This window comes from Trichosurus vulpecula, chromosome 4, assembly GCF_011100635.1.
Source record: "Trichosurus vulpecula isolate mTriVul1 chromosome 4, mTriVul1.pri, whole genome shotgun sequence".
NCBI classification, from domain to species: domain Eukaryota; kingdom Metazoa; phylum Chordata; class Mammalia; order Diprotodontia; family Phalangeridae; genus Trichosurus; species Trichosurus vulpecula.
In genome coordinates, this window is record NC_050576.1 from 317,526,206 (window position 1) to 317,814,563 (window position 288,358).

Sequence of the window (288,358 nt, forward strand, 5' to 3'; positions counted from 1 at the left end):
TGAGTAACATCTGCAGTAAATAGAGTATATAGCCTGAAGTCACCCTAGTCCTGGAGGTAAAGGAGACACATGTTAGTGTCTTCTGATGCACTTGCTCAAGACTTGGGACCATATTCTAGGAAAAAGAAGAGAGCTGAACAGTGAGTCAGTCAGTCAATAACATTTATTAAGCATCTACTATGTGACAGGCACTGTGTGAAGTTGCTATAGATACAAAGAAAGATAAAAGGCAATCCTCTGCTTTCAAGTAGTTTACAGGCAAATGAGCGAGGCAACACACAAACAACTGTGGACAATTAACTATATACAAGATAGATTTGAAGTAATCGGCAGAGGGAGGGTACTCAGTGAGTGACAGAAAAAAAAGCCATGGTTATGAAAAATGGGAAGTAGATCCATGGCAATGAATAAATGGAAGAAGAACCACAGTGTTGAGCAACCATGAGGTGAAATCATATCACTGAATAATGGAAGGCTGAGCCTCAGTGGTGAGTACCTAACTTGAACCCTGTTACAGTCACATACAGGGCAATCTTGAGTCACAGAGACAGTATACTTCTATTGGAGTGGGCCAGAAAGGTGGAGTCCCACTGGAAAAATGAAAAATGAAAAGAACTCTGGACTCTTTATGGTCTTAGATACAAGTCCTTCCCTTCTATGTTTTTTACAGAGTAAAAAAAAACCTGTTTTATTTATTTGATTCCTTGACAGCCCCAGGACTTGTAAGAGAAGTAGATGACCACTCTTTTAAAAAAAAAAACCAAAATTATTTTTCATTTTCAACATTCACTTCCATAAGATTTTCTCCCCATCTCTCCTCTTCCCCCACCACACGATGGCATGTAATTTTATATAGGCTTTACATATATATTACATACATACCTACGTACATATACATTTATACATACATTCATATTGAACCTATTTTCAAATTAATTATGTTGTAAAGAAGGATTTGAACCAAGGGGAGAAACCGTGAGAAAGAAGAAATAACAAAAAAGAGAAAAAAGAGCAAATAATATGTTTCAATCTGCATTCAGACTCCATAGTTCTTTTTCTGGATGTGGACAGCATTTTCCATCATGAGTCCTTTGGAGTTGTCTTGGATCCTTGAATTGCTAAGAAGAGATAAGTCAAAGTTAGTCAGTGGATGACTACTCTTGAAAGAGCAGTATAGTATCGTATAAATGAGTCAGAGAAATGAGATGCTCCCAAAGTGACAAAGGCTTGTTGTGTCAGAATGAAGTCTGTCATATCTTTTAAACATGAAAATTGTATCCATTGTACTTTGAAGAATGAAAATTATAACAAAGTAGAATGAACTTTTTGTGGAAGTGGTTCTTAGATTAAATTTGGTCTGATTTAAATCAAATCTACTTTATTGCTTATACCTCCCACTTCCCCAGCCCCACAAAGCTAGAGGCCCATAGACTGACCAGGAGTGGAATTCTTATTAGAGAAAAAAAAGATTTAATTTTTGCATTACATATACACTATTAATTGTTATTGCAATGTTAATCAGATTCAGAATGTTTATACAAACGTAAAATAGAATATTTTGCTGTAATCATTTATTATTTTCTGCATGGAGAAAAATGTATATAAACTTCACAGGGGATCTATGAAATGGCATTTTAGCTAACTGAAGGACATACAATTGTCAGATGTTTACTAAGTTACACTAAATACAAAGTATTATTGGTTTAAAACAGAATTCTTCAACTGTTAAACCCTGTACAAATGCTCAATCCCTTTCCCTAGCACTGATTTCAGTTCAATTCAGATTTATCTGAAATTTGATTTTATGGGTGCTATAATTTCATTTGAAAATGGTAAATGTTTCTCTTCTCTACTAACCCAAGAATGTTAGTTAAGGATCGGTACATCTAGACTGAGATCTCTTTGGATGAAATCAGTCACAATAATTTTTTGTAGGGACCAGACCTGTGATTATATTGGTATTGGTAATTCTTTGTGAAGGAGAGCCCTCTACCAATGCAGATTTGTACCTGTTACACAACCTAAGGTTTTAGTATGTTGCCTAGGGCAAATCAGAGATTAAGTTACTTGACCATGGTCATATAGCTAGTATTTGTTAGAGGCTGGACTTGAACCCAGGACTTCCTGGTTCTGAGACTGGCTCTCTGGTCACTATTCTATACTATGTATAATAATAATTTATTATTGCTTATAATTTATAGGTAGTAGTGTGCTGGTAAATGTTTTAACAACTGGCTGGGGGGGGTGATGTATGCAGGACAAAGTTTTAAGTTTAATCTGCATTATTAACATTATCTCTTCTACTTTCTTAAATATATACAGTCAAGAAAACAATAAATCAAGGCCCAATTTGTAGCATTTGCCAATTTCTGAGATATAAATACTCATACTGAAAGTTTGACAAATGGCTTTCAGGAGGCTGGTAAAGGCTGGCTCCCATATCCTGATTACAGGTAATAAAATAGAATAAGTCTATCTGACTCCAAAGATGTCTACATTTGCTACATGTTTTTTAGGTTACCACAGTCTAAGAATTGTGAGTAATGAGACTCAGAGTTATAGACTCTTAAGGGATATAAGAGGCTTAGCAGTTAACTAGTCAAGGTCTCTGAAGCCTATTAATATCTGCTTGTTTTTTCATTTCTCCAAAAAAGTTTTGTGTCATTTGCAAACTTGAAGATATTGCTCAGCCACCTAGAGAGGTAGGCTAGAGTAGTGCAATGAAAAGAGGAATGGGTTTGCTATCAGTCAGCATGACCCTAGCCTAAATCTCATATCTGCCACCTAGGTAACTTTGGGCAATTCACTGTGGGCTCACTTCATCTGTAAAATGAGGGGCTTGAGTTAGATGTCCTCCAAGATCCCTTTCATCTCTGAATCTGTGATCCACTAGAGAGCATTCATACTTTATGAATGGGTGATTTCACCGGGGGAGTGGCAGTGCTCCTTCCACTGACACATTTCAAAACCTTTCTATTAGGCTTTCATGATTTGCAGTACCTGAAAAATTCACCACTCTGAAGCCTGTCTTATAAGGTGCCTCTCTGAATTGAGCTAGACTGGTGCTAGAACAAAAGACATACCAATCGTCGTGGGGGCCTATGTTTAAGGCCTTTTCCAGAAGAGTATGACTGGGTAGATAATTACGCTCTGCTGGTGACACCTTCAGGATCATAATATCACCTCCAAGCACTGATGAGGCATTAGAGTAGGATTTCAGTGGAAGAGGGCCATCTACAAGAATACCAAATAAAATAGAACCTGGCACTAATTCTTGGGAAGCACCTTCCTCCATCCATGGAAGTATCCATTCATTCTTTTCTCTTTTGATTCCTGGCTTTAAGTTTCCATATGTCCAGTGCTTTTCCCCACTTTCAGCTAATGAGCACAATACAAATGCCAGCAAACAAATCAGCATTCTGGCACAAATCATCACTTCACTTGAGTTCATTAAAGCATCATGTTATATGTGTGAATTTAGTTTAGTTTATGTATTATGTAGTATTGTATAATTAACCATTGGCCCACCCATGGCTCCATGATGAGGGAGGAAGAATGGCCTAGAGAATAGAGTGCAGGCTGTAGAGGCAGGAAGACTTGTGTTCAAGTCTTGCTTCTAATATGTACCAGCTGTGTGACGTTGGGCAAATCAACTAAATTCTCAGTGTCTAGGCAACTCTTGTCAGTCCCCTACACTGATGAAGTCACATTTTACTATTATGGGTTATGAAATGCTTTATCCTCATCTGTCTTGGGACAGGTAGGTGATATAGTGGATAGAGTGCTGGCCCTGGAGTCAGGAAGACCTGAGTTCAAATCTGCCCTCAGATATTAATAGCTATGTGACTCTGTGTAATGATAATCAGGGTGGGACTTTTTTTTTTTTTTTACTGTTTTCTCTTTCGGAATGGTGAGATAATCAAGTACCTTTGATGAGTCTTGCCTTTCAAATGTATTGGCAAGCAAAGTGGGATTTTTTTTTGCTGTTTTTTGAGTGCTTCTCAGCACTGAGGTAATCAAGTGCCTTTGATGAGTCTTGCCTTTGTTTCAATCCATTGTCTTTGATTGAATCAAGAGTCTTTAATAACCTGCTTAAGTCACAAGAAAGCCTAGTTCACATGGGTCTGAATCACATGGTTATGAAGCCCTCTGACCCTGAAGAAGTGTATATATACTTGGAGGTTAGCATTTTGCTTTGGGGGGCACACTCATTGGAAGAGTGATGGTGTGGAGACTCTGGGTAGCTGTTAAGGAGCCCCCCCAGCTTTGAAAACCTAGACCGGTGTTTCTTTTTCTGGTAACTACATACATGATGTCTTGATCAGACAAAAGCCTGTCTGTTGATCTGTTTATATTTTCTGTTTGTATTTGCTCTGAAGTTCAGGGTGCTGATTTTTTCCCCTGAACTAAGTGAATGATACATATACATATATATATATATATATATGTATATATATATATATATATGTTTAATTAAAGAAGTAAGATTATTGACCCCTTAAAGTGGCTTTCCTTAGAAAAGCAGATCAAAGAACCCGTGCTAGCAGCCCTCCTGTGTGCTCTTATTGTTGTTCTTTCACCTCCACAGCAGCTGCTAGCAACATTGTTGTTACACCTTGGCAAATTACACAATTTCTGCCTGCCTCAGTTTTTTCATCTATAAAATGAGGATGATAATAGCACCTACCTCGTTGGGTTAGTCTCAGGATCAAATGAGATAATTCTAAAGCACTTAGCACATAGCCGGGGATGAAGTAGGTGCTTAATAAATGCTTGTTCCCTCTCCTAAGCCCTCCTTGATTTCAATGATGCAGAGGCTGTATGCTAAGGAACATGGAGCATTGGGGTTGAGCTTACAGAAGCTGTCCCATGGACCATACACTGAACTGCAAAAGTAAGTGGTCGAAGTTGACGTGCCTTTTTGAATGTCTCAATAGCCATTCAATGAGTTCCTTCTTGAGCACTTGGTTAGCAGACCATATCCAGTTACAGAATGTCTACACCTACTCCAGTGTCCAAGGCACTTCCCTTACACTATCTTGACTCTCAGAAGCAAGCGCCTAAACATTCTCCATGTGTAGAGGCTGCATCCACTGAGCCAGCTGTGCCTCAGTGTAGTTACACTACATTAGAATCTTGGAAAGCTTGCACAGATCAGCACAAAGTTTTGGTTTGGGAACTGAGTGGGCTCCCAGGAGAGGGGAGCATGAGGTAGTCTTTGTGCAATTTTACTATGTTGAATAATCATGAGGCTGTGTTGAAAGCTGTTTGCCTGAGTCTTATGAATGTGGTGGTTGGTAGACAAAAAAAAAATGTGAATGATTAAGCATTTTTTATGTGCTGTGAGCTAGACATTGTGCAAAGTGCTGGGAATACAAAAACAAAAGATACAGTCTGTCTTCAAGGAGCTTACATTTGAATGGAGGAGAAACCAGGAAGGGCTGAGGATAAGGAGCCATAGAGCTGTCAATTAAGAGGTCTTTCCAGATGCATCAATAGGGTTACTTTGATTTCTTTTCCAAAAAGGTAAGGTGAAAATAGGGTCAGGGATATTCAGCAGGAAGGTAAGGGGTCTGATTAGGTATAGTGAGCTCTAGCCTATTGGGACAGCACAGCTTCAGAATGGGTGTTCCAGGACAGCAAAGACAGCAACTGCAGCAGGGTAGGATAGCAGGACGATGGCCCATTAGATTGTGAGCACCTTGATGTCAGGGATCAGCTTCTGTTTCCATTCTGTTGCCCTCTCTGTGCTCTGCCCAAAGGAAGGTACATTTTGATGACTGAAGGCTTCCTCCTTAACTCTGGGTTTACTGGCTAAATCTCTTTCTCAAAAAACCAAGCCTTAAACCCAGTTCACTCTGGAACTCATGGATTGGACAACAGGTCCCTGCCCTCTTAGAGCAGAGTGAATATAAATAGTAAATAGTAACTATTTCTCCTTTGGCCAGGAACCCTGAGGGTCTTCCACTCTCATTTTGAGTTTTGATTAAAGGGGCTATCCCTAGATTAACTTCTTAAAGAGGCCTATTCACTGAATGAGCATTACCTCACTCAAAGTGAGAACCTGAAAAGACCTTACCCTGAAAGGGCCAGGGTCTCCCAATGCATCCTGGGCCATCTCCAGTTGTCCTGGTGAATATCAGGCCACCGGACCCAGAAGGAGAAAGTGAGGCTGGTGACCTTGCCGAGCCTCACCTCACTCAAATCAAAGAGAACTGCAAGTCATGTCATGGTCCTCTTTGAGAACAAAGGACAAACACAACAACAACGACAAGCCTGATGCATATTAGGTGCTTAATAAATTGACTGGGGGGTAAGGGAGAAGCATGAAAAAAGTATGGATCACAGAGCTGGGGGCCATGACAAGCCATAGATCTTTCCACATTTTAGTAACCTGAACATACTATATTACTCTTATATTGATAATGAGTTTGGATCAGTGAGGATTTCCTTCTTGCTCAGCCATCTGAAGCCAGATGGTTCTTGGGTCCCCTCACCTTGGAGAAGGTTTACCTCACTAGCAAATTAATAAAGCCTCTTTTTCTATAGGTTTACAGAAAGCATCAGGCAAGACAACTATGAGCTACATTGCCAACTCAAGTTCTTGAAGGCAGTACCTGACATTGGCCCGGTGTACATCCAGCTTACACCAAGTTTGTCCCACTTAAAAGGTTCAGCCTTAATATTTTATTTTTTTGCCAGTTTACCTGGGAAAGAAGTTCTATCTATTTTCAGACTGTCCTTTGGAAATCTTATGAATAGGAAAATAACCTGGTTGATCAAGGAGTTTAGCATTAGATATGATGATATGTGAAGGAAGTGGCTTTTATCTGTTGTCAAAAATTCACTTTTCAGAACTAGGCCTAGTTTGGGTAGAGTTGTCTTAAATACACTTTAATTCATTCTTCCACTGAACAAATAAAAAAACTGGTAAAATAAAACCCTCATTACAAACAGGCATAGTTCAGTCAAACAAATCCTCACACTGTCCACATCTGAAAATGTGTCTCTTTTGGCATTTTACTTTTATCATCTCTAAGGCTTGAGGTGACTGCCATTCAACAAAAATTTATTAAATGATTAAGTGCCAGGCACTGGGGATAGAAAGACAATCTCTTCTGCTTCCCCCTTTCCAATCTAAAAGTCTCTATAGTCAAGGAGTTTACATTCTACTGGTGGCCCAGAAGATAGAGCACTAGATCTGGAGTCACAAAGATCTGAACTCAAATCCAGCCCTAGACAATTACTAGCTGTGTGTCCCTGGGTAAGTCACCTAACCTGTTGGCCTCAGATTCCTCAGCTGTAAAATGGGGACCTGATAGCCTCAGAAGTTTAGTAGATTCACGACCCCAGGCAACTCACTTAACCTGTTTTCCTCAGTTTCCCAATCTGTAAAAGGGGTTACTAACAGTACTTGCCTGCCGGGGTTGTTGTGAAGGTGAGATATTTGCAAACGTTAAGGTGCTATGTAAACGCTAGCTGTTCTCTAAAAACACAAACACCTGTTCTGCAGCCTCGTGTCCCAATCTCGGAATCCTGTAACGTTTTCTGCCAGCAATATTAATGTGTTCATGTTCTCGAGGAATCATTCATTCTTCAGAATGCAACGTCCCAGAGCCTGGGAAACAGGAGAAATGAGTGAGTAGTTTTTGTTCCACTCAGGTGACGTCAGTTGCTTTTCCTCTTGTACCTCCGCATTTGATGGGGAGCTGTCTTGTCAAACCCTGGGCCTCCGTGCTGCATTAAGCGCCAGAAACCCCAGATGAGAAAGGGTGCAGCAAGCTTGCCTGTGGCAGCCTTTACCACCTGGGCAAGCGGGCGGGTGGATGGCGATGACTGAATTTCCAAAACTTTCTTGCTGTTACTCTACCTGGATGCCAGGCACAGCTGCACTTACCGACACTTCTCCCCACGACCCCGACAAGAGAGGGGAGGGAGTGAAATGGGTAGAAGAACCTTTAGGAAAAGCCAGCCTCCGTACTGCTGGCCAAGCTCTGCCTGGCACTCCGTCCTGATTGGTTAGGAGCAGCCCCAGAATTCCTTTAGCGCAGAAAGCTTCTGAATGACCTACGAGCGCTGGCTGCTGCAGAGCATGCCAGGCCATGCCTTTCAACCTTCTGTGGGCTGGGTGGTAGCTGAGAGCACAGGAAAAGGGCACTAGCCAGCGGGGAGGAACCGAACAAGGGACGGAGGAGGGGAGCCTAATCTGAAAGGGCAGGAGGGCATCGTAGGGAAGACGGTAGGTGGGATAGAATTCAAGGCAGCTACCAGATTCCCTTGTTTTAACAACAATAATAAACTAGCAATTATACAGCAATTTAAGGTTTGCCCCGCGCTTTACGTGTATTAAGCGGCAGCTAGGTAGCGCAGTGGATAGACCTGACCTAGACTCAATCCTTCCTCAGACGATTACTGGCAGCGTAACCCTGGGCAAGTCACTTAAGCTCTCTCAGCCTCATTTTCCTCATCTATAAATTAAAGTTAACGATAGCACCTACCTTCTAGGATTGTTGTGATGACCAAATGAGATACTTGAAAAATGTCTTAAGAGCTATATAAATGCTAGCTATTATTATCTTATCCTCACAACTCTACGAGGTAGATGTTGCTGTTATCCCCGTTTTACAGATGAGGAAACTGAGGCTGAGGTAGCTAAGCGACTTGCCCAGAGCCTCACAGGAGTGTCCTGGGGTGACTGAACGCAAATCTTCTTGACTCCAAGTCAAGCATCCACTAAATCGGCTAGTTGTCTTTCATGAGTTGTCACTTATGTATTTACTGTAGGAACAGAAAAGGATAGGATGCAGGAACTGGCCTCAGGAAGACCTGAATTTAATTCTGCTTCGGACTCATGTGGTCCCCGGCGAATCACTCTCTTAGGTTGTTTCCTAATCTGTAAAATGGGGTTGTGGTGAAGATCAGATGAATTAACGTGTAAAGCACTTCGCCAACCTTAAAGCGCTCTACAAATTCCAGCTATTATTAGTGGGGTTTATACAGTTTTTTTTTTAAAAGTCATTAAAGCTTAACGTTGCACCAAGACTTCTGGGACTGCCCGTATTTGTAACTTGTGCTTCCCGGGACAAAAAGGTCTGTTTGCTGAGTTTCCTTTTGTGAAGCAGTCTCGGGCATATAGTAGGGGCTGAATAAACGTTTCCTTTGCGGGATGGGGCTGGAGACGCTGTCCCAACGTGGCTCAGTGTCGGCCCAGGGAAAACCCGGCAGTAGATTTTCAGCGGGAAGACCGGACCTTGGAGTCCAAGCGCCCAGCGAATCTGCGCTCCTTCGCATGTGGCCCTCCTCCCCGCCCCCCCCATACAAGGACTCCCTGGTCAGGGACTGCCCCGGGACTACAAGCCGCAATGGGAACCCGGCTGCTTGAAGGCTCAAAGCCCCTCCCCCCGCTTCTGATCCCTCCTCTTCCTCCCGGGGCGGGCGCGAAAACCAGGAGGCCGGGAGGCAGCGGCGCCGCACTGGGTCGCGCCGGCGGGCGCACTGAGCATGCTCAGTAGCCGAGCGGGGGGGGTGCGGGGCTTTTTTTTTTTTTTTTTTTTGGTCTCCAGTCTGAGGCCTCCTCTCCCCCCTCCCCCACCTCCCTGCCCCCCCAGTTCACACCCCCCTCCCCCCCAGCCGGAGAGCTGCCATGGCTGAGGTCCCGAGCGCGGCGCTGTCCCAGGCGGGTTGGTAAGTGGCTTGTCTCGGCCGCCCCCGCCTCCCCCTGTTTCGAGCCGGGCCCGGGCCCCGGAGGCCGGCGAAGGCTGGAGGGAGGGCCGGAGGGCGGAGGGAGTGCGCGTACCTGGGGGTGGGGGTAGGAGCCGGGCAGGGGCAGGCCGCCCGAGGCCTCTAATGCCGCTTCCCGCCGGGCTCGGCCCCGCCCCGGTCCGGGCCTGGGTCCGGCCCGACCCGGCCCCGGCGGCACCACGCGGGGGCCTCACTCTCCCCTGCTCCCCAAACTCTCCAAACTGGCGGCCGCGGGTTCGAGGCCCAGAGCCGGCGCCCTGGTAGGCCTCTCCACCCTTCCCGAGCCTGCCTGCCGGCCCCACGCAGCTTTCCAAGCCCCCTGCCCTTCCAAGCTCCATAAACCTTACACCCCGCCTCCCCATCCTCGGATACCCAGCGACCCCCGACCCCTGGGCACTCCTCGCTCCAGGCGCGCCATCTCCCGACTCCGTGCTTTTGCACTGGCCGCTTGCTATGTCCGGAACGCACGACCTTCCCCCTCTGTCTTCTTTAAAATGTCAGCTAAAAGCCCACCTTCCCAGCCCCCCCCCGTAATGAGAGGCTCTCCTTTTTTAATTGTCCTGGCCTTACCTTGTTTTGTACATTGTGGTTTGCACGCTGTACCCCCCCTTAGATAGAGAGGTCGCTGAGGGCAGGGGCTGTTTTTGTGTGTCTTTGTATCCCAAGCACTTAGTTCCGTACCTGGCCGGTAGATCTAGGCGCTTTATAAATGCTTCATTCATAGCTCCCTTGTGCTGCTGGGGAGGGTGCATGACCAGACATGGAAGGGCTTTGGGCTGCCCCACCACCGCCCTGCCAGCCTATTTTATATTTGGGAAGAAGGTGCTGTTCTCGGAAAAATGGCCCAAGGTAGTGATCATAAGCACAAGCGGAAAGTTGGGGGGGGTAAAATTGAGTGTGAGTCTAAAAGACCCATCAGCTCTTCTTTACAGTTACTCTCTTTTCATTTGGTTTTAAACTAAGTGGCAGACTGCTTGTCCTCTGTAACATAGACTTTAATTTATCAAGTGATGTTTAAGACTTATGCCAGGGAGGTCTTTTCCATAAAAGAATAGCTTGTTTTCTCCTAAAAAAAAATCAAGTTTCAGAGTAGAGTTCTTAGTATCTTAAGAGGAATCAAAATGATACAGGTGGAAATTCAACTATTTACACATAGTAAGCACTTAATAAAAACATGGTGACTGACATGAGTGTTGGCCAGGTTGCTGAGGCTTTACTTTTGTAAATTGTCTGTCACATTTTAAAGTTTTCATTCAAAAGATTCTGGATCAATTAACTTGAGAAACTTTACTAAGTTTTATTTAGTTTTACTAATTACTACTTTTAATGGCACGGAACAATAAGAAGATATCGGGCCTCAGTCTTTCTTCCATACACTTGGTAGCTAGCTTCATAACCCTGGTGAATGACTGATCTCTGTGAGGCTCACTGGCTTCATCTTTAGAATAGATGTGCTGTAAAATAGGGATTTTCTCCCTCTTCACACTTTCCAGGGCACTTTGCCTGTATTTGTTTTTTGCTTCCCCCCTTCTCTTCACACTCATTTTGTGTTACTTTTTTTGGGGTGTGTATATACTTTGTCCCTCTTAGGAGAAAGCAAGAATGGTAGTTACTTTTCGTCTTTGTATCCTCAGTGCCAAGCATATACGTTTGGTTTGAATTGAATAGAGAGGTAGAGGGAGGGCATTTTAGGCTGGGGAACACCTTGCACAAAGGTGTGGAACCAGCGAAATTCAAGGTGTGTTCTGGGGACTGTGAGTCAACCAGTTGAGCTGGATTGGAGGGTTGGTGGTATTTTTAAATAAAAGCTGTAGACACAGGCAAAATTTTTCTTTCTTTTTATTCAAGGAGGCAATATATTTGTTTATGGAACTGGAGTTGGGTTTCTGTAGTCCTGACAGCCAATAATGAATTCTTACCTTTGGTTTCTCAGTTTGTAAAATAAGGAGGTTAAACTAGATGATACCTGAGGCTTCTTCCTATATGAAAATTCTGTAACTCTGGTTAAATATGGTTTGAAGCAGTTTGTTATCCAAGCCTGAATTCGGCCTTCGGTTCAGAACCTCTAACACCACCGGTTATTACTTGAATTTCAATGAACCTTAATCAAATCATGTTGCTTGTAATATGACTATGTGATTTATCAAAAGCTTGATATAATGCAGTTAGTCTCTTAAGTTGGATAATAATTTTTGTTTAATAACAACCAGCATTTCATAGGAGTTGAAATTAGCATCTACCTGTTGCCTAGTTCATCATGAATAGCTGAATTATCATTTCATGGATTCTCTTATGTGTCAAGAGTTTCTCTTGTTTCTCAAAGATTTTATACTAGGGTCACTTAAATGAGTAATCAAGGTAGGAGTTATCTGGAGAATGAATATGGAAAAAAAGAAAGGATTTCCAGGAAATTTTGTTGATCCATAGATAGTTTCTATTAGGATTGAAATAAAATTTTAGGTAAGTAGTATACCCAGAAGGATGCTTAAGATGAATTTTGTCCTTTTTCTGGAGTTAATTTTGTGCGATTCTGCCTTTCTCTACACCTGCTGTTGGAATATCCAGTTGGAAACCGTTCATATCTCACAATCAAGAGACCAACTTAAACTGACTACCTTTTGGTTTAGAATTTACACTTCTGAGAACCAAGCTGAAAGATTTCTCATCATGCCACAGTGTAATACATATTAGTCAACAAACATTCATTAAGCATTAATTGTGTACCAGGCGCTATGTTAAGCCTTGGGGATATTAAAAAGAAAGCAAGAAAACCCCTCCTACAAATCCTGCAGCCCCTGTACTTGAAGAGTTAGAATTACAGTTCTAATTGGGGGAGAGCCAATGAAAAGTTGAAGACATGGTTGTATTTGAATAGGTCAGTGAAATTCAGTTGTAGAGTATGTGGAAGGCTGGAGAGGTATGAAGGGGCCAGGTTATAAAGAGCTTTAAATGTCAAATAGAGTACCTCATGTCTGGGAGGTAATAAGGAGCCATTGGAGCTCTCTGAGAAGTGGATGACAGGATCAGAACTGTGCTTTAGGGAAAATTACTTTGGGAGATCTGTGGAGATTGGAGCAGAGTGGGGAGAGACTTGAGCTATGGACACTAATTGGAAAGCAATTTTAATAGCCAGGCCTGAGGTGGTGAGCGCCTGAACAAGGGTTGTAGCTCTATGAATAGAGAGAAAGGGACTTATATGAGAGACTTTGTGAAGATAGAAGCAATAAGATCTGGCCAAGGATTGGATTTATGAGATGAGTGAAAGTGAGGAGTTGAGAATGACCAAGGTTGTGAGCTTGAGTGACTGGGAGGCCCTTGCTATCACTAGATGGTGATATGGAAATTCCAACAAAGATAGGTAGGTTTGAGGGAGTGCCTGTTGAATTCAAAAATCTAATTGGATTTACTGATGTCCCAGAGGCAGATGGAGATCTATTACTAGCTCATCAGAGATTAGAATTTGTGTACGTAGATCTGAGAATCATAGGTATAAGGGATGGTAATTGGACCTATGGTGGCTGCTGAGATCACCAAATAAGATAGCATAATGTGAAAGAGAAGGACAAGGACGAAGCCCAGGGGGATACTCTTCAGTTAGAAGGCTGGACACGGTTGAACCATCTGTAAAGGCAACTGAGGAGTGAGTGATTGAAGAGATAAGAGAAGAACCTGGAGAAAATGGAGAGCACCAGCTACTAGAGGATCAGGATAGGCTTCCTGTAGGAGTTGTCATCCTTCTAGTAAATTAGAAGGTTCTTGAGTGCAATGTCTACTTTGTTTTTGTCTAGCAAATGCCTTACACATTGCATATAATTAATAGAACAGAATCTAAGAGTTTGAAGATACCTATAGGCCATCTTGTTCAACCTGTATCATCTAGCCTTTGACTGAAGATCTCAGTTGAAAGGGAAACCCTTCCACTTCTGTCTGTAATTTTTAGAAAAAATTTTTCTTATGTTGAACCTGTCTCTTTGCAACTTTTCTCCATTACTTCTAGTTTTATCCTTTGGGGCTGAGCGAAATATTTTAATCCCACTTCTTGTACAGTTTTTCGAGTGCCTTAAGACAGCTGTCATGTCTTTTTTATCCCCCTCTAGTTTAAACATCCCTAGTTTCTTTAATCTATCCTATTAAAAAAAAACCGCCACCAAAAAACCTTAACCTAAAAAGGTGTTGTAGACCTCTTTGGCAGTCTGGTAAAGCCTATAGTCCTCAGAATGTTTATAAAAACATAAAGTAAAATATATTGATTACAGAGGAAACTGATTATGTTGAAATAGTTATGAGAATTGTTAGAAAAAAAATACACACACGTTCACACACCCTTGACTAAGAACATCTACCATAAAGCATAGTTTTGAGACCCACCAGCATGCTCATTGCCCTTTCCTGGACATTCTAGCTTATCAGTGTCTTCCTTAAAATGTAAATGTTGAATTGAATTAAACAATCCCATGGGTACAGTGAGAGAAGTTAATTAACTTGTCCAGGGTCACACATCTAAGAAAACATAGAGCCAAGGATTTGAACTTGGGTATCTTCATTTTAGAAAACATGTTTATTCCACTATACCACAGCTTCCCTTTCTAATTAATTAAAAAGTGTCTTGTTAGTGGATAAAAAAACCCCAAATCGGCCATCTTTTCACAGCTCTTTACTAAAAAATGCTAATTCTTCATAGTAGTTGTTAAAATGGAAGCACTTTCCAGGAGATTGTGTGACATAGTAATATTGAGTTCACAGGCATGGTAGGTTTGGAACAATACCACAGTTTCTCAAGATTTTTCTTAGCTCAGACCAGAACAACAGCATTGGTGGTATTCTTGGGTTTCTAGGAAATTTTGAAGAAAATCTTTCTGTACTTTAAATTTATTTTTCTTTCCTCAGAGGTATTAGGTTATATTAAAATCCATAGCCTGTCAGTTTAACTTACTTTGCTTTTTGGGAGATTAGAATTGGTTTAATTGGGCTTCTAGTGCCCAATTATAGGGTAGCATGCCAAATAAAATATTGTGCCCAAGTCTAAGACAGAATAGGATAAAAAGAGAGATGCTATGTTATTTCATTGGTATGGGTGGCTCCTAGGTGAGGACTATTCCTGCATCAGTGCTGATTTGTACCTTCTCTTCAATTTATAGTCTTATAGTTGCTCAAAGCTCTGGGAGATTAAATGACTTGCCCAATGTCACATAGCCAGTGTGTTAGAGGCTAGCTTTAAACCCAAATCTTCTTGGCCCTGAGGCTGGCTCTTTACTACACCATTCTGTCTCATTTGGACAGAATAATAATAATAAAAAAATGAGGTAAAACTTTTTTGAACACCTGAAGTTGCTTTTGGCATTATCATTTATTTAATTGTCCTGAGTTCTGTTCTCAAATAAATTGTTTATGGTGCTTGGTTACCTTCTGTCCACCCACACAGCTGCTACCTTAGTTCAGGCCCTTATCACCTCTCCCCTGAACTATTTTGATAACATTTGTCCCCCACAAATTTCTTCCCCATTCCAATCTATCCATCATACCAGCATGATTTTCATAAAGTGCCAATTGGACCATGGCACTTGGTAAATTCTAGTGGTTCTCTATTACTTAAGGATCAAGTGTAAACTTCTTTGCCACTTAAAGACCTTCACAATTTGACCATATTACACACTCCACCTCTTCATGTGTACTATGTATGGTCTAGCCTAGTCAAACTGGCCTTCTTACTGTTCCTTCGGTATGGCACATTTCTTATCTTCCTGTCTTTGTACTCCTTCCTCACTTCTACCTCATAAAACCAGTTCCTTTCGAGGTTCAGCTTGCTATCTACCTTCTACATGAAGCCTTTTTCCCTGCTTCTAGTGCCTTCTCTTGTGTCTATTTTGTATATATCCATACAAGTATAGGATATCTCTTCTGGCTATTATAAGTTCCATTTGGGCAGTGGTATTTCTCTTTGTAATCTCCATTATCTTCCTTGCTATACTACAGAAGATTTTTCTGTGATTTTAGTAAGACTACCTGGGTTCTTTTCATATCAAGATAATGTACCCTCTGACATGAGTCAATTTTCAAGTCTTTCTATTGACTTTTCCAGTGATTGTGTGTACATACTCCTTGAAGTAAGTTTCTAAGAAATTTGTGTTAAAGGGACTCCTGTATGTGTGGGTGTATATTCATACACATTTATGTATGTGTGTATGTATACTGTATATAGTATGTGTTCATCCTTTTTGGAAGAGGACCAATGATATCATGGTCCTCTTGGGTGTATTGGATTTAAGTGGGGCAGAGTTGCACAAAGTCATCAGCCTTTCTCTTCCTGAGTCACACACATATGCACATGTACACATGCATGTGTTCGGGTTTATGATTTTATTGATACAAGAGACTCCTAGTATAGAAATAGAAAATCCCTCTGATGATGCAGATAAATAGCTTATTTATAACTTAGCATCTTAGAGAATTGCTTGCAATATTGAAAGCTTCAGTGACTTGTCTGTGGTCACAGCTAGTACAGGCCAAAGGCAGAATTGAAATCAAGGTCTTTATGACACTGTAGGCCTGCAGCCTAGCCATTATGTTAGGCTGCCTCTCAATCACTTTTTAGTTAAAGTAAAAAAAAAAATCTATCAGTCTTTTTTCTTTAAAAAAAAGCCAACATCTTTTTTTAACCATAACATTTTGAAGATTTTTCTCTCCTATGAAAAGTCCAAGTTTTAAAAAAAGATGTTCTTTTTTTTTTAAATTGAAAAAGATCAATTTGATAGCTCATAGAATTCCATAACTTCAGAATTGGAAGAGCTTTATACTGACATGGATAGCACAGAATATAGTTTAATAATTACATGTTCATATATACGGTTCTTAATTTTATTCTATGCAAATTGAATTTTTTGTTTTATAAATGTAATTTTTGTGTTAAGTACTTTAATTTCAAACATTTGAATGAATCTAATTTTATGTGATAAGTCTCTTGAAACTATGTCTGAGAGAACAATTAGACAGAATTTGGAAGCTTTAAACAAAGTTGAACCTTGAGAGTACATTTCTCAGGCGTGAGTTTGTTTAGGACTAAGTGAAAACATAGCAAAAAAGAAAACAATTATAGAAAAAATGTTCCTTGGGACGTGTCTTGGTCCTTTTTGACTGAATATGATCTTCAAACTTTTTTGACTGTATCTCTATCAGTAAAAATTTTTTGAGCACACAACCCTGATATTTGTATGTTTATTTGTAAATTATATACATTTGTATCAAAATAATATTGTATGCATCATAAAGAAGTAATTTAAAAGGATTAGGTAAAGACGAAAGAAACAATATTAAATTGAAAAATTATTAGTGCTCTAAAAATCTTTTTGCTTGAGTAATAAATGAGAAATAAAATGTTTAGTCATTTTTTTTTTTTTTAGAAAATCTAAGTCCTGGCGAATAGAATTGATTTGTTAAAGATGTTCGCCAATAATTGTTTATTTTATCACTGTAGCTATGAGGTGAATTTTTTTAAAGATACATTTAAATAAAAAGGTACCCAATACAGCAATCAAATAATGGGGTGTAATAGTCAGTTAATGTAATAGCTTTCCATCGGGCATCATGTTTCTGGTGGGTAAGTAGATACTCTTCATATATGTTGCAGAAACAATAAACAAAAGTAAATTATCTCGGATTTAAACTCAAAACAAAATTTTCTGTATACTTCTTTATGTGGTTCTGCTTAAAACAAAAGCTGCCATACCTCAATTTCTAGTTTCATTGAGAGGAATAGCAAGAAATCTTAGACGGAACAAAGCACCATTGGAGTTTATTGGGTAGTGGGTGGGGATGAGAGTGGGGTGGGGTGAGTGTGACAGCCAGATTTGGACTTTAGGAAAATCATTTTGGCAATTATTTGGAGAATGAATTGGTTTGGAGAGGCACTTAATGCAAGGAATAGATTGTTCGGTAAGTCCAGGCTAGGGAGATGAAGGTCCACATTAGTGTGTGGGCTGTTTAAATGGAGAGAAGGTGATGATTGTGAAAGGTGTGTGGGTTTAGAAATGACAAGATATGATTACTGATTTCATATATATATGAGAGTGAGGAACTGAGGATAGCATGTAGGTCATGAACTAGTGTTCCTAGAAGGATGGTGCCTCCAAAAGAAATGCAGAAATTCCTAAATGGAAGAGTGGGTTGGGATGGGGGAGATAATGCTATGAGATCTGTGATACAATCTGTCCATGCTTGCTCATCGTGCCCTACCCAGAAGGAAAAGAAAGGAGAAGCAAAGAATGGGGCTCCTAATCATTCTTCTTTCTATGAGGTACCTACTGTAGCCACAAGGTCTTCTGAGGGGCAAGGGTCGGTGGGAGCAGGGAGATTTGTCCTATGACATTTGAGCAGCAGGTGCAGTGGGTACCTGGGTTGGGGATAGGTAGTAACTACTTTGATGGATTGGCTGACTTATGGTGTAGAATAGGGGGAACTGGAAGCTTGCACAGTTTTAAGAATAATGGGTGAAGGGTAAATGGTTTTTTTGGAGACAAGTCCCACATAATTGGCTGTTGCTGAGAGGCTGAGATTCCACCCAACTTCCCACCTTTTGATTGGTTTATCACGCATTTCTTTGGCTCGTGTTGCACTTCCTTTCATAACTACTAGTGTAAAATCTCCTAATTTAAAAAAAAATCTATTTGGCCTGGGAGAGGCCTTGAATCATCATCTTCTTGCCCCTGCGTTCCTCCTCTATGTTTGTATTTTTGGAAACCATCTAAACATTTCAGAATGGCAAAGCTAACAGTTGATTCTTGGTCAAGTCCAGTTAACAGAGAAGCACAACTTCTGCAGGTCCTGGAAATTGCTCTGTGAAACCAACAAAATAATATTGCAGTGTATTTGAACTTACCTATACTGCCTCTGTTGCTCAAGTCCTTACTTAGTTGAATAAGGATTGATATATTGGTCACACATGAATCTTTGAGTGGTGTTTGCCTGATTGTCCTATTCCTAGACTTTTGTTTTTTAAAAATTAAAATATTTTATTGATGTCTTTTGTGTTTACAGTAAGTTGTGAGTCATAAGGTAGAGTGTTTTCCTTATTGTTTAGAGTTCTAGAGTATTTTTCAGCACAATTTTCATTTAAATGTTATTGATACCCTGAATTTTTCCTTTTCAATCTGCAAAATAGAACATGTGATAATGGATACTTAAGGTTTCTGTGGGCATGGGTAGGGTAGGTGGGGGTTGGGGAATGGATCCTATACACGGTATTATCCTATTTAAAAATATTTTTCTACCTCTCTTAACATACAGTCAGCAACTGTCACATATGGTGTATGTGGTTTGTGACACTGCAGTGTCTAAAGCATTACTGACTTCTTGGCTCACAGTATAAGTTGTATACTTTGTTTCCTGTACTACCATGGTAAATTGCTAAGAACTATTAGATATACTGTTCGACCCTATATGTTTCAGGTCTTCATGTGCTGTTTGCAGTGGTTTTTGGTGAATAAACTATAAATCTAGTTTCAACTGCCTATAGAGTTGACTGCTTCAAGCAAAAATGGGTGTAAAAAGAAACTTGCTATCTCAGCAGGGATGAAAAATATTTGCTCCTCTAACTCAGCAGTATTTGCTAAGTCAAGTAAAAATTGCATAGTGAGATTCAAGAACCATAACAGTATAACCAGGAGTAGTATGGACAAGCATCACATTGTAAGGACTTAGGAGTGAGCGGGTAAAGAAGTAGAGGCAGGTTTAGAAGGGTATAGGTGGCCATAGTACTTTCAGTGAGGGATTTGGAGTGGAAGGTAGAGTAGAGTAGAACTGGTTGAATAGGTTGAATGTGGGATAGGAGTGTAGCCAGAGCAGGTTGATGGCCTGGAAAGTACTAAGAGATAGAGAGGAATTGGTGATCACCATGAAGAGAAAGAAATTATGGAGGAAGATGAGCAGTAAGGTTTTTTATCTGGAAACTGCTGGGCTGTATTATTTTTAACGCCCTTCTAGCTCCTGATGCTTTTATGATCTTGAATCAGAGCTGTTGAGATGGTGAATATTTGCGAAATATACTGTAGCAGAATCAGGAATACCAGGGTTCAACTCCTACCTCAGATTCTTCCTACCTGTTTGAACCTGAGCAAGTCACTTAACCTTTGTACCTCAGTTTTTTTGTAAAATGAGAGGACTGGATGTGGTGGTCTCTAAAATCTCTTCTAGCTCTAAATCTGTGATTCTATAAAGAAGGAAAGTTTGGCTAGCATGCTTCTGTAGTTGTCATTGAGTATACATTCTGGAGTACATTTTAATTTTGCCTTTTAGTATCTCCTCATGCCTCATTGGGATGTGGAAGTAATCCTGGTTTTTGAAGGTTATTGGCAGAGTGAGAACTCTAGAAGCTGGTATAAACTGGAGCCTCGTGATAAATTATATGTCTGTTGTCTAAGAATTATCATAGCTGGGTTTGGAAAGACTCATCATCTAGTTAAGATGAAGATTTCACCTATGGCACTGAATGAAATTCATCTGCTAAGGTATAGAGGAGTTTATGCTGTATGTCACTTGAGGGAATATCAAAACCCAAGTTGAAGTTGGAGTCATGTTAAGTAATATTAGCTAGCAATTATATAGAACTTTAAGGTTAGTAAAGCACGTTATTATCTTATTTTACCCTCACAACAATCCTGGGAGGTAGGTGCTATTTTTAATCTCCATTTTACAGATGAGGAAACTGAGGCCTAGGAAGTTTAAGTTATTTGCCTAAGTTTATACATACAGCAAGCATCAGAGGTGGGATTTGTACCCAAGTCTTCTTTCTCCAGAGCCAGTACTCTAAGCACTGTCTCATCCTGCCCATGTATGTTTGTCTTTGTATGTTTGTGCATGTGTTTGAGAAATGGGTGATACGTTTGTGTCCTAAAATCACTAGGACTTACATGTGTAATGTATGTCTACCAAAGAAATGTTTTTCACTTTGATCTCAAGTTACCATTTTGTAGTGACAACAGTTAAAAGAAATGAATGTCTCAGTTGCCGATTAAGCTTTCATTACTTGCTTTTAGTACTTTTATAATTAAATTAAATAGTTTTAGTATGATTACTTACATGCAGAATTCTTGCTTGTAGAACTGATTATTCCATTTACTTCACCTCTTAAAAAAGAAGTGTTGGCAAGTGACTAGAAACGGGTCACATTTGAAAATGCTGGTGTGACAAGTATGTTTTTTTCAAGGGGGAAGAAGGGGCATTGGGCTTTTTACCATGCAGCAGGTGAGCTTTCTGTAAAGAGTTATTGCAGTGTTGTACAATTTTTCATATGCTCTCAAAAAGGAAGGCACAAACTACCTTTTCCTTCTGCAGAAGCTCTTTTTTTTTCTTTGAGGAACTGAAGGATTGCTTGAATTAGTTTTCTTAGGCACCTCAAAACCTGTCTTTAGCCAGCAGGTGTTTACTCTGGCCTAGAATCTAAGTGACAGACTTAGTTCACTAAAGTTCTTATGTAGTTTGTCTAATCTTCAATACCATAGAATTAAAGTCATTGCCCTTGGATTTGTAATTTCATACTAGTGCCTTTTCGGTCTGTAGATACCTGTTTTTTCTGAAAATGAAATTTGAAATTGCAGGAAAAATAGTACTAGTATTGTTTTATTTTTCTTGAATAGTCACATAGATTGAGCTAAGGAATAAGTAGGGAATATCTTAATGGTATGAATTCTGTTAACTCTTACTTTATTCTGACCTAGTTTATTGATTGCCGAAGCAATATTTGTAAAGGTGAATGGCTAGTAAAACTTGTGACTTGTGATGATAGCTAGATTACTAGTTAGTTTTACTTCTACTCATTAGTCATCATCAGTTAATTTATTTGGTTTAGAACAAACTGCTAATGAACCCAGCATTGTAGGTATAATCTCTATTGGATTGTCCCTTTTGAAAAGAGTATTGGCTAAATATCTCATACATGTGTTCCATAGGTTAAAATAAAAGATTTATGTAAAGACAAAAGCATGTGAACTTTATCCAGTACTGTTAGAGTATTTTTTATGAGTTCTGCACATGTCCCATGCTTATAGTTCTGTGGTTTCGAAAAGGGGAGAGATTGTACTCTTTACAGGACTCTCAAGAAAATAAATAAAAAATTATTTTATTTGTGCTTAGAGGTAGTGCTTTGCTGCTATGACAGAAGATTATGGATAAATGTTTAGAGATAATTTTTCGAGAAACCAGTTAAAACAATAATAGTAAGATCTCCATTGATGGGGAACTTGTGGCCTTCTAGGTCCTCAAGTGCTGCACTTTGATTCCAGACCTCATGGAACAAATCCCCTTAATAAAAGGATTTGTTCTGTAAACCTTGGACTTGGTCAAAAGGTTACACCCAAGGACCTACAAGGCTACTTGTGGCCTTGAGGTAGTAGGTTCCCCAACCCTGAATTCTAGGGTGTCATTGGATAAGGTAACTGCTATACTCTTTTGGAGTGAAAACAGATTGATTTAGCAAGAATTTTTCATTCTTGTGTTATTTCGACGTATAGGCGTACTTTGCTTGTGCATAGTTTTATCAGTGTGAGTTGACATCTTTCTACAATTTATGTGATAATCATTAGTCAAGAGCAGTAGACTAGTTTGTCCTTGATTGTGTATAATTACATGGTTGTTGTGAGGAAGGTACTTTATACATTGTGAAGTGCTATATACTTGGATGCATGTACACAGACACAGACACCACCCCCCCACACCCACTTCCCACTCCTTCCTTTGTAAAGACACTTCTTCGAAGGTTGTTCATAATCTCTTAGTGGCAAAATCCAATGCTTTTTCTCAGTCCTCAAACTTTCTGCAGTTTTCACAACTCCCTTTTACTCTTTCCTTGGCTTCTGTGATGCTGTTCTCTCTTGATTCTACTTTTACTGTTTGCTTCTCTTTAGTATCCTTTGCTGGATTACCACTCATCCACTAAATTTAGTCATCCTCCAAGGCACTGTGTTGAACTCTCCTTTTGACTCTATATTCTCTCTCCTAGTAATCTCATTAAGTCTCTTGGGCTCAATTATCTCTCTGCATATTTATATACTTTATATACATTTATAGTAAATATATAATGTACAAATATATATTAGATACTTACACAGTATATATAGTACTTCCATATTTACATACTCAGTTCTGATTTTTCCTGAATTCTGATTTTATTTCCTGCTAATCAGCACTACTTGATGTCTTGAAGGTATTTCAAATTCAGCACATCAAAACAAAACTCACTTATTTTCTCCTCTTCCTTCTGCAAAGCCCCACAAAACCCAAAAATCTTCCTGCAAATTTTACCATTTCTGTTGATGGCACCACCATCTTGCCAGTCATCCTTTCTGGTCATTGTGGAGTTATCTTTGACTTTAACTGTATCTTTAACCTCTATGTCCAGCCACCAAGTCTTAATTGACTTTGTATCTCTCAAATCTGTTTCCTTGTCTTACCTCACATAGCTTCTTCCTTGGTTTAGGTCCCATTAACTCTCTCAGACTGTTGCAATAGCCTCCTAATTGGTCTGCCCACTTTTATCCTCCACATGAGATCCAAAACTGATGGTCTTAGAACATTGATCATGTCAGCCCACTCCAAATTAAAAAAAAGAAATCTTTGTTGCTTCTTGGGTAAAATATAAACTCCTTAGCTTGGTATTTAAAGCCCATCTTCCATTTGCTTTGCAGACCTACCTACTTCATGTCACCCCTACATTCACAGAACCTCTGTTAAAGTCAAACTGACTTGCTAGCTATTTTCTTTAAGCAATAGTCCCTCTCCCACCTCCATGCCTTTGCAAAGGGATCATCAGTATCTGGCATGTTAACTTGTACTTGACAGAATCCTCAGCTTCCTTCAAAGCATACCTTAGGTGCTACTGAATGTTCCCCCAGTTACTAGCACTTTCTTCCTTTTGCAGTTATTTTATATATGCCTTGTATTTACTTGTGTACATATTATATTCCCCAGTAGAATGTAAGCTCTTTGAGGGGACTGTTTGTTGTTTTAGTTCCTTGAACGTTGTAGGTACTTAACATAAGTTTGTTGAATTGAATTATCTGAGCTCTCATTGCATTGTTAATGAAAACTGACTTGTCTACAGAAGAACTTCTCACAACACATAATCACCATTGAAAAGTATTTGTGAGTCAAGTGTGTGGATCCTTTTATTCAGCATAACTTGATTCCCCTGAAAGGTTTATGATTTTTAAAAAAATTAAATAAAATTATTTGGATAGATGTCTTTTGAATCTTGGTCTTGAGTATGGAGGGAGGCATAAAATACTTGTGAGATCAAATAGTTTTCCAGGACTGCCTAAAACCATTGGTGATGTATGGATAAATACCTTTGTATAGTGTATTTATATTTGTCAATAATTGAGATTACATCAAATGCCCATGCTGTGCTTATGTTCATCAGAGAACTTCCTAAAACAACCCTAAAATTTGTGTTACTCTTTCTCATAACAGTTGAAATGAATGGAACTACAGATTAGTAAATCCTGAGTATTTGACAAGAGTGCCTCACTGATTTCAGTGGAAGCTTTCAGTCAGTTTCAGAGTTGTTGGATGTTTTGAAAATACTTCATTGATTTTAATGGAACTTTTCTATTAAATCTGGAGGCTGATGAGATAGAAATCCTCTATTGGTTCCTCTTTAGCATATCTGTCACACCTGGCCAACTCTTTGATTCTGTAGAAAACTTATAGCAACGAATTTGTTATATTAACACTATTTAAGTGCAATGAACAATAGCAGAAATTCATTTGAAGAAAACATAAATTTGGAGACCCACATTTAGTTTATCAATGTCTTCTTGGTCTGAGAACCATATTTAGCTTAATCTATTGTACTGGATCAATTATTAATTTAGTTATAATTTAATTTTTTTATTTAAAATATTATAACCTTAGTTTGCTATACTAATACCTTCATTCTTAAATAATTTAATTATGTTTTAGAAAGGATAGTTGTTGAGTCATCCTGTTTTCTTTTGAGCATGTTTCTTTATAAATGAAGCCTTATCACAGATAAGTGGTAGTGGCTTTCAGGATAACAAGATACTATTTATTATACTGAATCAGGGAAGCATTCCAGTTACATCTTTTATTCATGTACATTTCAACTTCTAATAACTATAACTGACATTTGCCTAGTACTTTTAAGTTTGCAAAGCATTTTACATAATATTTGTTATTTGACCTCTCACAGCAACCTGGAGAATTTAATATATTATTATGCCCATTTTACAGATGAGGAAACAGACTCAGAGAAGTTAATGTACCCAATGATATACTCATGGTCACAGTAGTAGGGGCTGGAGGGATTTGAACCTATGTTTTCTTGATTCTAAATCTGGCATCACTTCTCGTAAGGACAGTTAAATCAATACCGTATTGAGTGTGCCTCAGTGGTGCTGTGGCATAATACCTCCTGTTCCCAAAGTGATTTTGGAGAGAGGGACAATGTTGGTTGAGGGACATAGATTTTTTTTTATAAAATCTAAATCTGGAATCCTAATTACTTTAAATGTTATACAGGTTATCCAGTTAAGTCTTCCTTATTGTGGCATGGAAGTGGCCTTGAGTTCATTCAGGCGATGCCAGTGAAGTACAATAGTTGACAGATCTACCAATCTGGAAATACTTGAATACTGACCTTAGGAATGTACTAACATTCCAAGACCAGCCTAACCGAGTCTGGAGAGGTTCTTCATTAGAAAATTGATCGCTAAATGATGAACTTTTTTTGTTAGGGTGTGGAGGGATTGTGGTCTCTCTGTATAAATGGAAGAGAGACTCTCCATGACAATGAAGTCACACATTTTTTGAAATAAGTTCATAGAATTATGAAATCTTAGAGTTGGAAGGAAGAACAGGAATACCAAGGGATTTTGTGACAGGAATAAAAGGTAGGCTGATCACATAGTAAGAGCAAGGGGATGACACAGGTAGACAGCCATGGTGCTCCATGGTGTCCTGATCATTTTGGGAGAAATTGGAGAAGACTTGCAGCATGTTGGTTGGATTGCCCTAACTGTGCTGTACTTTCGGGAGAACATGGACAGGAGTTGATAGGGTTGGGTGCACATGGGATGTAAGCAGCTTTGTTGGAAGGAACTCCCAAACTGATGAGATCACAGATTCATTTTAATATTTGAGAGAGTTGGAAGAGACTCCAGAAATCATCAGACACTCAACAAGCATTTTTTTTTTTAAGGTTCATATTCTCTCTAATTTCTCCTCCTCCCCCCAAGTAAGCAGGAAAAACAAAATCTCTTACATGTATAGTCAAACAAAACAAATTCCCACATTGGCCGTGTTCTCATCCTCTCATTCTCTCCCTCCCCCCCCCCCCCCCATATGACTCAATCTGCACTTTGAGTCTATCACCTCTCTATTGGAGGGCAGAGCAGATTTCATCCCTAGACCTCTGGAATTTTGGTTGGTCATTGTATTGCTTAGAGTTCCCAAGTCTTTCAGAGTTGTTCATCTTTATGATAATGTTATTATTGAATAAGTTGTTTTCCTGGTGTGCTTACTGCACGTTGCATCAGTTCATACACGTCTTCCCAGGTTTCTCTGAAATCATCCCCTTCAACATTTCTTACAGCACAATAGTATTCTATCGTGTTCATATACCACAACTTATTCAGTTCTTCCCCAATTGATGGACATCCTCTCACATTTTCAGTTCTTTGCCCCTACAAAAAAGAGCTGCTATAAATATATGTGTGTGTGTATGTACGTATGTATGCACGCACGCACACACACACACATGTATTTTAGGCATCGGTTCCCTTCTTCTTTCCTTGAACTCTCTGAGGTACAGGCCCAGTTAACATTATTGCTGAGTTAAAGGGTGTATGTATTTTAATAGGTGGACTGGCCTATTAAAATCTTTTTAGATCCTCATTTTCCTAGCATAAGTTATTCATTCCCCCCTCCCCCCTGCCCCCATCTTTCTGGCCTGGAACTTTCATAAGCCTGTCCTCTGGGTGGTTCATTTGGGGTTAGGAAGATAATTTTTCATACCTGTTTTTCTCTGATATGTCACTTCATTTCCTCCAAGACTTCCCTAGTGAAGCATCAATTAATTTGAAAGTGGTGTTCAGGTTGATTTTGTTAACTCAGTTTTTGGTTTTGTACTTGGTCTGCCTTTCCTCCCTATAGCCTCTCCCTAGAATATATAAACCTGCCACAGGTGTGAGATGAATAGGAACCCAGGCTGGTCTTGGTGATGACTGAGAGGAAGGATGGAATGAACCCAAATGACCAATAAATGCACAGTAGTACTTTTCAGAGTTCAGAGCAGGTAAGGATTATATCATAGATTATAGTTAGGAAAAGTATAGCATGATCTATGGCAATTGTGTTCATGTGTAGCTCAAATAGAAAGAGATCTCTGTAGGTTGCATATAATTTAGAAAACCACAAATTAACACTATGTTGTATTGTATTTTTATTTATTTTGTGAAACATTTTCCAATTACATTTTAATCCGTTTCAGTCTGCAGTCAGGGGAATTTTGGCGACCACTTGTTTCAGCCACAAGTTTGACACCTCTGATCTGTGGCATTGTAGGCATCTTTTCTTCATGTCTTATAGGGATTTTGTGAAGAAGGTTAAGGTACTTCCTGAATATAATTAATTATTATTATTTAAAATCTTGTTCTCATCTTGTTTTGATGGAATTAAAATAGAAATGGTCCAGAGATAAGTCTCTATCCAGTGATTATTCTTCATAAATAATGTTGGATAGAGTGACTACTTTTTGTTCTTGAATAAAGTTTTGGAATCTAAGCTCATCTTCTGTAGACTCACTGAAAGCATACACAGGATAAATCCAATAGCCTTCCTATAGGAAAATGGCAGTGACATGTATCTCATCTTGTCCATGTATGTTTTTGTTTTCCTTCAGTAGGTAGGTCTTTTTGGAGACCAGCTCTTTACTTCACAAAAGTTGGAGATTATGAGTTTTGTGTGGTGATAGCTATTAAAAGTTGCTCTTCTTAAATTTTTGTGGAACAGTATTATATCCAGGCATTTTTTATGGACAGTAGTTTGAGCTATGATTATGATCTGGTTCCCATTCAGTTTGTTTGTTGAATTCTTAAAGGTATTTTGAGGTATGGGGATTTATTGTCTGTTAGTTTATGAATTTCTTGTATATAATTCTGGCCCTATAACTTTGTTTTTCAAGGTATTTGTTAATTACTACTTTTTTGCAACCTGTTATAATAAGTGCCAGAGCTTCTTTAGTTTCCTTGAATATTCTTCTTGAGCCACAAGTCTTTATTAAGGATAACCTTTCAGTAATTCTTGTTGAAAAAGATTATGTTTTGACTCACTCTCATAAAGCCTTCAGTTTCTATAAACATCTTTTTTGTTGATATATTGTTGCGTGAGTTCATGTGGATCTTGCCCATGGAGAGCATTTTGAGTCCAATCTTGTATCTTAGCCATTTCACAGACTCTGTCCTGGGACAAATGATTTTGGGTTACATTTGACAGATATGCCTGGGTCAACATTTATTATTGTTCTTTTACTAATTTTTATTACTGTTTTTTTCTCTTGGTGAAGTGATATCTGTTTCAAAAGTATTTCTGTATGTTTGTAACTCGTTCATACTGTATTCTGAGAACAACATTCCCTTTTTTTTAATAGCTGCTCAGACTTGCTACTGCTCTGGGCAGACATAACAACTTTATTAAAATATGAAATATGAATTTTCCAATGAAAATTGAAATTCTGCTTATGTTTGATTTTAGTTATTAAGTAAATGGTATAGTAAAATTTAGTACAACTTTATCAAAATAACCACATCATTAGTCACTATTTAGGACAGCTAGGTAGTGTAGTAGAGTGCAGGGCCTGGAGTCAGGAAGACCTGAGTTCAAATGTAGCCTCAGATAGTAAGTAGCTGTGTGACTCTGTGCAAATCACTCAACCCTGTTTGCCTCAGTTTTCTCATCTGTAAGGTGACCTAGAGAAGGAAATGGCAAACCACTCAAGTATCTTTGCCAAGAAAGCCCCAAAGGAATCACAAAGGGTTGGACACTACTGAAAACAACTGAACAACAACAAAATAGTCACTATTTACATGGTTGTTTTTCCTTTCTTTGCTTAATGGTGAGGTTACCATAGTAAGGAACTCTGAGCCTATTTCATATAACTTCAGGTCTCTGCCACTGATGACTGTAGTAAAGCAGTTGCTCCAGGCAATCATTGCTTTCCTGTCCATCTGAAAACAGGAAGGCTGTCTATTTCATTCATGAGGAGGCTGGTTAGCCAGCCAAGATCACATGACCTAACCAGACTAATCCACTGGCAGTTGATAAATCAGTTGGAATACGTGGAGCTTCAATAAAGGAAAGCAAAAACAACCTTGTAAATAGTGACAGAACCAGCTGTGTTTTTAAAAGAAAATTTCAGCTGTGGAACAACAATTCAGCGTGTGAGGGAGCATCTCAGTCACTGTATGGCCATGCCCCCTTTCAGTTTAGAGGGAACGTTGTCTGAAATTATCTGTCATTCTCCCTTTTCATTATGATGATGATAATTCAATCAATAAATATTCATGAACGACCCTTTATGATACAAAGTTAAAAGCAAAATTTTCTTTGCCCTTAAAGCACTTATATCCTAATGGAGGAGACAACATGTGCATAAATAGATATATGTAAAACACATGCAAAACAGTCAAAGAACTGGAAACTGAGGGGATGCCCATCAATTGGGAAATAGCTTGAACAATTGTGGTGCACAACTCCAAAAAATTTATTTATTTATTTTTAGTTTTCAGCACTCATTTTATAACATTTTGAGTTCTAAATTCCCCCCCCCCCCCAAGATGGCATGTAGTCTAATATAGGCTATACATGTACAATCATATTAAACATATTTCCACATTAGTCATGTTTTGAAAGAAGAATCAGAACAAAAGGGAAAAACCATGAGAAAGAAAAAACAAAACAAGAAAAAGAGAAAATATTATGTTTTGATCTGCATTCAGACTCCATAGTTCTTTCTCTGGATGTAGATAATATATTAAATCATGAGTCTTTTGAAATTGTCTTAGATCATTGCATTGCTGAGATGAGCTAAGTCTATCAAAATTGTTCATCGCACAATGTTGCTGTTACTGTGTACGATGTTCTTCTGGTTCTGCTTACTTCACATAGGATTAATTCATGTAAGCCTTTCCAGGTTTTTCTGAAATCTTCCTGTTCATCATTTCTTATAGCACAGCAGTATTTCATTACATTCATATACTACAACTTTTTCAGCCATTCCCCAATTGATGGATGTTCCCTCAATTTCCAATTCTTTGCCACCACAAAAAGAGCTGCTGTATATATTTTTGTACATGTGAGTCTTTTTCCATTTTTATGATCTCTTTGGGATACAGACCTAATAGTGGTATTGCTGGATCAGAGGTTATGCAGAGTTTTATAAAGCCCTTTGGGCATGGTTCCAAATTGCTTTCCAGAATGGTTGGATCAGTTACAACTCCACCAACAATGCATTAGTGTTCCAATTTTCTCACATTTTCTCCAACATTTATCGTTTTTCTATTTTGTCATGTTAGCCAATCTGATGGATGTGATGTGGTGCCTCAGAGTTGTTTTGATTTTCATTTCTCTAATCAATAGTGATTTAGAGCATTTTTTCATGTGACTATAGATAGCTTTAATTTCTTCATCTGTAAACTGCCTGTTCATATCCTTTGACCAATTATCAACTGGGGAATGACTTGTGTTCTTATAAATTTGACTCAGTTCTCTATATATTTTAGAAATAAGTCCTTTATCAGAGACACTGGTTGTAAAAGTTGTTTCCCAGCTTTCTGCTTCCCTTCTAATCTTGGTTGCATTGGCTTTGTTTGTGCAAAAACTTTTTAATTTAATGTAATCAAAATCATCCATTTTGCATTTCATAATGTTCTCTATCTCTTGTTTGGTCATAAATTCTTCCCTATTCTATAGATCTGACAGGTAAACTATTGCTTGCTCTACTAATTTGCTTATCTAAATTGTGTACATATGGTATATGATTTTGATGGAATGTTATTGTGCTGTAATAAATGGTGAAGAGAATGGTTTCAGAAAAGCCTGGACAGACTTATATGAACTGATGCAAAATGAATTAAGCAAAACCAGCAAAACATTGTGCATAGTGATGGCAACATTGTAGCAGTAATCAGCTGTGAAAGCCTTAACAGCTATGGTCAATAACAGTGCCAAGGGACTTGTGACAAAAAATGCTATCCATCTCCAGATAGAGAACTGAGGAAGTCTGGGTGCAGATTTAAGTATTCTCTCTCTCTCTCTCTCTCTCTCTTTTTAACATTGCTGATGTGGAAATGTTTTGTATGACTTCATTAAACATTATATATTCATATACTATATATACATATATTCATATGTACAATTGGCATTGTATTTCTTGCCTTTTCAAAGGCAAGGGGAGGGAATGGAGGGAGGAAGAGAATTTGGAACTGAAAATAAAAATTAAAACAAAACAATATACAAAAGTAATCTTGAAAAGGAAGGCAGTAGTAGCTGGGGTAGGAAGAGGGGGCAGGGCTTGTTGGTTTTGGGAGATGGAGGTGGATTAGGGTAGCCTTGAGCTCACTCTTGAGGCAATCTAAGGATCTCCAGGAGGTAAAGGTGAGGAGATTGTGTTCTAGGCATGGGAATAGTCAGTACAAAAGCAGGAGGCCAGTGATGAGCATTGTGCCTACAAATAAGAAATAGGCCAGTGCAGTTAGATTGTAGAGAACATATAGAGAGTAATTTGTAATTAGATTCTAAAGGTAGGAAGTGGCCAGGTTGTGAAGAGGTTTACAGGCCTAATTTAGAGGAGTTTAATTTGATCCTTCATGTAAAAGGGAGCCTCCAGAGTTCATGGGGGTGGGGTGGGGAGAAGAGTGGTTACATAGACCTCAACTTTTGGCAGTTCTGTGGAGGATTGGAGAGGGGAGACACTTGAGAAAAGAGAGACCAGTTCGATAGACCAAGGTAGGTTGTTGTTGTTTGTCCTTTGTCCTTGAAGAGGACCATGACATCAGGAAGTTGATGCCATGACATGCAAGTGAATTAAATTTAAGTGAGGGAGGGTTGTCCAAAGTAAGGTGACGAGGTCTTGAATGTGTCTGGCTGTATGAGAAGAGAGGAGGGCCATATATAAGATATCGTGGAGATGGAAATGGCAAGATTGGACAGCTATTTGGAAATGTAGGGTGAATTAGAGGAGTTGAGGATGACAGTAAGGTTGTAAAACAAAGTGTTTGGAAGAATAGTGATCCTCTTGACAGTAATAGAGAAGTGATGCGCAGTGCTTGGTACATGATTGACAATATTTAATATTGTTGATTGAGTTACAAAGACATGACAATCATCTTTTATTCTTATTCCATCTGGACTTCATTCTTTCTACCTCTATTACAGTATCTTTGCCCTTGTTTATTCTGACATTTTACTATTATTTTTGATTGGTTCTAGAGTTTTTTGCCTTTAGGCTGTTCCTAATTTTTTGCAACATCTGGTAAATAGTTGTATATGTTATTTAGGGACACATTATGTAAGACAGTGTTGTTAGCATGTTATGCCATTTGGCTATACTTTTTTCCATAATTGAAGTGGGCTGATCAACCACTGAAACCAGTTTTCTTTTAATTCTGGACCAGTTAAATCTGGATAAAAAGGAATAGGTTGAAAAACTGGAAATTTGTAAAGAAAGTAGTTATTTCCCTCTACCTGCAAACTTAACTTTCTCAGCAAAAAATGTTTTTGAAAAGCTCTCTTTTAAAGAAAAAACAAACAAACTTTTAATATTATAGAGCTCCCTGGCCTTTGGTTGGGGATGTATCACTTCAACTGGCCTTAAGACAAGTATAGACATAATTATTAATTTAGTTGATCATTATTATCTCCCAAATTGTTACTCTTATTTTAAGTATAGTTTTTCCTATCAAGTTCTTAAAATTTAAAATTTTTCCCTCAAGTTCTTAAAATTTAAAAATTAAGAATTTAAACTATTGATGAAATAGTTTAAAAATATAACTGAACTAAAGGATTTTTAAATTTGATATGAATATATTACTACACAATTGAGAGGCTGCATGTGTTTCTCCAGGTTTTTATGTGCTTTTGAGTTTTTATTTCTCCTTCTCTTGTTTATTGGAACTCTGCTTCAGTAATTAGTCTGTTTTGGTTATCTTGTTTTTTCAGACTTTAATTTACATTTAAAAATGCTTAGAAACCAGATTAGTTTTTTTGAGTGCTAATTATTCCTATTTGTTTTTCCTATAGCACAATTTGGATTGTCCTTATTAAATGAATGTAGTAAAAATACTGCATTGGAATGAACTAAAATTATTGATAATACTATGAATCCAGTGTTTAATTAAAGTGTAACTTAGTGATCACAAATGGTCATGAATTAAATTACCCTTTAAATTGCTTTTACAGAATGGTGCATTTCTTCTCATAAAAAATTAAGTCTTTAGGGGATTCATTTTTGAGTTATATAAAATACTATGAAGAAAAAAATATGAATTCTCTAAATGTCCTAAAAATAGGAAACTAGCTAGTCATGATGGTCATGCTGCAAAATAGCAGAAAAACTGAGTTAATTCTTCTCTTTTATCTTTTCTTAGGAAAATAATAGGAAGAGTCTCATTTCCAAAGTATCCCTTGAAGTATACAGACCAGAAGTAAATTTTATTTTTTATTTTTTATTTTTTGAGTTCTTTTATTTTTATTTTTTTTAATTTATTTATTTAACATACTTGGTTTTCAGGCATTGATTTTCACAACAGTTTGAATTACAAATTTTCTCCCCATTTCTACCCTCCCCCCCACTCCAAGATGGCATATATTCTGGTTGCCCTGTTCCCCAGTCAGCCCTCCCCTCTATCACTCCCCTGCCCTCTCAGTCCCCTTTTCCCTTCCTTTCTTGTAGGGCAAGATAAATTTCTACGCCCCATTGCCTGTGTATCTTATTTTTTAGTTGCATGCAAAAACTTTTTTTTTTTGTTTTTGAACATCTGTTTTTAAAACTTTGAGTTCCAAATTCTCTCCCCTCTTCCCTTCCCACCCACCCTCCCTAAGAAGTCGAGCACTTCAACCTAGGTCACGCATGTATCATTATGTATAACCCTTCCACAATACTCATGTTGTGAAAGGCTAACTACATTTTGCTCCTTCCCTAACCCTCCCGCTTTATTGAATTTTCTCCCTTGACCCTGTCCCCTTTCCAAAGTGTTTGTTTTGATTACCTCCACCCCCATCTGCCCTCCCCTCCATCATCCCCCCCACTTTTATTTTTTTTTTTATCTTCCTCCCTCTTCTTTCCTGTGGGGTAAGATACCCAACTGAGTATGTATGGTATTCCCTCCTCAGGCCGAATCTGATGAGAGCAAGGTTCACTAATTCCCCCCTCACCTGCCCTCTCCCCTCCTCCCACAGAACTGCTTCCTCTTGCCACCTTTATGCGAGATAATCCACCCCATTCTATGTCTCCCTATCTCCCTCTCTCAGTATGTTGCTCTCTCATCCCTTAATTTCATTTTATTTCTTTTACATATCTTCCCTTCATCTTGAACTCACCCTGTGTCTGTTCTCTCTCTTTTACATATATATATGTATATATATATGTATATACACATATAAAAGCACACACATATATATATACCTACATACACATGCATACATATACACATAGATACATACATACATACACATTCACTTATATATATACATATATATATGCATATTCCCTTCAACTACCCTAATACTGAGGTCTCATGAATCATACACATCATGTTTCCATGTAGGAATGTAAACAAAACAGTTCAACTTTAGTAAGTCCCTTGCAATTTCCGTTTCTTGATTACCTTTTCATGCTTCTCTTGATTCTTGTGTTTGAAAGTCAAATTTTCTATTCAGTTCTGGTCTTTTCACTGAGAAAGCTTGAAAGTCCTCTATTTTATTGAAAATCCATATTTTACCTTGGAACATGATACTCAGTTTTGCTGGGTAGGTGATTCTAGGTTTTAATCCTAGCTCCATTGACCTCCGGAATATTGCATTCCAAGCCCTTCGATCTCTTAATGTAGAAGCTGCCAGATCTTGGGTTATTCTGATTGGGTTTCCACAATACTCAAATTGTTTCTTTCTGGCTGCTTGCAGTATTTTTTCCTTGATCTGGGAGCTCTGGAATTTGGCAACAATATTCCTCGGAGATTTCTTTTTGGGATCTATTTGAGGAGGTGATCGATGGATTCTTTCAATTTCTATTTTGCCCTGTGGCTCTAGAATATCAGGGCAGTTCTCCTTGATAATTTCTTGAAAGATGGTATCTAGGCTCTTTTTTTGATCATGGCTTTCAGGTAGTCCAATAATTTTTAAATTATCTCTCCTGGATCTATTTTCCAGGTCAGTGGTTTTTCCAAGGAGATATTTCACATTGTCTTCCATTTTTTCATTCCCTTGGTTCTGTTTTATAATATCCTGATTTCTCATAAAGTCACTAGCTTCCACTTGCTCCAATCTAATTTTTAAAGTAGTATTTTCTTCAGTGGTCTTTTGGACCTCCTTTTCCATTTGGCGAATTCTGCCTTTCAAGGCATTCTTCTCCTCATTGGCTTTTTGGAGCTCTTTTGCCATTTGAGTTAGTCTGTTTTTTAAGGTGTTGTTTTCTTCAGTGTATTTTTCAGTATTTTTTTGGGTCTCCTTTAGCAAGTCATTGACTTGTTTTTCATGGTTTTCTCGCATCCTTCTCATTTCTCTTCCCAATTTTTCCTCTACTTCTCTAACTTGCTTTTCCAACTCCTTTTTGAGCTCTTCCATGGCCTGGGACCAGTTCTTGTTTTTCTTGGAGGTTTCTGTTGTAGGCTCTTTGACTTTATTAATTTCTTCTGTCTGTATGTTTTGGTCTTCTTTGTCAGCAAAGAAAGAATGCAAAGTCTGAGACTAAATCTTGGTGCGTTTTCGCTGCCTGGCCATATTCCCAGCCAACTAACTTGACCCTTGAGTTTTTCAGTGGGGTACGACTGCTTGTAGATTACAGAGTTCTATGTTCCACGTTTGGGGGGAGGTGCCAGCTCTGCCACACCAGCACTGCTCCTTCTCCAACCCCCAACCCGAACTGGGCTTAGATCTTCGGCAGGCTGTGCACCCCTGCTCTGATCCACCACTTAATTCCTCCCACCAGGTGGGCCTGGAGCTGGAAGTAACAACAGCTGTAGCTGCCCCACCTCCGCTGCCCCTGGGGCTGGAAGCCGAACCGCGAACTCCTTCCACTCCCCCAGCTTTTCCCACTAACCTTCTCTGCAGTCTTTGGTGTTTGTGGGTTGAGAAGTCTCGTAACTGCCGCAGCTCACTGAATCAGGGCGCTAGGGCCCCCTCCACCCGGCTTCTGGTCTGGATGGTCCACGCCGCTCAGGCTGGGCTCTGCTCCACTCCGTTCCCAGCTCCCAGCTCCGAGCTCCGTGTGGGATAGACCTCACCCATAGACCATCCAGGCTGTCCTGGGCTGGAGCCCTACTTCCCTCTGCTGTTTTGTGGGTTCAGCTGTTCTATAATTGGTTCAGAGCCATTTTTTATAAGTTTTTGGAGGGTCTCCGTAGGGAGCTCACATTATTCCCTGCTTACCCAGAAGTAAATTTTAAGGGTGTCCTTGATCTAACTGATAAATTAGTTGTAGATTAATCTTTAGGACCTTATTAAATGAATGCCAATTGCCAATATGACTTCGATTCATAAGAAAGATCGTAGGAGGACTCTGGGAATTAAAGATATCAGTCTCATATAATGTTTATGACGCACTGAACATTTAAGCAGACATTTAGGGAAAACCATCATTTAGTCATTTTTCCAACAAACAACAACAATAATGATCAGTAACAATAATATCCATGTAAATTCAACCAATAATATGTCCACAAATGCACTGATTGAAGAAATGGCTGTGATGTGGATTTGCTTGTCGATATGGCAGGGTTTATGAAGGCAACTCAGGATTAGCTCATTGCCACCCAAATTACAGAAAGGTTGTCTTTATGTAGCTCAGGTTTATTGACCTGTGCAAAGTATGAAAGGAAATGGTTGAAAAATAAGCAACACATCATTTCAGGCTGCAAAAATTTAACACTTTTTGCATTCTTTGCAAGGCATGACTTGGAGGCTAGATTTGTATATAAGAAATTTATTATTAAGATCTTGAGACTATTTCAGACTTCCATTGACTAAAAGGTGAATTAATTTTACAGAAAGGTACTATCCAGATGGTCATGCTTCCTTCTAATTTTATGTAACATATCCTCCAAAAGCATGTTAATGTGCAGATTTTTCTAAGAAAGTTGGCACTCAACCTATCCTCCTTTGAAGGTCACTATACAGAAACATCATTCAGTTCTGGGAAGTCAGACTCCTTGAAAACTCCTTGTCTGTACGCACTACCTCCACTTGCTCTCTTCCTACTCACTCCCTTACTCCCCTCAATCTTTTGCAATCTAGCTTTTAAAAACTTTTTCACTCAACAGAAACTGCTCTACAAAGTTAACAGTGAACTTTTAATTGCCAAATCTGATGGTCTTTTCTCGCTCCTAGTCTTTTTCAAGCCGTCAGTTACATTTGACACAGTTTAGTACCTGGCTCACCGTGTTCCTATTTACCCTATTTACTTCCCACCTTTGTACTTTATACTTAGAAGGAGCTGGGTGACAGACACAGTGGATAGAACACTGGGCCTGAGGTCAAGAAGTCCTGAGTTCAAATTCAGTCTCAGACACTTACTAGTTGTGTAGCGCTGAGCAAATCGCTTCTTTTGTATGCCTCAATTTCCTCAACTGTAAAATGGAGATGATAATAAATAGCACTTACCTTACAGAATTATTAGCAGTAGATGTGATGAAATGAGATTATGTTTCCGCAGTGCTTAACCGTGCCTGGCACTTAACAAATGACTTTTCCTTCTTTCCCCAGGCTTCCTTCTTCCAAAGAGTCTTCAACAATGTTCTTTTACTGCACCTCAGCTAAACCTAAGGATGCTCATACTCTTAATCTTACCCACAAATACTCTGCTTCCAGGACTAAGAATTCTAAAATTTGTTTATTTGACTATAATTTCCTGACATCTGTTTATTACTCAGTTTTCTTAAACCTATCCCTTATTCTCAGTCTGTGACTTCATTTCCCTTCTAAGGCTATTGTTGCTACTATTTAAGAAAAATTACCACTTAAGAAAACTGCTTTGTAAGTCAGAGCTTGGGGTAGTGGTTAGAAGAGCTACCCAGGAGTCAGAAAGACTTGGTGGAACTCCTGATACATATTAGCTAGCTCTGTTACTTAACCTCTCATTGTTCCAAGGACTAAGACATATTGAATTTAAAATGCCTACAGAGTAACCAGTGTGAGATGTGTGAGATGTAGATAGTTGGAGATATGAGAACAGACGTCAGCAGAGAGGTTAGAGCTGAATAAGTAGATCTGAGAACCATCCATGTAGAGATGATAATTGAATCCAATGAACTGATAAGATTGCCAAGTGAAGTAGTATAAAGGGAGAAGAGAAGAGGGCACAGGGCAGAGCCTTGGGAGACACTCGTAGTTGGTGGGCATGACCTGGATGAAGATCCAAGAAGGAGTGTACAGGTGGGAGGAGAACCATGAAAAAGCAGTATAACTAAGAGATAGAGATAAGAGACTATTAATATCAAGATGGTAGTTTGTTGTTGTTCAGTTGTGTCTGACTTCATGACTCCATTTGGGGTTTTCTTGCCAAAGATACTGGAGTGGTTTGCCATTTCTGTCTCCAGCTCATTTTACAGATGAGGAGACTGAGGCAAACAGGATTAAGTGCCCAGGGCTACACAGCTAGTTTACATTTCTGAGGCCAGATTTGAACTTGGGAAGAGGAGTTTTCCTGACTGTAGGCCCGGCACTCTATCCACTGTGCCACATAGTTGCAGAGAGGTATAGAAACATGAGGGTTACTGCTACTTCAGTACTCCTTAGCAGAGAGTAATCAGCCACAATTAGGTGTTTTTTATTCCTCTGACACTTACTGGATGATCTGTTATGTGACATGTATAGAGCTATATCTTTGATGGAGAATAAGCACTTGTTTCCCCTTCAACTTCTTTTTGGCAAAAAAGTCTTCATATTCTGTTCAGTTTTTAGGTTCCTTTAGTTTTCTTTCACATCTGTGTACATTCTACCCTCACACTTTCTGATACAGGCCACTCCATATTAACAAAATAAATAGTATCTCTGACAATTGCCTATCATGTAGATTTTTAGTTCTGTTTTTGGGGGGGATAGATTTTCATTAAGTATATGTAGTATTGGCTATAAGTCTTTTGAAGACCTTCATCATATCCTAATCATTTTTTCATGTTTTCCTCCTCTCATTTTTTTTCCTCTTCTCCAGTTTGCCAGCACAGGATAAGTGCTAATGAATGACTAAACCAAGATGTTTTTATTGTATTTTTTAAAAAAAAAATTTATAGACAGAAATTCAGTCAAAATTAGTGTCAGACTTTTCTAAATTAATTTAGTTTAACTCAGAGAAACTTACTTTTTATGCATCTGCAAAATGCAGTTTGGGGAAACAATACATTTTTATGTAGGCATGTTTAGCATCTTTTTCCTTTCTCTCACCAATCTTGCTTTTATGTTATTGGACTTTTATATTTGGGGCAATGCTACTGCTTCAAGCAGAACCCTCAATTAGGAATACACACGCGTTATTTCTTAACAGATTTATTATACAAAAAAGTATATAATTAAAGATAATTTATGTACATTTGTTGCTTTCGAAATTTATTTCTTTGGCATGATTAGAAACATGATAAAGGTTTTTTCCCCATAAAATGTTGAAGTTTTATTAATCTGTAACAGTCCATAATTTTTTATATGTAGGATATCTTAATGAGAAATGCTTCACTACCCCCTTTTAATTAAGAGCATATAGAGGATTCTCTTATGAATTAGATTGATGAAGATGTGAATATTGCATGAGGCGTGTGGTGTATATGTAAGTGCCATACGTGAGTGAATGAAATGTTAGCAATCATTTCATTACTTAATAAAAACATGTCACTCTTCCCCCATCTGAATTTAACCTTTGAAAACTTCATGTTATGGAATAATTAAGATTCTTTTGAATAGCTGTTTTTGGATGAAGGAAGAGAGAAAATGCAGATTGTTTGGAAAGGCAGTGAACATTATACATATTAGTGATCAACTCACTTTAAACAAATGGTCATAGTAATCAACCCAGCTTACCACACTATATAAATTCTGGAGGAAAATTGATGAAAAAGATTTCAATTTTAGACATGTCTTTCTGAAAACATTTTAATTGTAAGAAAAGCCTTGAGTAAGATTTAATAGAGGACTTAAGTTTGTGCTTAAAAAAGAATTTGTAATATTGATTATTAGTCTTTTTTTAAAGGTATTAGTTGTCATTTTAACCCACCCTTTTTTTCTATTTTCTACTTGATTGAGAAAACTCAATTACAAGTTCACTTTGACAAATAAAAATTTGTTTTAAAGCTAGAATCTAACATTAAAAATTATATATCCAGCTATATTAAATTAAAAACAATAGATATTATTTTATCCTGAGTATACTATATTTCAGTTATTTTAAAATAATACTCTATTGATAGCCTATGACTTGAATTCGTTAAGTGATACAATATGGTACAAATATCTTCAGAATGCTCAAAAAAGATTAAAATTTACTTATGTCTGTTGTTTCATGTTAATTATTTCATGTTATATTGAAGTATTTCATGTCTCAAGTCATATATAAGTAAACTAGAATTAAAGTTATAAATGAATGTTTAGCCATATGAGCAAAATGGTTATAGTATTTTAATAAAAATGTGTTCATTAAAGGCATTGAGTAATTGCATATTTAAGAGGCTGGCTATGTTTTGTTTACTTTTTTATTTTTAAAGGGTTTTTAAATTTAACCACTATATTAGGGGTGAGTTAGTGATATTAATTGCCAGGCACTGTGTCTTTTACAAATATTATCTCATTTGATCCTCATAACAACCCTCCAGTGGAGGTGTTGGTGTTGTTATTGTTGTTTTACAATTGAAGAAACTTAGTTAAACAAAAGTTAAGTGACTTGCCAATGTCAAACAGCTAGTGAGTATGTGAGCACATATGAATCCAACTCTTCCTGACGCCAGGCCCAGTACTCTATCCACTCTGACACCAGCTGCATCTAGTAAGATATAATGCACATTTGTGATATTTATTCTCCGTATTAGCTGTTCATCAGAAGAGAGTGCCTTCTTTTTGTCTATGCCTTAGATTTAGTTATTACTAGTTAGACTTGAGGCCATAGCAGTTGGTCACTAGTTAATTAATATTTTTAGTAAAAATTTTGACAAAGGTAGAGAGGTAGAGAGACAGAGGTGAGGAGACAATAGGAAGAAGCATTTTGTGACCATGGTAATCTAATTTTGCAAAGAAGCTGGTACACCTTATTTTTTTAAGAACAGGAATTGTCGTTAAATTATGAAGAAGTAGAGGCTTTAGAAAAAATTGAATTGTGAATTATACCCATCTTTCTAACATTTTCTTCTTGAAATTTTTGAGACAAGTGAAATTAGGACATTTGTATCTTATGCTGAGTCATTTCTTAGTAAAGAACAACATCTATCTTGTTGGCATAATGTTTCATTCTGTTCTTTCTTTGAAGGCCCAGAAAATATTTCTGATATTTAATATCAATATAAATATTTAATTTGGGGGGGGATTCTCTTCCACAGTATTTGTAAGTTGTGCAAAATTAGGAAACTTTTTTTAAAGGTCGCATTAGAATATTTTGTTATGCCATTCATGAGAATACTTTTTTCAAACTTTAGGTGTGATATCCTATTCATATTCAATTTTATAATATTCAGTATTCATAGCATTTCACTCATTAATTGAACTATACAATCTAAACAAGCTTATTCCTTGGAAGAATGCTTTTGTTATAACACTTTGTTATAACAGTAAATGCAATTTAATGCTATTAATTCAGAGAGAAGTGATTTCATAGTACTACAGTGAGGATCATGTGAGTTTGTTGCCTTGATGAATGGTCTAACATCTGAAACCACTGATGAATTGTGTAACATTGTTACAACACAATGTTAAAACACCTTTGCTATGAAGAAACATGAAACCTTAAAGACAGGCAAACTATTTAAAGGAAATAAACGGAATCTCAGCAGCACATCTGTATTGACAGTATAAAGAGGTTGAAATTGAGAAAAAGTTAGCACAACAAAATAGAAAAATAAACATTCATATTAAATATTTAAATTTCAGAGTGAAGTTAATAATAATCACCTATTCATACTATAACATAAAACAGGTATTATTGAACTCATAGATTTTTTTTCTAGCACCTAACAGATGCCTAATAAATATTATTTGCTCACAGTAGTTACAGTTTATGAAATTGTTCTGTATGTTCATTAAGTATGCTTACATTTGAAGTTAATAACTTTTTCATTAGCTTAGGGGAAGCCTTTTTAATATATTGCCTTCTGAGATCATAAATGTTTTAAATTTGAGATTTGTAATTTTGAAACCCATCTTCCAATAAGGTTATTTGCTTATAATCCACATATTTTTATTTGTTTTGATAGAGTAATATCCGATGATAAAATATTGGAAATACTCAATGAAAGCATTGTAGTTTAAAATAGAATTAATTTTGTAATATACTTTTAATAATATTTAAATTCTCTCATTGCAAAAGTAGGGCTATAGTAATAGAAACTAATCGGTATTTTTATGTTCTAATTTTTCTGTTTAAGTTTAGAAACCTCTATCAAATACATTTTAGAGGCCTTTATACTAGTCACCAAAATAGTTTGTAATATTATAGCCCACTCTTTTCTCTTCCTCCCCTTCTCGTGTCTGTCTGTCAGTCTGTCTCTCTTACTCTATGTCACACACACACATAACATACACTCGTGAAAATATTTTGAAGCCACGAAAGTCAGATTTTTGAAGACTCGAAGGTTTTAGTTTCAAAATGGTGTAAGGGACAGTGCTTATTTTTATTTGTGTGACAAGGCTGTCACCCAGTGGCATCTTTAAGTGTTGCATCCCTGCAGAATTCTTAACCATTCTGATTTCCAGAGTTTTTTGTTTTCTAAGTTTGAAATTTGTTTAAATGCTTATAAAGTTAGGGGCTTACTTTTATTCATAGACACTTCATTAAAATTTATTATTTACTCTACATACTTTACATTATATTTCTTTTATCATAATGGTTTAGGACAATCACTTATTGTTTTCAAAAACTTTTATCTTTTTTTCCAATGAAAAAGTATCAGGTTTCTGTCTGACTACCTCACTCTATTGGGCAGCTAGGCAAAATTGTAGCCTTTAGCTCAGTCTTTGTGAAGATGATAACCTTTATGAAACCTATTTAAAAATAATGTTCAATTTACCATAGCAATTTCCTTAGGATTTCTTTATGTCTAGTTTTCCCATCATTGTGACAAATAAAATGGAAAGATTAGACCTATAATACAATTAAAATAGATTTTCTGTGGTAGTAATTTAATGTAAGATAAATAAATGACTGAAGTCGTTTTAAATGTGCATATAAACCATAAAAGCTGAAAATTTAGAATCAATCAATTTTTAAAGAGATCTTACTATTGAGTAGAATAAATCTTATTTTGAAAGTAGTTTACAGGTGGCTTTCAGAAGAAGAAATCAGATTATCAATAGTCATATGAAAAAGTGCTAGAGAAATACAAATGAAAACAACTCTGAGGTATCACCTAATACCTATCAGATTGGCTAACATGAAAGAAAAGGAAAATGATAAATGCTGGAGATTATGTGGATGTGGAGAAGGGTGGGATCTGGAAACTGGTTAGACCTTATATTAGAATGAAAAAATGAATAAAGCACTTTTTATGTGCTTACCATATTCAAGGCACTGTTCTAAGCCCCAGGAATACAAATAGAAAAATAAAATAGTCCTTAATTTCAAGGAGTTCTCATTCTGATGGGGAGAAAAACATATATGGAAGGTTTCAGCTACAAGGAGGATGGAAAAGTTGCATGATCATTAGGGTACAGCAGCAAAGCAGTGGTAATGCCTCTTCTTTAATGTTATTTCTACTGATAGAATATCAGTTTCTAATAGTGAATCATTTGACAGTGCTAAGGATTTTGGCAACAGGAACTTTTTCTGGGTCTTTAGTAGCTGTAGCAACAACAGGAGTGGGGGACCTGCAGCCTTGAGGCCACACGTGGCCCTCTAGGTCCTCAAGGGTGGCCCTTTGACTGAATCCAAACTTCACGGAAACAAATCCCCTTAATAAAAGGATTTGTTCTGTAACACTTGAACTCATTCAAAAGGCTGCAACCAAGGACCTAGAAGGCTACATGTGGCCTTGAGGCTGCAGGTTCCCCACCCCTGCCATAACACCTGCAGTAGTTGCCATGCTGCATCAGCGCAGGGGTAGCTAGATGGTACAGTGGATAGAATGCTGGGCCTGGAATCAGGAAATCCTGGACTCAGACAGTATCTTTATGACCCTGGGCAAGTCACTTAACCCTATCGCCTCAGTTTCCTCATCTGTAAAATTAGGTGGAGGTGGAAATGGCCAACCACTCCAGTATCTTTGCCAAGAAAACCCCAAATGGTTTTCTTTTTTTTTTTTTGGCAGGGCAATTGGGGTTAGGTGACTTGCCCAAGGTCACACAGCTAGCACATGTGTCAAGTGTCTGAGGCTGGATTTGAACTCAGGTCCTCCTGACTCCAGGGCCGGTGCTCTACTCACTGCGCCACCTAGCTGCCCCACCCCAAATGGTTTTAATGAAGAGTTAGACACAGCAAAAATGACTGAAGAACAATAACAACATCCCCACAGAGGCTGCTTCCTAACATGAAGGCTGTGCACACTGAATCAGAAATACCGCTATTCCAAAGACTCTGGGGATCAGAAGTTTCTTAAGTTCAGAATTCTGGCCCTAAATATCAGTCTGACAGGAAATGTTGTAGGCAAGGTGATGTAAGCTGACTCATCTACCTCATATCTCATGTCTTTTCCTCAGGCTACCTTGCTACTTCGGCTAGTCAGTCTTGTTTTGTCTGCTCTGTCAGTGGACTTTGCTTAGCAGTTGGTGGAGATGACTGGTTCCTTCTCTATAGGAGTTTGTTTCCCCACGTGATGGCTATTGATGACATAATGTTAAGGGTTTTTCATTTGGGGGAACCAGTGATTTTAGACTAAAGTACTGTCCTAATATTATTTTGTAACATGTAGCCTAAGAGTAGCAGGTGGGGGGGGGCGGGGGCCAAGGTGACAGAGTAAATAAATAAGGGAATTGCTTAAGCTCTGCCCCAAACTCTTCCAAATACCTGTAAAAAATGACTCTAAACAAATTCTAGAGCAGCAGAACCCACAAAAAGACAGAGTGAAACAAATTTCCAACCCAAGACAACCTGGAAGGTCAGCAGGAAAGGTTTGTTGCACTGGGTTAGGAGAGGAGTACAGACCAACAGTGGCTGTGCCAGCACAGAGTGGGCCCGGCAAAATGGGAGCAGGCCTCAGGGAACTGAATCACTGGCAGCTGTGGTGGTTTCCAGACTTCTCAACCCACAAATACCAAAGACACCTTAGAAGGTCAGTAGGAAAGGTCTGTCAGACTTGGGTGAGAGAGATGCATGGGCAGACTGCAGCCCCGGGTTGATGGTGGTGGCCGAAGCTGCCTCCAGAGCTCTAGGCCCACAGATGGTGGAAGGATCTAGTGTCTGATCAGACGGGGATTGTAGGGATCTGTTTGCTGGTGCTGAGGTAGGTTTCTCTTGCTTTGTCTGTGCTTGGATCTGGGTTGCAGTCCTGGGTGGCAGTCCTAGGGTGAGGAAGAGTGCTGCTGTGTCAGAGCTTGTGGTGGCTGTGGAGAGGGAATCTTCCTCACAGTTCCAAGGCAGAAAACAATGCTTGTGGTCATTCGCAGACCAGAGCACAGGCCAGGAGAGGAGTAAACACCTCTCCTTTGATCATACCACCTTGGAAGAACTGAAAATTTACATGTCCCTAGACATATCTTTGAAAACAGCTACACAAAACCCTTGAAGTTTGGGAAAATACACCCTCCACACTGGAAGCAGAGTCCCACCTTTACAAAGAGTTAAAAAGCCAAATGGCTGGGAAAATAAACAAACAGTGGGGAAAAAAAACTCAGACTATAGAATCTTACTTTGGTGACAAAGAAGATCAGAACATACAACTAGAAGAAGACAAAAAATTCAAAACTCTTACATCCAAAGCCTCCAAGAAAAATATGAATTGGTCCCAGGATGGGGAAGATCTCAAAAAGGAGTTTGAAAATCAGGTAAGAGAAGTAGAGGAAAAACTGGGAACAGAAATGAGAGTGATACAAGAAAATCATGAAAAATGAGTTAATAGCTTGCTAAAGGGGACCCAAAAAATGCTGAAGAAAGTAACACCTTAAAAAATAGACTAACCCAAATGGCAAAAGAGGTCCAAAAAAGCCAATGAGGACAAGAATGCTTTAAAAAGCAGAACTGGCCAAATGGAAAAGGAGGCCCAAAAGCTCATTGAAGAGAATAATTCCTTAAAAATTAAAATGGAGCAAATGGAAGCTAATGACTCTATGAGAAATCAAGAAATTATAAAACAAAACCAAAAGAATGAAAAAATGGAAGACAACATGAAATATCTCATTAGAAAAACAACTGACCTGGAAAACAGATCCAGGAGGGATAATTTATTTAAATATTATTATTATTATTATATATTTATTTTTTATTTTTAGTTTACAACACTCAGTTGCACAAATTTTTGAGTTTCAAATTTTCTCTCCCTCCCTCTCCTCCCCCCTCCCCCACCAAGACAGCATGTAATCTGATATAAGGTTCTACATGTACCTTCACATTGGACTTATTTGCATAATAGTCCAGTTGTAAAGAAGAATTATTATAACCAATCAGATGAATCGTGAGAAAGAAGAAACAAAACCAAAAGGGAAGGAAAAAAAAGAGAGCAAGTAGTTTGCCTCAATCTGCATTCAAACTCCATAATTCCTTCTCTGGATGTGCACAGCTTTTTCCATCTTGAGTCTTTTGGAGCTGTCTTTGAATCTTTCATTGATGAGAAGAGCCAAGTCTATCAAAGTTAGTCCTTACAAATACCATGTGTCTGCAATCGTGTATGATGTTCTCTTGCTTCTGCTCTCCTCACTGAGCATCAGTTTTTCTAGGTCATAACGAAGTCCGTCTGCTCCTCATTTCTTATAGCACAGTAGTATTCTATTACGTTCATATACCACAATTTGTTTAGCTATTCCTCAATTGATGGGCATCCCCTTGATTTCCAATTCTTTGCCACCGCAAAAATTGCTGCTATAAATATTTTTGTACATACTGGTCCATTTCCCACTTGTATGATCTCTGCGTTACAGCCTTAGAAGTGGTATTGCTGGGCCAAAGGGCCTGCACATTTGTATAGCCCTTTGGGCATAGTTCCAAATTGTACCAGGATATATAGATTTAAAAAATTATTGGACTACCTGAAAGCCATGATCAAAAAAAGAGCCTAGAAGTCATCTTTCAAGAAATTATCAAGGAAAACTGCCCTGATATTCTAGAACCAGAGGGTAAAATAGAAATTGAAAGAATCCACCAATCACCTCCTGAAAGAGATCTGCAAAGGAAAACTCCTAGGAATATTGTAACCAAATTCCAGAGTTCCCAGGTCTAGGAGAAAATATTGCAAGCAGCCAGAAAGAAACAATTCAAGTATTGTGGAAACACAATCAGGATAACACAAGATCTAGCAGCTTCTATATTAAAGGATTGAAAGGCTTGGAATATGATATTCCAGAGGTCAAAGGAGCCAGGATTAAAACCAAGAATCACCTACCCAGCCAAACTGAGTATAATACTCCAAGGCAAAATAGGGATTTTCAATAAAATAGAGGACTTTCAAGCTTTCTCAGTGAAAGGACCAGAGCTGAATAGAAAATTTGACTTTCAAATACAAGAATCAAGAGAAGCATGAAAAGGTAAACAAGAAAGAGAAATCATAAGGGACTTATTAAAATTGAATTGTTGATATTTCTACATGGAAAGATGATATTTGTGACTCATGAGACCTTTCTCAGTATTAGGGTAGTTGGAGGGAATATATATGTGTGTGTGTGTGTGTGTATATATATATATATATATATATATGTATATATATATATATATATATATACTATACTATATATATATACATACATACAAATATATATACCCACATAGACACACATAGAGGGCACAGGGTGAGTTGAATATAAAGTGATGATATCAAAAAAATAATAAGGGGTGAGAGAGAGGAATATTTACTGGGAGAAGGAGAAAGGCAGAGGTAGAAAGGGGTAAATTATCTCACATAAAAGGGGCAAGAAAAAGCTTTTACAGAGGAGAAGAGGAGGGGGAAGGTGAGAAGGAATGAGTGAACCTTATTTTCATTGAATTTGACTTAAGGAGAGAATAACATACACACTCAGTTGGGTATGGATGTCTTACCCTACAGGAAAGTAGGGGGGAAGGGGATAACGGAGGTGGGGATGATAGAAGGGAGGGAAGATTAGGGGGAGGGGGTTACCAGAAGCAAGCACTTTTGAGGAGGGAGAGGGTCAAAGGAGAGAATAGAATAAATGAGGGGTGGGATAGGATGGAGAGAAATTTAGTCTTTCACAGCATGACTATAGAAGTGTTTTGCATTTCTACACATGGATAATTTATATCGAATTGCTTGCCTCCTCAATGAGGGTGGGTGGGGAGGGAGGAGGGGAGAGAATTTGGAACTCACAGTTTTAAAAATGAATGTTAAAAATTATTTTTACATGCAACTGGGAAGTAAGATATACAGGCAGTGGGGTATAGAAATCTATCTTGCGCCACACGAAAATGGAAGGGAAGGGGATAAGAGAATGGGTTGGGGAAGTGATAGAAGGGAGGGCAGACTGGGGTAAGGGTAATCAGAAGGCACATAGTCTTGGGGTGGGGGGAGGGGAGAGATGGGGAGAAAATTTGGAACTCAAAATGTTGTGGAAGTGAATGTTGAAAACTAAAAATAAATTAATAAAGCTCAAAAAGAAAAAAAAAAGTAGCTGGCAGGTCCCATTGTATTTAGATGCTATCAAGGGTATACAATCTTTTTATCTAGTATTGATTTAGTTTCATATTACAATCATTTATGTATACAAATAGGACTTTTAGTACCAAAGCCCATTTGAAAGAGTTCTGGCATTAGTGTCAAGGGACTTGAGTATCCATTCTGAGACTTTTATTTTCTTGTGAATCTGAACAGTCACTTAATCTCTTCAGTCTCCATTTTGTAAAATGGGGATTAAAAACCACTCTACCCAACTCACTTTATAAACCTTAAAGCAATAAGTAAATCTGAATGGCTGTTGATGATCCTTACATTTCTAAATTAGTGATCCTTCAGTTCGGTTGATAGGCTGCCATTTGTTTTACTTTAGGAAAGAAACCCAGGAGTGATGAAAGATGTATTTATATAATTTCAGGGAAATGAAAGCACCTATATGCCTTTTAACAGGACAGTAGTTAAGTCTGCATTTGTGCTATAAATCCTTAATACCCATTCTTGATGGGAGAGAGACTGGTATAAACTAAAGGACACTTGAAACTTGCATGATAAAATCCTGTGAGCTGTGTCACAAATTATTCTGTATTCCTAGTTACCATTTCACTTTTTAAGAAATTATTGGTTTCAAAGAATTAATGTATATACCAAAGTATGATCTGCATGTAAACATTATTTAATACATTATTTTTGCTTGTATAAAAAGAACAACAACAAAAATATCTTATTTAAACAGTCAGCTGTTGTTGTGGTATGTACCTTGGGGAATAGTCAATGAAAATGCTTGAGGCCTAGATATAGATTGGAAAGGTGGAAGGATTTTGAAGGACTTTAAAAGCCCAAGAGAAGATTTTATATTTGATCCTGGAAATATTAGGGAACTCCTGGAGTTTATTGAATGGGACTGGTTAGACAAGGGTAAAAAATGTATTAGAATGATGTTAAACACAGAAAATGTACATTTTAGTTAGTGAATGGGTGTAGGACAGTAATGGAATGTATTAATATAGGTATCTAGAACCCAAATGACATTTACTGTCTCTTGAATCTGATTTGTAGTTTATTAGGAAACCACTAACATTTCCTAAGAGAGTAGCTAAAATAGTGTCAGAAGGGGCAGCTAGGTGGCATGGTGAGTAGAGCACCGGCCCTGGAGTCAGGAGGACCTGAGTTCAAATTTGGCCTCAGACAGTTGATACACTTACTAGCTGCGTGACCTTGGGAAAGTCACTTAACCACAATTGCCATGCATTCCCTCTCCAAAAGGATAAATAAAATAAAATAGTGTCAGAAGAAAATTCGGGCAGTAGAATTTAGTTCATTTGATTAATTTAATTCAACAAGCCTTTATTAAATTCCTATTTTGTTCTGTGTACTTGCAAATGCTATTTGAGGAAAAACTTAGATGGAGAATTATGATTGTTTTTAATCCATACATTGGAGTATAAGGCAAAGAGAAAGCTGTTCAAGATTATAAAAGGAAATATGTCAGAAGGAAAGTTAATTTTTTTAAACTTTTTTAAGGGAAAAATGCTATCTATGAAACTGTTTGAACTTGTTTGAACATTAAGATAAGGTGATTGAAAATCTTGTAATTTGACACTGAAGCTAGATTTTAAAATATTAGTTCATTGAGTCACATGAAAAAAATGCAGTTGGCAACTACCTTTAGAACCCTGACATTTATTTATAAAGTAAAATATGTTCAGATGTATTTTTAGGTCAGAAGAATAATGATTATATTTGGAATGCAGCTGTTCCAAATCCTCCACCAGGGAGGGAAAAAAAAACCTTAAGCTGTTTTAGTAAACAAGACCTCTCTAGGCTGTTTCCTTCTTAGACTCCCTGCTCTTGGGCACTCTTGACTCAGACTGCACATGGAAACTGATTAGAAAGCTGTAGTCACTTGGAACCTCTTTCTTAAGGTCTTTGATTACAAGTGTGCACAGGGATCAAATCAGGCCTGCTGTCTCCAGTTTTCAGTTTCTTTCTCTTCTGATGACAACAATAGTGCTGATGAATATTGTTCTTTGATTTTTGTTATTCTTGTTTGAGTAAAAGTTTTCTACTGGCATTACTTTTCATCTTTAAGGAGATTTGGATGTTTTTCTTTTCATTTTACAGATTATTGATTTGCTTACTGATAATGTTAGGATTTTAAAAATTTACTGAAACAGCTCAAACCCCACCTTTAACTGGTAAATAAATTTCTTTTTTTAGTTAATTTCTATTTAGTCTTTAATTATGTGAAAATGATAGACTTGCAGAATCTCTCAAAGGAATGTTTTCTTGATGGATATTTGTGATTTATAGTTGTGATCTCTGAATCTCACAAAGGGATGAGAGGGAGAGACTGTGTATGTAGTACGTGAAATAATATTTTTTTGGTCTCTTTTTAAATGTTTTTTGACAAGTGCATGGAGGCATTGGCAGAATATTTCCTTAATTTAGTAAGTCAAATTTCTTTGGTTCTAGGAGCAGAATTGTAAAGCCCTACCCAGCCCCTATCTGCGCTCTTAATATAGAATATTCTAGAGGATCTCTCAAGTTTTTAGGGTACAATTTGAAATTAAATAGATTTGTGTGTATATGTTTGCATATCATTCAGCTAATAATATCTAAACCTAGTAAAGCCATATTTTATCCCATTATGATTTCTTCTTTTGGAATATTCATTTGTTTGAAGATTCCTTCTCGTATCTCTTATAAGGAGGTAGATATATTTGTTAACAAATGTCAAGTAACAAACATCTCCTGAAATAGGAGGCTTTTCTCAGTCCCCTTCAGCCGTTACCTATGCCTCTAAGGCAGTATTGAATCTACTTTGTGTGTATTTTGTATATGCCTATCTATATACATATTGTCTCCTTTACAAGCTTGAAAACTCCTTGAGAGCAGAGACTTTTTTCTTTTTCTTTGTATCCCCAAAAGTTACAGTGTCTAATGTGTAATGATTTCTTTTTTAAATGCTTGTTGGTTGACTGGATAGTTGAAATCAAACTTGAAACAGGCAAGAAAGGACCTATTGCTTAATGTTATCATGGAATGTAGTATTTTAAGAGCTATAACTGAACATGCAAACTAGTTAGCATGTAGGAATCACAGCCTAGGGTTGGGGCACACAAGGAAGAATTTATTGATTTCAGAAATAGATCCAGGAAGTATAGCTGTTACCTATCTGGAATCAGGGGTTCAAAAAGTTAAGTTTGGAGCTGAGGGTCAAATTTTGATGCATCAATTTATTAAAATTAGAGTACTGGAATTCGATCAAAATTTGTTTAAAAAGAACCCAAAATTTAAGCTTACAGGAGTCAGAATATTAGAACAATTAGATTACTGCTTTTGATCCAGTAAGGTTCCTCATTGCTTCCTTTTGGTAGTGAGGACTAAGCATTAACTAGGTATGTGGGCTGGTCCAGCCTTGGAGGTGAGAATGAAGTGGAATTAAGTATTACACTTGGTATTACTCCAATCCTGGTAGCATAGAGAAAGTTAAGAATGTAACATTTTGGCAACCTTGAGGGGGATTGAGTTAACTACACAGTCCCTCTCAATCAATTTCCATTTGTTTCTTAGGTAATATAGTCTATATTAAAATCTGTTTCCTTATCACTTTTTTATATGTCAATTTACAAAAGAGCGTAGAGTTAGTTTGCTCAACCACACAGTATCTTTTCTTTGGGTAGCATTATTACTACTTTCACCCTTCACCTTCTCCCCAGTCTCTACTCTCCCTCTCATCACAAAAAAGAACAACACAGTGCTTGCAAGAAATAGGCATATTTGTTAAAACAAACCCACATATTTGCCATGTCCAAAAAAGTTGTGTCTTTCTGAATTGTGAATCTATCACCTGTCAAGAGATGGGAAGCATGCTTCATCATCACTTTTCTGGAATAGCTGTTATTCATTGTAATGATCAGGTTTCTTAAGTCTCTCAAAGTTGTTTGACTTTATGTTATAGTCCTGCTCCTTAGCAGCTACAACTACTAAAGACCTAGAAAAGTTCTTGACATTCCAAATTCAAAGTTCTTGGAAATGTCAAATTGAAATCAGAAACTGATGTGGTTTTATCAATGGAAATGACACTAAAGAAGATAATGTAATGAGATGCTATACACCCTCAAAAATTGAAGTCACTCTTCACCCATGGCCCTTGGAAGGTGAATAGACTACAGCATAGTACTAAATTCAGAAATTTAGATGAAGACACCCCCCCCCCAGCATCTTGCCCCAAAATTCCCCCCACCCCCACCTCAAACACCCACCACCCCACTTTGGGCAGATCCTCTTCGCACTCTTCCCTGAATCTGTGACCCAAAACTGGATAGTGGACAACAAAGCTACTAATTGGTATCTGTCCCTATCAGTGGTAAGGGGCTGGTTTTGGGGGTACTGCAGTATGGGTTTGGGACCCCCTTTTGTCCTGGTGCCAAGTCTCTGCTTGGGTGCAGGAGCCCCACCCAGCCCCTGTTGCCAGCAGACCTCTCTGGTTACCTTCTTATTCTGACCTGAGCCAGACAAAGGATTCTCTGTGACTTTTTCTGGGTTTCTCCATCAGGATTTGGTCTGATGCATCTGTTTGGAGTAGTTGTTCAGAGAAATGTTTTCCAGCTATTCCTCCCAGATGGCTCTATTACCCCCGCCTCTCCCCCCCCATTATGCCTATAATACTCTGCCCCCCCTCCCCTTTTCCCCTTTATCCATTGAATTTCTGTCAGTCTTGTAAAGTCCAAGTCACATGTCACTTATTCCAGGAAGCTTTCTTTTTTAGACTTCACATGTCATTTTCCTTTTACACTTAGCTATTTGTGTTGATTTCTTATCCCTTTACCAGTGTATAAACCCCTTAAGATCAGGTATCTCGCTTGGTTTAAAATTAGATAGCCTGATACTTAGTACAGTGTACACAACAGCCTTAATAAATGATTGTTGTATTGCGTAGTATTTTTCTTTTCCTTGGTTCTCACATTATACTTTGTAAATGTCTTATATCCTTTTCTACAGTATAGCGTGTTTATACTTGTTCAATATTTTTTTGTATATGCTGAATCTTTTTTCCTAAATTTTAAGCTCCACAGTTCCAACAATCCTGTTTTAATTATCTTCGTATGACTTAAGTAGTAGGTGAATGAATGAATTCTATGTCCAAATCACTGTGCTAGGGGTCAAGGAATATTCAAAGATGACCAAAACATGGCCTTTGTTTTCATAGACTTTACAAACTAATAAGATGGATTTTCAGTCCTTGACTATGGAACAGAGTAAAGGTAACTAGAATATATGATGATTAAACCTACAACTTCAATCTCAGTAGCACCCTGCTCTAATCAATTTTCCTCAGAGACCACAGATTCTTATATTCCCTGGTCATTTGCTGATCACCTTTCCTTCTCAAACAGTCTAACTCCTTATCCACTATTTTTTTTAAAAATCAAATTACTCACCCATTGACATGTCCTCTCAGTAATTTTCCTCTCTCTGAATATTGTTTCCTATTTATCACCCATTAGATACTCTTACACTCTCACTTTTACATTCTTATTTTTTCCTAACATCAACTTCGATTATATTGTTTTTACCTTTTACCTTCCATAGTTGCAAATTGCAGTGTCCACAGTAAACCATTGTCACGAATAGCTCTAATTAAAAACAATTCATCACCTTTCTGAAGATGAATCTCAATGAATTTCCTAAAGTGAGGAAGGCAATAGACATACATTGAAGGATTTTTAGTTTGGGAAGACTGGCCAGAACTTGTATTGTGCTGAAATAGTCACCTCTACACTGTTACGAGTTATTATTATCAGTGAAACCTTACCAAAAAAAAAAAAAAGAGAACTCATGATATTTTGGGTTTACAAAGCAAAATATTAATACAGTTGAATTCTCGTCTCTTCCTCCCCATCCACTTCCTAAGAAGCATTTAAGAAGGGATTCCCAATACCTTTTTTCAACTAGCAAATATGCTTTAAAGATGCTAAGGAAATTGCTCTCCCTGGTACACACAGAGGTAATTTTACTCAGGGTGCTTATGAAAATGACTCTTAAGAGAACTACTGTAGGGAAGTAGCAAAAATAATAATCTTGGTTCAAAGATTAGTTAAGCTTAAAACGTGCATATTAACAAGTTGTTTTGTCTCCTTAGAGCAGGGATGCCTAATCTGGGGTCCATAAACTTATAAAAAAACCACACACAACATTTTGACAACTGCATTCCCATATAGTTTGTTTCCTTTGTAATCTTATTTATTTTATTTTATGAATTCAAAAATTATTTTAGGAAGGGATCCGTAGGTTTCACCAGACAACCGGAGGAGTTAAATGACACAAAAAAGGTAAAGAGCCTCTGCCTTAGAAGCCACGTACTGGAATACAAAATAATAAATGCTTGATACAGTGCTTGATATTATATGTATTTTTTCTTAGAGATGCTTATAACTTTGCCAAAGAAGTATGACAGTGTATTAATAAATTTCTTCAGATAGTGCTTGGATAACCTATTGTTATTATTAGTTGTTATGATTACCATAGAATAATATGCACTATGCATTTTACTTTGGGGCAGGAGTCCTTCATCAATTTTGTGTCAAGGACTCCTTTGTCAGTCTGTTGATTCCTTGGACTCCTCAGAATAAGGTCTTTAAATAAATAAAAATATAATACATAGGCCTATAAAAGAAACAGTTATATTGAAGTAAAGACTTTTTTCCCCTGTCTGAGTTCATAGGTGTCCAGAAATCTGTCCTATGGAGCCCAGGTGAAGAACCTCTACTCTAGTGAATGAACAGAGTAAAACAAAAGATGTTTTTCTCTTTTATAGAATCAGTTCATGATGGAATTTTTCCTATTGGTAAAATGGACCCCAATACGGTTTTTTTTTGATTGTTTTAATTTAATTACTGCCATGTTAAGCATTTTTGTTTTTTTTAACAGGTATCTTTCTGATGAAGGAATCGAAGCCTGCAAAAGTTCTCCTGACAAAGTCAATATAAATGACATCATCCTGATTGCCCTCAATGTAGGTTATATTTATAAATTTTTCTGCAAGATTTTTCTAATTAACCTGCTTAATTCAAATACTGTATTTAGGAATAATGAATCAAAACATATAGGATTTTATGATAATAATAGCTAACAATATAGTACTCTAAGGTTTGCAAGGTGCTTTATAAATATCTCATTTGATAACTTTAATGGAGAATGATTCTAATTTTTTAACATGTCATTTATTTAATTTGGTATTTAACTCTTAAATCTCAGAATATCCAGCTTCAGCAGGAATTGATTGATGTTTCTTGAACATATTTTATGTAGAATCCACTGGCAAGAGGAAAATGTAGTAACTTGATTCTGAATCAGGTGATTAGTTATAGATGTTGCAACATTTATTGTAGATATGTAATATGGGTTAAGACTAACTACACTAGTGCCATTTATTTGGAACTTATATCTAGAAGATATTCCAGGAAATGCCTCAGATTTTGATTTCTTCTGAAAAGTTCTAGGATCTGAAAAGGAGATTTAAAGAATCTGTTCATTTTTGAGGAGCCTACATTTGCCCTTGTTGGGGTTATTTTTGCTGCATTTTCACCAGTAGTTAATCAGTAATGTTCCTATATCTGTGGGTCATTATCTTTGTGCTTTCAAAAATCAAAAAGTGATAAATAAAATTTGGTAGCAAAATACATAAAAAATTAATATTTATGGGACCTTTTTCCTTTTGAAGAAAAAAAAAGATGGAATTTAGAGTAGGGAAATAGAAGAGGAAACTGACTATAACATTAAAGTATATAAAATTTAAATAAATGGCAAAGGAAGGAAAGATAGGATGTTTATTCTTTTATTAAAGATTTTAAAGGAATAAGATTCTGTAGTTACGCTTGAGTCTTTATTTAATAGCATAGTAGCATTCATATTCATCCTTATCCTAGCTAAATATCCCATTCTCCCCCCCTTTAAATTAATTTTCTTTTATTCTCTACTTAATTCATAGAGTAGTTTCTATTCATCATCTTCTAACTAATAAGAAGCAGTAAAAAGCAAATTATTGATTCATACCAAGTTCTCATTTTTAAGACATCTTATTTAGTTAACTAAATAATTTTAATTCCTATAGTTTCTTCCCCTGTCCCCATTTCCTGTATGTTCAATCCAATTCCCACTATTTTCTAAGGGCTTTACTTTGCAAAAGAGGTCAAAACCAAAGAGTCTGCATGATGAAGACTGTAGTTGGAGAATTTGTTTTTATTTTATATTTACTGCCCTGTATATGTGCTTTGCTGTTAGATATGTCCTAACATTGCATTTTGTTTTTGGGAATAGTCCTGCACCATCAATTTCTGTTCACTATTTTTTTTATGGAGTGGTTTTTTTTCTTTTCACATAGGTGAAATTGTGTTTCTATAAATTTTTTACAATTATGAGACACAAATGTATAATATCCTATTATAATAAATGACTTGTTATTCCATAGGTTTTGTTCTGAACTCTGTATACATAGTGGTAGGTGCTATATCTTTTAATCCAACATGGTTTAGAATATGAATTTCATCCATTATTATTATGTGTGAATTTTACAATGGGTTCATTTATAATTAGATATAAAAAGTAACTATTTGAATTGCCAAACTGCTTGTGTTTTGAATTTGAAATATTTGAATTATTTGAAAAATTTGAATTTGAAATATTTTGAATTAGATCATTGACCTTTAGAAAGATTAACGAGTAGAGCTATTTTCTGAAACTCTGATAGCTTTCTTGGAGAATATAAACAGAATTCATGTTAAAATCCTGTCTAAAGATTTATAGGATCTAGCTTCATTTCTCATAGTCAACCTTTTTGGTATATTTCATAGCCTTTCCATGGAGAGAAGTTATTTCAGAAGAGATAGTCAGTACATATTTATTTTCCCTTTGATCTAGCATCTTATGAAGAAATCTAATCCTTTATTCATGACATGATTTAAATTTACTTTTCTTTTCTGATTCTATTTTAATGATGTCCTTTTTATTTTAGACAGATTTGAGAACCATTGGCAAGAAATTCCTCCCCAGTGACATTAATGGTGGAAAGGTGGAAAAGGTAACCCAGAATGCTAAAAATATGTTTTTATTCTAATGGAGAGGATCCTGGGAATCACTTGAAGGATTTAAGGATGTTTAGCTTTTTCTCCACTCAGATCCTTAAAACATTGCTTTCATATGGAAGAATTGCTGCATTTTCACCAGTAGTTAATATTCTTTTGGTCCCAGAGCTCAAATGTAGCCATTTTGGCAGGAAGTTGAAAAGTTTAATTTAAAAGGTGTCCTTTAAGCATACTTTTGAAGGAAACAGGAATTTGTGAGAGGTGGGGTGAATTCCATGTGTGTTCCAGGTACAGAGAACTGTCAGTTGCAGTGTGCTGTGTGAGGAACAACAGGGCCATTTTGGCAAGACTGTAGCATCTGGGAGAAGGTATAGTATATAATAAGGCTGAAAAGATAGTTTTGGCATAGGTTGTAGAGGGCTTTAAAAACCAAACAGAGGAACTTTTATTTGATCCTAGAAGCAGTAGAGGGATCCTTTGGAGTTTATTGTGTAGAGGGCTGACATGGTCAGATTTTAGTCAAATCATTTTGGCAGCTCTGTGTTGGATGAATTAGAGAAGGGAAAGAATTAAATCAGGGAGACCAAGGAGGCTCTTGAAGTAGTTCAGATGAAAAAGTGATGAAGGCCTAAATTAGGGTGGTAATAGTATGACTAATAAGAAGGGAACAGCTACAAGTGATATTGTGGAGGTTAGTTAAATTAACATGTAACGTTATGTATTATATTAGTTATTAGTGTCTTATTTTCCACTAGTCTATAAGGGCAGGGACTATTTTATCTAAATCTTTGAATCTTCTTGAGTAATATGCATATATTATAGCACAGAAGTACTAAATGTTTGTTAAATGAATAAATTAAAACATGCTGATAAATATACAAAATATGTTACAGACTATTAAAGTTTTGTAATTGTGCCTTTTATTTTTGATTGACCCATCATCAGATATCTTATTTGTGAATATAATAGCATAAGAAAGTAAGAATATAGAAGAGAACATTGGAGTAAAGCTATTAGCGTAGTGGAAATGATGTCTTTTCCACTCTTTGTCTACTCTGGAGAATTGAAAATCTTTTTTTTATTGTAATCTTACCTTTTTTTCCCTTTTTGACTGTGTCTCATGTTATGATACCAATACTTGAATATACTTACTTATGTACATATTATCTTTTTCCAGTAGAGCATAAAGTCTTTGAGGTTAGGGGCTGCTTTTTATTTTCCTTCATATCCCCAGACCAGTGACTGACACATCGTGAGTGCTTAGTGAATGCTTATTGATTCATTGATTTTTCTATTTCATTTTTATGTCATTTGAACATTTATGCAAAACAATTCCAACTGAAAATTTCCATACATGCCATTGTTCATGTTTTGAACTTTTGAGTTTAGCAATCATCAATCAAGAAATCATTTAGGATAGGTTAAGGATAGGGACTAGACTTGTTATTTTACTAGTATAGGTAAGATGAGAGAATTCCTTTTACCTATATTGAGATATTTCTAGATGACAAAATTGAAGCTCAGAGAGATGAAATGACTTGCCCAGAGTCACTGAGCTAATAAAGACTAAGCCAGACTGTGACCCATGTCTTTTGATTCTTTCCAAAGCTCCACCCTGCTTTTATGCACCACAGTCTACAAAGAATATTTCATGTTTCTGTGGTGTGATAGAGCTGTAGGCTGGCACTTCTGCAGGTCATAAATTTAGAGTTGCCTTCAGCACTGAGAAGCCAAGCTAATCTACCCAGGGTCATAGTCATACAGCCAGTATGTGCTGGAGGGGAGACTTGAACCTGGTTTTCAACACTAAAGATAGCTACCCATTGTGCCACGCTGCCTCTCAGTATTACATTTCAGTAAAATATGATGGGGTTTCTAACTTAAATGAAGCATTTCTAAGCTTTTCATTTTGTGAGGTTGTATCTTATACATAGCTTCTTTACCATTTCTATACTCAAATCAAAGAAGTTATTGTACCTTAGGCTTAGGGAGAAGGCGGGAAGGGTTGGGTGGGGTGTCTTGTAGGTTTGTTTGGCTTTAATTTGTACCAAAAACACTGCTGTGGCAGAGCATGTATTTAGTTCCCATATACTAAAATGTTTGTTTATTTCCTGCAGAAAGGTTGATTGAGCTGGAAGATACTTTGAAAAGTCATCTAACCTACTATTTGAAGTCCAGGCACATAAGAATATAACCTATTGTTAAAGATACCTAGAGAAATTTAACAATACTAAATATTATGAAACATTATATTTTCCCTAAATTCCTTATTATTGCAATTTAAAGTATATTATCTCCTGTTTTATCTTTGGGGGCAATGAAGAGCAGCAGGTTGCTTTTCTTTACAAAATAACTCTTCATATACTTTGAGACTGATAATTCTCTCCATCTTCCAAGCATTTTCTAAATTAAACCTAGCTCCTTGAATTTGAACTTATATTTATTTTGGAGCCTTTTATTCATATTCCCTGCTCTTTAAAGTTCACTTCATAGTCTTAGCATTTCTGACAGATTGTATCCTTTTCTCAGCATACTAATCTAGAGAAGGTATAACTGCGATTAATCTATTATATTCAGTAATCAAAGTGATTACATCCTATAGTGCTGCTTTCAGATTAATCAAGTAAATGTTAATACATCCTAGTGTTTGCTTTCTTAACATCAGTACTACACTGTCTGGTTCATCAGTACCAAACTTTATCCTTCTAAATGCCCTTTTTACTACTACTTGGGTAAAATGCCCTTACTTAAGAAACAGGCAATGGAAAGAAATGGAGAATTTTACTAATACAAATTTAAACTGATTTTTGCTTCTTTAAGTTTGTTCCTTCCAGCACTATTTTCTTTATCAAGTATGATCCTATAATTAATGATACTAATAATGAGAATGTTCTGGAAAAAAAGTTTTTTTTTTTTTTTTTTTTAGAAATACTGTAAAGTACTCTGCTCTCCCCACTCATTTTTCAGACATTCTTTTTTTATGAGTTTAACTTAATTTGTCTAAATATTAACTTTCAGAAAAGCTAGTTTGTCTTGTATTACCTGATAACTTTAAGTTAATAAGTGTGTGTGTGTGTGTGTGTGTGTGTGTGTGTGTGTGTGTGTATGTGTGTGTGTAATTTTTAGGTTTCCTAGGTGTTTTTTTTTTTTTCAAAAGCACAAAAGTGTTTGGGGACGAGGTGGGGTATGCTGATGCTGATGATTGAAATCTACTTTTCCAGCCCTAACTTCTCTGCTGACTTCCGGTCTTGTGTCTCCAGTTGCTATTAAACATCTCAAACTGGATGTTCTATAGATGTGTTAAACTCGACTTGCTCAACACTGAGCTAATTTTTCTTAAACCTTCACCCGTTCTAAACTTAGCTGTTACTTTTGAGGGTACCATCTTCCCAGTTACCCAGTTACCCAGGCCTGCAACTTCGGTGTTATTCTCAGTTCCTCACTCAAACCTATCTCCCATGTACAACTTGTTGCTACAGCCTGTTGATTTTAACTTCCTAACATCTCTCACATATGTCCCTTCTCTTCTCTGACACTGCTACTACCTTGGTGCAAGCCTTCATCACCTCATGCTTAGACTATTACAGTAGACTCTCGTTTGGTCGGCCTGCTTCAAGTCTCTTCCCATGGTAGTCTATGTCCTCTCAGTTGTCAAAGTGATCTTCATGAATTTCAAGATTGACCATGTTGCCCCACCTAATCAGTAAACTCCAGTGGCTCACTGTAACTTCTAGGATCAAATATAAAATCCTCTCTTTGCTGTTGGAAGTTCTCCATAACTTCTAGACTGCCTTCTAGTGTTCTCACACTTTACTCTCTACCCTAGTTCGTCCCCACATACTCTTTGATCCAGTGACACTGGCCTCCTTGCTGTTCCTTGAACAAAACACTCCATATCCTGACTCTGAACATTTTCACTGGTAGTCTCTCATATAGGGAATTTTCTCCCTCCTTATCTTTGCCTCCTGGCTTCCCTGGCTTTCTTTAAGTCCCAGCTAAAATTCTACCTACTTCAAAAGCCTTTCCCTTTCTATCTTAATTTTAGTGCCTTCTCTGTTTTAATTATTTCCAGTTTATCCTGTATGTAGCTTATTTGTTCATAGTTATTTGCATATTGCTTTCCCCATTAGATTGTGAGCTCCTGGAGGGTAGGGACTATCTCTTGTTTTCCTTTTTTTTTTTTAAATTTAATTTTTTTTATTTTTAGTTTACAACACTCGGTTCTACATAATTTTGAGTTCCAGATTTTCTTCCCTCCCTCTCCACTTCCCTCCCCAAGATGGCATGGAATCCCATATAACTTCCACATATAACTTTCGCATTGAATTAATTTACACACTAGTCAAGTTATGGAGAAGAATTATGACCAATGAAATGAATCATGAGAAAGAAGAAACAGGACCAAAAAAAAAAAAACCAACCCAAAAACAAAAACAAAAGAGAGAAAAAAAAGGGGGGGGGGAAGAAGGCTAGCATGAAGTGTGCCTCAATCTGCATTCATACTTCATGGTTCTTTCTCTGGATGTAGATAGCATTCTCCATTGTGAGTCCTTTGGAGTTGTCTTTGTACGTTGTGTTGCTGAGACGAGCAAAGTCTGTCAGGGTTGGTCCTCACAGAATCCATATATCTGTGGTTGTGTATAATGTTCTCCTGGCTCTGCTCCGCTCACTAAGCATCATGTCGTGTAGGTTTTTCCAGGTTGTTATGAAGTCCGTATCATTCCCATTTCTTATAACACAATAGTATTCCATTACCTTCATATATCATAGCTTGTTCATCCATTCCCCAATTGATGGGCATCCCTTTGATTTGCAATTCTTAGCTACCACAAAAAGAGCTGCTATAAATATTTTTGTACATATGGGTCTTTTTCCCACTTGTGTGATCTCTTTGGGATACAACCCTAAAAGTGGTATTGCTGGGTCAAAGGGTATGAACATTTTTATAGCCCTTTGGGCATAGTTCCAAATTGCTCTCCAGAATGGCTGGATCAGTTCACAACTCCACCAGCAATGTAACAATGTTCCAGTTTTCCCACATCCTCTCCAGCATTTATCATTTTCCTGTTTTGTTATTTTAGCCAACCTGACAGGAAAGTCTTGTTTTCCTTTGTATTGCCAGCACGTAGCACAGTGCCTGGCCTGTAGTAGACATTTAATAAATGTTTACTGACTGCCTAAATACTTTTTAGCTAGGTGGAGATCACATCCTTAAAAAGCAGCCCATTCTATTGATATATAGATTTAATTTATAGTAAATTTTTCCTTGTGGAACCCCAAAATTCATAACCCTTTTACTCTAGTACTCTCTAAAATCATACTGAAGAAATTTGTTCTCTCTTCCACGATTCCCTTTTGTATACTTGAAGACAGGTATCATACTTCTTGTCTTCTCACCACCAGTTATAATTATTATAATGAAAGCGTATTTGTATTTTTCTTTTAAAGACTACCAAAGTGAGAAACCATTAAGTTGCTGAATTAAGAAAACTCATAGTAAAATTTCATATTTAAATGTTCTAAAAAGAGATCTAGATAGATGGAAGATTATTCAGAGGAGAGCATTTGAATATGACTATAAGCATGCTAAAAATATGCTGTATTCTTTGCTTTATGAATTCATAGTTTTATTTAATACAGGAATTCTTACACTTTTTGTTATCTTTAGCAATCTGATAAAGCCTATAGACATTTCTCAGAATAATATTTTTAAGTGCAGGAAAGAAAACAGGTGTTATTATAAAAGAAACCAATTACATTGAAATAGTTACCAATTTTTTTTAAAAGTTCATGTTAAGAATCCTTGACTAAGGTATAAAAATTATAAAATGACGCCAAGTAACCCTAAATAAGTAATAAGAAGCCTGAGTCATGATGTTGAAATATATTACTTTAAAAAATTATATTGAACATTCTGATATGAATGTTTTCATAGCAGTAAGTATCCTAACCAAGGTGAACTGTTAGTTGTTTAAAAAAATTTTTTTTATTTGAAAATATTTTATGACCAACGGATAGTGTGAAGAAATTTTGGAATTTAAGTATTTTTTAAAAAATCCTTACAGTAGGGGTACTTAGTCCACTTGTGTAAGACTTGTCCTACAACTGCTAATGTGGACCTAAATTCATTATGAGAAATTAGTGTAATCTGTCGTGCTCAAAGTATGAGCATTACCAGTTTCAACCACAAGATGGCTTTGCTGTCTTAAAATTAAAAATTAGTACACAGTCTAAAGACATTTTTGTGAGTTTGTTTAAAGAAGTTGCAAAAAAATTCTTGTTTACTTTAGGGAAGGTTCTGTGAATTTGTTGTTACCACAAGTTTTTGTTTCTTTATTCCTTGTATCAGATAGCATGATTTCTCTAATTTTCATTTTAATGAAATGTTGAACATGTTTTCAATGAATATATTGTTAAGCATTAACAAACTGTAGCTACCAATTAGTTTAATTACCAGTAATTGTTATTAGTAGCATTTATGTGGTTTTAAAGAGTGTCTTGTACATTACAGATGCTCAATATTTTGTTGATCGAAATTTAAAAACTAACTTTCACAAAGTAGCTGACAGATTTTTAATCAAAGGGAATATTAAAGAACTTATGCCTTTTTAAAAATAGCATTTTACCACTGACAAAGCACTTTCCATACATTTTCTCATTTGCACAGCAGTCCTGTGATATGTGTCCATTTGACAAATATAGAAACTTTGGCCCCTGACCACACAGTTATTAAGTGACAGAAGTAGAATCAGAAGCTAGATATTTTTGACTCCAAATCTCTTACTATACTGTGATGCCTCTCAATTGGGAAGGACTGTACCATTGTTTGGGATTCCCTCGTTATTTCTTCCCTTTTTACTAGCTGTACCATCCTTGAATATGAACCTAATATGTATTTTGCTTGAATTTTGCTTTAGAATGTTGCTGCCTTTAAAAAAAATAAACTTTCATGAAGTTATAAACTTTATTATTTTTTAAAGTTTATTTATTTATTTTTAGTTTACAGCATTCAGTTCCACAAGCCTTTGAGTTCCAAATTTTCTCCCTCTCCTTCCCCTCCATCCTCCCCCCTTCCACAAGATGGCATGCAATCCAATATAGGCTCTACGTATACCTTCACATTAGACATATTTTCACATTAGTCATGTTGCAAAGAAGAATTAGAACCAATGGGATGAACTACGAGAAAGAAGAAACAAAACAAAAAAGAGAGAGAGAGCAAATAGTATACTTCGATCTGCATTCAGACTCCATAATTCTTTCTCTGGATGTGGATGGCATTTTCCATAAGGGGTTTTTTGGCGTTGTCTTAGAACCTTGCATTGCTGAGAAGAGCCAAATCTATTAAAGTTAGTCATCACACAGTGTGGTTGTAACTGTGTACTGTGTTCTCTTGGTTCTGTTCCCCTCACTTAGCATCAGTTCTATAGACTTTATAAAGACCCAAAATCATATTGTCTATTCTTAGTACTTGGTATTATTGCACATTCTTAAAATTCTGAGGGTCAGGGACTTCCATCATTTCTTTTAGTAAGTATTTTTCATCACCTCATTAATTTTGGAATAAGAAAATCTCACTTTGCTCTTGTTTAGTCTAAAATCTCTTGAAACTTCTTCAAGCCTTTTCTCAAAAAACATTTCCCTAATACTTACCAGCTTGCCCTTTGACTCCTGTTTATTATTTACTGCATTATTCTAATGGGGTTATGAAGCAGCAAAGAGAGTAATTAGTGGGGTAATAAGCAAGAGGGGAAGAGCAAAGAAGGGTGGCAGCTGCTGATTGGCAGAAATGGCTAGACAATTTTTGCTACTGGGACATCTCCCTGTTGCTGATGTAATCTTAATACATTTGCTGACAAATCGCTGTGGTTGGCTTGACCATATTAGCTATTTGTTTTCTCTGAAGTCTGGGTATAAAAGTGTTGTGAGTTCAGAGTAAATCATGAGTTCAACAGAACCTCCTACTTCACAAGTCAGTGAGTTCCAAATTGTGTCTGATGTTGCTAAGTTATTAGGATACAAAAACAGCAAAGTAGTTCGTACTCTTGTGTACCTTACAGTTTCACTGTCATCGACACATAATGCAGTACAACCCTTTAATTTCTGTAGACATGGCTCTAGTCAAAATTCCATCCATTTCTACTCATGAACTTACAAGTAATCCTAATTGCCTCTCAGAATTAATTTTTGCTTTCAGATACAAAAAAACACATTCTGCTCAAGAATGGGCTAATTGATATTTATTTTTAAACTTTTTAAATTTATATTTTATTAGGAGCTTAACATAAACAAATATTTCAATGTACAAAGAAGAATAGGAAAGTAGAATTGTTAAACTGACAACTATTATGTACAATTGGTTTAACAAAAGTGTTCATTAAATTTAACATGGTAGTAACAAAACGTCCTTACTTCCTCCCCACCCCCACCCTCCTTTTGAATTTCCTTTTGCTATTTTTAGTTTTTTAAAAAAATAATTTCACTGGTGCACTTTTCTGAGTCTTTTTTTGGGGGGGGGGGATTGGTTGTCCTTCGTTTTAAAGAGGATCAATGATATTACAATGTTGAGGTCAGGGTACAGTGTGTTCTACTGGCTGATCAGTCCAAACTGGTTTGGAAGTCTCTAACCACAGGTTGGACACAAGAAGTCCTTTTGGGATGGATATGTTTTTGGATTTGTGCAGCTCACAATTCCTTTGTTCTATGGTGATTCTGCTCACAGAGTGTATACCCGCTTCTTTGATGAAGGCATACCATGCTGGGTAGTCCTGTGTTAGTGTCTCCCATATCTCAAGTACTGCTTCTTCTGACCACTGTGTGAGTGTTTGCCTCACAACCCCGGACCCCACCTTTGCCATCCAAATAGCCTCCTTTATGACAAATAAGAATAGTCAAACAAATCCACAAGTTGACTGTGTCTTAAAATACATATCTCATTCTACACTTCTGGTTCATCACCTTTATGTGAACAGGTAGGAAGCATGCTTCATAATCAGCTTTCTGAAGTCATGATCACATTAAGGTAGCATCTTAGGTCCCTTACTGAGAGTAAGTATTCTAAACATATCAGCAATCATTTACTTGTTTGGGGAGAAGATTTATGTTTGTGGTTAATCTTGTATCTCTGTCTTTATTCTTGTTGGTTTTCATTTCAGAGGGTCCTTATCTCAGACCTTGGTATTTCTAATTTGAATCCTTTAGTCTTTTAGACACTGATTACAGAGGCTAGTATTATTATGGGTGATAAAAGGAATCACTTTAGTGAAAATAACAAACAAGGTAAATTCCCTATTCTTGCTGTTATACCTTTATAGAATTCAGAATATAGTTGAACTTATAAATCATGAATTTGTTTTGTGAACTGAGAAATTACTTTCTATTGCCTTCTTGAAGGTAGTTGCCATATTTACTATGTTATTTGTACATTTTCTGTGTAAGCATAGCATAATGCATTTTTGTACACCCAATATTTTTATTCAACTATTATCATCCTGACTTATATGCGCAAGTCAAGTACAATACTTCATTAGATCTGTGATCTTGTCAATGTGGATAGTGCAGATGCTGTACCCTTTCATGCTGAATGATTCCTGCCCATATTCTCCCTTGATTCCTGCAATGGTGATCTATACAAAGTACAGAGGTCCTTCCTGTGAATCTTTTCCAATCTGTGAATTGCCAGTGTGGTTCATTTATTATCCCTTTGTACTACTACAGACCACTCCTTTTTCATTTCTATCAAAGATTTGAAATCTAATTATATTTAAACCAGGGGATAAGGACTGGACCTGTAATTTTGTTATTGAAAACTTCCAAGTCAGAAAATGCCCTCTGTCAATTAGATCAATATGTTCTCAGCAACTTATGGTCTTTTATGGAGTTGTGTAGGGCATCAGCTCCTGAAGTGTGGTCTAGTGACCCTTGGGGTTGCCTTTTGGGGCATTTTACAAGTTCAAAATTATTATCATAATAATACAAAGATGTTTAAATGTGCAATATAGTAAATATCAATAGATTTAGCAACATTAAACAAAAGCTCTTTGGGTGCAAGGGGATTCTCATTATAGACATCATCTAATAAAATCACTTCATTTTATAGAAGAGGAAAATGAGGCCTAAGGAGTTTAAGTAACTTGTTCAAGGTCACAGAAATATTAATGCCAAGCTGGGATTTGACCCCTTGTCCTCTAACTCCAAATTTAGTGCTCCTTTCACTCTCTTCTGCTATCAGTCAAAGTTATGGAGGACCCAGAGGATAGTGGAAACATATGTAGTTTCCCAAACAGGCTACAGCACATTGCCAGTGTTGACCTATACTCAAGAAGTTGTGTTAGGATATCATTAAGGGAACGTATTCTTGGAAAAGGCCAGAGGAGACAGTTTTCTGATGACAGTGAGTGATAACAGATGAACAGCCAAAATAATACACTGGAATCTGCAAATATAAAAAAATCCTAGATAAAGACCTCCAAAATAATAGATGGATTGTTTGTGGAGGATTTATTGAATGATATGGCCAAGAATCACTTTGGATGAGAAGGCATGGATGGTTTGTGATCTTTTCTTTCAATTTCTATTTTGCCCTGTGGCTCTAGAATATCAGGGCAGTTCTCCTTGATAATTTCTTGAAAAATGATATCTAGGCTCTTTTTTTGATCATGGCTTTCAGGTAGTCCAATAACTTTTAAATTACCTCTCCTGGATCTATTTTCCAGGTCAGTGGTTTTTTCCAATGAGATATTTCACATTGTCTTCCATTTTTTTCTTTCCTTTGGTTCTGTTTTATAATATCCCGATTTCTCATAAAGTCACTAGCTTCCACTTGCTCCAATCTAATTTTTAAAGTAGTATTTTCTTCAGTGGTCTTTTGGACCTCCTTTTCCATTTGGGTAATTCTTCCTTTCAAGGCATTCTTCTCCTCATTGGCTTTTTGGAGCTCTTTTGCCATTTGAGTTAGTCTATTTTTTAAGGTGTTATTTTCTTCAGTGTATTTTTCAGTATTTTTTTGGGTCTCCTTTAGCAAGTCATTGACTTGTTTTTCATGGTTTTCTCGCATCCTTCTCATTTCTCTCCCCAATTTTTCCTCTACTTCTCTAACTTGCTTTTCCAAATCCTTTTTGAGCACTTCCATGGCCTGAGACCAGTTCATGTTTTTCTTGGAGGCTTTTGGTGTAGGCTCTTGCACTTTGTTGACTTCTTCTGGCTGTATGTTTTGGTGTTCTTTGTCACCAAAGAAAGAATCCAAAGTCTGAGACTGAATCTGGGTGTGTTTTCACTGCCTGGCCATATTCCCAACCAACTAACTTGACTCTTGAGTTTTCAGTGGGGTATGACTGTTTGTAGACTAGAGAGTTCTATGTTCCACATTTGGGGGGGAGGTGCCGGCTCTGCCACACCAGCACTGCTCCTTCCCCAAGAACCCCCAACCCGGACTGGGCTTAGATCTTCAGCAGGCTGTGCACTTCTGCTCTGATCTGCCACTTAATTCCTCCCACCAGGTGGGCCTGGGGCCAGAAGCAGGAGCAGCTGTAGCTGCCCCACCTCCGCTGCCCCGGGGGCTGGAAGCCGAACCTCGAACTCCTTCCAGTCCCGCAGCTTTTCCCACTAACCTTCTCCGCAGTCTTTGGTGTTTTTGGTTTGGGGAGTCTGGTAACTGCCGCAGCTCACTGACAGGGCGCTAGGGCCCCCTCCGCCCGGCTCCTGATCTGGTTGGTCCACGCCGCTCAGGCTGGGTTCTGCCCCACTCCGTTCCCAGCTCCCAGCTCCGTGTGGGATAGACCTCACCCAGAGACCATCCAGGCTGTCCTGGGCTGGAGCCCTGCTTCCCTCTGCTGTTTTGTGGGTTCTGCCATTCTAGAATTGGTTCAGAGCCATTTTTTATATGTTTTTGGAGGGACTCGGTAGGGAGCTCAGGCTAGTCCCTGCTTACCAGCCACCATCTTGCTTGTGATCTTTTCTGATGAAGAATTTACCCATATTGATAAGATCATAGATCTATTGAAAGCTGCTGAAAGTAAGCCAGGTCAAAATGTCTTTGGTCTCTGGAATTACATTAATAAGATAGTATTGCACACTGATGAAGGTCAAACATTGAATAGATATATGTTAAATTAGACACTTTGGAAGCCATAGTGTTTTATAAGGTGTTGATTATGGAAGAATCATAGAAAGTTCATGCTTAGACATACTGAGGCCTAAGTGAACTTCATTTTTTCTGTTTAGTAGAAAGATTTATGGAGGACATTTATTTGTAGGTATCTTTAAAACAAAAGACAGAAAATAAATTTGTTGAGTTCAGTCATGGAGAACACGCTTATAATGTATTTTGGCCTAGATAAGGATCAGAATATTGAGCAAATTAACCTGGAAATTGTAAGAAGAATAAGAATTAGTACTTACATCATATAGCATTTAGAATATAGTGATGTATAGACATAATTTCATATGATTTGCTGTTTCATGAATGTTAGTTTTCTCTTCCCAGTTACGTTGTAAGCACCTTGAGGGCAGCGGTAACATTTTTCTTCACTTTCTGCTTATAATTCTTAGCATAGACTTGCACTTGTTTCAAATGCTTAGTAAAAACTTGTTGATTGATTTTATTCTTTTGTGAAGGATATTGTAGAAAGTGAAAGTTCTGCTTTATAAAACAAGAGCCTTCAGTGGGATCCTAGGAACAAGAATGATATGTTTTCCTACCTCCTGAACCTTCACCGCTCCCACACCCTACCCCCTCAAAAAGGTCAGAAAAAATGATAGGAGAAATTAAAACTTCTTGTAAGTCCAGAGGAGCTTGTAAGAGTGAAGTTGTACCAGTAGAAATAGAAAGCAAGATGAGTATTTTGACTATCATTATCTTTAACTTAGTTTTAGTTAACTTGTGGTTTGTATAATATTACTAATGAAGGCAATGTGTCATTCTGCTTTGGGAAACGTGGTAGGAAATGAAATGGTTTATTTTCAAAATCATTACAGAAGTGTTTTATGATTTATATATTAATAGGTAATTATGTATGTATGCTATGACCATGCACATACAAAGAAGAAATAATTATAAACATAGAAGAGTTTGTGGAATATTCACTTTATCAAATACTCTGCTGTCATTTCAGCTTATTACATTTTTGGCCTTTATATGGCAATGCCTATTTTAATAAAGCTTGGATAAGAAAATTTTAAAAGGTGACTAGAACAAACTTCCCATGTTTAGCTTTCTCCTTTTCTTCAAACTAGCTAACAGTCTAGAGGTAATTTATTCTGCTAAAACTGTATTTTTAAAAATCTGATTTTTTTCCTGGTAAGTTAAAAAGTAGGTGATATATAAATTGCTTGTTTTCTTCTCCCTTTGGATATTTCTCTAACCCTGAATTGATAGCTAAATTGACATTTCCTTGGAGACATAATATTAATGTATTGTGAGGAAGGCAGTTTGTAAAACTTCGGGCCATACTCACCTAGGGGAACTTTAAAATAAATGAGTTAATCACTTCACATTACTTTTGTTATTTGTTGAAGTCGTAAATTAATTTATGATATACATGAGTAAAGGGAGTACAAAAAGGAATAATAAAGAGATTAATAATAATAATGATAGAACATCTTCTGTCAACATGCTTAAAAGGTATGCTATCTTACAATGTTGATGAAAAAGTGCTTTCTTTAGAGAGGATACTTCCAGTCTGGGATAAATTTTTTTTTTTTCCCAGAGAAATAATTAAAAATTTTACTGTCATTTTCCAAAATTTTGTATTCTTGTTTCACAAATGCTTAGTTAGAAAACCAGTTACTATGTTAATTTTATTTTATTTTTGGTTTGATAGAAATGGACAGCCTATGAGAGAGTAAAGTTTCTTTGTGACTCTAGCTCAAGAAATGCAAAACTAAATTTAAAAACATTGATAAATACATACTTCTGTGAATACACTATTGCTCAGATAAATTAAACTCAGGAAAGTTGAAATTATTAGCTAACAGAGAATAGTATTCTTCTATTTTACCAGAAGAGGGTGTGTTTAGATCTTAGTGTGTTCTGAGCAAAAGCATCTCATCTTTACAAATATCTGTATTACTGCAAAGCCCTTTGAAAGCAGAAAGCACCTTGGAAACCAGAATTTCACATAATAAATGAATATCAGAAATAAAAAATTTGTAGCGTGGAATTCTAAAGTCTTCTGTTAATACCTTTTACTCCAACGCCAGAACTCTCTTCTTGAAGATTTTATTCCTGTTATTCCTTTCTGAAAATGGAATTGGACTCATGTATGCTTGAGAAAGATACCTGTAAAAGAGCTTTTCCAAGAAGAATTTCTTTTAAAACACGAAGCTACCAAAGTACAATTGATGAATCTAGTCTACTTTTAGATTTATCTCTAATGAATTGAATTTCAACTGTGTGGTACTCAAAATGTTACTAAAGAAAAAAAATTACTAAAAATAAGAATAGCAAGTTTTTCAAAAGTGATTCTTCCTTTGTCTTTACAGCTTGAAGGCCCATGTGTTCTACAGATTCAAAAAATCCGCAATGTTGCTGCCCCAAAGGATAATGAAGAGTCTCAAGTTGCACCAAGGATGCTGCGCTTGCAGATGACCGACGGCCATATAAGTTGCACAGCAGTAGAATTTAATTATATGTCAAAAATTAGGTGAATGACATTTGTAAATTTGTGTTTTGAGTTTTTAAAGTTGACTTTTGATTTTTGGAATTTGATGGCTTTGGGATTACACAGAAACCTCATGCCCATGTATCATGAATCTTCAAGAAAAGATTGGAATTATTCTCCCCATGCTTGTGGGAAGAATAAATAGTATCACCAAAAATCTGAAATTGACAATATCTTAAGAGACAGGAAAATACTGGTTGCTTATCTGTTGTTTCTGAATCTTCTGTCTGTAGTTAGACTCTTGACTTGGTAGACAAGTGTTATGTGCAAAATAGGCTGCTTTTTAGGAATTTTAGAAGATATTTGTTTGAGCTCAGAGAATGAGTTTTTGAAAAAATGAAGTGCTTTTGCTTCCTTCAGAAGATATATGTAACTGTGCTAGGGATATTGATGGTTTTATATATATGAACTAATGGCGATTAAATTTCTCTACAAACAGAAATTTTAGGTGTCCCTTTATGAAAAAGTTAACTCTTTAATATAATAATAGCTATTATACTTCTAGAAAGTATTGAATTGCCACTGATAGTTGGTACAGTGGATTGGACATAGTGAAAAGAGCACTAGGAGTAACTAGACATATTTTCAAGTCCTGGTTCTGTCAGATATATCACCTTGGTCAAGTCATTTCTCATTAGGGTCTAGCTTATTCAATCAGTTAATAAACATGAAATACCAACTATGTGCCAGGCAGTATGCTGAGTACTTACCATACAAAAAGAGGCAAAAGATAGTCCTTGCCCTCAAAGAACTTGCACTCTGATGAGGGGAGACAACAAATATATGCAAAGCAAGCTATATGGGATAAATAGGAAAAAATTAAAGGAGAAAAGCACTAGAATTAAGGTGGGTTAGGGAAGGCCTCCTGTAAAGAGTGGGATATTAGTTGGGATTTAAAGGAAGCCAGGGAGGTCGGTAGTTGGAGTGGAGGAGGGAGAGTGTTCTAGGCATGAGGGATGGCCAGAGAAAATTCCCTGAGCCAAGAGATAGAGTGTTTTGTTCATGTGATACCCAGGAAGCCAGTGTCACTGGATCAGAGTAAGTATTAAGGGGGTAAGGTATAAGAAGACTGAAAAGGTCAGAGGAGGCTAAGTTATAAAAGGCTTTGCATGCCAAACAGAGCATTTTATATTTGCTCCTGGAGGCAATAGGAAGCGTCAGGAGTTTATTGAGTTAGGTGGTGACAAGATTGGATCTGCATTTTAGGAAAATCACTTTAGTGGGGATGGATTGGAGTGCGGAGAGACTTGAGGCAGGCTGACTTACCAGTAGGCTGTTGCATTAATCCAGGAGCAAGGTGATGAGGGCCTGTACCAGAGTGGTGACCATGTCAGAGTAGAAAAGGGGAGCACATTCAAGAGATGTTGCAAAGTTGAAATCAATAGGCTTTGACAACAGTTTGGATATGGGGCAGTGACAGATGGTGAGTAATTCAAAATGACTCCTAGCTTGTGAGCCTGAGGGACTGGGAGCATGGCATTGTACTCTATAGTAATAGGGAAAGTAGGAGGCAAGGAAGGTTCAGAGAGGAAGATAATAAATTCAGTTTTGAACATTTTGAGTTTAAGATCTCTCCTGGATATACAGTGGAAGATGTCTGAAAAGCAGTTGGAAATGAGAGATTAGTGGTCAGCAGAGACTTTAGGGAAGGATTGGTAGAGTTGAGAATCATGGACAAGAAAATGAAATCCATGAGAGTTGATGAGATTACCAAGTGAAGTAGTAGAGAAGAAGAAGAGAAGAGGGCCCAGGACAGAATTCTGAAGGATAACTGTGGTTAGAGAGCATGATCTGTAGGAGGATCTAGCAAAGGAGAGACAGTGGTCAGATAAGAGGAGAACCAGGAAAGAATGGTGTCCTGAGAACCTAGAGGAAGAGAGTGTCGAGGAGGAGAGAGTGATCAACAGTGTCAGAAGCTGCAGAGAGGTCAAGGAAGACTACGAAAAGGCCATTGGATTTGGCAACTAAGAGATCATTAGTAGGGATTTGGGAGAACCATGGGAGGTTTGAGAAGGGATGAAAAGGTTTGGAAGAGCTACTGTGGAATCTGCGATAATGAGTGGGTAAAGGAGGTATAGTGGGATTGTCCATCAGCAGTGGGGGCCCAGTTAAGGCTATGTAATATGCACTTGAAATGAGCCCAGTTAGAATGGCTGTGTAATTTTCTCCTTCTTCATTTTAGCAGTGTGTGTGTAGGTGTGAATGGTAGGAGTGATCCAAGGCTGATACTTGGCTGGGTATGATTGGTGAGATGCTTACCAAGGAGTTCACCAAGGAATCAAGATGGGGAAAAGAGGAAAGAGTGGCTAGTGTAGGAGAGTTAGCCTGGGAGAGAAGTAAGGGGTCAAGGGACTGGAGGTCATGGTAAGGATTTAGAGTAGGATTATAAAAAGGATAGACAGAGAGAGAGATGAAATAGATTGATCGGATAAGGGAGTTTCAGAATTTTTGAACAGAAAGGTGTTACATTTGTGGATGTTGGCAAGATCAAGGGTTCTCCTTGTGTGTCGCGTAGGTGGGGTGGAGGAGTAGCTCATAAGAGGAGAGTAAGTCAAGGAACTTAGTATTTGAGGGAGAATCCGTATGTATGTTGAAATTTCTTAGATGATGATAGGAGTTGATTAGAGAAATATTGAAAGCCAGGTATTGAACTCATTGAGGAAGAAAGGAGAGTTACCTGGGAGTCTGTAGACAACAGCTACTAGGATTTTGGTTGGGTGATAACATATAAATACCATGAACCTCAATGGAAGAGAGAATATTGGAGGAAGGGGGAGAACATGGAAGTGGCAATTTGGAACAAGGAGTATTTCACCTCCCCTACATTGACCAGTGAGCCAAAGAGTGTTAGTGAAGGTACAGTCAATGCTGGAAAGGGTGGCCAGTAGTCTTGTCAGCAAGGGAAAGCCAGGTTTCAGTAAGAGGTAGTAGATGGAAAAAGTCAAGGAATAGATTTGATATGAAGCAAAGTTTGTTGCCTATGGAACAGGCATTCCAGAGGGTACAATGGAAGGGCTGGGTGGAGTTAGCATGAAAGTTTAGGGTGGGAGGGTTGCAGGGGATGGGAATGAGAAATTGGTAGTAGAGGGTGTAGAAGGAGGTTTGGATGATGATCTACAGGAGTTCAGCGTCACTGGGATGTGATGGGTATGATCAGGTGTGAGAGTGTTCATTTTTGAGTGGAGAGTGGCATTCCTGTACCTTGAAAAGATAAGCACAGCAGAATATAGGAGACCTGAAGTCGAAGGGAGGGTTACTCTTCTTTGCACTGAAAGTTCTCCATATCCCACTTGGGAGATTGTGCTGGCAGCAGGAGGTGGCAGATGCCTTATGCTGGTACAGATGGAAGTGGTTGCTTTGAGGCATATGGAAGAAGCCCAGCCTGGCCCCTCAGCCTGCAGCCTTTCCTCTAGAGACATGCTGGGCCCAGCTGGAGAGGGAATGAGGAGAGCATAAGAGATCTGAGGTGTGAGGTCTTGTCACCCGAGGAGGCTGGCTGTGAGGTGGCAGCAGAAAATTGGACTCTGGGATCTTTTATTCTGTTTATCTCTAACATTCTTTGATTCCACGTACCTAATGAGCTCTTCAGGATTCAAAAAGTTGATCTAGTATATTTTCATGGATAATAATATAATTAGACTCTGGCATGTGAGATTCTAAAATTATTAAAAACTCATAGACCATTTTTCTTGTTCCTTTTTCCAACTTAGCTGGAAGCATCCAACCAAGCCAGCCTGGAACTGAGACAAGTACTGCAGAGTACAGGGAAGATAGCTCCTTCATGAGCATGTGTTTCCTTTGACTAGCCCTGTGACTCATCTTTACAGAGCAGTTTCCCACCTCATTCTGTGGTGTATGATTGTCCTTTAAGTGATACTGAGGAGTGTTTGTTACCTTAGATCCTTGACCAAGTGCCCTCTGCATTCCTTGATAAGACAAGAAGAAAAAGCTCTTTAAATAGGTTTCCTAACACCTTAGAACTTATTTTCCTTTCCTTATATAATCATCCCTACCACACACCTGTACTTAGGGTCTAAAAATTTCTCTCTTATTCCTTTTTTTCTCTTCATTTTCATTAAGGCTCACAGATTCCTAATTAAAGATATCAGATTTGAAAAGGAGCTGTGCATTGTCCAGTGCAGCCTATACCTAAACAGGAATTTTTTCTACTGCATCCCCAACAAGTCTCTGTTTGAAGACCGCTGGTGACGGGGGAGCCTCCACATCCTAAAGGAGCCTGTTCCACTTTTGGACAGATCTGGTTAGACAGTTTGTTCCTACATCAAGCCTAACTGTGTCCTTGCAATTCCATCTATTACCCTTATTTCTGTCCCTTTGCCGTAAGTAGAACACATTTTAATCTTTCCTTCTTCACGAGACTGCTTCAGATGTTTGAAGATCGGCATCCTGTTTCCTCTAAGTCTTCACTTCTCTGAACTGAACAAATCTAGTTCCTTCATTTTTGTCTTTTCCTGTTTTAGAGAAAGCAGATGAGTCAGGGGATAGAGAAGTGGACTTGGAGTCTGGAAGACCTGAGTTTCAATTTGGTATTGGACACTTGCTGGCTGTGTCTCAGTTTCCTCATCTATAAAATGGGGACAGCAATAGCCCCTACCTCCTGGGAGTGTTGTGAGGATCAAATGAAAGAATATCTGTAAGGCACTTCAAGCCTTAAAGCCTTATACAAATGCTAGTAGCTATATTATTTTTATCCTTATTTTTCTTGTTGTTATTATTATTACATCTTAAGGTTTAAACAAAAAATCTAGACTTCGTTCAGCATACTAGTTTTAAGTGTCTTACTCTCCCACTGCATCCAGGGCCGTCTCCAGTCGTCCTGATCTGTATCTTGCCACTGGACCAGATGGCTCCGAGGAGAAAGTGAGGCCCACAACTTTGCATATCCCTCCCTCACTTAAATCCAGTTCACTTGTTTGTTATGGCATCATCTTTCCGATGTCTTGGTCCTCTTTGAGAACAAACGACAGACAACAACAACAACCTCTGTCCTAGATACTGTGATTTGCAGATTTGATAAGCAAGCCACCTGTGCCTTAATTCAAATCTTTGATTGAACTAAGATCCCTAGAATACTGTATAGGAGACAAGATTGCTTTTTGTGTCCAACTATTCATCCAGCTCTGATTCCAACTCATTATACTGTATATTTTTGCATCTTTTCAATAAAAATAGCATGAGAAATTTTTACCAAATACTTCACTAAAATATAGTTAAACTATATTTAGGGTTCTTCTGATCTACCAGTTGATATGTTAATAGTACATTAGTTTAAATTCCTAATGTGGGAATTTAGTCCACCAGTGCAGATTTCAACTTCTCTATGGCTTAGTAAATGAATTTTAGAGAGATGCCTGAGGCCCACAAATGTTAAATATTTGGCTAGGGTCTCACAGCTGCTGAAAGTTAGAGATAGGTTTTGAACCCAGGTCTCTGTAATTCCAAGTCCAATCTTCTCTATCTATTATGCCTTGTGTCTTGACCATTTTAGCAACCTGGTCAAAAAAGGAAATAAAGTTCTTTTAGCGTGACCTATTCTTGATGAAATCATGGTGGCTTTTTTTTTCTGATCAGATCTTCCTTTTCTAGATAGTTGCTAACGAAACCTCTAGTAATATGTTCCAGAGTTTAGCAAGAGGTCAGGCTTAATGTTCTGTAGTTGGCAGGCCCTGTTCTCTTACCTTTTTTTTTTTTTTTTTTTTTTGAAAATTAGCACATTTTTTCCCCCCTCTGTCCTGTAGTATATCCTCTTCTCCATGATCTTTAATAGATAGATCTCTGATACTGGCTCATCAGTCACATCTGCCAGGTCTGTCCCCCGTTCCTTTCCCCCCACCCCCCACTTTAGTTCTTTTGAGATTCTAGTCTTGGGTTCATTATGGGAAGCTGAGTGATCTACTGTCATCCTACTTATCTTGGTTATCTGTTCCTTTTTAGCTGTAATTGTTTGGTCCTGTCCAGTCTAAATTGGATCATTGTTTCTCTTTGGCTGAGAAGACAATCAGAATAAAAATTAGGAAGCTCTTCTTTGCTTTGTTAGGTGTCATTGTCCCAATCTAATCTAGTTGTTGATCTTGTCCCTTTATTGGTCCTCTTGTTTTCTTCAAGTTGGCTAAAAAACTCTTGTGTTTAACTTGACTCATGAACCTCAACTCATTGTCAACTTTAGCACTCTTGTCATTATTCTTATAAGATTATATTATGTTCTTTATTCATTTTATATTACCTGTTCTTCCATCTTCTTTGCATGTCTTTTAAAAATCCAGGTCATTTAATGAGTTCCCTTTGTATTAATATAGATTTCTTTAGACAACTCTTTTTTTTTTCCTGTATTTGGATTTTCTTTATTTCCTCAATTTCATTTTAGAGAACTTGATTGAGCTGAAACTTTGTTAGAATTTTAGTCCATAGATCTCTAGCCATCTTTCCTTTGAAATTCCCAGACTATTTATATTCACACTTAGCATTATATTTTAGTTAGGCATGCCTTATTTCCCATGACCTTGGACAAGTCACTTACCCTCTGTCTACTTCAATTTCCTCAACTGTTAAAAGAGGAGTAATAATTACGCCTACTTCTCAGGTTAGGATCAAATAAGATAATATTTGTAAAATTCTTGGTATGGTGTCTGGTAGGAACTTACTAAATACTTGGCCCCTTCCCTTCCTTTCCTTTATAAGCTCGTGTATGTATGTGAATGTGTTTTTCCCATAAAACCTAGTATGATACCTTGTACACCATTTAGTAAATATTTACTGAATGAATAAAATGATCCTTCCTCCTTATTGCCACTTGTCTCTAACTGAAGTGGAACAGTTTTCATAAAAGTGCTGCTAATTTTGATGAGCAAATCTCTTCATAGTTTTATGCTCTGTGGGCCCAATAAAAAGCCATTAGAACAGGTGTTTGCTGAGTACAAAAAGTACCTTTCTCTTTCAACTGTTTGGACCCTCTGAGTTAAATTCATGAATCTTTTCTTTATAGTCATTGTTTGGATAATTGTGCTGATGTAACCACCCATGTTAGCTTAGGGATTTGGGGAGTGATTTTAAATTCTCTTAGCATCCTATCTTTTAATTAAGTAGATTTTACATATACATATTTGTGTGTGTGTGTATATACACTTACATATATATATATGTATGTATGTATGTTTATGTTTGTCCATTCAAAAAGCAATTTGTAATTATGCTAAAGAAATCCATACCTTTTAAACTAGAAATAACACTGCTAGGCATACCCCTAGAAGTTAGTGTTAAAAAATAAAGGTCTTCTAGACACCAATGTATTTATAGAAACACTCTTGGTTCTTGTGAAGAACTAGAAACAAAGGCAATGTCTGTTGATTGGGAAATGGTTAAACAAATTGTGATAATAAATGTAGTGGAATATTATTCTCCATAAGAAACTGTGGGCCTGAAAAATACTGCAAAGCATGGGAAGACCTGTATGAGCTAATGTAAAGTAAAATAAACAGAGCTAGGAAAACTGTGCACAATAATTATGGCATAAATGGCAAGGAAGACTATGCACAATGATTATAATATAAATGGAAAGAAAAATAACATTAATAAAAATAAAAACTAAATACTCTGAGTTTATGATGACCATGCTTAGCCCCGAAGGTGAGATGAAAATATATCTCCTTCCCTTCTTTGTAGAGGTAGGAGACCATGGGTTTGGAACACTGTAATAATGTTAGATTTGGATGATGTGTTGTTTAATTTTGCTGAACTTTTTCTTCTTTTTTTATTCTTTGTTACTGGGGATAGCTTTCTGGGAGGGAGAGAAGGGAGAAATATATTGGGAATTGAAGGTGATATCAATAACCTTAAAAAAAATCCACAAATACCTTTCTAGATCTTTTTGAGCCTTCAGCTTTTAGTAACCTTTGTTTCAGTTTCATTCTTTAAATCCTCTCAGGATGATATTTAGCCTCTTCCTCTCTTTTTTAGCAGTTGATGTGGTCTGCTGTAGAGTATTGTTTATGAAAGCCTGCTTATTCTTTACAAATTACCTTTAAGAATGACTTCTATATATTTGTGTGTAATTTTAATAAATATTTTTATAGATGAAAGTAGGCCTATACTTGCTGATGTTCTCTTGTGATTAGCTGGGTCTCTTGCCAAGCTTTTTTTCCAACGTGTTTCTTTCCACATCAGGTTTTCCCTTCCAATCAGGTGTTTGCTGACTAAGTCACTTTTTAGCTACATTTGGTCTCCTTTTTTATGGCAATTAATTTATATCAGATAAGCTTCTGAATGACTTTTGGAAAGGCAGTGTGGTGTAATTTCGAAGTGTTGTTCAGCTGTTTAACTATATTTTAGTTATATTTCTAAGGAAGCATGACATAGTAGATTGAGAACTAGCTTCAGAATCAGAAAGACCTGAATCTTTCCAAATAATATCTGTGACACATACTGGTTGTGTGGCAGTTAATGTGTCATTGTCCCAAGCAACTCGTCTCAGATTATAGGTACCTGCAAAGAAAGTGCCCTTGATGCATTGATACAGGCAGTTTCTCACTTGGAACTCCCTACAGGGATGAATTCACAGGCCTAGTTTTTAAAAAAAGTCTGTATAAAATTGTCATAAATATTGTCTTCTACATTTATATTGAATTTTTCTATATATTTTCTGTATCTCATTTTTCTTTATTAATAACTCATTTAAACAGATCAAACTTAAGTTTTAATGTTATGCCATCTAAAAAATTGTATTATGTGTTTTAGTTTTGTATTAAATGTGATCTTTTGATTTCCAACTAGACACAGGTATGACCTTGCAGAAATAGCTGATTTAAGAATAAGTGCCGCATGAATGAATCTGTTATTTTTAATTAGCCTCATATTTTATTATTTCATATTTTTAGTTTTCAACATTGATTTCCACAAGATTTTGAGTTACAAATTTTCTCCCCATTTCTACCCTCCCCCCCAACCCAAGATGGCATGTATTCTGATTTCACCTTTCCCCAGTCTGCCCTGCCCTTCTGTCACCCCACTCCCCCCATCCCCTTTCCCCTTACTTTCTCATAGAGCAAGATAGATTTCTATACCACATTGCCTGTATATCTTATTTCCCGGTTGATGTAAAAACCTTTTTTTTTTTTTGAGAATTTGTTTTTAGAACTTTGAGTTCCAAATTCTCTCCCATTTTCCCTCCCCATCCACCCTCCTTGGGAAGGCAAGAAATTCAGCATAGGCCACACATGTATCATTATGCAAAACACTTCCATAATAGTCATGTTGTGAAAGACTAATTATATTTTGCTCCTTTCTATCCTGTCCCTCTTTATTCAATTTTCTCCCTTGACGCTGTCCCTTTTTTAAAGTGTTTGCTTTTGATTACTTCCTCCCCCATCTGCCTTCCCTTCTGTTGTTCCCTCTTTTTTATCTCCTTCCTCCTCCTTTCCTGTGGGGTAAGATGCCCAATTGACTGTGTATGTTATTCCCTCCTCAGGTCAAATCTGATGAGAGCAAGATTCACTCATTCCCCCTCACATGCCCCCTCTTCCCTTCCAATAGAACTGCTTTTCCTTGCCACTTTTATGTGAGATAATTTACCCCATTCTATCTCTCCCTTTCTCATTCTCCCAATATATTCCTCTCTCACCCCTTAATTTTATTTTATTTCTTAGATGTTATCCCTTTATATTCAACTCACCCTGTGCCCTCTGTCTATATATATGTATATTCCCTTCAACTACCCTAATATTGAGAAAGGTCTCATGAATTACAAATATTGTCTTTCCATGTGGGAATGTAAACAAAACAGTTCAACTTTAGTAAGTCCCTTATGATTCCTTTTTCCTATTTACCTTTTCATGCTTTTTGTATTTGAAAGTCAGATTTTCTGTTCAGCTCTGGTCTTTTCACTGAGAAAGCTTGAAAGTCCTCTGTTTTATTGAAAATCCATATTTTGCCTTGGAGCATGATACGCAGTTTTGCTGGGTAGATGATTCTTGGTTTTAATCCTAGCTCCATTGACCTCTGGGATATCATATTCCAAGCCTTTCGATCCCTTAATGTAGAAGCTGCTAGATCTTGTGTTATCCTGATTGTGTTTCTACAGTACTTAAATTGTTTCTTTCTGGCTGCTTGCAGTATTTTCTCCTTGATCTGGGAGCTCTGGAATTTGGCGACAATATTCCTAGGAGTTTTCTTTTTGAGGAGGCGATTGGTGGATTCTTTCAATTTCTGTTTTACCCTCTGGCTCTAGAATATCAAGGCCGTGTTCCTTGATAATTTCTTGAAAGATGATATCTAGGCTCTTTTTTTGATCATGGCTTTCAGGTAGTCCAATAATTTTTAAATTGTCTCTCCTGGATCTATTTTCCAGGTCAGTGGTTTTTCCAATAAGATATTTTACATTGTCTTCCATTTTTTCATTCCTTTGGTTCTGTTTTATAATATCTTGATTTCTCATAAAGTCACTAGCTTCTACTTTCTCCAATCTTATTTTTAAGGTAGTATTTTCTTCATTGGTCTTTTGGACCTCCTTCTCCATTTGACTAATTCTGCCTTTCAGGGCATTCTTCTCATTGGCTTTTTGGAGCTCTTTTGCCATTTGAGTTAGTCTATTTTTTAAGGTGTTATTTTCTTCAGTATTTTTTTGGGTCTCCTTTAGCAAGTCATTGACTTATTTTTCGTGTTTTTTTCACATCACTCATTTTTCTTCCCAACTTTTCCTCTATTTCTCTAACTTGCTTTCCAAATCCTTTTTGAGGTCTTCCATGGCCTGAGACCAGTTCATGTTTTTCTTGGAGGCTTTTGATGTAGGCTCTTTGACTTTGTTGACTTCTTCAGGCTGTATGTTTTGGTGTTCTTTGTCACCAAAGAAAGATTCCAAAGTCTGAGTGTGAATCTGAGAGCATTTTGAAAGATTCCAAAGTCTGGGTCTGAATTTGAGAGTATTTTCACTGCCTATTCATGTTCCCAGCCAACTCCTTGACCCTTGAGCTTTTCTTGGGGGTATGACTACTTGTAGAGTAGAGAGTACTTTGTCCCAAGCTTGAGGGGCTGTGCTGTTGTTTTCAGAGCTATTTCTACACAGCAAGCTCTGCCACACCAGTTCTCCTCCTCCTCCAAGAACCATCAACCCAGACCGTGACTCAGATCTAAGCAGGTTCTGCACTCCTGCTCTGATCCGCCACTTAATTCCTCCTATCAGGTGGGCCTGGGGCCAGAAGCAAATGTAGCTGTAGCTCTGTAAGCAGCCTCAGAGCTGCATCACCTCCTCTGCCCCCGGGACGGTGGCCCAACCAGGAACTCCTTCCACTCTGTCCCGCAATTTTCCCACTAACCTTCTCTGTTGTCTTTGGTGTTTGTGGTTTGAGAAGTCTTATAACTGCCACAGCTCACTGATTCAGGGCACTAGGACTTGTTCTGCCCGGCTTCCAGTCTGGTTGTTCCAGGCGCGGCCCACACTGGGCTCTGCTCCGCTCCCAGCTCCATGTGATAGACCTTGCCCAGTGACCATCCAGGCTGTCCTGGGTTGGAGCCCTGCTTCCCTCTGGTATTATGTGGATTTTGCAGTTCTAGAGTTTATTCAGAGCCATTTTTATAGTTGTTTGGAGGGTCCTGGGGGAGAGCTTTAGGCAAGTCCCTGCTTTCCAGCCGCCATCTTGGCTATGCGCAACCTCTTTCTCTAATCTTTAATCTTTTCCTAATCTGCCCCTGTTGCCCATAAACACATCCTTGTCTCTGTGCTTCTGAAAAATCTCTCACTAGACTTTACTATGCTGTCATCCTACTTTTTCTCATAGCAAAATTCCTGGAAGGAAAAGGTATCTTTACCTCTTGCCTTCACTTCCTCTCCCCTCACGCATTTTTTAACTCTTTGCAATCTGTCTTTGCCCTTCACCACTCAACTGATTCACCTTTCTTCAAAATTAACAGTTATCTTTCAGTTATCAAATCTGATGGCCTTTGTCAATGCTCATTCCTCTTAGTTTTTCTAGTTGGATTGGATTGGATGCTATTTGGCCAGTGGTATAAAACTTAGAAACGGAGTACCACTAATATCATTGTAGTTACTGTGCATGTTGTTTTCCTGGCTCTACTTACTTCACTCTTCATCAGTTCATATAGATCTTTCCATGGTTTTCTGTATTCATCACATACATCATTTCTTACAGCACAGCAATATTTCATTGCATTCTAGTGCCAAAACTTTCATCATATTTCAGTGAAAACACTGAGACCATTAGCTGAGTTCTCTGTTGCCTCTCTTCCTCTTCTCACTTCACTCATGTGACTGTCTTCTCCAGCCATGTTTCACATGAAGATGTGACCCTTGTCTTTCCCAAGACAAAGCCTTCTCATCATCCTTACTCTCTCACTTATCTTCAGTCTCTGTCTACTGTTTACTTTCCTGGTGTTTACAAAAATGCTCATGTCTTCCTATACTTAAAATATTCTCTTTTGAACCAACCAACATCCCCCCTGCCCCTCTACCTCCACCCCTTGTTATTGTCAGCCATATCTCCCCTGCCTTTTGTGGTTAAACTCTTTGAGAACCTTTGTATAATTGATGCCCCCATTTCTTTTCCTTTCACTTCCATTTTAACTTACTAGTCATTGGATGCCATATCATTCATTCAACTGAATGTTGAATTCAACTAAAACTGATGTCCCCAAGGTTATCAGTGATCCCTTAGCTACCAGATCTAATGGCCTTAATCCTCTTTCTTCTTGACCTCTCTTCAGCTTTTGGCATTGTCAATCACTTCTTCTCCTTGTTATTTTCTTCTCTTTAGGTTTTTCTTACACTACTCTATCCTGTTTCTCCTCATACCTGTGTGGTCACTCCTTAGTCTCTTTTGCTGAATCTTCGGGCTATGTCTGCTTATTTTGGGTATCTAAATGTCAAAGCTCCATTCTGGGTCTTCTTATCTTTTCCTTTTCAACCAAATTTCACTTAGTGATCTTATCATCTCCCATGCCTTCAGTTATCATCTCTGTGCTGATGATTCTCAGAATAATATCTGACATTTATATATTGCCTTTTATATGCATGGCATTATGCTAAGCTCTTCACAAATACCTCATTTTATCCTCACAACAACCTTGGGGGATAGGTGCTGTTATTATGTCTATTTTACAGTCTAGGAAAATGAGGCAAACAGAATTAAGTGACTTGCCCAAGTCCACACAGCTAGTAAATGTCTGAGGCTAAATTTTAACTCAGGTCTTCCTGACTCTATTTATTATGGCCTCCTAAATCTAAACTCTTTCCTAATCTACAGTTGGACATCTTGAACTGACTTTCTTTTGGCCATCTTAAGCTTCACCTATCCAAAACTGAACTCATTATCTTTCCCACCCCTAATCCTTTATTCTTTCTAACTTTCCTGTTACTGTCAAGGGCACCACTATGCTTCCAGTCACACAGGTTCACAACATAGGTGTCATATTTAACTCCTCAGTCTCTCTCCCCATCTCTTGACAGGCATTGTTAATTTTTACCTTCCTAACATCTCTCATATGTGCTGCCTTCACTGCCAACACCCTGATGTAGACCCTCACCCTCTCACACTTAGACTATTTCAGTGGCCTTCTGGTTGATCTCCCTGACTCATACATTTTCCCTTTCTAGTCTATCTTCCATTCAACTTTCCAATTGATTTTCCTAAAGTGCAGGTCTGGAAATGCCAACGTCCTTTACTCTTCCCCCCACTCCAATTAAATAAATTCTAGAGGGTCCCTGTTGCTTCTTGGATCAAACGTAAAATCTTTTATTTGTCATTTAAAATCTTCATAACGTCTTCTACTCTGTTATCCTCCCTCCCTTTTTACACCTTATTCCCCTCCACATTGTGTAATCTAGTGATTGTGGACTTCTTGCTAGAGAGATGGTGGGAAAGAGAAAAACAATGTAAGGAGGGAGATCATGCTGGAGGGGACACAATTGAGAGGCCACGGATTGAAAATTATCTTAAGGACACAGTAACAGTATCTCACAGACAGTGGTGGAAGAAATGTTTGGTGTTTGTGAAAAGGTAGTAACATAACCAATGAGGAACTCCAGAGAGGCATGAGTAAATGCTGTCATTAAAGAAATGTGTGATAGAAAAATGGTCTGGTCACATAGTTAAGGTGAGTGGATAGTAGTGGAAAGAGCCAGAGTGTTCCATTGGAACTTGCATGATGTAAGAAGGAAGCAAAGAGAACTTCCATTATCTTGGGTGGATCCCCTCTAGCAAACTTATGGGAGCAGGTGGGCATCCATGAATGAGTTGTCATCTTTATTATTTTTATTATTGGAGGGAATTGATGAGATAAAAAGTCCATTTTATGTATGTTGTTTTTCAGTCATTTTTGACTCTTCGTGACCCCATTGGGGGTTTTCTTCGCAAAGTTATTGGAGTGGCTTGCCATTTACATCTCCAGCTCATTTTATAGACGAGGAAACTGAGACAAACATGGCTAAGTGACTTGCCCAGAATTACACAACTAGGAAGTGTCTGAGGCCAAATTTGAACTCAGGAAGTTGAGTTTTCTTAACTTCATGCCCAGTACTCTATCCATTACTCTACCTAGCTGCCCCATATATTTTATATATACTCTGATGCTTTCCTCCAAAGAATAGAGCTCCTTGAGGGCAGTGATTATTTCATTTTTGTCTTTGTATTACCAGTGTCTGGAATAGTTCCTGGTATATTATAGATAATTAAATATTTGTTGGTTGGTTGATTTATATTTTTTCAGCATTCTTTTTGGATGATTATGGTTCATGTGTATTAAATTATCTTGGATTTTTTAATAATTGAATATCTCCTAGAGTTTTATCTATATTGCAATTAAATTTTGACAGGTATAATCTGCATTATAATTAGTAGAAAAAATTCATAGTTGAAAATGGAAATAATCAAATAAATGAAAAAATGACTTTATACTGTGATTAACTTTTATGAAATTTGATTTTCAAAGTATGAGACAAAATTTTAGCTTTGGAAGGGAATTTTCAAAATAATATTTTGTCTTCTTTTGTCTCTCACTTTAGCCTGAACACACCACCTGGAACCAAAGTTAAACTCTCGGGCATTATTGATATAAAAAATGGATTTCTGCTTTTGAATGACTCAAACACTGTAGTCCTTGGAGGTGAAGTAGAACACCTTATTGAAAAATGGGAGTTACAGAGAGTAAGTATCTGCTCTAGGATGTTTTATGTTGTTAAAGCAAATTGAGCAGAATGTTTACATAGGACATTTGAAATAGAATCCAAATATGAAAATATAGTTTTATCCACATGTAATACATTTCTAATGTTATTGCCCTCTTTAGTCATTATTTAAGAATGTTCTCCTTTAATAAAGATTTACAGTTTATAGATAAATTGTTTCTTTGTATTATAGTTTAACAAAAAGTAACACTGTAGGCTGATGAAGACCTAAATCTATCTTTTTTTTAAGACTTACAATGCCTGTTGAGTACATGTAAGCTTCTCAGTATTGGGTCATCTCATTGTGATTATTGTGGAATTGTCCTGTATGATTATTGATACGATGAGAATGTATTGATAATGCTCTTTGTCTGTGCACTTTTTCTTATTGTAACTTGTAATATTCAAGGGGGAGGGGGTGCCTGAAGCTCTGCCACTGGGAAGTAGTTATAGCATAAGGCTTATGTCTATAAGATAGGAAGTGAACAGAGCCCTAGTTGAAGCCTATGGAAAGGTGTCTGTTTTATTCTGGCTGCATCCATCTTAGTTAGAAGGCAGAAATCAGGGACAAGATTGTTGGAGAACACAGGTTCATCATGAGATTCATCGTGAGAGATCAAGTTTGTCAGGGGAAGCAGCCATCAAAGGAAGAGGGACAAGTCACACCTAGTGTGGGTGTAAGAGGAGACAATTTCATCAAGGTCTGAATCAAGCAAATTCCTCCCTACAGAATCTCTTTAGGGTAACTCAAAACAAGGGTGAGATCTAGAGTATATGAAGTTTCTAATAGGACTGGCTCATCCAGACTTTCAAGAGAGTATGACAGACTGAAAAGAGCAATAGCCACTCCCTCCTGAAACCCCAGGGACGCATCTTTGGGACCCAGATCAAGAGATGTTGCGTTGTTTTGTGCAGGGGATTGAGTAAAACTTGGAATAGCCTTGGCCAGCGGTTTGAAGACAAAGTACACAAGATGGCTGAGTTGTAGAGCAGTGGGATGAAATTCTTTGCCTGAGGCCAAACTCCTATAGGCCCAAACTAGTTCTGGGGGAGGAGGTAGATTTCAGAGGGCTGAGTAGGATTGCTTCTGTAAATTATTAGAGGAAACTGTTACAAACTGTGGAGTAAAATTACTTTGCAGTCTCATTATAACTCTGTTCTCTTGTTCCCATCCACTACCTTCTAGGTTCCCCACAGCAGTGGTCCTTGCTACTACCACTCTTCAAGCTATGGAGAGTATGGTACTTGATTTGTAACTCTCTAATGAACTAAACAACATTTTGTTTTGTGTTATATGTATTTGTGTACATATATCTCCTATTGGATTGTAAGTTTCTTGTGGCAAGGACTCGCTTATTCATCTATATTCCTCAACCCTTAGTACTGTGTCTTGAACATATTAGGTGCTCAGTAAATATTGACTGAACAGTCACTTTCTGGATATTTAATAATGGGGATCTTAGAGCCAAGACATATTTTTGAACCACCCTCAAAGCAGTAAAGTAGACTAAAGTTTCTAGGAGGATTTCAGGCATTCTGATTTCATGCTACATTACTCTTAAAATAAAATCTGTTTTGAAAATGACTGCTTTAGGAATAGCTCCTTTTGGGTAAAAGAAGGTAGGATTTGAGTATGTTATTAATGCTAAAGATTGACTTGCCTATGATCCTGATAATTATATAATTTAATATTTTGTAATATGTGGTATTTTGTAACTTCCTTTAATTGTTTAAATAAATATTGTTTAAATGATTGGTTTAAATAAAGCATAAAACATTTTAACTCAGAACTAGGTTCACACTAGTTTTAGGTAAAAAGAATATGTCATAGTATAAAAATGAGTTCAGAGGAAATATATTGTTTGCTATTGTTAATCTTTTTTTTTTCAATATGGAGTAAACTGTGTAAAATAGAATACTATTTTACTGTCTCTTGACTGCAACATATCCTTATGATCCCAGCCCATTAACTGCTATCTGTGCACTAAATCAAGGTAAAATTCACTTCCAACTCATTCTCTGCCGTGTTACTTTTAGACATTGCTATTTGGAATATTATTTCATACATCTGCATTTCTCTTGTCAAACCATGTAGGGTTTTCTTCTTAGGGGGCAGATGAAGTGGTCTTGCAATAGATTTTTAAATACATGCCTTAATGTCATTATGGCTCTCCATAGTTTTTGAAGGCTTTTTGGTCTGGTAACCATAGCAATGAGGGAGCCATAGAGAGTCTCAGTTACTCAAGCAGCTGGCAGGTGGGTTATCAGTACGTGGGAATTGTGCATATAGAAATCATAGCTATAATGCTAATTTTGGAAGTCAGGGAGTTGTAAGCATTAAAAAAAATAAACAGGGAAAGGAAAGCATTAGGAGCTATTTAAACAAAATGCTGGCAGGTAACTGTGGGCAGGTGTTGCAGCTATACTGAAATGGCAGCAAAACTGTAAAGAAAAGAGGTCAAGACTAGGTATTTGAATGCTAAATGCAAACAGACTTCAGGCAGTTTGTATCAAATATAATTTGTCAAATTAATGTAATTCTCAAGCATTTTAATTCTAGAAATGACATGTCCTTTTTACTTCATTTACATTTTGTATTTTCTTTTTTTATATTGGTTTAGTTACTCTGAATATATCTTGTATTATATTGTCTAATACTTAAAATGATTTTATCCTGAGGCCTATGTGATTTGAATAGATTAGCTTTAGATTCAGGTTGGCATTTTCCTTTTGATTGGTTTCTCTTCTTTAGTATTATGCTGCCTTATGGATTTGTGATTTAATCTATATGAATATTTTCATCACAATCACATCCTTCCTCCTTCCCTCTCTTCTGTCAATCTCACATACTTATACCATAGTAGATCCCTTCATATATTGCTGTGGTTCCCAATGTGGGAACTCCTTGCATCAATGTACTAATGAACCACTTTTCTGTCTGTGACCATTAGGAAGTTGTCTGAGCATTTAGAGGTCATGAAGATAGTAAAGACCAAAGTAAAGGAATCCAGGTTTTCCTGATTTTATCTCATTTTCTATTCATAGTAATATTGTAATTCATCTTAGTGTTGTCTCTGTAGCCCCTAATTTAGAAGTATATTATTGTAATATCTATTTTAATAACATTTGCATTTTTCTGTACTTAGTTTTTGTACACATAAACCTGAAGATTTTAAAAAAAGTTTGCTTTTTATTTACGGTCTCTTGCCCCTTAATATATTATTTCACATAAGGGCATCTAGGTAGTGAGTGGATAGAGTGCAGGACCTGGAGTCAGGATGCCTCATCTTTCTGAGTTTAAATATGGCTTCAGACACTAGCTGTGTGACCATGGGCAAGTCACTTAACCTTATTTGCCTCAGTTTCCTCCTTTGTAAAATGAGCTGGAGAAGAAAATGGCAAACCACTCCAGTATCTTTACCAAGAAAACCCCAAAAGGGGTCAAGTCAGACACGACTGAAATAACTGAACAAAAATAACAATATTTAATATATGTATATATGTATATTTAATATGTAAAATTTAATATCTATACCTATCTGTTTATATGTATGTTTATGCATATATAGATATTTGTATATCTGTGTATATATATCCATGGGTATAATTATAGATATCATGCCAGGCTCCAGGTGTTTCTTTTTTTCATCTACTGTTATATGTTGATCAAACATTGAACTTACTGTTTTCAAGGTTTTTTTTTTTTAGGTGCGGTTAGAAATAACAGTGTATTTTTCAATATTTTTACATATCTTTAGTCTTTCAATCTCATTTGGGAGTTTGTACAAGCTGTTATGACATAAACAAAAGTGTTTTTTCTGAAGCCTGTGCCTGGGAAGCTTCTGTGTTGAGTCTTGACACTTAAATATTTTCTCATCTGTTTTAGGTAAAACAAAAAGTGAATTTAATTTTAAAATATTTGTAAGGCAGTGAATAATGTTGTCTTTTTATTCTAGAATTCTTCGTTTTCATTTTCTGTAGTTCTGCTAACATAGCTGATTGGTATATAATTTCAAAGAATTCACCATGTGCTCTTTTAGGAGAAAGGGTAGAGCTAAATTATATTGCTGATACTTTTAGCTTGTCTTCTCTAGATCCTTCTAAAATCTGTTGAAAAAGTATTAGAGACTTTTTTTTTTCACAAGCAGTAATCCAAAAAAAATTATTATTACAAGAATCCACATGTTCCGAATCAATCAGGAAGTATTTAAGTGTCTAGGTATTGAAATAAAAGACAGCTTAAAAGTACATATTTGCTTATTTAAACTGATACTAGTTTAAAATTATTTACTTTCCGAACTTTAGCTGTATCCACCAGAAAGATAGACTTGCATTTCAGTAGTCCATAAAGATTGAATCATCAGATTATATTTTATCATGAGCTTTTTTTTTTAGACCACTCAGTAGATAGTTTGAGATTGGATAGAAATTAGTAGCCTGCATCAAAAATGGATGAATTTTTCTCAGTTGTTGGAAACTTGAGTGTCAAACTATAGTCCTGGGAAGAATGCTATTACATTTACCCATGATAGACAGATGACAGTTTCTTAGGAGTTCATTTAAATTCCTGCCCAGGGGAGAGGATCCTGGGTAGATGGCAGAGTAGGTCAAAAAACTTTGGCTGTCCATATTTCCACCACAAAAAAAGAACATTGCCTCAAGAGCAGCAGAAATAAACACAAGTCTGGGTAAAGCAGTTGTCTTCCTAAGACAACTTGAGAAGACCCCAGGAAAGACCCAACCTCAAGAGGTAGACGTTCTGCCCGAGTGAAGTGCAAAGACCTCCAGGCTGATTTTTGTGGCATCAATAAACAATGAGCCCTGGGGACAGCTGGGTTGAGAGGCAGCCTCTGCTTCAGGAGTTTTCATCTCCAGAATAGTGTGGGGGGTCTGAAGGCTGAGTAGGAGAAGATTGAAGGACCTTCTGCTGTCAAGGGATGGCAAACACAACTTTACTAATCAGATGAGTCTTGGGCTATGGCTGTAGGGGAGAAGGAGCTAGCATACTTTGTGAGTGTGGTAGCAGAGGACGGGGACCCTGCTGGTATATAGGTACTTGTTGGAGAGCAGAGTCCTTGGTTTCAGCACCAGGGCAGAGAGGCAGCTGTAGTTTGTAGACACCTAAGAGAGCATTGGGAGCAAGATCATTTCCAGGACAGTGCGGCTGGGGGCCTTAGCTGTGGCTTGTGAGTAAAGAGCAGAGCCCAAGGTTAGGCCCCAGTACAGACCTCAGAAAATAACAGTAAGAAAGACCTGAGATTTAGGGTGTCATTCCCCATACCTTGGGATTAGAATTTGATTTTACTAATAGCTGCTAAAAATAAAATAAAAATAAAAATTAATAAGCAAAGGAAAAAGAACCCAACCATAGCTAGTATGGGGATAGAGAAGATTTGAGTTCATATTCAGAAGAAGATATTGGAACTAAAAAACCCTCTCCTTTTTCAATGAGAAACATCAGGTGGTCCCAAGCACAAAAAGAGTTCTTGGAATAACTTAAAAAGGACTTTAAAAATCAAGTAAGAGAGATTGAGGAAAATATTAGAAAATAAAGAGCTATTTAAGAAAATCAAAATTATGAAAAGAAAATCAACTTGAAATAGAGAATCAAAAACTTAAGGAGGAAAATAATTTCTTGAAAGCTAGAATTGGGCAAGGGGAAGTTAATAGCATTCTAAGACACAACGAAATAATAAAACAAAATCAAAAGAATGAAAAAATAGAAGATAATATGAGACATCATATCAGAAAAACAACTGATCTGGAGAAAACAGATCAAGGAAAATATAAGAATAGTTGGAATACCTGAAAATTATGATAAAAATAATCTTGATACAATATTATAAGAAATTATCAAGAAAAATTGCCCTGAAGTTCTAGAACAAGAAGGCAAAGCAGAAATAGAAAAAAAAATCTACCCATTACCACTTGAAAGAGATCCTAGGAGGAAAACTTACAGGAATATCATAGTCAAGTTTCAGAGCTCCCAGGTTAAGGAGAAAATATTGGAAGTAACAAGAAAAAAAAATTAAATATCATGGAGCTACAATATAGCAGCTGCTATATTGAAGTATAGTATGATATTAGAATACTGTATTTTGTAGAGCAAAAGAGCTAGGGTTACAGCCAAGGGTAATTTACCCAGCAAACTTAAGTATAATCCTGAACAGAAAAAAATGACATTTAATGAACTGAAAGACTTTCAGGTATTTGTGACAAAAACAGCAAAACTTAAGAAAAAATTCAATGTATAAGATCCAGGAGAACTATAAGGTAAACATTAAAGACCAATTTTTATTTTTTATTTTTGGTTTACAACACTTAGTTCCACAAGTTTTTGAGTTCCAAATTTTCTCCCCCTCTCTTTCCTCCCCGCTCCTGCCCAAGGCGGCATGCAATCTGATATAGGTTCTACATATATCTTCACATTAAACTTATTTTCACAATAGTCAAGTTGTAAAGAAGAATCATAGCCCATGGAATGAATTATGAGAAAGAAAAAACAACAAAAAAAGAGCGAATAGTTTGCTTCAATCTACATTCAGACTCTGTAATTCTTTCTCTGGATGTGGATAGTTTTTTCCATCATGAAGGACCAATTATAAAGAGACTCAATAAGGTTAAATTTTTACTTCTTATATATGAAAAAGTTATCAGTACTCTTATGACTATCATTGTTATTTGGGTAGTTTGAAACAGGGGTTTGGGTTGAGCTATGTATGATTGAGTTATTAAAAAAGCTCTGTGGGGAGAGATGAAAAGGAATAATTATTTCACACAAATGAGACATAAAAGGAAGAACTGATAGAGAAGAAGCTAGTTGGGGGAGAGGATGGAACCTTACTGTCATTGGGAATGGGTTAAAGAGGGAGCAACATATGTATCTAGAAGGGTATAAAAGACTTTTAAATTCAGAAAAAAAGAGAGCAAGGGGATAGGGTAAGGGGAGAGGATGAAGGAGGGACTTTTTCAGAGGGTGGGTAAATTATGGAATAGGAAGGCAAGGTAGCAGGTAGAAGTAAAGCAGAGAAGTGAGGAGGGATAGGGTAAATAGGGTGAGAAGGATAGTGAGCAAAAATGGGAAAGAGGAAAATACAAAATAAGTAATTATAGCTAGGGTGAATGGGATGAATTTACCGATAAAACGGAAGTGTATAGCAGATTAAAAATTTGAATTGAACAATGTATTGCTTTCAGGATAAAAATGAGAGAGGTACACGAAGATAAAATAAAGGGCAGTGGAACTTACGATGTAAAAAAAGCAAGGGTAATAATCATGATTTCAGACAAAGTTAAAGCTAAAATAGATTAATCAAAAAAGAAAAATAGAGAAACTATGCTATATGTCAACACTGTTATTTAATATTGTTTTAGATCATTTAAAATTATTAAACTATAAAATACCTGGGGGTATTCCTGTCCAGACAAAAGAACTATATGAACATAAACATAAAACATTTTTTATATAAATAAGGTCAGGTTGAGATAATTGGAGTAATTTTTATTGTTCATTGGTAAGTAAAACCAATATAATTTTTAAAATGACAATTTTACCTAACCTGTTTATTCAATGTCATCCCAATTAAATTGCTAAAAATTATCTTACTGAGTTAGAAAAAATAATAACAGAGTTCTTCTGGAAGGACAAAAGGTCAGGAATTTCAAGGAAACCAGGAAAAAAAGATGTAAAGGAAGGAGATTCAGCAGTATTTGACCTTAAACTTTAAGGTGAGAGCATTGTTGAAATGTAAAATGGGTAATTTCAATTATTTTAAATTAAGATTTTCTTGTATAAATAAAACCGTTGTAGTCAGCATTAGAGGGAATGCAGAAAATTGGGAAAAAACTTTCATGGGCAATTTCTCAGGATGTAATTATATTGGAATGTAGGAAATGAGCAGGTTGATCTAGAAAAACGTGGAAAGACTTGGACTCGTGAAGGAAGATGCCACCTTAAGAGAAAGAAATGACAAGTGGAAATATGCATAGTATGGTCTTATTATATATCTCTATCTATCTGTCTGTATATGTGTACATTTATAGATATCTACGTATTTATATATCTATGTCTAGATCTGAGTTTAGTTTTAGCTTTCTTTGTGGGGGGAGGGAGGAAAAAAGTAAAGTGTGTGCCAGAAAACAGATGAAAAGGAAGCAAAGAAAAGCTGGGTAGCTTTGAAAACAATGAGTAGTATTAATATATATGTTTTCTTGAAATTAATATTTATTGTTTTATATTGAATGCTCTCTTATGTTCTGCTGTGTACATGGCAATGTTCTTTTTCCTTTTTCTTGTTTTTTTTTTTAAGTTTAAAATAATTAAAAAAGAAGAAACAAGGGCCAAAAAAAAGTTCTTGCCCAGTTTGTACAGCTCCTAACAAAGTAAATCTGGGATACAGTATAGTCAACCTTTTCTCACAGATCTTTTCACTTGATGGGTAATATGTATGCAGATTTCAAACTGTAGTGTTAGTAGCCTGGATGCTGTGAAGCAGTAATAAATGACTGTTACTGGTATTTATTAAATAATTAAGTTGTTATTTAGACTGTGGATAAGACATAAGTGACCTAGTAATTATCCTTGATGGAGTTACTGTTTTAAAAAAATGTACCATTTGACTGTGTACTGTAAATAAAGGAAGAAATCGATGTAAATTGTAGGAATACAAAAAAAAAATCTAAACCATTTTGGTAGATAAATGTTTCACAGAGTTGTAATAGAAATCTTTGTTGTCCAAAATTCATAGGCTGAACGTTCTTAAGGAATCAGATTCCTTAAGTCTCTTCTAGATCCTCTGCTCGTTTCATGTACCCATATAACTAATATATTCCTGTTCTTCCCCATAGAGCAATATATTGAGAATGGAATTCTCTTAACCAAACTGTGATAACCACTGTTGAAATTTTATTCCCCTACTAATACTTTTAGGCTGTCCTTTGTCACTCTTACAGATTTTCCACTTCTGCTTTTTTGGGACTTTTAATTATTCATAGTAAAGTGAACCAATGCAGATTACTCTGGGCTTAAAGTAATGAGAATCTGCTTATTTATGCCCTCTTTTGCAAGAGAAATTCCTTATTGAGAATGAATTAGTTTTCTACCTCCAGTTACTGAAATTAAATTAAAAAATTGTAAAATAAATCTTTACATGCTGTATAAGTACACATGTAACTATCACCTTATTAGAGCTATTAGGTCCTTTAAAATTTGGTCCTGACTGGACTTTGCTTTTCTAGGGCTCCCTATTCATTCTTAGTAGACAGAAACCCAGTACTGTGAGTTAGGAGACCTATGTTTTAGGTTCTTTTGTTAACCGGTTATGTGACCTTGGGCAAAACACTTCTCTGATCTTCACTTTCTTCTATTATAGAATTAAGAGATTGTACTAGATAATTTCACTTCTAAGATTTTAGAACCAGAACTGAAACCTCCAGATTTCCAACATTTGAATCATCATCTATTTATGAATCCCTTATCATCTCCTTTTGTACTGTCCCTTATCTTTGAGGAATTATCTTGTGTGCTTTAAGCCAGAAATGCCAATTTTTTTCTTCTACAAGGTTTGAATTTGAATTAATTAAATATTGCTAGCAAAACCTCAATTCTTCTTAGCTCCATAACTCCCTTGGATTCAGTTTCTGTCTTTTAAGGTAAATATTCCCATTTCCTTGTACTACTTCCTGCTATTTTATCTGCATTCACCTAATCCCTGCCCTTTTTTAGTACTTATATGCCTGTGACTTCCCATTCTACCATGTCCTTAGGAATCTCATCTTAGACTTCTTTCTCTTATAGTTTCTGATTTTTTTTTGCTAATGGAATTTTGTTTCCTTTTGACATCTGCTACTTTACTGGGTATTTTCTTCAGTACAGGATACTTGTCTCAAGCTTTCTGACATCTTGGGCTAGGAGGAGGAGTGAGCATTTTTTTGTTCCCTCTGCCACCTGATGACATTTCCTTTTCTGTGTATATATTAATGCCGCTTCCAGCATCCTAACCTCACATTTCATCAGCGTTCTGAATTTCCATGGCATTTATCTGTACTCTTTCTTAGCCACTCCCAGGGATAATAATTCCTTAGGTTTTTGTCATCATCCATAACTGTGCAGTCTCCATGTTTCTGAACTCTAAAATTTGCTTTTCTGATTGTAACTTCTTATTTCTTGTTCCTCCTTTTAAAAAAATTAATATTTTATTTTCCCCCAATTGTACATAAAAGCAATTTTTAACATTCATGTTTTAAAATTTTGAGTTCCAAATTCTCTTTCTCCCTTGTCTCCCCCCTCATTGAGAAGGCAAACAATTTGATATAGGTTATATATATGCAATCATGCAAAACACATTTTCATATTAGTCATGTTGTGAAAGAAAACAGACCAAAAAAACCCCAGGGAAAATAAAGTTTAAAAAAATGCTTTGATTTGCATTTAGACTCATATCATTTCTTTTTCTGGAGATGGATAGCATTTTTTTTTTGTTGTAAGTCCTTCAGAATTGTCTTAGATTATGGCATTGCTGAGAATAGCTATGACATTCACAGCTGATCACTGGACAGTATTGCTGTTACTGTATATACTTTTCTCCCGGTTCTGCTCATTTCACTTTGCATCATTTCATGTAAATCTTTGCAGGTTTTTCTGAGAGCATCCTGCTCATCATTTCTTATGATAGCACAATAGTATTATATCACTATCATTTACCATAACTTGGTCAGCCATTCCACAATTGATGGGTACCCCCTAAATTTCCAATTCTTTGCCACCACTAAAGGACTTGCTATAAATATTTTTGTACGTATAGATCCTTTTCCTTTTTGTTTATTTTTTTTAATCTACTTTGGATAGAGATCTAGTAGTGGTCTGGGTCAAAGGGTATATATGGTTTTATGCCTTTGGGCATAGTTCCAAATTGCTCTACAGAATGGCTGAATCTGTTCACAACTCTGCCAACAGTGCATTAGTTTCTCAGTTTCCCCACATCTCCAACATTTGTCATTTTCCTTTTCTGCAATATTAGCCAATCTGATAGGTGAGGGGTGGTACCTCAAGTTTTTTTTTTTTAATTTGCATTTCTCTAATGAGTAGTGATTTAGAGCAGTATTTTATATGACTATAGATAGCTTTGATTTCCTTGTCTGAAAGCTGCCTGTTCATATCCTTTGACCATTTATCAATTGGGAAATGGCTCTTACTTTTACAAATTTGACTCAGTTCTCTATAGATTTGAGTAATGAGGCCATTGTCAGAGATACTTGCTATAAATCTTTTTCTCAGTTATGATTGCTAATTGTCTATTTCCCTCCATCTTATTTTCACCCATTTATCCTATTCTATCTCTCCTTTCATTCTATCCATCCTCCAGATTTTTGACTCCTGCCTCCCCAAATCTACCCTCCCTTCTGTCAGCCCCTCCCCCCTTCTGTTATCCCCTTGTCCTCATACTTTCCTGTAGAGGAAGACAGATTTCTTTATCCATTTGAGTGTGTAAGTTATTCTGTCTTTGAGCCAATTCTGATGAGAGTAAGGTTCAAGGGCTTCCGTTCATCTCCCCTATCTTTCCCTCCACTGTAAAAGATCTTTCTTTTACCCCCTTCTACCTTTCCCTTCTTCTTCTTCCCCCCAGTGCATTACTCTTTCTGCCCCCTCCCCCTTAATTTTGTTGTTTTAGAGATTATACCATTATATTCAACTCATACCCATGCCTTCTGTGTATGTGTACTCCTTCTACCTGCCCTATTAATGAGAAGGTTATTAGGAATTATAAGTATCAACTTCCTATGTAGAAATGTAAACAGTTTAACCTTATTGAATTCCTTTTGATTTCCTTTTCCTGTTTACCTTTGAGTTTTGTATTTGAAAGTCAAATGTTCTATTCAGCTTTGGTTTTTTCATCAGGGATGCTTGAAAGTCCTTTGTTTCATCGAATATCCATTTTCTCCCCCCAATGGATTATGCTCAGTTTTTCTGAGCAGGTGATTCTTGGTTGTAATTCTATCTTGTTCGCCCTCCAGAATATTATCTTTTTAGCCCTTTAGTCCTTTAATGTGGAAGTTGATAAATCTTGTGATATCCTAACTGTGATTCCACAATACTTGAATTTTTCCTCTTGCAGAATATATGGCATATAATTGTTAGTGATAACCTGAAGTATTTGAACAATCATTTTTAGAAAATGGGGAATGAAAAAAGGAACAGTTGATAATACAGAATAGCACCATTTCCTATGGAAATTTGACTGATATAAAGTAGTTGCTGCAACAAGGGAGCTTAGAATTGGCTCACCCATCAGATGCTTGATTTCATTACCAAGAGTTGAAACATGACAGACCAGAGTTACTCTGGTATAAAATATAGGCATTATATTCATTTTGTATGATGGCCAAAGACGGTAATGATAAGAATTCCTTTATAAAATAATTGAGAAATTGTGTTTGGAGAAACCATTGTGTAAGACACAAATAAGCTTGATTGTTCCAAGAACCCTTAAAAAATAAACTAGAAGATGGACACCAACTTGGAAAACTGGAAAAGATCAACATTTCTGTAGCAGACTTAATTTTTTTTTTGTTCTTAAATTACATGTTCTTTTTATTATTAACTTAATCCTCATCAAATAAGTATACAGTATATGAAATAAACAAGATGATTGTAGAGCTAGGAACTTCTGTTAACATGTTTTTTAAAGTGAATATTAAATTTAACAAGATAAGAAAATTGTTTTGTTCATGTCTCTCGGATTTTTTTTTTGTTTTCTTTAAAAATATGGATACTCTTTCTTTTTTGTACTCTGCCGTGTCTCAGTAAGTCATTTTATGATTAACTAATGGCAACCAATAGGACATCAATAACTATTGATGACTGTCTATTTTTTTTGGTTCTTAAAATTTTTTTGACTGTGATCTGTGTGATTACTTAAAAGATGCAGAGACTAATAAGGATAGATGACAGTTTCAAACTACAAGAGATTTCATTCCAAGATAATATCCATTCATTGATCACTGCTCGGAATGGTGACTAAGTTTTTTTTTTAATAGCTCTGATAATTTGGCTGTCCCTTAAGAATTGTAAAGATAATTCAACCCTGGGAAGCCTTAGGAATAATTTGGAACTGACAGTAGGTGAATCCAGTAGAAAAAAATGGGATATTGGAAAGAGAATGTAGGGGACTAGATATGGAATAGGGAGAGATCTAATAGAAGAACAGTTAAAAGGTTCACTGTAGCGAATGAGTCAAACATGTCTAGTCTGCCATATCAATTAATAGTGCCTCTGATGGAGATGAAAAGAATTATCATAGAAATATTTTAAAAATACGTAGAAGAAAACAGAAGTCCGTTCACAAGAGAACACAGACAAGCAGGATAGTGTTGTTTTTAATGTGTTAAATTTAACATATACTTTAAAAAGAAGCAAACTATATTTGATAGCAATTCCCAGTTTTATATAAATTACTTTTTTTCCCTGTTCTTTATATATGGAGATAATCATGTTTGTTGATTTTTGTCAGATTGAAAGCAAAAGGAAATTTGGAAAAAATATTGCTTCTGTTAAAGTTTCACAGAAATCACAGAATATCAAAGTTGAGAGGAACACTAGTGACCATATAGTCTAAGAGTTCTTAACCTGGGGTCCATTAACTTGTTTTAAAAAATATTATGATAACTATATTTCAATGCATTTAGCTCTCTTAGGATATTAATCTTATGTGTTCTTTTTATCACTTAAAAATATTATTTTGAGAAAGGATCCATAATTTTTACCAGCCTGCCAAAGGAGTCCATGATGCAGAATACCTTGACCTAGTCTAACACATATAAGAATTCTCTCTACAATGTCCCTAGCAAGTGCTTATCCAGCCTTCACTTGAGGTTATATAATGACCTCCTGAATTGATGCATTCTGCATTTAGTTAGCTCTAATTGTTAGGAAGATTCCCCTCACATGAAGCCTAGTCATGCCCCTGTAAAACTATTTCTGTGATCTGGACCCAAGCAAAATAAATCTAATTTCTCCTTTACAGAATAGTCTTTCAAATACTGGAAGACTATCATTGTACCCCCTTTAAAATTTTTCTCTTTGTCAGATAATGGGTGAAAGTTGTAGAGAGGCAGATTTCAGGATAATGTGAGAAAAATCTTTCTAAGAATTGAACCTGTCTCACACTGGATTAAGCTGTTTCAGGAAGTAATGAATTTTCTGTCACTGGAGATCTTTAAGAAGAGCTGGATAGAAAAAATCTCCAGGGCTAGATGGTTTTACATGTGAATTCTATCAAACATTTAAAGAACAATTAATTCCCATACTTTATAGACTATTTGGGAAAATAGGAGAAGAAGGAGTCCTACCAAATTCTTTTTATGACACAAATATTGTACTAATACCTAAACCAGGAAGAGTCAAGCAGAGAAAGAAAATTATAGACCAATTTCTCTAATGAATATTGATACAAAAATTTTAAATAAAATGTTAGCAAAAAGATTGCAGCAACTTATTAGGAGAATAATACCCTACGACTAGGTAGGATTTATTCCAGGAATGCAAGACTGGTTCAATATTAGGAAAACTATCAGCATAATTGATCATATCAACAACGAAACTAGCAGAAACCATGTGATTGTCTCAATAGATACAGAAAAAGCTTTTGACAAAATACCACACCCATTCCTCTTAAAAACACTAGAAAGCATAGGAATAAATGGTGTCTTCCTTAAAATTATAGATAGCATCTACCTAAAACCATCAGTAAGCATTATATGTAATGGTGATAAGCTAGATCCATTCCCACTAAGATCCAGGGTGAAACAAGGATGTCCATTATCACCCCTATTATTGAATTTGGTACTGGAAATGTTAGCTTTAGCAATAAGAGAAGAAAAGGAAATTGAAGGAATTACAATAGGCAAAGGAGAAACTAAATTATCACTTTTTGCAAATGATATGATGATTTACTTAGAGAATCCTAGAGATTCAAGTAAAAAACTACTTGAAATAAAGCAACTTTAGCAAAGTTGCAGGGGATAAAATAAACCCACATAAATCCTCAGCATTCCTATATATTACTAACAAAGCCCAACAGCAAGAGATAGAAAGAGAAATCCCGTTTAAAATTACTGTAGACACTATAAAATATTTGAGAGCCTACCTGCCAAGACAAACCCAGGGCCTATATGAATACAATTATGAAACACTTCTCACACAAATAAAGTCAGGTCTAATTAAATGGACAAACGTCAGTTGCTTGTGGTTAGGCTGAGCTAATATAATTAAAATGACAACTTTACCTAAATTAATTTACTTATTCAGTGCCATACCAATTGAACTACCAAAAATTATTTTACGGAGCTGGATAAAATAATAACAAAATTCATCTGGAAGAACAAAAGGTCCAGAATATCAAGGGAACTAATGAAAAGAAATGCTAGGGATGGCAGCTTAGCCATACCAGATATTAAACTGTACTATAAAGCAGCAGTCCTCAAAACTACCTGGTACTGCTAAGAAACAGAGTGGTAGATCAGTGGAATAGGTTAGGTATACAAGACGCAGTAGTCAACGACTATAGCCATCTAGTCTTTATAAACCCAAAGAATCCAGCTTCTTGGCCAAGAATTCACTATTTCCCAAAAACTGCTGGGAAAATTGGAAATTAGTGTTGAAGAAACTGGGCATAGACCCATATCTTACACCATATACCAAAATAAAGTCAAAATGGGTACATGATTTAGGGATAAAGGCTGATACCATAAACAATTTGGGAGAGCAAGGAATAGTTTAACTGTCAGGTTTATGGGAAAGGGAAGAATTCATGACCCAACAAGAGATAGCATTACAAAATGCAAAATGGATAATTTTGATTATGCTAAACTGAAAAGTTTTTATATAAAAAAAGCCTATGCAACAAAGATTAGGAAGGAAGCAGAAAATGGGGAGAAAATCTTTACAACTAATGTCTCTGATAAAGGCCTCATCTCTAAAATATACCGGGAGCTGAGCCAAATTTATAGGAATAAAAGGCATACCCCAATTGAGAAATGGTCAAAGGATATGAACAAGCAGTTTTCAGAGGAAGAAAATCTATAGGCATATGAAAAAATGCTCTAAATCACTATTGATTAGAGAAATGAAAATCAAAACAACTCTTAGGTACTACATCTCTCCTGTCAGATTGGCTAACATGACAAAACAGGAAAATGATAAATGCTGGAGAACGTGTGGGAAAATTGGAACATTAATACATTGTTGGTGGAGTTGTGAATTGATCCAGCCATTCTAGAGAGTAATTTGGAACTATGCCCAAAGGGCTATGAAAATGTGCATACCCTTTGACCCAGCAATACCACTTGTAGGGCTATATCCTAAAGAGATCACACAAGTGGGAAAGGGACCTGTATGTACAAAAATATTTATAACAACTCTTTCGGTGGTGGCAAAAAATTGGAAATTAAGGGGATGCTCCTCAGTTGGGGAATGACTGAACAAGTTGTGGTATATGAATGTAATGGAATACTATGGTGCTATAAGAAATGGGGAAGATATGGACTTCATAATAACCTGGAAAGACGTACATGATCTCATGCTGAGTGAGAGGAGCAGAACCAGCAGAACATTATACACAACCACAGACATATTGCTTCTGTGATGACTAACTTTGATAGACTCGGCTGTCCTCAGCAATACAAGGCTCAAAGACAGCTCCAAAGGACTCATGATGGAAAAAGTGAGCTACATCCAGAGAAAGAACTATGGAGTCTGAATGCGGTTTGAGGCAAACTATTTGCTCTCTCTCTTTTTTTTTTCTTTCCTCCTCTTTCCTCTTTTTTATTTCTTCTCCCTCGTGATTCATTCCTTTGGTCATAATTCCTAACTTGACTGTTGTGCAAATAAGTTTAATGCGAATGTCTATGTAGAATCTATATTGGACTGCATGCCGTCTTGAGGGGCAGGGAAGAAGGGAGGGAAGAGAAGAAAATTGAAACTCAAAAACATGTAAAACTAAGTATTGTAAAATAAAAATAAAAAATCTAATTAAAAAAAAAGAAGAGCTGGATATTCTTCTGTTGAAGAAATAGTAAAAGAGATAACTGTTCAGGAGGTTGGACTCTGAGGTTGGACTCTGAGGTACCTTTCAGCTTTGAGATTCTGTGATGGTGAGAAAGTCAGCAATAAATATTAAAATATTGCTTAAAAATTTATTTTCTTATTTTAGTAAATAGTTGTTGCTGATAATGAAATATTGTAGTTATCTGATGACAATCCATATAAGCCAAGTAATGAAATTAGGATATGTATTTCAGGAATTTCAAAAAAATATATTTTTGTAAAAAAAATTAAACACATTTGAAAAAAATATATTGTTTAGTTGTTTCATTTTCATGAGTAAACTCATTTTTCTCCATAGAGCTTGTCAAAACACAATAGAAGCAACATTGGAACAGAAGGTGGACCACCTCCTTTTGTACCTTTTGGACAGGTAATTAAACTTTTACCTTAAAAGATGAATTTTAATCTGGGAAAATTATTTTTATTGTTCAAACTGTATACTTATGAAATGGTCACAGAAATTGGTCATCAATGAATTATTAAGCAGGCAGAAGAATTTAATAATTGTTCCTTATTTCTTTGCCAAAATAGAATAATGGATGAGTAACCTTTTTGTGATGCTGGTCACTGACGTACAGAAAAATTGTCTTGGTAAAGACCCACAAATAAAAATCAACTTATAGTCAATTTTAGTTAATTTTTAAAGAAGAGACAATTTAAAAATTAAAGAGTAGGAAACATTTTCACAATAAATGACTCCCCAAAGTTCAGTATGACTGAATAAATTGTGACATTGGTGTAATAGTGTGTTATTCCTTAAAAATGAAACATGAAGAATACAAGGAGATATGGAAAGATAAAATGTCATAATCCAAAGAAAGCAGAATTAGGACAATACATTCATTGGTTGTGACTATATTAAAAAACAAACACATCTCTCATTCCTCCTCTCCCCCCTCCCCACCTCCAAAAAACCCCAACAACCCACTTTATAAGTTGTTATTCGGTTGTTTCAGTTGTGTTCAACTCTTTGTGACCTCATTTGGGATTTTCTTGGCAAACATATTAGAGTGTTTGCCATTTTCTTCTCCAGCTCATTTTACAGATGAGGAAACTGAGATAAACAAAGTTAAGTGATTTATCCAGGGTCATATAGCTAGTAAATATCTGAGGTCACATTTGAACTTGAGAAGATGAGTTTTCCTGATTCCAAACCCAGTGCTCTATCTACTGTGCCACCTAACTGCCCTACTTTATAAGTACCTAGATGGAGAAGACATCTAAAGATGAGAGCACCAAAAAGATTGCAATATTTTTAAAAAGTTTATGCATATTAATGAAAATGCTTTTTAAAATTTTTTCTAGGGTTTTCTGTAATTTTAAAATTTAAAACTTATTTTAAAAATATGTAATCTAAATTATTATCATTTATAATAAAAACCATTTTTTAAAAAAGGAAGTTTATAAAGAAGACTACCCTTCCAGGTATACCCATCAATCCATGTTTTTATACCTTCCATATCTTTCAGTCCTGACCCCCATGTACACTTGATATGAAATTTGAAGTCCCATCTTCCCTCTTATTTTCTTAATTGACTAAAACTCCTAGCTTAGCACTTAACAAGCCTCACAGGTTGAACCACTTTCCCCTATCCTCTTTGGTACCCTGGGTATCATCTCCACTGTCATTCTCCTTCTCTGATCTTCCTTTTCAAAAGAAGTCAAGGCAAGGTTATGAGGGTCTTTATTTTGCTATCAGAAGTCTCTTTCAGATATCTGTACATATGGCTTTTAACTTTTGTGAAGTAGGACAGGCACCCAATTATTGGAAGCATAGACTAGCATGGGAGTGAATTAAATTAACAAATGTTTCTTACCTTGGAATTAAATCTATGCTTTAAGTATTGCTATTTGAATAGAGTTAAGAACTATGATTATTGTTAAATTAGTTCTCAACTGTGACAAACACCAATAAGCTAAAAGGGATATAGTGGAGTTTTATAATGTAATCAATGTTGGGAAATTCTGAATTTTTATCAGTTATAGGAAAGCAAAAAAGATTGACCAAATGGATAGTCACTTGCTGCTGTGCAAAACCTAAACAGCTATTCTATATTACTATGTTATTCTATGTTACTATGTTATGCTACTTTTGTAATCACCTCCAACTGGGTAAAAGATATTTTCTTATTTTTTTAATTATTAAAACAATGTGAACAAATGTAATAATTCATATTTTAAAATGGTAATAATCTGTTTGAAAATCCCCCTCCCCAATATTATCACCGGAGTCTTCATGTAAATTACTTTTTATTTACAATCTACAATTATCTTTATTCAAATTTTAAAAATTGACATTTGTGTTTGACTTTTTTTTTAAGAAGCATAATAAAGTAATAACCTAAATAAAATTGAAATGATATTGAAAGTGCACTCATATTTAGTTTTATTTCAGCTTAATAAGCTTTGCTTAAATAAGTTGAAAAAATATATTCATATCTGATGCTTGTATAACCGGAATGTGTTTACATCATTAGAAATATGCTATATTTTGCGGCATTTGTCTTTGAGAGACTTCAGACTTTTTATTTAGGGCAAAAGATTTTATTATTCCTATTTTGCAGGTAATTTAGAGTTGATGTACTACAAAATACTGTGAAATTTTTATTTCCTTTAGGAGTGCTTGTTACATCTACTAGTATCTATTTTGTGGAACAGAAGCTTACCGATTGGGGGTGGAATTTAACATTTTAACTTACAATTCTTTTATTATACTGGGTGTCCTTTACAGAGGAGTTATGGAAGGATAAATCAGTGAGTTCATCAGCAGGTTATTAAGTTCCTGCTATGTTCCAGGTGCTGAGGACACACGTACAAAACAAAAAAAAACTCCTACTTGCAATGAGCTTGCATTCTAATGTGGGAGATAATAAGTATGTGTGTGAATACACACACACAGAGCATAAATATAAAGTGAATACATACAAACATATACAAATTAGTTAAATACTAGATAGTTTGAGAGGAAAGGCACTAACAATTGAGGATATCAGGAAAGCTTCATACAGAAAATGGTGCTTTAGAGCTGTGTGTTAAAGGAGCAGATAGACAAATATTACAAAGGAAGACAAGTCATGAATGAATTTTGATCTCCATCTCTTGGTGGAAGGAAATATCCACACCAAGAAGATAACATCCATCAGATTGAAAGTAACCAACTGTCAGTATAATGTTGAAGTGAAACTTTTTGCAAATATTTTTCTCTTAATTGTGCAATGCATTCACTAATTATTCTTGAATAGTAATTTCTTTGAGATTTAGAACCTTTTCAGATAAATCACCCTAAATAAAATTAGGCACCTTAGCAGAGTGACTTTATTTTAAGTATTTCCAGTATTAACTGAAAGTTATTTTGTTGTTCAATGACATGATTCATCAAGTGCATTTTGACTTAATAACAGGATCATGGGAACATTTATTTACAGCTAAAAAGGATCTTAGAAGTTATCAAATTCAGCCTTCTCGTTTCATATATATAAGGAAACTGAAGCCAGGAGAAATTATTACTTGCCTAGTTACCCAGCTAATAACATTATTTTATTTTATTATCAATTTAATCTGTTTTTAAAAAAATTCTCATTTTTAAGTTCATGAAGTAGAGCTGCCATTTTGTGGGTTCTGTTATTAGAATTTAAGCTGGTATTTCTTTAAGAAATAAAATATGTAAGAAACTATAATATAAATTGGATATCTTGTATTAGACAGTAAATAGGTTTTATATATGTTCCATATCACTAGAAGTGTGTGTCTCATGTCCAAGTGGATAGCAGAGAACTTGATCGGAGAAAAACATTGCAAGTGACAGCTCCTGCCAAACCTCCAGGTGATAATGATGAATTTGAAAAGCAGAGAACTGCTGCTATTGCAGAAGTTTCAAAGAGCAAAGAGGTAGGAAACTATAATTTAAATTTTTATGTATATATTACATATACATATGACTATGCGTACATATATGTATTTGTACCTATGTCTCTGTTCATACATGTAGAAACATGTATGTACAATGTGTGCATAAACGTGTTCACATATTACACACACATAATGTATATACACACATACATATACACACCCTTAATTATATTTTATTTTACTCATATAGTCTAATTCTTATTCCATAAGGTTAAAATATAGTGATTGAGGAAAGAGGTCAGTCATTATCTATTAGATACCCTACACACAAAAAATGCCCAGCTCGACCAGTTTGATTCAAAGATTAAGGAAACTAGGACGTAAGAAGTGGAAATTATAAGCAGGTAACATCTATAAAATGGGGATAATAATAGATCCTCCATCACAGGGTTATTGTGAGGATCAAATGAGTTAACATATGTAAAGCAGTCTATCAATCTTAAAGCACTATCTGTGCTAACTATTATTATTAATATAATATTAATTGCCTATGGCTATGTAAGACTATTATCATATATTAACCCCTACTGGAAAATAACCAGAACTAGTCACAGTTTTTGCTCCAGGCAGATGATGGGGTTATGTTAGGGCAGGAAATAAAAATATTATTGGCTAAAAAAAGGTTATCTCAGTGTCTTAGAATCTGAAAGTAGAAATAATACTGTCAATGACAAGAAAACATAAGGAAAATAGGTTCTTGCGCTAATGCGTTCCTTCTTCTTCCACACATAGTTGGCCCTTTGCATTTTCAGCTTTAGCATTCTAGTAACAATAACTACAGCTACAATTTATTTAGTATTTCTGTTTATCGTATGCAGTTCTGAAGTTTAATATGTACTCTGATACAACAGCCCCATGAGATCTAGATAGGGAGCGTAATCCCTATTTCACATAAAAACTAACTGAACCTGGTAGTAAAAAATAAAAGCTAATTGTGTGATCATCCTGTCTACCTGAAATAGGTTGGTTTGACTGTGGTAGATTCCGAGATTTGGACATGGTTAGGTAGACGGGAAGTGGTAATGGATATTCAGAAGTATAGCTAAGATCTGGGCCTGGGCTTTATACTCTGTCCATATCGAAGGTCCTTCCTTCCTGAGAGGGGAACAGGTAATCATATATTCATTCTTTTGACATGCATTTATTAAACATATATTCTGTTCCAGGCACTGTTGGGCACTTGGTACTCAAAGACAAAAGCAAAATACTTCCTGCTACAAGAAGCTGACGTTTTATTGGGGGAAACAATTTGCACACATAAAACTATAAACAAAAAACCAGACAAAGCAATTTCTAGAGTGAGGGCACTAATAGGTGGGGGATGGGAGGGAGATGAGGATAAGTTTCCTCTAGGAGGTAATACTTGAGCTGATCTTTGAAAGGAAACTAGAGATTTTAAGAGGCAGAGGCAAGGAGGCCTATTTAGAGTAGTGGAATCTCTCTTCCCAAGTTTTTTTCATTTTGGATTCAAGTGACAGTGCTATCATTCTGAGATCTGGCAGGGAATTCTGTATATTCCCTCCTCTAAGCACCTGGGATTCTTGCTCTCAAATTTGTTTCTTGGCGATGGGTCTAGAAGACTTCTGGTAATAGGATTTTGATCTGGGAACCTGATAACCTACCCTTTATCAATAGTAATAATTGTTAACTTTTATTGTTAAAGCCCTTCACTTCCAAAATCCATCCCAGTGGAGAGGCATTTCCCTTGACATAGGTTGAGGAACAACTCTTCATTGAAATTTTCCTCTGTAGTCTCGCTCTTCAGAAAGTAATTCAGCAGCATCAATTGAGCATTTATTGTGTGCAACAAACAAAGAAAAGACTATAATATTGGTAATGACTCAGGACTTAAGTTGATTTTTCTTTTGGTTGCTAAATTTCTGTTGAATAGTATTGGAAAAAGTATATTTGATTTTGAAATCTGTTAAAGTGGTTTGTCTTTAAAATGAGATATTTTATACATTTTGTTGTATTTAATACTAAGAAGAAATTATTTCCTAGTTTAGCCTCACTAAGAATAGAAATTCCTGTAACTTATAATTGATTTTTAAAATCTTGATCAGAGGAATGTTAATGTCTGATTATATTGATTGAGCTTGACTTTACTTGTAAAATTCAAGATTTCATTATTTAATAGGTGCTAATTACCTGTAAAGAAACTTATCCTTTTAGTTTATTTAATAGTGAACTTTCCTTTCGAAATTGAGTAGTAAACATGGGATAATTTTGAATTTAATTCCTCTCAATTGCTTGACTTTCTGTCTTTATCTATGAAAGTATATGCATTATAGTATCTCAGCTATTAGAAAACTGTTCTTTATTCCTTGCTTCCTTCTAACAAAGTTCATTCCCATGGACTTTGCTTCCTCTTAAGTAACCCTGTTCAAACATATGCTTAATCTACAAAAAATATTGTATTGGGTTTTTTCTGTCATGAATAATCATATTACTTTTCCTAAGTAAAGTGACTTTGATCATTAGTTTTAAGGCATTTAATTTTCTGTCACATGGGTTTTAATTAGAGAACTTTCTTGATAGATTTAATATTTTTGCTTAAATTTTGTGAGCTGGCAATTCTATAAGAAGATTGTGTGCTTTTGGTTTTAGCAGTTACAAGTTTATTCTGATCTGAAATAAAATTTTAAATTGTGGGTTTTTAAAAATTGCATAGAACATTATCCACCTATTTTTACCTTCTCTACTCATGCCTCTTTTATGACCATTATCTATAGTGTTATCTTTAAATTTTCTTTCTGTGATCCGTCTGATTAAAAATAATTGTCTCTATTGTTTTTTGCTCCCAGATTTGTCTATTGGCTATTTTCTTATTGGGGGGAAAAAGGGAATTTAAAATTGTAGAGTAATTTTTAAAAATGTGTATAAATAATTTACTTGGAATTGTAAACTGGTTATAATATGTGGACTGTATAGTTTATAGAAAAACATGTTACAGGTATGCATATTATTCTTGGGTATGTATCATTCTTTCCCAACTAATGCTTTTTATATTCCTAATATCTCAATAAACAACGAAATGACTTAAGATACAGAAGGTTAAATGAGGACATATTTCTTCAGTAAGACCAGTGAAATTAGAAGAATGCATTTGTGTACTGCCTATTTGAATTTGTTCAGCTATTGAAATTCAGTTTCTATATACTATAAAATTTAAAACTTGGCATTATTCGTAAATGTTAAAATGTTGAAGAATTTTTTCTTAAAGTACCTAACCTGCTTAATTTATGGGCTATTTTATTTTTCTTCTTTTATAGTTCTGCATTTACATTTCTTTTAGTGATTTGCCTGAGAGTAGCACATAGCAATTAAAATTATGTAACATTTAAAAAAAAATTCTAGTCTGGACTTAAGAAGAGAAGGAACTTTGTAGCTAAATTTTTTAAAATAGAATTTAACATTTTACTTCTCTGTATAAAATAGAGCTGTAGAAATTTACCTACTCCAGATTTATTGAATTAGTCATAACTTGATTACTTAATCTTTAATGCTGTTTTCATAAAATGTTCACTTAAATCTCATTTTTTTCCTTTCCCTCCTTCTCTAAAGACCAAGACATTTGGAGGAGGTGGTGGTAATGCTAGAAGTAATCTCAGCATGAATACGGGAGGGAATCGAAACAGGGAAGTTTTCCAGAAAGAAAAGATAACAAAACCTGAAGGAAAATATGAAGGTGTCTATCGAGAGCTGGTAAGGCAGAAGAAACACAAAACACTAGAATGTCTTTTGCTTTACAGGTAGATAAGAGCATTAAAAAATAAATTTCATATATTTTTCTAAATGATTTTTTTTGTTTTTATACACACTTATAATTCCTTTATTGATGACTGTTTAGAACATAATGGTCATATGCTGCTATAACTCCAAAAAAATTGTATTAAAAGATTACTAAAAATTTCACAAATGTAAGTTAATCATTTACTTTGAAAAATAATTTTTTAGATCTTTTTCAAAGTAGCATTTCTTTTGTCTCAGTAATTGTGAAACTAATTGATGAAGTATTTTTTAAGTTCTTGTACTTCTAAGTAAAATAGGATGGAAACTTTACCAGTAATCTTATTGTTATTGGGAACAGCTAAATAAGAAAATTCCCTCTACTGAAGCAGGTTGGCACTATAACTGTAACTAAAAAGCGATTATTATAGAATGTGGGACTGTAGTTGATGCTTGAAGAAAGCCAGAGAAGCAAAAGGTAGAGATGAGGTGGGGGAGAATTCCAGACGTAAGGGAAAGCAAATGAAAATACCTTGCTGAGGAACAACAAAGAGTCCACTGTCACTGGATCACAGAATACGCAGAGGAGAGTAAGGTAGGAAGGGGCCAAGTTATGAAGGGCTTTGAAAGCCAAACAGAGGATTTTATATATTTGATCCTGGAGGCAATAGGGAGCCACTTGAGTTTATTGAATAGAGGTTTGGGGGGAGGGGGAGAATAAAGTGGTCAGATCTGCACTTTAGAATGATCACTCTGACAGCTGAGTAGAGGATAGACTGGAATAGGGAAGAGACTTGAGACAGGGAGACCAACCAGAAGGCTGTTGCAGTTGTCTAGGTGTGAGGTAATAGGGCCTACACGAGGGTGGTGGCAATGTCAGTGCTGAGAATGGGGCATATATGAAAGATGTTATGAAGATAAAATTGACAGGCCATGGAAATAAATTGGATATGGGGTGCTAAAGAGGGGAGTTGAAGATGATATCTAGATTGCAAGCCGGGGTTATTGGGAGAGTGGTGGTACCCTTAACAGTAATAAAAGCATTAAGAAGAGGGGAGAGTTTTAGGGGAAAGTTAATGAGTTCAGTTTTGAATAGTTTAAAATACCTACCAGGCAGCCAGCTCAATATGTCCCATAGGCATTTGGAAATTGGGCACTAAAGGTTAGGAGAGAGGTTTGGACTGGATTAAGAAGATATGAGATTTGGATTCATATAGCTACCATGATTGCCAAGAGAAATAGTATAACAAGAAAAGAAAAGAGATGCCAAGACAGCTTTGGGGAACACTCATGTTTAGTGGGTGTAATCTGGGTGAAGATCCAGGAAAGGAGTCTGAACAAAACTGGTCATACTGGTGTGAGAAGAACCAGGTGAGAGGAGTGTCATGGAAATCTAAAGAGAAGAAAGTAACAAGAAGAGGGTGATTGACACTGTCAAAGAATACAGAGATCAAGAAAGATAAGGATCTACAGCTGTTCTTTTTTCTTAATATTTAATTTTTATTTTTTCTCAAATACATGTAAATCAAAACTTTTAACATTTGTTTTTTTAAAAATTTTTAGTTGCATATTCTCTCCATCTCCTTCCCCTCCCTTGACAAGGCAAATATTTTGATATAGATTATACATCTGCAGTCATACAAAACATTTTCATACTGGCCATGTTGCAAAAGAAAACGCAGAGCAAAAAAAGGAGAATTAGAAAGAAAATAAGATAAGTATGTTTCAATCTGTATTCGGACACCATCAGTCCTTTCTCTAGAGTTCAATAACATTTTTCATCGTAAGTCTTTTAGAATTGTTTTGAATCATCGTATTGCTGAGAATTAGCTAAGTTGTTCACAGTTGATTATTATTGATTATTAACAGTATTGTTACTGTGTACAATGTTCTCCTGATCATGGACGACCTTTGAATTCTGGACAGAGAATTTTGACCTTTTCCCAGTGTGCAATAGGGAGAAATTGAGGAATTTTGAATGGAAGTGACTTGATTAGATCTGTACATAAGGAAGATGAAATCTTACAGAAGTGTGAAGGACATTGTAGGTTTGGGAGAGCAGAAGTAGGAATATACATTAGGATGATTTTATAGTAGTTCAGGTGAATACAAATGAATGTCTGTGTTAAGGTAAAGACTATGGAAGGGGAGAGATGCAAAGGATATTGTGGGATATAATTGATAGGACTTAGAACTGAGTATATATGAGCAATGAAGGAGAGAGAAAAATCACTAATACACTGAGATTTAAAACATGGAGATGGGATAAATGGAGGAGTTACCAGCAGAAAACCAAGTCAGAAGAGGTGAATCTTTTTTGATCATAAACTCAGTTTTGGACATATTTTATATTACAGCTAGTGTTGCTTAGTCAATTACTAGACTACTCATCTTGCTTTAAAATGTGAGTAATTTCATATTTAAAGTGTAGGTAATTTCATATTTAAAATTCATTTTCTAAGTATATTTCAAATTATTACATTCTATTTGGTTGGACTTAACAGTATTAGTATCAGAAATGACAACACTTTAAAATAATTTGAGTACCATTGCATGTGTAAAAAAAAACCTTAAAATTTTAAGTTTTCTTTTGTGTATTTCACATAGTATTTATGGTGACAAGTTATTCTTGATGTATTAGTTATTAGACTGAATGAAATATTTGTAGCTTTTACGTTTACCAAATGTAGAATTTACTACCAGGTAAGACACTTTTGTGATATTTATGAATTGTAGAGTGAATTTATATTATAGTTCTTACCTAATCTGTTTCACCGATCCAGGTATTCTTTTGAAGGCCCTGTAAGGTCTCTCTGTACTTCAGGGATTGTTTAGGAGAAGTACCTACTTGAACTGTTATCAGTTAATATTAATAAGTACTCATGCAACTCATGAGTCTGGTGAGTTCTAGTCATGAGTGAATTAGTACAACCTTACAAAGCATCATTAACCTACGTGCCTGGTTCTACAACCATTAGGCCTAAGAGAAGTCAGCTTGTGGAACTCTTAACATTTTTTTGGAGAAGAAAACAGGAGGAATGTTTTGGGGACATTTTGGGGCATGTGTTGTGAGAAGAATTACAAGTGGTGGTATAAAAGATGTGGGAAGCAAGGTGGTGCAGTGGATAGAGTTCCAGGCCTGGAGTCAGGAAGACTCATCTTACTGACTTGAAATCTGGCCTCTGACACTTACTAGCTGTGTCACCCTAGGCAAGTTACTTAACCCCATTTGCCTCAGTTTTCTCATCTGTAAAATGAGGTGGAGAAGGAAATGGCAAACCACTCCAGTATCTTTGCCAAGAAAACCCCAAATAGGGTCAAGAAGAGTCACAAATGACTGGAAAAACTACTGAACATTAACAACATAGAAGATGGAACTAATGTTGACCTGGGGGTGTATGTTAGTAGGAAGATCAGGAGCCAGCAAATAGCTCCTTTCTTTTTCCTTTTGGGAGGAGAGAAGAAATAGAGAAGAGGACTAAAAATGAGGAGACTGCCCTGATGTTGTCTTTGCTGTCATTTAAATACTTGCTAAGTAGAAGGACTCAGGCTATTTGAGCACAATGAGGAGATAAAAGTAAACTCCAGCTGGGAACAAACCTGAGTGCTAATGGTCATTGATCCCTGTTGTACCTGCTTCACGAGTAAGGATATTATAACATCACTCGGTGATGTTTTGCAACTAGAGTTTGTCACTTGTTGGATGTGGTGATATCTGAGTGAAATTTCTAACCTGCATGGGGACAGAAGAAATTCTAAGTGATTTATTCCTTGAAATTCCTTAGCTGGAGTGCTTTGGTCAAGCTAAATAAGTGTTTCTTCTACCCTTGTTTTCCCACTTAATTCCCAACCGAAAGATTCCAGACCCATTACAGCATTTATTTTTTTTCCTCAACCTCACCCCTGCTCCATGTTGTAAATTGATACTGAATCAAACTGAGTATACATAGGGAAATTTCTATGTAGTCACCGTCTGGAGCATCCTTTATAAATTGTTTTTCCTTTGGTCCAGAAATTTTGCAATGACTATAATAGAGGAATATGCAATGCGAACCTATAATACAGGCTTGAGAAAAATATCAAAAATTCAGGTGGAATTGATGGCAAGCAAATATGAAGAGACAAAAGAAAACAGAACAAAGGAATAATACAATTTGTTGAGTTGTTGCTTCCATCCTGCTGTGCTTGACGTACCTTTGTCTTCTGGTGGAATGCCACTATCTATAGGATTATTTCCTTTTCTAATTTGGATGAAGAAGTAGAAATGATGGCACATAGATTGTTTATTAAGCAATGTTCTATTCATTGTCTAAAATATTTTCAAATTAGGCATGCTGACATTTGGCAAATTTACTTTTTTTGTGTGAAACAAGTGTTTAGAAAGCTAAGGCAAAAATGCCATCTTTTCTTTTGGTCTTTTGCTTATTATTCCATGAGAGTATTACAGTAAATATTTTATAAATTACTTTTTGTGAATATTTTTTCAGCCTGAAATAGAATTTTTCATTAGATATCAGTGTTAAAGTCACGTCATACTTTTTTATGGAATTGGAATTCTAATTTACTATTACTTCTTTGTATGTCTTTTTTATTCTAGGTTGATGAAAAGGCTCTGAAGCACATAACAGAAATGGGCTTCAGTAAAGAAGCATCCAGGCAGGCCCTTATGGATAATGGCAATAACTTAGAAGCAGCATTAAATGTTCTTCTCAACAGCAATAAGCAGAAACCTGTTTTGGGTCCACCAGTGAGAGGTATTATTTTTATAAAGCAGTTTATCAGATCATGCTGTTTGTTTTTCAGAAGAATATACTGTATTTAAGAAGTTAGACATTTACTTCTCCTTTCAGTGTCAGAGGGTATATCTTCTTCCTCTTCATCAGTACCCTTGATCTGATCTGTTGGACTGAAATCATCTAGTCCTCCTATTGGACAATTTCTCAGGCTTGTAGAACCTCCACAAGAATCCCCTGGGATCAGTCATATGTGGTCCAGAAATTTGACCAACTCTACCTAATGGTTTAACAACAGCACTACCAGCTACTGTGACGATAAGTGGTAACTCAGCAGGAGAGACCTTCTTGATCCCAGACTCCTGTCATCTAAAGAGGTCACGTGGGTTATTGGCAGGCATGCTAGATTCAAATTTTGGGTTTCAGAATCATTGGCTCTGTGCTTTCACCTCTTTGGGCCCATTGTTCATTTGTAAAATGATGGGATTGTACCTGATGCTGTATAGGATCTCTTCTAGCCCTGACTTTATAACCCACAGCAAATACATCTTGTGTCCACTGGTAGGAAAGGAATAAAAGGAGAGAGAGATATTGGGAAGTAGCAAGGTAAGAACAGAAAAAAAAAACCCCAACAATAATAGATGATATAGCTTGTTCTGGAGCTCTGTCTTCAGCTTGTCCAGGGAAAATGACAGTGGGAGGAAATCATAATTTTAGGGTCATAGATTTAGAGCTGGAATGGACCATAGAGGCCGGGTACTTGAACCTCTCCACATCATGATTTACAAGTGATGAATAGGCCAAGAGGTTAAGTGACTGCCCCTAGTCATGTATGTAAATTGAGAATTCAATCCTGGGTGTTTTACTCTAAAGCCAACATTCTTTCCACTGTACTGTTCTGCCTCTCAAGACAGTCTGCCAATCATATGCTCCCCTTTTTATCCTTTTTACTTGTCAGACACTATCTTCTTTGTAACGTTAAAAGTTTATACTAAAATTCACCTTTTGACTTTATTCATACTTTATCTCTATGAATAAGCTTGAGAAGAAGGGTCACTACTTGATTCACTCTTATTTCACATACCCTCTTGTAATGAGGCATTATCTTAACCCAGTAGATGCCCACCAGCTTTTTTCACCGCCTTTGTCTTATACATTAGATCCAAAAAGGCTAAGTTCCTTTTTTTTTGAAAATAATATTGCACTATCACTTCTCAACTCCTGAAATATCTTGTTCTAACATTACTCCTTCCCTCATTTAATATCTTCTGTATATTCCTCTAAACTCCTCCCTTCTTCCCTCAAACGTACCCACATTTCTCTTGTGAAAAAAAAAAATTGCTCATCCTTGCTGCCCATTATAGCTGTTGTCCTTTTTATCTCTTTCTTTTGACTGCCATACTTCTTAAAAGGATTGATCTGTAGTCTCTGTCTTTATTTCTTCCCTAGCCATTCCCTTCTTAGTCACTTGTATATTCTTTCACTTCTTCATTCTGCTGAAATCTCTCTCTTAAAGCTTCTCAGTGACTTCAGATAAGTACATTTCTAGATCTTTTCTCAGTCTTTATTTTTCTTGCTCTCTCTGCAAAACTAACACTTGAGCATTCCCATCATTCTGAAAACTTGCTCTTTGCCTGCTTGACTTCATTCTATTCTATACGAATTCTCTTTTTATTTTTCTGACTGCTCTTTGTCTGTATCTTCCTCTCTGTTCTTTTCCTCTCCCATCTATGGGATGTCCAGTGGGTTCAGTCCTCTTCCTCTTTCTCTCTAGCTTTTCTGCTTTTGAAAACTCACCTTTAGAAAGGGAGAGGTAGAATGCGGAAAATTATCTCACATAAAAGTGGCAAGAAAAAGCAGTTATAATGGAAGGGAAGAGGGGGCAGGTGAAAGGGAATGAGTGAATCTTGCTCTCATTGGATTTGACTTAAGGAGGGAAAAACATACATACTCAATTGGGTATCTTACCCCACAGGAAAGTGGGGGAGAAGGGAATAAGAAGGGGGGATGATAGAAGGGAGGGCAGATTGGGGAAGGAGGTAATCAAAAGCAAACACTTTTGAAAAGGGACGGGTCAAGGGAGAAAATTGAATAAAGGGGGACAGGATAGGATGGAGGGAAATATAGTTAGTCTTTCACAACATGACTGTTATGGAAGTGTTTTGCATAATAATACATGCGTGACCTATGTTGAATTGCTTGCCTTCTCAAGGAGGGTGCGTGGGGAGAGAAGAAGGGAGAGAATTTGGAACTCAAAGTTCTAAAAACAAATGTTCAAAAAAAAGTTGATTTTACATGGAACTGGTAAATAAGATATACAGGCAATGAGGCATAGAAATCTATCTTGCCCTACAAAAAAAGTAAGGGGAAAAGGGATGGCGGGGAGGGGGAGTGGGGTGACAGAAGGGAGGGCTGACTGGGGAACAGGGCAATCAGAAGATATGCCATCTTGGGGTAGGGCGGAGGGTAGAAATGGGGAGAAAATTTGTAACTCAAAGTCTTGTGGAAATCAATGTTGAAAACTAAAATATTAAATAATAAAAAAATAAATTTAAAGGAATACAAAAAAAAGGAAAAAAAAAGAATTCACCTTTTCTCCCCTCTATGTTGATTACTCCTGTATTCATATATATATAGTCCGGTCCTTTACTTGGCTCTATGTCTCCAACTAGATATTTCCGTGTAGATATCCTACTGCCATGTTGAACTTGGCATATCCAAAATTAGTCTTACTTCCTCCAAAAATCAGCTTTCTCGGTACTTCCCTTGATGTCAGCAGTACCATGATTCTCCCTGTCAGACACACTAAAAACCTTAGAATCTTCTTTGACTCATCCTGCTATTTTAGCTTCTTCCTAACAGTTGTCACAGTTCAGAATGTCTCTTTCCATTCTTATTTCATTTTAGTTATTGAGTTCTCCATACTGTCCCATATGCTGTCCCATAAACAGCTTGTGCTGATTCCTAATGATGATGTCATCAGAGATGCCTTTTTATTTCCCTTTTACTTGTCCTGTCTTTCATTCATGTTTAAGCTCAAATTCCAGCAACGCCTTTTTTAAAATTTTTTAAACAACTTTTTAAATTTATTTTTAGTTTACAACACTCAGTTCCACAAGTTTTTGTCTTCCAAATTTTCTCTCCCTTGCTCTCCTCCCCATTGCCCCCCAAGATGGCATGTAATCCAATATAGGTTTTACATGTGCCTTCACATTAAACTTATTTACATAACAGTCAAGTTGTAAAAAAGAACTATAAGCAACGGAATGAATGGTGAGAAAGAAGAAACAAAACCAAAGAAGAAGGAAAAAAAGAGCAAATAGTTTGCCTCAATCTGCATTCAGACTCCATAATTCTTTCTCTGGATGTGCATAGCTTTTTCCATCTTGAGTCTTTTGGAGCTGTCTTTGAACCTTGCATTGATGAGAGAAGTCAAATCTATCAAAGTTAGTCCTTTCAGATACCGTGTGTCTGTAATCGTGTATAGTGTTCTCCTGGTTCTGCTCCCCTCACTCAGCATCAGTCCATGTAAATCATTCCAGGTTCTGATGAAGTCTGTCTGCTCCTCACTTCTTATAGCACAATAGTATTCCATTACATTCCTATACCACAACTTGTTTAGCCATTCTCCAATTGATGAGCATCCCCTTGATTTTCAATTCTTTGCCACCACAAAAAGAATTGCTATAAATATTTTTGTACATACTGGTCCATTTCCCACTTGTGTGATCTCTTTGGGATACAACCCTAGAAGTGGTATTTCTGGGTCAAAGGGTATGAACGTTTTTATAGTCTTTTGGGCATAGTACCAAATTGCTCTCCAGAGTGGCTGGATAAGTTCACAACTCCACCAGCAATGTAACAATGTTCCAATTTTCCCACATCCTCTATAGCGTTTATGATTTTCCTGTTTTGTCATGTTAGCCAATCTGACAGGAGAGATGTACCTAAGAGTTGTTTTGATTCGCTTTTCTCTAGTCAGTAGTGATTTAGAGCATTTTTTCATATGACTATAGATATCTTTAATTTCTTCCTCTGAAAATTGCCTGTTCATATCCTTTGACCATTTCTCAATTGGGGGATGACTTGTGTTCTTACAAATTTGACTCAGTTCCCTGTGTATTTTAGATATGAGAGCTTTATCAGAGACACTGGTTGTAAAGATTTTCTCCCGATTTTCTGCTTCCCTCCTAATCTTTGTTGCATTGGCTTTGTTTGTATAAAAACTTTTCAATTTAACATAATCAAAATTATCCATTTTGCATTTTGTAATGTTCTCTATTTCTTGTTTGTGTCACGAATTCTTCCCTTCTCCATAAATCTGACAGCAGCAACTCCTTTAAGATGTATGCGACAACTAAAGAGCTCATTTTGTTTTCTTTTTTATGAACTTAATTCATCTAGACTTTTCTTTATACATTAGTCCACTGATTCTATAGCATGGAAGGGGATGCCCGAGTTTGTGCCTTGCTTGCATAACCTTTGAGAACACCTTTTCTTTCTGCCCCACAATGCGGCACCAGACTAGGAATTGGTGAAATATTACTAATATTATTGCAAACAACTTAGTTATATCAGTAAGCTTCTTGATTCTTGAGACCATGTGCTTTTTTAAAATTTTAGATGCAAACACTGGAACTCAAATACATAAACTTAAATATTGAAATTTAAATGCAAAGGAAGAAAATAAAAAAAAATATCATGTGTATAGCAGAACACAAGAGAGGATTCAAAATTTATAGCAATAAATTTTCATTTTGAGAAAGCCTGTATGATAAATACTATGCCTTGTGTTGAGAGCTGTTCATCTTTTCTTTGCTTCCTTGTAAGTTTTCTTTTGTCCTCTGCTGTGCACTTTTTCCTTTGTTCTTTTTTCCCCCTTCCTCCTACCTCCCCACCAAAAGTTACAGTTAAGTGCAGGTATATTTGTAAATAGATATAGATATATACATATACATGTATATACACATACATATATACATACATACACATATACACACATACATACATATAGAGCCATATGCTTTCCCTAACAAATTCTACTCCTGATCTTTGTTTTTCAGTTTGTGCATATCTCTTATTTCCTGTCCCTCCTGACTCCTCTACCTTACTTCTGCCTGCTACCTTGCTCTCCTATTACTTAGCCTACCCCCTCTCTAAGGATCCCTCCCCTATCCTCCCATTCCCATAGATTTAAACACCCTTCTATAACCCCCTTTGACCTATTCCTTCACCCTCCCCTCTTGGGATCCCTCTCTTATCCTCTCCCCACTCCTTATTCTCTTATCATTTTATTCTGAATTTAGAAGACTTTTATACTCTTCTAGATTTCTATGTATTGTTCCCCCTTAAACCCATTCCTGATGAAAGCAGGTTACCAGCTATCAGCTCTCCTCCCCCATGTAATTCCTCTGTGTCCGTTCTTCCTCTTGCACCTCATTTGTATAAAATAATCACTCTTTTTAACTGTTTCTAAATGGTTTTGCTTTTTTAAAAAATTTATTTATTTAATATATTTAGTTTTCAGCATTGATTTTCACAAGAGTTTGAATTACAAATTTTCTCCCCATTTCTACCCTCCCCGCCACTCCAAGATGGCATATATTCTGGTTGCCCTGTTCCCCCGTCAGCCCTCCCTTCTGTCACCCCACTCCCCTCCCGTCCCCTTTTCCCTTCCTTTCTTGTAGGGTAAGATAAATTTCTATGCCCCATTGCTTGTGTATCTAATTTTCTAGTTACATGCAAAAACTTTTTTTTTTGTTTTTGAACATCTGTTATTAAAACTTTGAGTTCCAAATTCTCTCCCCTCTTCCCTTCCCACCCACCCTTCCTAAGAAGTCAAGCAATTCAACATAGGCCACATGTGTATCATTATGTATAACCCTTCCACAGTACTCATGTTGTGAAAGACTAACTATATTTTGCTCCTTCCCAACCCATCCCCCTTTATTGAATTTTCTCCCTTGACCCTGTCCCCTTTCGAAAGTGTTTGTTTTTGATTACCTCCACCCCCATTTGTCCTCCCCTCCATCATCCCTTCCTTTTTTTAATCTTCTTCCCTCTTCTTTCCTGTGGGGTAAGATACCCAGTTGAGTGTGTATGGTATTCTCTCCTCAGGCCAGATCTGATGAGAGCAAGATTCACTCATTCCCCCTTCACTTGCCCTCTCCCCTCCTCCCACAGAACTGCTTCCTCTTGCCACCTTTATTCGAGATAATCCACCCCATTCTATCTCTCCCTATCTCCCTCTCTCAATATATTCTCTCTCATCCCTTAATTTGATTTTATTTCTTTTAGATATCTTCCCTTCATCTTCAACTCACCCTGTGTCTGCTCTCTCTCTCTCTCTCTCTCTCTATATATATATATATATATATATACACATATATACACACACATACGTATATACATACATACATACACATTTACTTATATATACACACACACATAAACACATATCTATCTATATCTATCTATCTATCTATCTATCTATCTATCTATATGCATATTCCCTTCAGCTACCCTAATACTGAGGTCTCATGAATCATACACATCATCTTTCCATGTAGGAATGTAAACCAAACAGTTCAACTTTAGTAAGTCCCTTGCAATTTCTTTTTCTTGTTCTTTTTCTTGATTACCTTTTCATGCTTCTCTTGATTCTTGGGTTTGAAAGTCAAATTTTCTATTCAGCTCTGATCTTTTCACTGAGAAAGCTTGAAAGTCCTCTATTTTATTGAAAGTCTATATTTTGCCTTGGAGCACGATACTCAGTTTTTCTGGGTAGGTGATTCTAGGTTTTAATCCTAGCTCCATTGACGTCTGGAATATCGTATTCCAAGCCCTTGGATCTCTTAATGTAGAAGCTGCCAGATCTTGGATTATTCTGATTGTGTTTCCACAATACTCAAATTGTTTCTTTGTGGCTGCTTGCAGTATTTTCTCCTTGATCTGGGAGTTCTGGAATTTGGCGACAGTATTCCTAGGAGATTTCTTTTTGGGATCTATTTGAGGAGGTGATCAATGGATTCTTTCAATTTCTATTTTGCCCTGTGGCTCTAGAATATCAGGGCAGTTCTCCTTGATAATTTCTTGAAAGATGATATCTAGGCTCTTTTTTTGATCATGGCTTTCAGGTAGTCCAATAATTTTTAAATTATCTCTCCTGGATCTATTTTCTAGGTCAGTGGTTTTTCCAATGAGATATTTCACATTGTCTTCCATTTTTTCATTCCTTTGGTTCTGTTTTATAATATCTTGATTTCTCATAATGTCACTAGCTTCCCCTTGCTCCAATCTCATTTTCAAGGTAGTATTTTCTTTAGTGGTCTTTTGGACCTCCTTTTCCTTTTGGCTAATTCTGCCTTTCAAGGCATTCTTCTCCTCATTGGCTTTTTGGAGCTCTTTTGCTATTTGAGTTAGTCTATTTTTTAAGGTGTTGTTTTCTTCAGTATATTTTTCAGTATTTTTTTTGGGTCTCCTTTAGCAAGTTATTGACTTGTTTTTCATGATTTTCTCGCATCCTTCTCATTTCTCTTCCCAGTTTTTCCTCTACTTCTCTAACCTGCTTCTCCAAATCCTTTTTGAACTCTTCCATGGCCTGAGACCAGTTCATGTTTTTCTTGGAGGCTTTTGTTGTAGGCTCTTTGACTTTGTTGACTTCTTCTGGCTGTATATTTTGGTCTTCTTTGTCACCAAAGAAAGAATCTAAAGTCTGAGACTGAATCTGGGTGCGTTTTCACTGCCTGGCCATATTCCCAGCCAACTAACTTGACCCTTGAGTTTTTCAGTGGGGTATGACTGCTTGTGGAGTTAAGAGAACTATGTTCCATGCTTGGGGGGATGCACCAGCTCTGCCACACCAGCACTCCTCCTTCCCCAAGAACCCCCAACCCAGACTGGACTTAGATCTTCAGCAGGCTCTGCACTCCTGTTCTGATCCGCCACTTAATTCCTCCCACCAGGTGGGCCTGGGGCTGGAAGCAACTGCAGCTGTAGTTCTGTAGCTGCCCCACCTCCGCTGTCCCCAGGGCGGTAACCAAACAGGGAAGTCCTTCCACTTCTGCAGCTTTTCCCACTAACTTTCTCTGTTGTCTTTGGTGTTTGTGGGTTGAGAAGTCTGATAACTGCTGCAGCTCACTGATTCAGGGCTCTAGGGCCCGCTTTGCCCGGCTCCTGGACTGGTTGGTTCCCGCAGCACACACTGGGATCTGCTCTGCTCTGCTCTGCTCTGCTCCCAGCTCCATGCGGGATTGACATCACCCGGAGACCATCCAGGCTGTCCTGGGCTGGAGCCCTGCTTCCCTCTGCTGTTTTGTGGGTTCTGCAGTTCTAGAATTGGTTCAGAGCCATTTTTTATAGGTTTTTGGAGGGACTCAGTGGGCAGCTCATGCTTATCCCTCCTTTCCAGCCGCCATCTTGGCTCCATCCCCCTGTGTCTGAGCCATTCTTTAAACACAGAAGAGGAAGATCTGGTCATGTTCTTCCTTAAAGCCTTCAGAGAGGATGATGTTTACTGGAGTGGCTGTTCCAAATCTTCTCTCTCTTCAAGCCCTTAGCTACATCTTCATCCTTCTCTCTCTTAGCAGAAAACCTGGAATGCTATGGCCCCAAGTCCTTGCTCAGCACTCCTCGGTCCACACACGGGTCGGGTCTGCTCTGCTACCGGTAACTCCTGCTTCAGCTTTATCTTCAGCTTTGGCTGTAGCTGTCTCTGGCTCCAACAAAAAATCCGATTTTGCTTTTAAAGTCATATTATTGTCAGGTCTACCCCAATCTTTCTTACAAACTACCCAATTACTAATGACAACCTTAATCATAGTGTTTTACACTTTACATACATAAAAGGTATATGTCCATATTGAATTCCTTGTAACTAGTCTTTGATATGTCTCTCTTGGCTCTTGTAGGTCAAACCTTCTATTAAGTTCAGGGTATTGTTTTTTTTTTCAACAAAGGTATGAAAGGCTGACGGTTGATCACATGTCCATTTTTTCCATTCAGAATTATGCTTAACTTTGTTGCATATGATATTTTTGACTAGAAGCCCAGTTCTTTTGCTTTTTGACATATAGTGTTTTTTTTTTAATTTTTTAACTTTTTTGATATATAGTGTTCTAAGACCTGCATTTCCTTTAGTGTCTCTGCTGCTAGGTCTTGTGTGATTCTAATTGTGGCACTATTTTATTTAAATTTCTTTTTCTTGTTGCTCTTAATATTTTATCCTTGAGCTGGGGCTTTTGGAATTTAACTATAATATTCCTATGAGTTTTCCTCATAGGATCTCTTTCAAGTGGTGATCGATGTTTTTTTTTTTTTTTTTTTTTTTTTTTGTTTCTACTTTCCCCTCTTATTTTAATGCTTCAGAACAATTTTCTTTATTTCTTGTATCAAGGTTCTTTTTTTGATCATTGCTTTCAGGTAGTCTGGTCATTCTTACGTTTTCTTTTCTTGATCTGTTCTCCAGATCAGTTGTTTTCTTATAAAATATTTCACTTTCTCTTCAATTTTTTCATTCCTTATATTTTATTTTATTATTTCTTGATGTCTTATAAGTTCACTGGCTTCCCCTTGCCCAATTCTAATTTTCAAGGTGTCATTTTCTTCCTTAAGATTCTTGATCTCCTTTTCTAGTTGGTTGACTTTTTTTCCATAATTTTCTTGTCTTTCTTGGATTATTCTTATGTTGGTTTTTTTTTTTTTTTACCTTTTCCTGAATCTCTCTCATTCGATTTTTAAAGTCTTTTTAAGGTTCTTCTATAAATTCTTTTTGGACAAGTGACCATTTAATGTTATTCTTTGGGGTAGAAGAGGGTTTCTTTGTTTCTCCGGGTCTTGTCTGTTCTCATAATAACTTTCTGTGGTTGGATTCTTTCTCCTTTACCTGTGCATTTTTGGTTAGTAATAGCTTAATTTTTGTAGTTACTTCTAATCCTGGGGTATGGGGGATGGTACCTCTAGCCTCAGACCTTCAGTTCTCCCTTCTCGCCTAGATCCAAAACCAAACCTTCAGCCTCCTGTAAGGGCCCACAGCCAGGGGTGTCCCGCCTCATTGCTTCTACACTCACCTAGCTTGTGCTGGTTCCTTCTTGCCCAGGGCCAGGTCTCAGCTGCACAGCTGGCTCTGGTGTTCCTTATCAACAGAGGTTCCTAGATCTTTCCTGGCTCAGACACCCAATTTCCTTCACTGCCACTTGTTGTTTAAGTAGACCCTAGCTTAGAGGTGTTTACTCTTCATAGGGATCAAACCTCTTCCTGGGCTTTTTCTTCAGATCTTCTTAATTGGCCCAGGAGGACCCCTGTGGTGTCCCTATTCTTATTTGTTCCCACCCCACCCCGTTTTCCCTGAAGCAATATTTTATCCCTTTGTGGGGGAAAATCTTGTGAGCATAGAATTTTCTGACCTGCTCCACCATCTTCCCAGAATCCTCCTCAACCATATGCCTTTTTGTAACTCCTATCAGTGATAAGAATGATAGATATTTTATTAAGCACTTAATGTGTCCCAAGAATAGTGCCAAGCTCCAGAGATATAATTAAGCAAGACAATTCCCTGTCCTCAATAAATTGATATCCTAATTGTGAAACACAATACCAAAAAAGGAAGCTAGAAAGCTAGAGGTGGAAAGTCAGAGTTACAAGGACATACATGGAATGGTAGCAAGACATAGAAATGATCAGAAAGTAGCATGGAAGCCTAGATTGATACAAGATTCAGCAAAAACTCACCTGTCAAAATCTGGCTTCCTTGGAGCCAATTGCCAGGTCCTGGTGAGGGAGAGATGAGGATGATGGCCAGAATTTAGGCAGTATGGTACTAGAAATGGAAAGGGATATGGAGGCCTGGTCTAGAACTAATGAGTTACCATAGATGGACACCCCTGGAACATTTCGGAGATCTAAAAGATAAGTGCTTGAATAAAATTAGAAAATTTTAGTTTTGCCTCAGAAGAATTCCACTTGTTTGTATTCTATTTCTCCTTTATAAAGAATGACATTCTTTGAATGCAGTACATTCTTTACTCTCTGTACTGATACAAGTGACCAATAGTGTGTTTAATTTAAAAAAAAAACTTTCATCTTTGATTTTACAATATGTTTTTTTACATGCATTTAAATATAAACATGTCGGACATTCTGGAAAACCATAAAACACTTAAAATGAAATAGTGAAACCCTGCTTTAAAGGACCTAGCCAAGAAGAAGCCAGAAAACTGCTCAACTTCCTTATGTTGTTCTCAATGTTTTCCAGCTGCATGCTGGGATTGAATAGTAACAAATAATTTAAAAAAATTAAATACATTTCTGAATATACATATATAATATAAATATTTACAAGTCTTTAAAAGTATTGAGCTCTAAAGTTTGCTGGAAATTCCCTTGTATTGCTTTTATGTAAAAATAGTACTCAGTGATAATATTAAATCAAAGCATGCTGAAATGTAAATGCCTAAGTATGATTATCTTTACTGCCTATTCCCTATAGCTCAAATTTCTGCTTACCCCAAATTTTACAAATATTATTTTTTTTCTTTAGGTTAAATTATATTAACAAGTTAAACATTATAAATGTTCATGTTCATTTAGTATATTTATTTATCCTTAATGATAGTCATTTACTTTTGAAAAAATGATACACAGTGTCAATAAGGTAAGTTATTTCAGTGTCTATATGTAATCAGTTGAGTTGACCATGGAAACATTATCAGAACTGGCATGGGGTTGGTAAAGACTTTTCTTTGGTACAGGGAATTTCCATTGAGGAGATTTCCTCTACCAAGGGAGACCTGGAGTTGTTCTACAACTTGTAGTTTTAGCAGATTGCCTAGGATAATGAGAGAGATTATGTGTATTGGCCCAGTTTGGAATAGAGGTCTTTCAGATTCTGAGAGTAGCTCTTTTTCCTTTATCCCTCCTCTCAAATATGTATTGATAAGGTAAGGGATATCCCAAAGGAAAGGCTGATAAAGCTGTTGTGACTGCAAAATACCTGGATGTTGATATATTCTTCCATCTTCAGTTTAGTGGCAGATTTGTTATTGGTGATGCTGACTTAACTAGCTGGACACATATATATATATATATATATATGAAGGAGATCCTTTCTCAGAAAAAGATTATACCACAGTGGACTATTTACCTGTTTGTGCTGCCTGTTATTGATAAAATCTTTAGTTTAAGAAGTTCTTATGCAAGAGGGTACTTGTTTAGGTTTTTTATGTAATAGTTTCTCACTCATTGGCCACATCCATTTTCTTTATGGCACCTCTCAGAGGAATGAGAGAAGAAGCTCCTAGATATTTTGAAGAACTCTGGCATCTGCTCTGGGTTCATTTTCAGGGATCTGGAGCTGAAAAAGCCTACTTACTAGAGGACCAAAGCCTGTGAACACTTTGGTAAAGTCAGCTCCCTGTGGCAGATACCTAGAAAACTAATTATTGAAAGGCTTTCTTCTGAATTTATTGGTTTGTAGATGTTAAAACTCCAAGGGAAAGGGCCCTTATTTTAAAACCTACTGTCTTCTTTTATATTTTGGTTAGTTGTAGATACTCTTATATAATGATCTGATTTTTAGTTTAGTTTAGAATAGTAAATTGCACTTTATTCTCTTTCTGTTGTTGTGATCATCATTATGATGGATATAGTGAGCATGGGTTATTCCTGTAACTGCCTAGAGTTGAGTAGACATCACTGTCCATTAAATGATGTTTTAAGATTAAACATATGTGTCCCACCACCCATCCTCAAATTCTTATACTCATTGACTTTCCCATTAAAAAGAAACAAGGATGGGAAGGGAGAGGTTTTTTTTTTTTAAAGTAAATAGAGAATAGCACTGTTTTTCTAAATATCATCTATGGGGAAAATGTTCCTAGGGAAAAAAATGCCTTTCTCAGACACTGAGAAAGAATACTAGATATGCTATGTTGCTTATAGACCATAGTAGAGGTGAAACATTCTCTTAAAACACTTCAGTATCCTTGGCTTTGGTATGTTTTTCATGATTTAAAAATCATCTTTTTAAAATCCACAGGCAAAGGAAAAGGCAGGGGACGAGGAAGATGTGAAGATGAAGAGGAATTAGGAAATTCCAGGCCATCTGCACCCAGCACGTTATTTGATTTCTTGGAATCAAAAATGGGGTCTTTAAATATGGAAGGTAGGTATAATTTAAAATAAAAACATTCAAAACCACACCTTTTGGAAGATTATTCAAACATGGATATTTAAAAAAAACCTGATTATATGTCACCATATTCCAGCAGTTTTCATGGATTTGTGTGGCCACCCTACTATTGAATGATTGTTTCTGTACTTTGCTATGTTGGTCTCCAGAAAGCAGATATAGCCTGTCACTGGGGCTCTTGGTCCTTTGTACTGTTCCAGCATGGTAAAACCTTTTAAACTTTGCCCCATACTTCACAAAAATAGATTGAGGCCATTCCCTGAGCTTTTTCTTCTTCCTTCTTCATCTCACATCACTTAGACATTTTCCTCAGTTATCTCCTTCTAACTCCTATCTTACATGAAGAGGTGGCCCTTCTCTTTATCAAAACAATCCTCTCTACATGTCCCCTTGCTCTCATCCCCTACCATCCTCTCCAATATATTGCCTCTGCTTACTGCCTTCACCCTGTCTCTAATTTTCAATCTCTTTTTACAGATTCCTTTCCTTGTGCCTATGAGCACATGTGCCTTATGTGTCTCTCATCCTTAACCTTCACTTGTTTCTGCCATTCCTATTAGCTATCATCCTATATCTCTACTTTCCTTTAGCTAAACTTGTTGAGAGACCCATCTACATAGGTACTTCTACTTCTCCTTTCACTCGCTTCTAAACTCTCTGCAATTCGACTTCAAACTTCATCATTCAACTGAAATTTCTCTCTTTAAAGTTATCAGTGATCTCTTAGTTATTGTTTTAATGATCGTTTCCCATTCTCATCCCTCTTTAATCTTTGACACTATTGATTTCTATTTTTTCCAGATGTTCTCTTCTTCCTAGGTTTTCATGACAATCTTCTCTCTTGTTTTTCTTACCTGTCTTACTGGCCCTTCTCTGTCTCCTTTGTTTTATCCTCATCCAGGTCACTCCCGCTATCTGTAGATGTTCTTCAAGCCTCCAGAAGGACATTGGTAATATGGAGGTCATCTTCATAGAGATGGTAACTGAATCCTTTGTTTAATGATCTCATCAGCTCCAAAGGATTTAGTTATCATTTCTATGCAGATGATCTTCAGATTGCCTGTGCTTCTCCTGTGTACTTCATATGTTCCCAGCTATCTTTGGAACATCTCAAATGGTTATCCTGTAGGAATTTCAAATTCAGCATATATCCAAAGCAAAACTCATTAACTACCCCCTGCCCTGTCTTCCTCCCCAACACACCCCTTTTCTGAACTTTCTTATTGAAAAAATCATCACCATCCTCTTCTTCATGCAGGCTCACAACCTCAGTGACATACTCAACTCCTCCTTTAAACTCACCCCACATATCCAGATCTTGTTTCTATCTTCACAACATCTCTCATATGTCCCCTGTACTTAGAGAGCAGCTGCCCTGGTATAGGCCCTCATCATCTTCTCAGTGGTTGCCCTCCCAGCCTTAAATCTCTCTATTGCAGTCCATCTTCCACTCAGCTGCCAAAATGATTTTCACAAAGCCCAAATCTGTCCATGTCACAACCCCATCCCTCCCCACCTCACTACCCCTCCACTACCCAGTTGCTCCTTATTACCTCCAGGATCAAGTATAAAGTCATCTGTTTGGCCTTTATGTTTAGCATTATGTTGTTCCTGACACATGATGTTCTCCCAGCCCCATTAACTGTCTCTCTCCCATGCCTGGAATTCTCTCCTCCTTCTTCCCCTCCTGGCATCTTTCAAGATTCAGCTCAAAATCTACCTTCTGCAGGAATCATTCCTTGGTTATTGTTTTATTGTCCTTCTCCCCTTCTCCCCCACTTCTAATACCTTTCCTTTGAGATTACCTTCCATTTACACTGTATATATATTATATGTAGGTATATTGGTTCTTCCATTGAGAATATAAACTCCTTGAAGGCAGGAGCAATGTTTTTGCCTTTCTTTGTCTCCCCAGCACTTAGCACAGTGTCTGGTACATAGTAAGTATTTCATAAATACTTGTTGTATGTATATGTATGTATATACCTATGCATGTATATTAAGTCTTTGAGAATTCAAGGTCACCTTCATGACTGTGCTTGCTCTTCAGACAAATGTTTTTCATTGCATAATATAGGATTCTGAAAATGTTATTATCAAGATGCTTTTCTTCATGAATGGATGTTATAAAAATATTTGTTTCAACCCCACCCAAAAGATGAATTTAGTAAGAAAAGAGGAAGATATTCCTTGCTTGTCATTTAAATAAGCTGTTACCTAGATCTTGTTCAAATCACTCTTGTCTAGGGGTTCTTAACCTTTTTGTGTTATGGCCCCCTCTGGCAATTTGGTAAAGCCTACAAACCCCTTCTCATAATATTTTTAAGTGCATAAAATAAAATATATAGGGTTACAAAAGATATAAATGACATTAAAATACAGATATTAAAATGTTAAAAAAAACCAACCAAATTCATAGTATAGTAATATATGTGCTTCTTAATTTAAAAAATTCCCAATGATTTTATTGGAAATTTTATTCTCTATGTGATAAAAAGAAAATTCTTTTATACGTAAACATGTATAATGTTCCTTAGCTCTTCTCCTGGGTGGGGCCAAGGATAGAACATTTAAAGGAACAGAGATATATTTACCTCTAAGTTGATTATAGAATTCTTAGTAATATGCAGACCACCTTAGGAAAACACAAAAATCATACAAAGAAGTGTGTGCTTTTGCTGTATTTCCAACCTTAGGTCTTGTTCTTGGTGTGGCCCTTGGAAGTGAAGCTTGATTTTTAGAGAGCAGAGGATGGACTTTAGATTTAGAGGACTTTAGATTCTGTATGATTTTACAGAGAGGTAAACAAGACAAAGGGATTGTTTTTTAGTAATTTATTTTAAACTTAAATACTAAAACAAATACACAATAAGAGAAATAAAAGAAACATTATAAGCTTAAACGTGCACAGCAGAATATAAGAGAAGGTTCAAAATATACAGCAATAAATTTCCATTTCAAGAAAGCCTATATAATAAATACTACAAATACTACTATACTACTACTACTATAATACTACTATATAAGCCTATATAAGTACTACTAATTGTGTTCCAAGATGTACATCCTTTCTTGCTTCCTTGTAGGTTTTCTTTTGCTCTCTGCTCTGTACTTCTTATCTTGTTCTTTTTTTTCCCCGTCCGTCCTTCCCTCCCCTAAATAGGCTACAATTAAGCACAGATATATTTTATACACGTACACACACACACATTTATACATACATATACACACAAACATAGATATACACATACATATATACACTTACATGCATATACTTAGATATCTATAATCATACTCATACATAGACACGTACATTCATATGCATCTATGTAAGGCCGTACTATACTTGTTTGCCCTCTGTTTCTCTGAGGGTGGATAATGTCTTCCTTCATAGGTCCAAGTCTTTTCATATTTTTCTAAGTCACTCATCGAGTCCTGTACCACAGCAGTATCACACCCTTATTTTGTCTGGGTATTGTAAATGGTCTAAAACAATATTGATTAGGATGGCTGATATATAGTGTAGTTTCCCTTTTTTTCTCTTTTGATTAAATCTATTTTAGTTTTAGCTTTGTCTGAGATCATGATTACTACCCCTGTTATTTTTTCCCTAATAAGTTCTACTCCTGATCTTCATTTTATGTTTGTATGTCAAAGGGATTTGTAAATGTACCAATCTAAGGTAAGCAGACCCCAAGATGCTTTTGAATATGTCAGTTGTGAATACATCAGATAAGGATGAACACAGCCTCAGTAGAAGTCTTTTGATGTCGGTAGCTATACTCATTAATTGGTTATTCTAGTTATTTCTATCTGTATGCCTTCTCTCTTGGGTAGAAGACCCAGTCTAAGAAGCCTGCATTCATCATATAAGTAGAACAAAATTCTGTATCCAGAAGAGATATACTCTATTGTGTCCAGAAAGTATATATTCATCGTATACAGCATTTTCAAACCATAACAAATGAAGAAGTTTTAGGACACAGATAATTTTTGCCAGTTTCACACAGTACAGGTGCTTAAAAGAGTACATATTACTTTATTTGATTTGCTATACCAAATATAGACTTCAAAATAAGATTGCGTGCGCACACACACACTTTTTTAACTTTCTCCTAAGTTTTGAGTCCTTTTCTTTCCTTGTTTCTCCAAGTTTGCCCCAACCAGGATTTCTCTGATATTTGTTCTATTTCATAGCCTCACTTCAGTTTCATTAGAAATTTGCATGTTATTAAGGGACTATATCACATTAAAATGTTGGTTTTTGTTCAGTTGTTGATTCCTCTTCTTATTTATTTCTCCTCTCCTTACTCTTCCTCCTCCTACCTCCATACCCAATTCATTCATTTAATTCTTGCTTCTGCTCCAGTGGTAGCTACTTAGCTATTTTATAGAGTCCATATAATATATATATGGTCTCTGGAAATCACACTTCTTAGTCTTTAGTTTCTTCAGTTTTATTCCCACAAAAATCTCTGCCTCTGAACTTCCTTTCATTACCTTTCTTTTTTTAAATTTTAAAAAAAGTTATTTATTCTTAGTTTACAACATTGATTCCACAAGCTTTTGAGTGTTAAATTTTCTCCCTCTCTCTTCCCTCCCCCCTCATCAAGACAGTGTGCCCTCTGATATAGGCTCTACATATACATTCATATTAAACATATTTTCACTTTAGTTATGTTGTAAAGAAGAATTATAACCATTGGAATGAACCACGAGAAAGAAGAAACAAAACAAACCAAAAGAGAGAGAGAGCAAATAATATGCCTTGATCTACATTCAGACGCGGTTAATTAGTTGTCTTTATGTCCTTGGAGGATCTGTCAAAATTAAATAAAGGATATAGAAATTCTGAATGTTCTTAGAGTGAGAGTTTTTGTTTTTGAAATGTTAAATTTGTATGTTTTTAAAACTTGGGCAGTATAGACATTTTTGGCCCTCAGTTCCTTCAGAAAAGAATGTGAAATCATTGTTTTTTAGTGACAGCCGTCTTTGTTGCTCAGACTCGTGAAGTTTCTCTGTCTTTTTCTGTTTTAACCTCTCAATTATCCTCTGACTGAGCATTTTGGGCCTAGCTTTTCTTTCCTTCCTTTCTCTTAGACTTCTTGAGAGGTGGAAGTATATAGTGAACTTTTTTTTTTTGGAGGGGGGAAGACAGGGCAATTGCCCAAAGTCACACAGCTAGTGAATGTGTCAAGTGTCTGAGGTCAGATTTGAACTTAGGTCCTCCTGACTCCAGGGCCGGTGCTCTACTCACTGTGCCACCTAGCTGCCCCCCTATAGTGAACTTTTAAGTATGTAGTGAATAGGAAAGGTTTGGATACTGATTTGGTAAATGGAAATTATTGTAGTAGGGTGAAAGAAGTATTAATGAACGTCTAATTGCATGTCACTGCTGAACACTAAGCAAAATCGATGCTTTATTCGGGATGTGCCTGCATGGAAACAATTCCAAAGAATAAGAGAAACAAAGTTTTACGTTTATTTTCTTTTGATAGTAAGCAGCATTGATTAACCTTATGTGCAGAATAGTATGTTCAGTATAATGGGGAAAGGGAGAGGCAGAATCATAGACCTTGCCTTAAAGAAGTTTACAGTGCAGTTGACAGGATAGGGCATAGACATTAAAATGGCAGAAGAATGCATACTCCAACTCCCTTTTCCTATTAAGTGTAAACATGTCTGTGTTGTGTAAATAAAAGTAGGTGCTCAGTGGAATCTAGATCAGAATGTGGTGACATTAGTCAGGTAACTACTGACACAGAGCATGACCAATGTAAAAACTTTGTTAGAAGAATAGAACATCATTTCATTTAGTGGTTTGGAGGTTTGCTACACTCAGCAACCAAAATATAGATTGTTCTTTGATCTTTGCTTGCCATTTTACAGTGTTACAGTTCCAAGGACTAACCTCCATGAAGAAGTAAATGCTTTATGATTCTAACCTTCCATCTCCAAATAGTTATACTGACTTATGCTGACATATGAATAAGATTAAAAAAAAAAGCATGAAGAGCCAAACCTTAAAATGGATTTACACATAGGTATATTATAATTACAAAACAGTCTCTTTCTTTCTCCTTGGCACATTGTCTATTGAAAGGGTAGCAGGTTAATCTGTGGCTCCCAGATGTATTCTGCTTTTGTCATTCTTTTGCCCTTCTTTTGTTAGCCCCAGCAATGCTCCGTATTGACTGCATAGTTTGTTAGACTGGTTGTAATGAGGAGAAAACAGCTAACTGGTTAACAGTATCATAGGATAGTAGATTTAAAGCTCATAGGGCTGTAAAGCCTGTTTGATATCAATGTAGATTGCTCTTTCAGAGCTCTGTTTTCACGTACTCAGAATTTAGAAGCAGTGGAAATATTCTTGCTTGTATTCAGTCACACTTTATTTTGTCACTGTTGCAAGACTTTTATGCTTATTGCAGAGAACTTAGGCTCTAAAAATAACTTACCGAGTGGCACAAAAAAGTATGACTCCTTTTCCAACAGAATTCTAGAAAGCTTTTAAATTCAGTCTACTATAATGTTTAATGTTAACTACCTTCTGGCCAGCAAAGGGAATTCAGAAGTCTTCCTTTCCATTTAGCAAATGCTAAATTATCATAAATTGTATTCTTATTTATAAAATCTCTTCCCTTATTTGCAGTCTCTTATGCCATTGTTGATGTTAGAAGTGATTCTGAACCAGTCATGTGATGGGGGCTGGGGTTGAAAATTTTGTTTCTTAAGTCTTATATTTGAAGGATAAACCATGCAAAGAGAAAATTGTACCTTCGATTTTATTAATTTTTTCAAAAGAGCTACTGAATTCTCAAATTTTATTTGAGTTAAGCCAGCCCTGAATAGGTCATTTGGTGACCTCAGAATTTCTGGGCTAAGACAGACTTACTGGAAAAAAAAAATCTCTTGAAGATGAATTTCTTTATGGCAACTAAATGGTACACTGAATAGAGCACTTGATCTGGAGTGAGGGAGACATGAGTTCGAGTTTACCTTATATTTCTCAACTATAATATGGGGATAATAATAACATCTACTTCCCAGGTTTGTTGTAAGAATTAAAAGAGTTAGTTTTTGTAAAGCATTTAGCACAATGCCTGATATGTAGTAGATACTTATTAAATTAGTAGTTCCCTTTTCCTCTTCTCTTCCTTGACTAGTTGGAGCCTTGTACTTCTAACCAATTTGGTTTCAGAACAAATGGTTTTATTCTATCGGAATTAATGGTCTTCTGTCAATTTATTTTTACAAGATTTTTTTTAACATTTTGGTCAAAGCCAACTATTCTCATCTACTTTTCTTTAAGTCTTTAATATCTGGTTTTTACTACTCTTTTTCATATTTAACTTCAAATGTATTGCCATTTTCATCCGAATTTCTAAAACTAGAGTGTGGACCACAGAATTAAACAATCTTGCAGTTGGAAGGGACTTCAGAAGCTTTGAACTCCCCTTTATGACATAACAGATAACTGTTTAGTCTTTGCCTGAAGACTCTAGGGACAAGGAACCTGCTACTTTTTTGCAGCTGAGTATTCCACTTTTGGATAGCTCTTATTCTTAGGAAGGTTTTCCTTACATTCTGGCCAAATATCTGTTTTTAAAACTTCTGTATATTGTCTTTGGTTCTTTCTTTGGGGGCCAGGAAGAAGAAGCGTTACCTCTCTTTAACATGAGAGCCTTTCAGATACTTAATGAGAGCTGTCATGTCTCTGGCTAATTCTTCTTTTTTCTAGATTAGTTACTCCTAGTTCTTTTAGTCACACACACCTTATTTGACATGAACTTAAGGCTTTTAATATTCTCACTGCCCTATTCTGGATGTTCTCCAGCTTTATTCTAAAATGTGATGCCTAAAACTGAACACAGTATTCCATATAAGAACTGACCTTGAAAGAGCGCATCAGGACTAATTACCTCCCTAGTTTTGGATATTATGTTTCTTGTAATGCAGCCTAATATTAGACATTAGCTTCTTTGGCTAGTATTATAGTATACTATTTGGCTAGTAAATAGTATACTATTTACTCATTGAGATTAGAATCTACTAAAACACCCAAGTCTTTTTTATATAAGCCGATATCCAAGATGTGCTTCTCCCTTCTTATACATAATATTTTGCATTTATTCTTGTTAGATTTAATCTTATTTGATTGAAGCCAACATTCTAGCCTGTCTTTCATCCAGCATGATAACTATCTCTCCTAGCTTTATGTTATTTGCAAGTTTGATAAGCCTGTTACTTTATGTCTTTAAGTCATTAATGAAAATGTTGAGTCACGTAGAGTGAAGGACAGGTTGCTAGCATATTCAGGTGGATGCTAGAAGTTGACATCATAGCAATGATTTAATTTGTTTAGCCACTGAAACATTTCCTTGTTTAAAGAAAAAAAAGGAAATCATATTAATTAGCATGAATTGTTCTTGATGAGGCCATATCATCTCTTTGTGATACTTTTTCTAGATAGTCATTAAACATTCTTCCTTTTAATAATGTGTTCTAGAAGTTTTCTGGCAATCTAAAACCAGAGTTTATAGGTTCCACTCGCTTTGAGAATCAAGAAAACATTTTACCCTTCCCAAGTCTTGCAGTATCTCTTCCATTCCTCACGATGTTCCATAGATGTCAGCAGATGAATCTGCCATTTTTTTTTCAGTACCCAGGTATGCATTTCTTCTTAGCCTGGTAACTTGAATTCTTCTAGGGCAACAGAATACTTTTTTAAAAACCTTCCTACTTATCTTGGATTTCAACTCCCCATTTGTAATTTTCATTCTGTCTTTGAAATCCAGAAGTCATTTTCCTAGACCCAGAAGATAGGACTGAATTCATAGTTGAGTATTTCTGGTTTCCCTCCACCGTCTTTTTTATTGTTGTTCATTTGAGTAGTTCATTTGAATTTGTCTTTTTCCCACTGACTTTTAAAATTGACTTTTTCATCATTGGCTGTACACAACTCAGTTCATTCTGAGTATTGGTGCTTGTGATACAATTATTATTTTTTTTTTTGCAAGGGGGAAGGCAGGGCATTTGGGGTTAAGTGACTTGCCCAAGGTCACACAGCTAGTAAGTGTGTCAAGTGTCTGAGGCCACATTTGAACTCAGGTCCTCCTGACTCCAGGGCTGGTGCTCTACTCACTGCACCACCTAGCTGTGATACAATTCTTACACAATGGTGTGATATGTGTGTATTCGATTTCTATTATTTATTTTGACCCTGTTTTCTTTACTTTTAAATTTTTAAATTTATTTTTAATATAAGTTAGTTGCCAGGTTCCTGTGTATCCACATCCTCTTTAGGCAATTTATCTTTTCTCCTCCACATCAAAATTGTCTAACTTTACAGCTGCAGAATTTCATCCCGTTCCACCTATTGTTGAGTTGTCCTGTAGAATCATCTCTGGCTATTGCTTAGCTTTTTTTCTTTTAAAGCCTTTCAAATTTGTTCTCCAAAAATCTAGGGTGTATGTCTCTGCTGGGCTTTCTTTTTCTCTATCTGAAATTCTTAGAGTGTTCATATTTCTGCTAAGATACCCATCATTTCTGCTTTAGTCACCAGTTACTCCTTATTGTCAAGAAACATGTCTAGATTAGCAGTTTCCCAGGTCTGTTCTTCTATTTGAAGCAGGCCATGAAATTATTATCTGTTCAGTTTTTGGCTAAGCCACAGGTCCAGTAGATGTTTGGAAAATTGAACTCTTCTATCACTGTTCTGCATTTCCCATAATAATTTGGCTGTATAATACTTGAGAGTTTTAAATATGTTGATGAAACCAAAATTCTGTAACAGGAACCCTGGAGAGTACGTATTCATCCATTCATTCATTTAAGTAGCTGTGCTGTACAAAAAAAGAACTTCCTAGATAGTATCAGAAATACCAAGGTAAATAAGGTACAGTCCTTGCCCTTAAGTATAATCTCTATAGAGAGATAAAATGTATACAAATAACCAATTTAGAGTAGAAAATTATGGGCATAAGAGGTATGAATAAAAAATATAAACATTTATATTAGGTAAAGATGTTTGCCTGTCAAAGTCAGTGAAGGCTTCTTGAAGGAGGTGGTATGTAAGCTGAGCTTTGAAAAATGGACAGAATTTCAGCCTGTGGAAATGGGGCCAGGTGGGGAGATAACAAGAAGGTAGATCGGGTTGAAAACAGGATCAGAGGGGAGTAAAACTGTTTATCACTATAGATTTATTCAGATATAGTTGCTGTACATAAATACCAGACTCTAAAACCAATGTCTTTGGTTGGTTGGGTAGATTAACTTCTAAATAGGCAGGAAGTTGAGATCATATTTGTCATATAGAACTTTTGATTTAATCATATTTTTGTATCTACAGTAGCAAGTACATGTCACTGTATGGGCTTTTATCTGAAACATGACAAAAACATGTTATAAAAATTAGTACATCTTGTTCAAAGTAAGATTTAAGGTGGGTACGTTAAACTTTTCTTGCACTGGTATTTTTCAGATAAGTTCATTGAGTGAATGAATTTCTTAGACTATTTTAATATGTAATATTAATCAAGTTATAAACATTATTATTAATAACATTTTTATAATTGGAATAGCAGCCAAAACTGTTAAGTTCTTAAACCAACACTTTCTAGTACTTTTTGTCCCCTGCTGGGGCTTTAATTTATAACTAAATCCCATAAAAAATACATGAAGATTCATTAAAGACCACTTAGGAGGAGTGGTCTGCTAGATAGGGGAACCCGGAAATGGCAGAGTCACAAAAACCTGAAGATGAAAGGCAAATAAGGTAGGAAAAGTCATGTCAAATCAGATGCTGCAGAAAAGTTGAAGGATAAGTCTTGAGAAAAAGGGTATCAGATCTGTTTGTTTTTAACTTTGTTGACATTTTGGTTTTGAATTACAAGCATTTATAGATTACTCCAACTCCATGAGAGGTTTTTGGTGACAAAGTAAAACAATTAAGCTAAACTAGCACTACATTGACCTTATCTAAAAGTGTCTGCAACATTTGCTATTAGTACCACTGCCTCTCCCCCTGCAATAAAACAACAGAAAATCCTTACATTAATGGAAATCTATTTTTCTCCCAGCTCCATTAAAAAAATAGATTACCTGTGACAGATATGCAGAGTTAAACAAAACAAATTCTCTCATAGACTGTATACAAAAATACATAATCTCATTCTGTATCCTAAATATATCACTTCTGTGTCAGAAGGTGGTCATTGGTCCTCAGGAATCATGGATATCATTGTATTGATTAGAGTTTTTATAGCTTCCAAAGATATTTATAATAATGATAATGATGGCTAACATTTATATGACACTCTAAGGTTTGCAAAGTATTTTACAAATAATATTTCACTTGATCCTCGCTACCACCCTGGGTGGTGTGTGCTATTATTATCCCATTTTACAGCTGAGAAAACTGAGGCAGACAGCAGTTAAGTGATTTGCTCAGGGTTACAAAACTAGTAAGTACAGTAGGCTGGTTTTGAACTCAGGTCTTCCTGACTCCAGGTCTAACATTCTATCCATTGTGCCACCTAGTTGCTTACTCTTCACGGTGTTATTTTATAAGTTATTCTTCTGGTTCTACTCATTTCTTTTTTTATCAGTGCTATTCATTTTTAGAATATAATTATGAAATAATTTGTAATTATGATAATATAATAATTGTAATATAATGTAATATAAATTGTTATTCTTGTTCTACTTATTTTACTCTGCATTAGTTCATATAAGTTTTTCCATATCTGCTTGAGATCATCTGTTTTCTCATTTCTTATAGCAGAATTCCATCATATTCGTATATCACAGCTTATTTTTCGGTTGATTGACTTTTCTTTGCTTTCCAGGATGCTCTACCTATGGAATCTTTTCTTCTTCCTTTGATCTCTGTTTTGGCATAGTACTAGCAATTGTATAGCTGGATTGGACAAAGGGTTCATGCTATTGGGTAACTTTTTGTTATAATTCCAAACTTTTCCTGAATGATTGTGATCATTCACAAGTCTAGCGACAGGCCAGCATATGACTGTTTTCTCATAGCCCCTGTAACAGTTATCATTTTCTTTTGTCATCTTTGCCAATCTGATAAATATGAAGTAGAATTTCAATTGCTTTAGTTTGCATTTCTCTAATCAGTGATTAGATTTGGAGCTTTTTTTTTTTAATGTGATTTTTGATAGTTAGAACTGAGACTGGGTCAGTTCTTACACGAGTAATTAATAAATCATGTCTAGTCAAATCCAAAAACAGTTTTACAATCTTGTGTGTCCCAGAACTCTTTGGCAGTCTATTTCAGCCTATGCACCCTTTCTCATGATGATACTTTAAGATTCATAAAATAAAATTCATAAGATTACAAAGAAAATAAGTTATTGAAAAAGGTATCAGAATATATTTTTTAAAACCCACCAAGTTCATGGACTTCAGCTTAAAAAATTTTGTTCTAGAGTGTGTGTGTGTGTGTGTGTGTGTGTGTGTGTAAAAGACATTCGAAAATGGAGTTTTTTAAGGCTTCATTGCTTATGTGTTGTAGTAAGAGTTTCTTCTGAAAGGAAGAACTCATTTGGATTTTCTTTCAGAGTTTAAAGTTAATTCTATCCAGCTCAGTTATGCTCCTGAATAACGTAGTCTGAAATTAATTAGGAGGTTTTAATGGTATATTGCCATTGGCAACTACACAAAAGAAATGACAATTATTAACATTTTAAAAAGAATTTTGTATTTAAGACATGATTTTGTTCAAATGAAGATTTTCTTTCTTTCGGCTATCTGCTTATTTCCCTTATTCTAATACTTAATATCCTACTATATTAGAATTCAATTCTTTTGCTGTTTGGGACATATTTTAGTTTGATTGGGGTAGGTAGTATGCCTGTATTAAAAACCACTTGAGTTGTGACAGATAGCAATTTCTGCATCAAGCATGAACATATTACAAAGAACAATTTCCATTAACACAGCAGTCACTGGGTTTGAGAGCCTGTTCTGCATTATTTATATTTTGCTTTATGTCAAACTTATAGAACTACATTCACAACCATCAGGTATTTTAACAGGCATTAATACTTAAATATGGCTAAATACTGTTTAGTTGGAACCAAGAATGTTGTAAGGAGTATGAAAGTGTTGGATTTTAGGAGAGTTAGCTATGGAGCTCAGTTCAAGGGAAACCAGTACTGCAGGAAACCAAGGTATAGAAATTCAACCCAAGAATCAAGTCAGTTCTAGGAAAATCACTTTTGTTTCGGTACCGTGTTGACAGCAAGTGAAAATTTATATATTGGGTCCTAAAACTAGTGTCATCCCCTTTCTACTTTAGGATATCTGATATTTCAAGGATTGTCAAATTTTACTTTCATGCAAAGGCTGTGAGATTTTATGTGAAGATTCAAGATTAAAGTTCAAGTGTCATAGTGTTGTGCTCTTATTTGATGAAAAGCTACCTATACCAAAAAGGATATGCATTAGATGCCTGTGCATTCAGTCTTCTGAGATTTCTTAATAGTATAGTATTATTTTCTTTGGGCCACTTCCTAGTTCTCTTTGGTTCCAGCAGGACACATAACTTCTATCTATTCCTTTTGTAGATATCCTTATGTCTTTCTCATTTGAAAAATGATGATATTGTCTCATTTTCATTAATCAGGCTTTTAAAAATTAGAATTATATTTTACAAAAATAGTAAGTTGAAGAAAGCAAGTAAACATAATATTTGTGGGAATTAACCTAACTTATGTAAAATATAGCAAAACAATACTAACAAATAATAGTCTAGTATTATGTTTTTCTAAAAAAAAATTTTAAATCAACAACCTCTCAATGTAGAGTTTGCATTTTAGGAGAAAACTACTTCATAAATTTAATTTGGGTAGTCAATTAATTAATGAATATAATTGATCATTGTATTTGTTTTTGAGTGTTTGCTCTTTTTAACTATGAAAAGTGAAAACAGGTCCCATTTCATGGAAGAAAATTAGGCATAGAGAAAGTAAATAATTTATTGATAGTCACAGAGCCATGGTGGAGGGTCTAACATCTCCTAACTGATTGTTCTCTTTGGGGTAGTTTTTTCTTGTTAGAAAGTTTTATAATATTCCTGAAACATATAGGCAGTTGTTTTTCAAGGACATAAAAGTTCTGAAGTGCCTTTTCAAAGGATATGAAAGCAGCATTATGGCATAGTGGGTAAAATGCTAGACTTAAAAGTCATGAAGACTTCGGTTAAAATCTCAGCTCAGATACTTACTTATTAGTTATGTGACTAGCTAAGTCAATTAACTTCTCTTGGCCACAGTTCCTCTTCTGAAAAATGAGTGAGTTGAACTCATTCATTCCTAAAGTCTCTTCTAAGCTTTAAATCCATGATTCTGTGATGTATGTCTAACTTTGAAAGACCAGATCCTATGCAACATTTTCTCATTCTATCATTATTGTTGTTATTGTTTCTTTTTTTCTTTTTTTTTAGCAATCATAGAGCAATTTATTGACACATTTTTCCCAGAATGTTAATATGATTGCTGTTCTCAGAAAATAGGTAGTAAGAAAATGGAGCATTAGTTGCAGGCAACTTTTTCTTTTTATCTGCTTCGGTTGGTACCTGTATTAGCCAGTGTCATCTAGTTTCAACTTTAGTATAATGACACTGGTAGCAACTGTCACAGTTAATGCTAAAATACAGTGTCCATTTAAACCTGTCTTTTGATGGCCATAACTTGGGCAGTGGGGGTGGGGGTGGGGTTGTTGGAAATCTGTTTTTTTTGTTTTGTTTCTTTTTCATTTAATTTATTTACTATAATTAGTTTTCAGCATTGATTTTCACAAGAGTTTGAATTACAAATTTTCTCCCCATTTCTACCCTCCCTGCCACTCCAAGATGGCGTATATTCTGGTTGCCCTGTTCCCCAGTCAGCCCTCCCTTCTGTTACCCCACTCCCCTCCCATCCCCTTTTCCCTTCCTTTCTTGCAGGGCAAGATAAATTTCTATGTCCCATTGCCTGTGTATCTTATTTTCTAGTTGCATACAAAAACTTTTTTTTTGTTCTTTTTGAACATCTGTTTTTAAAAACTTTGAGTTCCAAATTCTCTCCCCTCTTCCCTTCCCACCCACCCTCCCCAAGAAGTCAAGCAATTCAACATAGGCCACATGTGTATCATTATGTAAAACCCTTCCACAATACTCATGTTGTGAAAGACTAACTATATTTTGCTCCTTCCTAACCTATCCCCCTTTATTGAATTTTCTTCCTTGACCCTGTCCCTTTGCGAAAGTGTTGGTTTTTGATTACCTCCTCCCCCATCTGCCCTCCCTTCTGTCATTCCCCCTTTTTTATCTTCTTCCTCCTCCTTTCCTGTGGGGTAAGATACCCAATTGAGTGTGTATGGTATTCCCTCCTCAGGTCAAATCTGATGAGAGTAAAAATTCACTCATTCCCCCTCACCTGCCTTCTTTCTCTTCCTACAGAACTGCTTTTTTCTTGCCACTTTTGTGCAAGATAATTTACCCCATTCTATCTCTCCCTTTCTCCCTCTCTCAATATATTCCTCTCTCATCCCTTAATTGGATTTTATTTCTTTTAGATATCATCCCTTCATCTTCAACTCACCCTGTGCCCTCTCTCTCTCTCTCTATATATATATATGTGTGTATATATATATATATATATGTATGTATATATATATATACACACACACACACATATATGTATATACACACACACACACATATATATATATACATACACACACACACACATATATATATATGTGTGTGTGTGTGTGTGTGTATGTATATATATATATCTATGCATATTCCCTTCAGCTACCCTAATACTGTGGTCTCATGAATCATACACATCATCTTTCCATGTAGGAATGTAACCAAACAGTTCAACTTTAGTAAGTCCCTTGCTATTTCTTTTTCTTGTTCTTTTTCTTGATTACCTTTTCATGCTTCTCTTGATTCTTGGGTTTGAAAGTCAGATTTTCTATTCAGCTCTGGTCTTTTCACTGAGAAAGCTTGAAAGTCCTCTATTTTATTGAAAATCCATATTTTGCCTTAGAGCATGATACTCAGTTTTGCTGGGTAGATGATTCTTGGTTTTAATCCTAGCTCCACTGACCTCCGGAATATTGTATTCCAAGCCCTTCAGTCTCTTAATGTAGAAACTGCCAGATCTTGGGTTATTCTGATTGTGTTTCCACAATACTCAAATTGTTTCTTTCTGGCTGCTTGAAGTATTTTCTCCTTGATCTGGGAGCTCTGGAATTTGGCAACAATATTCTTAGGAGAGTTCTTTTTGGGATCTGTTTGAGGAGGTGATCTGTGGATTCTTTCAATTTCTATTTTGCCCTGTGGCTCTAGAATATCAGGGCAGTTCTCCTTGATAATTTCTTGAAAGATGATATCTAGGCTCTTTTTTTGGTCATGGTTTTCAGGTAGTCCAATAATTTTTAAATTATCTCTCCTGGATCTATTTTCCAGGTCAGTGGTTTTTCTAATGAGATATTTCACATTGTCTTCCACTTTTTCATTCCTTTGGTTCTGTTTTATAATATCTTCATTTCTCATAAAGTCACTAGCTTCCACTTGCTCCAGTCTAATTTTCAAGGTAGTATTTTCTTCAGTGGTCTTTTGGACCTCCTTTTCCATTTGGGTAATTCTTCCTTTCAAGGCATTCTTCTCCTCATTGGCTTTTTGGAGCTCTTTTGCCATTTGAGTTAGTCTATTTTTTAAGGTGTTGTTTTCTTCAGTATATTTTTCAATATTTTTTTGGGTCTCTTTTAGCAAGTCATTGACTTGTTTTTCATGGTTTTCATGGTTTTCCCACATTCTTCATTTCTCTTCCCAATTTTTCCTCTACTTCTCTAACTTGCTTTTCCAAATCCTTTTTGAGCACTTCCTTGGCCTGAGACCAGTTCATGTTTTTCTTGGAGGCTTTTGTTGTAGGCTCTTGCACTTTGTTGACTTCTTCTGGCTGTATGTTTTGGTCTTCTTTTGTCACCAAGGGAAGATTCCAAAGTCTGAGACTGAATCTGAGTGCGTTTTTGCTCCCTGGCCATGTTCTCAGCCAACTTACTTAACCCTTGATTTTTTCGTCATGGTATGACTGCTTGTAGAGTAAAGAGTACTTTGTTCCAAGCTTGAGGGGATGCGCCAGCTCTGCCACACCAGCACTCCTCCTTCCCCAAGAACCCCCAACCCGGACTGGACTCAGATCTTCAGCAGGCTCTGCACTCCTGCTCTGATCCACCATTTAATTCCTCCCACCAGGTGGGCCTGGGGCTGGAAGCAACTGCAGCTGTAGTTCTATAGATGCCCCACCTCTGCTGCCCCCGGTGTGGTGGCTGAACTGTGAACTCTATCACCCTGTCCCCAGCAGCTTTTCCCACTAACCTTCTCTGTTGTCTTTGGTGTTTGTGGGTTGAGAAGCCTGGTGACTGCTGCAGCTCACTGATTCAGGGCGCTAGGGCCCGCTTCGCCCAGCTCCTCCCCTGGTTGGTCTGCGCGGCCCACGCTGCGCTCTGCTCGGCTCCACTCCCAGCTCCATGCAGGATTGACCTTACCCAGCAACCATCCAGGCTGACCTGGGCTGGAGCCCTGCTTCCCTCTGCTGTTTTGTGGGTTCTGCAGTTCTAGAATTGGTTCAGAGCCATTTTTTATAGGTTTTTGGAGGGACTCGGCGGGGAGCTCACGCTAGTCCCTGCTTTCCAGCCTCCATCTTGGCTCTGCCACCCCATTATTGTTGATGATAATTTATTTCCTCATATTTTTATTCTTAATGTTTTACTGTTAGTTTCTTAATGTCTTTACTTCCATTAGCTCCACCCACTCATTTATGAATTCATAAGTAACATAAATATTGGATGAATATTAAATTCAAGACATGCAGTCAAAGAGTTCAAGTAGGTCCTTTCTTTTGATGTAATTTTAAATTTAGATTTGTTTTAACATTCATTTTATAAAAATGTTGGGTTCCAAATTGCACCTTCTTTTTAGCCCCTCCCCCACCCATTGAGAAGGCAAGCAATATGAGAATGATACTCACTATGCATATGAAATCATGCGAAACATATTTTTATATAAGCCATTTTGCAAAAATACAAAAAGGACAAAACTAAAGGGAAAAACAATGTTTCTGTCTGCACTCAGAAATCATGAGGTCTCTCTGAAGGTGAGTAGCATTTTTCATTATAAGTCTTTTGGAATTGTCATGGATTATTGTATTGATCAAGTAGTTAAGTTTTCACAATTGTCATTACAATATTGCTGTTACTGTGTACAATGTTCTCCTCTTTCTGCTCACTTCACTTTGTAACAGTTCATGTAATTTCTTATAGCAAAATAGTATTCCACCACAATCTTATACCACAACTTGTTCAGCCATTTCCTAATTGATAGGCATCCCCTCAGTGTCCAGTTATTTGCCACCTGTAACAACAATGCTGCTAGCAGCTGCTGTGGAAGTGTAAGACCAACAACACCAGCACACAGGAGGGCTGCTAGCACAGGTTCTCCGATCTGCTTTTTTAAGGAAAGCAAGTTTCAGGGGTTTGCAGTCTCACTTTAATTAAACATACGTATATCATTCACTTAGTTTAGGGGAAAAAGTCAACACTGTACTTCAGAGAAAACACAAACAGAAATTACAAGCAGAAATTATGTAAACAGAACAAATAACACAAATCAGCAGACAGGGCTTCCATAGCAGTACATACATAATTACCAGAGAGAGAAGCACCAACATCTGGGTTTTCAAAGCTGGGGCTGGGGGTTGGGCATCCCACCTTCCCGCCGGTGGGAGGTGCTCCTTAACAGGTGCTCAGAGTCTTGTCTGGCCAAATCACAGGACCACTCTTCCAATGAGTGAGCCCCAAAGCAAAATGCTAACTTCTGAGTATGTATACTCTTCTTCAGGGTGAGAAGGCATCACAATCATGTGACTCAAACCTATATGACTTAGGCTTTCTTGTGACTTAAGCAGGTCCTCAAAGGCTTTGACTCAATCAAAGACTCAATCAAAGGCACTTGCTTGCCTTAGTGCTGAGAAGCACTCCAAAAGAAAAAGCAGCAAAAAGTCCCACTTTGCTTGCCATCATACCACCCCAAAAAGCATTGCTATAAATGTTTCTGTACATATGGATCCTTTTTGGGTTTTTTATTTTTACCTCTTTGGGGAGATCTGGTAGTGGTATTGCCGGGTTAAAGGATATGTACAGTTTTATAGCTCTTTGGGCACAGTTCCAAATTGTTCTTCAGAATGGTTAGAGCAGTTCACACAATTCCAGTGACAATGTATTAGCGTCCCTATTTTTCCACATTCATCCCAGCATTTGTCATTTTTCAATCTGAAAGGTGTGAGGGTGTTTTAATTTGCATTTCTCTAATCAATAGTGATTAAGAATATTTTAATATGACTGTTTATAGCGATGATTTCTTTTTCTGACAACTGCCTCTTTATATCCTTTGACCGTTTATCAGTTGGGGAAAAGCCCTTCTTTTATGAATTTGGCAAGAAGTAAGGCCCTTATCAGAGAAACTTACTGTACTCCATTGTCTTTGGTACCTTTTAACATCATGTAGTTTCCTTGATTATATCTTTTAATTGGGTCTATTTTTGTCTTTGCTTTGTCTGAGATTATCATTGCTAGCCCTGCCCTTTTTTTTTTTTACTTTAGCTCAAGCAAAATAGATACTGCTCTAGCCCCTTATTTTAACTCTGTGTGTCTCTTTGTTTCAAAGGTGTTTCTTATAAACATAGTTGTATTCTGTTTCTCATCCATTCTGCTATTTGCTTCTGTTTTATGGATGAGTTTATATCATTCACATTTATGATTACTTACTGTGTACTTCCCTCCATCCTATTTTCTTCTGTTTAAACTTTTCTCTTTTTTGGTCTGTCCCTCAAAAGTTTTTATTTTTTGTTTTTGCTTTTGATCACTGCCTCCATTAATCCACTCTTCCTCTAATAATTCCACATTCCCTTTCTCTTGTCTCCTTCCTGCTTCCCTGTTTGGCAAGATAGATTTTTATACTCAACTGAAAGAGAGAGAGAGAGAGAGAGAGAGAGAGAGAGAGAGAGAGAGTGAGTGTGTGTGTGTGTGTGTGTGTGTGTGGCATTGCTCCCATCCCCCATCCCCCATTTTCCCTTCCATTGTAAAAACTCTGCATGTCTCTTTTATTTGAGATAATTTTCCTCATTCTTCCTCTGCCTTCCCAGTTGTCTCAGTGCATCCCTCTTTCTCACCCTTCCATTTTTTCTTGAAAATCATCACTAAACCCTCCTTAACTTAGGGTTTACTGGTTAGATTTCTCAAAAAACCAAGCCTTAAACCCAATTCACTCTGGAGCTCTTGGACAGTAGGTCCCTGCCCTCCTAGCACAGAGTGAATGTAAATACCAAATAGTAACTATTTCTCTTTTGATCAGGAACCCTGAGGGTCTTTCCCTCCCAGTTTGATTTTTTTTTTTTTTGAGTTTTGATTAAAGGGGCCATCTCTTGATTAACTTCTTAAAGAGCCCTATTCACTGAGTGGGCTTTACCTCACTCAAAGTGAGAACCTGAGAAGACCTTAGCCTGAAAGGACCAGGGTCTCACAATGCATCCTGGGCCATCTCCAGTGGTCCTGTTGAATATCAAGCCACTGGACCCAGATGGCTCTGGAGGAGAAAGTGAGGCTGGTGACCTTGCACAGCCCTCCCTCACTCAAAGCAAAGTCAACTGCAAGTCATGTCATTTTCCTGAAGTCATAGTCCTCTTCGAGAACAAAGGATAAACACAGCAACTTGAAGATTGACCCAACATAATCTACTCATACTCATGCCCTCTATTTATACTCCTTCTAACTGGCCTAATAATGATAAAGTTCTTACTGTCATGTATCATGTATCATGTAAAGTTCATGTATCACCTTTTCATATAGGAATATAAAGAGTTTAACCTTATTGAGTCCCTTATGATTTCTCTTTTATGTTTACCTTTTTGTATTTCTCTTGAGTCTTGTATTTGAATGTCACATTTTCTATTTAGCTCTGTTTTTTTTTTTTCATCAAGAATGCTCAAGAATTCTGTGTTCCATTAAATGTCTTTTTTTTTCCCCTTGAAGAATTATACTTAGGTTTGTTGGGTATGTTATTCTTGGTTGTAATTCTAGCTCCTTTGCCTTCTGGAATGTCATTCTAAGCTCTCTGCTCTTTTAAAGTGATAGTTCTAAATCTTGTGTGGTCATGGCTGTGGCTTTATAGTATTTGAGTGGTTTTTTTCTGGCTGCTTTGGTTATTTTCTCCTTGACCTGGGAGCTCTGGAATTTAACTGTAATATTCCTGGGAGTTTTCATTTTGGGGTCTATTTCAGTAAGTAATTAGTGGATTCTTTAAATTTCTATGGTGTTCTCTGGTTTTCCTTTATAATTCCTTGAAAAAATGATTTCTAGATCCTTTTTTTTCATGGCTTTTAGATAGTCCAATAATTCTTCAGTGATCTCTCCTCGAATTGTTTTATAAGTCAGTTATTTTTCCAATGCAATAGTTCACATTTTCTTCTATTTTTTCATTCTTTTGACTTTTTTATTGTTTCTTGAAGTCTCATGGAGTCAATAGCTTCCATTTCCCCAATTCTAATGTTAAAGGAATTATTTTCTTCAGTGAGCTTTTATATCTCCTTTTCTATTTGGCCAATTCTGCTTTTTAAGGAGTTCTTTAGTGAAGTTTTGTACCATATTTACCATTTGGCCATTCTGTTTTTTAAGGTGTTATTTTCTTTGTACTTCCTTCTTATTTTTTTGTACCTCCTTTACCAGGCTGTTAATTCTCTTTTCATAATTTTCTTGCGTTGCTCATTTCATTTCCCAGTTTTTCCTCTACCACTCTGATTTTTACTATCATTTTTTTCCTCTTATAAGAAAGAGCTCTTTCTTTAGCTCTTCCAGGAATTCTTGTTAGCCTTGAATCCAATCTGCAATTTTTTCTTTTGAGGCATTGCTTGTAGCTCTTTTAACATTATTGTCTACTGAATTTGTACCTTGAGCTTCTCTGTCACATTGAAACTTTTTATGGTCAGGTTATTTTTGTTGTTTGCTTATCTTTCCAAGGTATTTCTTGACTTTGATCTTTATTTAGAGTTGGGCTCTGCTTACTTGGGGATGAGTAGGCATGGGGGATGAGGCAGTGGGGTCTCTGTCCAAGCTTCAGGCTTTTTTTGTTTTGCTGTTTTCATGGCTGGTTCTGGAGGTCTGTGAATTCTCTCTGCATCCAGGGTGGTGTGATCTTGGGAGAGGTGTGGTCTCAGCTCGCCTCATCTGGACTCTGGTCCTTACCCGGATAGGAGCCCTGGTCCCTTTCAGTTAGAAATACTCCTTTCTACCCTGAACTGCAAACAGGAACTATATAGTAGGTAATCAAGTTACCAGACAGTGCCCAGTCCTATGCCCAGTGCCAGTACAGGGATCCCCTGTAATTTATTTCTGATCAGTTACCTAACACCTTTAGCATCTCTGGGTCATGAATACTATCAAAACTGCCTCTGCCACTGTTACAGCCACCTCCAGGGCCCACAGCTGGCATTGTGACTGTACTGTGTTCTGTACCTGACTCCATCTCAGTATCACAGACTTCTCATTCTAACCTCCTAAGTTATTTTGGGCTGGAAAAACGTCTCGCCCTGGCTTTGTCTTACCTATGCTGCTCTAGAATTTGACTTGACACATTAATTTAAAGTTTTTTGGAGAGGAATGTTGGGAGAGTTCTGTTTGAATGATCCCTCTACTGTACCATCTTGGCTTCACGCCTCCCCTCCCCCCAAGCAATCACTTACCAAGAGTTTCATCCCACTTACATAGCACTATTACTTTAAAAATATGTGGCAGTTAAAGTATCCCTTATGCAAAAACAAAGACATAAAAAGAAACCCAACAAATTAATATCTTTATTTAAAGTTATCTTGATTGTCTACCATAATTAACAGTAACATAGCGTTAGTATTGTTGAATTCAGAATACTAGTAACATGATTTATAATACAGATTCTAAAACATCTTTACATTGTAATAAACAATTTAATGAACTTGTATACTGATTTGAAACAAAAAGCCCCCAGACTTTGAACATTAATTTTAAATTGTATGTAGACTGATTTCCTAAACTATTTATTCCCCAAGTGTTTATTTCAGATTTGATAGACTGTATGGTACCTTGATCATTCACTTTGACAGTCCCCTTTCTTATGCTGTTAACATTTACACTACTCAATGCCTTGCTTTGTTGCCCTGTCATATGCACTACTATCATTTGGCTTATTAGAAATAGTCTTTTGCACATTAAACATTTAGAGCCATAGAATTTTAGAATTAAATGAGACCTTTCAAAATTATCTAGTCTAGCACCTCAATTGAGAACTGGTAGCTTTATATAGCATTATATTTTTATTCATCTAAGGGAGGCTGTTTCCAGCATGGAAGTGATTTTTGGAAATAGGTGAACAGGGGTCAAGATGGGAAAAAAACTGGACAGCTTCATAGCAACACGAGTTAACTCTTCATAATATGATTTCATTAATTGTTTCTTTTTTAAGTGAGTTCCCAGAGAGGCAGACTTGCCTGTGTTCAAATGTAAGTATTAAAATGAGTCCAAATATAAATGACTTTTTGATTATCCACTGTTTTGCATGGTCCATGCCTTTGTTCATCTTTGTTCACCTGTGGTTAATTATAAGTCGACTATAAATTTAGAACATTATTCTTACTTATTAGGAGTATAAGAAATAGGGAGATTAATCATAATTCATGTTCACTAATGTATGGGCTATTCAGTACATATGTGTACCAAATATGTAATGTGTCCATACTAACCAAGAATCTATACTTAGTATGATATTAATATAATGCTCTTTTACTTTTTAGAATCCAAATCACAGTCTCAGCCGCTTCATCAGGGACAGCACAGACTGTTGAATAATGAACAAAATGGAGTAAAAGACTATAATCAACCAAGACACCTTCCTCGAAATGATACCAGACAACCAAGGAATGAAAAACCTCCTCGTTTTCAAAGGGACACTCAAAATTCAAGACAAATTTTAGAAAACAGTGGGTTACCTAGGAGCAGAGGTCCCGAAAGACAGAGCTCTTCTGTGGTACATGAGGCATGGACAGAAGAGAGAATTAAGTGTGATAGATCTTATGCTAGAAATGACAGAATTAAGGATATTGCATATCCTTCAACTTCTCACCAGAATGATGGTGCTTTTAAAAAAAGAGATAACTCTATGCAAAATAGACCAGGCAAAGGTTCATCTTACTTGGAGGTAAAAGAAAGCCCACTTCCTCAAGAAACCATAGACCATAATAATCAAAAGCGTGGGAAAAGGGAAAATCAAATATCAAACCCTGATCAGTTATATGAAAGGAAAACACGAACAATAAGTAATGAAGCCTTTAGTGGTATGAAAAATGAGAAACATTTTAGTATGAATACTGATTACCCCAATTCTGTTAGAACTGATGGCTTCACTGGTGTACCAAATGGAGAGGTTGAAGTTTCAATGAAAGGAAGACGAATTGGACCTATTAAGTCTGCAGGATCTCCTGGGGCTCCAGCTTTTGATGATAAAATGTTATTTTATAATAGTGGACCCAAAAGGAGGTCTGGGCCAATCAAACCAGAAAAAGTATTGGAATCTTCTCTTCCCGTGGAATGTGGAAGAATGTGGAAACCAGGAGATGAATGTTTTGCACTTTATTGGGAAGACAACAAGGTATGGTAGCTCTAAGTGAAGTATATGGTACTGTTAATAGTGCAAAATTCAAATCTGACTTTATAGAAGTCAGCAAATAGAGACTAAGCACTGGAGGCTCATAATTGGAACTTATTTAAAACCTCAGAACCATATAGCATAAGCTGCCTATTCTCTTTTGGTGAATATTTATAAAAAATGACAAGGAAAAAATAATCAACCCCTCTGGGTGGTTAAAAAGTTATCTAATATGAGAACTATCAAAAATAATTATAAAAATGGGCAATTAAACTTGTCCTTCAGGTATCATTAAAGTTTTTGTATACTTTTCTTATTTGGAAAATTATACCTTCTAAAACTGGCTTGGATAGGATATTTTCTATTGGGGACCTTTGAACCATAGGGGAAAAATTGAGAACATCCAAGTAACAAACAACCTGTAGATTTTTAACAAGTTAAATAGTTTTCAACATTCCACATACTTGATTTTTAATTTGATAATAGGAAGCATAAAACTTGGTTCAATAATTTTAGTAAATGCTTTATGTATATATCATAAATTAGTTCTGAATTATGTTCATTTGCTAGTGGGAAGAAAAAGATGGGTAGGAAAAAAGAAAGAGACAAGAAGGCAGTGAAAAGAAAAATTCAATACCTTCTAAGTTGAGCTTTTAGTCTTGGTAATGTTCTTGCCACAGCCAGCTAGATAGCTTTAATGGGTTTTAGAGTAAATTTTCCCTTGTTACGTTAAGAAAAAGATTGACTACTGCTCACAGGTTTTTGACTGCTCCTTTAAAACTAAAAGTTTTACCATGGCATCTCTCTGGGAATCAGTTTTTCCTCTAAGTTAGTTACAGTGGCATTGCTCAGAGCAATTTAAGGTCAGAGTTTGGTCAGTCCTTATCTAAAACCTTTTAAAAGTGTTTTTATTGTTATAGTTATGTAAAATTGGATTTGGTTGGGGTGGGGAGGGGAGTGTGCTGATGAATTTCTAGTTAATTCAATTGGAATTTAGTTATTACCCATTCTGTGTGATTTGATTATTTAATTTCCTTATTTTTTTTACATATTTGCATAATTTAGCAATAAAATGATAAGTTTTATAAAGAAGTCAACAGAAATATCTAATGTTATTGAAAGTGTTGTTTTTATTTGATCTAAAGTTATATCAATGAATTGTTTAAAACTTTAGTTCTCAATCTAAGATTTTTAAAAATTCGAATTGTAAAGATGGTACTACCAAACTGTTAGAATTTTCTGATTATTTACAATATTTACTGCTGTCAATGGCAGTGAAATAAATCACTTATGATTACCATCCAGTCATTGAACCCATACCCAACTTGTATTGACACTGAGACTGACTGGCTGTAACATCTAGTTCTCTACATCTATATTCCAACTCAGAGAATCTTATGAAATCACAAAAATGTAGCATAATAGACTTATGTGTGAGACCAGGAGAGATGATTTATCCCTGTGTCTTGCCTTCTCAGTCAGGACAGACAGCTCTATTGGTCATCTAGTTTGTTATAGGAAAAGCCTTTTCAGCAAGGAACATGCTCATAAGTTCATAGATAATTTATTAGAAAGAGTATTTTTTAAATTTTTTTTAAAAAAGTAATTTTACTTTAAAAAGTAATTTTTTTAAAAAAAGAGAAAGGAGAAAACAAAATATGTTTTGTTCAGTTTTATGATCATATAGCCTAGCCCAGTGATTCTTAAACTGTGGGTTGCGACCCCATATGGGGTCGCAAAAAATTTGGCAGCAATTAATTAAAATTAATTAAAAATCAAAAGCATAATGAAGCTGAGGTGTTTCTGACAGCACTTACTTGTATCTAGAAACTTCACTGCTGCTTTGGTTCTGAACACAAAATATGCACACTTTGTACTGTGCATGCCCTCAGGCTATTGAAAGCCAACAAATGCTGGTGAGGAGTGGAAAATGTTTAAGAAGCCCTGGTCTAGCCCACTCATGTTATAAAGAAGTCTAGAAAGGTAAAAGTACCTGTCCAAGTTCCTTCACCTATAAGTCACATAGCTGGAACTTGGACACAGGTTTCCTAGCTCTAAGTCCATTGCTCTTTCGGATGAATTCAACAAGTATCCGTGAATTGCTTCCTATGTGCCAGGCACTGTGCTAGAAAAATAAAAATAGCCTGTGCCCTTATGGAGCTTACTTCTATGTGCTTGTCAGTACAAAACATATATCTCTATATAAAGTAATTTTAGAGGAGTGGGGAAACACTAATGATGATGGTAATCAGGCATGGCCTTATGTAGGAAGTGGAATCTGAGTGGAGCCTTGAATAGAGCTAGGGTTCCAGTAGACTATATTGAAGAGGAATAATGTTCTAGGCATTGGGAGTAGCCTGTCCAAAGAAAGCAGAGATGGAGAAGAAAATGTCATGTATGGTGAAAAACAGCAAGTAGTTCAGGTTAGTTAGAATGATGGCTGCTAGAGGGGGGAGCAATGGGAATTAAGTCTGGAAATATATCAGAGCCAGACTGTAAAGGACTTTAAATGCTTAAAGAGAAGAGTTTGTACTTTATCTTGTAGGCAGTAGTGGAGCCATTGAAGCTTTTTGAGCAAGGGATTGACGGGGGCAGACTGTACAATTAATCAACTGTGTTGAGGATGAATTGGAGAAGAGAACAACCAATTAAGACACTTTTCGAGCAGTCCAGGTGTGAGATAATGAAGTCCTAAAATAGAATGGTGGCTGTGTAAGCAGAGAGAAGAGAATAGTTTTGAGAGATTATGGAGGGTGAATCTGCAATCTAATTCAGCAACTGGTTGGATATGAGAAATGAGAGAAAAGGGAGAGTTAAGGATAACTTTGAAGTTGTTAACCGAGATGACTGGAAAGATGGTGCCCTCAACAGAAATCAGGAAATTATAAAGAGGGATGGCTATAGGGTGAAAGATAATTCTGTTTGAGAATGCTGAGTTTGAGATGCTTTTGGAACATCCAGGGGGAGATGGTAAATAAGCATAGTATTGCAGGCGGGAGCACAGGCGAGCCGTGAAAGCTAGATAGTTTTAGAAGTTATCTACATAGAGATGATATTTGAACCTATGGGAAATGATGAGGTCACCAAGAGACAAAAGTATAGAGAGATAAGAGGTCCCTTGATAAAACCAAGGTTTAATCAGGGTGTCCCAAAAGTCTTAGTGCAATTTTAAACTTTAATAGCATACACATAAAGGGCAGAACATGAATTATGATCATCAGTAGAAGTTGAGGTCAGATAGGATAACCACTGCATTTTTATCTGTGTAATGAAAACCCCCAGGGAGTTCGTGGTCAGCAGTGTCAGATGATGCAGAGAAATCAAAAAGGTTAAGGACAGTGAAAAGGACCAGTGAATTTTTTAGTTGAGTAGTTGGATTGGAAGCTAGATTGTAAGTGGTTGAAATGTGAGTGGGAGGTGAGGAAGTAGCAGCAATGAATATAGATAATTTTTTTCAAATAGTTTTGTCTTTAAAATGGAGATGTGTGGGATCATTTACTGGGAAGATAGTGTTAAGTGAAGGTTTTTTTTTAAAGATGGAATGTAGTCATTAAAAAAGAAATAATCTATCAAGAGAGATTAAAGATTTTAAAGGGAAGGGGGATGATTAAAGGGACAAATTTTTGCATGGGATGAAATTGGAAGGTACAAGTAGAGGGGGAGGTTGAGAAGGTCGATCTTGTTAAGAGAAAAGACCACCTCTTCCTTAGAAATGGCTACTATAGCTATATCTAAAGCTGCTACTGGGCCAAATTCACTTCCCTTAGTAAAAAGATTAAATTTATGTCCCAGAGAATAGAACCAGGACCATTGAATAAGTGGAAGTTACAGGGTTGTAGGTTTTTTGTTTTTGTTTTTTGTTCAACCTAAGAGTACCTTTCCTAACAATTGAAATTGTCTGAAAATGCAGTCAGTTGCTCTTAATTAATGTGTTCCCCATCACTGGAGGTGTTTAGTGTCATATAGGCATGTTGTTATTTGCATAATTATCATTTAAGTACCTTGAAACTGCTTGATGAGAAGGAAGTCTATAAAAATATTAAATACTGTTTTGTTCATAGAATCTTGGTATTTGAAGGGAGCTTAGAGGCTAACTGTCCCAGTGCATATGGTGCCAATATTCCAACTGTTGTTTGTTAACATTTTATTAAATCATAGAAATGAGAGCTAGAAAAGACCAGGTAGGTCGATTGGTTTACTCCCCTTCTGAAGGAGGATATTTCTCAAAGCATATTTTTGATTGTTTTGTCTAACATGATTCTATATGACTAGAATGATGAGGCGTCCTGAACTTCTTTACATTGAATATTCCGTAATCTAAACAAATAGGTCATACTGTTTTTGATGTAAATTCCTTTTCTTATGTCCATCCTATTGTTTCTCATCCTTACTCTTTTGACTTTTAAAAACTTTTCTTTGCAGATATTTTAGGTACCACTATAATTTTTATGGCTGTGGTTTCTTGGCTCATTTTATTAGAGGACTGTGCTGAAACCATGGTCACTGTTTTACTGTGTCTGTGATAAATTAGTTTAACTTTGTACCAGCTACTGTTTGCCCCCATTCTTCCTGTTGTGCAAATGCATGCAGTCGATCACAGAAGGCAAGCCAGTTGGTTTAGCAGAGCAAATTCATCACCATTATGGGAAAAGTATATCAAAGTGTAATATACATTCAATTTCAGTTCACTTCCACATTCATTAAATGGTTAGTTACCTAGTAAAGCACTTTGCTGGGCACTGAGGAAGGATGAGTTTTAGATAAGAAACTTACAGGTTAGTAGAGACAGAAGTAGATTCACAAACAGATAACTATAATATAAAATACTACTTGATAAGTACCGTAGAGAGAATTCAATATGCAGAAAAGGAGCTAAATTCTTCTAAAAGATCTACAATAGGTATCTCCATTTTCTTGCCTCCCACTCTTCTTAAGCTGTTATAATCCTTATCATTCCACTAAAACTCTTCTCCCCAAAATTACTAATGATTTAGTTGCCATATCCAGTGGTCTTTTCTCAATCCTCATTTTTCTTGACCTCATATATCACCAGTGCAGTACCCACAGCGTTTGCTGTGAATGTGCAGGCATATTCCCAGGTTTGAATCAAAAGATATAACAGATTCTTCATTGAAGATGAAACCAAGACATGTATTCAAACACCAGAAAGCCAAATCCATCATAGTAATAAAGAAGTCCATGTACATTACCAATGCAGGGGGCACTTGCATCCCTAAACCTTCCCTCTGGCAGGCCACCCCACAAACAAGCTCCCTTAGGCAGAATGCCCCCTCTCACTCACGCTAGCTGCTCTGCCTCACTCTCACTGCCTTCTCTACTCTTTCAGCAAGCTCCTCCCACCACAGGCTCCATGTGACTCAGGCTTCCTTGTGACTCAAGCAGATCACAGAGGCCTATTAATGGACAGGAAAGATCTTTCATTTCCATTAACATAACACCTCTCTGCAGCCTTTGACACTTTTGATTACTCTTTCTCCTCCTTGATACTCGTTTCTAGGTTTTGGAGATACCAGGCTTTCCTGGTTCTACTCCTAGTCATTTGACCAAGCCTTCTCTGTCTTCATTGCTGGAGACATGCCCAGATCATGCCCTTTTAAAATAGATATCCCTCAGTGTTCAGTTCGGGGCCCTCTTCTTTTCTCTGTCTATACTACTTCACTTGGGGATTTCATCTATTCCCATGGATTTAATTGCCATTTCTATGCTGATGATTCTCAGATCTGCCTATCTCTGCCCCAGACTCTTTGCTGACCTCTAAATATTTATTAATTGATTATCCCATTTATGAAAGAAAATATTGAGAATGAAGCTGTGAAAGAAGACTGACAACAAATTGTTGAAGATTTTCTCATAATTTTAAATGTATTTACTAGGTAATAGGGAGCCACTGAAGGTGAGCAGAGAAATTATATAGCCAGATCTATGTATAAGGAAGACTAATTTAGCAGCAGTATAAAAAAATGGACTTGGATGGGGAGAAAATGGAGATGGGAAAATCCATAAAAAGTCATTATCAATTGTCTTGGTAGGTGGCGATGAGAGCCTGTGGTATTAGAGTGATGGCAGCAGTAGTACAAAGGAGGGGACAGTTATAAGAAATGTTATAGAGCTGAGTCTTTAGTTGCAATAGCAGCAACATATCCATAGCAGCTCATTTACTTAATACTGTTTTATTCCTCCCCCATTATCTTTTGGTTGAATTGCAATATATTTTTTACTTATTTAATATATTTTAGTTGGGAACCCCCCCCCCACCTCTCTACTTAAGTAATTGTTCCATTGTTATTCTGCCTTTTCCATGCATCCCTTTGAAACTACTAAATTATTCTAATGTTAAGTTTCTTATACATACAAAAAAAATTGTGTGTGTGTATGTGTGTGTGTGTGTGTGTGTGTGTGTGTGTGTGTGTGTGAGAGAGAGAGAGAGAGAGAGAGAGAGAGAGTATTTTTAGCACTAATGTGTGATAAATCAATATATAGAAATTTGATGAATTTCTGGTATATCCACAGATACAGATTGGCATCCTATAGTCTTAGAGCTGCCCAAGTCACACAGCTTTTATGTGCAGCAGGTGCCACATTAACTCAAGTCTTCCTGATTCTAGTCTTGGCCCTCTACACACTACTTCATGCTGCCTTTCCCTCTCCCTGTCTCCTGCCCCAGTGTGTTTTTGGTTTATGTCTTTTCCTTTCTATATATATTCATAAGATAAACTTTTCCCAGAAAACTTATACACTTAAGAATTGTGACTTGTAGTTTTCTTTCATGTATATGTATATATGTGAGTATATACACATTTATATGTGTATGTACATACATACGTATCTATGTATGTATGCATGGTTGTTATGTCTTGCAGTATGATTGGTTTTCCACTAGATGGAACTCACTATCCTTTGATCCTTTCAGTCATGCTATTGCCTTGGAGAAATTTAGAAGTCTCTATTTCTTTTTAACTTATCAACTCTTTATTAACAAATTATAGGAATTTGTAACTAGTTTTCAAGAAAGGAGATAACAGATATTTTTGGAGAAACATACTAAAGGTTAAGCCAGTAGACTTTTGTTAAGAGAAAGACTTCCTGTTTAGACTTACTTTACATATGCCCTCTGATGTTCCCTCAAATTTATTTTTAATAATTTTGGCATCTGCGGGTCAGATCTTTCAAACTGATGTGGCAGATTTGATTCTGCCTTTTGAACTTCTAAGTTTTGCCTTAGAACTAACCACTTCAGAATCCTCTGGTGGAGCTGTTCATTAGCTAATTGGTGCTTAAGCCATGGCAATTGAGCTATTCTTACTTCAGGTAATGAGATAGCAGATTCTGTTCTCTCCTCTTCTCCCTTCTAGTGTTCTCTGTAGAAATAGACAAACTCTAAATAAGGCTTTTCCCTCCATCTTGTTTGCTCGTCTCACTGATCTAACAGAGCTTGGTAATAAGAATGAGATATCTAGCTCAGCAAAATCATCCTGTCCTGATTTTCTGTCTCAGTGATATTTTTCATTTTTTCCCTTACCTCTTTCAGTTGAAGGGAACCTTAAAGCTAAAAGGAATACTGGTGGCCTGGAAACATTGTGATTTCTTATTGATCATATTAATATGGAACAACTGTACAATAAAAAACATGCAACATATTTTTAAATTAATACTAATACAGTTTTTGTTACAAGGATAGAAAAATTTATTTGGCATAACTTATATCCAGATTTAATCTTAGCATAAAGGGCTTACCTAAAATGGCAAAATACATAATCAGGCAATTTTCTCAGATTGTGGTAATTTGGCCAGTGACATCTTGTTAATGATCAGAAATTGCTCAGTTTGGGGGACTTAGTTATTGGAGCTTGCATTATATTTAATGCTTTATCCAATTATAAATTTCACAGTGTCAGAACTTAGTAAGTTTATGCTGAACTTGTATGTTTAGTAGTTTGTTTTAAAGATCAGTTATTTGAAATCTATAGGTAGTAATTATTTGAGCTATAGCCATACAATATTTTTACATCATCGAGGGTATTCTCAAAAGACACACTTATTATTCTAGGATATCATTCTCTCTGATTTTCTTATTTACATAGGTCCATTTCTCTTTCATCTTATCCTCTGTCAGTATAGATGGATGGATGTTATTGTGACATATTCCCTGACTTCCCTGACCATTTATGTGTATAATCAAAAATCTCAAAAGACTCATAGAACAGATGAATAATATTATTATTGACAGTTTTAAAGTCATACTGTAGAGGAATAGAAATATTACGTTTGTTAGGCAGTTTCTTGAAGGGAATTTTCCTCATGTGTAACATGGATATAGGTAACATAATCTTTATTATCATTTATCATACTTTGAAAGAATAAAGTATAGTGAAACCCCATCTTTATGAACATCTAGTGGAAAGATTATTGTATAGCTGAATGCTAGCCAATTAGTGATCAGGACTTTACATTTTAACTTTTAAAATAGTTATGGAAAAATTTGCCATTTTTGTTTATGGGGTGTAGGGAGGAGTGTTATTTACTATTTTGAAAATTGGTGCTAGATTTTTTTGGGAACTCCAAAGCCTACTCATTTTAATTAATTAGAATAAACATAAAAACTTGTATATTAAATAAACATTGTGTTTCTAGTTGCTTTTTGAACCTATCTGCACATTGATCTATTGGATTCATTCATTTGCCCCTTCAAAAATATTTTATTTCCTACTATTTGCTAGGTTCTACGAGATAGACAAAGATAAATGAGACATACCTTTGAGAAACTTATAATATTTTAGCTAAGTGGCTTTAATGAGCAAGGCAGAATATGACAAGTATCATAAGGAAGACATGAACAAGTGTTTTGTTTAGAGGAGGAAGTTATCACTTCAGGTTGGTGAGAGCAAAAAGTGGTGGGAGTGATGGCCTTTGACTTAGACTTGAAGGATGGATAGGATTCTGACATGGAGAGATTGGGGTGGAGGCTTGGAGCAGGGGGAGGACCAAGCAAGAACAGGGAGTAGACTGTGGGCCAGGTTAGCCACAATGTAAAGTATATGAAGATTAGTTAAATTAAATAATTCTAAAAAGATTGAAAATTGAAAGCACATTGAAGCCTGACCAGATCACTGGGATCAATAATTTATACTTTATTCAGTGAGGAGCCACTGAATATAGATAAGGTAATTGAGACACAGAAGGGTAAAGTGACTTGCTTAAAGGCTACGCAGTTAGCAAGTAGAAGTAGAATTTGAACCCAGGTCCTAATGCAAATGCTGCCCTCTTTTCACTATACCATGCTGCCTCCTAAAGGATTTTGCTTTTATAAAGGGAAGACTTTACCGTATTTTTAGACAAATTGGGAGAACTTATGCAACATAAAGGACTGTAAATATGCAAAAGTATGGACCAAGGCCCTGGAGAGCACCAAGGGAAAATTAGCTTTGAAAAGAAAGACATTTCTTTATTAGAGAAAAAAGAGGAGCAGAAGTAGAATTTTTATAAACTTAGGAGGGCAGTTCGGGAAACTTGATTTTAGTTAAGTGGAACATGAGATCATCACCTGAAAATTATGGGGATAAGGGCAGGGTTGGAGAATTGAAGAGAGTGGAAGATGTTTAGACTTACAGCTGTGGGGGATATGATATGGACTAAAGATGAATAAAAAGACTAGCAAATTAAATATTAAGGGCCCAGATTTACCTTGGTAGCATCAATTTGCTGTGAGCCCAGTATGTTGTTTAAAGCTTAGAAAGAGTTAAAAAAAATGTAGATGGAAGGGAGTCATTCCAGATTAGAGATTTTTGTCATAGCACTTCAGAGTTGGAATCATGTAGTCCAATGGTGTCAGACTCAAAGAGAAATGGATCCTTGCTGGCAGCATATTGACTTAGAAGACCACAAATTAACATTATGTATGTTGTATTATATTTTTATTTATTTCAGTGCATATTTCCCAAATTATATTTTAATCTAATTGGGTGCAAGGGGCTCAGTTTGAGACCCCTTTTGTCCCTCAACAAAAACTTCCCTCAATAACATACCTGAGTGATCATCCAGTTTTGGCTTGGAAACCTCTAGTGAGGTTTACCTCCCGAGGCAGCCTTACTTATAGATAAAACAATATCATGGGAGGAAGGCTTGGAGCAGAGGTTAAGTAACCTTACCATTAGAAAGTGAAAGTCACTGCAAGGAATCCTATAGACCATCTTTATAATGGAAATAACATATGCTGCATAAAACAGTGTTTGCATTTTCCTTCTTGTACATAGGTATATAGAAGTGAGCAGAAGCAAAGTCTTCCTGTCACTTACTTCCTTAACAATCCTGAATTTTTTCATTGCTTTTGCTACTTTTTCAAGTCCTGGGGATTTTTCATTTAGTTTAGTTTTATTTTAAGGCAGAACCAATTATAAGCATGCCAAAGTGGCAAGGTCTTCCCGTTATAAAAAGCAAAATCCTTTAGGAGGCAGCACGGTATAGTGAAACTCTTATATATTAAGAAACAACAACAACAACAAACCAGCTATTACCTATATGTTAATCATCTTGGCACTCAACCCATTTTTCAATTGTACAACAGTTTTCTTGGCCAGAGTTGGACACTAAGTCTCTGTAATTAACAATATAAGATGTAGCAATCATGCCTCTTACCTCCTTATAAAGTAAACATTTGCAATGATACTCTTGGTGTTTTCTCCCCTTCTTTGTCCTAGATCTGAAATTTAGTAGTTTACTTTGTTGTGATTCACTTAGCATATTTAGGTACGCTTATATATTTGTTAACTCTCTTTATAATCATTTGAATATCAATTTTCTCTTTAGTTTAACTTAGAATATATAAGTTAAAATAAAAAATCTTATTTTCAGAACAGAATATATTAACATGTCTAAAACATTTTTTTTTTAAGTTTTACCGGGCAGAAATTGAAGCTCTTCATTCTTCTGGCATGACTGCTGTTGTTAAATTCAGTGATTATGGAAACTACGAAGAGGTGCTTCTAAGCAACATCAGGCCCATTCAAGCAGAGGCATGGGTACGTGATCACAAATTCTGTACAAAGACATAATCTACTTTGAAGAAAGTATATAGCTGTAAAAGATTAGCCATAAGTCATGCAGAAATTGAAGAGTACTTTGCTTAAACTGGTTACCTCTAAAAATAAGATCTTCATTTAATAAGTGCATTGAATAACAGTAAAAAATTGAACACTATGGAATTATTTTTCTTGTATAATAAAATTAAATTGTATTGTGCTTTGGAAATAAGTACCCTTATTTACATGTTAGAGCCAAAAAATTATTTGTATGTGCAAAATGGGCTTTAATGCATACGTTCTTTCCCAATTTGTTACTTTAAATTTCATTAAATTATGCCCAGAAAGTGTCAAATTGAAAGTTCTGATTATACATGTTTATTATGTGCTGTTTCAGTTACATGTAAAAATTAGGGAAGAATGCTTTTAACTCTACTTATAAAAAAGTAACTGCTTTTATTACATGTATATGTATAGTAAACACACGTCTGTTTAATAATTATTTTATCAATTATATTGGCCAAATGTTATGCCAAAACTGTATTATATTTTTGAAGTCATGATTTAAAAATGATTGGCCTTGTGGAGTCCAACTTTATAAAGGCTTTATGTGGACTTTATAGAGATACAGTCTCAGCTACATTTAGGTAAAAAGATGAGTACATAGTAAAATTTGGCTTCTACCTAGCATTTATATAAAGATATATTGGAAATTATTCTTACAAAGTTCTGCTTATTGTTTCTTTATCTTCATTTTATATTAGATAATTAGAGGACTAACTTCTTGCTGATTATTTCCTTTACTTAAAAATCTCCAAACATGATAGGAAAATTTCAGGCATGTAAATTATCTTCTTGCTTAATGTAAAATCCATCATTTTCTTATGAGTTGCTCTCCAAAGTTTTACTTTTACAATGACCTTTTTTAGTTGTCTCCACCCTCATCCAGGTAAAACCAAACACAATTAGGAACAATAAATAAAATATTTGAAGTAGTGTTCATCTTAGGGATTCTCATTTTTCTATTTCACCTAGACAGAATACAGTTTCTCAGGTCTCTGTTTCACAGATTTATAGTATTTCTGATAGCAATAACAACTTTCATTGTTAGGTAGATCTTTTTCCTCAGTTTTCTTTGAACTTGTGGTTATTTCCTGAAAGACTGAAATGCTACTTTTCTAATTCATATTTGTTTGTTTTTCTGGGAGAAGCTTAAAACCATTTTTTTCTTTCTAGCATTTTTTACTCTTCTGTCTTCTAATATGATTATTTGATTATTGCTCTCTTCTCTTTCTCCATTTGCATTTCTTTTTCCATTTTTTACCTGCTTTTATTGGGGAAGATGATTGTTCATGCAGACAAAATTCCTTCAGGTTGTGTTCTTATTTGCCTTTCATTTTTCTTATTATGTCTATTAAGATTATTTTAGGAATTACAGTTAGGGATTCAAGTAGAGTTCTCATGCCACCTAGGTTGTAAAGATTATTTTTTGGAGTGTCTTTGGTCAAAGCTTTATTTTATTCTTCTTTCCCCAAGCAAAATTTAGTTTCAAACTTTTGCTTCTTCACTCTTTCCCCATTTTTATCTTGAGTGGCTATAGACAGCCAACACAATTACACTTTTTCACTTTAGTTCTTCCATTTAGCACTATTTTGTACTGAAGTGAGAACATTGCTTCAAGAATGATTTCTGTCTCCCCCCTTTCACATTCATAGTCTTCATTACATTAAACTTGCTTCTAGGAATATACAAGTTCATTTGGTCCTTGTGTTTGTCAGGTGCCTAGGTAGTGATTCTATTCAGAACCACTGCAGTATTCTCCAAGTTTGCCTATTTATATATAATTTCATATTCTGGACTATTGAGTTTTTTAGCCAGTTCATTTTTTTAGCATGTGCTGCATCACTGTCCAATTCAGTGTTCCAAGTGCATCTGAATGATGACAGTGATCTTCTGTAATATATGGATGAATTATTTTACAAAAAGAATCAGTAGGACAAGAGAGTCATTAGAAGATCCAATTATCTCCTCACCTGCTTGTGAGTAATCAAATGACTGTCAAATTTGAAATGCTACAGTTTCTAAAAAGTGTTGTAAACATGCAACATATTTGGGGATATTATTTATTATTACTGAGTCTAATATGTTTTTTCTCTGCCTTAAATTTCTTCATAGAAATCATTCTTGACATGTAGAAATCATCGCCTTAGCATTTCTTGGCTCTTCTTTCTTTTAAATAAATGGATGTGCGTATTCATATTCATTCAGAAAACACCTGAAGAAATGTACTGGATAAGATTTTTAATGAATTTAAGCTATAGATTGTGTGGGATCCCATTAATCTCTTAAAGTTCTGTTTTGGCCATCTATCTGTATCTTCTTTCATGGCTTTCCGTCTGGTGAGTTGTAACAGATTGAAGCTTAAATCCGCCATATTTATTAGAAATACCAAATGATCAAAAGTAAAAGACTCACTGTGCCAATAACCAAGTAATTTAAAAAATCATATGAGATACATTTAAGGGCTGCTTGTTACAGGGAGATTATTAGAGGCCTTACACAAGTCTTTATTCACACTGCAGATTGTAGATATTTTTTGTACCTTTTTAGCTCTTGCACCACTTATGGGCCATTACTATTTTTATTGAAAAATTATACTGTATCTTTTATTTAAGAGATTATATGTTTCTTTCTTGCACAGAGTTTTCAGAAATGTACCTCTCTGTTTTCCTAAATGTAGCAATGATCACTCAATGATGAATTTTGTATTTTACAGAAAAAAAAAACCCTACGTATAAACTTTGAAAGCCTTTATAGAAATAAGTTGCTTGTTTTGTCTCTTAAAGGTATAAGGGTACATTATCAAATGAAAAGCATGAAATATTAAGAGACTCTGAGAAAATTAATAGCCTGTTATGTGGAAAATTAAAATAAAATCAAGATAATACTTAAACTAAAGTGTTAATTTTTTCTCATAAAGTACAGGAATGTGGTGTTTATAAATTTGTGCCTAAATGAAGTATTTATTTGTTATTACCATCTGGATACTTTTTTCATTTTCTTTTATTTCATAATCCTTCAATGATGATATTACAGGTGGCTAGATATTTTCTGATATTATCAAATAACTTCTTTCCATACGCAGTTTTACTAAGCCAGATCTTAGTTTTATCAATAAGTTATATTTGATTCTTAGAAGGAACTAGATTTTTCCCTAATTCTTTCTTGTGGTCATGAGTTTGAAGTTTTGTATCTTTTGTGTAGTCTATTGCCTGTATCGTTTAACTTAATTTGTGGTCAAAATATTTTGCTCATCCTCAGGATGAAGGATGTAATTTTTTTTTCTCACATTGGTTTCTGAGATTAGAAAACCTTCCCAAATGAAATAAAGGAAACAATAAACATTCTTATCTATTATTTTTATAACATAAAAAACCTAGAATATGAACTTGTTTTCTTTCCACTGTATTAAAAAAAAATCAAGGGCAGAAAAACTGTTACTTGTGTTACCTGGAGGCATTCTCTGAATTGGTTCCTTTTAACTATAAAACTAATGCCAGGAAATCAGTAAAAAGATGCCAGAGGCAATTTGGAAGCACTATAAAATGTCCTGCCTCTGCTGTTCAGGAAGACCTTTTGTGTTTTCGGGTTGTTGTAGCTGCTAAAAGCGTTTATAATACCAAGAAGAATGTTGCCAAAGACTGTTCTTCTGAGCATGTTCATAACCCAGATTCTGGTGTGAGAGTTCCTTTTGTGTCCTAAGAAATATTCTGTTGAATTCTGTTTTCCTTTTTTATTTTTGAGTTTTTACATCTGCATTTTAGTGTCAGAAAATATTAATAGTTCATATATCCAATAAGGAAAATCAGGATTGCAGAGAGGAAGAATTCCCCAAGACTGTGTGCAGTAGGCTAGAATCCTGCCTCCCCCTCTCCCCCATAAAATAAAATAAAATGAAATATAAATAAAATAAAATGAAATTTGTATAAATAAAGAAAAGTGGCCAATTTGAAGAATTTGTGGGGTTTGGAATTTCACAGACAAAAGTAATTAACCAGAAGTTTATAATGATAATTTTATATGTATTTACAATTATGTAATTCTAGAACAGGAACATTTACATTTTTCCATAGTATGCCACATGGTCAGAAATCCCTCGTGTATGGGTCTCGTGAATTTCACTATAAAATTAAGTATATTGCATTTCATTTACAATTACTAATTTATCCAAGCTTGCTCTTAGGACACTTATTGGCAGTCAGTAACACAGCACTACTGGCAGGCAGGTGGTGAGTAAGATTGGCCTGCTAATTCATATGTACTAGCTAATTACTTACAATTTTATTTTGCTAAAAATCTCAGGTGACCCGTACCTTGTGATCAGGTGGGCTGCATTTGGCCCATGGACCAATCTTATTGTTGAGCACTTGAATTTCTAGAATCCTTCTTAGGATAGACGTTCTTAAGACTAAAATTTTAAGTAGCATCTCTGTTTTTAAGCTTTTTTCCAGGTTTAAAACTCAGATGATTTGAGATGTTCTGTGTTTAAAGAAATAGTAAATGTTAGGAACTTCTTTAATGTCTTAAATACATAAAATATTTTAGAGAAGTAATATTAGATTTGCAGATTATCTATCAATATCTTTTGATTTTCCCATTCAAAGCCCTTTATTTCACATCTTAATGAATTAACAGTAAAATAAATTCCACTTCTCAATGATATCAATGTGTGTTGAAGGTGATTTTGATTTTGATTTTTATCATAGGCTAATGTCCTTATTGAGATATTTAGTATCACATTAGTATCTTCCTTTATTTATCTTAAAAGGTTTTTAAGATAATAAACTAGAAATGGAAAAAATATTTAAATTGAAAAAAGAACATTAAGAAATATTCTCAACAATATTAAGAAACATTCACAACAAAATTACGTCTGTACTATTTAGTGACTTTGCATTTGAAAGGACCATTAAAATTATTGTATCAAATTTCATAGGTTTCTTTATAAACCATTTCAGAAAGATTTATCCAATTGTTTCAAACCAAAAGGTTTTGCAAATTGTAATAGCTAATGGAAAATTCATTCAAGGTTTTTTTTTTCCTATTTTTCTTACTTTCCGAAGAGCTCCACGTGTATCTAGATAAATTTTTATTTTAGTGGGTATATTTGATCTTAAATTTCTCTACTTAAAACATTTGATGTCAGTAAAATACTTAATATTTTCAACTACAAGTACTTGAAGAGAAGAATACTCTTGAATAGCTGAAATATTGCAGAGTTTAAGGAGCAAAGCTCTGGCCTAGGAGTACAGCCATTTAGGCTCCAGGCCTGGCTGTGCCACTGGCCAGACTGTATGCTTTGGGCAAGTCACTAATCCCTCCCTGCCTCAGTGATCCTCTCTAAGGTGTTGTCTTCTAAAACTCCAGAATTCTATTATTCTTCAGAAGCACTGCACTAGAGTAGAAGGAGCTCTGAAAACAAGTCACCTAAGTGATGCTCTCCAACATTGATTATCTGTTATCTGAGCTCAATTTCCTCCTCTGTAAAATAGGAACAGTAGCACTTGCACTCTTTAAATCTTAGGCTTGTTGTGAAAAGCATGCTGTATTACTAGGGGAAGAGGGATGGTAGCGGGTGGAGGAGGGGGAGGAACTAATTACAAATATTAAATGTGTCTTCATGTTCACAACAAAAAAGAACCAAAAGGGTCATGAAGCTTTGCTGTTCACATAAAATGTTTCTAGTCTTTTCCTTGGAGGAAAAAAATTTATTGGATCTTGGCAAATATATATATATATATATATATATAGTCTGTTGATTCTTTAGTACTTCCCTTCATAAATGTTGTATTAGGACTTAGGGCATAATATATAAAAAAAGAAACCCACAGATTCCAGAACTACACAAGGTTTGCAAAGTGCTGTTGTAAAAAAGATATACTCTATGTAATCAAGTAGAGTGTGTTGTGCAGTGGATAGAGCCAAGAAAACCTAGGTTCAGGTCTTGCCTCTGATACACACTGGTCATGTGACTCTTGGATTAACCTCTCAAAGCTCTAGGCACTTCTCAATTAATCACCAACTATTAAGTATCTGCTATGTGCCAATCAAATAGGCACAGTTGTACAAAGAATTAATGAAACTGCCTTCTTACAATGAGCTTACATTCTAACAGGGTGACAAGTACATATATTATATACATATATATGTATATATACAGCATAAATATAAGTTAATAAATACATGTACTCACATAGTAGTTCAGTATAAGGTAAATCAGGAGGGAAGGCACTAATAGTTGGGGGAGAGCAGGAAAGGCTTCATGTTAAAAATGGTACCTCAGGTGGTACCTTGGGAGGGAGAGAAAAGGAAGGAGTATATTCCAGGTGTAGGGAATGGCTATTGCAAAGGCAAGAAGATGGGAGATGGTGTGTTGTGAGTGAGGAGTAGTGAAAAGGCAAATTTGACTAGATGGCAGAGTGTAGAAGAGGAAGGGAACAAGTATTTATTAAGCACCAATTATTTTCCAGTCGTGCTAATCGTTTTATAATTATCTCATTTGATAACTATGGATGACAGAGTGCTAGAAGGGAGATGGGCTGGGACCATATGTGTAGATGGGACCATTTTGTGTAGACCTTTAAAAGCTAAACAGAGGAGTTTACATTTTATTCTAGAAGAAGGACTAAGCCACTGAAGTTTATTGAATAGTAGAGTCACATGCACAAAAGAAAATTAGTTCAGCAGAAGTGCGTGGTATTTGCTAGAATGATTCAGTATTTAAGATAGAAAGAAAAATTAGGAGACTTGCAAAAATCTAGGTGAGAGAGAATGAGGGCATTAACTACAATGATAGTTACATGAGTGGAGAAAGGGGTGGGAGTTGGAGGGAGAAACAGTCATTCAACAGACATTAAGCACCTACTATGTGCTAAGCACTGTGGATACAAAGAATGGTAAAAAAACAATGGGGGAGACAACATGCAAAATACCTATGTACAAACAAGATACATACAAGATAAATTGTAGATAGCCTACAGAAAGAAGGCACTAGCATTAAGAGAGATTAGGAAAGGCTTCCTGCAGAGAGTGATATTTTACCTGAGACTTGAAGGAAGCCAGGGGAGTTAAGGTGAAGATGAAGAGGGAGAAAATGCCAGGCATGGAGGACAGCCAGTGAAAATTCTTAGAGTCAGGAGACAAAGTGTCTAATGTAAAGAAAAGCAGGGGAGCCATTTCACTGAATCACAAACATGTATGTGTGTGTAGGGGAGGGAAGAGGTTAGGTAAGGTGTGAGTAAGAAAACTAGAAAGATAGGACGGGGCCATAGATGTGGGAGATGTTGTAAAGGGGGAGAAACAACAACACTTTGCCACCAATTGTGTTAGGGATAATGAAGAGTCTGTGATGATGCCAAATTATGAACCTGAGACACCGGAAGAATAATTGGAAGAGTGAATGATTTAGAGGAAAAGAGGATGAATTCAATTTTAGACGTTGAGTACAAAATGTCTTTAGCACATTCTGTTTGAAATATTTGATAGGCAACTGGTAATCCAGTACTGAAACCTAGGGGAGAGACTAAGTCTGCATAGAGAGGATAGTTAAACCCGTGGGAGCTGATGAGGTTACCAAGAGTGAGTGCAAAGGGAGAAGAGAAGGCTCAGGATAGAAACTTGGGGAATACCCACAGTCATGGGGTATAATATCAGTGATTAGCTAGCAAAGGAAATTGAGAAACATTCAATTGGCATAAGGGGTCAGTCAGGAGAGAATAATGTCACAAAAACTCAGAAGAGAGAATATTCAAGAATGCAAGATAGTTGTTTCAGAGGCAGTGGATAGTTTGAGAGGATCAGGATTCTTAAGACCCAAAGTTTCATAGAAGGTTCTAGGCTGCATTGGTAGCAGGAATTTCCTCATGTTGGAGTCACCCATATCCATGAAATCACAGGTTCACCCCCTTTCTGTATCCAATATATCAAAACATCCACTATGCAGAGAAATATTTAAAGTAATAACAATTCATATTCACACAATAAAGTTACAGGATACTTTATATGGTAGATAATTATCCCCATTTTATAGATGAAAGAACTGAAGCTCAGCTCAAAGGATTTGTCAAGATTGCACAGCTAGTAAGTAGCAAGCCAAGATTTAAACTCATTTTCTTTTGTTCTCAAGTTGAGTGGTCTTTTCATTACCGCTCCAAGTTCTTTCTCAAATAAAGAATTCAAACCTAGTGCCCAAAATTTACCTGCTTCTCATTTTAGCTGCACCATGTACAATTTTATGTTAGTCCTCTAATTAGACTAAGAAAAAAGGACTGCTTTAATCATTTAAATGAAATCATTTTTCTCAAATCATTTTTACAAAATTTTGAAAAAAAATATGGTTTAATTGTTTTAAATAGCATCTCACACAGTGTATAAAGAGTTCTAGAATGGGAGTCAGGAAGACCCAAATTCAAATCCTTCCTCAGGCACTTAGCTATATGACCCTGGGCAATCATTTAACCTCTCTCAGCCTTAGTTCTCCCATCTTTAAAATGGCAGTAATTATAGCACCCATTTCACTAGGTTGTTAGGAGGACCAAATGAAATAATATGTGTAAAATGCTTTGCAGACTTTAAAGCAGTAAATAAATGCTAGCTTCTCTTTACTATAATCCGAATACTGGGATTTTTTTTGTACCTGTCATACCTTTCCAGTAGCTCTCCTATGGAATTCCTAATAGCAGAATTCCTTTTTCCATAGAATATGAACCAGAGAAGTCTGCTGTTATTATACACTATGTAAATGCATTTTGTACTCTACGTAAATGCATTGGAGAAAGGTTTTTCTGGATTATCTGGATTTTAAAATCTCTGGATTACACTCAGTTGCAGTGGAAAAAATAATCAATAATGAAACCCCTTTGAACATGTTTTACATTTTCCCAAAGTAAGATGATTTCCCCCTTCATTTGTTAAAATGCCTATATGTGTTTTTTAAAAAATGTATTATTATTTATTTCATTAAACATTTCCCAGTTACATTTAAAAAATTTAAAATTCATTTCTTAAAATTTGAGTTCCAAATTCTTTCCCTCCCATCCTCCCAGAATGGTTATATATAGTAATTAAGACAGATAATCTTTTTGGAATCAAAGGACTTGGGTTCACATCCTGGTCCTGTTAATAGCTGTGTGACCTTGAAGAAGTCATTTAACTTCTCTAGCCTTCAGTTTTCTCATCTATAAAATGGAAGGTGTGATGAACTAGCTTAGCATCTCAAACTCAAATAGAAAAGGGATTCCTTTGGCTGCATATTGACTTAGAAAACCATAAATTAACATTGTGTTGTATTGGGTTTTTTTTTATTTTGTTAAACATTTCCCAATTACATTTTAATCTTGTTTGGGCAAGATTTTGACACCTCTGAACTAGATGACCTCTAAGAGATCCCTTCTAGTTGTAAATCTGTGATCTGATGTTATCGTATTGTATGATTATTGAATATTTCATTTCCTTGGGTTAAGATAACTTCCTTCTTCATTTGTTAGAATTCCAAGGTGTTGCCTAAGATGGGTAATCTTTCTTTTTGAAGCTATATTTTATGTGACTTTACTCATTTTTAGGCCTCCAACTATAATCCATAAAATAGCTTAAGATGAATGATTCTGACATATTTATGACATTTTAAGTATCAGGGTAAAAACCTGATTTTCTGTAAAACCTGACAGATAGTTTCACAAATACAGAGTGAACTGTTTCTTGTTTAAATAAAATTGCTTTTAGTTAGGAGATTTACTTAAATATATATGACTGTAGCACCAGATATATTATTATTCCTCTTCTAAATAAGGAAATAAAATTATGTTTCTTTTGATAAATAGCAACCCAATATATAGAATTCTGAGTTGATGGAACTGGAAAAGTAAGAAGTAAATTTGGTCCACTTAGATTGGCTTTCATTCAATTTTGATATTCCCCCTCAGAGAAATTTTAAGGTAATTCCTGGAAAATGGAGGTGGTAAAAAGCTATAGTTTCAAAGGTATGGAGTTTCCAAGAGAACACATTTCTTTTGACTTAAGTATATTCTGTCTTTCCAGGGATACCCATATTGTTAATTACTTGCTGCATTAGAATTTTCTTTTTTCGCAAACTCTGCTGAACTTCATGAAATTTAAGATGTATACATTATTTGAAAAATTTGTAGCTTAAGAACTCTGTATATTTCTTCCTCCAAAATGCAGCAAATGCTTCTTTCCCCAAACTACATGAAAGTGGTAAAGTGAATGAGACTGATTTTCCCATAACTATGCCCATTGAACAAGACTAATTGAGTCCCAGTGTTCTTGAGTTTTCCATAGTCCTGCTTAACCCTCAGGAGGCATCCTGTTTAGCTGTTTTTTTTTTTTTAATCTAATGCTGTCTTCATTTCTGATGGACTTCCTAGGTTTCAAATACAGTCTTAAAAAGGATGAAAAAATAAATGTTGCTCATTGTGCTGTAGACTTTAATCCCTTTTAGATGGAGCTCCCTCAGTGTACCTTTCCTCTTCTATAGGCAGTGATGGTGAATCTTGATGAGGTTAAGGACTACAAATGGATTTTTGATACAATCTGACTACAGACCATAATGGGCCATCTGTTGTGCTTTCCCTCTTTTTAGTCTTGCATGTATTTGTCTCCAGTCATTTCTAAATGCTGTTCCTTTTTCATCTTCTCAGTTATTATTTTTCCTTAGTTCCCTATTTCTAATTCATCATTGTATCTTTTTGGCCTTCTTCCTCTTGGTGTCTTCTTCCATTTCTTTTATTTATCTCCACCTCTGTTGACTTGTGGTATCTATTGGAGCATATGGATGTCCCTCTCCCACTCCCAGTCCCTTGAATCCTAATTCCCCTGGACTTCACTGGACCTCATACCACTTGTTCCAGCGTCATGTGCAGTAGGTTTCACCATCACTCCTCTAGGAAAAGAGTGAAGTTGAGCTGTCTCCTTGAGAGAAACACTCTGGTGTTATAGAGCTTCCAGTTCCATTAAAGGAGGGAACTACTGGCAAGAGCTTGACACCTTGGCCTGAAACAACTACCTTAGCTGCCTGTCATTGGGTGAGCTCCATCAAGAAGGGAAAGGAAGTACTGCAACAGTGAGTACATTTTATTTATTTTCTTTTTAAAGAAAAACATAGAAAGATTGTTTTTTTTTAACATTGAAGTAGAGGCTTACATTATTAAGCATCTAGAGTGTTTGATAAGGGAAAAGAGACATGGTCTTGCCAGTTGTGGCATACAAGTCACTGTTAGCATAGTCCAACTAATTACTTCCATGTTTCAGATTTTCCAAATGTAAAATGGAGCACTTGTTTCTGGCTTACGTTGTTAAAGATTTTACAATCCTCATATTAATGATATGAGGTCCTTAATGACACAGAATTCCATATGATTATTTTAACTTAAGGCATTTTTTAAAAAGCCAAACAGAAATTTGACATGTAAAAAGCAAGATTCTTTCTTTTCCCTTCATAAAGAATTATTTGATCGTTGTTTGACTTGATATCATTATCCTTTAAAATCATTCATGTTCCTGATTATTTTTTGCATACTTATAAGTAATTATGGCATTAATAAAGATGTTTTACAAAAGGTAGTTCAGTGAATCACTGTATTTCATGTGTAATTCTTTCCCAATTCATTGGACTTTAATTTTTCTTTTAAACTTTGTATTTTCAAGCATTTTGAGTGTTGATACTATATAATGTGTATTGTTTTGAAACTTTAAGGAATGAACATTTGCAAAATTTCTTACTGTAACAACTTATTGGTGCCTTTTCACACAATTTCTATATGAAAAGGCATAGCTATAGTGAATTTTATTATATACTCCTAAAGCAAATACTGTTTTTACTGTCAAAACAGTCTTTAATAAAGACTATCAGACCAAAAAAATCCTGAAAGTAAGTGAATTTTGCAGTATGTATAGCTATATGGTAGCTATATTTGTTGTATATCTAGCTACACAAGGAAGGGAAATCCTAAACAAACCAAAAGTTTTCCTCATTTTGGTGTTCTTTTCTCCCTCCAGGCTAATAAAGATATAGTTATCCTTTAAGATTATTGATGTCGACTTTTCAAAATGTTATTTAAGGACTTTTGAAATCTAATATTCAAGTTATAGTTTTCCATTTTGATGGCATCATCATGGCTCCATTATCTTTTTATTTTACAATTACCAACTATTGATGTTAATGCCAATCCATTGGGGATGTATATAACCTAAATATTTAAAAAATTGATTGACTAATCCCAGAGTTCAATGAGAGGTATAAAAATATGCTTCCTAGTTGTTTTGGAGTCCGATCAGATCAGAATCTTTACCAGATCACCCATTAAACTACTGGTAAATTTAGTGGAAGTTATTGAGTAGTCGAAGTGGTATATAGTCCTGCTGGTCATTGTTATCTAATAAAAAAAAAAATTGTTACAGTCAGGACTGTAGATGTTCTTACCAGTCATCAGGCCTAATACTGAACAGATACTAAACATTATAGTTTAGTAATATTATTAGTTACACAAAAAGCTTTTTAAGCTAGTCTTGAAAATAGCACTGGCACACATGCCCTTAAAAGTAAAAGAATTTTTAAAAGTAGAAGATTGAATTAAAAGGCAACTAATAACAAGGTTTAATAATTACGTGTATTTGGTTTAAACAAACAGGACTAAATAGAATTTGTTGGAAGCTCCAAAGTGCAGCAGATCTTCAGCTTGACATAAAAGGAGATAACCTAACAATTAGTTGTCAGGAAAAAGAAAAGAGTACATCAGGAAGGAATTACTTTTCCTTCAAGAAAGGTTTCCAAAGTAGACTGACCTTTTGGGTATGTTGTAGAGGAGATTCCTATTAAGGTATAGGTAAACGAGGTGAACTGACATTACTACCATTCTGAGATCCGGTGATTCTCGTTGAGCAGACGAAAGATGAAAAATGACTGAGTTCTTGCCCTCATGGAATTTATAATCTAATGGTAGAGTTTGGAGTCTTATAGGGATCATCAAAAGGGGTATGTGAGGAAGGACAGATGTGACACCTTAAACTCAACCATCCATGCTTAGCAGTATGATCTTGTCTATGTGATGTCTTTCCCCTAGCTATTTTCAGGAAATCTGATGTTACCTTCTAGGTCATGTCATCTGCTTGGGCAAGAAGTAGTATGGAGCAGTAGTATCCAGTTTTTGTCTTTTAACTTCATAAACCTGAGATTCACAGTCCCTAGCGTGTTGTTTTTCCTGTTGTGATGACCACATTTTTGGTGCTGTTTAATGAATGCATCAGCTAAATGTTGTGAGCATTGAATATTTGAAAGCAATATGTTTCTTAGAAAATAGAAAAGAAAATACAATGGAACACATGTTCTAGTGCTTTCAATTTCCTCCTGTGATCATTATCTTGTGTTAATTTGTTTGGAATTAGGAAAGTACAGTATCATTGTTAAATTTTATCTAAATGGCAACACCCCCCACCAAAAAAAAATAGACTACAAAGCATTCTCCTTTCTACTCCCCACCCCCACAAAAAGATAGCAAAACATAGCGATCATATTTTGGTAATTGACTGTTTGCTAAAGTTAAGCTATGTGCTTCAACCTTATCAAGGTAGTATCTACTTCATCCATGTGTTTAACCTGTTTTTTGTATTTAGCATTGACTTTATTTACATATTTTAATCGATATGTATTTTTTTGTTTTACTTTGCATCATTTAATATCATGGAATCATAGATTTAGAGTCAGAAGAGGCCTTGTATGAAGGCCATTTAGTCCAACTCACTCATTTTGCAGATGAGGGAGCCCAGAGATTGAGTATAACTTACCTATCCAAGGTTACACAGGTAGTGAGTGGTAGAGTCATGATATGAACCCAGGTCCTCTGACTAGCGATCCAGTGCTTTTTCTTCTGTACCATACTGTTTATACAGGTCTCCCCATATTTCATGAATTCTATATATTCTTACATACATAGAGAGATAGATATATAGAATATACATCTACACATATATTCTATGTGTGTGTGTGTGTGTATATATATATATATATATATATATATATATATATATATATATACAGAGAGAGAGAGAGAGAGAGAGAGAGAGAGAGAGAGAGAGAAATTCATATATATATTCCATTTCCTTACAGTGCTCCTGTTGTTCTGCTGTTTCAGTAGTGTTCTACTCTTTGTGATCCCATTTGGGGTTTTCTTGGCAAAGATACTGGAATGGTTTGCCATTTCCTTCGCCATTTCATTTTGCAGATGAGGAAACTGAGGCAAACGGGCAAGTGACTTGCCTAGAGTCACATAGGTAGCATTTGAAGCTGGATTTGAATTCGGTTTCTTCCTGACTTAGCCTCTATACGCTGCACCACCTAGCTGCCCCCTTAACAGTGCTGTGACATTCCAATTTCATTGGTTTTTTATTATTAAATTTGCCTAATTAAAAAAAATTTAATTAGTGCTCACTCTTAAATCTCTTCATAGAATCAAGATTTTTAAAACTATCTTATTTTGTATCTTTTCATTTTGAGACTCTTGAGTAATATTTTTACTCTTATGTCAAAGATGTGCCTCTTCCAAATAGACCTATTGATTCCCAAATTTTAAAAATTGATTGAATAGATGATCTTTTTAAACTCAAGATGATTTCTAAAAAGCCTTTGGCACAAATAAACTGATATTCCTGATTGGTATTTTGCTTGCCAAGATTACCAGTTGCATTAAAGTCAGAGTTAATGCTTACTTTGTACTCATTTCTACTGAAATAGTTCTCATAAATGTAAGATCCTTTCTAGACTACTATTGGGAAGCATTGGAGCTGATAATAAAGAAATTAGAACTATTAAAATATTGTTAATGTGCCAAGTTCACTTGAATTGTATCCCAGAATTCTTTAGACATCAGCAAGGGAAATAAAATAAAAAGTTCTTGTTGTATACTTTTGGCACCTTATTAGGAATACAAATAATACAGAGTAGGAAATATGTATTATAATTCTTTCATTTGGGAAAAGAAACAGGAACTACTCAAGAAACCAGAGACTTCTAAGTCTAAATATCATTATAAAGAAGCTATTATTAATACTAAAGGACCAGATCAAAACTATTTAAAATACAACTTAGAAATGGATAAGCTTTGCTTTTTAAAAAAGGAACATATCTACATTTGCCCATGATTTTTTTTTAAAGATTTAAATAAGATACTTTTTCATTTTGTAGAAGTTGAATAGGTATAATTTATGTGAATTTGCCATTATGCAGTAGAATGACTATAATTACAATGATGATGATAAGGGCTGAAAGATTCTGATTTAAGGGCTTGAAAAAAGTGGTCAAAGAAGAGGTTAAAGGTGGATTTGGAGACTCAGTACATAGTTTTAGGATCATTTCTGTAATCCATCGTTGGATTTGTGACCAAGTTTTTTGAAGCATGCTCTGTAAAATAACTTGTGATTTTCAATAAAAGTTCACTTTTTGAGATGAGAATTACTTTGTCTAATTCTTACTAGCAAAGCTCAGAAGAACATAATCCTCTTCACCCCTTCTGTTTGTTATACACAAAAAACCAAAACCATGCCCCTGTTACTCTGATTGTTTTGCCATGGATCCAATTCTAAGCAAGGCGTAGAAGTCAAGAGTACTTAATAAGTATTCACATCAGCCGAATTTAGTCTCTTAGATAAGCAGAGGAGACAAAGCCAACAATAGCTTGGAGAGAATCTTCTCCATCCACCAAATTAATACTCCTGTTCTCATCTCCTTTATGAACATACAATATTTTTTAGGAGAAAAAATATTCTAATTAATTTCAGGGTGAAAATCACTGATAGTTACTCCCCATCTCCTTTTATGTTAACAGGGGTTTGTGGTTGTTCACCCAAATACATTTCCAATTGGTAGAATTTCAGATGAATTGGAAAGATGTTTGAGCAGAGTATCCTCCATTAGATCCTAGTACTTAGAACAAGTTTCTGGAAGGGTAGACAAGAAAGGGAACATTTGTGGCCCTCGAGATATGTAGGAAGATTTTGTGAAGTAAAAAGAAGTAAAAAATTAGGAAGCCTCTTTAGGAGAATTAGGAATCTTGGAGGAGGAGGTGGGTGGTTCAGTCAGCATTTATTAGGGTTCTACTACATGCCAGGAACTGTGCTAAGTGCCTTGCCTTCAAGAAGTTCACAGTCTAATGGGGGAGACAAGCAAACAAAAATGTACATGTAAGCTGTATATAGGATAAATAGAAATAATTCACAGGAGGAAGTCATTAGAAAGATGAAACTTTAGTTAAGACTTGACGGAAGCCAGGAGAAGAGAGATAAGGAAGGAGAGCTTTCCATTCATGGCAGAAAATCAGAGAAAATTCTCAGAGCCCTGAACAGCAAGGAAGCCAGTGTCACTGGATCAAAAGGGGGAGAGGGAGGGAGTAGTGTTTAGATGCGGGTGATTATAAGACTAGAAAGGTAGAGAATGAGGGAGGTGGAGAATATGTGGCTCCATTCTCTCTCCTCTCTCCCTGAGCAAAGGCAGTAAATCCAAAGAAGTAAGGAGTACTCTGTTTGCCTCATCCACCAGTTTGCTATGTGGAGTCCCTGGTCCAACCAACTCAGTTCCAATTTTCTATGTCTCTCAAAGAAAGGGAGAACAGCTACAGAACAGACTAATCAAAACCCTGATGTCTGTACTCTCCCAGCTCCCATTGCCTGGGGGCAAAAGGTGGTCTCTATCAGAGAAATAAAAAGACTCCCTAGGGCTATATAGATCTTGAGTTATTTAGAGGGTCTCAGCAGCATTCTGATCTGTCCAGTTCCCCTCCCCTCCTTCCAGTTGACAGGAGATTGTTTGGTGTTACTGTGTCAAAGCAGTAGTAATTGCAGTTATTTACATTTGTTGTTTGCCATGTATGCCTAATTTGCCATGCAGTATTATATAGCTATTACACATAACTTTAAATATTCCAGGTTGACTTTATATTTATTTCTACAATACTAAACTCCATTTAAGTATATTTAGCCTTTCATAGTTTATTGTTCTTATAGTATGATTGCACTTCAAAAAATTAGAATCATAGCATTAGAGGGAACAGTGATAATAATGATTAAGATTTCTGAGTGTGATATCATCGTTAAAAGGTTAAAAAATGTATTGACAAATTAGTAACAAAAAAATGTAAGATCAATAAAAAAGAATATTTGCTCATTGTCTAACTTTACATGACTTCGGTTTTTTGATACCATACTCCCTTCCTCAGTTCCCTCTAACCTGCCTGTTGTCCAACAGATAAAATACAAACTTCTCATTCTCAGAACTATGTCTTCCACATAGCTGCCTCCTATCTCCTTATTTTCATATATCACAAAATTTCACAGTTGAAAGAGACTTCAGGTCATGTGGATCAGTGAAGGTGTTCTTCTTACCCCGCCCCCCCCCATCCCTAAATCTTTATGTTAACACAGCAAGTGGTCAGCTAGCTTCTACTTAAGGGCCTCCAGTTGGGGGAGATTCACTACCTTTCTAGGCAACCCTTTTCATTTTTGAATCATTTTAATTATTAGTACAATTTTTCTGACATGATTTCTAAACTTATATCTTTTCAACTTCTACCCATTGTTTCCAATTCTGCATTCTGGAGCCTAAGAATTTTTCTTCAAGTGCTTGAGGACAGTTATCAGGTTGATGAGCCTTCTCTTCTCCAGATTAAACATTCCTAATTTCTTCAGCCAGTCCTTATATGGCACATGCTTGAGTTCCTTCACCATTTCCATTTATCTCTACCATGTCAATGTTTTTTCTAAAATGTGGTGCCTAGAATTAAGCATAAGACTCCAGATATTGTCTCACTACAGCAATCCTCACTTCCCCTTTTCCTGGAAGCTATGACTCTTTTTATGCAACTCAAGAGCTCATTAGATTATTTGGCTTCTGTCAATATGATATGATCCTAGAAGGAATCAACTTCCTTCATTTTGCATAAGAAGAAACTGAGACCTAGAGAGGTTAAAGTAGCTTCCCTTCGATCACACAGATAAAAGTGGCAGAGCCAAAATTCAAACCCAGATCTTTTGTTTCTAAATCTAGCTGTCTTTACACAATACCAGTTTTTCCACAGTCCAGTTTTCTAGCATGTCAGGTTCATTTTAGATCCTGAGTTTGACATCTAGAGGTTAGCTTTGTGCCACCTAAAAATCTAATAAGAAGGTCATACATGCCTTTGTCTTAATCATTGATAGAAATGTCAGAAAGCACAATACAAAACAGTGATTTGTAGAGTACTCTACTGAAGATCTTCCAGCTTGACGTGAACCATTAATAACTCCCTTTTGATGCCGGCTATTCTGTTGTTTCCAGATCCATCTAATTGTAGTATCATCTAGTCCATATCTCTGTATCTTTTACAAAAGAACATCAAATTTATTTTGTCAAACACTTTGCCAAAATCTAGGTATACCATCTAGCATTTTTGTGACATACCAATTGAGTAATCTTGTCAAAGAAGGATTTAATTTGGCATAATCTCTTTTTTTTTTGCTGAAGCTATACTGATTCTTTTGTGGTTGCTGCTTCCTTTGCTGGCAATCTTTAAATAATACATTCTAGGGAATGTTCTTTGTAAACAATATGGCTTATTATAAGTATAAATTGGCTTCCTTATGATTCTAGTTGAGCTAATAACTTTCTATGGATTATAAAATATTTACATCACAACCTAGATCTTTTAGAGGTATTGAATTTTTTAGAACCTTCACCACACTAATATTTTGATAGCACCCCTCCAGGCTATATGTCAGTATAGAATACTTGATGTTTTAATAAATAAAATTGCTAACCTTATGTTTTAAAAACATTTTTCATTCTAAACTTAGTAACCACCACTGCTTATCCTATCAGTTTATAATTTCATTTTCCATTCAGTTTCAGAATTCCAATCAGATTCATATTCTACCTCCTTACCATTTCTTATACCCATTTTCTTTTCTTCATCCACATAGCTGCTATCTTTGTTCAGGCACTCATTAACTGGCACCTAGTTTTACACTGGCTCCTAATTGGTCTCCTTGCTTCCAGGCACTCTTCTATTGAATCCCTACAGCTGCCAGATTGATATTTGTAAACACACAGGTCTGACCATGCCACTCTCTTATTAAACGTGCCTAGTGGCTCCCTATTTTCTTTAGAATAAAATATAAATTCCTCAGCCTGCCTTTTGGAATCCTCTGAAATATGACTCATACCTGCCAGTTTTATTTTCTTGTTACTCCCCATTCACAACACTCTTTTCTGATCAAACTTGGCCATTCTCCACTTCCATACTTTTGCAGAAGTGGTCTCCCATGTCAGGAATGAATTCACTCTCTCCTTATCTCCTCATCTTAGAATCCTCAGTGTACTTCAGTGCCCAATTCAGAAACCACCTCCTAAGGCCATTCCTTATTCCTTTTGTTCTTAGTACTTTCTCACTCTTGAAATTATTTTGTTTAACTTTCTACCCACATATCTCTATGTATGTTTTATCTTCCTTGTATGCAATGTAAAGTACTTGGGAGTGGAATATTTCATTTTTGTCTTTGTATCCACATTACTTAGCACCTAGAGGTGTACACATAGGAGGTACTTAATAAATGTTGGCTGAATTGATTTGCTTCCATGTTGCTTTCTGATTTTTTTTTCTATCTTTTACATAGATGCATTCAGTGTGTGTATTGGCCTGATTTTGCTTTCTTTACTCTCTTACTTCATATGTCTTTTAATATTTGTGTTCTAAATATTCGTTATTTTAATTTTCCTAGCATATTCTATCTGATTTGTATCCCTCCATTGATTCCATAGCTCAGTAACTTAAATATATTTATTTATATGTCATAACACCCTCCCAAACTCTACTTTTAGGCATAGAAACTCAATGAGGGTGGTAGGAAAACTGAAGAGAAAAGCATACGTTGTTTAGTCTTGGGGCCTAGGCATTGAATTTATCTGCCCAATCAGAGAATATAGTCTTAATGGGGAAAAAAATCAAACCACAATATCAACAAGTGTTTATATGTTACTTTACATTTGCAAAGTACTCTTATAATCATGTAGTTCATTCAATGACTGATGGAGTGAATTGGCTGAAATACAAGAGAATGAGAACTGGGTTGATAGGTGAGATATTCATGTTTGTGTCAGAGAATAAATTGAGATTGCCAAAAACTCTTCAATATTTCCCATATACAATTTGTATTGTATTTGGGAACTCACATTTGAATAATGCTTTTAAAAAGTACTTTCTTCTTGCCAACTCTTTGAGGGGGGTGGTGCAATTACTATCATTTCCTTTTTCTGTACGAATGTACTTAGACTGCAAGAGGTAGAGGGACCTGACCAGGGACACACAGCTGGGTGGATGATTTGATTTTAATCTCATCTCATTTGACTGCTTGTCTAGTGTTCTTTCCATTTCAGCACATTGCTTTCAGTTTTATAACTGAAATTTATAATCCCTTTGAAAGTAGATACCTGTGTTGCTTTTCATCTTTGTATCCTAGGGGCCTGAAGATACCAAGTTGATACATGAAGTACCTGCTTGTAGTTGGTATTTCATAGATACTTTTTGAAGGAACAAATGAGAGATTTTCAGATTATGTAACACATTCTTTTATCTGAATTATGTAGTGAACATTGTAGTACCCTTTGAAATAGGTTTTTTTTCTTACCTAAAATATGTAGTGTTCCTTTTGATGTTGATTTTATGAATAATTGGGAGGGTACTTCATATAAATATTGTTTATATCAGCTTTGTGACATTATTTTTATTATTTCATTCATAATTAGTCCAATTCTTTCCTCCTACTTCCACAAGGACTAACAAAGCATTCTCCAAAACCTTATTGAGGCAAACTTCTTTCTTCAGCAAAACTCTGGTCAAAGCTCCTAATTGCTTGCAAGTATCCTTGAAAGCAGCTGTTTATGCTGCAGCAGATATGTACTCTGGCCTTCAGATCAGGAATGTGCAACCCAGAGTACCCTACCAAATTAATTCAATTCCTTCTCCCCTTCTTTAAACAAAGCTATTTCCTCATTTCCTGCTCATCCATGCCTTTTTTTTATTTGTTGCTACTTTTTGCAAATCATTGCATAGTGAAAAGTTTCTATAGTAGGATTCTTAAAATGTAGCTTTAATACGAAGTTCTAAAAGAGTGTGGAAGAACATTTTGAATATTAAAATCTCTCTATCTCTTTTGAGTAAACTAGATTTCTCTGAAAAAAAATTAAAGAACCAAGTTCCTTTATGCTAATAGTATTGTCTGCTACAGAGTTTTAAAACCTCACATCCTTTTTCTTTATGTATAACTATTAGCCTACAAGATCTTTTGGGTTCCTTTAGTTTGTAGCTGCTTTTAATAAATTGACAATTTATATTCTGTCTCTGACGGAAAAGCCTTTCAACTCACCCCATTCTGAATGTACCCGGTTTGACATTGCTGGGATTCTAGCAAAAGCTGGGGTTTTCACATACTATTTCACCATATGAAGGAACTTCCCATTTTTAACACTGCATCTTAGAAAGGCTGTCATGTCATCTTTCGAGGATAGTAGAAAATGTGAATATCATATTCTCCAAGCAAAGGAGTACATCACTGATTGTGGTGCCACAGTGTTATTCCCCATGATTTTTCACTGGGGACTGAACAGAAACCTGGGGTTATAGAAATTGACATAGCAATAATCATTGACCTCACAGTGTTTGTTCTGTCCCAGTGTATTTATAGGACTTGAGGCAACACTTCACCAGATACAACAACAACAATAATATCCAATATTTATATATTGCTTACTATGCACCAGGCTTAATATGGACCAGACACTTTACAATTATTATCTTATTTGAGCCTCACAACGATCCTGGAAGTTGCTATTATCATCCCCATCTTACAGATGAGGGAAATGAGGCAGATTTGATCCCTTTAGTGACAAAAAGTTGCTATAAACTCTAAAAATCCTTTTGTTTGGTTTCTGGAGTAATTTTTATTCCTCATTAATGGAATTGAAAAAGGATCTAAATAACTTAAAACTGATAATCAAATTAATTTTATTTTAGAATGATTTCATATCTAAACTGACTTGGTCCTCCTGTTCTTGCTCACATACAGCAGGGTATTAGGAAAATGTGTTATCTTTGAATACTAAGTACTACTATACACACAAAATCAGTCCACAAATATTTCTTCAATAATCATTTATGACCCTTAGTTACAGACTATAAAATTTGAGCTAAAAAGAAAATCTTAAGAGTTTATCATTAAAATGACAGATACTGCAAACAAAACTTAGAAATATAATTTAAAATGCGGTGTATTTAGTATTTAGTTATTCATATCTTCTTTAGTGTAGTCACTGTTTTGACTTCAGGGATAGTATTTGAAAAAGGAGAAATCAAGAAGTCCATGTTTGTGTGTATATATGTAGGGAGATTTGTAGTTATTCTTTCCTAAGAACCTAGGGAGGAGGATATAGTAGTCCAAGCCTGACTCAGACCAGTCTGTTACTACAGGTTTGAGATTGGAATGAAATTACACTTATAGAATATCTGACAGTCAACAGTGTACTAATCCATGTGAGAATGGTTTATATTTTCATGTCAGCATAAGTACCAGAAATATGCCTGCAACTATGAGAAAGGGTGACATATGCTACAACCTAGGACACGTGCCCTTATTTTGAAACCCCTAAAATACTTTAATGTATGTCTTAGTTCATTCAACTAACTTTGGCAATTAGCTTTGCAATCATAGTTCGCCATGCATTAAACTGGAAATTCATGAACCAAATAGAATAAGTATATTTTTCTCATGAATGCTTGTTATTACACTTGCATATTTATATGTTGTCGCACCGATGTCTTTTTATGACATTTGCTCGATTTTTAAAGGTAATTATTTGATTTAAGGGCAAGATATTCAAACAGGTTAATCATACAAATCAAGTCAGAGTATTTTTAGCTTTCTGTTTTAGATATTTGATTTTCACTCTGACATAGCTAATAGAAATTCAGCTTTCATGCTAATAAGGACTATAGCTTTTGCTCAATAAAAAATATTTTAAGTAATGTTCCACTGCTAATTTTTCTCCTCTTGTTGAACCCCCTGTTTATTTCCCCTGTAATGAAAGAAAAATAACAAACCTATTGAAAAGTGACATTCTTAACTCAAGTGATACAGCTCACTTTGCACAAAAGCTCTGCCAAAAAAATTTCACATTACTTCATGCTAAAAGGATTAGTATCGACTTAGAAAGTTATAGTAACATGTAAATAAGATTTTAGACCAGATTTTTTTCCCTTTTCACTTGCATTATAATTGCAGAGATGTTATGTCTTCATTTCTAATTGATTCTTGGTTCCTTCATGTTTGATTTTCTTTTTCCTCCAGTCTCTCTGTCAAGAGAAATTAGAATATCATTTTTAGGACCAAAAGGGACCATAGAAAATAGTAGTTAATGATTTAAATAAACTCTCAGGTGTACTATAGGAGCTTGCTACTTAAAAGAACTCTGTAGGAATCCTTTTTATAAAATACAGTTTTTGTAGCTTAATCATCTTCTCATTTGTATTTTGTAAATGGAATTTTTCTTAAAGTAGAGCATATCCACAATGGATTCTTCATTTTACTATCTGGTTACAACACTCCTAGAGATTTTAAATGGAAAAATTTGATTAACTTTGGTATTCTCCTTCTTTCACTTTATTGTTCTCAGAGCTTCAGATAAGTAAATTACAGATCCAAATATAATAAAACTTACACTTAATTTTAGGTGTATGAACCTTTAAGTTAGGCTGACGTTTGTATCTATGGGCTAGTATAACATTTTGTTTTCTGGTAGATATAAAGTTATATTCTTAGATAAAACAATGAACAGCACCTAAAATTGAGGAGTTAATTTTTTTAAATTTAAGAATAAAATAATAATAACAGCCGATATGTATGTGCCATTTTGTAGTTTATATTATCTTATTTGATTCTTAAAGTAACCCTATAATGTAGTACTTTAGTTATTATTGTTCCCATTTTAAGAAAAATAAAGCTCTGGAAGATTTTGACTTGCCCACAGTCATAGGCTTTTAGATCCTTTAGTTTGCCCTTTCTACAGATAAGAAAACTCAGCGGGGTGATGTGATTTACTCAAAGTCCCACAGGAATTTGGAATCCAGCTCCTCTGACTATAAATCCAGTATTGTTTCTAAGTGACAGAGGAGACATTTGTAATCAGACCCACTTGTGTCCAAATCCAATGCTAGTTGTCTGCCCCATGCCTATATGGAGACTAATTTATCACTCTGAAGTATTATCAAATACCTTATTTATGTTAACACTCCGAGCAATGGGATTTAATTCATTAAGCAAAGCTATTTAGTCAAATGAGGGCCAGTATTTATGTTAATGAGAACTTTTCCATACCCACCAATTGGATCCATCCATCATGTTTAAGAACAGTGAGATGCTGATAGTGATCTTTTTCCTAATACTTTCAAGTTTTGACCATTCTAATAAATTGGAGCAGTAGAACAGTTAATCCCAAGCAGTAGATAATGCCAAAAATCTTTTTTAATTTTGGTCTTGGAATATAGGATCTTTTAAAAAATAGATTTTTGTCCCCAAAGTCTTAGTTTAGTTTTAAGCTTATCTTAGTCCAGTTTTAAGCTTTATTAGAACTATTATTTAAAAAGCTATTAGCTATTTTAAGTTATTAAAGCTTAAAACTGGACTAAGACTTTGGGGATATCCTTTATATCGCCCTAATTTTGTACTTAACCACATGTGGCTTATGAGATAATATATGTAAAGTACTTTGCAAACCTTGTTATATATTGTTATTATGTTAAGTGAATTTGTATTTTCTATATAGTAACTAATGGGGAGGATGGGGGGGTGCAGTCAGGATCATTAAAAATCTACAGTGGATGATCTATCTAGTAAACAATCCACATACAATAATATTTCCAATGAAATATAAATTTGAAGGAATTGTTTTATTTAGAATTCTTAGAATAGAAAGAAATGATTGAAAGCTGAGAAGATAACAGTCCCACTAAGTTAGCTGCTTTGTATGTTTATGTAAATTACCAGTTATGTAAATTCTATAAAAATAAAAGATTGATACCAAAAAAAAAATCAGATCCACTTCAGGGAGAATTTTGCACAATACAAAACACAAAGAGAAATTAGATCTTTACTTTTTTGGGATATCATAGAAAGGATTCACCCTATGTTTCATCCATTTCTAGGATTCTTTGATTCTGTAAATAGCCTTAAGGTCTTTTAGCATAAAGTGCTAGAGAAAAACATTTCTCTAGCACTTTACAGATTATAAAATACATCATCCCATCATATCATTTTACCCTCAAAGTCCTTTTTTGTAAGATAATTCAAGTATTATTGTCTGAAATTTATAGTATCATAGGGTTTAGAGCTGGGAAGAACCATGAAGATCGTCTAGAATCAGAAAGGTCATCTGGTCTGGTGTGATTGTTTTATAGAAAAGGACCGTGAGGTTCAGGAAACTCTAAACAACTTGCCTGAGATCACACAGCTTGTAAATAATAGAGATTGGACACTAGTCTTGTAGGTCAGATCTTGTGCTTTTAATAATAATACCTAATATTTATATAATGCTTACTATGTGCCAGGCGCTGTGCTAAGTGCTTTACAAATACTATCTCATTTAATCCTCATAGCAACTCTAGGAGGTAGGTGCTGTTATTATCCACATTTTACATTTGAGGAAACTGAGACACAGAGGTTAAGTGACTTGCCTAAGCTCACACAGTTATTAAGTATCTGATGTTAGATTTGAATTCAGGTCTTCCTGACTCCAAGTCTAGCACTCTATGCACTGTACCACTTGGCAGCATTTAAATGTTCAACACTTGTGAAAAAATATTTTTTTAACCCCCATGTACAAAATCAGTGGTGCATGGCTATGTAACAGTTCATGTGAAAAAGATGTGGGGGTTCTAAAAGGCTGAAAAATTGGTAATAAATTAACACTTAAGTACTACAGCAAGAAAAAAAAATGAATGTGATTTTAAGCCGTGTTAAGAACTGAGGGGCATAAGAGAAGCAATTATATTCTCCCCTGGTTAACTCACATCTGCAGTATTATCAATTGTTCTGGGCAGAGGCCCAGGGTGGAGAACTTGTGGCCTCGAGGCCACATGTGGCCCTCTAGGTCCTCAAGTTCAGCCTTTTGACTGAATCTAAACTTGTTCAGTGAAGTTTGGATTCAGTCAAGTGGGCCATACTTGAGGATCTAGAGAGCCACATGTGGCCTTGGTGCAAGTCTCATCTAGCTATAGGTTGAATTAGCTGGCTTCTGAATTTCCTTCTGCCTCAGTGATTCTATGATATTGTCACTTAACAAATTTATGGTTATTAGGATAGTGCCAAGGGCTCATACAATTTAGTTTAGTTAATTCATTAAGTTATGCTAAATCTTAAAGTATTTTCCTACTGGAATAAAAGACTTCCTTTTTTATGTATGTTTTATAGTGTCCTGCTACAGAGATGAAAAGCAAGTTTTTGAGTGTATTTATTCTCAAGGAATTCTGTACTTCACTAACAGTCTTTCTTGTTAACCTAACCCTGAAGACAGCTAATCCAACCTTTAACTAGATGAGACTCACATACTTTGGTATTTTAGTATACATACTGATGTCCCTTCTAAAAGCCTGTTCACCCAGTTCATCAGCAACCTGACGATTTATTTAACCACGGTCACTGATAGGGATGATCATAGCCTAAATCTTACCATAACTTTGTCATCTCCTTGATTTTTACCTCAGAAAGCACCCTCTTTGATCAGAATTTTCCATCTTCCCATCTTTTTTCTGTCTCACTGTTTTTAAACCTATTCTTTATGCTTTCCACAACTTCTGGTCTCTCCATCCTCCCCTGCTATCCTAATGTAATACCCCTGTAGGCTCTAGCTTTATTTTCTGCCTTTCACAGCCTTGACCCTATACTTTACTACCTCAGTGACACGCCATGACTTGCTGGCCCCTACCTTGTCATGGCAAAACTTTATAAACCTTGAACGTCTGGCTTCTGGCCCCATCACTCGAGTGGATTTTCTTTTTCCAAGATTACCATTGATCTCTCAACAGCACGGTTCAGTGGCCTTTTCTCAGTTCTCATCTTCCTTGACACCTGTTTATCTATAGATTTTTATGCTGTTAACATTCTTTCCTTCCTCATCCTCTATGACACTGCTATCCTCTAGTTCTCCTACTTGTCTCTCCTTTCCTACTTGATCTCTGTTGAATTATCTTCCATCTCCCATATTCCTGATTTGAATATCTACCAATCCTTACTATGGATCTTAGCCCCCCTCCCTTCCTTCCTCTCTTCAGCTAACTGAAATCTTGAAGTATGCGAGTCTCATCTAGTTATAGCTTGGATTAGTTGACTTTGGGATTGGATAAGCAAGAAAGATTGTTAGCCAGGTGCAGAATTCCTTGAGAATAAATGCACACAAAGACTTACTTTTCATTTCACTCATAGTGCACATGTATATATAGAGACATCTATAGACAAATACAGTCTCTGTTTCCATTACTTCAGCATGACTCTACTTCTCTTTTTTTTTCCTCCGGAACTCCATTCATCATCTACTGCCTGTGGGATGTGTGCTACTGGATGTCCTGTGGTAGTTAACTGATTTGGGGCTAGAAGTGACCTAGGAGATTATTGAATTCAACCCCCTTATTTTACAGATGAGGAATCTGAAGTATAGAGGTTAAGCTAATGACTTGCATAGGCTCACACAGGTAGTAAGAATATGAAGCAGGATTCAAAAGCAGGTGTTCCTAACTCTAACTCCAGCGCTCCATCCACTGTACCACACTGCCTCTCTAAACTTCCCTAATTCTATTGATGATACCAACCCATGCCCCCTCCCCTCCAAGTGTGTAACTTAGGAGTCGTACATAAAAATACACAAGCTGTTTCCACGCTTCCCAGAATGCACATGCTCTTCACTTCTGCCTCTCAGAAACCTTTTCTGTCTTTCCAGGCTCAACTCAAGTGTCACCTCCACAGCAAAGCCTTTCCCAATTCCTCTTCTTCCCCCCTGGTGGTCCATGCTTTCCCCCTCCTCAGTGTTCCTTGTACTACATTTCTTTGTATATATAACATCATAGGTCTATAACATGTTTCTATCCTCCACCCTGCCCCCACCCCCAGTAGAAGGTAAGCTCCTTGACAGCAGGAATTGTTTTGTTTTTGTCTTTGACAAAACGTCTCACTTTTCCCCCAGGGTCACACAACTAGCATGTGTCTATGGTGGACCTTTCAAATAGTAGACACAGTAAATTTTTGTTAAATTGAATTAAATTATTTATTACATGTGAATCCTTTTTACTTTTATGTTTAAAGAACTATTATAATGCTCCTAAATTGTCTTAGCCTCAGGCTGATGAACTATAATGAGAAAATAATTGTTTAAGGAGTAAATAAACTCCCAGATGGAAACATTTTGCCTTTTTGTTTGACTCTCTTCCTCAAAATATCTTCCCACAATGCCTGAACTATTTGCTTCAGCAAGGTGGTACACCAGATAGTCAGGAACACCTGCGTTCAAATCCACCCACAGACACTTGCTCACTTTGTTACCCTGGGCAAATCACTTAACCATTGTCTGCCTCAGTTTCCTCATCTATAAAATTGGGATAATAATAGCACCGACATCCCAGGGTTGTTGTGAGGCTCAAACTTATCACAGTGCTTAGCACATAGTACACACTTAATAAATGCTTGTCCCCTTTCCCTTGTTATATTACCTGAAACTGTGGTATGTATTTGGCTATCTCATTTAAAATTACAAATGTCTCTAGAGGATTTAAGTAATCAGTCATCAATACCTTAATATAAATTAGTTCAATCAGATTGCTTGGTCTTCTGTTTCTCTAGTTGAATTCAGCTAAGTGAAACAATGTTTTTTTAAATTTTAAATTGGGGAAGGGGTAATAAAGTAGTGAGAGACTTAGAACTGTGTAGGAACAACTGGGTTAGGGGGAAGAGTTTGAGAAATGTAGCCATGGAAGTGCAAAAGACCAAGTACTTATTTCAAAAACTACCTAGGTCTGCTTGGCCTTGCTCTAAGAAAAGGTGAAAAAAAATCTCTCCTCCCCTCCTCTCCCTGTCCCCTGCCTCCCCCCCCCCCCCCCAACCACTGAGTAAGACAGTAGAAAGAACTGAGTCGTGTGTGTAGATTCCACTCTGCTACTTGCTATCTGTTCGTACCTTTGGCCAAAATATGTTGCCTTTTAGGACCCAGCTTTACTCATCTGTAAAAGAAGAGATTATGGATTTTAATATCTAAGGTTCTTCCTGGATCTAAATAGGTGTGATCCTCTATTTGTGTACTAGGGTAGAGGCTGTATGAAGGGACTAGATGGGAGAAATAATCCTGGAGGCAGAATCAACAAGATTTGTCAACTGATTGTCCATGGAAGGTGAGAGAGAGGGAGATTATGAATTGGTGGTTCAGCAGAAAAGAGAAAATTTGGAGGAGGGATGGATTTGGAGGAAAAAAAAATTAGTTCTGTTTTGGACATAGTGAGAGGCTACAGGACATCTAGGTACAGCTTTTCCACTTCATACACATTATGTAGCTAGGTGGCACAGTGCAAAGTGTGCTGGACTTGGAATCAGGAAAACCCGCGTTCATATCCTGCCTGAGATGCTTATTAGCTGTGTAAGCCTAGAAGATTCACCCTCTCCCAGCTTCACTTCCTCATCTGTAAAATGGGGATCATAAGAATAGCACCTACCTCCTAGAGTTGTTGTATTATCAACTTAGGTAACATATGTAAAGTGCTTTGCAAATCTTAAAGCACTATAGAAATGCTATTATTAGTAGTACATAGTTTGTGGTAGTGCTTAGGTATGGACATCCAAGGTAATAGCTGTGGTTTGTCAGATGTATTTAATACATGATTTTGAACATATCTCATTTTTGGACAAGCACTTTGACCCCTCCCCCAAACATCACTTATTTCATGATTGTTTTAAGCAATGATTATTTGATTTTTAGATTTTTATTAGATTATTAGATTATAAATTTTGACACTCATGAACAGTAAACCAGTGAATCTCAGTATGTTGTTTTAAAGAATTTATTTGATATTTTGAAACCAGAGATTTAAAAAATTCTAATTAAGAAGCAAAACAATTAATATATATTATATGTATTTTACATATAGAGAAGGGGGAAGGAGGGAGGGGGAGAGAGATAGAGAGAGAGAGAAAGAGAATGGAGAGAGAGAGAGGGAGGGAAGGAGGGTGAGAGGGAGAGAAGGCACGTAACATTCCCATCATTTCTCTCTCTCTTAAGATCTCTACTATCAGCTTTTCGTGCCTATTGGGTACTATTATGCCTCTGCTATGAGATAGTAAGCGCCTTGAGGACAGGGACTGTCTTATTTAACCATGTATCTCCCCCATTGCCTGTCACATAATAGTTGTAAATGTTTGTTGAATGAAATAGTTGAGTGAATGAAATAGTCTTAAAATATTAAAAATTGGGGTTGGATACGAGAGAGTTTTTTTTTACAATGCATTTTAAGAATACTGGACTAGGAGTCAAAAGTGTTAGTCTAGTACCTGCAGTTGCTTGCACTCCATGTCCTTGAGTCACATGTAACTCCTGGGCCTTAGTTTCCTTCTATATAGAATGAGTGGATCAGACTAGATCATCTCTAAAGTAATTCACAATTTTAATATTCTCTTATTTCTCATAGTCTAAAATTTCAAAGGTGAAATATAAAAAAATTTCTGTCTGTACTTTGGACTACTTTTAATTTATTGCAAAACAGGAAGGAAGATGGTTGACAGGGATTATGAGCAAAGGAAATTATTTTCAAATATCAAACTTCTAAATATCCTAACATAAATTGTATGTCATTTAATATGGCTTTAGCTCCAGTTCAGTGTAATGAGTCACTGGCTTAAGGAGGATGCTGTTGGGGTAACTAGAGTTGCTCCATATCTGCTTAGGAAAGGCTGTGGAAGGAAGGAAAGAAGGAAGAAGAAGAAAAGAAAGGAGAATGGAGAAGGGAGAGAAAAAGATAAATTTTTACTTTTGATTTTAAAGGAAGTTAGAGAAATTATGTTCCTAGCTTACTCTTTAATTTTTAAAGATACAGTGAAATCATAATGGTGTGAAATAATCTCATTTTTCCTATTGTAAAGGACTCTCAGTCACTGTTATCATTTGTTTCTATTAAGCCAATTAATTAGCTCTGGTCACTATAGTCTATGAATCTTTTAGTCAAGATGAGAACAGTTAGCTAAATAGACCCACTTCATCTTTTCAAGGAAATGCAGAATTCTATTGCTGGCGGTGTCTATAGGATTGGCATTTCACAGAGTTTTAGATGCCTTCAGTAACACCCCTAGCTAATTCTGCAGTGCTGTATGTGTAAAAAATAATATTCCTTTCTGATGACTGAAATAATTACCTTATCTCCTGCAGTGCCAAATAGACATTTTTCTTTCCTCTGTATTAATATGCAAAGCTACAAATATTTCCATTTCTCATAAAATTAAATAGCTCCTTTTCAAATTCAGCCATAATATTTGACTGTGACCATTTAAAACAGCAACTAAAATGATGAAAAAAAAATCCTCTTTCCTTCCTTGAACACCCTTCCTCTTTCATTTTCCACCACTAAAATTGCATTGCTAAAGTACAGAATTGATACCTGATGTATCTAAACATTTTGAGATTGACCATTAATAAAAAATCCCATAGAAAAGAGCTGATCTAGAGGTTCATTTCTAAAATGTGTTTATTGGATTGCACCAAATATGTTGTATAAGATTCCTCTGTTCTGTTATTTTTTAGATAGCCCTAAGGGAAGATTATTAGCTTTTTGGCTACTGTTAATCCTTTCTTACGTATAAAGGGGGTAGAAGCATTAAGCTGTATAGCCTGATAACATCGGCATTCTAGTATTTTTTTTTGTATTTTTTTGGGGGGAGGAAAGGAGGGGAAGGCAGGGCAATTGGGGTTAAGTGACTTGCCCAAGGTCACAGAGCTAGTGTGTCAAGTGTCTGAGGCTGGATTTGAACTCAGGTCCTCCTGACTCCTGGCTCAGTGCTCTACTCACTGTGCCACCTAGCTGCCCCAACACAGGCGTTCTAATTCCAGTTTTCTTAAAGTACTCAGTTCCCTGGGCAAAATCATATAACTTCTCAAGCCACTGTGTCCTCTGTGTAAAATTGGAGTAATATCTTTAATTTTAGTGATTTTCTCTGAGATGGCTAATAATGAAGATTAGTAGGCATATGTCAGTATTTAATATAACTACTAAATAATAGAAAGATGTTATGATGATATAATCAAACCTTTTTTAATACCATCATTAAAATTACTATAGTCATATTTGTAAAAGTTTAAAGATAAGAACTCATCCTTTGGTATAGTTTCCTGTATTGTTAAATAGAATATAATGGGAAAAGGTATAGCAGAAAGTCCTTTAAAAAAGATAAATTTCTAAAATTATGCATCTCGTTATATTCTGAAAATACAATTGCAATCTAAATTCTGAACTTAGTAAAAGAGATTTTGTTCCTTTTGTAAACATAACCAAGAATCTTTTTTTCTTTCTTTGAGAAGGTAATTTTATTACTACCTTGAACTTTAGAAAACTGAAATAGAAATGTGACAGAGACTGCTGTGACTTTGGACCTTTTGTTGCTTCTAACTTACTTTTAAATATTATAATTAAATCTGCCCTTTCTATTACTTAATCTGCTTATCCTAATTTACCAACTCTATTCCTTAAGCTGATAAATTACCTTTTCAATAGGAAAGAGAATGAAGAAGAAAAAAATAGGAAGGGCTTTCTTACTTTAGTAATCTCTCTCAAATACGACTTCCTTAACACAGAGACCTCATTCTCCTCCATTCAAGCCTCTTATTTTTTTCCTATCTCCAGATATAATATTCTTAATTATATGGAATAGTATATCAAATGATTGCAGATAGTTGGTAGAAATGTCCTTTACCTTCTATAAATTCTATAAACAACTAGAAATTTTTATGAGCCACAGTATGCCAGAAAAATTGACTAAAACTTTTGGTTTCCTGCACTTTAATTACGTACTCTCAATTTAAAGTAATGGACTAATACCAGTATTTTAGGATGAAAATATTACTTTTAAGAATTATGTTATAAATGTTACTCTTATTCCTAAGGATTAGTTCTTAGATTTTAATTGTCCTTGCTTCTCCTCTCTCCCCCCACCCCCATGGCAGAAATTGGCAAATGTCAACCCAGGGCCATCTTGATAAGTAAGGTGTATGAATGTATATGACTGATGAATCTCCAAGTTCTCTTGCACGTTTAAATCCATGCTGTTTGCATACAGGAAGAAGAAGAAGGTACCTATGACCAAACACTTGAGTTCCGAAGAGGGGGTGATGGCCAGCCCAGACGATCAGCAAGGCCGACCCAGCAATTTTACCAGCCTCCCCGGGCTAGAAACTGAGCATTCAGGTAAATACGACATAATGTAATGGCTTTCATGTAAGGAAAGATACTGTTCCTATTTATCCCATAGAATCTAGCTTTTGACAATGTATACGCAATAAGGCATGTGAAAAACACAAATATTTTAAAACCATAAGTGGGATAGAAACATTATATGGAATAATACCGTCCTTAACCTTTTTTTCCACCAACCCTCCCATAGCTGTTAAGAAGGATAAAAGCAGACTGAGTAAAGTTTAATTTTTTTCTCTGCCTTTGCCCACCTCCTGTTGATACTTGCCAACAGGGGAATAGTCCAAAGTTGGACAGTGGGAAGCAAATGCAGGAAGAAGAAAAAGTAGAGAAAATCCATTGATCTGGATAATTGAGAATTGGCTTTACTCTTCACATCATTTCATGTTTGAAGGAAGGAAAATAGCTTCTCAGTATGACTTTGGGAAGGGAATGAAGGTAACAAGATTGTTTATTGGACTATAATCCTGTGGCCTTCATTTTAAAGAGTTTGGGAGAGAGAAGGGCTGCCTGAAGATCAGCATCATTAAAATAAATGGAAAAGACATAGGGGGAGGGGCATGATTCATCTTGAAGTCATACCAGTCATTGTGGCAGTTCTTTTATTTTTAAATGTTTCCTTCCTCTACTATGTAAAATTCTGTCCCTAACCAATAATATTAAGTGGGTGAAGTTACCTGTCACATTAGGAATAATAGTGATACCAACTATAATTTCTATCTCAATTCTCCATTGAAACATTTTTAGAAAATTCTATGTACAACCTTCCTGTGTTGTACTCTTTCTTTCTGTTCTTTTGCTCCTCTTTTCATTCAGGATGTATTTTTCCTGAACCATCACCTTGTTTTGTCATTCAAACTCCCTAAAATATAGTTAGGATCTATGTTTGTTAGCCTTCTCTGAGGCTCTTCATAGTCTAGAAATTATATCTATGAACTCTTTAAGAGCAGAGACTACCCTATCTTCTATTTATTTTGTATTCTTCTTAGTACCTTGAAGAATTTACACAGAGTGGATGTAAAGTAAGTGTTGACTGACTAGCTTTTGAATGATCTCAGAAAGCTGAATCAGTACATCTAACGCTTTTCACTTTTGCTCTTGGCTTTTTTTTTTAATCTAACACATACTTCTTTGACGTATTTAGGCTTTATTCCTTTCCTACTTCTAAAATAAATTGATAAAGCCTTAGAGTCAAGCATGGTATGAATCAGGACAACTAGAAATAAAAACAGACAAACTAATTAACAGAGGAGAAGTAGACTGATTAGCTGAGATCAGTGACTGACTGCCCAAAGTATCACACAAGAGAGCTTTCTTGCTCTCGCATTTTGCTTTTGTATGCCAAAAATTACCAAGTTAACCTTTAGGAAGCCCCAGTAAACTTGTACACTGATGCCTTGTCATGATATGTATGTGGCTCTGGCACATAGTAGGTGCTTGGTAAACACTTATTAATTGATTGATTTTCAAAGGTTATATCAGTGGCAGATTTTGCCAGGGTTCAAGGAATTGATTATACCTCTGACATTTCAAGAGAATCCTATAAAGTTTGGAGAGTCACATCATGAGAAAGTTCACCACCCAGGAGGTGAATTTTTTTCATCCATAGTAACTCTTAAAGAGACTCTGTTTGGACACTGATATTTGAATTGGTAGAGGGAACTTTCTCACTTATGAAATCATAGATCAGTAGTTCAATCAACAAGGATTTATTTTTTAAATTTTTGGGGGGGAGGGGAGAAGGCAGGGCAATTGGGGTTAAGTAACTTGCCCAAGGTCACACAGCTAGTAAGGGTGTCAAGTGTCTGAAACTGGATGTGAACTCAGGTCCTCCTGACTCCAGTGCTCTACGCACTGCACCACCTAGCTGCCCAGTCTTTATTTTATAGTTGAGGAAGCTAAGGCAGACAGAAGTTGTTGACCAGATTCTACTCACTGCGCCACCTAGCTGCCCCTTAACAAGGATTTATTGAACATAATATGCCAGGCACTGCTAATGGCTGGGGATACAAAGAAAAACAGTTCCAGCCCTCAAGAAACTTACATTCTCCTGGGGGAGACAACTTGTACATAAATAGGTATATACATGATACATAGAGTAGATACAGGCAGGGGTGTGCTGGCAAATGTTTAACAACTACCTTTCCAGAAAAAAAAGTATGCCGGATACATACATATATTCATATATGTGTGTGCGTGTGTGCGTGCGTGTGTGTGTGTGTGTGTGTGTATGAATATGCGGATAAAGGACTAAACATACATTACATAGAATTTAATAATATTACACATTATTACATATCATAATAATTAAAAGCAACTAAGTGGTTCAGTGGATAGAGCGCTGGGCCTGGAGGCAGGAAGACCTGACTTCAAGTCCAGCCTCAGACACTAGTTTTGTGACCCTGGGCAAACCACTTAACCTCTTTTGCCTTAATTTACTAGAGAAGAAAATAGCAAACCCATCCAGAATCTTTGCTCCATGGGCAGTACAGTCCAAGAAGTCACCACTAGTCAGACATGACTGAATGACTGAACAACAACAATATTTAAATGTTGAATAATATATATCTAAATAATACATATATAAAATGGGGTGTGTGTGAGTGTGTGTGTGAGTGTGTATGTTCAGTCCTGTATCCACTAAATAACTTAAAAAGCAAGACCAAATTAGTATATGAGAAATCTGCTTACTAACTAGAGGTAAAATGTAATTTTAACTTAACCAGGGTACTTATAATTGAATGACTTTTTCTTTTTTTTTTTTGTGAAAGCTATATGCAGTCTTTTAAATTTTAAACCTTTTAAATTTGTTGAAACAGACATTAAGATGATGCAGAAATCTTTCAGGTCTCTGGTTCCCCCAAGGCAAAGTATATCCATCTCTGTATGTGGTAGTATGTAAACTGTCTTGAACTTCCTTATGGAATTGCAATGTCATGAAGATTGCCTCTTCTGTCAGTGTTCAAGTATGCACTGTACTTAGGATGCTCGGTGCCTTTTGGTTTATTGGCTTACACTGAGAATATGAAATATCAAGAGAATTTTTGATACCTGACATCAGATGAATTTTTTTTCTTGGCAACCAATGATGCTATCATTATAAACATCTTATTGCCAAAAACAATTTGAATAAAGAGAATAATCAAAACACGTGTGCTTTGAGCTTGGTAATTAAAGCTCAGCTGGGGAAAATGTATTTATCAGTTACAGTATTTTCATTTTAGTAGAAGAGAAAGCTTATAAAGACTCATGAAGCAGGAAAAAAAAATCCCCTTCAATATGCTGTCCTAGAATATGAAACTGTAACATTTCAAAATTCAGCTTTGTCAACATGCCTGAAAATATTACTTTAATTTTCTGAAAGGGAGATTTTTCTGTCTTTTTTTTCTTATCTAAAGGCTATCATTAGCTTTAAAATATGCTATACCTCTTATATTTTTCAACCGGTAGTTTTAATCTCAGTATGCTTTCAGTGTCTTCTTTGGCTGCCTGTTACTCTAATCAAATTTTCGTTAGAGATAATAATGATAGAACAGGGAAAGTACTTTGTAGTCATCTCTTCGAAAAAAGTAAGACCATAGGATTTATACTTGGAAGATCAACTGTTTACACAACCTCCTTTTACGAGTGAGAAAGCTGAGGCCCAGGGGAGGTGAAATTACTTACCCAGAGTTACACCAGTAGTAAATGAAAGGAAGGGAACAAGCATTTATTAAGAACTTACCATATGCTAGGCACTGTGCTAAGCACTTTACAGGTATTATCTCATTTGAGCCTCATAACAACCCAGGAAGATGGATGTTCTCAGTATCCTTATTTTCCAGCTGAAGAAACTGAAGCAAATAGAAGTTAAGTGCCTTGCCCAGGCTCACTCAACCGATGTCTAAAGACTGATTTGAACTCAGGTTGTCTTAATTCCGGGCTCAGAGCTATATACACCACCTTGCTGCTTCAGAATTTGAACTCTCTTCTTCTGACTTCAAATCCAGATCTTTTTTCCCTATATAATGTTACCTGTCTTATGCCATACTGCTGCTAAGTCGATTCTATAGTCAATCTCTATGTTTTTATAATTATTTGGTTCCATTTTTCTTCTTCATGGATAGATTGTTTCCAGCTTTTATTATAAGTCATTCATTCTTCATTTTCCTTGGTGATCCTGTGCCCTTGCAGCATGTGGAGAGAGTAAGCTTCCTCATGTTTTAAGTACCCTAAAGGCAAACAGCTATACTAAGTAACATTCCTAGATTTTAAATAGGGAGTGCACAAATTACATCAGCTTCTATGCCCACACTGTAGTCTGTTGTGCCCTTCAGCTCCTATATAAATTAACCTAAGGCAAGTCACTGGTCTCAGTTTCCACATCTGCAAAATTAAGGACTAGATATCCTCTTTTTGTTGTTGTTTAGTAGTTTCAGTCATGTATGACTCTTTGTGACTCCATTTAGGATTTTCTTGGCAAAGATACTGGAAGGTTCACCATTTCCTTCTCCAACTCATTTTACAGATGAAGAAACTGAGGCAAGCAGAATTAAATGATTTGTCCAGGGTTACATAGCCAGTAAGTTTCTGAAGTCAGATTTGAACACAGGTCTTCCCGATTCCAGGTCCTGTGCTCTATCTACTGCATCATCTAGCTGCCGGGGATATCCTGTAAGGTCCTTTCAATATAATTTGTGGAATATTATTAGGCTAAAGTTTCCATACCAATAAATGTTAGAATTAAACCCATGAGTGGTCACTGTGCTTCCAGCCTGGTTGAAATAGGGATATTCAGTTTCAAATAAAAAAAAAAGAAATTAGTAAATACCCATAGTATGCAGAAACTTTGAAATAAAAAATAGGGAAAGGTTTTCGTCACTGCCCCCAGTGAGCTTGCATTTGAAACATATGTAGTAGTCCTTAACTTTACTTGGATTTTTGGGGAAGACATTTATCCAAACAGGGTAAAACATGGAAGCCTGGACAGCTAGAATATTTCTTGCCCCAGTCACCCTTTTGTTTAACCCTGTTAACCACTGCTGCTAGCTTTAGTTCTTGGCCATACTCATTGTCCTTAGTTGCCCCATGCTTTCACCTTTGCTGTCATGATGAATCTTTGTGGCAGCATTTTCCATAGAAGTGAAGATGATGTTCCCGAAAAGTGCACTGGTAGGTTTGAAAGCAACATAGCGAAAGCTGTAAGTGAGTGAGAACACAATAGGAAGCAGGGCCAGGTCATAGATCTTGGGAAGCAGGGTTAAGAAATAGGATGAGGGATGGATATCAGGATTAGGCACTGAACTGGAAGCAAGTCAGAACTGAGCCAGGTCAAGTGACCAACTTGGGCTACACAAGAAGAAACAGCATTCAAGGACCTTTAATTTCTGGGCAAACCCAAAATGTTCCAGGTAACCTGGAGGTCTACCTGAAGACATATCAAATAGTTATAGTTTTGTTAAAGGAAGGAGACAATTATGAAAGTCTTCTAAGCTAGAAGAAACCTTAGAAGTGATATTCTAGCCTCTTCCTTTTATATATGTAGGGGCCTATAGAGTTTGTTACTTGATCAAAATCACACAGATAGGAAAGTGACAGAACCAGCATACAAGAAGACTATTAATATGTTAACAAATTTGAGCAGTGCCACATTACCCATACCTCTTTTGAGAAATTTCCAGAATGACTAGAGCTATTAACAGGAATGAGGTAGTGATAACTTTGGAAAGGTTTCATGAAGGTAAATTTTCAGCTCAAATTTTAAGATAAAGTGGGACATGATTGAGTAGAGAGAAATATTAAAGCTTTTCTGGGAGGAGGGAAATAGGAGGCAAGCTTGAAGACACATGAGAATAGAGTGTGTGGGAGGCACTGAGTAGTTTTACTTCTCTGGGATAGAGACTATGAACTGAAGTATAATGGGAAATGAAAAAATTAGAAAGGAACAAACAGTAATTAGTAGCCTCAGGCACATGATTAGGAGTTTGAATTCAATGCACAAGTAAACCTGCAGTTGGAAACTGCAGTAAGCCAGTGAATAGGAAATTAATATGATCAGAATGATGTGAAGTAAGATGGCTGACTAGTCTGACTCTGTGAGATACCATAGAAGGGGGTGAAGGGAAAGATTGGAGGCACAGAATCTAGCTAAAAGGCCAAAACAGAACTCCAGCTGAATAAGCGCAGGATAGATTTTATGAAGACCAGAAAAAAAAGGCAAATTTGTGTAAAAAGACTTAAGTTCAACATGTTTATATTTTTATATTTTTAAAAATTAATTTATTTTAAACTTACACTAAAACTTAAATACACAATAAGAAAAGGAAAAAAACCTTTGCCATGTGCATAGCAGAACATAAAAGAAGATTCAAAATATAGAACAATAAATTTCCATTTCAAGAAAGCCTGTATAATAAATACTACCAATGATATTCAGAGCTGTCCATCTTTTCTTTGCTTCATTGTAAGGCTTCTTTTGTTCTCTGTTGTGCACTTTTTACTTTGTTCTTTTTTTCCCCCTTTCTCTCCCCCCACCCCCCAAAGGCTACAATTAGGCATGGTTATATTTATACACACACACACACACACACACACACACACACTAGATATACACATATGCACACAAACGTGTATGTATATATGTAATACACTCTTATACATATACATATGTACATATGCATAGATATCTATAATCATACTCATATATAGACATATATATTCATGTAGATTGTACTACTCTACTTGTTTATCCTCTCTTTCTCTGAGGGTGGATAACATTTTCCTTGATAAGTCCAAGTCTTTCTGTTTTTTTCTAAGTCCACCAACTCATCATTTCCTATACCACAGCAGTATTCCAACCTTATACCGACTAGTTATTTTAAACAGTCTAAAACAGTATTGATTAATATGGCTGACATATAGTTTATAGTTTCCTTATTTTTTCTCTTTTGAGCAAATCTATTCTAACTTTGTCTGAGATCATGATTACTACTTCTGCTTTTTTCCCTAATAAATTCTACTCCTGATCTTTATTTTGTTTGTGTGTGTCTCTTATTTCCTACCCCTCCTGACTCTTCTACTTTTCTTCTACCTGCTACCTTGCCCTTCTATTATTTAACCTCTCCTCCCCTCTAAAGATTCCCTACCTTATCTGCTCCTGCCCCCACCCTTTCCCCTTATCATCTTGTTTCTATCTGAATTTAGAAGACTTTTATAGCCTTCCAAATAGATGTTATTCCTTCTTTCCCATTCTCATTAATCTAGACAGCCTTCTATGACCCCCCATCCTTTTCCCTCACCCTCTTATTTCTTTATAAATTTAGAAGAATTTTATTCTCTTCTAAATGTATATTTTGTTCTCTTTTTAATCTAGATCTGATGTGAGTAGGGTTCCCTCTAAAAAAATCCCTCCTTTAGAGATCAATGAAAAGGGCATGCAAATGAAAAAGGTAGAAAAAGAACAAATTGAAAACCCTCAATTAAATACCAAATTAGAAATACTGAAAACCAGAGAGATTAATAAAATTGAAAGAGTTGGTTTTATGAAAAAACCAATAAAATCGATAAACCTTTGGTCAATTTGATTAAAAAAAGAAGAAAACCAAATTGCCAGTATCAAAAATGAAAAGGGTGAATCCACCTCCAATGAAGAGGAAATTAAAACAATAATTAGGAATTATTTTGCCCAATTGTATGCCCATAAATGTGACAACCTGAGGGAAATGGATGAATATTTACAAAAATACAGAAGAGGAAGTAAAATACCTAAATGCCCCATCTCAGAAAAAGAAATTGAGCAAGTCATCAATGAACTCCCTAGGAAAAAATCTTCAGGGCCAGATGGTTTTACATGTGAATTCTATCAAACATTTAAAGAACAATCAATTCCCATACCTTATAGACTATTTGGGAAAATAGGCAAAGAGAGTCCTACCAAATTCTTTTTATGACACAAATATAGTACTAATACCTAAACCAGGAAGAGTCAAAACAGAGAAGGAAAATTATGGACCAATTTACCTAATGAATATTGATGCAAAAATTTTAAACAAAATATTAGCAAAAAAATTGCAGCAACTTATCACGAGGATAATACATTTTTGACTAGGTAGGATTTATTCTAGGAATGCAAGGCTGGTTCAATATTAGGAAAACTATCAGCATAATTGATCATATCAACAGCAAAACTAGCAGAAACCATATGATTATCTCAATATATGCAGAAAAAGCTTTTGACAAAATACAACATCCGTTCCTATTAAAAACATTAGAAAGCTTGGGAATAAATGGAGTCTTCCTTAAAATTATAAGTAGCATCTACCTAAAACCAACAGCAAGCATTATATGTAATGGGGATAAGCTAGATCCATTCCCAGTAAGATCCAGGGTGAAACAAGGACGTCCATTATCACCCCTATTATTCAATTTGATACTAGAAATGTTAGCTTTAGCAATAAGAGAAGAAAAGGAAATTGAAGGAATTAGAATAGGCAAAGAAGAAACTAAGTTATCACTCTTTGCAGATGATATGATGATCTACCTAGAGAATCCTAGAGAATCAAGTAAAAAACTACTTGAAATAATAAAAAACTTTAGCAAAGTTGCAGGTTATAAAATAAACCCACATAAATCCTTGGCATTACTATATGTTACTAATAAAGCCCAACAGCAAGAGATAGAAAGATAAATTCCATTGAAAATTACTGTAGACACTATAAAATATTTGGGAGTCTACCTGCCAAGACAAACCCAGGCCCTATAGGAACATAATTATGAAACACTTTTCACACAAATAAAGTCACATCTAAATAAATGGAAAAGCATCAGTTGCTCATGGTTATGCCGAGCTAATATAATAAAAATGAACATTTTACCTAAATTAATTTGCTTATTTAATGCCATACCCATCAAACTGCCAAAAATTTATTTTATGGATAAAATATATACGGATAAGGTGGATAAAATAATAACAAAATTCATCTGGAAGAGCAAAAGGTCCAGAATATCAAGGGAATTAATGAAAAGGAATGCTAGGGAAGGTGGCCTAGCCATCCCAGATGTTAAACTGTACTATAAAGCAGCAAGTCATCAAAACTACTTGGTACTGGCTAAGAAACAAGAGTGGTGGATCAGTGGAATAGGTTAGGTGCACAAGACGCAGTAGTCAACAGCTATAGCAATCTACTCTTTGAATCCAGCTTCTGGGCTAAGAATTTACTATTTCACAAAAACTGCTGGGAAAATTGGAAAATTGTATGCCAGAAACTGGGCATAGACCAACATCTTATACTGTATACCAAAGTAAAGTCAAAATAGGTTCATGATTTAGGAATAAAGGCTGATACTATAAGCAATTTGGGAGAGCAAAGAATAGTTTACCTGTTAGACTTACGGGAAAGGGAAGAATTCATGATGCAACAAGAGATAGAGACCATTCCAAAATGCAAAATGGATAATTTTGATTATGTTAAATTGAAAAGTTTTTGTATAAACAAAGCCAGTGTAACAAAGATTAGGAGGGAAGCAGAAAATTGGGAGAAAGTCTTTAGAACTTATGTCTCTGTTAGAGGCCTCATCTCTAAAATATGCAGGGAACTGAGCCAAATTTATAGGAATATAAGTCATTCCCCAATTGAGAAATGGTTGAAGGATATGAACAGCAGTTTTCAGAGGAAAAAATTAAAGATATCTATAGGCATATGAAAAAATGCTTTAAATCACTATTGATTAGAGAAGTGCAAATCAAAACAACTCTTAGGTACCACGTCTCTCCTGTCAGATTGGCTAACATGACAAATGGGAAAATTGGAACACTGTTACATTGTGGGTGGAGTTGTGAACTGATCCAGCCATTCTGGGGAGCAATTTGGAACTATGCCCAAAGGGCTATAAAAATGTGCATACCCTTTGATCCAGCAATACCACTTCTAGGGTTGTATCCCAAAGAGATCACACAAGTGGGAAAGGGACCTGTATGTACAAAAATATTTATAGCAACTCTTTTTGTGGTAGCAAAGAATTGGAAAGGCAGGGGATGCCCCTAAATTGGGAAGTGACTAAACAAATCATGGTATATGAATGTAATGGAATACTATTGTGCTATAAGAAATGGGGAAGATATGGACTTCATAATAACCTGGAAAAACATACATGATATGATGCTGAGTTAGGGGAGAAGAACCAGGAGAACATTGTACACAATCACAGACATATTGCTTCTGTATTGACTAACTTTGGCTCTTCTCAGCAATACAAGGTTCAAAGGTAGTTCCAAAGGACTCATGATAAAAAGAGCTATCTATATCCAGAGAAAAAATTACAGAGTCTGAATGCAGATTGAGGCAAACTATTTGCTCTCTTTTTTTTCTCTTCTTTTTTGGTTTTACTTCTTCTTTCTCATGATTCATTCCATTGGTCATAATTCTTCTTTACAGCTTGACTATTGTGTAAATAAGTTTAATGAGAAGGTATATGTAGAACATATATCAGATTCCATGGCATCTTGGGGAAGAGGGGCGAGAAGAGGAAGGGGAAGAAAATTTGGAACTCAAAAATTTGTGGAACTGAGTGTTGTAAAATAAAAATTAAAAATCTAAATTTTTTTTTTTAAATTCCTCCTTTATCTCCTCCCCTCTCCCTATCCCTTTAGCCATTTTTAAAAAATGAATTTAGAAGCCTTTACACATGGACACACACACACACACACACACATGTATGTATGTATGTATGTATGTATGTATGTATGTATTGTTCCCTGTTTAACCCATTCCTGGGGAGAGTAGGGCTCCAGAACTACTGGTCTTCCTGCCCCATTTACTTCCTCTGTCAGTTCTTCCTCTCACACCCCTTTTGTATAAGATATTTACTCTTTTTACCTTTTCCTAAATGTTTTTACTTTTTAGAATCACATCATACTCAGTTTTACCCCAATATTTCTTGCCAACTATTTAGTTACTAATAACAATTTTAGACATACAGTTTATATTTCCTCATATAAAAAGTAAACAGTCTGTCCTTATTGAGTCCCTTGTAACTAATCTGTGGTGTTTACCTTATATTTCTCTTGGATCTTGTGTGTCAAATTTTCTGTTGATTTTGGGTCTTTTTGCAACAAAATCCTGAAAGTCTGGCAATTCAATGAATGTCCATTTTTCTCCCCCATTCAGGATTATGCTTAACCTTGCTGGGTATTATATTTTTGACTGGAAGCTCAGTTCTTTTTCCCTTCAATGTATACTGTTCCAAGACCTGCAGTCTTTTATTGTCACCACTTACTGTGTGATTCTAATATTGCCCTGCTGTATTTGAATTGTTTTTTTCTTGTTGCTCATAATATTTTCTCCTTGAGCTGGGGGTTTTGGAATTTGACTATGATATTCCTGTAGTTTTTCCTCATAGGATCTCTTTCAGGTGGTGATTGGAATATTTTTTTGTATTTCTACTTTCCCCTCTTGTTCTAACACTTCAGGACAATTTTCTTTAATTATTTTTGTATTATTGTATCAAGATTCTTTTTTGGTTGTAGCTTTCAGGTAGTCTGATTATTCTTATGTTTTCTTCATCTGTTCTCTAGATCAGTTGTTTTTCTTATGAGATGTTTCACATTCTCTTCTATTTTTTTCATTCTTTATTATTTCTTGGTCTCTTATGACTTTGCTGTCTTCCACTTTCCCAATTCTAATTTTCAAGGAGTGGTTTTCTTAAGAGGCAGCATCTCCTTTTTCAGTTGGTTTGATTTTCTTTTCATAATTTTGTTTTTCTTGCATTGTTCTTTTTTCCCCCTCAATCTCACTCAATAGGTTTTTAAAGTCTTTTTAAAGTTCTTCTGTGAATTATTTTTGGGCAGGTGACCATTTGACATTACTCTTTGGGGTAGGAGAAGCTTTTTTGCTTCGGTATCCTCCTCTGAAGATGAACCCCAGTCTTCTCTTTTCCCATAGTAACTTTCTATGATTGGGTTCTTTCTCCTTTGCCTGCTCATTTTTTTTTAATTTGTAGGAGCTCATTTTTGTAATCACCTCAAGTCCTGGGGCATGGGGGATTGTTGCCTCTGGCCTCGGATCCTTTCCTTTCTCCCCACTGGCCTGGAACTGAAACCAAGAACTCTGCCTTCGTGTGAGTGGCCACAGCCAGTGATGTCCCCTCTCCCTGCTTCTGCACTCACCGGGCATGTGCTGGTTCCTTCTTGCCCAGGGCCATGTCTCAGCAGCACAGCTGGGCCTGACATCCCTTATCACCCCTTTTCAGCAGAGGTTGCTCAATCTTCCCCATGCAGGTGCCTGACTCCCAACCCAGCTAGCCCCAGGGCTGGCAGCTTTTATTTCAGCACAACTAGCTTGAAGGTGTTTATACTTCACAGGAGCCAAACCTCAGTCCTGGGATTTATCTTCAGATTTTCTCCAGTTGTTCCCAGGGACCACTGTTCTGTCCCAACTCTTGTTTGTTTTTACCACTTTACATTTGTCCTGAGGTGCTGTCTTGTCTTATTTGTGGGGTAAATCTGGAGAGTTTGGGATTTTGTGACCTACTCTGCCATCTTCCCAGAATTCTCTCCAACATGTTTATTATTAAACAGCTTCACTTCCAAGTCTTCATCATCACCTCCGTCCTTGAAGGGGACTATTATTTGAAGTATTAATACTGTTCTCAGCACAAAGCGAGATATAAAATTTATATAAGTAACACAGTTCCTGCTATCATGAATCTTATAGTCTAGAAGGGGGACATGACATATACAAATAATTATACTCTATAGTAAGTGCATTTTAGAGGTTGTTGTTCAGTCATTTTTCAGTTGTGTCTAACTCTTCATGACCCCATTTGGGATTTTCCTGGCAGAGATAATGGAGTGGTTTGCTGTTTCCTTTTCCAGCTCATTTTATGGATGGGGAAACTGAAGCAAACAGGGTTAAGTGACTTGCCTAGGGTCACATGGCTAGTAAGTGTCTGAGGCCAGATTTGAACTTAAGAATATGAATCTTCCTGACTTCAGGACCACTATGGCGCCACCTAGTGGCCCTGTATGAGAGGTACATAGTACTATATGAAAACTGAGTCTAAGAAAAAAAAATAGTAAAAAGCTTCGAGGTATGAGCTTTGCTCATAGTGAGTGCTGACAAGACTTTTATCTTCTCGTCCTGGCTTTTCATTTGTTTCTGGTGAAGAAAGGACCATCTGCGCAACTTTTTACATATTGACAGGAACCCTGCGAAATGATGACTGAATGTTGAGAACTAACTAAAGAAATACCTTTTGTTTGCCTGTTCTTAAAGACATCATTTTTATCCAGCGAGAATTACATTTCACAATGTCAGCTTTGCTGACAGACTGTACCATGTACCCTATCACTTTGGGAAGTTATTCCACAGAACTAATCAATGACACCAGCAGAGTGGCTTTTTGAGAAGGAAACAATGCCCGCGGGGCTGATGGGCCCTTCTGTGTGAGCACAACATTGTGGCCCAAGCCCTTTATTGAATAAGGAAGAGTTTGTATATCTAGGGAAGACTCATGGACGGTTTTGATAGATACACTGGAATTCTACCGTTCCCTGTCGCAGTGCTTAGAAGCAAAAAACTTTCCCGTAGGATAATGGGACGTGGCTTTAAGATCCTAGAATCAGACCACATGGACATTTAGTTTTGATGGGCCATCAGCTTTGTAAAGGACAGTATAAATGCATCACAAGCAGTACTTTGGAAGTATTGACTTAAACATGTCCCTTCCATAGGAGAGGTTACCTGAAAATGGTCACCCTGGCTGAGTAACCACCAGATGTCTTCTTCACATCCTGTAATTTCCCCTTCCCCCTCCACTTCACCTAAGGCCCCTTCTGCAGTGCTATTTCTTCCCAGAAGAACTGGGAGTAGCTCAGCAGGTGAAGAGAATATGATCTTACAGGTTCATGATCCATATTATCACCCTATCCTCACATAAAGCTTTTCTCAGGTCACTATTCAGTATAGGAGATTGTTGTTTTCTAACTCTACACTAGCCCTTGCAGACACTGGTTTTCTTACTCTTCCATTCACAACCCCAGATACACTGTTGAGTCCTTCCTAATTGTACTACTTCTTAAGAATTTTTCAGGCTTATTCATGAGAAGACGCTGACAACCTAGCCACAAGTGTTGGTTTACTTGTCCATGCTCCCTATCACTGCTTCCAAGCCAATCAATCAACCTCCTAAGTGGCCAGCATAACCCTTTTGCTACTTATTGATCTTCTTAAAGAGGATAGGCTCTCTGGAATTGTGGGTACCAGACCCTACCACCTGTCTCCCTTGTTTCCAGGGCACAGCTATATGTACCACTCCCCAAGTTCCTGATACTCCCAAATACCACTGCTTATGATGCCCCCTTCTTTCTCCCATTCCTACTCTCGCAGACTCTCCTGCCTGCTCTTCCACCCCTAACCACCCTCACCCCGACTAAAAACCTAGCTCCTGTTTCTGGCTTTAATTGTAAGCATATCCTAGAGAACAACATATTCCCCTATAAATATTTTAAAACTCAAAACAACACCAAAAACCTTTATTATATACCTGCCGTATGCAGTGGGGATACCCAAAGACAAACAAAAGTTCTTGCCCCTAAATAGCTTGCATTCTTGTGTATGATGTGGGAGGGGGCAGGCACAGGAATAATGAAGATAAAATGTTCTAGGAAAATCTGAGGAGGGAAAGAACACTTTTCAGATAGATTGATCAGACAAGTCTTCACAGGGAGGTGATACTTGAGTGGAGCCTTGAAGAAAGAAGATTCTGATAGGTGAAAAGGAAGAGGGAGCTCATTCCTTGTGTAGGGTTATTCTCTGAATGTAGGGAGACTGAAGACAAATTGAATCTTGGAATAGCTGATGTTATTTTGCTGTAAGAAATGATGAGGGGGATTGGTTTCAAAAAAACCTTGAAACTCACATGAACTGAAGCAAAGTTCAAGTGACCAGAACAAGGAGAACAAATTACGCAGAAATAGCAAGATTTTAAAGATAGTCACCTATGAAAGAATTAGCGACTTTTATTTATGCAACGATCTACTACAATTCAAAGTACTCATGATGAAAAAAGCTCTCTACCTTCAGATAGAGAATTGATAGACTCAGAGCTCATATTGAAGCATCTTTCTTCTTCTTTGTTTCTTTTTTCTGAAACATGGTTAATACAGAAATATATTTTACTTGATGTCATACATATAATAGGTATTTTATTTCTTGTGCCTTCTCAGTGGGTGGAGGGAATGAGAAAGTTTGGAACTGAAAATAAAAATAATTGAGTTTTTTAGAAAAGGAAATAACTAGTTGTCTATGCACTACAGCATGGAAGAGTATTGTAAAAAAAAAAAAAAAAGATGTGAAAGTAGGGTTTGGAGCCAGATTGTAGAAGACTTTAAAGCTTTTAAGTTGAGTTGGTTGTCCTTTATCCTAGAGGCAGTAGAGAATCAAAAATATGGGTGTTTTCTTTTTAAAAAGGAAATTAAAGGGTAAGATAATAGAATACAGTCTTACTAGTTTCATCAACACTTCTGGACCCATAGCTATAACAGCCTTTTGGGGCTTTTTTTTTTTTTTTTAAAGTTTTTTGTTGTTTTTTTTCTACTGAAATGATGATGGAAAAACAGACATGGGTAAAAAAGACTCCATAATTTAATTTCACCTTTGTTAATAATAATAAAGTAGTCAACATTAGTTAGTAGCAGTGTTGGGTCAGCCTTAGGCCACCCAGCCCCTAGCTTAACCTTTGGACCTGTGTCATTAAATAGAGTGAAGACTATGCCCTTTTCACCATTTGCCTTGTTCCTTTATGTTTGTCATTCCCTCCAAGAAAAATTTTCTCCTAGAGAGTCACTCCAGCCTGATAAGAAGGGAGAAACAAAGAAATTAGGTATTTGGAATAAATCCTTTCCAGTAGGGAAAGTTCAGAGAGAAAGTAAAGAGGGTCCTTGTCATGTACTTTCTTTTAAAACTATCACTGCTGAAAGCTACTCAGTTCGCCTAAATCCCCAAAGTCATTAACACTAAAAATGAAGGTGCAGGGAGTACACTTTAAAAATCCTCAGGGGGGGAAGAAGGTAATCTTTGTAAAATACCTTTTGCTTTTGTTCACTTATTTCTTGATAAAAACGATGCTTACAGATTGGACTAAAATGTTCCATTTGTTCTCCTCAAAGTCTGTTGATATTTATAAATATATTTTAGATTGACAGATATGTTTCAGGAGAAGTGTGTTTTGAAAATAATCGCTTTCAAGTCAGTTTGGGAATCTAATTTCTCTTCTTTCCTTTTCTCCTTTTAAAGGAATAACAGTTTCTAACAAAAGGAGCCATTGACTAAACTATCCTGGTCAAGACCTGATGATGGACCTCTAGCTTTCCCTTCAGAATAACATGCAGAAGTGGTGGATGTTGCAATCTCAAGAAAGATGGGGTGGATTGAAGAAAAAATATCCAATTGATCCACACAAAAGCTTGGAAAAAATTCTGAATTACAATAAAACAAATGCTTTTACATATAAAACAAGACAATGTGTTATTTCTGCTATCAATAAAATCAGCACACTAATATATTCTCGCTTTATTATATCTTTTATTTACCTAATGTTATCATCATTGTTTATCTGGAACTGACTCCATGGTAGTTGCATTCCGAAGTGCTGCAGTTAGAGTATTTTAGAAGCTTCCATGTAATTACTATAGTGCTGACCCGTTATAATGTGAGTACTTGACTTAGAAGGGAAAGATCTGGGTTGAAGTCTTTACTCTGCCACTGTAACCTTGGGTAAATCCCTTCACCTTCTGCCTCAGTTTCCTCTTCTGCATAATGAAATAATACTTGCACAACCTACTTCACAGAGTTGTGAATATCAGATGAAATAATGAATGTATATAGAATACTTAGCACTCTATAAATGTGTGGTGTCATTATGGCTATAGTTGAAATGAAAAGCAATGGATCTACTTATGTTGTCTGCTGTTCTTCCTTGCAGAAACAACCTGTATAATAATTTAAAAATCCAAAGTCAAACAGGTATTTCTTAGTCCTGGAATGTCTGCTAAATATGACTAAAAAAAGTATTGAAAGTTTGGGGATTTCCTGGTCATCATTCCAATTGAATTTTTCAAGTAAATTTAGTTAATGAAGTTCAAAAATAGGTTTTATACATACACACACACACATACATACATACATACATACATACATACATACATACATATGCTAAATCAGTTTTACTTGAATTTACAACTTTAAAAAATCTTTGTTCTAATGGGATTGGATCAGTGTAGCAAAATGTTTAACACTGTAGCATCCTCATTTATTTGTATTAGACTTTCAGTAAGCTAGGAAAAAAAATTCTGAGTTGCCGAAATAGTTGTTACAAAGTCTATTCACTTCGTTCTAGAGAAAAGACCCTCAGGCTCACCCTCAGGGGTTAGGTGATACTAAATTGGCACATAGAAATCAGAAAACCAATCTTGTTACATAAACCCACAACAAATTTAAACATCACAGATTAGAAAGGAGTAAGGCTGGTAGATAGCAAGGGCAGGCATACTCTTTTTTTTTTTTCCATCAAGGTCTGATCTGGCCTAGTACCATTCAGAATCAGAAACTATAGGATTGGAAGTGCGGGCCGAGGCTTCCCTAGTGTGACTGAACCCCACAGAAACACTGCCAGTGTCATTTGCTTCTGATCACTCCTGATTTAGTGTCCTCTGAAGCCTAGTTCTTCCTTGCTGATGTGGCCATTCCTCCTTGGACTTTTGATTTAGGTCCCTTATATAACATCCTTGACAATTGGTCATCCAGTCTCTTAGGACCTCCAAGATATGACCACAGACAACAGTGGAAAGTGACAGCTGGCAACCTGACAGACAGGAAGGAGATTACTCCTATAAGCAGTAAAGTATCAAAAAAATGCAGAAGCACAAACAACCTTGCACACCTGCATGGTCTCTATTGTATTATTACACTACTATACAATAACTATTTATAATTATGACCCTGAGTCATGAAGATGAGATTACATTTGTGAAATACTTAGTAATTTAAGAGGACAGGGAGTTGTACAGTATCTTAGGAAAACTTCCATCAAAAGAGGTTTTTGGTTTTAAGTTTCAATCTTCAAAAGGGAGCAAGTTGACTTAAAAATCCACGTGTAGAGAATATTTCATTTCCCCAACAATTCCAGATAGATGATATATTTTTGAACATGGAATAATTAAGGGATTTTGTTTAACATCAATAAATTCAGACATTTTTGTTAAATGTCCCCTTCACTACTTTCATTTTCATGAACAGTTTAGTCCATATGCAGGGTTTCCCAAAAGTCAACATTTAAAAACTCTACTAAGGATTTGGGTTGACACTCTATTGTAGATTCATTTTTAAACCAAAGATTTTTTTCCTTTTTTATGTCATGTAAGTTTGGTGAAGCCATAGACCATTCTCAGAATGAAGTTTTCCAGCGCATAAAATAAGATCATAAAAGAGACCAATTATGTTGGAATATGGATATCAAAACGTTCAAACAATTTCAAAGGTCCCAGGTGAAAACCTTCTGATCTAAACCTAAGTCATCAATAAGTATGATTCTACCTAGGATTCTTGATTTCATCAAATATGAATATTCCCTCCATCTAATATAGATCAAAAGCCTTCCAGTCAGTCAATAAGCATCTATTTATTGCCTACTATGTGCCAGACACTATGTTAAACACTGAGGATACAAAGAAAGGGGTGGGGGGAGTCCCTGCTCTCAAGAAGCTCATAGTTTAATGGGGGGAGAGAGGGTTGCATGCAAACAACTATGTACAAACAAGAGAAACACAGGATAAATGGTTTAAGATTATGATTTGAGACAAGGCAAGAACATTAAAGGGAATCAGGACAGGCTCCTTTAGCTAGGACCCTTCCATACCTTAGATGATGTTTCAGTTAGTGACCAAAAATACTCATCTCTTGATGGCCACCTCTCTGAGGATGAACTCTAGGCTTGTTTCCTTAGGTTACTCATAGAATTATATGTCATTTAGAGATGGTAGAGGACCTTTAGAGGTTATACAGTTGAACCCTTTTGTTGTACAGAAAAGGAAACAGGCCAGAGAAGTTAAGCGATACGCTCAGTCATGCAGGCAGTGAGTAGCAGAGCCAGGATCCAAATGGAGCTTTTCTTTCTCCAAAGCCCATTGTCTTTGCCCTACATCAATCACATTGCCTCAAAGTAGGACCTGCCAAAGTGAATACTCTGCCAGTATATCCACCTCTGCTAGTGCTTTAAGTGAGGCAGCAGACTAGAACTTTAGCAGACTATTGTATACACAGACTCCACCAGAGGCTGCTGTAATTCTGTGCCAACTTTGAAAGTAGAGGGCAAAATGTAGATTTTATTTGGAATCTGGAATTGATGGTAATGCTATCCTACCTGCAGTTGGAAAAGAAAAGCCAGTTGGATTGTGTATCTCATGCTCTAGCTATTGAAGAAAAGGGAGCAAATTGGAGAATACCAGGGTGCTCGTTCTCATTTATTTCTACTGATCTCTTACCTAGTCTAGATTCCTTCCTTTTATCAATATTCTCTTAGTCCTTTTGCAAAGATTTTGAAAGGGCTACAGGATTTTTTCCCCTCTTAATTACTTTGGTTCATAGGCATACGTGTCATTAGACTATAAAATACTTTTTCTTCTGTGTATCACAAAACTCGAATAACATAGTTCCTTACATTTAGAAGGTGGTCAGTAGATCCTGATTGATTAAAATTTAACTTGATGCATAAAGATGTATGACATGTTTATATAGAAATACGCATAAAATGTATCAGAACCTCCAATTTCATCGGTATAGGGACTTTCTGGTGTATCAGAGGCAAGACTTGAAATCAGGTCTTACAGTCTCAGAGGCCTTATATTCATTATGCTTTGTTACTTCTTGTATGTATTTATTATAATTTCTATCTAGCAATTAGTTAATGTTGAATGTTATCCGGCTAATGTGCAACTTCTACCTGGGGTTTAGGAAGATTCAGTATTCATATTATACCAAAACACAAGGAAAATCCACTTCCTCAGATATATGTTCATATTTGCTCTTAGTTGCTGTCACAATCAAAGGGCAGATACCACATAGCATACACATTCTTTGCATCATGGTCCTCTTTGAGAACAAAGGACAAACGGCAGCAACTCTCTTTGTTTGTATAGCTTGTGTCTGAACTTTCAGGGGCCTGGCTGGCTTTTTATAGTTCTGTGGGATCTAATCTATTAGCCAGATAGTATGTCTATTGGCATTTTTCCCTGATACATAACTCATCCCATGTCTTTTCCTATGATAGGCAGACTCCAACACATGTTATCACTATTGTGAAGAATTCCTCCTTTACTGTTCTGAACTTCATTCTTTCCATTATAGTATGGGGCCCTCTAAAACCAGCTTCTGCTTTTCCTTACTTGTGGGGACCTACATACTGATGAATTGGTCTTTGTAAACTACACTTTGTGTTAAAACATTTACCCTGTAATCTATATGGGTACATAATAGAAACAACTGGAATGACTGCAGATAAATTTTGCATCTTCTGATCTATTTTTTGTCCATGATGCCATATTTGGTGACTGATTTCACTATTTTCTTCATCTCCCAGGCATCTATATGTTCTGTGCTTTTCTAGCACTGTTCATCTTTAATCACGGTCCCTTCCGAGTGGGTCAATCACTTAGCAGCTGCTATAGTTTGACTTATGCTAATAAAACACAATTGTTTGCTCAAAACAAATGTAAGAAGGGTTTACCATCAGTCATAGCTCTGTTTTTCCAGTCAAGGTGCCAAAGCAACATTTCCAAGGTAAGCCCAAATAGTTTAGGGAAGATTGTACCCTCTGTCCAATGCTTTTGTGAGTGATGATTCAACACAGTTTGCAAGTACTGTTCATCTCCTTGGTGATGTCAACATATGCTGGATTTACACCAGTATCATTCAATGTTTTCAATACTACCATTGTTTCCACCAAATTGAATGCTTTTCTGTAGTTCACAAATGCACAGCATGTGGGGGGACTCTGTATTCTTTATATTTTTTTTGAAGTTACTGAGAACAGCATGTATATGATTGATGTTGAAAAACCATCATAAAAATCCACTTGCTCGTGACTAATGGATTACTCTTAAGTTTTCCATGCAGAAGAACAAGGTTTGTATGAAGAGCTCAGGGGTTTGTTCTAAGAAAAAGACCTAGTAATTCCCTGGAATCTGTGGTCTACACAACTCATGTTACCTGCTTTGGTTAAAAATTTATATCTACTTTTTTCAGGCTCCATTCTCAGCTTTGAAATTAAAAAAAATTTTTTAAAAATTTTGTTGTAGTCTTTATGTGGAAAGCTAGGGGGCACAGTGGATAGAGTGCTGGGCCTGGAATGAGGAAGATTTCTCTTCCTGATTTCACATCTGGCCTCAGACACTAGTATATGACCCTAGGCAAGTCACTTCATTCTACTTGCCTCAGTTTCCTCATTTGTAAAATGATCTGGAGAAGGAAATGGCAAACTACTCCATTATCTTTGCCAAGCAAACCCCAAAAGGGGGTCACAAAGAATCAGACATGACTGAAAAATGACTAAACAACAGTCTTTACTCATCCCTTTCATATTCTTCCCTCCTGACTTTTTTCTTCTGCTTTCATGTTTGCATCTTCTATTTTCTGGCCTTGCTGGTTTGCCTTTCTTATGTTGGCAAAGTTGTTTCACTTGATTTGTCAGCAGGTGAGATGAGCTTCCAAAAGTCCTCATGGGTTCTATTGGCTCCTTTGTCCTTAAACTAGAGATCTAATTCTAGTATTCCAGCTCTCACCTCTTTCTGGAACAGTTTTCTTAACACAGTTCTTTGTGCTCAGTCATCCTTCATAATGTCAAGGACAGCTGTTACTCTCAGGTGTTGTAGATGTTTATTTTTTTTCCAATGAGAAATATATTTTTTAAAAATTCCTCATCAGGAATTAATTTTGTTTGCCTGTCTTACAATTAGGACTTTTGTGTGGCCACAGGAAATGTATCAATGATTTAAGGGCAGTTAATTCAGTTAAGCACATCCATGTCATTTTCAGTCTCTGCTCATCCCTCTTCCAAATTTGCATATGTGAGACTCCAACTCAACAGTCTTAAGCCACTTGACAGTGTTGTGATCACCCCTTACTGAGAGTGTGTATTGATCTTCCTTCTAAGGCCCCTTCTTGATAGTGGTGGGTTTTTCTCTCCCCCATCTTGGGATTAGCTGTTGTTCTATACTGTCTGATATACATGATTGCCAGCATCTCGTGTCAGTGTAGTTTTAGCATCAGTAATACCGCTTGAGAGAGAAAATTGCTACTTTTAATAAGGCACCCCACAGTCTTATGAATGATGAAGTCAGCCCCACCTGTATAGGCATGATCCCCATAGACCTGAGGAAAACATGAACATTGATTTTTCACTCTGATATGAAATCTTTTGCTATTCATGTTTCATAGTCTGCCTTTATCTTGTTTCCTTTATTTTATTTACCCTACTATCAATGTGAGGAGCTTCCAGTGAGAAAACTTCCTCTTCCAATGCAGATTCGGCACCTTACTTACAATGTATAGTCTGAGAGTCTCTTGGAGGCCTGAGAGTTAAAGTCACAGTCGTTATGTGTCAAAGATGGCCCTCGAATCCAGGGCTTTTTGATATTGAGACCAGCTATTCGCTATGCCATGCTGCCTCTCTCTGCCTGGCTTTTAGATAAGAGCTCAAAAATGTAAAAAAGAAAATCAAATCAAGCAGAGTTATCAGGGAACAGAGTTGTGTGGTGTAAGATTGGTTTTTTTCCCCTAAAACAAGAAAGAATGAAAAATCTCTTAAGTCTTTTTCTATAATATGACTTTGGGGTTTTGAGTCTCCGGCAAAGACAGTAGACACCAGCATCCATTTGTTGACATGCTCAGTTTTTAACAGTTCTAAAAGTATACATTGTATCATCTCCAGTCTCCAAGCCTTTGAAGTGGCTGTCCCTATGTCCGGATTGTGCGTCCTCATCACTTAAAATCCCTAGCTTGCTTCTCAGCTCAGCTCAGACACCACCTCCAGCATGATGCCTTTCCTGATCCCCATCAAGCCCTTTAGCTGCTAATGCCTTCTCCCCAAAATCACCTTGTGTTTCTTTTGTATATACTTTTGTGTATATGTATTGTCTCCCCCAATAGAATGTAAGCTCCTTGAGGACAGAGATAGTTTTATTTTAGTCATTGTCTCCCTGGAGCCCAGCAGAGTACATTGCGAATAGTAGGTACTTAATAAATACTTACTGATTGATTGGGAGTTTATAACAGATCATTCGAAGTGCTATGTCTTGGTGATTATTTGTATGACAAGAGACCGGAGAGCACTTTTCACCTGACCTCCATGTGGGTTTTTATCTCAGTTGCTGGCTATGGCCAATGACATATAACTCATACCTTCAACAAATATGAGCATTGAAATCAATCATGAAAGAACTGTGAAATCAAAGGTGATTTTGTGCACTCAGGAAGATGTTTTCTGAAGCTTTAACCAGCCTATCTAATTTTGACTTGTATCTTATGGACAATACCAAGAAAATCCAAACCATTGGTTGGAAGCTGGCTGAATAAATAAATGAATTGTGTCAGGTCTGTGCGGTTAGTCATAATTTTCTTTGCAGGAAATGTTTTATGTCAAAAATAAAACATTCCTAAGGATCTTTGAGATGATCAGTTGAATGATATGAAGTATTTTCATTGTTATCATTTATAAAGCCCTTGATTCTTAATGGAAGGAGAGGCTATTAGAATGATCACTATTACTTAAGTTGTTAATGGCACTAACTTAGACTATGGTGTTCTGTTTTACATTATGGGGTTTTCAACTATCATTATAACACCAAAACATTTCTTGCCATTTGATGAAGGTTGTATCTACATAGGTCTCAAATGGATATAAATATCTCCTGTTTTTCTGTTCCCTGAATTTAATTGCACAGTTTTGTAATGTCAGCAAAACAAATTCCAGGAAAAGGGAGGTTAAAATTTCCACTTAATTGGTACTTATTTAGATTTCAAAAGATTCTAGATCTGGGAAAATACAGTTCAACAGTTCTGTCATTTTTTCATCGTACGTTACCGATTCAAACATTACAAGGCATTTTTCAAACATGAAGTAATTCCTTGTTCTCCCTTTACGTATCGTATGTAGCATGCCAGCTAAAATACATATAATAACATAAGTAAGAGCATTATTTGTTACATTTTTGTTTTCATCAGTATTCAGTTTTATGTGAATTAAATTGCACTGTGTATATATGTATTCCTAAAGTAGCTATTTAGAATTCATGTTATGTTGTTTTATGGCTTCGATGGATCTGTGATCTCACTATAAGGGTGCTCTACCAAAATGTGTATAGCAACACCATCATGCCTTCTCATCCCACATAATTCTCATCCATAACTTTTCATAAGGCCCAATAAAGGAGAAGGGACAGAGTGTTTACCTTTCTTCATTTAGTAGGCACTTAGCACAGTACTTGGTGCGCTTAATAAATGTTTGTTAACTGACTGGCTTTCAGTCTTCTTGAATTTTTTCTCTGGTTCTTTTAATTTCTTGCTGGTACTACTGTACTGTTTAAACTATTCATTGGCATGACAGGCCCCCTTCCTTTTCTGATCATACACTCAGCATATTTTTCAGCCTTATCGAATGTAAATTATTACTAGTAATATGCCACAGCTTTCTTACACCCTCCATTGTTCCTTCAATTTCTCTTTGTTTTGTTTGTTGTTTAGTCATCTCAGTCATGTCAGACTCTTTGTGACCCCATTTGGAATTTTCCTGGCAAAGATACTGGAATGGTTTGCCATTTCCTTCTCCAGTTCATTTTACACATGAGGAAACGGAGGCAAACAGGGTTAAGTAACTTGCCCAGACTTGCATAGCTAGTAAGTGTTAGAGGTCAGATTTAAACTCAGTTCTTCCTGACTCCAGGCCTGGCACTCCATTGCACCACTTATCTGCTCCAATTTCTCTTTGAGTTATCTACAATTTTAATTCTTCTTATCTGTGGTGTTCCATGATTCATAGTCATATAGCATCATTGGGACAATGTCAATGTTAACGAAATGGGCTTTCATGGAAGCAAGGGGCTTGTTGTCATTGAAAATACTGAGCAAGTTCTGAAATTTGAACTAGTCTAATCTTCTCAACTCTAAGTCTAGCTTATTATCAATCTGAAGTATCTGTCCAAGTCACACTGTATTACTATGCCATTTGCATGTACTATATACATTTTTCACCCACTTTGCCTTTCCAGTGCAGGTGGTTAAGTTGATCTCTCTCAGATAATAATGGAATTTACTGAGGAGGCCTTTCAAGCATTTTGCAGCTCCGTAAAATTAGCATTATGTCATCTGTAAACAGTATTTTAAGAACTTTATCATCAGGAAGGAATCCTTCTGTTTGAACTCTACGTGGAGCATACTCAATGACACAGGAAACCACCTTACATGAATATGTCTCCTGCTTTTATGCCTCTGTTGACGTTAGCAGTCAGCAGGCTATTGAACATATTTATTTCCATAGTTGCAACTGTCATCGAATTTTGCATGAGTCTAGCACATATTTTTAAAAAATCCTAATTGTGGAGCATTTTTAAGGTTCATTATTTCTCAAGTCAAATAATAATAATCAACAGAAAATTGAGCTAATGGGATTTTAGATTTTCTCTCCCTCTTAGTTGAGTAGATACAGAGATGGGATCTGCTCTGGAAAATCAGCTAGGCAAGCTTCTCTTCTCATGCTTTTATTGCAGATACTTTTTGTGAGCACAGAGGTCATTTTCATACAGATACCAGACAGAAAATAAAGCATATATATGAAATGGCAGTCACAAATGTCTTCTCAATTCCCAATAGAATGTAAGCTTATCAAGGGCAGATACTTTTTTTTGTCTTTGTATCCCCAGTACCTAGCATAGTGCCTTATATATAGTAGTGCACTTAATAAATGCTTATTTCATTCCATGAATTAATCTCTCTCTCTCTCTCTCTCTCTCTCTCTCTCTTTCTCTCTCTCTCTGTCTCTCTCTCTCTCTCTCTCTCTCTCTCTCTTTCTCTCTCTCTCTCTTTCTCTCTCTCTTTGGTAAAAGCACTATCAGAAATCTATTTCATTCCATCCTTTTAAAATATACCCTACCCTTACCTCCTGCACAAAATTGATCTGTGCTGACATTTGGTCAGATCCAGTTACTCTTTTAAACTTTATCATCTTAGGTACCGCTGAAATTTCTTCACATAATATATTAGGTATCAAGGTGACAAAGGTCAAATGAGGAGGGTCTATTATTTCTGGCAAGAATAATTCACCATAGAAGCGTTGGCAGGCCAAGATTTTCCAGGATTTATCTAAAAATAGTCTCGTGATGACCTGACTTAGATGGATTTCACGCCAAGCTTTCTGTAGAGCTATTTTCCATTATGCTGCTCCCCCCTCCCATTTTGTGAGGTTATATTGCTCTCAATCTTCCATCATTCTAATAGATATGTATTATTAAAAAAATTTCACTGGTGCTATTCTTGGATGCCATGTTATCTGAGATTGTTTATGTGTTCTTTGATCTTCTTGTCATGGTACCTATTATTTTATTACTCATACTTTCCTAGGGAATGGTGATAGATCAATGACTACTGTTTTGTATTGGTGACTTATTTAAATAGGCCAGATTGATGATTCTTTAGTTACATATAGATTCTTCTCATCTTTATCTTTTCTTCTAATTTAATATTTAGAATTTTGCTCCAAATTATTGAGTGGATATGATAAACAAAGAAAGAAAAATAAGGACCTTTCAGTACCTAGGAGTTAAGTTATTTATTCGTAATCATATCTATTATATTTAGAGCCAATTATATCTGAGCGTTTCAGGCACCTAAACATTCTATCATATTTCCTTACATCCCTATGCGCTAAATAGATATTTAAGAAATTATTCTTTCTGTCTCACAAAAGAACAATGAATTTAGGTTACCTGACATCTCTTGCTAATAAACAGCAGCATGACGGCATAATGGAAAAAAGGATTGGGTTTAAAGTCAGAAGATCTGTATTCAAGTCTAGATTTACTAGCCTTGTGACGATGGGTAAGTCATTTAATCTCCCACAGGTTACCCGTCTATACAATTACCTCACAACAAGGCTGTAAGAAGGTACTTTGTAAACTTTCCAGTAATGTAAATTCTCCTTTATTGAAGAAACTGGTCTGGTCAGTTTCAATCCTAGCTCTACTAACATAATTTCTCTCTCCATGAATTAGCTCGATTAACTCAGGCTATGAAATTTGTAATTAACATTGGCTATAACCAAAATTTTCCATTAGAGGTTGCATGGAAGTCATCAGAAAGAGAACTAAGTCCACTTATTGACAGATAGATAACCACCCTGTGATCTGAGAGCTCCTGACCCACATTAACCCCCTGGCAGAAATTATCACCATTAAATTCAGCTTTGGGGTCACTGTGACCAAAAGGCCCCAATTAAATATGTTACCTATAAGGGAGAACCCATTAACCCATTAACACTTCAGTAGTGGTGCTGTTCATTAGCTTAATGGAGACTGGGGCCCTGAGGGAAATGAGAGACAGCAGTGATGTCCAGCACTATATAATTATTAAAATTCAGAAGTTCTACAGTATAACTTCTAATATATGTCCAAAGGTACAGTTTGATAGTTGAGGAAATACAAAACCAATCATAGTAAGACTAGGTTATAGACACATACACACATTTATTAAGCACCTACTATGTGCCAGGCACTATGCACACATACATATGCATACATGGTGATATGTATATATGTACATATACACGTATGTATTGTGTGTGCATAAATGGGCTCTTTTAAGGAAGCATTTGCTTACTGTATAGTTAGTTTTTAATATGGAAATACTGGAGGTGAATTTGTAATACATGTAATAGGTTTTTCTTTGTGCTTTTCAAAATAAATGCAAATAAATCACCTTTAGCTCTGCAATTTCTGTGAAGCTTAAATATAGCTTCCTGCATATGTGCGTATGGACCACAATGATACATATTTTTTACTAAATGCACCAATCATTTGGCAAGTGAAAACAATTCTTTCAGTATTAAGCTTTCTAAAGGAAAATAAAGTTCTTTTAGTGGGCACAATGTACAAATCTAATTTAATAGTAATGGGACAGAAGCTGTCATACTTTCTACCTACAAAGCATCACCATATTATCCTTTTTAGAGAATTCATATTGTGGCAACATAAAACAATATTTCCAATTCCTTTTGAAATTGTGACATTCAATAATTCTTTCCTAAATAGTGAAATATTTGAATTATTCAAGGAACCATGATTTTGGTGAGTGGGTATTCTTTCTACTTTGTGCTATATATAGGCTTTGAAATTAGTTGTGAATAAAAATTCTGATCTGGTGGCCAATCTAGGGGTGAATTTCTTCAAAAAAAATTATCTGTGCTGGACCTCAGAGGATAGACATATAATCTATTTCTGGGCTTATACAACGTTTCCATGTTAGTAAAAAAAACCATGGTGGAGGTGATGAGATTGCGGAGGGCATTAAGGATTAAATTCACAAAGTATATGACGAAGGGGAAGATACCAAAGAAAGAGGGGAAAACATTAAGATTTTATTAATAACAACAAAAGAAAAGGTGACCAAGAGAACATTACTAAGAACTTTCTTCTTTCCCACCTAATACAAAATCATTTACACATATAGCAGGGATACCTTCATTGAGCAATATTCTACAATGTACTATATTTTTACCACCATGCAATTGTATGGAAGAGGTAGAGAATACAAGATCCCACTCTCCTTTGTTGGTTATGAAAAGGATTTGATTTCATAAAGCAAAAATTCTTTAAAGGTTCCTTTTTACCTAGATGTTTTCTATCCATACACCAAAATCATTCAAGTTTCTTTGAAAGATAGTAACAGAAACAACCTTATTCAGTGGTCCTATGATCATTAACAGTGGGTGACAAAACATGGAGATATATGCTCATCAATAGTGTCTGATACTGTGAAAGAGGGAATGCAGCGAAGCGTCCCAGTTAAGGAAGGATTCCCTGTGAATGGGGAGGTCCTCCCAATGGTCCTTTTGACAGATGATATTATATAGTTTTCACTGATCCCTGGAGTACTGTAGAACCTCCTGGGTGAATCCATAATTAATCAAAAAAGTTTGGCTTCACCATCCATAGAGGAAGATCAAGCAGATGAATGTACATGGCCCAGATTATGGCATTTATTTGAATAGACAAGTTAGAGAACCTCTCTCTCTCTCTCTCTCTCTCTCTCTCTCTTTTTCTCTCTTTCTCTCTCTCCATATATATAATATATGTATGTATATATGTATGTATGTATATATGTATATCTGGTATATGGAATTAAATAGGAAGAAACATGCTGGATTACTTTTGACCCTAAACTTCTCCTGGAAACAAAGGTCACAGTGTTTAATACTTATATTCCAATAGTCTTATTGTATAGTTGCAAGGTGTGGAACTTTGAAAATGAATTTCACACAGAAGTCAATGGAGAGGCACATGGGGGTGTCAGTAGGCTGCAACATATAACTAGTGAAGTACTTTCAATAAGGAAGAGGAATACAAGATGTTTAGGGAAATCTATGATAGGAAGAGATGATGGACTGGTCATGTATGATCAGTGAAGCTTGACATGTGGATAACCTGAGTGCTCCATTCGTATCCTCCCAATCCCAAGAGATAGAGGAGTAAGGCTTCCATCCATGTTGGTCAGATGCTTGGAGGGGAATATATAAGAGGACATGGATGAGTTGCTTAGAGTGGGTAGGCATGGATGAGTTGTAATCTATATTATTGGAAGGATCATCCAAACACAGATCTATTTGAATATAGCTTAATAAACCTTCAGGAGCTGCTTTGCAAGAATAGAGAACTGAATATGACTTGTCTAAGACAATATGAATTACTAATTTACTTATATCTAGAGAGCAGAATCCTTTATACACCCTATAAGGATCCCTTAAGCACCTACTATGTGCCAGATACTGTGCTAAGTACAAGAAATACAAAAAGAGGCAAAAGACAATCTCTGCCTTCAAGGCACTTACAATCTAATGAGGAAGACCATAAGCAAACAGACATATATAAACAAGCTACATACATGATAAATAGGAAATAATTAACAGAGCAAAAGGCACTAGAATTAACAGAGGTTGGGAGAAGCTACCTAAAGATTTTTAGTTGGGACTTAAAGGAAGCCAAGAGAGACAGTAGGTGAAGGTGAGAAAGAGGAACATTTGGGGCATGGAGAAGAGCCAGAGAAAATTCCCAGAGATGAGAGATGGAGTGTCTTATTCATGGAACAGAAAGGAGTTCCACATCACTGGATTGAAGAGTACGCGACAGGGAGTAAGGTGTAAGAAAACTGGAAAGTTAGGAGGAAGTTAGGTTATAAAGGACTTTGAATGCTAGAGGATTTTGTATGTGATCCTGGAGAAGATAGGAAGCCAGTGGAATTTACTGAGTAAGGTGAGGGTTGGGGGTGGATGACATAGTTGGACCTGTGCTTCAGGAAAATCATTCTGGCTGATGAATGGAGGATGAATTGGAGGAAGGATGGACTTGAATCAGGCAGATGCATTTGTAGACTATTGCAATAATCCAGGCATGAGATGATGATGGCATCAGAGTGCTAGCAGTGTTAGAGAAGGAAGCATACTTGGAAGACATTGCAAAAGTGAAATTGACAGGCTTTAGAAATAGCTTGGATATGGGAACTGAGAGATTGTGAGGAGTCAAGGATGAATACTAGGTTTTAAGTCTGAGGGACTGGAAAGATAGTGTTGCACTCTATAATAATAGGGAAGGTGTGAGGAATTGGAGGAGGGTTTAGGGGAAAAGATAATGAGTTTAGTTTTGGACATTTTGAGTTTAAGATGTCTACTGGACGTCCAGTTCAAGATGTCTGAAAAGGAATTGAAGTTGTAAGATTGGAGATCAGCAGACATTGGGGCAGGATAGATAGATTTGAGAATTATCAGCATAGAGATGTTTAATCCATGGGAGTTGATGAAGTAGCCAAGTGAAGTAGCATAGAGGAAGAAGAAAAGAGGGTCTGGGACAGAACACTATGTGACAGTTATGATTAGAGGGCATGAGCTGGATAAAGACACAGCAAAGGAGACTGACAAGTGCTAAGACAGGGAGGAGAATCAAGAGAGTGGTGCCCTGGAAACTTGGAGAAAGGAGAGTATCAAGGAGGAGAGCATGATCAATAATGTCAAAGGCTGCAGAGAGGTTGGGGAAAGTGAGGATAGAGAAAAAGCCATTGGATCCGGCAATTAAGAAATCATCGATAATTTTGGAAAAAGTAGTTTCAGTGGAATGAAAAGGTTGAACGCCAGATTTTAAAGGGTTAAGAAAAGGGGAGAAAGTAGATTATAGATGGTCTTCTCAAAGAGTTTAGCCACAAAGGACTGAAGAAATATAGAATGATACTTAGTAAGGATGGCATGATCAAGTGTGGCTTTTTTCGGGATGAGGGAGACGTGGGCATGTTTGTAGGCAGTAAGGAATTAGCCAGTAGAGAGATGGAAAATAAGTGATAGAATGGGGATGACAGAAGGAACAATCTCTTGGAGAAGATGGGATGGAATGGGAACATTTGAGCAGAAAGAGTGGTTAGGCTTGGTAAGGAGTAAGACCCTCATCATGCGAGATAGGGGTGAAGGAGGCTATGTCACTGATCATATGAGTGAAATGGATTCATAGATCCATTCATCGGAGTATATTTGCTTCTGAGGCCTTTAAGATAGAGTTTCAAATTCCCTACGTGGGTTCCCATCAGTCCAATGCCCCTATCCAATCCTTATTCTCATACTGGTCTTATATATAAAGCGTAAGGTTGAGATTTTGTTTGGAATGAAATGAAGCCCTTCTCAGCAATACTGTGTAATACTAGTGTCTCAAAGGCACTAAACTCAGAAACCTCCAGAAGGCATGAGCTGTTTTTCCTTGGGTAAGAAGGGCGTGCATCACTCATGAACTTCAGATAGGCTTGTCAGGCCTCTAGGCAGTAGAATTTGGCAATGACTCATTACTTTAGAGCCGAAGGATAAAACATTATAGACATCAAATGCCTATGATTCTGTTTTAGTGTCTTACTGAATGGCCCATTGTTCCCAAGAATCTGGGTATTCTTCCAGGTTGTTAAGCCCAAACCTTAAAGTAAAATCTCACCTCTGGCTCCCCCATATTTTCAGGACTATAACTATAAATTCTTAATTGAACAAGTATTAGACTTGACTCTATCTTCAAGGAAAGGGAGAAATGCCATTCTAAGTAATTTTTAGATCCTGCCAACCTCACTCTCCTCCTACCAAAACCCTTCGGGCATGTAGTGAAGGTCCCTGACTGCACAGGTTTTACTGGCATGGACAGCAAGCAGTGCTTCAGGGTGATTTCCATTTGTCACTCACCCAGAGACTCCAGCTAACATAAAGAAAAGGAATGTCTGCTTGGAAAGTTCTCTAGCCCAGAGTCTCCCAGGGTTTCATGTTTGTCGTCAATTGAATTCATCGTGTGTGGGAAGTTACTCAGGAGTCATGCTGTGACACACCATAGACAACTTATCGGTGATTTCCTACTCAACTTGTTCCAAGGCTGCTTTATAAGGAAAAGGAGAATTACCTGGACTCTTCCAGAATAGTCTCAATTTGCCAGTCACTTTTATATGAACTAGAGGGTGTTTCCCCAAGAGGCTAAGTGTGACATGTTTTCTCTTTTTAGAAAATGAAGCAGGGGCAGCTAGGTGGTGCAGTGAGTAGAGCACAGGCCCTGGAGGTGGGAGGACTGTAGTTCAAATCCAGCCTCAGACACAGGACACACTTACTAGCTGTGTGACCTTGGACAAGTCACTTAACCCCAATTGCCCTGTCAAAAAACAAAAAAAGAAAAGAAAATGAGAGCCCTTCTAAATGGCAGTGTGGCCATTCAGAAATCTCACACAGGTATGCAATTGATGGGCCCCAACAGTTCAAATTGATGATGTTCAGTTTGTATAGCTAAGTCACATCATATGTTATATTGAAATTTTGGCTTCAATTTTGTGTCCTCCAATAATGAAAGCCAAAACTTTCCATGCAAATGTTGTCACATAAACCATTTTAATGAATTTCCACAAATATCCCAGAAGAATTAGGTTTTATCATGTCTCTGCTCCTTAACACCTGTGTGACTTTGAACAAGTTTAACCTCTTGGGTCCATAGTTTCCTCATCTGTAAAGAAAGGGGAAACTAAATAAATATAGATATAGGAGATGACTTTAGAGGATCATAGAATATAAGAATTGGAAAAGACTTCAGAGCACAAATTCCAAAACAACCCGACAATACCATCACTGATAAGAGGTTAAACAGTCTTTGTCTGACAACTTCTAATGAGGGCCAATTCACTACCAGCTAAGGCAGATCACTGCACTGCTAGCAATAGAAAATCTTTCCTTATATTAGGGCAATCATGCGGTGCAGAGAACAGAATGTTGGATCTGAGTTCATATTCTGACTCAGACACTAGCTTTATGTCTGTGGGTAAGTCACAACTTCTGTCTGCCTCATTTTATTCATTTGGAAAATGGCAATAATAAAAGCGTGTTCATCCCAGGGTTGTTGAGAGGAAAAAAATGCAGCAGTATTTGTAAAGGTCTTTGCAAATCTTAACACACCACACAAATACTAGTAATGATAGAATCTAGCAACATTTAGTGACAACTATAATCCAAGGGATTTCAGAGATAAGCATAAAGCTAAAACATTTGAGAGATGAGATTGATGGTAACTGAAATTTTTTAAAAGAAACACTTCAGCAGAAATCTTCAGTTTCAGTATTCGTAGTTTTGAGTTTGCAATATCCCTGACCGTATGCCATTCAGACAGCTCCAAATGACACGAAAAACAAGAGATGACAGACAGTTGGTTGAAGCCTTTCAAGTAGGTGAGAGTGACCAGGAAAGCAGTTAGAGGGATCATGGGCAAATGCACCAATAAACAGTGAAAGTTTGTAAATGCCCTGGTGTTTATCTTAAACATATTAGGTGCTTTATTAATGTCTGTGATATGAAATTGAATTGAACTCAATTAACACCATCATTTAGGTCAAATTCGAGAAAACAATAATGAAAGTATAATACTGCCAAAGGAAAAAAAGGTCTTGGAGAAGAGTGATTTCCAAACTTTTTTGATTGAGAACACAACCACAACATATATATTACACATATTATCTCATTTTATTTTTCACAACAATCCTGGAAGGTAGGTGCTATTATTATCCCCATTTCATGGATGAGGAAATTGAAGCAGTTAGAAGTTATGTGACTTGCCCACAGAGTTAAGAGGCATATGAAGTTGGACTTGAACTCAGGTCTTCCTGACTCCACATCCAGCATTCTATACATTGCACCACCTAGCAGCCGTGGTAGCCAAGAGAATACAGAGAGAGAAGGGAAAAGGACTCAAGACAGAGTACATCCGTAGTTAGGGGCATGATATTGATGGTGATGCAAAAAAGAAGACTGAGGCACAGTCAAACAGGTAGGAAGAGAACCAAGAGACATCAGTGTCACCACAGTTCATAAAGGAGGGAATAAGTATACAGAAAAAAGAATGTTGTCTGCAATGTCAAATACTGCAGTGAGTTCAGGAAGGATGAAGATTGAGAAAAGGCCATCTGATTTGGAAATTAAGAGATCATTGTTAACTTTGAGGAAAGCAATTTTAGTTGGATGAGGAGTCAAGAATAATGAGGTTGAGAACATGGGAAGCTGGAAAGTTTCTGGTTTCCTAGATAGAAATTGGGACGTAGGGTGGATTTTGGGGGAAAGACAGTGTCATTGCAATTCATCTGTTACTGCTCATCCTGTGCTACTCTATTCTAACCAAAAAATGAAAACTCTATGCATGCATTCATGTGGGGTGTGTGTGTGTGTGTGTGTGTGTGTGTGTGTGTGTGTGAGAGAGAGAGAGAGAGAGAGAGAGAGAGAGAGAGAGAGAGAGAGAGAGAGAGACAGAGAGAGAGAGAGAGAGAGAGAGAGAGAGAGAGAGAGAGACAGAGAGAGACAGAGAGAGAGACAGAGAGAGAGAAATAGTTGTAACCCATTGTCTACCTTCTGATTGGCTGAGCACGTATCCACTGGGGTCAAACCATAGACCCCTTGAGGTCACTGCACACCTTTCCAGGGGACCACAGCCTCTCTTTTGGAGATCGTTGACCTAAAGTATCAAAAGACCAGAGAACAATAAGAACAAAATTTTGCCCCAAATACAAACAGAAGTTTTGAAGGCCTCTATGAGGGCTGCTTGTTGGATAAATATTAACTTTATGTTAACTTTAACTTCCTGTCTCATTAGGGGTTCACGGTCTTCTTTTTTTTGCATTATATTTCCACCACCACAAGCTGCATCCTCTGTGCTATCTATCAATGATGCTAACATCTCTAAGCTTTACATATTCACAGTGTTTAAGGAAGCAACTATATGAAGCTAATTGGTGGTGGCCTTGCCATATATTAGAAAACTCAAGTTTAAGCTACCATTTTCCCATTATGTGACTAACTACCGTTTAATGGTTTAACAAACAAGCCATAAAAAAATCCGTCTGGCCATCAAGCTTCACCATTAAAATGGCAAGGCAAATTAGCAGATGGTAAACTCCATTGTTGTACTCATGAAAATGAATTGCCATCATAATTCACAATGTGATCCCCAATTTGGATGGACGTAAATGGCGTGCCATTTCCCCCTGTTAAAAGTTCAGTTGTTCTATTGGTAACATAATCACTGGGTTTTAGAATTATTCTACTTTAGAGTGGAAAAGAATGTTAGAGATCACCTAATCCAAACCTATTATTTAACAGATAAAGAAACTGATATGCAGAGAAGAAAGCACTTTGTAAACCTGATTGTGGATACAAAAAAACAAAACAAAACAAAACAACAAAGGGTTCGGTTCTAAAGGGAAATACATTCTACTGGAAGGAAGCAACATATACACAGTTAAGCAATACGAAATATAGGAAATTAATGCAAAGTAATTTGGGGGAGGGTACAAATGACTGGTGAAGTATATATACGAACACATAGGACACCAGGAAGGAAAAAATATGAAGCATATGTGCCAGGCATTGGGCTAAGTACTCCAAAAATATTGTTTAATTTGATCCTCATAACAACCCTGGGAAGTAAGTGCTATTTTTATCCCCCATTTTTCAGCTGAGGAAACTGAGACAGGCAAAGGTTAAATCACTTTCCCAGGGTCACACAGGTAGTAAATGGCTGAGGCTAGATTTGAACTCTAGGTCTTCCTGACTCCAGGCCTAGTGCTATATCCACTGCACCATTTAATGGCCTCTATGTAATGTGAGTTTCATTGTTGTTATTACAATTGGTCCTTAATTGCATAATCATGTGGTGGCAGAGCCAGGACTAGAAGCCTCCTCTATTGACTCCAAGTCTAGTGCCCTCTCTATTCTATTGCCTAGTCTTTGATGAAAAATAGGACTATTTAATCCCGAATTTATCCAAAGAATCAGGAAACTTGAAATGCTGTTCGCTGCATAAAAATCTACCAGTCTGATTACTAAAATAGGCAGAAATAATAGAAGGAGATTAAGAAAGACTTAACAAGCAATGTTGTGAATTAATACTATCTAAAATTGACAGTCTTAACTTTTATATATAATTGTAGTAAGGAAAATAGCAAATAATACTTAACAAAAGAGGATAGCTCCATTTATCCGGTGCTTTTTTCTCAAAGTGTACAAAATGCTTTAAGTATTTGGGACCCATTCCTAATTGATTGGCCACTTTGTGAGAGTGGTCTAGAAACTGGAGTTAGGAAAACCTGGGTTCAAATTCAACCTCTGTCACTTTGTGACTTTGTGACTGAAAAAGAAAGTTACGTTCCATGCAACTTGGGCTACTCCCTAGGACTTATCTACAAGTTGCAGGTAGGTTATGATGTCCTGGAGCCATAGACTAAATGTTTCACGTGGTGACAAAATGTCAGACCCTTCACATATTCACAATTAGGCCACGAGGCTGCCTCACAAGAAACTCAATAACCTGAGAGAAAAGACCCATGAAGGTATCGTTCTGTTAAAATGCTAATTAAACTTCAGAATCTTAGCAATGCTATTTTATTAAATGAAGAATAGTAATCTGAAATGGAAGCAAAAATTGACTAAGTGACTTGATAGAAGTCACATGTATTCACAGCACAGATAAACTAGCTAGTTTATTTTCATGGACTCACTCCACTAGGTAATATCATTTCTCTTTAAAATCTAGGAACAAAAAATTAAACATCCTTTGCCATTTATTACTGTATATTAGTTCCAGATGGATACTAAAATTCAATATAAAAGTCACATCATTAAAAACAATGTTAAGTATCTTTCACAACTATGGCTGGGGGGTGGGAATTCTTAACTAAGCAAGGGATAGAGAAGATCATAAAAGATAAAATAGGAAATTTTGATTACTTGAAATTGAAAAGCCTTTGCACAAACACGATCAACACATTTAGGATAAGACATTTAATTGGCAAATATATTTATATAAAATGTCTGTGATAAGGATGTGATTATCCAAGTTATATAGGGAATTAAGACAAATATATAAGACCAAAGGATAGTTCCCAATGGATATATGGTCAAAGGATATGAATAAAGAGTTCTCAAGAGAATTGTAAACTATTAATTACCATAAGAAAGATACCTCCAAATTGAAACTAATAAAAGAGATGCAAATCAAAGCAAATATTAGTTTTTTACCCCCAATATATTGGCAAAGATGGAAACAATAGGCACAACCATTACCCCATGTAATAGTTTTCCTCTAAAAAGGCAGAGACACTATTTTCAAGATTTAATTGGTCCATGGGCCTAAAGCTTATACCATTTATCTAGCTTCCTGGTTGTCTAAGGCATTAAAATGTAGCCCGTGATGAACTGGTGCTTCTTTGTATGGAAACAAGGGAAGCTGTGCTCCACCTGAATTTTTCTTTGCTAAAAATCTTTCCCAAACTAGTATTGAATAAACTTCCTTTTCTAAGATGTTATATGGTCTGTGATAGTCTCATTTTATTCCAGTCCTGAGCCTGAACCGTTGGACTGATCTGAGTCAAGTCTAGCCCAGAACAATCACAAAAGATGGAAATAATAAATTCTGAAACAGTTTCTGGAAGATAGACACAGTGTGACAGTGTTTGTGGTGCTGTGAACTGATGCATTCATTCTGGAAGGCAATTTGGAATTACAATTAAAAAGTGAATGAAACGTCCATAGTCTTTGATACAGAGATCCCATTGCTAGGGATATACTCCAACCAGGTCAAAGATCAAAAGAAAGATCCAAAATATTTAAGAAAGCGCAGTTTTTTTTTGTGATAGCAAAGAGCTGGAAATAAAATCCCCTTATCAATTGGGGAATAGCTAAACAAATTGTGATACACAAGCGTAATGAAATATTATTGCATTGTAAGAAACAGAATATAAAAAATTCAGAGAAACATGGGAAGACTTACATAAACTAATGCAGAATGAAGTAAGCAAAACCAGGAAAACAATATGCAAAATTACAACAACAACATAGATGGAAAGAGCAATCAAATGAAGCTTGAGTATACGATTATAATGAGAAAGCTTGAGTCCAAAGGTAAGTTGATAAAATGATCTTCTTTCTCTTCATTACAGAGGTGGGGTACTATGAGTGTGGAATACTGAATACAGTGTCAAATGTGTCAATATATTGGTAGCTTTGGCTAACCTTTTTTTTCTTCCTTTTTAAAACTTTCTTTTAAGAGAGGCTTCACTGGTCAGGGGAGGCAGGGAAGGATAATTTAGAGATTGAATGTGATTTAAAAACAAAAGAACAAAAGTTTTTAAAAGAAAAATTAGCAACATTTTGAGAAGCTCTCAATGCTTTTAGTCACAATGACTTTCTTGTTTACTGTCTTTGCTTAACATTAACAATCCCTCAAATGAGAGTGTATACACTGGGGTCAAGGATTATTGCTTTGTAAGTTTTGTACTACTACTACTCAGTGTAATGAGAAAAGCCTGGTATTTGGAGTCAGATGGTTTGGCTGTGTTAAAGTCATTGTCCTAACAAATCATGTGATTTTGGACGAGTTACAGAGCTGGAAAGGACCTTAAAGACCACCTAATCTAACCAGTTCCTGTAGAGGGAGCATTGCTAGCACATTATCAAATGGTCATCCAACCTTCTTTTGAATACTTCTAGTGAGAAGGCACTTCCAAGGCAGCCCACTCTACCTTGGGACAGCTAAATCTGCCTCTCTAGAACTTTTACCCATTACCCTCTGGGGTTAACCAGAACATATTTAAATGTGGGAGTGCTGGAGCTGGCTTGTGCCAATTTGTGAGAACTAATTGCCAAATTTTCAAGGTGAGCATTTATACCTCAGAGATAAGCAAATGCTAAAAATTAGGGCTTGATTTATTATTTCATTGTTTAGATTTTAAAAAAATAATGGAGAAAATGTTAATAATGCACATTAAACTTTAAAGGCCTCCTGTGAGTATGTTTTTTTATTTTTTTTCAGGATCCATTTGTTCAACATTCACTGAAAGACCCTAGCATTTAATTCTCTTCCATATAGCCTTTCAAATATTTAGGACCCTAAGATCATTGATTTAGAGCCAAAAGGACCTTAGACATCATTTTGTCCTACTCCCTCACTTTAAAGATAAGGAAACTGAGGCCAAGGGAGGTTAAAAGACTTGCTAGGGGTCACAGGTCACAGGTGGTGAGCAGCAGAACCAGGATGAAGATCATTCTCTGAATCCAAATCCAGTGCTTTTAGAGGTTCACTATGGTGCGTTGATGACTGCTGCAATGCCTTCCTCCCTCTCCACTCTCACCCTCACCACTGCGGTTATATGGCGTATCTGTATTCCCCACTTCCTTAATGCTCTGGAGACAAGACAGGAAAGCAAAGAATCATCATGGAGAAGATCGGAGAGGTGATTTGACCAAAGTGTGGTAGATCTGATTCTCCTCAACTGAGCTCAATCCTACATCACCATCATCATCATCCTCATCATTATCCTCATCCTCATCCTCATCAATTACTGCTCAGTTGTGTAGTTTGAGATCTTGTTCCCATCTTCTTCCCTTATTTCCCCCATCAATAAGGCATTTTACATGAACAAAGAGAATGGGTCAGCTTCAAGGTTAGTGTATTTTAACAAGTCTCAGTTTCCTCAGCTGTAAAGTGGACATTCACATAATTTTGTCCCCTATTGGTTGTAGGGAAAAGATGAGATACTGCCTGTGAAAGCGCTTTATGGCCATAAGTGCCATGTAAATGTGAGGGTTATTTCTACCTTTATTATGATGAGTGGTTTAAGTGAAAGACTTTAAAATTATATTCAAATACTATTATTCACATTATAAGCTCCCACTAATCATAGGAGTGACTAACTGATGAGATACTCTGACTAGTCACTACAGTACAGCAGCCTATGATAAAAGTCCACATTAATGAGCCTTACTGTGCTTAAATATATTCCTACGTTAGGCAGAAAGGAGTGATTTAGGAGACTTCGCTGAATGTGATTGAAATGAAGTAACAAGTCATGATCTCCCAATGAAAAGATATATAATCTTTGGATAACAGAAAAAACCTAAAAATAAATAGAGCGGCAGTTTTGACATAAGGTAAAAAGTCATTCATCTCTGTGACTTATGAGAGCAAGAGCAAAGTTAAGAATTTTGCCTACTTGGCTCCCGTCAGACAATTAAACTCCTATTCTCCACCCCACCCACAATGTGATGTTTCACTGTCACATTTTCTGTTTCTCCTTGCTGATATCAAGGAAGCTTTTGAACAAGTGTCATGTCTCCTTGCCATTCTTACCATTGTTTGAGTGTTCTACTGGGCTTGTTACTTAGGTTATGTTGCAGAATCACAGAATTTGAGATTTGGGAGGGCAGCAGTCATCTAGTCCAAAGCATGCACCAAAGGAATCCCCACTATCACTTGCCCAGCAAGTGGTCATCACACTTTTACTTCAAGTCCTCCAAAGAAGGAGAAACCATCATTTTTCTAGCTGGTCTCTTTTTGGATCTTTCAAAGGTGTTTCCTCCGCATTTTTTGCCTATTGTTCCTACTTCTGACATCTGGGAATAAACAGAACCAGTCTCATCTTTACTCCAACCTTTTAGATATTTGAAGTCAGTTCTCAAATTTCCCCCTCTCCATACACCTCCTGCCCTTCTCATATCTCTACATTGAACATTCCCAATATCTCACACTTATCCTCATATGCCATGGCTATAACATCCTTCACAATCCTGGTTGCTCTCCCTTGGACATTCTCCATAGGAGTGGATTACTTGGCTTTCTAGGAATTCTGAGTGCTTTCCACTTGTTGGGAGATTCAACTCTAGGGAAATACTATCAATGTAGAGGACTATATAGGTTCCTAAGGGAAGTGGACTTCATCAGAGTGGTGCATTGCTTGACTCTAGCATCCCTAAGTTTTTGCCCCTTATTAAGGGACACCCGCCAGGGTACTACTATAAGTCTGGAGCAGTGTAGATCTCTGTAAAAGTGAGGATCCATAGAGAGGGAAAGAGTGTTGTCTTGACTACTTACAGGTGTGAATCCTTAACATTTTTGGTCAGATCATATGATATAGTCCTTTTTATTTTTTTGATTACTATATCCATTGAATCCACGGTGCCCCCTTACCCACTCCCAATTCCTGGAATGTACTTCATCTCTACTTATTAAAATGCCTCCCTTTTTCTTCAAGGGCCAATTCTGGTGACACTTTCTCTCGGAAGTCTTCTCTGATATCCAACGCTTTCCATGATTTGCCTTGTGTCTAATTTCTCGTAGTACTTTGTTTCAAATTTTCTTTTGTACTTAAAGTATTCTGCTTTATGACATAATTATTTGCATGCTTGTCATATTCTCTCATGGCCTTCAAATTACCAAACAATTGTGCTTATTTCACATGCCAGCAAAGTTATGCTCAAGATTCTGCAAGCTAGGCCTCAGCAGGATGCAAACCAAAAATTACCAGAAGAGCAGGCTGGTTTTCAAAGGGGCAGAGGAACTATGACTTTTCCAGTAGCAATGAGAGTTATGCAATAAGGAAAGCTGAGCATCACAGAATCAATGCTTTCAAATTGTGATACTGGAGAAAACTTTGGAGAGTCCCTTGGAAAAGGAAATGGCAAACCACTTGAGTATCTTTACCAAGAAAACCCCAAGAAGGGTGACAAAGAGTCAGACATGATTGAAAAATGACTGAACAACAACAGCACAAAATTCACTGGAGGGTCAAATGTTGAAATTGAAGCTTAAATACTTTGGCCACGTATTAAGAGGATGGGACCTCTTGGAAAAGACCCTGACGTTGGGAAAGATTGAAGGCAAAAAAAAAGACAGCAGAGGATGAGATGAATAGTGTTGTAGAAACAACAAGCATAAGATTGGGCAGACTTTGGGAGATGATAGAGGACAGGAGGACCTGGAGTGCTAATGGTCCATGAGGTTATGGAGAGTTGGACTTGACTGAATGCTTGAACAACAATAATAGCAACATATGCTCCCTGTTGGATTGCAAACTCCTTGAGGACAGAATCTGCCTCTTCAGTTCAATTTAACACAGATTTATTATGTACCTACTAAGTCCAAGGCACTGTGCTTGTTGCTAGGCATCCGTGGACAAAAATGAAATAGTCCCTGCCTTTAAGACTCCACCTAATGGTATTGCCAGACCAGCAGGGGATACTAATGGCTCTGGAGGGAAGTAAGCAGCCGTATCAGAAGCAGGGAGGTATTCTGGACTGTTTCCCAGGCTACATAACATATTCCCCTGCTAAGTATGTTGCCTAAGCACAAAAGTCAGGGTGCTGACTTTTTCCACTGAATTAAATGAATGATATATGTATGTTTAATTAAAGTGAGATTGTAAACCCCTTAAAGTTGCTTTCCTTAGAAAAGTAGAGCAAAGAATCTATGCTAGCAGCCCTCCTGTGTGCTGGTGTTATTGGCCCTACACCTCTGGAGCAGCTGCTAGCAGCTGTTCTTTCTATGTTCCTTCAATGACATATTAATCTGTTGTTCCTTCTTAAGGAAACTTCCTAGCTAAAAGGGCCCTTGAGTCACACTATGGAGCTTTAAAAAGGAAACAACACAGCTTTCTTTCAAGAGATCTGTCTGAGAGGAAAGAGTGGAGAGTTGCTGGTCCCCTCCCCCATCTATTTTTTTATATTTATCTTTTATTTTATTTTTTTCAATTACATGTAAGCAAAAATTTTTAACTTTTTTTTTAAATTTTGAGTTCCAAATTCTTTCCTTCTTTGGATCCTCTTCTCCCTCCTCCCACCCCATCTTGAACTTAACATGTCAAACTGGAAAGAATTGGTGACATAAGGGCAACAAGCAAAAGGAAAAACAGAAAGGAGAGGTGACCTGGGTCAGAGATTTTCCTGATTTCCTTTGCACATGACTTTCTAGTATCAAGTATTGTAATATACTCTTCTCATTTTTTAAACCTGTTTTCTGTATCTTATTTTTATCCCAAATGTAAAGAAGCTGAGCTTTTCTAAATATACCAAATTTAAATTACAGCAGAGAACTGAACTTCTAACCCAATGTAAGAATTTTTTCTAACTAGGATGCTCTGAGCCATTGTAATTATAATACTTTTCTGTCTGACATTTGGTGTAATCCTTTACTACTTTATATTTTCTGTTAAGTCCATAAAATAGCAAAGGTCCATGTGGACTTGAAGGTCATTATATTGTTCCTGGCTAAAAGAGAGCTGATTCTTATAGTATGGCAGATTCATTCCCCAGCCCCCAGTTTGAGAAGGGAATATGGGCAGGGTGGGAATAGTAGAGGCCTAGGTGATAAGGACTAGGTGACATTCCACTCTGCTCCAGAGGAGCAGGGAGGTGGAGAAGGAAGGGTCAAGTACCTTTTGCCAGGCCACTTGCTAGAGTTGGTTGGAACCTTAGCAGTCACCTAGTCTAGCTCTGGTATGTGAGACAGGCAGGGGTGGGGCAGGGATAGCTGACAGTTGTCTGAACTAGTCAAAGGAAGAAAGAACACACATATATAGAGTTGGGTACAGAAATACACTTCACTTAGGAAAACAGGCAAGAGAAGGAGAGGAATAAGACACAGCCTTGATTAAAGGAGAGAATAGTCCTAAGCAATGGAGGTAGCTGGGTGGCTTAGTGGATGGAATGCTGGGCCTTGAGTCCAGAAGACCTGAGTTCAAATCTCGCCTGAGACACGTATTAGCTGTGTGACCTTGGGCAAGTCACTTAAACTCTGTTTGCCTTAATCTACTAGAGAAGGAAATGACAAACTGTTCCTGTATCTTTTCCAAGAAAACCCTACAGATAATTTTGGAGTGCTATTGGTTATCTATAAGGTCATGAAAAGTCAGATTCAACTGAACAACAGCAATCGTAAGCAAAATTAATTCTAACTAAGGATGTACAAAAATATTTATAGCAGATCTTTTTGTGATGGCGAGGTATTGGAAACTGAGAGGGGATCCATCAACTGGTGAATGCCTGAACAAATTATGGCATGTAAATGTGATGAACTACAAATACGCTATAAAAACGTTGAAGGGGATGGTTTCAGAAAAAATTGGGGAAGATTTGTATGAACTAATACAGAGTGAGATGAGCAGAACCAAGAGAATGGTTTATCCATTCACATCAGTATTATGAAGACAAACAACTTTGAAAGACACAGAAACTCTGATCAATGCAATTACCAACCATGACTCTGAAGAACCCAAGATGAAATATGCTAGGTGCCTCCTGATAGAGAGGTGGGTCACTTAAAGTGGAGACTGCAAAATTTGGGGGAGTGATATAGTTAATACAGGAATTTATTTTGGTTGACTATGCATGTTTGTAACAGGGGTTTTGTTTTTCTTTATTTCTCAGTGGGGAGAGGTAGGAAGGTAGAAAAGGCTGATACTGATGAAAAATTTTTAATTAAAAATTAAATTAAAATTTAATTTAAATTAATTAAAATTAATCTGGTAAATATGAAGTCTAGCTTGATGTTAATAACAATAATAACTAACATTTATAGAGCTCTTTAAAGTTTGCAAAGTGCTTCACATTTTAAATTTTTATCATTGGATCCTTACTTTATTATTATCTTTATTTCATAGATGAGGAAATTGAGGCCGACAGGAGTTAAGTGACTTGTCTAGGGTCATGCAGCTAATAAATTTTTGAATTCAGATTTGCACTTAAGTCTTCTTGACTCTAGGTCCAGTGCTTTAGTCACTGTGCCACCTGACTGCCTCTTGTCTCCAAAGTAGATTCTGAGGTCCCCTGGGTGGTCCAGGCCCCGTAGGATGTTCTGGCTTGATTCCAAAAGAACTGTGACTTGGCCCCAACGGATACATGATCAATCAGTTTCAGGTAGGGGCTGATCAATAGTATCAAAAGCTAGAGAAAGATCAAGCAATGTGAAGAGTAAGAAAAACCATTCAGATGAACCATTAGAAGGTCATCGATTGCTTTTTAGAAAGCAGTTTTATTAGAAAGGGGCTGATGGAAGACTGAGGATTGAATGGGTAGAGAGGCAGTGGATGCCAATTAATCTCTTCAGAAGTTTGGTAGTGAGAGGGAGGAAAGTGATGGAATGGAATTTCTAAGGCAGTCCAAACTATACTTTGGGGCCAGTGAAATATCAAAATTTTCTGCAAAAATCAGCTTCGTGATCCTCAACAAAAATGAGAATTCTCTAGGGGCAGGGACAAGGAGCTCACCAGAAAATGGGAGCTGGGCTTGGAAGAGCAGGGAGAAGAGGAGAAATGTATGTTTATAGGTTTTAAGAAGGATCTTTGGTAGTAAAAGTTTTGTGGATCAATAAAAATTTAATGTGGAGTAGTGGTTTGAGAATATTGCTCCAGGGAATAGCAAGGTCTTTGGAGAGGTATATTTTTAGGGTTTTCACAGAAGAGGTATATGTGCATGTTTGTAGGCCAAAAAGAAGATGCCAGCGGAAAGGAGAACATTAAAAGATCCAGAGAGAGAAGGGATGATTGATGGAGCAAAGTTCAGCATGAGGCCAAGAGCAGACAGAAAAAAGCACAGGTTGGAGGTGGGCATCCCAGTTGATAACCCTGCCCCTTTCCATAGATCATAGATAAAAGTGAGCCAGCACTCTGAACTTGGCAAAACTGCCAGGAAAACAGTTGGCTTCCCATTGCTTCCTTTTATTTGAACCCCAATCACTTGGCTTATATCCGTGCGTGGCACTCAGCCCTGCGGCTCATATTTAGGGGAAGTTTGGCATAGTGGTTAGAATGCTAGATTTGGTATTAGGGCCTTGTTAAGAGCAAGGGTCTGGAAGTGGCAGTGGGGTGTTGCAGGGTGTGCTTATTCTTTTATTCTAGCCCTCCTAGGAGCAGATCAAGTGGAGAAAGAAAGCACCTTCATTAGGAGGGTTTGACACTATCACCCTCATGTAAAAAGTTGTAGTTCATTCAAGAAGGTGCGATAACTCAAAGAAAAGTTCAATGACAGAAGAATTCACTTAGAATTGGATAATGGAATTGCTTCCTAAGGATGCAAAGGGAGATGCTGGAAGATTTTACCGTTTATCTTACACTTAGCCTCATTCCTAAGAAAACACTTCTAATTCTCTTTTGTTACTATAACCAGTAGGTGGTGGTGGTGGTCAAGGTTGGTAATATAGATGTAAAACAAAAATTAAAGGAGGAGGAACTTCCTTCTCACACCCCCTTTGACATGGTGTCTTATTTGCTCTTTTCCACTCCCTTCCTTAGCAGCCCAGGAAGTGTGAGCAACAAGTCAGTCTTCTCTTGATACACAATTCTACTCTACCCTTCATTCCAAAGCATTTGAATTGTCATTGAAAGGATAATTGGGGGGAAGGGGCTAAAGTAACTTTGCCTTTCTAGCACCTATCTGCTTACACTTGACTTAGCAGTATTGGAAAATTAGTCCTGAGTCCTGTGGTTAATCTTTTTTGCTGTTTAGGAGCATATTGTTTGGTTTTGTTCAATTGTTTCAGTCATGTCTTATTTTTTGTTGACCTCATTTGAGGTTTTCTTGGTGAAGATACTGGAGTGGTTTGCCATTTCCTTCCTCAGCTCATTTTACAGATGAGGAAACTGAGGCAAAGAGGATTAAGTGACTTGCCCAGTGTCACACAGCTAGCAGTGTCTGAGGTTAGATTTGAACTTAGGTTTTCCTGATTCCAGGCCCAGAGCTCTGTCCACTACACCACCTAGCAGTCCAGCAGCATATTAGAGTTGTTAATAAAATCAAAACCATAAGATTCATTCATAATTACAGCTCAGAGCCCCCACCTTAGCTATTTTAGACTGAAGTTGAAACCTGCTCTGCTTATTACTGCATACTAAAAACCATTCACTAGCTTCTTCTGTCATACTCCCTTTGTACTCAATCAATAATAAACATGAATTAAGGAGCAGCTATGACTGTTCATAGTCTTACATGAAACAAGCAAAGAATTAGAAATGGCTTAAATAAATAGAGAAACTTGGAGACACATTTGTCATTTTCAGGGAGGGAGGGGAGAAGTCTAACTCATCTTTTTGCAGATCCTAAGGACTGACAATAGCAAGCTTCAGTCCTTTCAGTCACATCCATTGGTTTGGTTTTTAAATCAAACAAAGGCCGAGGTTTCTAGAGTCAAAGGTGCAATACATAGACCACTTTTTGAACTCACATCATGAAACATTGCTTGGGTCTTCTCTTTCTCTGACCTCTACTGAATACTGCTTCAGTACTTATTCTCTGAATCCGAAAGTGAATTGTGAAGCTACCTGTCTCATGTCAGTGATTTCTGTGCCCAGACACATTCCTGCAAGAGTCCTTTGCCAGGGAGAAGAACAAACAATGTTGCCTACAATTGGACTACAATTCTCAGAATTCACGTGTTTCAGATTTTACGGAAGAGGAAGGCCATTGAACCCACTTTACAGATACGAAAATTGAAACTCATCGGACCTAGGAGGTGATGGAAATAAGAGAGAAAGGGCGGCTATTGAAAAATAACGCCTGACAAAGAAAGACATTTGTCTCTTAGAGCAGTGGTGTCAAAGTCAGGTGGAAATAAGTCACTAAACCATACATAAAAGATCCCCGTGGGCTGCATATTGACTTAGTTTTAAAATGCAGTATTATCTATGTTTTATTTTATTTTTATTTATTTTATTTCACATTTATGTTTTAATCTGGTTCAAGACTTTCTCAGGAGTGTGCTGGGCCAAGTGCTTGACTCTTCTATCTTACAGTTCAGGAAGTGATGTATGGAGTGTATGGGGGTGTTCAGAGAGGACCAGCATCTTTGATATCAGGGCTTGCTGAGCCCTTTTCAGGGCTGCTCATCCACCTTTGGTGTCTACCTGCCATTTAACTCTCATCTGTAGCTCCAAGAAGCTATAGCATGGACAGTGGCCACAACCCAGGAAACTGCCTTGGCAGATGGGCTAAACCATGGGGGTAATTTATGGGCCTCAAACCCATTGGTGAGTTAAGGAGATGTATACCCCAAGCATGTAAAGACTTCCCCTAGTAGAATGGGCAGATGAGAACAATTTGTTCCAGCGGCTATGAAGTCAGCAAAAGCTTGGTCAGACATTAAAAACACACATTTTATATTCACTGTGTCTTGGGCCATCACCAGTCCTGACTTTTGTCTTGCCCCTAGACTTCAATGACTCTGGAAGAGAGAGTGAAAATGTTGACTTTGAGCAACTCTGCTTCACTTAAATCCAACTCATGCAGGAGTTAAGTCATCACCCCCATGATGTCATTGGTCCTCTTCAAAAATGAAGAATAAATAACAAAAATATCAGGAAGTAAGATTAGTTCAGTTTCAGGAGCCATACAGTTTTTTCAGGGCTTCTTCAAGGCTTTCCTACTATTTCCTGAAGAGCTGCTTTCCAAATCCATGAAATTTTTGCCAGCTGATTGGTGGAATGGGGGGGCCTTCCAGCTTCATTATATGTGCTGCTGGGAATTCCTTAGGGCTGCAAAGAGGGGGCCAGAGTGACAAAAATGAAGTGGTTTTTCCCTTCAAGCTGCAGAGAAGAGGATGTGATGTCATAGAGACAGAGAAAGGAAAACAATTAGAAATTATTTACTAAGAAACCTTGATCTATTGGTTGCAGAGCCCTGTCATAGAAGATGCCTCATTACTGAAATTGACCTCAGTCTGGGAGGAGGTGGGAAGATTTCTACCGAGTGTGAATGGGCAATTAATTGTAGAGACTTGGAGGAGGAGGGTGAGAAATAATTCCCAAGGTGACAGGAGGCAAAAAAGGGCTTTGTCTATCTAGATGTTTATCCTTGGAAGCCAATGATAAATCTGGCCTGACATTGCTATTGAGCTAACTGAAACTGTACAGGGACTATAAAAAACCGTGATAGTAGAAGCTAACAAAATTCTCTTTAAAGGAAATTAAACAAGTCTTAAGAAGAAGAAAAAATAAAGTGATAGAAGAGTTATTAGAGGGAATAGACCTGGGCACATTATCTCGATCTCCTGTCTAAAACCCTCCCAGACTCTTGGCCATTTTAATCTCTCCTAACTTACAGATTACTTTAACATTTCTAAGGGACACAGATGTGTCTTAAATTGATAAGTGGAGTGTCAAGCATCACTTCCAGTAACAGGAAAAGAGTCTACCATCCTTAATTTTTAACATTTAATTGATTTCAGTGGAGGGATAGTCAAATGTATATTATTTCTTAATTTGACACTTTCCATTTAAAGGGTCTTATTTTATGTGTCAGAGTAGCAGGTGTGAAATTAGTTATCGAGAAGGGTGACTATTCCACATTCTTTTTGACCTTATGGCTGGGGGGAATTTAATTGTAACCTCATAAAAAAGATAGGAATTTTGACCACTGGGGAAGATGATTACATGGTCATTGACAATGTGAACTAGAAAGACTACATTAGCCTTTTAATTATAATGAATCAGAAAGAAATGTTCAAGGTTGGAAGGGAGGCTCTTGGTCTGGGATAATGACAGGTACTTAATGCAAATGGTTATCAACACTGTCAGAATGAAGGAATCAGAGTTTCTCTGGACCAGTGGAGGATTCAGCCGGGAGGGAAAATTGTTAGAGGAATAAAATTAGCTATCTCGCTTTATATCCTCCCATCTGAAATATCACTTGTCTGTTTTCCATTTTCCCACACTACTTGTTCCTCAGCCTTTCCCCATTCTTGGTGGGAATAGTGTCTCTGTTGTTTGCTCCTCTTCTGATTTCTTAAATCTATTATTATTGTGCATAATTTCTTCAAGTACCGTAGGAAAATAAGGGGTAGATGAGAGCAGTACATGATAAGTCTATCTCTAAACCGGTACTGGTAAACCTAAACCATTTATTTACAGTCACCTAAGAAGATGAATAAATGAGAAGGCAGATTGATTATGTGCAAAGCACTGGGTTAAGAGCTAGGGATACAAATATAAAAACCAAAATGATACCTTCCCTCAAAGAACTTACATTCTCATGGAGGAGACCAGGCACATATTCTGCCTTTATTAAGCTGTGTTGCCATTCACTCTTGGTATTTCCAGGACCCACTGCAGAAGGAAGAAATGCAATGGGCTCTGGTTTTCTAGAATGTCTCCTCTCTAACAACTCTAAGAGGAAGCCACTAAGGATAAAGCACATTCATCTCAAACTACTTGCCAGATCTGCTCTCACCAGAGAAAGGAGTGAGATCTGTCTCTTTCTGGGAAGTTCCCTAGAAGGTAAATGGGCTGCTCTCAGTTAAATCTGCTCTCACCAGAAAAAGGAAAGAAATATGTCTCCTTCTGGGAAGTTCCCTAGAAGGTAAGTGTACTGCTGCCAACAATAAAGCACACTGGGCCAGTTGATGTTCACTGCTGTTCCCCTTCTAAATGTAGCAGAGCCCTAGGATAGCCAGCTCAGTAAGGCTATGGAGACGGGAAGTAGGGTGATGGGGCAAAGGGTGACTTCTCTTGTACCTACAACACTCACTCTCTCCAAAACACCTAGTATAATGCTAGACACACACCAAAAGCTCAGTAAATATTTGGAGAAGGAATGAATGGAAACAGGGTAATGAAATGGCATGAAATAATAACAGAAACATTAGAGATAAAGGGAATTCGCCAGCAATTATACACCTCAGTTTACCTCTTTAAAATCAAGGTTCTGAAAAGCTGTAAGTGCACTTGCCCCTCCCCACAAGCTTTCTTTTCAAAGAGGCAACTAGGTGGCATAGTGGATAGAGCTAGAGAACTGGACTTCTCACATCTGATTGTTCCCCACACATCTCGTAGTCCAGGGACATTGGCTTCCCTGTTTTCCCTCGGGGGAAAAAAAACAACAAAAACAAAAATACCTCAACTCTGCATTTTCCTTGCCTTTCCCCATGTCAGTGATGCTTTCCCACATCATCTCTGTTTCCTGGTTTCCTTTGAGTCCCAGCTAAAATCCCATCTTCTCTAAGCAGCATTTTTCAATTCCCCTTAATGTTAGGGCTTTCCTCTCTTGATTATCCAATTAATCCTGGATGTACCTTATTTGTGCATGGTTGTTTGCATGTTGTTTTCATCATTAGACTTTGAGCTCTTTGAGAGCAGGGGCTGCTTTTTATCTTTCTCTATATCCTCAGTGCCTGGCATATATCTGACACTTAGTAAATGCTTGCTAACTCACTGATATGAGTTGAACAAAAGACAATTATTAATTTATATTTTTACAACTTCCCAGGTTGTAGAAAAATATGGATCTAGATTTTCCTAGGCAAATGTGTTTAGCAGTCTTTTTAGTGAGGTGAAGGTATAAGCAAGCTGGGAGCTAGTATGAGAGGTGAAGAACTGGGTATTTATTTTCTCTGTTGCTTCTTTTCCCTGGCCATCTTGAAAAGGAAGCCAAAAAACACCCTAGGGAAAGATCTGAGGGAGTGACTAGAAAGGAAGTACAGAATGAGTGGCTGGGAAATAGTGACCCTCGTCATGTGGAGGCTAGAGAGGGGGAATGATCTAACTTTGTCCTCTCAGCCCAGCTCAATACCACTACAGCTACACTCCATGTGTTCATCACTTGCTTTGGAACCTGCACATGCCCAAAGGGCCTTCTTTTAGAATCTTATCACAGGAAGGAGAATAAAGGAAAAGGGTAAAAAACAAGCCAGCTGAGTGCGAGAAGCATCTTGGTTTTACCCATCCTTTTACCTTTAAAATCCCCATGTTTTTGCCTATACATATATACATATACTTAAATGTATATATAATGTATTTGTATGTAGTCATATATTCATATATATATATTCGCATGTATCTAGCTATGTATATATAACACGTATATATATGTGTATATACACACACATATATATACGTACACACACACACACATACACACACATATATATACGTACACACACACACACACACACACACATAGGCAGCTAGGTGGTGCAGGGGATAGACTGCTGGATCTGGAGTCAGAAAGACTCATCTTCTTGAGTTCAAATCTGGCCTCAGACCCTTACTAGCTGTGTGACCCTGGGAAAGTTACTTAACCCTTTTTGCCTCAGTTTCCTCATCTGTAAAATGAGCTGAAGAAGGAAATGGCAAACTACTCCAGTATCTTTGCCAAGAAAACCCCAAATGAGGTCATGAAGAGTTGGATATGACTGAAAATAACACCAACAGAAAATATAGATGTATATGTGTGTGTGTTATGTATACACACACACACATATACATACAAACATACATATATTCATATACTTTCTATGTATATATGTGCATATATATATACACCTACGTGTGTGTGTGTGTGTGTGTGTGTGTGTTGTGGGGGAAGTTGGATCTTTTTCTTGCCCAGACAATAAGTGCAGTGGTCTCTCAAGGACCTGATTCCAATACCGAATGGCATGGAAGCTTTAACCTGCCCCATTTTTCTGACTTGGGCTGGGTCACTCCTCCTTAGACAACACAGTGGCCATTCACTCACAGGACTCACCATTTTAGTGTTGAATTTAGTATGGACACCTGATCAACTTTGGTCCTACAGCAGCCTTGAACACCTGTATTCAAGTGATCCAGTGAAGGGAAAGAGAACATATTGTCACAGTACCTCTGTCTATAGCTATGTGCTGTAGCACCTGTCTACTATATGTGAGCAGTGAAAAGCTAGTATTACCCAACAGGGAGGTCTGATCTAGTTGAATCCTGTTACGAGTCTCACTCTGGTATCTTTCCCTGTACTACCATAGCCCACTCTGGTATCTCTCCTGCACAGCCAAATAACTGTTTTCTCTTATGTGCATTTGTCTCCTTTCCATCAACATCCCAAATGAATAAGGCAAAAATATGTTCCCTGTCCCTTCACCTCATGCTGAAAGCAATTTGAGGGAGCCTCTCTTTTAGATGTGTTCTTCCTTGGGTTGCCATTTTGAATCACAGGATCTTACAGTTGAAAGAGACTTCAGAGCCCAGCTAGTTCAACCTATATGTGAACAGAAATCCCTCTACATTGTGTAGTCTTCTTAGTCTTTGTTTATATATCCCCCATGAGGGGGGAACCCACTGTCTCTCATAGCAATCCACTTCACTTTTCAAGAGTTCTGAATATAAGGAAAATTTTCATTCAAGTCTACATTTGCTCTTTTTGTAACTTCTACCCATTACTCCTAGTTCTGCTGTCTGGGATCAAGCAAAGCAATATTTTTCCATGTACCTTCAAAGATGTAGAGGAAGTTAGCATGTCACTGTTTAAGTGTCCTCTTTTCCCAGCTAAGAATCTCTAGTTCCTTCAGCTAATAATCATATAGCATGAATTTAAGGCCTTTCAGCATCTTTGTTACCTTCCTCTGGACACTGAAGTATGTCAAAGTTTTCCTACATTGTGCTCCACAGAACTAACCACAATTCTCCACATATGCTCTGACCAGGGCAGAGTACCATGAGACTTTCACCTCCTTAATTCTAAATACTAGGCTTCTCATAATGCAGTTTCACACTGCATTCATTTTCTTGACTGCTGTATCACACTAGTGATTCATACTGAATTTTAGACCATCCTTACTCATAGATCTATTCAGATGAACTGTGGTCTAGTTACATCTCTCTCATTTACAACTTTTAAGGCTTATTATTTGAACCCAAGTGTAAGACTTTACATTTATAGCTATTTCATTTCATCTTATTAGATTCACCCCAATATTCTAATTGGTTAAGATCATTTTGAATCCTGATTCTGTTATTATTTGTTAGTTATCCTGTCCAGCTTTTGTCTCATTTTCAAATTATATAAGCTTGCCATTTGTGCTATTAATAACTGCTCTTTGGGCCCAGCTCTTCAATCAATTCCAAATCCACCTAACTATAGAGTTGCCTTGCCCTCATTCCTCCATATTTTACATAAAAAACAACATATGAAAGACTTTAATTTTGTGTTGCTAAGATCTCAGTATATCGATAGCTTTCCTTCAATTTACTAGTCTAGTAATCCAATCAAAAAAGGAAATGAGGTTAATCTGGCATGACATGCTCCTGATGAAGTCATGCTGGCTTTTGTGATTGCCACTTCCTTTTCTCTATGTTCACTAACCATTTTTTAGTAATATGGTCTCGAGATAAAAGGTTAAATGGCTTGTCTAGTATCACAGAGCTAGTAAGTGTCAAAGGTGAATTTGAGCCCAGCTTTTCCTGATTCCATTTCCAGGACTTTATTCAGTACCTCACTCTCTTTTCTTTGATAATACATCCTTGAGGTTTGATAGGAATTCAAATAAAACTCAATGCCATATAATTTGAAGACTCTAATCTCTCGTTCTTTATTGAAAATCTGGGTGACTGCCTTTCCCAATTCTTTGCTACTTCTCTCAATCACTAAAAAATCTTTCAAATAAGTATCCTTGGATACAGCTCATCAGGACAAGATGATTTGAACTTACTTATCAAAGATGGCCAGGTGTTCATTTACTGCCTTCCTACTTTTGTTGGGTATCAACTCACTATCAACCATCTGAATTTTTTAGTAGCATAAACAGAAGGAAAATAAGAGCTGAGCAGGTCTGCAGGTATTTAAGATGCAGTGGGGGAAGGTGTGGCCATAAATTAGAAAGGTACAGGGGACTCATTGCTAGAATTCTAGGGACTGAAGGATCAGAAACACTCAAATGTAGCCATGACACTAAGTGTGGCCAAGGGCTTCTGACACCTGGACTTTTTAGTGATATTGACGTGGTTGTCAGCCATAGAGCGCTATACAAAGAGCATTTGTTGCTATCTCCATTCATAAACAGTGGTAGTATATTTTAGTGACTCTCGTCTTGTAGAAAGGAGACTTACATAACTATCTTGCCCTTCCTCCTTTGACCCAGCCTCTCAACTTCCCACCTAGAAATGAACATCCTAAATAAGAAATGATGAATTTTATTTAAAAAATAGTTAGCCAGTCTCAATGAGATAATTGAACTAACTGGTTGATCATCCTTTTCCTCCACCAAGGCTCCCAGGATTTTTTTAATCTCTTTCTTCCCAAAGAAACCTTTCTCAGGAAAGGATTTAATAAATTATTCACACTAAGATGTGCAAATGACTGAGAAGACTTAAAGTGTAACCCCTTGCAGGAATATCTGCTTTTTAATGGAGGAGCAAAAACTCTAATATAGTTTCACTGTGAAATTTCAACTATCCACAAGTAGATTGGGGAAAATATTTTTCAATAGGATAGCATACTATGTGTACCCAAGATTATATTGTGTAGATGGCTACCTGCTCATGTAGTTAAGGGTGCAATTAGAAAAACAGAGTGTCAGGAACTGTAAGAATCTTCAAGATCTCATATATTCAATTCCCCACCCCCACCCCCAGTATGAATCCTCTGTACTACATTCCTAGTTGGTGATTATCTAGCCTTTGATTGAACACAGGGACATAGAATTCATTATTTTACAAAGCAGCTCACTTCATTTTTAGACAGATCTAGTTGTTAGGAAGTTTTTCCTTATTTTGAGCAGAAATATCTCTGTAACTTGTCAGTCAGTGAGTCAATAAACATCTATTAAGCATATATGTATGTAGCACTGTGCTAAGTGCCAGGGACATAAATGTCAGGGGCTAAACACAGATCCCTTAACATGGAGACACTGCACCTATATGTTTTCCTACCATGTGGTTAGGAGTAGCATTCTTTGATTGGTTGCATACCAGGAACTGACTGCTTAAAACAGGCCAGACTGGGATAGTCTATTTCCTTACTGCCTTTTCCTGCTATGTCAAGAGAGTTGACCCACAGCCTGGGGACTATGAACTGAACCCAAAAGGGTGAACATTTCTCTCTCTCTTTTGCCCCAGCTGAGAAATAGGCCCAGGGTGGGAGGGGGGGGCGGAAGTTTTTTCTGTTCTGTTCTGCCTTCTCAGTTTCAAGTGCAGGCAATGATCCTCACCCAATCTGGGACTTTGAGCCATGATGACCTTGGAGCCAGGATTGCAGGTGGGATGTTGTAGTGAGGCAGCCTAGCAAGGCAGCCTGGAGAAGTGGGGTTCAAGTGGGTTTTGGACTTGGAACTGCGATTATGACCTATTAGGACTAGGCTCAGCTGTTTGTGCATTTGTTATAGTTTTTGACTTAAAAATTTCTTTGTATAAGCTAATCAAACTGTTAGTGGTTAAATAGAACTGGGGCACAGGGGACCCCTCCTATACCTGAGAGAAAACTATCTGTGGGGTCTGGAGCCATTTGCAGAGAATTTAGACTGTTGAGGGTTGAGGGAGATGGTCCAGGAACCCTAAGACTGGAGTTCCCAGATGGGGTCATTGAGGGGGAGTGCCCCTCAAGGACCCGAGTACTGAAGAGGGTTGGGGCCATCTGGAACGAACTCAGGATCTCAAGCATTCTTTAAGTCAAGGTGGCAAAGATTTATTACACTTCGCAGTGGGCAAGAGTTCTTAGGGAACCTGCAATCTTACAGGGGTATAGGGAAAGTTTTTATATGATACTTTGGGGTGAAACATGTCAATCAGGTGTTTTGGGGTGGGATTAGGGAGTGGTTAAGGGGTGTCATTTCTTAAAGGAACATGTACTTTTTTATCTACTGTGCAGGTATCTTACCCAGAGTTCACTGGGAAATAGCCCAAGGTGGGGCGATCTGGAGGTGTGGTTTTGACTGTGAAAAGTCACTAAGTCAACTAACGATCAGGGATGACTGGAAATATCCAGGTGGCTTCCAACAAATGTCTTGTTAGACAAGATGAATGTAAGGGAGTATACATTTGACTATGTCTAGGATACATATCAGTAAGTTCAGTAAGTAGTAAATATAATTATGGCCCGGTGCACAGCCAATTAGCATGTACACAGGCAGTCCAATAAATTCTATAGGTGCAGCTGGCTGCAGTATCGGGAGGAGAGATAAGTATTTTGCTAAGGCATGCTGCCCTTGAACTGTCTGAGACAGTATTTTGAGGCAAGGGAGAGATGTGATTTTAGAGCTGGATGTGGTTTTGGAATTGGGGTCCAGGCACAGGCACCTAAGCAGAGGCTAAGGAGAAATGTTAGAATTAGGGTCCAAGTACAAGCACCCAAGCACCCCATCACGACCAGGGTTGGGGAACCTGCAGTCTTGAGGTCACATGTGGCCTTCTAGGTCCTCAAGTTTGGCCCTTTGACTGAATCCTGACTTCACAGAACAAAACCCCTTAATAAATAGATTTGTTCTGTAAAATTTGGACTCAGTCAAAAGGCTGCTTACACCCAAGGACTTAAAAGGCCACATGTGGCCTCAAGACTGCACCTGGTAGTCCAGTATGTCTGTTCTTTTCTTCTCACAACAATCCTTCTCAACCTGACTTTTACCTATCTTTCCATCTTCATTATACATTCTTTCCCTGAATTCTATGATCCAGCCAGACCGGCTTTTCCTCTGTTCCTCACACCCAGAAACACTACCTCCGGTCTCAAGGCCTTTACACTGCCCATTGCTGATGCCTTGAATGTGAAATCTTATCTGATTCCCCCCAGCTGTTAGTGTCCTCACTTTCTAACTATTTTGTATTTAAATACCTTGTATTCATTCTTTGTTTTCACACACACACAGCACACATGTATATGTATATGCATATATGTCTGCAAACATATAGTACACATATATGCACAGGGACACAAGTACACATATGTATATATACATTTGCATGTATACTTACATGAACACATATATGTATTTGTAGAAATGTTTATTTTGCCTATCACTGTATGTATACATATTATACACATACACATATATAACTTTTTTCTTTCCCATTAGCATGGAAACTCTTTGAAGATTTTTTTATTTACTATATTTGTATCCACAGTACCTAGCACTGTGCCTGGCAAATAGTAAAAGTGCTTAATAAATGCTTGTTGACTGGTAGATGGATTCAAATAGTGAAGATGGTAATCACGTCTCTCTAAATCTTTACTTTTCCAGTTCCTTCAGTCACAGAACCCAAAATGTCTCTGCTTGTGTGACATCTGAGTTCTTATTCCTCTCACTTCTTCCTGCTCTGAGGAGGGAGTGTATCTGTTAAACTTTCTACCCTCTAAATTTTCTACCCTGGGGATAAGTTCCATTGCCCCTTGATAAGAATTACTCTCACGGTTCACAAGATTTTTTCTTTCCAGCAAATGTCCCTTCTTGCCATTTTAATAGCACTTCCTTCTTTAGGAACAGAAGGAATGTGGTCCATATTCGGGGCGTGGTGGGGGGTTGGGAGTTCTAAAAAGACTTCTCATGTCCTATATTACTGCTCCCAGACTTAACTCCAGTTCTTAATATCCAGTTCTCTTTCAGATGTGGTGATTTCTTTCTTGCTTTCTTGACCAGCTAAGAGCTACCTGCCCCATACAAAACCCAGCAGGCACTGGACTTATTAGAACATTTATCACTCCCTACGGCCATCCAAATGGACAATTCACACTTGAATTTCTCCTTGATCAGAGTGACTTACTTTTTTGATGACTACAAATTTGTGCCTCTGCCCCTTTTCCTGGGGAAAGATTTCCTTCCATTTTTTTTCTCTTCCCCAGTATTTAATGTCATTGATTTACTTCTGTGCCTCTCATTCTGTGCTGTAATTTATTTTTTTTCCTAAAGTTTGTTTTCCAGCACGTCATATTCTGTAGTCATTGAGTTTTCCCTTTGCTTTCCCTCCTATGAAGTACAATTTCATTGTACATGGACAACCATATGTTTTAGAACTTGACATTTCTTTTGATAAGTTTGTTGAAGGCAGTAAGAGCTAACATTTCTCTGAAGTCAGGAATTTCTCTTTTTGGAGGTCAACAAGCTTTAGTCAGCCCTTGTTGCCATTCCTGCCCATGAGGCCTAAAAGAGCTACCTACATGATCTGGAGAATAGCAGACTAGCAAGGATGGGGCACTTGAAGCCCCAAGTCCCAGCTCCATGATCACAAATAACTTCATTTCTTGGAGCATGGAGGTCCTTCACAATGAGAAAGATCGTAAGTGTACTGCTATCTCACAGGATTGTGTGGAGAGACTGATTTGTAAAGTGTAATGCATAGGATGCTGAAATTAGAGCCAGAAGGGACCTCAGAGGCCCAATAGGACAAAATGGTCATTTGACAGGTGAGGAAAATAAGATTCCCAGTGATTAAGTGACTTGCCCCTGGTCACAGAGCCAGCAAGTATCAGAGATAGGATTTGAATCCAGAGCTTCCTGACTCTTAAGTGCAGCAAAGTTCAATTTAAATGTGAACTACTATTATTTGTAAGAAAAGCCCTCCCTCCCTCTCTCCTTTTCTTTCCCTTCTCTCTTCCTCTCTCTGTCTCCCTCCCTCTCTTCTTCTTTCCTTCCCTCTCTCCTTCCTTCCCTTTCTCTCTCTCTTCTTCCCTCCTTCTCTCTGTCTCCCTACCTTCTTCCGTCCCTCTCGACTTTCCTTCTTTTTTCCCTCCCTCCCTCCTTCTCTCCATCCTCTCTCTTTTTCTTTCCTTTCCTTTCTCCCTCTTTCCCTCCCTCTTTCTCTGTTTCCTTCCTTCCCTCTCTCTCTCATTCCTCCCCTTCCTCTTCCACCCTCTTCTCTCTGTCTCCCTCCCTTCTTCTCTCCCTCTCTCCTCCCTTCCCTTCCTCTCTCTTTCTCTCTCTCTCTCCCTCTTTCCCTCTCTCCCCCTCTACTTCCCTCCTTTCTTCCTTCTGTCCCTCCCTCCTTCTCTCCCTCCCTCTCCCTCTTCTTCCCTTCTTTCCTTTCTCCCTCTCTCCCTCTTGCCCTCTGTTTCTGTCTTTCTTCCTCCCTCCCTCTTTTCCTCCTTCCCTCCCTCTCTTTCTCCTTCCTCTCCCTATCTCCCTCCCTTATTCTCTCCCTCTCTTCCTCCCTCTCTTTTCTCCCCTTCTTCCCCCCTCTACCTCTTACCCTCTGTTTCTTTTTCCTCCCTTCTTCCTTCCTTTACTTCTTTTACTCTCTCCCTCCCTTCCTCCCCCCCTCTCCCTTCCTTCCCCTTTCAACCTTCCTTTCTTCCCTCCTTCCTTCCATGGGAAGAGTTAACCATAGCCTTTCCCTGTGCCCTGGACTCTTCTAGATTCAAATAATAACTCATAAATTTCCCTTGACTTATTTTTGCCTCCATTCTACTAGATTCTACACTCTTATTTTCCCTTCTCAGTATTGACCCCATGGAATTATTCATTCACAGAGATACCAGATGGAAATTGTGCTACAATAAAAAAAGAAAGGACAATGACAATTTTAAACTCTCAAGCTAGTTCGTAGTCTTTCCTGTTAATATGTGCATTTTCAGTTATTTTCATCTTCTTTTGCCTTTGCCCCTTTAATTTCACAGGAATAGAAAGCCTGACATACTCTAAGACCTTCACAGAGAGGCACTCTTGAGTGTGCCAGTGTGAAAGGCTTTTGGAGGAAGAAATTGTCTTATCACCACAGGCATCCACTTACTGGCTTCTCCTAGAGTAGGAGCTATTTGAAACTCCTGGGTGGCCTCTGGGAAAGCCCTTGGCTCCATACCCTGTTTGCTGGTCTCAGAGCTCTGCCCTCCTCTTTCCTATGTATAAGCTTCTTTTACTTCCAGAGCCACATTGGCAAATTGAATACTCCCAGCTCCAATCCCAGAGTGAGGTTGGGATGCATAGAGAGAAGAAGAGAGGAACTCAGAGACCATCCTGATACCTGACTTCTCCAGGACAGGATGTTGGTATGAGCCAGTGGTGGGATTCAGACGGTTTGCACCCGGTTTGGAAGAACCGGTACCTAATTTTAGGTTGAGTTCAGTGAACCGGTTGATAGAGGAGCGAAGCCTGCACCCTCCACATCAATGTCAGCTTGGTGCCTTGGCTCAGTTCTCCGGAGAACCAGTTGTTAATTTGTTTGAATCCCACCACTGGTATGAGCCCTATTTTATTACATTTATGATAAGCTCCTGAAGCTATTCAGCTCCACATTTCCCACTAGAAATATGTAACATGCAGGAGGACTCCCAACATGGCCTGGAGAAGAGGGTGCTTCTGCGAGGGGTTACACTAAGAAAATGAAATTTGATAGAGGTAAACAGCAATTCTAGGCAGCTAAGTGGCTCAGTGGGTAGAACACTGGTCCTGGAGTCAGGAAAACCTGAGTTTGAATCTAGCCTAGTTTGAATCTAGGGAAATTTACTAGCTGTGTGACTCTGGGTAAGTCACTTCACCTCTGTTTGCCTTAATTCACTGGAGAAGAAAATGGCAAACTACTCCAGTATTTCTGCCCAAAAAAACCCAATGGACAATATTGGCAGACTATGGTCCATGGAGTCATGAAGAGTTGGACATGACTGAATAGCAACAACAATAAACAACATTCTACAGCTGGGAGGTCAAAAATCTACTTTACATGTACAAAACGTACAACACAATAATTCGTGCGGAAAAAGATCTGGGGCTTTAGTGAACTTCAAGTTCAGCATAGAATAACGCCCAAAAGCTAATATTGTCTTAGGTTCCATTAGGAGAGAAGCATAGCATCTAATACTAGGAAAATGGTGATCCCTTTCTCCTCTGTTATGGACTGACTATATCTGAAACTCGCATTTGGGAACCACATTTTAGGAAGGATACTTATAAGTTGGGTAGTATCTAGAAGACGATGATCAGGATGGTAATAGACCTCAAAATAAGGCCTTACTGGACTCGGTTGAAGGAACTGGAAGGAAGGAAGGAAGGAAGGAAGGAAGGAAGGAAGGAAGGAAGGAAGGAAGCATTTATTACACTATGGGCCAGCCACTCTTTATAAATGTTATCTCATTTGATCCTCACAACAGCCGTGGGAGGTAGGTTCTATTATTAATCTCAGTTTACCGTTGAGAAAACTGAGGCAAACAGAGGTTAAGTGGCTTTCCCAAAGTCACACAGCTAGTAAGTAACTGAGGCTGGAGTAAGACTTAGGCTGTCCACTACACTACCGAAATGCCTCCTACTGGGGATGTTTAGCCTGGATAAGATAAAACTGGGGGAACATGAAAACTGTCTTAGGGTATCGGAAGTTCTATCATGTGGAAAAGGACTAAGACTTTATTTGGCATCAGTTGTCTGAAGAAACAATAGGTTGCTGGGTGGCAGATTCAGGACTGATTTAAGGAAATATTTCATAACAATTATCGCTGTCCAAAAGAGTAATGGGATATCTTGGGGTTGTTCTTCAAGCAACGGCTGTGAGCACTGAGTCAGGTGGCAGAAGCAAAAAAAAATTAGGATCTGGAGCTGAGAAATCAAGTGCGGGGGAGCCACTTATAATGGGGTTCAAAAGATAGGTTCTGGTAATTGCCCCAGTAGCACTCACTGCCCCAGTTTCGCTCTTCTGGGGCCCTTCTTATGTTTGAATGCTTTCAATCAATGTGTTGCCATTCATATGGGATGAATGTGAGTCTCAGTCACTCCTCTTCTGAGGGAGACTGAGCAAATCATTCCACCCCTCTCTGCCTCTTTGGTTTCCTATCAAATATGAAATATATGATGCTTGTGAAAGCTTTCAGTGAGTGTGTATATGTGTGTGAGTGTGTTTGTGTGTGTGTGTGTGTGTGTGTGTGTGTGTGTGTGTGTAAAAGAGAGAGAAAGAGATGTTGTTGGGGTGTTTATCCTTTGTTCTAGAAGAGGACCATGACATCAGGGAAATGACTTTGATTTGAGTGAGGGAGGGCTGTGCAAGGCCACCAGCCTCACTATCTCCTCCAGAGCCATCTGGGTCCAGTGGCCTGACATTCACCAGGATGACTGGAGATGGCCCCGGATGCACTGGGAAACCCTGGCCCTTTCAGGCTAAGCTCTTTTCAGGTTCTCACTTTGAGTGAGGTAATGCCTATTCAGCAAATAGGCCTCTTTAAGAAGTAAGCCAAAGGATGGCTCCTTTAATGAGAAAAAAAAATCAGGCTGGAGCGGGGGGAGGGGAAAGACCTCCAGGGTTGCTGCTCCAAAGAGAAACAGCCACCATTGACATTCACTCTAAGGTAGAAGGGCCCAAAATACAGCCATCAAGTGGAGATTTGAAGAAGGAGAAGAGACACACAAAGAGAGAAGCAGAAATGGAACAAGGAGAGCATGAGTCATCCTCTAGTATTTAATTATCCCGTCATAAGTATGACAAGCAGCATGGTGTCAGAAGGCCTGGGTTCAAGTCCTGCCTTTGACACATTCTTATTGTATGACCATGATCAAATCACTTAATATCTTAGTGCCCCAAACAATTCTCTAAGACTAAATGAAAAAGTTGTTGATGGAGAGAGCTAAAGGGAATTTCCACAGTTAGGATCAATGATGTCAACGAAAAGTTTTAGATCTTTGCCCACCTTCACCTCTCCTGAAAAAGGGAAAAAAACCATGAAATATGTCAGGGATTTTAGAAATATCTGATAAGAACGGAAAACACACAATCATAAACTACTATATAAATATATATTGGGCAGATAAGTGGCTCAGTGGTTAGAATGCTGGCTTTGGAGTCAGGAAGACTTAAGTTCTAATCCTGCCTCAGATTCGAACTGGCTGAATGACTCCAACAAGTCAATCTATCTCAGCCTTGGTTTTCTCATCTGTAAAATCCAGGCAATAAAAGCAACTGTTACAGCGTATGACCCTTGAGGGCAGGGACCTTTGTCTGAAAGTTTTGTTCCACAAATCTTTGACTGCTGCATTGTAGAAAGCTCTTTCAGCAGGTATGGTTTCTCGGCAGTGCACATCTATATAGTGCTTTGTAATTGGTAAAGCATTTCTCTCAGAATATCCTTGGGGAAGTAGTAGTCAAAGTATTATCCAAATTTTCCACAAGAAACTGAAGTTCAGAGAGGTTGAGTCAAATGTAGACTCCTTGAAGGCAAGTGCTGTTCAATTTTTGTCTCTGAGAGTCTATCCCTGACACTGTGTTGGACCTAGAAAGCTATATGTATATAAATATAGAATTAATTAATATAGAATAAATTAATAATAATAAATTATAAATAACATATATAATAAATTAATATATGTTAATATATATGTTTGTTGAACTGAGTTGGATGGAAGCAATTTCTTCCAGATTATGTGGTAGGGTTTGAATCCAGATTCTGACCCCAAGTCCGTTGCATTCTCCACACTATATGCCTATCCCCTACTTTGTTTAAGGCTATACTTCTTGATACAAATGAATGAACAAATGGACGAAAAAGCATTTATTAAGTGCTTACTATATGTCAAGCATTGTGCTAAGATTGGGGACAAATAAAAAATGAAGACATTTCCTGCCCTAAAGAATCTTATATTTTAGTAGGAGAGACTTCTCTTACAGGAAAGTAGCAGCCAGAGTAGAGTGTATGGGTTTAGAAAATTACAGTGATGGTGAGTGAAGCCATAGGAAAATAGATTGACATATTCTAACCAGAACCAATGCCACCTGATGCCTAGGCAGTCGTTGGGTTTCATTTTGCTTCTGTTTGACATTAGTATGGGGTACTTTTGTATCAAAAGCCTGTCTAGAAAGCAGGTGGCCTTAAGTAATCAGTATTAGGAAGGGTGAAATGCAAAGCCCTTTGAAGTTTTAGGAAAGGCAATTGAATCTCCTTTATAAAGAACCAAAAGGCTATTCATTTCCCAACTAGACAATGCATTTTTACTGGGATCCAGTTTTTAAATTAGGATTGTAACTGAGTTTCAAATGGAAGAGGCTTTTGAAGAGCCAAATTCTATCCTCAGAGTTGTATGTTTGGTTAGAAAAGAGCCCAGGTGGGTAGAGCTTCAAGAAAAGGGAAAGGTTTTGTGTGAGATCACTTTTCCCATGTGCTATAGAAAGATGGGGTGAAAGAGCATGTTGCAGGAGAAGCGAGTTATATTTCTTGGAGATTCATGGCAGGTCATTTTAAGCTGATGAGGAATAGAATGTCACATGTCTTTTAAAATATGTGTAGGCATGTGATAGGAGCATTTTCAAAATCAAATAACCATAGTACCTTAAGAGGAAACAGGGCCAATGAATAGAGGGCTGTTCTTGGAGTAGGGATAAATTGGGTTCGAGTCCTGCCTCTGACAAATACTAACTGTGTGACTTTGATCAACTCATTTAACTTCAGTGCCCCAAGGCAACTCTCTAAGCCTAGAAATTGCTGAATAACTGCTGAACTTCCATAGGCTGCTGGAGTTTCCCAACAAGGAACTCTCTATTCTGATAAAAATCAAAGGTCCAGGCAACGATGATCATACTTGCAACATCAATAAAGTTACCTTCTACTTGATTTTTAAATTTAAATTAAAAATATATAAATATACATATTTTATATATGTAAATATATGTAAATAAAAATTTAAAACAAAAAACAAAAATAAAAATTATTTTATTCAATTATATTTTGTTCAATTTTAATTTAATTTTATTTTCAGATCCAAATTCTCTCTTTCCTCCCACTCCTCCCCCACTTATTGAGAAGGCAAGAAATACGAAACCCATTACACATATGAAGTCATGAAAAACAGATTTACTTTATATTTGTTTAACACTTCAGTTTTTATAACCCTTTAGCTTACATTATCTCTTTTCATCCTAAGGTGAGTATGATTATCTCTATTTTGAAAATAAGGAAATTGAGGCTCACGGACATTAAATAACTTGTTCAAAGTCTTACAGCCTTGAGAAGTAGAATCAAGCTTAAAACTCAAGACTTTTTTCTTTTTAGTTCAAGATATATATGACAACTAAGTATAGAGCTGGCTATCACCGACATTAAGTAGCAAATCTATATAATAAATATATTGTTGGTTAAAAGGAAATAATACAATGAGCAGATCTGTTTCAAATATTATCCAGCATTAGGTGGCTAAAATTTTCTTCCCTATTATATAATTTTTCCAAATGACAGTGGCTAATGATATTAGCTACTATTTGAAACTTAGCTATAAATATTAGTAAAATAAATGTGCCACAAATGAATATAGATTGTTGTACAGTAAGTGATTTCTGCCCCCGGATTATCAGGTAGTATGTTAAGGCACAGGCATTTGAAATGTATGAATGAAATAGTCTATTTTTGCCTTGACTTTTTTTGTTTACACAGTGTTTTTGAAGCATTCCTCAGTTCCTGCCACTGTAGTTATATATTTTAAAATTTTCTTCAAGGATCAAATGCTGACAAACCATTTTCTATTAGATTGCTCACAAATCAAATGCTTCAGGAAAAGCAAATATCACTAATATTGAAATCAAAGTCTTGTGTATGGAGGGTAAAAGATAAAATGACTGAGGAAATAAGGATTTGAGCTTCCAAGCATATCAATTTATTAAGCAATGCATGCCAATTGCATAACAAATCAGGACCGGACCTAATCTAATCCCCTCACATGAGGGAATTGAATTTCTCAACGTGGGAACAGAGTACCCTAAACCAACCCCATTAGAAATGGAGATTTGTGTTGTTTCATATCTGCCTTATGATGGCTCAGTGGTGTGGTCTGATCTCCTCTTGAATTTGTTTGGGAATGATTTAGCCAGTCTTGCTTTTTATGTCATCCGGCTCAATCACATGATTGCACAGTAGTTTAGGAATACAGAGGGAACATTAGCAAATATATTTTTTAAAAAATCTACTTTAAAGTGCTAAAGACTGATTGCAAAATGGCATTTCTGTTTGGTGCAGGCCTCTACCTTTCCATAATGACTATCACTAGATAATCCGCATTCTCCAAATAGGAGAAATTTTCCTAGAAAAGATAATGTGAATGATATAAATGCAAACTAAAAAAAATCCCATAATGTCTATAATCATTTGTTGCAAATACAGTTGTATATAGAAGAACATTCTTGATTGCCTCCCTTATTTTAATGATTTTAAAGCAAAACTAAAACAACAAAAAGTAATAGACTGAGATCAGATCTTGAAACCATTAACATTGTTATCATGTATCATAAATTATGTGCTACACAGATGAGCCAAATTGTCAAGCACAGCCCAGAAAGGGAGAAGCAATAAAAATCAGTTGAAAAACCATCGATTCCTATTTCATTCAAATAGGGAAAAATTGTAGTAAATGCTTTTAGTGGTAGAGTAGGAGACAATGTCCAACCATTAAAAATTAATATGTATGGGACGTATGTTTCTGCTTTATTTAACTGCACAAAATAACAACAGTTGTTCTATCCACAGCCTCTCAAATCTGCATGCCCAACTAGAAAGATCAAAGGCTTGATTTGAGATAAAGTCTTGACTACACTCCCACCTCAGTGGAAGTCTCTGTGTTTGCACAGTATGAAAGGGAAAGATGATGGCATATGCTTGAAAGAGGGGGTGATTCATTGTTTACAGAATATACTAAACTCTATTATTCCTTGCCCCTTCCCCGCTCCAGCCCAACCTTGTCAGAAATATGTGTAATATCCCATAGGATCAGTCAGACCTGGGGACCTTAATTGGGTAAATTTTTTGAAGGATAACTGGGTATTTTGGAAACTGTAATTTACCCTCAGCTCCCTTAGCCTGAGAGAAGATGGAAGAAACATGCCACAGGATTTGGGATTGGGGTATGAGATCTAGTATTCTCCAGAACTTGAGCAGAAGAGAGGCTTAAGCTGGGAGTAGAACACTGCTGGAAGTTAAGTGGGAACTACAGACACTAGAAACAGGGCAGAGGTTGTTTAATGGAGCAACTGGCCTCCCCCTGGGGGTACACAGGGTTATTGGTAGGCTTTTCTCATTGGGGGTTTCTTTTAGGAGATGCATAGTGGATTCTTTCTATTTGCACTTTGCCTTTGGTTCTAAGATCTGGGCAGTTTTCCATTAGGATTTCTTGAAATGAGATATCTAGGCTTCCTTTTATTGGTCTCGGCTTTCAGGTAGTCCAGTGATTCTTAATTTATCTCACACAGACCTGTTTCACAGGTCACTTGTTTTTGAAATAAGATACCTTATATTTTCCTTGATTTTTTTCAGTCCTTTAACTTTGTTTTAATATTTCTTGTGTCTCATGGAGTCATTAACTTCTGTTTGGTCCATTCTAATTTTCAGAGTCTCTTACTTGGATAAAGTTTTATACCTCATAACAGAGAACAACTAGCATTTATATGGTGCTTTAAGGTTTGCAAAGTACTTTACAAATATGAATTCATTTTATCTTTAAAGCATCCTTGGGAGATAGGTGCCATTATATGCCTATTTTACAGATGATAAAACTGAGGCAGAAAACAATTAAGTGACTTGCCCAGTGTTACACAGCTAATCAAGTGTCTGAGGTCAAATTTGAACCCAGGTCTTCTTAACTCCAGGTCTAGCTCTCTATTTACTGAATTATCTGACTGCTTAATACCATCCATACTAAGATCTTTAGTCTACCTCCAAGGCTTTCATTCAGAGTTCTCATTTCTTTTCCAGTGTATAAACGAGAGAGAATAGTGTACCTCAAAGAATTTCTCAAGACAAGCTGAGAAAGGTAGCTGATGAGATCATCAGTGTTGGACAGTACTGATTGATACAACAGCAATGCTTTCCGTGACACTGTTCTCTCCTGTCTTTACTTCTACCTATCTTCTGACCACTTCTCTTAGTTTCCTTTGATGACGCTGAATCATCACCCTTCTCCGGTTGCCTAAGTATGATTGTCCCTTTAAGCTCTGTTCCGGCCTTTTTTTTATTTCTCTTAATGATCTCTATGGGACATTCAAGTTATAGTTATGTTTATCTGCATCTGTTGGCTATAGCTGATGGTGGATGGATATGAGAGCCCTTTCGGGGCTGATTAGACCAAACAAGATAACATATGTGAAGTGCTTTGCAAACCTGAAGGCACTTTATAATGCTGTTATATCATCATCATCACCATCGTCATTACTCTTCCTCCTTCTCCTCCTCCTCCCTCCTCCTCCTTCTCCTCCTCCTCCTCCCCACCACTGTTATTCCTCCTCCTCCTCCTCCTCCTCCTCCTCCTCCTAACGAATAATGCTACTGAGGATGTTTGCTTCTGATGGTCCAGGGCATCTTCCTTCTGGCAGTGGCCAAAAGCTCTGTGTCTGGTACTCTGGAAGGATGGTCCTTAACTTTGTAAGGCTGGTTATAGTTGTTGTGAGCAAGCAAAGCTGCATTGGCATGCTTAAGGTTTGGCCCACCACTGAGTCCTGAAATGCTCTTTGAAAAAACAAAAGAACAATGTGATGAGAATAGGTTGTGTTACTTTAGTGGTTTCTCTCATCTTGGCAGCAGCATGGACTCAGCTATTTATCGGGTCAATTTTAGCTCTGCTATCTATGTTTGTATTAAAAGGTTAATTGTCTTACACCTACACATTTCTGGTCTTGATTCTCTGAGAAAGAAAAGCAGTGGTAATGAAAACAGCATTTCCCTTCTAATGTCTTTTGCAGTACTGAGTGCATGGGTTTTTTTTTAAACACCACTTGCTGATTCTGATTGGAGTGAATATTGTCATTCTGGCAGGGAGTGGTGTCTGTTTGCGATAACTGGTTTTTTTGAAACCCTTGAAGATATTGGTCAGTTTCTTTGTTTACTCTGGGCTGGTAGATAGTGATTCCTTACCTTCAAAGGGCAGCCTTTAATGAGCACCCTGTGGCTGTTTGACGCTAGCACCTACAGGCTTTGGCAGCGGAAGGAATCATCTATTTTCATTTGTGGAAACATTTGTACCTAGTTTTTTTTTAAAAATAACTCTCCCCTTGGAACACAGAAAACCCAATTTTGTAGCAATGTTCTGTGTGTTCCCATTTGTACACATCCTAATAGCTAGGATGGAAATATTCTTGGAATCGTAATCGTTTTTCACCCTATAAGTATTTGGGAAGGGGCTTTGTGCCTTTGTTCATGGTATCTCATAAAACTGCCTTTATAAGCAATATTCCTCTGAGGTACCCCAGATGAATTCATATCTGCATAAGGAACTTAGAAATGATAGGGCTTTGTAGAGAAGATAAAGGTAGCAAGAAATATTCCCTAAAGCAAGTGCTAATAGATTAAAATTTAGTCTCTGTTCTAGGTATATCCAAATGGCAGCTACAAATTGAACCAATCTATCTAGTCCTTCTAATGCACACTGATGAAGCACAGGTTCTGAGATCCTGATTTGGTTTCAGTGAAGTTAGATGTCCAAGCAGTTTTCTGACACCTTTCCCCTACACCCACTAAATATGCAGAATAGTGTTTTAGAAGATGAATGCATTTGTTTCTTCAGGTTTCATAATCTGAGATATGTATGAATTTTGTTCCAGTGAAGTTCTTTATAGGGCACATGAAAATGTAAATTTACCCATCAAGTCTGCTCAATATCGTGGACAATACAGTAGCTATTCCATCAAGCTCTTCTATACCTCCAACATTCCCATCATTCTTTAGTCTGCCTTGGTTTCTAACTTATATGTTATATCCCAGATGTTGTCTGTTTGGTTTAGTGGCAACTTTTAAGTTAATTTATTAGGACAGTGGGCTGATGTCAGCGGAGGAGGTCCTGCACGTTCCTATGCAGTTGGAGGCCTTTGTTATTATCTTTCTCCTCCAGAGTCTATGGGTGCCATATTTGAAGACCCTGTCCATGTGGTTGTTTACATCATCTTTATGCTGGGATCTTGTGCATTTTTCTCTAAGATGTGAGTAGAGGTGTCTCGCTCTTCAGCCAAGGATTTAGCTAAACTGCTTAAAGAACAGCAAATGGTGATGAGAGGTCACCAAGACACCTCTGTGGTTCATGAACTTAATAGGAATACCCCCACAGAAGTTGCCTTTGGTGGTTTGTGCATTGGTGCCCTCTCAGCATTAGCCATCTTCCTGGGGGCTATTGGTTCAAGCATAGGAATTCTGCTCGCAGTCACAATTATTTATCAGTATTTTGAAATATTTGTTAAGGAGCAGGCTTAATTTGAAGGAGTTGGTGCTTTGTTTTTCTAAATGTTCAAATATTTCATTATTCATGTGAAAGGGAAAATATTTTGACATATCATTTTGGTCAGATAATGCTGTGGCTTTCCCCTCCCCCCTCTTCTTTTAAAGTGCTAACTGCCTCATTTCTTTAATGGGTGATGAGCTGTGCCTGTGAGCAGCATTAGTACCCACTGCCTTAAAACTAAAGTTCACATTATTTGTTCAAAATATAGCTATCTTATCTATCTGGTGTTCCCTATAATGCTGGAAACCAGTGTATCTACCTTGCTGTTTTGAACCACTATGGTGAAATGTATCAGTTTGATATTGGTAGACACTTTTGCATACAACACTCAAGAATAGTAAATATTTCCCCAACTTGTGTTTTCAAATAAATGCAGTTCAAATTGCCACTTTCCAGTTAAAAAAAAAAAAGAACTCTTTGCTTGAGTCCAGCCGGGAGGCAGAAGGAGCTGAGGGATTAGGTAGGATGGAAACCTTTGAAGAGGGAAGCCAAGTCCAGGCTGAGCAAGATTCACTTCCAGCTGTTAACTTGGGTCATTCAGAGTTAGTGTTGAAAGTACTAAAGGGAAGCTGTTTACTGGCCCTTGTCTCTACCAGAAAGTCTGGCTGTGGGGAGGGTGGGGCGGAGCCAAGATGGAGGCTGGAAAGCAGGCACTTGTGTGAGCTCCCCCCAGGTTCCTCCAAAAACCTATAAAAAATGGCTCTGAACAAATTCTAGAACTGCAGAACCCACAAGATACAGAGGGAAGCAGGGCTCCAGCCCAGGACAGCCTGGATGGTCGCTGGGTAAGGTCTATCATACACGGAGCTGGGAGCGGAGTGGAGCAGAGACTAGAGTTGGCAGTGGCCAACCAGACTGGAAGCTGGGTGGAACAGGCCCTAGCGCCCTGAATCAGTGAGTTGTGGCAGTTACCAGACTTCTCAACCCACAAACACCAAAGACAACGGAGAAGGTTAGTGGGAAAAACTGCAGGGAGTGAAAGGAGTTAGCAGTTGTGCCACCACCCCCGGAAGCAGTGGAGGGGTGGGGGTGGTGCAGCTACAGAACTACAGCTGCAGTTGCTTCTGGCCCCAGGCCCCCCTGGTAGGAGGAATTAAGTGGCACATCAGAGCAGGAGTGCAGAGCCTGCTTAAGATCTGAGTCCATTCTGGGTTGGCAGTTCTTGGGGGAGGAGGAGGAGCGCTGGTGTGGCAGAGCTGGCTATATAGAAATAGGTCTGAAACAACAGCGCATCCCCTCAAGCTTGGAACAAATTTACTCTACAAGCAGTCATACCCCAACAAAAAACTCAAGGGTCAAGTAGTCGGCTGGGAACATGGACAGGCAGCGAAAACACACTCAGATTCAAACTCAGACTTTGGAATCTTTCTTTGGTGACAAAGAAGACCAAAACATGCAGCCAGAAGAAGTCAACAAAGTCAAAGAGCCTACATCAAAAGCCTCCAAGAAAAACATGAACTGGTCTCAGGCCATGGAAGAGCTCAAAAAGGATTTGGAAAGCAAGTTAGAGAAATAGAGGAAAAGTTGGGAAGAAAAATGAGTGATATGAGAAAACTATGAAAAACAAGTCAATGACTTGCTCAAGGAGACCCAAAAAATACTGAAGAAAACAACACATTAAAAAATAGACTAACTCAAATGGCAAAAGAGCTCCAAAAAGCCAATGAGGAGAAGAATGCCTTGAAAGGCAGAATTAGCCAAATGGAAAAGGAGGTCCAAAAGACCACTAAAGAAAATACTACCTTGAAAATTAGATTGGAGCAAGTGGAAGCTAGTGACTTTATGAGAAATCAAGATATTATAAAACAGAACCAAAGGAATGAAAAAGTAGAAGACAATGTGAAATATTTCATTGGAAAAACCACTGACCTGGAAAATAGATCCAAGAGAGATAATTTAAAAATTATTGGACTACCTGAAAGCCATGATCAAAAAAAGAGCCTAGAAAAAAAAGAAAAAAAAAGAGCCTAGATCTCATCTTTCAAGAAATTATCAAGAAGAACTGCCCAGATATTCTAGAGCCACAGGGCAAAATAGAAATTGAAAGAATCCACAGATTGCCTCCTCAAAAAGATCCCAAAAAGAAAACTCCTAAGAATATTGTCACCAAATTCCAGAGCTCCCAGATCAAGGAGAAAATACTGCAAGCAGCCAGAAAGAAACAACTTGAGTATTGTGGAAACGTAATCAGAATAATACAAGATATAGAAGCTTCTACTTTAAGGGATTGAAGGACTTGGAATATGATATTCCAGAGGTCAATGGAGCTAGGATTAAAACCAAGAATCACTTGCTCAGCAAAACTGAGTGTCATGCTCCAAGGCAAAATATGAATTTTCAATAAAATAGGGGACTTTCAAGCTTTCTCAGTGAAAAGACCAGAACTGAATAGAAAATTTGACTTTCAAACACAAGAATCAAGAGAAGCATGAAAAGGTAATCAAAAAAAAGAACAAGAAAAAGAAACTGCAAGGGACTTACTAAAGTTAAACTGTTTTGTTTACATTCCTACATGGAAAGATGATGTGTATGATTCATGAGACCTCAGTATTAGGGTAGCTGAAGGGAATATACATACATGTATATACGTATACATGTATGTATATATGTGTGTGTGTGTATAGACAGAGGGCACAGGGTGAGTTGAATATGAAGGGATGATAGCTAAAAAAATAAAATCAAATTAAGGGATGAGAGAGGAATATATTGAAAGAGGGAGAAAGGGAGAGATAGAATGGGTTAAATTATTTCGCATAAAAGTGGCAAGAAAAAGCAGTTCTGTAGGAAGGGAAGAGGGGACAGGTGAGGGGGAATGAGTGAATCTTGCGCTCATTGGATTTGACCTAAGGAGGGGATAACATACACACTCAATTGGGTATCTTACCCCACAGGAAAGAAGGAGGAAGAAGATAAAAAAGGGGGGATGATAGAAGGGAGGGCAGATGGGGGAGCAGGTAATCAAAAACAAACACTTTTGAAAAGGGACAGGGTCAAGGGAGAAAATTGGATAAAGGGGGATAGGTTAGGAAGGAGCAAAATATAGTTAGTCTTTCACCACACGAGTATTGTGGAAGGGTTTTACATAATGATACACATGTGGCCTATGTTGACTTGCTTGCCTTCCTAGGGAGGGTGGGTGGGGAAGGAAGAGGGGAGAGAATTTGGAACTCAAAGTTTTAAAAACAGATGTTCAAATAAAAAGGTTTTCCATGCAACTAGGAAATAAGATACACAGGCAATGGGGCATAGAAATTTATCCTGCCCTACAGGAAAGTAAGGGAAAAGGGGATGGGAGGAGAGTGGGGTGACAGAAGGGAGGGCTGAGTGGGGAATGGGGCAACCAGAATATATGACATCTTGGAGTGGGTGGGAGGGTAGAAATGGGGAGATAATTTGTAATTCAAACTCTTATGAAAATCAATGCTGAACACTAAATATATTAAATAAATAAGTTAAATTAAATTAAATAAATAAATGTGTGTAGAAGTATAGGGAATTGAGTGGTCAGATTTGGGGGACATAACTAGACAGCAGAGTGTGAACTCAGTTGATCATATTGTATTCTTCAATCATTTCCAATCATGTCCAAATCTTTGTGACCCCAGTTAGGGTTTTCATGGCAAAGATACTGGAGTGGTTTGCCATTTCCCTCTCCAGCTCATTTGACAGATGAGGAAACTGAGGCAACCAGGGTTGAATGACTTGTCCAGGGCCACACAGCCAGGAAGTGTCTGAGGCCAGATTTGAACTTGAGAAGGTGAGTCTTCCTGATTCCATGCTTAGCACTCTATCCACTGCGCTACCTAGCTGCCCCTGATCATAGTGTGGCAAGTTATAAAGGACAGACAACCACTTACAGACACACATACGCATACAGATACAGACATATATATATACGCATATATATATATATATATACACATACATATGTATAGCTATAGATCCATACATACAGGCATACCCACAGAAATACAGATATGGATACATATGTATATATATACATACATATAGATACTATATATACACATATGTGTGGGATATACAGATGTGTATGTGTGTGCATATATATACATATATGTATATATGTATGTATGTATGCATGTATGTATGTATGTATGTATGTATCTATCTATATATATATATATATATGTATGCAAGTATAAAAGGGGTTATTATAGTAGCCTAATACCAGGAAGAAATGATGAAGTTGAGCAAGAGAAATGATTAAACTGGAGCTCAAAGTACCCTGGTTGGTGTCAGGCTGCGTCCTGGAGAAGCCTGATCGTTATTATAGAAGAAAAAAGAGTCATTTTCAGGCTTCTTCTCCGCATGATGGTATTGAAATTTTAGTCACTTTCTTAACATAATTCCAAACTACTTTCCAGAATTTGGCCCCCAATTTGTATCTCTTTCAGCAGTGTGCTAACCTGCCTGTCCTTCTATGATACCTCCAACATTAACCATTCTTATCTCCAAAATTAACGTTTTATTTATTATATTTTAATTTTATTTATGATGTTTATCATTTATATATTTATACATGCATATGTTGACTCATTTTATAGAATTTAAACTACTTGAGGGCAGGGATTATTTCTGATCTTGTATCCACAGCCTCTAGTGTAGTACATGGCACTTAGTAGGTGCTGTTAGATGCTTGTTAATTGTTTGGTTATTTGGCCTGAGCTTCATGGGGGAAAATGTGCCAGTCCTATGTACTAATGTTGATGGCATTGACCCCTATAACTTCCTCAGATAATGGAAATGAGGCCAATTTATCCCGAAATTGAGCTGAAAGGTGTGACTTATTTTAAGCCCATGGAAGTTACAGAGTTGGTTTCAAATGAAAGTGTGGTGCATAGAACCCAACCCTTGATAAGTAGAGCAGAAAAGAGTATTGGAAAAGAGTTCTGATCAATTCCTCAATTGAATCCTCCCTCCTTTAAACTTTCTTTTCTTTCACTTTCCATTTAATTCTTTCTACAGGAGAAATTTTTTTTTCTCTCTTTCTGGCTGCTCAAGTAAAATGGTAAGAAACTTTTAGAAAAGAAAAAAAAGATTCTCTAGAAAGACCTAGTGAAATTAAACTCCTATTGGGAAAAAGAAAGCATGATTGGCCCATTTTTATGCATGCCCCTTTGCTTTGAACTATGTATATATGTATATATAAGTACAAACACATACACGTATGATTAAATACATGATTATCTTCAAAAAGTATATTGGTAGAAGATATATCTGTGAGGTAATTCAGAGTGAAGGATAGAATATCAGAGGATTCTCAGAACACAGCAGAATAATCTTTTTTTTTATAATGGTTGCAAACTCTAGCAACCCAAGGATATGGTATAATGTGATACAGCATAACTTTGGGAAATTTCATCAGCTATTTGATATCAAGTGATCTTATTTTCTCTTTAACTTGTTGCGTTAGACTTTGACATTGAAATAGAAATAGTATGTTGAATCACATATTTCTTCTTCTTTCTTTAATATTAGACATTTCAAAATATTTTCCAATTATTATATCATATCTCCACAAAGCGGGTTGGGATTGTTATCTTCATAAAGTGCTTTGGTTTCAGCCAGTAAAATATCTGAGGAGCTGAAAGGTTAAATGACTTCAGTATGACCATAGATTCAATTACTGTCAGAAAGGGGATAGAAATTCTGATTTTTCAGATCCCAATGTCATATTTGTTCCCTGGATGTGAATGCTTTTCAGTCTGTATTTTTGTCAGAGGAGTTAAAACGCAGCAAGTAACAACACACTAAGAGGCAGGAGACCAAGGTTACAATTCCTGTTCTGTCATCCAATCTGCCACTTAAGTATAAAGTCTTATACTTGAATTTAAAAGTATGAGCTTCACAAGTACAAGACAGGAGAGTTATGGCTAGACAGTAGTTTACTTGAAAAGGACCTGAGATGAGACCGCAGTATAACGTGTCATCTGGAACCAAAAACTAATGTAATGTTGGGCTGTATTAAGAATGGGATAGTGTATAAAACTAAGGAGTTGATAAGACAGCTAGGGGATGCATTGGTTTTCATTTATTTTTTTTTTTGGATGGGGGAAGGCAGGTCAATTGGGATTAAGTGACTTGCCCAAGGTTACATAGCTACTAAGTGTGTCGAGTGTCTGAGACCAGATTTGAACTCAGGCCCTCCTGACTCCAGGGCTGGTGCTCTACTCACTGTGCCACCTAGCTGCCCCCTAGGTGATGCATTGGATAGAGCTCTGGGCCTGGAGTTAGGAAATTCAAGTCTGGCATCAGACACTTACTAGCACTGTGATTCTGGGCATGTCAATTAATTGCTGTATGCATCAGTTTTCTCAACAGTAAAATGGGGGCATAACAGCACCTAACAAGGTTGTTGTAAAGATCAATTGATAATATCTGTAAGGTGCTTATCACAATGCTTACCATATAGAAAGAGCTTATTTCCCTTTCCCCTATATTCTGCCTTGGTCAGACCATATCTGTGAAGTATTATGTTCAGATTTGAGCGCCATTTTTTAGGAAAAAAATTGCTAAGCCAAGGAGTGAGCAACAAGATGAAGGAGCAATCATGGTGAAGTTATGTTATGTGAGGGTCAGGTTGAAGGAAACTGCTTTGTTTAGCTTGGATAAGAGAAGACTTAGGGAGGACATGATAATTGCCTTCAAATATTCAAAGTGCTGTCCTGTGGAAGAAAGGCTTGGTTTGATCCAGAGGACAGAACAAGGAGGAGGGGTAGAAGTTGCAAAGAGGCAAATTAAGCTTGATATAAGGAAAAATGTCTTAACAATTAGATCCGTCCAATGTGGAATGGATTGCCTCAGGTGGTCTTTAGGCAAAGGCTGGATGATCTTTCCTTGGGTATGATGTGGAGGGGATTCTTGTTAAGTTACAAGTTGGACTAAGGGATCTCTGATTCTTTGACTTATTAGTTGTTCAAATTTGGGTAAATCATTCAACTTCTCTGGGCCTCAGATCCCTCATCTGTAAAATGGGAACAATGATACCTGAGCTAACAAATCAAGGGGCAAGACCATTTCCTCCCTAAGATCTGTGATTCCAGGTTTCATCAATTTGTGCCAATGCAAAGGCTGCAGAGCCAGTTGCCTTCCAGGCTGCTCTGTAGACCTTAAGAAACTGGAACTAATTTGAGCTATTGCTACTACTGTAGAAAGGGATTGATCAGGATAACCCTGATCAACTGTGTCCTTCCAAAATACTTGATGCCTCCTCATAAGACAGGCAGTGAGAACATTGAACAGCTAAAACTTTGTCCCTTTGGGACTGTGGTGTCATGGTTGTGTATATACCTGAGACCCTGAGGGATCTAGTCACTGATTTTAAAGTCTTTGAAACTGAGAGTGATCTATTTGCATCTTGCAAAGGGACAGAAGACTTTGATGGGCCAGTGTAAGAGAATTGTAAAGAAGTGAGAAGATGTGAAAAAAATTCTTAATAATATGATGGAATTATAGGATGGTGAGCTATTGACTGGCTGAATGCCCAGCCATCATCCTGCTGTCCTTGAAGGCAGTGAACAAACATTAAGAAGGGAGACATTTTTTGGCAGTTGAGAAGACAGCCTGCTATAGAGGAAGAATCTAGCTTCCGAGAGGAAATCACTCTTTGTCTTTTTCCTTCTATATTTTCTATAGTGCTGCAGGAAGAAGGGAGGGAATTTTTCTTCTCACATCTTCTCTACTCTAATGGAAATAGCATCTTGATGTAGAATAAATTACTCAACAGCAGATGTTCTAACCAGAGGAGATCAGGTCTAAAGAGTCCAGCTACGGAGTCTAGTCGAATTGTAGAGAGGCCCAGGAATCTTAGCAGAGTGGCCTGCCCAGCAGATTCATTGCATCCAAGGGGAACAGGATAAAGGTACCTGGAGGAGAGAAAAGATATTGAGATCCTGCAGTACTATAGCTGTGAGTTGCATTGGCCATAGGTATTCCCTATGCATATGGTTCTCTATTAATATACTGTGTTTATGTGTCCTTTGTTTCTATTGATGGTGTATATATTCGAGGTAGAATACCAGGTTTGTGGGGCAAATATTTTGTTACTGCTGTAAATGCTTTGCCATTTCAGCAAATCAATCAATCAATAAACATTTAAGTCCCTGCTCTCAAGGGGCTCACGGTTTAATTGGGGAGACAAAAAACAAACATACAAACAAGCTAAACAGAATAAATAGGAGTAATTAAGAGAGGGAAAGCACTAAAATTGAGAGGAATTGGGAAAAGCTTTCTGGAGAAGATGGGATTTTAGTTGGAACTTCAAAGAAGTCGGGGAAGCCAGGAGGCAGAGATGAGGAGGGCAAGCATTACAGGTATGGAGGAAAGCCAGAAAAAATGTCTGGAGCCAAGAGATAGTGTGTATTTGATCCTGGAAGACATAGGGAATCACTGAAGTTTACTGAGTAGGGACGTGTGTGTGTGTGTGTGTGTGTGTGTGTGTGTGTGTGTGTATGTGAAAGAGACAGAGACAGAGAGAGAGAGACATACACACACACACACACACACACACACACACACACACACACACCCAGATGGATATGGATGGATGGTTGGAACCATGCTTTAGGAAAATTACTTTGGTGGCTGAATGGAGGATGAGTTGGAGTGGGGAGAGACCTGAGGCAGACAGAACCACCAGGAGGCTATTGTAACAGTCTAGCCATGAGGAGATGAGGGCCTGCACTAGAGTGTCATAGTGGCAGTGTCATAGGTGAGAAGATATGGCAAAGGTGAAATTGATCAGCCTTGGCAACAGATTGGATATGGGAGGAAAAGAGACAATGAGGAGTTGATGATACCTAGGTTGCCAACCTGAAGGACTGGGAGGTTGCTACCCTCTACAGTAATAGGGAAGGTAGGAGAGAGGGAGGACTTAGGGGAAAACATAATGAGTTTAGTTTTGGATGAGTTGAGTTTAAATCCATTCTGAGATGTCTGAAAGGTTGTTGGAGATGCAAGATTGGAGGTTAGCAGAGAGGCTTGGGCAGGATAGATAGATTTGAAAATCATCAACATAGAGATTATAATTAAATCTATGGAAACTGATGAGATCACCAAGTAAATTAGTATAGGGGGTGAAGAGAAGAGGACCTAGGACAGAACCCTGAAGGATACCTGTGGTTACAGGGTATGATCTGGATGAGGATCCAGCAAAGGAGATTAAGAAGAAGTGTTTAAATAGGTAGGAGGAGAACCAGAAGAAAGTCATGTCCCAAAAACCTAGAGAGAAGAGAGTATTAAGGTGGAGTGGGTGATCAAAAGCCTTTGTTTTAAATCATTGTGGTAAGGGGATAGTTTATAGGTGCATGCACTGGTGGGGCTCATGAGCTATTGTTTTAGGAGTGCAAACCCAAAGAGTATCTTGAATCTGGGGATTCTATCCCCAGTGGAACCAACTCATGAGTGCATGTTTTGGTAGGGGGTACTCAAGAAGAGGTGGGATATTATTACTGTTTTGGAAAAATGAAGTTACTTACATATCAAATATCACATTGATTTAACAATTATCTTTCTAAGTATGGCCAAGTTGTATTGTACTTTTACATATGAGAAATACCAAAGGCAAACCAGTGGATAGTCTAAGACTTGATTCCAGGTCCCCTGCCATGCTATTTCTGCAGTACCTCAATATTTCAAAAGAATTATGATCTTACCATTGCAGATGAAAATCTTCCCATGTCCTTATTAAATTTTTTAATGGGTTGCTGTGGCCAAAAAAAATCATTACCTGGTGGTCAGCCTTTTTGATGATGAGTATCTCAATGTTTAGCTAGTTTGGTCTTTGGATAGCAATCTGTCACTAGACTCACATTTGAAACCTTTCCAACTTTGCAGGATCTATCAGAGCTTGTGATATATAAAAGCCCAAGGTCACCTTCATACCACAATGAGTCATTTGCTAAAGTACAGTTTCTTTTAATTCTTTACTTTATAATATTTCTTTGGAGTTGGCTAGTTTCAGTATGATGAATTCAATGAGTTGGTTAGCCAATAAGTATTAATTAAGTGCTTACTGTGTTGGCCACTGGGGATACAAAGAATGGCAAAATTCAGTCTCTACTCTCAAGGAGCTCATATTCTAATTCAACTTTATGAGTATTATGCTAAATGGTTATAGTTTTCCTATATCTAATATTTTATTATTTGTCATTTTTTTCACTCCACTCATATAATTTCCTTGGTTTGGGGCACTCCTAGCAAGGATGCTCCCTTCCTTGATGCTGATTGGCAACTGTTGTTCAGTTTATAATATTAAAGAATTATCTTGGGTACTGAAGTACTAAATGACCTGTCCAAGGTCACACAGACATGGGACTTGAACTCAGGTCTTCCTGATTCTGGGTCCAGCTCAATTATGCCAAAATAATTATGGCATCACCACTATAGGAATAAAAGTACTTAAGCACCCTAACCTTTAATAAGGATAAATGTAAAGTCCAATACTAGGATTAAATAAAATTCACATTAGAAGTATGAAATGGGTTTGACAAGTGTTGGGGAGTGGGCCTAATACCAGCACCTTGTTCAGGTTTGATTTAGGAAGAAAATGAGACATTTGTAAGTCATTGTATAGTTAACAACAATAAAAATGAAACTTTGCTCTAAAAGAGCATCCTTCAAGTCAACAAGTATTTATTAAGTGATTATTTTTTGCCAGATGCTGTGCTAATATTTGTAATACATATGCAAGAAGAAAGACAATTCCTGCCCTCGGTGAGCTTACCTTCTAATGGGAAAGGCAACATATAAAAAGGGAACTAAAAGGGGGGATTAAAATAACCTAGCAGCTGCACGGTAGAAAAAGTCTAGAGGATCAGGAATGGAGTCTGGGTAAGAATGAAGATGTTAGACGTTACTGGTCTTAGTGTTTTTCTCAAATGGAAGGTCTATTAAACTCATCATGCACCTCTTCCTTTTTCTCTTGGAAACTCCCAATTTTGGTGCTTTGGGTACTGTGGTATTTCATAATTCATAACCACTTATAATAACTGGAAGAATATTGATGCTACAAGATGGACTTTTATTTCCAGGATGAGCTTCTGATTATTTAAAGGCCTTTGCAGTTTCTTCAATGAAACATAGCATGTGTGCTTTCTTTTTCTTATTCACTTCTGGGCCCTGATATTTTTTCTCCTATGTCTGTCCACTCATACATCCATTCTCCTAGTTCAGGTGCTCAACACTTCTTACCTTCTATTCGATTTTTCCACTCCCCCTATCTTCTACATAGCTGCTAAAGTGATTTTTCCAAAGTGTATTTCTGATCATGTTGTCCTCTCTAACCCTCATCCTCAATAAATTGCATTGGCTCCATACTACCTCAAAGTCCTTTGGTATTTACAATGCATTACAACTTTTGATAGCCCTTCATATCTTTCCACTTTGCTTATCCTCTATTCTCCTTTATGCACTCAGTGATCTGTCCATGCTGTCCTTGCTTGCTATTCTTTGCTTGTGAGAGATACTCTATCTCTCATTTCTGGGCCTTTGCATGGATTAATTCCTATGCCTAGAATGCTCTGTCCTTTACCTCCACCTCTTAAAATCCCTGCCTGCCTTCAGGACTCAGCTTAAATGTCACTTTCTATAGGAGGCATTCCAACCATCCTAGCACCTCGAGACTTTCTAAGGTTACTTTCAATTGACTCTGTATGAGGAATTGTGTGTGTGTGTGTTGTGTGTGTGTGTGTGTGTGTGTGTGTTATCCCCCATTAGAATGGGAGTGCCTGAAGGTAGGGCCTCCTTTTTTGCCTTTCTTGTATCACTAGTATTTAGCACAGTACTGGCACCTGGTTGGTGATTAATAAATGTCTATTGACTGATTTGTCCAAGATAAGGATATATGCTATGCTGATGCACTAGTTAATTGGTCCATTCAACTACTTATCATAGTCTGAAAAATAAACATTCTTCATCCACTTGATTTTTTTCTCTAATGATTGTTAAGCTAGAGGGCCTTTCAGCCAGAGGGTGGAGAGGGATCATGGAGACAGAAATAGGGGCTGATAAACCACTATTATAATCACTGAAGAATCTTACTAAATCTTCCAGGCATCCCTGTTCCACTTACTCACGATTGATGAATTCAAAGGTACCTAGGGTCTTAATGCGTTTGTAAGAACTCCTATTCCCTTTGTCTTCCTGAGTTTAAATAAAGTGTATAAATAGACTAGGATGGAACTGTTTTAAAAGTGCCTCATATCTTCTTAAAGTTTTTCTTGGAAAGGAAGAAGCTGATGTATCTTCAGGGAATAATCTGTGGATCCACAGATTTTATCAGGTGAGTACTCACCTCTCAAGGAAGAAGAGACAGGTTTTTATTGGTGACTCCATGCTAAGATGACTCCATAGAGGTAGCTATTATTATCCTAATACAAAAAATAATAATGATAGCTAATGTTTAAATAGCATCTTAAGTTTTACAAAACACTTTTCATATGTTATTCATTCGATCCTTGAAACAACCCTAGGGTCTAATATTATTTCCATTTTACAGTTAAGGAAATTGAGGCAGACATTAAGTGACTTGCTGTAACAGCAACCCTACTGACACACCCAGGATGGCTGCTAGCAGAGGCTCTTTAATCTGCTTTTAAAGAAAAGCAACTTTAAGAGGGTCAACAGTTTTCTTTAATTATATTCACTAGTTCAAAGGAAAAGTCAGCCCCCTGAATGTCAGAGAAAATACAAGCAGAGGAGTTATAAGTGGAGAAGTTAGACCAATAGATAGGGCTCTGACTGCCTGAATCAAAGCAATATTGCTATACACTTTACATACAACACTGGATTGAAAGAGCCTTTACATCTGAGCAGTTGCAGGGTCAGAACATATGGCTACTCAGAATCTGGACAAGGGAATCACAAGGTCCTTCTCATAAGTGAACTCCCAAAGCAAAATACCAACTCAGAGTATATATACACTTTTCAGAGCCAGAAGGCATCACAACCCTCATGACTCAGTGCCTAATTAACTTAGTACCAAAAGGTGTGAAAGCCTTCCTACGAGCAAGCCTCCCCTAAGCAAGCTTCCCTTAATGGGCTCTATGTGAGGCCTATTAATGGGTGGGAAATGTCTTCATATTCCATTAACATTACACTTGCCCAGAGTCATACAGCTAGGCATTTGAGGGAGGATTTGAATCCAAGTTGTACTGACTCAAAGTATATCAATCTATACTGTATCTTATATCTAAGATATGATTGATGTCTTCCTGGATCACATATCTAAGATTTGTCAAACTGGATTAAAACTACCCACTTCTGGTGGTTCACATGGCGGGGGGCACACAATTTATTTCCCAAAGGACCCTACATCAAAGATTATGTAGATCAAAGATTGTGTAGTCTTGGGCAATAAACTGTAAATCCTAGGTGGTTTTTCTTTCACTGTTATCTGTAGAAGGCAAGGGATTCAGAAGAGAAAGGCAGATGTAAGAAGTAAATATCTGGTCAAGAGAATGATGCTTGAGAATAGGACCTTAATTTCTGGACCATGTCTGAGAATATTGAATGAGAGGATCCTGGATAAGATGAGTAACAACTAACAATAGTTAGTAAGAATGGATTTATCTTATCTTGAATCCATGAAAAAAAATGAATGAAAAAGCATCTATTAAGTACTTACTGTGTGCCAAGAACTATTCTAATCTCTGGGGAAACAAACAAAAAAGTTAGACACTCTCAACTCCCAAGGACCTCAAATTCTATCTGGGGGACACAATATATACATGGACAAGTTTAGATGCAAGCCTGCTGGGAAGGGCTGGTGATTTGGAGGGTTTAGCAAAAGAGAAGATGGCAAGTACCATGTGGCCTTAGAAAACACAGCAGATGGTAAGATGCTATGGTCTGCCACCTTATCAAAAGGATTATAGTTGATTCCTGTTTGCTTATTGAAGCAAGAAGAGTGGCATGTCTGTTACACAGCATAGGGTAAGGGAAGCTAGAAGGGCCCATACAAATGATTTATATAAAGAGGGAGTGGGACCAGGTGCTTTGGGCACCCTACCTTGAGGGCTTAAGGGCCATGAAGTCTTTCCATCTGACTCAGATGATGAGACCTTTACATTGTATTCCTCTATTAGACTACTAGCTCCATGAGATCAGACTCTTACTTTTCTATTTGTAGCCTCAGCACAGTACTTTATACATAAGTACCAAACAAATTCTTTTTCTTTCATTTATTCACTCATTTGTACATACGTTCGTTCATAGTAAGAGAACACTTTCCTGCCCTTAAGGAATGTAGATCATCTGGCCCTGACAAGCTATATTCAAGTATACTGAAAGTATTGGAAAATGTGATTTCTGATCCACTAAAAGTGATCTTTGAAAGACTGTGGAGAATGGGAGAAGTATTGTGGGATTGGAGGTGGACAAAAGGTTTTTATTATTTTCAAAAGAGAGAAAAGAATGAAGTCTGAAAATTATGGGCTGATAAGCTTGACTTCATTTCCTGGCAAAATTCTGGAACATAGAAACACTTTTTAAAATATTTAATTTATTTGTTTTCAGCTTTCAACATTCACTTCCATAAGTTTTTTAAATTTCTCCCCTTCCCTTCTCCCTCCCTTCCCAAGATGGTATGCAATCCAATATGGGCTCTACATGTACATTCCTATTAAAGACATTTTCACATTAGTCATGTTGCATAGAAGAACTAGAACGAATGGGAGAAGCCATGAGAAAGACAACAAACAAATCAAAACAAAAGAGAAAAGAATCTGCTTTGCTCTGCATTCTGACTCCATAGTTCTTTCTCTGGATGTGAATGGCATTTTCTATCATGAGTCCTTTGGAAAAGTTTTAGGTCCTTGCATTGTTGAGAAGGGCTAAGTCTATCAAAATCAGTCCTCATACACGGTGGCTGTTAATATATACAATGTTCTCCTGGTTCTGCTCACTTCACTCAGCATCAGTTCATATAAGTCTTTCCAGGTTTTTCCGTAGTCCACCTGCTCATCATTTCTTATAGCACAATAGTATTCCATTATATTCATATACCACAACTTGTTCAGCTGTTCCACAATTGATGGGCATTCCTTCAATTTCCAGTTCTTGGCCACCACAAAAAGAGCTGTTATAAATATTTTTGTACCTGTGGGACCTTTTCCCATTTTTATGATCTCTTTGGGATACAGCCCTAAGAGCAATATTGCTGGGTCAAAGGGTATGCACATTTTTATAGCCCCTTTTGGCATAGGATAGAATCACTTTTGATGGCTTGTGAACATATAGAAAAGGAAATGTTCATCACAAAGAGTTGGGATGGTTTCATCAAGAGGGGTTCATACCTGATGAATTGAATTTCCTTCTTTTAAAAATTGGGGTTAATAGACTGGTAAAACATGGGAATCCTATAGATATAGCTAAGCATTTAATAAAGTCTATTTTGCTATCCTTGTGGAAAACATGGAGGCATGTGAACAAAGTAATAGTACAATAAGGTGGCTCTTCAAAACTGTTTAAAATGTGACTCAGAGGTCACTTGATGTCAGCTTGGCATGAAATCCCTAGAAGAGTGAGTGCTTCAATGATCTGTGCCTGGCTGTTTAGCATTTCTATCAATGAATGACTTCGAAAAAGGTAAAGATGCTGTGCATATCATATTTGCATGTCAGGGCATCAAAAAGATCTTGGCAATTAATTAGAATTAATTCTAATAAAATGAAATTGAGTGAGGATAAATGTAAAGTCTTAGATTTGGGTTAAAAAATTATTAAAATTCTATTAAAAGCTATGGGAGTCACGGCTAGACAAAACTCTGTCTGGAAAAAAAATGTGTTTTAGTAGACTGCAAACTCGATGTTAGTATTAGAATTTTATAGACAAAAGAACTAAAGCACACATGGGTGTGAGGCTTTGGTACTGTCTATAAGCCTTGAGTACCTTTGGTTTTCTAGTCCTGAGTCTTATTTTCTCACTTTTTTGCCATCTTTTCCTAAGGACACCATTTCATTAAAGTCACTGAATATTAAAGTGTACATATTTTCATTTGGAGGCCATTAGTGAGTTCTTCATAGACTTTCCTGTATTAATCCAGGTTCTCTCCTTTGACAGTGAACCAAAAGAAGATACTCCCTCCCTCCTTTTTTCATGTGTTTTGGATCAAACTCCTTGGATGGTACATAGTCTGTGTGAGCCCCAAGTCTTTGGGGGGTCCTGAACCAGAAGTTACATTCAATTTAGAGTGTTTTAAATCCATAGCACTTCAACTGTAAAGTGAGCTTGCTCACAAACCACACTCTTTTCCTATTATCTATTCTCCTTTTCTTCTTCTTTTGGGGGTGGTGGAATGAGAAGGCTGTACAGATGGTGGGAAACCCATTCCATTTTCTTCCCTTTTCCTAACAGTTCATTTCTCACTTATTACTAGAGGGAACTCCTCAATTTTATAGCTGGCGTAATTAATATAAAACGTTCCTGTTTGCCAGAGCAACGATGGTTGTTACTTCTGGATCACAATCAATGTGGCTTATTTTTAAAATGCCTGCTCATTAAAGACATTGTGCTAAAGCTGCTCAGCAGGGGCTGATTTATACTTTTTTTTTTTCAAATGAACAACTTTAGAAAAGGTCTCACATTTATATAATGTGTTGAAAAGTTTTCCTCACAGCAACATTGTGAGCTAAATTATGCAAGTGTTAATGCCCCCATTTTACAGGTGAGGAAAAAAGGCTCAGAGACATCACATAAATAGCCAATGTCTATGGGGGTGTTAATCTCGACTCTTGACTTTGGATACAACATACTTTTTTTTTCACCACCTTCTGAAGCTCATAGATTGGACCACAATAGGTCTCTGCCCAAGCTCCACTTAATGGCTGCATTTTGGGCCCTCCTGCCTTAGAGTGAATATAATGGTAACTGTTTGTCTTTGGAACAGCAACCCTAAGGATCTTCCCCTCCCAGCTTGATTTTTTTTAAAATCTTTTTTTTTTTCTAATTAAAGGGGCCATCCCTTGACTCACTTCTTAAAGAAGCCTATTCACTGAATGGGCATTACCTCACTCTAAGTA

General features: G+C 36.9%; 1 protein-coding gene across 3 annotated transcripts; it reads left to right on the forward strand.

Moving 5' to 3' along the window:
* The first annotated feature begins 9,522 nt into the window (after nucleotides 1-9,522).
* TDRD3 (tudor domain containing 3) lies at nucleotides 9,523-216,345 on the forward strand. Of its 3 annotated transcripts, XM_036755196.1 has the most exons (14): nucleotides 9,523-9,684; nucleotides 55,845-55,929; nucleotides 57,928-57,993; nucleotides 72,479-72,639; nucleotides 87,683-87,824; nucleotides 105,244-105,315; nucleotides 108,684-108,833; nucleotides 112,419-112,559; nucleotides 117,181-117,337; nucleotides 130,350-130,475; nucleotides 154,397-155,250; nucleotides 166,158-166,283; nucleotides 199,722-199,849; nucleotides 216,127-216,345. In XM_036755196.1, the coding sequence occupies exons 1-13, from the start codon at nucleotides 9,644-9,646 to the stop codon at nucleotides 199,839-199,841; spliced, it is 2,241 nt and encodes a 746-aa protein (XP_036611091.1). In that variant the 5' UTR covers nucleotides 9,523-9,643; the 3' UTR covers nucleotides 199,842-199,849; nucleotides 216,127-216,345. The 3 variants fall into 3 exon arrangements, with proteins under 3 accessions (XP_036611091.1, XP_036611090.1, XP_036611092.1); XM_036755197.1 differs by lacking the exon at nucleotides 9,523-9,684 and having other exon boundaries at nucleotides 55,909-55,929; nucleotides 57,932-57,993; XM_036755195.1 differs by lacking the exons at nucleotides 9,523-9,684; nucleotides 199,722-199,849; nucleotides 216,127-216,345 and adding an exon at nucleotides 9,811-10,001 and having other exon boundaries at nucleotides 166,158-169,236.
* Nucleotides 216,346-288,358: the final 72,013 nt, after the last annotated feature.

What these genes read in the sequence shown, in the direction of transcription:
- TDRD3 (XM_036755195.1), top strand. Translation starts at nt 9,847, where the DNA reads ATGCCGCTTCCCGCCGGGCTCGGCCCCGCCCCGGTCCGGGCCTGGGTC. An exon ending in CTTTTGTACCTTTTGGACAG is followed by an intron (nt 105,316 to 108,683) that starts GTAATTAAACTT and finishes CCATATCACTAG; the next exon opens with AAGTGTGTGTCTCATGTCCA. An exon ending in AAGGTGTCTATCGAGAGCTG is followed by an intron (nt 112,560 to 117,180) that starts GTAAGGCAGAAG and finishes TTTTTATTCTAG; the next exon opens with GTTGATGAAAAGGCTCTGAA.